The sequence below is a fragment of the Poecilia reticulata genome, chromosome 21 (genome assembly GCF_904066995.2).
Source record: "Poecilia reticulata chromosome 21, P_reticulata-male-v2, whole genome shotgun sequence".
NCBI classification, from domain to species: Eukaryota; Metazoa; Chordata; class Actinopteri; order Cyprinodontiformes; family Poeciliidae; genus Poecilia; species Poecilia reticulata.
The window spans coordinates 4,189,111-4,434,327 of NC_088850.1; the positions used below are offsets into that span (position 1 = coordinate 4,189,111).

The 245,217-nt window shown below is 37.3% G+C and overlaps 6 protein-coding genes and 2 long non-coding RNA genes across 15 annotated transcripts; 6 read left to right on the forward strand and 2 right to left on the reverse strand.

Moving 5' to 3' along the window:
* Positions 1-749: 749 nt before the first annotated feature.
* Positions 750-159,844, forward strand: LOC145549699 (uncharacterized). 2 transcript variants are annotated; one of them, XR_014085545.1, is made up of 6 exons: positions 750-1,416; positions 2,234-2,307; positions 77,837-77,989; positions 113,291-113,348; positions 149,951-150,206; positions 152,937-159,844. It is a non-coding gene; the product is annotated as an uncharacterized LOC145549699 (long non-coding RNA). The 2 variants fall into 2 exon arrangements; XR_014085546.1 differs by lacking the exons at positions 750-1,416; positions 2,234-2,307; positions 77,837-77,989 and adding an exon at positions 109,678-109,994.
* tbc1d32 (TBC1 domain family, member 32) lies at positions 129,218-210,335 on the reverse strand. Of its 5 annotated transcripts, none has more exons than XM_081602332.1 (34): positions 210,217-210,335; positions 208,183-208,345; positions 207,385-207,546; positions 206,301-206,478; positions 205,063-205,134; positions 204,680-204,799; positions 203,164-203,242; positions 202,952-203,055; positions 202,819-202,880; positions 202,596-202,740; positions 202,037-202,096; positions 201,340-201,439; positions 200,771-200,908; positions 192,341-192,430; positions 190,971-191,113; positions 189,113-189,240; positions 187,970-188,171; positions 185,518-185,597; positions 183,325-183,463; positions 180,239-180,326; positions 178,868-178,986; positions 175,411-175,530; positions 175,154-175,242; positions 169,965-170,087; positions 167,594-167,702; positions 165,135-165,225; positions 164,894-165,019; positions 160,787-160,870; positions 156,011-156,080; positions 155,112-155,227; positions 149,949-150,103; positions 148,402-148,542; positions 145,225-145,413; positions 129,218-131,196 (listed from the first exon to the last, which is right to left on the reverse strand). In XM_081602332.1, exons 2-34 carry the CDS (start codon positions 208,335-208,337, stop codon positions 131,188-131,190), a joined length of 3,786 nt encoding a protein of 1,261 aa, XP_081458458.1. In that variant the 5' UTR covers positions 208,338-208,345; positions 210,217-210,335; the 3' UTR covers positions 129,218-131,187. The 5 variants fall into 5 exon arrangements, with proteins under 5 accessions (XP_081458458.1, XP_081458455.1, XP_081458456.1 ...); XM_081602330.1 differs by lacking the exon at positions 129,218-131,196 and adding an exon at positions 143,314-144,994; XM_081602329.1 differs by lacking the exons at positions 129,218-131,196; positions 210,217-210,335 and adding an exon at positions 138,413-138,878.
* A 189-nt stretch (positions 210,336-210,524) lies between these two features.
* Positions 210,525-214,641, forward strand: hsdl1 (hydroxysteroid dehydrogenase like 1). Its single transcript, XM_008397247.3, has 5 exons — positions 210,525-210,992; positions 211,818-212,263; positions 212,378-212,461; positions 213,293-213,415; positions 213,508-214,641. Exons 1-5 carry the CDS (start codon positions 210,770-210,772, stop codon positions 213,577-213,579), a joined length of 948 nt encoding a protein of 315 aa, XP_008395469.1. The 5' UTR covers positions 210,525-210,769; the 3' UTR covers positions 213,580-214,641.
* An 84-nt stretch (positions 214,642-214,725) lies between these two features.
* On the forward strand, positions 214,726-220,419 carry gja11 (gap junction protein, alpha 11). 2 transcript variants are annotated; one of them, XM_008397248.3, is made up of 4 exons: positions 214,726-216,443; positions 217,671-217,823; positions 217,977-218,162; positions 218,316-220,419. In XM_008397248.3, exons 2-4 carry the CDS (start codon positions 217,695-217,697, stop codon positions 218,901-218,903), a joined length of 903 nt encoding a protein of 300 aa, XP_008395470.1. In that variant the 5' UTR covers positions 214,726-216,443; positions 217,671-217,694; the 3' UTR covers positions 218,904-220,419. The 2 variants fall into 2 exon arrangements, with proteins under 2 accessions (XP_008395470.1, XP_008395471.1); XM_008397249.3 differs by having other exon boundaries at positions 217,674-217,823.
* A 2,278-nt stretch (positions 220,420-222,697) lies between these two features.
* gja13.1 (gap junction protein alpha 13.1) lies at positions 222,698-226,205 on the forward strand. Of its 2 annotated transcripts, none has more exons than XM_008397255.3 (2): positions 222,698-223,392; positions 224,640-226,205. In XM_008397255.3, the coding sequence occupies exon 2, from the start codon at positions 224,667-224,669 to the stop codon at positions 225,516-225,518; it is 852 nt and encodes a 283-aa protein (XP_008395477.1). In that variant the 5' UTR covers positions 222,698-223,392; positions 224,640-224,666; the 3' UTR covers positions 225,519-226,205. The 2 variants fall into 2 exon arrangements, with proteins under 2 accessions (XP_008395477.1, XP_017157777.1); XM_017302288.2 differs by lacking the exon at positions 222,698-223,392 and adding an exon at positions 223,430-223,486.
* Positions 225,586-230,134, reverse strand: LOC103457251 (uncharacterized). Its single transcript, XR_532410.1, has 2 exons — positions 230,048-230,134; positions 225,586-225,844 (listed from the first exon to the last, which is right to left on the reverse strand). It is a non-coding gene; the product is annotated as an uncharacterized LOC103457251 (long non-coding RNA).
* LOC103457250 (gap junction Cx32.2 protein-like) lies at positions 227,724-231,836 on the forward strand. Its single transcript, XM_008397253.3, has 3 exons — positions 227,724-227,857; positions 228,699-228,832; positions 229,694-231,836. The coding sequence occupies exons 2-3, from the start codon at positions 228,704-228,706 to the stop codon at positions 230,345-230,347; spliced, it is 783 nt and encodes a 260-aa protein (XP_008395475.1). The 5' UTR covers positions 227,724-227,857; positions 228,699-228,703; the 3' UTR covers positions 230,348-231,836.
* Positions 231,837-235,746: 3,910 nt separating this feature from the next.
* On the forward strand, positions 235,747-241,759 carry c21h1orf198 (chromosome 21 C1orf198 homolog). Its single transcript, XM_008397252.3, has 6 exons — positions 235,747-236,085; positions 237,918-237,968; positions 238,060-238,185; positions 239,231-239,398; positions 240,028-240,381; positions 240,959-241,759. The coding sequence occupies exons 1-6, from the start codon at positions 235,780-235,782 to the stop codon at positions 241,013-241,015; spliced, it is 1,062 nt and encodes a 353-aa protein (XP_008395474.2). The 5' UTR covers positions 235,747-235,779; the 3' UTR covers positions 241,016-241,759.
* Positions 241,760-245,217: the final 3,458 nt, after the last annotated feature.

The following is a 245,217-nucleotide window of genomic DNA, read 5'->3' on the forward strand; positions in this document are numbered from 1 at the left end:
TTTTAGCTTTTAGCAGAGCGATGTGTTCGGCAGCTTGGCCTTGAGCATCGCTGTATCATAGCAACGCAGCTAAGTGGAAGCTAACGTATCTGGAGAGGCTAATGCAGGTCGATGGTTAAACTCTGACCAGCTGGTCAGCTGGTTCTGCCGATTATTTATTTATTTAGGTGTGAATTCGCTGCAACTACTTGGTCATTTCTCTTCTTATTTTTCATGATCGATGATAAACCTGTCAAATATCAAACGAGCATCTGTTCTTTTTTACATTGTCTCTTAATCTTGACTAGCATTGCAACGATTATTTTAGTAATTGATTATTCGTACGATCGATTAATCGTAAGAAGACTAATAATAATTGGCTCATTTTTAACTACTTAAGCACATTCTATATGATATTTGATTTTTTTAGATTAACTGATTAAAAATTTATAAAAAAAAGTTTTTTACAGGTGAAGATAAAATATTAAATGCAAAGAAGTATTTTTAAATGCAACATGTATTTTTTACACAGTTTTATTCCTCTGTGTCTCAGTAAATGGCTTAACGAGTTAACGATTAATCAATTAATCTAATTCAGTTCCTTCAAAATGGAAGTGAAGACATTTTTAATCAAACATCGATTCCTTTAAGATATATTTTGTTTTAATCATTTCTTTGTAGTTTATTCCTGCAATTTCAGGATTTATGTTTTTATGGCCATTTTTGTTGCTTTTTTTCTTTTTGTGAAGAATTTTATTTTCCCTATTAACCCTTGTAGGCCCAGGTCTAAATGGCCATTCCGGCGCGCAGTCTCTCTTCTCAGTGCGTCAGCGCTCGCTACGAAGCCATGCAGCGATCGCTAGCAAAACTACTACTAACACTACACACACCACAAACTCTAAATAACATACTTACTGTATAAAAAACCTATCGAAACACTCTTAGTAAAATCCACAGCATCAATTCTCCCTAGTCTCTTGCCGTATCCAAATCCCCCCCCCCTCGTTTGTCCCCACGTGTCTCCGTTCTACCTAGCAACAGACCGTCAACACATTTTCATTGGTTGTGTCGAAATGTGGTACAGTTAGACCCCCACACAGTAAGGCGGAAATGATCGATCATATTCCTGGCTTTATTTTCAAGTAAATTGTCATGGTTTGGTGGGTGGAAGTGGGGAGGAGAAACGCTGAGACCCAGGTTATTGATGAAAGAATGAAGAATTTAATGAAAGTGCTCCACAACAGTCCAGGACAGGCAGCACGGCAGCTAATTAGCACACAGCTAATACCGGTAGCAACTGACAACTGAAGACTTAAACGAGACCTAAGCAAACCAGGACTTCACAGTTCTACTGGAGAGCTTCAACGTACGACATTAGACGAATGACGACTAACGTATGACGAAAGACAAGGATCCGACGAGGAACACAGACAACAGGTGAGACTAAATACACTAGGAGGGTAATTACAGGAAGAGACACAGCTGCGATCAATCAATCGGGAGGACAGGACAGAGACTCACAGGGAAACAGGACTAAACACAGAAAATCTCAAAATAAACTATACTGAACAACACAGATCATAACATAAATAACCACAAAAGCAATATAAAAACACCACTTTAATAAGGTTTGAAGCCCGTACTGTCCACCAGAGGTGAAATGAACCTCGGTATGCCGTCTGTGTTATTACGAAGCCTTATAAATGTGTCACGTGCTCGCCCGCTCCACAGCGGGCTTCGTCCCCGTAGGGTTATTAAAGGTGCTGAATGAGGAAACGCTACATACTACATTGTACTGTGTACTTTTCTAATAAATAGTATTTTCACCTGTTTCTGAAATATGTGACGTCATTTTGATTTGACTCACATTATTTCTGATACTTAACATTTTGGTTTTAGACCAGTGGTTGAAATAAAACATGACCTATTTAATATTTAGCAGTTTCTAGATGTTACTTTGCAAATGTTCAGGTTTTTCTCCACCAGAAAATAAAAATCTTTTACCAAAATACCTTCTAAAGAAACAAATAACATCTCAGCAGATGTTCAGGCTCTAGTTTTGCTTTTGCCTGTTTCTCTGCAACTCCCAGCAGCTCTTCCAGTGTGATATATCTGACCATTAAAGATAACGAGTAAAGAAATGCAAGGATGAGTTCATTCAAGAGGAACTGCAAGAACTGAACTTAGAAAGTTTGAAGAATCAAGTTGGTTTTATAATTAGCTCATCTTACCAGGGTTTCACATTTTCTCACAGCTCCCTGCAGGGCGTTTCCTCCATCGCTGGTCCAGCTCAGGATAAGACTGAAATACAGCATCCAAGATTATGAGGTAACAACCTTTCAGCCATCTGTTCAGATACCGAGTCCTAAAGGCGACGCAGGTGTCTGCCTGGATGGCCTCCACCCTGCGGCTTTGATTTGGAAAGAAAATCACATCACATGTTTGAGCCAGAGGGCATAAAAGTCTTGGAAACAAGATCCATAAACCATTCACATTCAGTCTTTATTACCGCTTTTCAAAGCAGATACTTTCTGACAGAACAAAAGCCTCTTAAAACAGTAACTGGAGGAATGAAGTTTCTTGGCAGAGAAAATGTTTTGTGAATAAGTTAGAAAAGTAAATGGAGAAAAACATTTCTTTCTTTCTCTGTGTCTGAGCCAAAGGAATGACAGCAGCTTGACTTTCCTTTCACCGCTACAAGTGTAACATCATGGCATCGTGATAAAACATCATTTTTAAAGTTATATTTAAAGTTATGTCACTGTAGAGCTTCTCACCAGTAAAATCTGATGTGTTAAAAGATGAAGTATGTCAGACACCGAAGCACAAAACTGGATTTTAATCTTTTGTTTTTATAGGAATTTTAATACAATTACTGCTTTATTCTGGTGATATTATGATTTTATCTTATTATTGCAACTTAATTCTCATCATATGTTTTTTGTCTTATGACTTTATTTCCATATTATAGCTTTATTCTGGTATGTTGCCTCTTTTTCTCATATATTCTGACTTCATTCTGGTTTGTTCTGATACTATGACTTTAGTATTACAACTTTATTTTCTTATTATTTCAACTTCTCATAATTTTATTTCTTTATCCTGGTAATGTTATGACTTTTTGCATTATTATGAATTAGTCCTGATGCTGCTTTTTTTTCTCACAACATTTTGACTTTTTTCTGCTAGTTAAATTTTTTTCTTGTCTCTAAATCTGTCGTAAGTTGGAAACTTTCTTGGCTGACAGTTGTTAATGAGTTAAGTGTTGCACACATCAGCAACATCCATCTGCTTTTGTTTTGGATTTCTTTCTTTCTCTCTTTCTTTTTTTCCAGTCTTTTCACATATTTCCTGCTTTCAGCCATGGAAATTATTTTAGCTGCTGCGATCTGTAAACCTGAAAACGATTAAAAAAAAAAAGTTGGGAAGCCTCATGCTGACTCTGCAAACTTTTAAAACAAAGTCTTCTGATTTGTGATTGGACTTAAATAGGTCTCTGATCACAGCTGCAGATGTTGCAGGAAAATTAAAGTGAGACAAACATCGCACTAAGGCAGTCTCCTCTCATAAAAGGTTCATTTAACGTGACCCACATTAGCCGGTTTTCTTCTGGATGTGGACTTGGGAGCAATTCATCATCCTGCTGTGCAGCGTCCCACCTGTTTTTGTTTTTTTCTCATTATAAATTAGCTGTAAGCAAGCAATGTGTTTAAGTTGCTGCTATTTTTATTTATTTTTTGCTGTAATTATCAGAACAATAAATTCCTAAATGACTTAAACACACATTCTGGGAAAGAAATGAAAAACCCTGCAAGCATCAGTTATTTCAGTGGGTTTTGTATGTGGGGAATTAATTGATCCGATTTGAGATTGATTGATTTTTAGGTTTGGAGAAGCTTGAACTCTATGAATCATTCAAGCAGCAAAGATCACGTCAGCAGAGGCGATATGACCGATTATAGGGGAAGAAGAGACCGTCTGCATTCATCCGTCTTCTAAATCACATTAAACCTTTTCAAGCTCGAATTTCCTTCAAACACCTGTGCATGCAGTTTCTGAAAGGTCTAACCGCCCAGTGGCTTTTTCAGAGACTTTTTGTCTGATTTTTTTTTACTTTGCTTTTCACATAACACTAATCATGAAGACATTGTTGAGCCAAATTCACATTCTGCATGTTTTTGAACCATTTGGGTTTCTGCTGCTTCCAGAAACAGACCAATCACTTAAAAAAAACACCACGGGTATTTTTTGTTTTATTTCTGTATTTTTTAGTGTCTGGTGTCAGTTTCAGAAACTTCCCCAATTAAGACAAAATCAACTTAATTGAGTGTGTCGTTACCTAGCAACCCAAGCAGAGCTCCAGCACATTTGGTCAGCTGGTTTTAGACGAGTGTTTTGTTGTTGACGTACCATCCAGAAACCACTTGATGCATTCTTGTTGGTTGTGCAGGAGGCTCCACTTCTGCTTTTCAGTGATGTACGGTTTCGAAGTTGTGCATCTTTTTGCGCCCATTTTAACACGCAAGTGTAAACGTTGAGTTGGGGGTTGTGGTCAGCAACGGATTATTTGGATTTAAAGTGACAGGACACCCTTAAACAGCTCATTGTATGAAGTGATCAACATAGGATTAAAATATCGGTATTTAAGGAGGATTTTGTGCAAAAAAATGTAATAAACATGTTTTCTATAGCCTATAAGCCTATCTTAACTTGTTTAACGAGCTACAATAGGTCACCTTTCAGTATTTTGTGAGTGTAAAACATCCAATGCTTTCCATAAATTGTTTTATTAAATTAGATTTTTTTTTTACCTCAGTATTTGAGCCAAATGAAGGATGGTGTACCATCAAATCCATCATTAGTTTTATGTGGCGAGTGGAAAAACCTTTTAAATCTAAGCACCCTCTTGTCTCTTATGAGTTATAAATACATTTTTGTCAATTGTAGGATAATCTGTCTGGTAGCAGGTCAATGAAATCTACTATTACATGAAGACGCAGGCTGATAGTTGATACAGGTTGCAGTTCATAGTCGTACACATTCCTCCTCCGTTCCTCAGTCTTTCCCAGGCTTCTACTGATCCCGACCATTTTTTACTCCTTTCTGCTGTGGTTATTGCTCCTGCCCCTTCTCACCCACCCTGCCTTCCATCATCTACTCCTTGTCCATCTTCTTTTCTTCTTACTTACACAAAGTAATCCATCACAGGCCTGTATCCTGAAACGCCAACCTGCTGCAGAGTTATATAAATCAAACCCTCCCACCTTGTCAAAATGAGAAAAAGAACTACCCTTTTCTCTCAAAGTAGAAGACCAGCTTTCAGTGGTCCTGCAGTGGCTCATAGAGGTCAATAATGGTTACCCATCAATTTTACACACACTTAAATGGAGTGCTGCTACAGGTCGTAAAACACTCAGCATCTGCTACATACATCAGTCATCTTTATAACGACTGGCACTGCATGCTGCCCACTTCCTGCAGTCCTGCACCTCCAAGGCCACGATTTTCTGCTGGAAATGTTGATGTGAGCAGGGAAATGGGGAGGAGAAACTCTGCAAAGTACTATTTTGTTTATAATTAACATCTGAATTCAATACTTTCAGCGTAAAATAAAACATTAAGATGGAAAAATGTTAAATGATAAAACAATCAAAATGGCCACTTAAGTTGTCTTCATACCTGACAGACCTGTAGGCTCGGTATGATTGGGGACCAAAGTAGCAACATTTTTAGCTGCTGCGATTCACTTTCGCACACTGCACTGTGTCAAACCTGTTCCCCTCCTCACCTCTGGGGGCACTGCACCAAAAACCACTGAACGAAAAGACATGAAAACTTCTGAAGAAGACATGAATGCAACTTCTTCCTTAATAAAATGTAAACGAATAGAGTGGCATCATATTTCAGCAGTTTTTTTTAGCAGGATTTCTTTTTTGTCTTTGGCAAAAGACCACGAGCCATTTCTCTTGCTAGCGCTACACTGCCACCTTAGTTCTGAATGCATTTACCCAAAATGCACTGCACACAAGACATAAACATAAATACAGTCTCTAAAGGTAACATGGAATCCCTAAATATGATAAAAATTTAATTGGTGCTCGAGGGTTGTAGTCTTTCAGAAGAAGAAATAATTTCAATTGAAGTTGGTGTGAAGCAGAAGCTAATGCTGAAGCACCTTGTTGACTTATTGGTTTAGCATTAGCGTAACTTTAGGGTTAGCACAACTAACTTTTTAGGGTGTGTTCTAAAGAGCTCTGGTTTTAATCAAACTCTAGTTTGTTTGTCTGTAAAGTCCAGTTAGTTTGTATGAATGTGTGATGAAACTTTGATGTGGACCAAAAAAGCAAACTCCCGTTCACCTGCAAACCTTGGTATCTGCCAGGTTGATGTGAACTCTGGTGCAGTTTGAATGCATATGTGAACGCCAAGCAGGCTGGAGAGCGCTCCAAAAGCAGGAAGTGGACTATAGCGCAGGGCATTCTGGGTAAATACAACCAAAAATAACACTACTTTAGCAATAGCGAGAGAAATGGCTCGTGGTCTTTTGGTAAAGACAAAAGAGAAAAAATACAACCACTAAAATCTGAGGCTACTCCGTTTTTGTTTACAAATGCATGTTTTCATTGGTTCTTGGTGCAGCGCCACCACAGGTGAGGAGGGGAACAGGTTTTTCAGTTAGTTTGGCTGAAAATGTAACAAATGTTCCAACTTTAATCCAACTTTAATCCCCAATCAAACCGAGATTCAAGATTCAAGTTTATTTGAAAAACACGTTTCAGCAACAAGACAGTTCAAAGTGCTTTGCATCACGAAAACACATAAATGCAAAGCGCCTTGAAGCATTATGTTTAGTCCAGTACCGTCGTTACACACCAGAATCTTGATTGTTTGACGTAGTTGGAAATAAAAACAATGCATAATATCCTGGTGCTTGTAAAAGACATCTATACGCTGATTTTTATTCAGATTTATGGAGGTTCACCGTGGAACAAACCAAGAGGCTAATAGTTTCCCACCTAAATGCTAACACTCTGGCCTACTTAGATGCACAGGAAGCAGTGAACTGGTGTGGAAGTGGATCACCTGTTTGGGGCTTTTGTGTGTTTGCCATTGTCTGTTTTGCTCTGTAGCAGAGCGGAGCTGCAGCGTCATGAGGAAAGATTACCAGTTAATGTTCGGTGCATAGAGATGTGCTCTCCGTATAACCTTGAGTGAATAAACTGTGAGCGCTTTGTTCCTTTATTGCGGTTTCTGTGGAAGTCATGCAGCTTGCAGTTTAATTCAGGCCCACTCTGTTGAAAAGGCTGTTTTTGATTACCAGCTGAATCCAGTGAAGCGTATTAATGGTGGTCTTATCCACAACAATGATAAAAGGGAAGAAAACTCATTTATTAACCTCTGTACCTCCTGTCTCTGTGTGATCTGAGACCTTAACTGTTCTTATTAAAGTCTTGGATTACTTTATGGACTTTTTACCATATTTAGCAAAAACCTGCAGAAGTTTAACATGAATATCTTGTTATATTTTGCCATATAGGTCATCTTTTATTAACATTTTAGTGCAAGTTATGATCAAGACTTTGAATGGATCTCACTGCTATAAGCTAGCTCATTACTTAGTTTTGGTCACTAGATGTTGAAATGGTGCAAATAATTCACCTACTGTTAGATTTCAACCTTTCAGGAGAAAATAATTAGTTTATTTCCCCTTTCAATATTTTAATAGCCAATAAAATTCTAATGCCAGACTTGCTTGTTTAAATATTCATACTGGAAGGTTGTGTCTCCAAACCAGAAAACTTTTCCTTCACAGTTTAAAGTCCTTTTAATAAAATATCAGAAAGTGACTAAAGTTTTCTGCAGCTTTGTGTCTTTCCAGTAAATATTTTATGATCTCTGACTTCTGCTGCCTTTTATTTTGAATATGGTCCATTTTGTTTGTTGAAAACTTCAACTCTGCAAAACAAAACATGAGTCAGAGATTTGAAATAACATAAAATAAAAGCACATCTAAAAAACTGTTGAATATGGTGCAAAAGTTTTAGATTTTGCAACTTCAGAAAATGAAACTTTCATCAGATATTTCAGTCATAAAAATCTGTCTTTTTTTTTACTAAATGCAGTTAAACTACTCTTACATTATTTAATGGATTCACTTTAATTCTAACTAGTTTAACTTATAAGCTGACCTTCCCAACAGTGGTGAGGGTCGCTAGCAGTCGACATAAAAGGAAAAAAGACTATTAAAGCACCTAAATGTGGTTTAAAACCAGCAAACGTCCTCATAAAGAGATTTACGTACGTGCAAATACAGTTAATGTAGTTAATCTGCTGGGTCTAACAAACATATGGACTATATATTTTCTACTTTAATGAGATTTTCTGGATGTTAGAGATGAGTATAGACCTTAAAACTCGACCAGAGTTGCATTTTAGGGTTGGTTGAACTGCTGCAGGATCCTGTAGGAGGGTTTATAAGCCGGCTGCAGAAAACAAAGCATGAAACTCCAGCTGATCTCCACGCTGTCATGTTACACATGGAGGGATTTTAATGCATCATTTATGCAAACATCTTGCCTGGTTTGATGTATTGTACATCACCTGCTGACAGTATCAATCTTTCCTTCTCAAGAGTTGCATCAAACTGAGTAAAAATGGGCTTTCGGGGTTGAAATATTAATTTTAAGTTTTCTTTGTCTCTAAATATTTAATCTCGACTTGAAGAAGCTTTTATGTGCGCCGCAGGAATCCGGTCTGGCTGGGTGACTTTTAGCCACACACTGAAGATCCCTGACATTTCGGATGATGTTAGTTTACTTTTGATGGCTTCTCTGTTTGAGTCATTAGGTTTCTTAATTAATGCGGATGGTAAACACTGCCAGCTTCCCAGCTTCTCTGAGTTGGTGTGTTCAGAGTGAAGATGAATATTGAAGCGGAAGTTGATCCGTCTCATCTGCTAGTTGTGTTTAAAGGGTTATGTTATGCAAAATTCACATTCGGAACATTTTTATACTTCCATTTTGGAAGTATAAATTGCTTCTAAATAAAATCAATGGCATTGGTTGATGTTCCAGCACATTTGGTCATCTGGTTTTACCACTGCTAGAAAAGATAAGTATTTTATTGTTGACTTTCCATCCAGAAACCACTTGCTGCATTCTTGTTGGTTGTGCAGGAGGCGCCACTTCTGCTTTTCAAAGATGTACTCTTGAATCATTGCGCATCCGCTTGCAGCCATTTTCACATGCGAGTGTAAATGTTGAGTTGGTGGGGGCGTGGCCGTCAGCGGATTATTTGGATTTAAAGACAACAATATCGGTAGCCTACAGGCTACTTGTTAAGCTTAAGGTGCTGTATTGATATTAGCTAGTCATCTTTTAGCTAACATCACCTGCATCCAACAGCTTTACTCAACTCAGTCGGTTAGTTTGGGGAAAAACTGTGAAAGGTTCTTGGCGTTTTGCTGGTTTGCTGCCATGATTCTAACACACCTTTGTAGCTCTGCCCAGCAGCAGCAGGTCTCCTTCACTGCCGCACAGATGTAAACCTAGCGCTAGTGTCGTAGCGCTCATGTTGCGTTTGAAGGCGGCTCGGAAAAACAGGTTTCCACATGTTAACAACAGATTAAAAAGTTTTAACTGCTGATAAAAGTGACAGAGGACACAGATATGAAAAGTGCTGAAGCCCCTACTGTATCAAATTGACATAGGAATAACAGAGAGTTGGCCATTCTAAGATAAAAACCCAGCGCATACAGCGTTCATGTTTTTTTTTTTTCATCCAGACGGCTTCCCGCGCCCCCCCTGCAATGGCACAACGCCCCCCTAGGGAGCGCGCCCCACAGTTTGGGAACCTCTGTTTTATATAGCCCTATCATAATCTATTCAAGGAAGCACAATAGGTCACCTTTAAAGTCGTAATACTTTAAAGATTAAAATAAATGTATTTCTTCTCGAATAGTTTAACATTTTAATGTTGCAGCATTAAGTAACTTTAATCTGTTAAAAGCTACAGAAACTTGAAGCTGTGTGGAAATCAGCTCAGCCCAAACCCTCCGGCTTTTTTAAAACAGACTACAAGAGACACAAAAACTGGGTCGGATATTCAGAAAGGCGGCTATTAAAATTAAAAACATTTACAGCTGCATTACAAAAAAGCCTCTGAATGCATTTATACATGAAGTGTGATGTAAGTTTTAATTTGGCTTATAGTCTGTTTTTCTTTTTTTTGTACCCCATATTCTGTTTCATTTAATAAATATAACAGTGGGATCTGTTTTTATAAAACCCAAAAATAAAGTCCTGCAATAAAAAATTTTCTTTTGCCATGAACACAAACGACTAGAACAAAGAACAAACAATCAAGTTTGGTAACATTCCAGCATCAATGAAGCTGCCAAACATTTTATTTTTATGAGCTATATTTTAACTTTAAATGAAAAAAAAAAAAACAACAACTCACAATGTGTGGTAATGTAAGGACTTTCATGAAAAAATGAGATGGAAGTACAGATCACACCTGGATTCCCATGCAGTGTGTATTGAAGTTTTGGCTGAATTATGATCTAAAATAGCGACACTGCGTTGAGAACATGCTGGAAGCTCCTGAATGAAATCGAGGAAGTAATGTCGGAAAGCCTTGCTGAGTTGTTCCAAATATCCAGGTGGTCACGGTTGACTGTTTCCATCCCAGATTGTTTTTTTCATTTTGACCACATGGTGCAAATTTGAATTTCTACCCTCTGAGTTTTGCCGTTTGAACCACCTGCCTGATTCATTTTATAGTTCAGCAAGTCGATAACTGCAGGGCTCCGAATCTCTGCTTCCTCTGCGGCTTGCTGGCCACACCCTGCTGACACGGGATCATTAGTGTGTCTGCACTGCTGTCTCTGTCATCCAGTTGATGTTACATTTCCTGAAAAACGTTCAGCAGATCTTTGTGTGCAGTTTTGTTTTCACAGTTGGGCTGTTTCCACACCTGATAGTCTGGTAGACTCAGTCTGGTTCAGGACCAGAATTTAAACCTTTGTTGCATTTTGAGTTGGTGCAGTTCTCTTTCATTGCGTCGAACGAACCAAAGTAATTGGATAACCTGTTCCCCTCCTCGCCTGTGGGGGCGCTGCTCCAAGGCCTACTGAAGAAAATGCATGCCACAAAAACCTCTTAAGAAGACATGAATGAAATTTCCTTCTTCATAAAATGTAAACAATAATGGAGTGCTGTCAGATTTCAGTGGTTGCAGGATTTCTATTTTGTTTTGCTTAAAGACAACAAGTAATTTATCCTGCTAACGCTAGGTTAGCATGTTTATTTTGGTTGTACTTACCCATAATGCCCTGCACTGTAGTCTGCTTCCTGCTTTTGGAGTGGTTTCCAGTCTGCATGACGTTCACGTATGCATTTGAACCGCACCAGAGTTCACCTCAAACGGACTGAGGTTTATAGACAGACCAGAGTTTGGTTTTTTTGCTCCACATCAGAGTTTGATTATAGATCAGAGTTAGATTACGCATCAAACTCTGAATTTTAGTATTTTGAATTTGAGTTTTTGCGATTTTGTGGGTTTTACAGGTAGACTGGGCTCATGACAAAGCATTTTAAAACACTGGGTGGTGTACCTGTTTGTTAGATCTCCAATCTGCTTCTCTGATACCATTTCTCTTGATTTCCTCTTTCTCACTTGATAAAGCACCACATAAATAGTCAGGTTGCAGATATTTGATCGTTGTTTTATGCATTGACTCCAAAATTAGGGGATCCAGATGTCTTAATTTTTCTACTTTCAGCTGTTTTTTTCTTAACGAGTTTGAGTTTTTGCATGGAAATTAATCCAACTCTTCTGACTGAAAAGAGTTGAAAAGAAAAAGTTGTAAAAATGATTATAAAGGCTCAAGAATCCATTTCCGTAGACTCTGAATATTTTTGAAAAATAATTATTTCATCTCTGATGAAAACAAATCTCAGATTTTTTAAACTTTTTAAAATTGAACCTAAAAGTGTTGCAGCTATATTCTAGCTATTTTTGTGATCAGACTTATCCCAGAAAGGAGATTTTCTTGTGACCCGAGTTGCCAGTATGCAGATGAAATGCATCCAGAGGAACAAAAAGAACCAGCTGGAAATGGAAACCGTGAAGACAAGAGCTCATTACTAAAATAAACACCATGTTCCCGTCTCCCTGCTTCTCCTCATGCCTTTGTTCAATCTGCTTTATGCAGGAACTCAAACAGCTTCTTGTTCTCTTTATTTTAGCATGCAGTTTCTGTTGTTGCAGATAAAAGTTAGGAGTGTTTCTGCAGTGCTCTAAAGCACTTCCCGATTCAGCAGTAATAAGAGCGACAGCAGATGACAGGACTCGGTCTGCGGACAGCTGAAGAGACGAGGAGAAGAGCTGAAACAAGAAAACATATTACATATTAGAGCCACAATATATCAAGTTGCAGTCATCAAATGGAGACGTTTGGTTGGCTGGAGAATTTTAGGATTCACGTATTAATATTTTGCAGTGGTTTAATATGAAATGTGCCATTTTCTTTTGTAAATTTTTTAAATAATTGAGATTAAATTTAATTCATAACTGCCTTAAAATGTCTTAAAACCCTTAAAATTGAGTTGGTGAGACCTGCAGAAACCCCGTAGGAAATAATCACATTTCAAATACCAACTTCTATATTGCACGTAAAAATTATAACCTTTATTTTTCTGAGCACTCATGAACCTGTTTGAGAACTCTAATATTCTGTTTTAACCCTGAAAGTTTTAGAGAACTTTCCGATAATTTGCTTCACTTTAAACAAAGTTCAGGGACACGTTTGATCGGTTTGCTCTGATCCCGCTGAGATGAAATGAACACGCCGCGAGTCTTTTGATCTCACAACTTGGATTTGATCGATAGCTCTTAAAATCTGTTCCCTTTGCAGAATGATTAACGCCTTCTGATACAAGTCTGCAAAGATGAGCTGTAAAACATAATAATTGATGAAATTTTGGTTTGGTAACTAAGTTTAGATGGACTGTTGGTTGTTTTCCATGTGGGATAATTAGGATTGGTTATGCATAAATTCAGTAAAATATGGATGTGTATTTGAAATTTCATGCTGTTAAAATGAATATTTTCAAAACTGGTGAAGCAGTAAGTAAACATCCATCCTGTCATTAAGATGTTTGCTTCAGTCCAAGGCGTTCAAATGCAAGTTTTTAAATATAAACAGATGTTTTCAGCCATTCTTGCTGCCTATAAATAGTTTAAAGTGGTTAAAACTTGTAAAGAAGAAGGAAAAACCAGTAAAAAGACAAAACGGAGTGATATTGTCTAAACACCAAAAGCTTAAAAATGGTAAAAATATTTTGGTTGTTTTGCATAAAAGGCTTTGGTTGCTCAGCTGAAATCAACCAAAAACTGGGGAAATAGAAATAACCTAAAATACTTAAACCATTTCCTGATTTACATCCTGATTTCAGAAACATCAAAAGGACAAATTGTACATTAACTTTAAGTAAAACATTTAATAAATTGCCTTAACTTGCATGTACTGTCTATGAGTAGAAGGTCACAGCTTGCTGTTAATCTACTCAGTGAAAAACACGTGGGAGCCATTCATCCTGCTGCTGTTTCAGACTAATAAATTAGTGATAAAAGCTTGTGGACATATGGAGAGTGCTCAGAGACGTTGGACCGCTGGCGTGAAATGGGATTGTTTCTGTGAGAAAACCACGGGCGGTATTTAGAGTACGTTATTTACGGCTTTTATGTGTTGGCTTCAGTTCAGTTGGGGCTTACAGGATAAAACCTGATCTGTGAAAAGGAAACTGACGCAACATGACGTCATGTACGGTATGAGATCATAACAGAAATGCTGCAAAGCAAAAGGAAGGCTTAATCAGAACAAACACAGAACCTGATCCAGTTACTTTAGAGTAAATGGATTATTGGAATACATGTTTCTCATGTCGCATCACATTTCTGTGATCTTTGTAACTGGCAGCCATTTTGGTAGGCAGTTGCTATGAAGTTGCTATGACAACAAACAAGCCACAAGCTTTGAACTAACTCCAATCCTTTTTAACTTAAAAACAGCATAACTGCATTACAACTATGACTAGATTACAACTTTTACAAAATCAGCAAGAAACCAGCTTAGTTAATGTAGTTTATATCTGCTAGCTAAGACGGACATGTAGCCTTTGTGTTTACTACATGTATTTACTCTGCCAGTCACCAGAACTTTGTTATTCACCTTTGTTATTCTTTACAAATCCGCTTAAACACTGATAGCATGTTTAAACGTTCATGAAGCTCCTCCATGTTCTACGGACTCTTCCTGTTCACCGTATCGTGGAAGGAGATCAGTATCTTTGGTATCGGTATCGTGGTATCTTCTTGTATCATGGAAGGAGATCGGTATCTTTGGTATCGGGGTATCTTCTTGTATCGTGGAAGGAGATCGATATCTTTGGTATCGGTATTGTGGTATCTTCTTGTATCGTGGTAGGAGATTGGTATCTTTGGTATCGGTATCGTGGTATCTTCTTGTATCGTGGTAGGAGATTGGTATCTTTGGTATCAGTATCGTGGTATCTTCTTGTATCATGGAAGGAGATCGGTATCTTTGGTATCGGGGTATCTTCTTGTATCGTGGAAGGAGATCGATATCTTTGGTATCGGTATTGTGGTATCTTCTTGTATCGTGGTAGGAGATTGGTATCTTTGGTATCGGTATCGTGGTATCTTCTTGTATCGTGGTAGGAGATTGGTATCTTTGGTATCAGTATCGTGGTATCTTCTTGTATCGTGGTAGGAGATTGGTATCTTTGGTATCGGTATCGTAGTATCTTCTTATATCGTGGTAGGAGATTGGTATCGGTATCGTGGTATCTTCTTATATCGTGGTAGGAGATCGGAAGCAGCTGGTTCACGTCGTTTGACATGTTTCCATTCTCTCATACGGGTCGATCCTGACAGCAGCCATTATGTTCATGTATCTTCGTCTTGCTAATCAGCTAAGAGTTTCCTAAATTTGCCTGATAATTACGCCTCACCTGCTACAATTAAATCCCTTAAACATTGAAGTGTATCCAGCTTGGAGTTAGAAAATGTCCCTAAAATTTATGATTATGGCCAAAAACTTTACAGTGTTCACTCCCTGGAACATCAAAGTCACAGAAAGCAAATTATAAAATTCCCAAACCCTCCGTCCACCTTAAAGGAAAGTATTGATTTCAAATAATACTCCAGTTATGACTTTGTTATACTCTCAGATCTAAGATGGAACAATTTTCCACCTGTAGTTTTTACCACCAAAACAAAATAAAAAGTTTCTCAGAGTCATTCAGTTGCAGTCACTCGTCCAATCTCGGGCTTTCGGATCTCTCCGTCGTTCGTTCAATGAGGCTTAATGCTTCAGTGAGATCACACAGACTTGATTAAAACAGCACCATCTTGCTGCTGATGAATTCTTAATGGCGTCTGAAGCCTTTGGGGAGCCTGCACATGTGTCTGCTGGCCTATAAACAGAAAGAGCCGAGAGAGGCAGAGAAAATCGTTTCTGAAACGAGCTGCGAGAGCAGATGATTACAAGTCAGGTTGACTTGATAAGTTATCAGCATTAAGATAAGAATGTGGAAAGAAGAGTCGAGTTTCAGAGGTAATTATAGCGTCTGCTGCATCCTGGGAGACTTTAGAGCAGGGGTGTACAAACTTTTTGTCAGTATTTTTGACCCCACATTTTTGGGTCAAAAATAACCAAAACAAAAAACCTAAAATCCAGCAAAGCTGCTAAATTTATTTATTTATTATCTATAAAAAAGTTGTACCTTTCCACCAAAGATTAACCTCAGAAACTTTCTAGAAAAACAAAAAGTCAAATTTTCAACTTTTGGAATTTTTGGCAGGGGTGTCCAAACTTTTTGTCACATCTGCCAACAAAATTGAGTCAAAAGTATCTGCAGGCCAAAAAAAATTACAAAATGAAACCTAAAATCAAATAAAGTAGCTAAATTAAAAACAAAATTTATCTTCAAAAAGGTTGTACATTTTTGTCAACAAACTCATAGCCTGAGATTAATCTCAGAGATTTTCTAAAATTTCTGAGATTTTAGAAAAATCTAGGTAAATTCTAGGTAAATTTCTAGAAAATTTTCCTAGAAATTTTCTAACATTTCTAGATAAATTTGAGCAATTTTCTCTTATCTACAAAAATGCTATAAATTTCCACAAAAAAAAACCTTTGAAAAAATTTCAAATTTTCCATTTTTGGAATTTCAAAAGAAATTTCCAAGTTTTTCCAAGTAGAAAATTTCTGCAATTACTCTCAGAATTTCTGAATTTTTGGTGGAAATGTGTAACTTTTTTCTTTTTATATCTCCAAATACGCTGTTGTAGGTTTTTCACATTTGCTTTTTTAAAGAAAAGCATCTAGTTTTAGTTTCTTTTGGGCTCAATTGTACAAGAACAAGATTTGGGTCAGTTGCTTTCAAAGCGTTTTCTATGTTTAGTGAAGTTTAATAAATGAAATAAAAGCTGATTTGAGTGAATAATTCCAGTAAAAGCCTCTGAATGAACATTGTTTTACCTTTTGTTAAACTTGGTTATAAAGAGACAAACACTTTGTGTTCTTTACATTTTCCATAGTAAGAAAATGTATAAACTAAAAGTTTGAATCTGCATCAACGGGACAAATTTGCATCATAGTTGAACTCCAGGTGGGGGCCGCACAACATCAGCCCGAGGGCCACAAATGGCCCCAGACCGCCCTTTGGGCACCCCTCCTTTCTGTGCCTGGAAAGTATCTTAAGAATCGATAAAAGTCAATGAAAGTTTTATCGGGCTGTAATAATAAGCACGGCTCTGAGATTGGTCACAGCTGCACTAATGCACAAACCATTAAACACCAATTACCGTCAAATTACTCCACAATGGCTCCATGAAGGTGCGCTTCCGATGCGTGTCAGTCGCCATGGAAACGACGCGGTTACTCAGCTCCCAGCGAGGTGACGACGGTGATGCTGCAGGAAACTCCTGCATGTCTGCTGTGGTGTTTCAGCTGATTGTGTATCTTTAGCTGAAACCGTAGCTTTGCTTTAATCGGACACATGAGGATTAACGCTCTGATTAACGGTAAGGTGCTTTCATGACCTGGCATGTTAATGGCTTCTTTATCGGGCGTGAAAGTTTAATTTAAACGTAAATTATCTTTACACTCTTCTCTCATCATTTCTTTATGCTTCTGAATCATGTCGTTTGGCTTTTCATCGTCTCTGGCAGCTTTTATTATGGTTTCTCTACTCTGGTGTTACATTTTGTCAAGGTTTGCAACGAAAACATCATCTGGGTTTAAAGTAACATTCGCAAATCTGATTTTGTTTTTCTCACCAATTACAAACTATTTCAGTATCTTGGTATCAAAATAAAGATGAAACCTGGGAGGCTATCAGAGAAAATTAGAAGAATTTGGATTTTTCTGGCTTTTTGCATTATATACAAAAACTGAACCATGTTTATTCAGAGACTTTTACTGAAATGATTCACTTAAATCAGCTTTTATTTGATTTATTAAACTTCACTAAAAATATTAAACATTTTGAAAGAAAATGACCCAAATTCTGTTGTTACTGAAAATAAACTTGTTCAATCGAGTCCAAAAGAAACCTAAACTGGATGCTTTTTTTTGTTTTAAAACAGCAAAAGTGAAAAATCTTCGACGGCCCATCAGGGCCGATGAAGGTGGAAAAGAAACTCTTGGAAATTTCAGTTTCAAATGTCGTCAATTTTCAACTTTTGAAACTCCAAAAGTAATTTTTTTCCCTAGAAAATTTCTGAGATTAATCTCAATTTCCTAGTTTTTTGATGGAAATTTGCAACTTTTTTGAAGTGAAATTTTTTTTAATTAAATTTTATTTTATTTTAAATAACGCTACAAACTCATAGACCCACCTGTTGATATCACTTTTGCAAAATGTGATGCTGGTGAGGTAAACTGAAGTAAATTTACAGAAGTTTTATTTTGAAAAATACCGAGGCGTTTTGCCTTTGACACAATCTACAAAACTGGACATTTCCTGTTTCGGCTTCCTAAGCTCATTTTTACGTCTAAAATTGTTTTTTTAATTATTATTATTATTATTATTATTATTATTATTATTATTATTATTATTATTATTATTATTATTTTTAAGTCAAACATTGAAAAGTATTGAAACTATGAAAATCCTGTTTGAAGAAATGTTTTCAAATAGGATTTTGAAAACATTTCTTGTGTAAAATCGCTTCAATCAGTTGATATTTATGATATTTGTATTTATTTCGAGACTTGGCTCAACATTAATTCAGTTACATTCAGGTGATGAAATGAATCCAGAACAAAGAAGAACCTGCAGACAGTTTTTTATGTTTGTTTGTTATGAGCTCAGAAACCCGACTGGATGTTTCACTGATTTCTGGCTGTTTTATTGCTGAGACATATGAAGCGATAAATATGTGTCAATATTTATTATTATTATTATGTTCCAGGTTATTCCTTCATGTCACAACAGTTGCGGTTTTCCAGCGGAGTTTGTGCTCATCATGTCGTCTTCTGGTTGAATTAACGATGAGAGTAAATCGTATTTCTGACTTATTGTTCTTCTGAAAGCCGTTTATGGCTCATCCGTCCTGCGAGTCCGACTCCGTCTTCCCTGCTGATAAACCCAGAAATATTTGTTTCCTTTTCAGTTTGAAATATTCTCTTAGAACAGAGGTGGCCAACACTTTGCAAAACGTATTTTAAAACTAACATTTTGTGCCTGTTTTTTAAGTTGATCTGCTCAACAATATACTAAAGTAAAAATTTTAATTATTGTTGACGCAAAACATAAATAAACCATAAGACCGACCCTCAGTCTCTGACTATTTGGTGCTGATTGTTTCTTATTTGGGCTGAATGTGTTTGAGTAAATCCAAAACGAAGATGAATGCAGAAAACTTTTGTTTCTTGTATTTTTGAAGATGCTTTTTTTAATATCTTTTTTCTTCATAAAAATCAGGAAAATGATGGGAAACACCAACCATCCTCTTCATGAGACTGTCTTCAGTCAGAGACGTCTTCAAATTCGCTGTCATACAGACTGCTACAGGAGATCTGTTCACCATCTACAATAACTATTTGAAGAATTTAAATTAATTCAAATTCCTTTTGGAAAATAAAGTATTTAATGCCCAAAATAAATACTGTTACTTATTTATTTAAAAGTACAAATAAAGTATTTTTCCAAATAAAGGAAAATAAAGTAATTCCTTTTGGATAAGTAAAGATAATTACTTTATTTCTCTTTGGGATCATTAAAGTATTTTTGAATTTGGTTGGATTGAGTTTGTGGGGCCATTCAGATTCCTTCAGAGGGCCACAAATGGCCCCCGTGCCGCACTTTGGACCCCCTTGTTTTGGGAGATAGAGGACTGTAACGTGTTTCTTCTGGAGGTTTGTATGTGAACCTGCAGGTGTCTGTGTCTCGTTAACTCCAACACGTTGTTTGGCTCTTTCTTCTCCGTCTTCCCTGATTTTCCTCCTCCTGTGATTCGGTATCGTCATCCTCTCATCTCCTGCCGTTGTCTCCGTTCTCCGTCTCATTCCCCGCTTTTTTATTTCTGCCACATTTATCTCAGCCCGGGTCATTTCCTGAACTTAAACGGGAGTCAGAAACCCAACAAAGAGCAAGCAGGAGAGGATGATGCATTTTTTATACGTCTGCTCTTTTCCTCTATTCTGTTAGTTCTGCTTATAATCTCTGTATTCTTTGTGAGGCCTCAGCCTATGCTCACTGAAATCCACCCACCTGCACCGCTGAGTCGTGGGTGAGCACATTAAAATGATTGAAAGTAGTAAAATAGAGAGCGATGTCTTCGGATGAGTGAATAATGGCGTTAATGACTGAATCTTTCTCATTACCGTAGCTGCTGGTTTTGCTGTTTAGATAAGCAAGCGGCGCTGGGGTGGAGGGGACACGTTAAATATTAAACATCTACCAGATGGCACAAACCGAACCTGGAAATGTGTGTTCATTCTTGGGCAGAGAGGATCTGCATCTTAACCCACCTGTACTGCTAAAACTCAGCGACGTAAATAATTTCCAAAAATATTTACACCAGAGGTGAACCGATTGCAGGTTTTTGACAGATTACCGATCTTTAAAAACCCTGACCAGGATTTCATCCGGCCGATAAATCGATTGTGTTAAATGGGTTTTAACAAGGGCTGCACAGTGGCGCAGTTGGTAGAGCTGTTGCCTTGCAGCAAGAAGGTTCTGGGTTTGATTCCCAGTCCTGGTCCCAGTCCTGGTCCCAGTCTTTCTGCATGGAGTTTGCATGTTCTCTCTGTGCATGGTGGGTTTTCTCCGGGTACTCCGGTTAATTGGCCTCTCCAAATTGCCCCTAGGTGTGTGTGTGTGTGCATGGTTGTGTGTCTCTGTGTTGCCCTGCGACAGACTGGCGACCTGTCCAGGTGACCCCGCCTCTCGCCCGGCACGCCAGCTGGAGAGGCACCAGCACCTCCCGACCCCACTGAGGGACAAGGGTGCAAGAAAATGGATGGATGGGTTTTAACAAAAAGACAAAATCTTATCAAGTGTTTTTGTCTAGTTTCTTGGTCAGATATCTAGAAATAAAACAAGATTTAGAAGCTTTTTGATTAAGTCATTCATTCCTGATCATTTATAAAAAGTCCCAGTCCCACTGGCACATTATTCCACTTATAACAAGACAGATTCCCATGAAAGGCTTGTTGTTCATCATAAACCCAAAATGTAAAAATTAGAAATCCACTTTTCTTTTCTCTTTCGATATACTGCAAAAAAAGTGTTTTTTTGTCTTAATTTCTAGTGCAAATATGTTATGTCTTAAATATTCTGTACTGGTATGGGGATAGCATGAAAGTTTGTAATCCAGCGCTTTTATGTTGTGTTTAAAGAAAAAACATTTTTCTTTAAACACAACTTGGTTATAAACTTGGTTTATATACTAAACCAAGTATATAAACTTGGTTTAGTATATAAACCAAGTTTATATACTAAACCAAACTTGGTTTAGTATATAAACCAAGTTTAGTATATAAACTAAACTTGGTTTAGTTTATATACTTGCTTTATAAACTAAACCAAGTATTTTTGGTTTAGTTTATAAAGCAAATATCTTAGTTTACCTAAAAAAGACAAAACTAACTTAAAAGTTTCTTTTTAGAGACAAAGTAGGAGCTTGTTGTAAATCAGTAATTTCTTAATATTTATTATGGTGGATTATTTAATTTATAGAAAGACATTTTTCTCCATATGATGAGTGAAATAAAACTAATTAAAACAATTTCCTATATCGTATTTCAAGTGTACTTGAAATAAGCTAAAATATTTGATAATATTTTATGTTTTTGCAGTGGACATTTGAGGTTTAGTATTTGCTGATACCGATCCGATTCAGAAAAACAACTCAGAATTCACATTTTATTTTGTTTTAAGTTCAGACATACATGTACTTAATTCAGAATTTATTTGCTATTCTGCACTAGTACAGTACACTTAAATACACAAATAGCTTCACAAATTTGGTCAAATTTGTAAGACCAACTTTAATTTGTTCAGTGAAATTAGGAGTGTAACAATCAATTTGAAGTAAATATTAAAGAAACTGAAACAGACAAAAACAATAGATTGAAAAAGGTCTTGCTATTAGTGAAATAATCTGCCAGTGGAACTAGAACTGGCGTTGCTAGGTGACGGACTGGGCTTGGCTGGCGTTGCTAGGTGACGTACTGGGCTTGGCTGGCGTTGCTAGGTGACGGGCTGGGCTTGGCTGGCGTTGCTAGGTGACGGGCTGGGCTTGGCTGGCGTTGCTAGGTAACAGCGCCAGTGGAATTATAACTTTTTCATCAACATTAAGGAATTATTTACTTAAAACAAGCTCTTATATCTTACTAAAAATTACTTTTAACTTAGTTTTATCTTATTTCAAGTGTATTAAGGAATTTCTACTAGAAAATAGACAAAAATTACTTTGTAAGATTTTGTGATTTTGCAGTGGAGTTAAATGGAACTTTAATAATTCTTAAATATTTAATTAATTGGTTATTTGTAAAGATTTATTTGTACTGAAATCACAATCCACAATCAGAACCTGTGCTTTTCTTGATACTGTGTGAAACTTGGGGACGGATTGTGATAAGCTGAAAAAGAAAAGAGCAATCATTCCCAGTTACCATCCAATCAGCCAGGGTTCAATAACTCTCTTCTGTCTCATATCACATCAGCTCTGGGTCCAATCTGCTGAGAGAGAGGGGGCTCAACCTGCCACACACACAAAACACCAACACACATTCAGAAATAAAATTAAAGATGGACATACACACCTCTATCAAAGTGGACAGATGAGCTTTCTGCATCATACTGGGTCTTATTGAAGTGAGGAAATACCTGGAAACTATGAATACCTGAAGGTCAGATCAACAGTGGCACTTTAAGAGGAATGTATGGAGAATGAGCAAAAGCTGGTGGTGAATGCACGCAAATGAAAAATGGCTCCAAAACATCTAATAAAAGTCCAAAACAAGAGAAAAACAGAAAATGAAGCAAAGATTGGAAGTATTCAGAGTCGGAACAATAAAATCTAAATTGGAAATGCAGGATTATGAATAAGTTACGTTTCCATTGACTGTGTAATTGTGCAGTTTTACATTTGAAACAGAAACACAGCAATAAAAAAACAACAACTTGTTTTTTGATAAGTTTTGCTACTAGAATGAGGTTGGTTTTTTTCAGCCATATCGACATTGGTTTATTTAAAAAACTGCAATGGAAATACTTTAATCACATCACAAGTCACATGATTAATAATCGGAGGCTGCTACTGGTGGAAATGACAAAGAAGACGACAGGAAGTAGTTGGAGGGTGAATGCGCTGCATCAAATCATGTAAACAAACTTTTTCATGATTTAATTCCATTTCTTATTTAAAGAGACAGCACAGTTACAAAATTGTGTTGTTGCTTTTTTTTTACACATTACGTAAAGGAAAACTAAAAGTAACTAAAACAAGATAAAATCAAAAATTGAAAATAAGCATCATCTTAGTGCTACTTTTCCAGATTTATTGGTTTGTTTTATTTTAGATTACTCAAAACCTCCGTCTCTTTGGAAGTTTTCATGTAATTTCATTAAGTTGTTTTTGTTGCAGCGCCTCCACAGGCGAGGAGGGGAACAGGTTTTTTGAAGTGTTTGCAGACTATCAGTCAAATGGGCTCCAGCCGCCATGACGCTCCCCAGGCCTCAGAGTTCCCTCTGTAATATTTAATTTATACTCCATTTTGACATTTATATTCCTCCTAAAATGCAGGAAAAGTCAGTGTAGACATTTTAAAAGTGAAACATTTCCATTTTTGTCTCAGATTTCTGTCTTTTCTTGCCATTTTCATCGTTTCCCGGCTCCTTTTCCTCTCTCCGAGTCCGACAGCTTCTACAATTCCCATCTCTCAGTCGGATCCGTAGTGGCAGGCTGTTCTGTGTTCAACTCCTCTCTTACCAGCTCTAATTGGAGTGTGGACAGGGCTATTAGCGTGTTAGCGCTCCCATCTGATAAAGGTCAAACCCCTTTTCCTGAACAGGCAGCCGAGGAAGGTGGATAAGGTGTGTGTGGTGTGTGTGTGTCCGTTTATTAAGCTTCACCTTTAGGCTCCAGTGAAAGGGGAGTCAGCGCCTCTCTGATGGCTGCTAAATGTCCTGCCAGCCCACTGTATTCTGGGAGTTGACCCGCTCCCCTGAGACTCCATACAGGTCTAACACACAGAAACCTGCTGAAATACAACACACACGCACGCATACCCCCCCCCCACACACACACACACACACACACACACACGCACACACACACACACTGTGTGAGGTGTTGTGCAGATTCCTGGCTCCTGTCAGATTACCTTCATTTGCTCTCCATAATGAGTTAAACCTCGCCGCGCTGCTCCTCATTAAGGCTACAGTCTAAAGAAAACAGCAGTAGGTGATTTAGATTAATTTCAGAGGCAAAATTTAATTAAAATAAAATCAATTTGAGTTTTAAGAAGTTTAGTAGAAGCAAACGTTGCGGCACAAAAACCTAGAGTAGGTTTAGTTGTGTCAGAATGAGTTGCAGTTTAAATTTTTCTTTAATGAGTTTAAGGTAGATTTATCATAGATCTGTTATATTTACTCAACCTTTATTTTTTTAACTTATTCTGTTTACTTTGTTTTAGTTTTTTTCCATCCATGTTTTCTCCAAAACATTTTAATAGTTTAGGAATGTTGTTTTTTTAAAGTTATTTTCCCAGAACATTTTGCCACTCCTAACCCCCCGTAGTTCCACTTTAAAATGATGCACCACTAATCTATAAAATCCCATAAAAACATATTAACATGGCAGTGTGATATAATTAAATTTGTCAGGGAAGGCTGTATGATGATCAACATGTTTACATTTAAATTAATCCTTGATACTCATTTATTATATTACCATTTTGAATATAAAATACAAAGTTTTAATAGAATTAACTGATGTGGCTTCTATGTAGCAATTCATTACAGATCTTCAGGCTTTCCTGCAGGCTAAAGTTTTAAACTTTGTGTCTGTATTCTTGCATCACCTGCAGCTCCTTTTTAGCTCAGACTGAAAATAGTCACACCTTTAATTGCGACTTATTTTCTGCACAGATTAGACGTTTCTACGTTGTTCTCTTAACAACACGTAACCAGACACATGTTGTCGACACAGTCAGCGACGCTGTAGACATATTTGTGCTGATGTGAGAACATGGTTATATTCTTGACAGCAACCTATAGAGTTATATTTCCCACCAGACGCCGGGATGTCTCAGTAATGAGAGCGGCGAGGAACGAGAGGACTTTAACCCAGTGACGGTCGTAGCGACAGACAGGTGATGTAGTAACTGAGCGGCTTGACGTCTCAGGAGGGACGACAGAAATGCAACTGCCAAACTTTAAAGAAGCAGCCTGGAGGTTTTTATTTTAAGGCACATAACCAACAGAAACTAAAAATATCCCCACATGCAGCCTTTCTAAGCTCAAGAACTAGAGTGCATTTAATTAAAGTAAACAATTTATACAAACTCCTGGTGTAGAAAACAACTGATCAGGCTTCAAGGACCACAAAATTAACACTGCACTGTGTATGTTGTCTGCAGAAGAAAAGCAAGAATTTACTATTTTAACTACATATAGACTTTACATTAAAGCTAATAAAAATAGCCAGTCTGTTGCCGATGGGAGGTTTTATTTTAGCACAGTGCGCCTGGCACTGTTGCACTTTTTTTATTTCTGATGGCTGAGTTGAACATCTGCCTTTATGGCAGCAGCTACATGGTCACAAGGGATTGTCATATGTGAAATTCAAACATACTGATACTCAGTGGTGGGAAGTAACGAAGTACAAGTACTTCGTTACTGTACTTATGTACAATTTTCTGTGTATCTGTACTTTACTTAAGTAGATTTAATAACAGATACTTTCTACTTTTACTCCACTACATTTTACAGTAAGTATCTGTACTTTCTACTTCACTACATTTCTACAAACTGTCGCGTTACTCGTTACATCCAAGTCGCGTTGCTCTTTTTTTTCCGTTAAAATGTGAAGTTCAGGGATTTAAGGTGACGCCGTAAAATCCAAGCAATAACGTGACTTAGTGTCTGTTGTCACCCATCGGCTCCACCTTTACTCGCACGCGGAGCTCCAGACATGCGCAGTGGTTTCCTCTGAGCGGGAGGAGATGTCTGTCTAATCGTCAGTAATATATATAATAGCGCTGCATAAATCATAGATATGGCGACATGTAAAATCAGCAGCGCTTCGCTTTCACAGACGGTGGGACTTCATCTAACTTTTAGCGTCACTTGGAAGGAAAGCTTAAAGAAATAATACAAACTTATTCATGTGTGCTTTCAATTACATTTCTTATCGACTGGAAACACCACAGTTGCAGAGTATGGAAAAAGTTTTGCGTGAAGTTGTGGAACATCTTTGCTGTCCGATGTGTGAGAAAAGATGATTTTAGCGTCATGAGCGTCTTAAAGGTTCAGAGTTGCTGCAGGAAGAAGCTCAGTAGTTAAAGCACCGAAGGTTTCCTGAACAATTGAACCGCTGCAGAGGTTTCAGTTTTGTTCCAGCTTTTCTATCTGCAAAAATAAATAATTGGGTAAACTCTTTAGTTAAGCTTTTTCTGTCACACTTCAAAGGCCGCTTGGATCAGTGAACCAGTATTGTTACATTTCTGCTCATGTAATAGAGGTGGGGTAAGTTGAGACCTTCCCAACACTTGCACAATCAAAGTGCAAAGTCAGCACTTTTGGCATGAGGTAATGCTACTTTGCTCCTGAGACTGCCTCCACCGAGTTCAATCCCAGTTCATGTTGCAGAGAAGCAGAGTGACTGTATTGATTAAGTTTTTATATTTTGGCTTCATTATTTAACACATTTTCCACTGTGAGCTAAATTACTAACATAGTCACATTAATCACTACCAAAGATGTTAATTAGTGACATTAATTATGTATTTAAGAGCTGCTGAGGATCAAGGGGGAGGAGTCTGTGGACTAGCTCCGCAGATCAAAACACATTTAGAGACGGGTTGTAAATCGTAGCATATTTTTGTTGCTGATGAAAACAATGGTCATGTCATTAATGAATTTAATGTTAATTTTAAGGACTTGAATTTGGGCTTCCAGTCATGGTTGAGCAGATTTTACAGTAGTGGGCCGAGCACACGCCCCTGTGGGACGCCTCGATTTACCCAACGGTGCCTGATGTTCTGCTGAACGGTGCAACTGTGGTGGTTTTATTTTAAAGTCAGTTTTAACCTGTAAGTTTATTTGCTGAAACTTTTAACAAATCCTGAAAAGTTGACTCTGTTTTAATGATTTTGTGTATTTCAACACGTCTGTGTTTAACTTCTCCGTTCTTCTATATGTACAAAACTTTGTTGACTTTTTTCTCCATCAAGTTTGTTTTAAATAAACTCTGTATGGCATCGTTATCCTTTACAATTAAGTTGCTTTCTCTTTTGCCAAATGACAAAACAAAGGTTATTTCAAGGCACTACAGGAAAAACAAACAATGTCAGATTATTTTTATATAATTATTTATCTGTTCTGTTGGTATTTCTGCTAAAATGTGACAGTTCTGGATAGAAGTGTTTTAATCTGTTATAATTATTGGCTACAGATGTGGAAAATTGCCTTTGGTTTTACATAGTGGTTAAAAACGACATAAAGCAGGAAACGTATTTAAAATAAAACAACAACAAAGTCATAAATAAACAATGGGCAAAACTTAAAGTCTGAATTATGGTGAAGAATCACATAAAGAAGCTGCAATGTGGTGCAACTTGCAACCAGAGTTAATTTACTGAATTACATTTACTATGTACTTTATACTCTCTACTTGAGTAATGTTGTTATAAAGTATCTCTACTCATGATTGAGTAAAATATCTGAATAAAACATGTTCTAACCAGAAATTCACCAGATAGACACACCTGTAGTTTTTGTTAAAGCTTCATAAGTTTTTTTGTTTTTTGTTTTTAAAGAAACTGGTTTTCTTTTGTCTGAGTTTATTATCTTTTGTTAGATATTTGAATTATTGTCATTTTAGTCCTTAAAATACCAAAAGTTCCACTTAACTTTATATTTTGGTTTCTTTATATTTTGGTCCATCTCATAATGCAATTTTTAAATATTAAATCATTGATAATTTGATGAGTTACTCAGTATTTGAGCAGACTTTTTAGCAAATACTTTTTTACTCTTACTTGAGTAATTTCTTGAGTAATACTTTGTACTTTAGTGAAAATATGCTGAAGTATTACTACTCTAACTTGAGTACAATTTGTGGGTTTTTCTGCCCACCTCTGATTGCAGGTAGTTTAAACATAAAATGATTTCATCCTTTTTTACTGAGATAAAAAAAAAATGTCTCATCATTTATAAAAAGCACAGTTTTTAGGTGTCTGTAAATGATCCATGTAAATAATCCTCGTATTTAGAATATTTATTTTTAGAGTACAAGTGCTCAATTCAGAGTAACAGAAAAGTTTTTGCAGTATTTAAACCCAGTGATGAGGTGGAAAAAAGCTCTAATGAAGTCGAGCCTAAATGATGTCCAATCCATCACTACGAAATGGCTTTTATTACAAAACCACGTCAGACTTGATGAGCAGGACAAAATCTTTTATAGATAAGTTAAAAGATCGTCTCTGAAAGGGAAATTGATATACTTTCCTGCTGTGATTTACTGACGTCTGGAGAGCAACTCCGTTATTCTGGCAGTCAGACAAAAGTTGCATTTTGTACAAAGAGTCCCTAAAAATGTCTGAGCCTTTTAATAAATGACTGAAACAGGAACCTTGTTCAAAAGGACACTTCAAGATCGAGGAGACATTTTTACATATCAGGATTTTTCTTGTTTTTGTCCCAGAGTCTGGAAAACAGAAAAAGGATCAGTTACACAGAAAAACAGAGGAGTGGACAAATCTTTCTTCCATGTTTTATTCAATCAGCCTGTGGTGGCTGGGGGCTCAAAGAAACAGTGGAGTTAATAACATTTTCAGGGATCTGATTCTGTTTGGTGTTCCAATATTGTCCTTATGCTGCATGACTGCAGGTTGCTACAGTTTGTTTTTGTCCCTAAAAGGCCAGTGAGACACAAAATCCTTGTTTTTTATAAACATGTAAAACAATATAAGAAATGCATAAAGGTAAATATGGTGAAATCTACTTGCGGCACTGCAGTTGTGTTTATTTTTATGATTAAAGTTCAGAAATATGCATTAAAGAAGAAAAGTTTAAGCATTGCTGCAGGAAGTAAGCTTTAAAATCTTTCTGATAAAATCCTGTGATTTCTGCTCCAGTTCTGACCAGCATGATTATCCTGACGCAAACTGACTCAAACTCCCATTTCTTTCTACAGATTTGTCACCAGATGCATGAGGGAGTCACATAGTGTTTAAAAAAACAAACAAATAAATGCATACGACAGTGAATGGAAGCAGCTTAAAATCCCACTTTTCTCAAAACGGTTAATATAGCGAAAGTTTTACTGCGCTGAAATGTAGCTGCCAAAACGTTACTATACCTTTTGTCACAGCGCTCAGATTTAAAAGGTCTTTCTACTTGACACATAGAGCTAAGGATAGAAGGGTGGCCAAAATAACGGTACATCATCCTTCATTTGGCTCAAACACTGAGGAACAAAAACTATTTTCTAATTTAATAAAACAATTCAGTGTCTTATACTCTCCAAATGCTTAGAGGTCGCCTATGATAGTTCTGTGTTCTATACAAAACATGTTCACTACACTTTTTGCTCAAAATTATTCATAGATAAATAGATTTTAGTTTAGTTAGTTCAGCTCCTTTCAGAATGAGCTGCTATTGCTGCCTTTTATCACTTTAAATCCAAATAAGCTGCTTCTTGCCCCCAACTCAACGTTTACACTCTCACATCAAAATTGGCAAACTGATGAGCTACTATGCAGCCATACATCTTTGAAAAGCAGAAATGACGCCTTCTGCACAACCAATAAGAATGCAGTAAGTGGTTTCTATTTTGTACGTCAACAACAAAACACTTTTCTTTTCCAGCAGCTGGTGCTCAGCTTGGGTTGCTAGGTAACTGATAGGGCTGTGTAATAATATCGATTTTGCGATATATATTGATATTTTCTTTCCTAGAAAAAAATTGATATTCATCCGCAAGTATCGTAACATCCAACTGTCACCTTGCTCACTCACTGCTTGCTTCGCTGGGAGAGTGATTAGGTCACCAGGCTTAGAGTGATTCCTTCAGATGTTAAGTGTTAAAAAGGTATCAAACTATTCAGAGCAGGTACTTGGTGCACTTTATTTACTTTACAAATGCATGTAAGCTACAGTTTGTACTGTTTCAATTAAAAGAAACATGTTTTCTCACCACTTCTTTGATTCATTTTGTCCAGCTGTCGACTTTAAGTCTGTGTCCAACCAGAGCCAGGTAGTTGGTGCTTTTAATCAGTTTTCAGTTAAATTAATTCAATACAACTCTATAACAGTCACAAAATGTCACCAAAATCACTCTGTCCCTCTAAAATCCTTCAGAAAATCGCAAAAGTGTATTGAATATCGTTTGCTGAATATCGCAATATATATCGTATCGTGAGCAGAATATCGTGTATCATATCCTATCGTGAGATTATTGCCCTAGTAACCGAGCAGTGGCTTCTGAATGAATCTTTAAACGGTTAAAAACATGAACTTATTGTCAAAAAGTGCTTGGACTGTTTTTGGAAGCAGTAAAAGTACAAACTGTGAATTTAGCATAATAGATCCTCTTTAACAAGTGTAAAAAACACATTTGATCATCTGAGAAACTGTTGTAAACATCCCCAGTGGTTTTCCCACTGGTCTTCCTGCTTACTACAACCCGATATGTCGATAGTAATTCTGCTTTAATAAAAAATGGCCCCAAAGTGTTTTTTAAAATAAGCACTTTAGTTAAACAGAAACACTGATATTAGGTTTCTTTTCTTTTCATCCACAATTTCCTCTAATTCCTTTTAAAAAGTGTATCTCATGCTGTGATCTATTGGGAAGCACCTTCGGCATTTAAAAGTATAAAAAGTCCAATTGATCATCTGAGCTCAGAGCCGTCCCTGATAGTCACTGTTCAGCGCTTCGGTTCCCAGTATCTCTCTCTGCCAGCAGGCCCAGGACGGAGTCATTAAAGGCAGACAGAGCAGCTCTGAAATGACTGGTGTAAATCACCGGCTCACCTGGAGCATTTAATGATAAGCTGCAGAAGGGATGGAGCTGTCTGTGTGTGTGGGAGAGTCCGACAAAGACAGGAAGAGAGCAATGCTGCATTTATAGAAATTACTTCACTTTTTCTCACTTTTTACATTTTTTATATGTTTTTCCTGCCTTAATAGCACCCAATACAACCCAAACTCTACAAATGAGTGATACAATTTGAAAACTTATATGGTTTACATACATTTATTTACTTATTAATATAACTATTACTGCCAGTAACTTGAGTAAAACGGCCTAACATGTTTCAATGTTTTAATTATTGAACTCTGTTATATTTTACTTTAAACCAGCAAATATTTCAGAATTTCATGTTCAGTTACTGTTGTAATCATGTGGATTTGAATATAAATACTAGGAATGCATAATATTGGCCTGATATATTTTTAACATATTGGAATCGGTCTGATAATTAAAACTGGGTTGATATTAATTGTTGCCGTGTGCTTGGCATGTTTTCCTATAGCAGAAAAGCAGTTTCAAAACTGAGGTTGATTTTACAAGGTGCCAAAAGGGTAAAAAATATAAATATTATATCAGTAAGTATCAATTTTTAGCAATTAAGAGCAATATTAGTGCCAGTTATTGATGTCGGGTCTTTATAAGAACAAATATCTCCACCACATTGTTTAAAAAAAATAATATTGTGCACACCGAATTGGTTTAGAAAAGTTTTCATCAACATGAATCCGCACAAATACAAATTGTGTTTTAATTATTTCCAACCCATAGGGGGCAGCGTGGGGTAATGCTAAAACCTGTCAGCCAATCAGATTGCTTCAAAACAATCAAATCATCCTGTTAAGAGTTAAACTTGGCACCTGCAGATTAATTTGTCTGAATGTAAAAGTTGAGCAACTTTTAAATAAAGTTTTAGAATATAAAGTTATTAAAATTTGGAAAACTGTCAAAGCATGTAGGTGGATATATTGGTGCATTATTTATCGCTTACCAAAAACTCACTTTGTATTTGGGTCAGTAGGGAAAATGTTACAGAAAATGTCAGTGAATAGTGGCTTAGTGTTACTACTAGAGTTAAAGTAGGCCTGTCTGGACTATAATAAGTTATTGCAATAAATGATGTTGTTTTGAAACCATTTTCAATTAATATAATGGCATAATAATGCAAGAACACATTCTCAAAAATCAATAATTTTAATGAACATTTAACACTGGGACTGTTTGAATATCCACAATAAATAAAAACAACAAATAAAATGAGGTATAAAATATCTGTAAACCAAATTGTTCTTCAATAAAGAGGGTAGTTGAGACTGAAGACTTTAATCAGCCATTTATTGGTAGAAAGAGAAAAATGATAAATCATGCCAAAGGAAATTATTGATCTCGTTTCAATTTTTCATGCAATTAACTGATTAAATAATTAAGTTAAAACAAAACAACTTGGCTAAAATCTGCTGCAGGCTGATGAGTCAGATAAACAGCGAAGGAGAGATGAAGACATGTTTTCTAGTGGAGTTGCTGCAACCTTTTGCTGCATCATGTCAGACGGTGATTGAGCTAAATAAGATGCTAACAGCGTTAGCTGTCAGTAAGACGTCGTGAGCCCCGCTCCCTGGATTTAACAGTCTTTGCAAGTCGTGACCTTCTGTGTTTGGCTGTTCGACTCCCACAGGCGGGTGTTTCTGATCTGAGGAACACAAACACACTGTAAAGGTCAGGCATAGGTCATCTGAAGAGGTCAAACGTCTTTCTTTACCTTCCACGTGAGCCACAGCAGTAGAATACCAAAACCTGGATGTTTGTACGTCCCTGTTTTATTTAATCTACCGCAGGTTGTTTTTGTCTTGACGGGTTGTCAGCTTTCAGATTGGGAAGACGTGTGGAGCCGTTTGTCGGTGTCATTTTTCGGCTGTTGCAGCTCTGAGGTTCTTTCAAGGAACAGAAATTGCTTCTTGTGCGGTTAGCTGAAAATGTTGGAGCAGCTGTAGAGCATTTTCAGTCTCTATTTCCATCTGAAGGAGGAAAAAACATCCTCTCTGTTTCCGTCAGATGTTGACGAGAGTGACGCTTTAAAGCAAACAGTGAAAATCCATCTGTGCTGCATGGAACTGATTCATAAATCCGATAGTATTACAGTTTTTATTAAACATAGCTGGTTGATGCAGCTGGACACTTTTTCATTCTTTACAGATAATCAAGTTTATTTGTGGAGCATATCAAGGTTCAAAATGTCAAAATTCAAAGTTATAAAAGACACAGTCAACCAGTAAACGTTACATTTTGTCATGTTTGATAAATAACACCGTAAAATATATTAGGTGCATAAAATATTCCATGTATGAATGTTTCTCAATTGATTTTTACCCAGAAAGCACATGGGCAAAAACCGTTAGTGAAACGGTCACTGGGACTGACTACTATATCAATCAATCAATCAATCAATCAATCAATCAATCAATCAAATTTTATTTGTATAGCACATTTCAGCGGCAAGGCATTTCAAAGTGCTTTACATAATTAAAATAAGAGCAGGAATAAACAGTGAGAAAGAGAAAAAGATTTTTTTTAAAAAAGGATAAAAACATTAAAACCTCAGAGTTTTAGTTAGAACGCCATCTAACAAGGGCACTCACACCTTAAAACCTTCATTAAAACATAAACAGTGAGAATAAGGAAATAAAAAGTAAAGATAAAAACATCAAAGACATCAAAACTGGCACTCTAATCCTAATTTAGCCATAAGCAACTCTAAACAGGTGGGTTTTAAGTTGATTTTTAAAGGCACTCAGTGTTTCAGCTGTTTTACAGTTATCTGGAAGTTTGTTCCAGATTTGTGGTGCATAGAAGCTGAATGCTGCTTCCATTGAGGGAAAGTAACTTTAACATATAAATTCCTCATATGTTAACATAAAGGCTCGTTTTGAAGTATAAGCTGCTACTTACAGGCTTCGAAGAATTCGACCTGGGATGCAGCGTTCATAACAAACATCTGTTCTACCGCTAGCAAACAACCGTACTGGTTAAATAACATAAAGTGAAGCACTTCCCTAAAAGTCCAACAGATGGCAGCAATGCGCCATGCAAAACAAAACACCCACAGTTTACAGGACACACTTCCTGCTAAAGAGCCCCCTGGTGGTTCAAGAAAAATCCACATATAAACCGGAAAATACAATATATGAAAAAAAATATGAATGCTCTCTGGTATTGTTCAGGGGGCCGGACCAAATGTGGAGGCAGGCCGGATCCGGCCAGCGGGCCGTAGCTTGGGGACCACTGGTTTAGACGAAAAGCAGTCCTTTTTTTTAAATTCCTGGACAATAAATCGTTCCAGAAGTTATAAACAATAATATTGTTTTTCAGGTAATATGTTGTTAATGGCATAATAGAGCAATAACACATTCTGACAGATTAATAAACTTTAAATTTTAATAAACTGAAAGACATTTTAAATGTCTGAAATGAATAAACAACAGAAACAACAAGTAAAATGAATTATAAAGTCTCTGTAAACAAAATTGTTCTTTAGAAAAATGGCTGGTTGAGACCAAAACACCAAACTGAAAACTTTTATCTTCCAGATTTTGGTAGAAAATATTATTGAGCTCGTTTTAAATGATCATGCGATCAGTTGATTTATTGCTTATGGCGACAGGCCTAAGCACAAGTTAAGTTATATTTTGTATTAAAGTGCAGTAATAAAATATAAATGAAGCTAAAATACGACGATGTGTCTGAATTTCAGGCAGGTTCAAACAAAAAGGAGGATGTAGGAGTTTGTGTGAACGAGAAGTGAATCCTAATTCACTCAGACGGCTTCAATGATTCACAGGAAATTAAAAGTGGCTGTGACATAAATTGGCACGGGATGACGAGGTTAAAAGAGGTAAAAATGAGGTTAACTGGAATGAAGAGGAAGTGGGCGAAGGATCCAGATCTGAAGACAAAGTTCTGCCAGCAACACTATTAATAACGGCAAGTTGTGAAACTTTCATGATGTCGACGGCTGGAGTGTTGGAGGTGTAAATGGAGAGACGGCGTTGGGTTTCCTCATGAGACCGGAGGGGTTTTATAACTCCAAAGTGTGTTTTAACTAATTAATGATTCCTTTGGTGTGTGTTTGTCACGCAAACAGAGAAGAGTTGATCACTTTAGGTTTTAACCGTGGAGAATGAATTGAATGTGATTGAGTATCAATTAATCTCTATTTGTAATGTAACTCTCAGGAGCATAGCTGATTAACTAATTGCAGAAATGTATTCATCAAATCATATAATCACTGACGCAAAGGTTGGGATTCTACAAATCAATTAACCGCATATTTAAAAACTCTTAAAGCATGTTGGATTCACAAACACAGCAGTCAAATGCAACTCACTCCGTCTTTTTGTGAACTATATCTGACTTCTTCTTGGCAGTCTGAACGGTTCAGTTCCAAAAGTGAAATTCCTAAAATAATGGACTAAGATGTTCACCTAGAAGGTTTGGTTCATTTTGGGAGGTGCGAACGCACAATTGAACTATTCAGATCAGAATCGGAACTGATCCAGTTCCTGAGTCTCGGTTCGATTGAAGTGAACTCTGGTTCAGTTTAAATGCAGATGTGAACGCCAAGCAGACCAGAGACTGCTCTAAAAGCTCTAAAAAAGAAAGCAGACTACAGCGCAGGGCATTCTGGGTAAAACAGAGTCTAGCGCTAGCAAGAGAAATGTTTTTTTTTATTTTTTTTTTATCAAAGATAGAAAAGAAATCCTGAAGCCACTCAAATCTGACGCCACTCCATTTTTGTTTAGATTTTATGACGAAGGAAGTTGGGCTCAGTGTTGTCTTCAGAGGTTTTTGTGTTGTTTCCTTGAGTTGTTTGTGGTGCAGCGCCCCCACAGGCGAGGAGGGGAACTGGTTTATTAAAGGTTTTGGATCGTTTCAAAGCGCAGTGTGAAAGAGAACCACAGCGGCTGAAAGCGAAACAAATGTTGCAGTTTTTGCTCCAAATCTAACCCAGTCAGGTGTGATAACAACTGAAGAAAGAGTAAAAATGGGCTTTAATAGCCCAAATACTGACTACATTTGCAAACTGTCTAAAATTCGGTCAGCACAGATCACTTGATTAAAGCAGGGGTGTCAAACTCCAGTCCTGAAGGGCCGCTGTCCTGCAGTTTTTAGATGTGCCACAGGTACAAAACACCTGAATCAAATGGCTTAATTACTTCCTCAGTTCTCCAGAGCCTTGCTAATGACCTAATTATTCTATTCAGGTGTGGTGCAGCAGAGGCACTTCTAAAAGTTGCAGGACACCGGCCCTCGAGGACTGGAGTTTGACACCCCTGGATTAAAGCCTTTCCTCTTTAAGCCCAATTTCGCCTTTTTGAGTTCACTTCTGTTCATAAAGTAATTTATCCATCAGCTTCTGCATCGTCTTAGCCGATCGGATCATCTGGCAGGGGAAGCTAGTTGAAAGAGCCAATAAACCCCGAAAGTGTCCCTGTGGAAATATTCCTGGCACGTCCAGACGGCGCTGAACCTCAGCACAGCGAATCCCATCTGCCCTGCGATGGCCCAGACGAGCTGTGGCCGGCCGCTGGGGACCAGCGGGGCCGCGCTGCAAAGCTTCGCCTGCTGGTACCTGCTGTTAAAACTGGAGCTGTTCGATATTAACGCGCTGGCTTTGGGCTGAGGAGGAACTTTTTTAAAGGTTTCAGCCAGAGTACGATCTGGTCAGGTTGACAATTTTACATCCTGTTCTTTGTCTGGGAGGATCTTTGGACGGGTTTTCAAACTGGATCACTGAGAGTCCAAGTTATGCCCTCCAACATGAACGGCGAGAAACACAAGATCTAAAGTATTTCTAGTGCAAATATCTTAGTTTGCATGAAATAAAATAAAACTGACTTACAGGTATGTTTTCAGATTTAAGTTTTAAGTCAATAATTCCTTAATATTGAGATGTTTCAGAAGTACTAGTTCCACTGGCAGATTTTTCACTCATGGGAAAAATCTTTTGTTATAAGTGAAATAATTTACCAGTAGAGTTTGTACGTTTTTCTTTTAAAGCATTCTGGGTGAAAAAATAACAAAAACGCATAATATTACTGCTACCTGTAGTCGTTTACCAAAAGGCTACTTCATTTTTGTTTAATGAAGAAGGAAGTAGTGCTCAGTATCTTCTTCTGACGTTTTTATTTTGTTCCATTTATTGCAGGGGTGTCCAAACTTTGTCACGTGGGCCAAAAAAAGCCCCAACCTGAAATCAAGCAAATAAAGTAGCTACATTTAACAAAGTTTTCTTCCTCTACAAAAAAAGTCATACATTTCTGCCTAAGAACTCATAAATTGAGATTAATCTCAGAAATGTTCTATTAAAAATGTTGAAAATCTTCAACTTTTGGAATTTTCTGGAATTCAAAAGTCCAAAAATGTCAACATTTGATACTCAAGTGGTGAAAATTTACCACATTTTTTTATTATTATTTTCACAACGCTTTGTTTCATTGTACATTTTCCATTGTAAGAAAATCACAAATTAAAAATACTGGTTTTGCAACAATGGCCAGGTTTGTATAACTTGTGAATTGCATTTGGGGGGCCGCGCAGAATCAGTTTGAGGGCCACAAATGGCCCGCGGGCCACACATAGGACCCCCCTGATTCAGTGGTTCTTGGTGCAGCGCCCCCACAGGCGAGGAGGGGAACAGGTTTGTTTGAGTATGAAAGTGAACATCAGCATCTGAAAATGTAACATAAAGGAGTTTTAAATCAGCAATTCATTAATATTACTGAGATATTAATGAATTGTTAAAACTTTTATATCTTTCTTAAAAGTTACTTGCAAGTTAGTTTTGTCTTATTTCAAGATATTTGCACTAGAAGCTACCAAAAATACTTGGTTAGATTTAGTGTTTCTGCAGTGCAGATAAATCAAATGTCAGTAATTTGTGTAATTCTGTGACACCCTAACATGAAGTAAGTAAAAAGTAAGTTTTTCCTGTTATGTTTGGATCCAGTCGACCATCTATGACTGATTAATCCGTCCGAACTAAAAAGCCGCTTCGCCTCATTTTCTGAAACACTCTGAGTGGCTCAATACCTTTTAATTATATAGAGAAATGGAGTCCAGCTTTACAGGCCTGATATGTATTTGTTTGAAGTTCTCTCTATTAGTTTGAAACTGCTGCTTTGATCATGTCACGATTAGATTTTACTCTGTTTCTTGGAGCTTTTTGGGCCTTTGTTAAATCCTGACCCATGTCAGCATTTGGCTTTTTAACAGTGGAAACCCTGATAGTTTATTCTTTATATATTTATTCATGTATCTGAGCTGTCAGTTTCTTATTTTACCTTTTAAAGCCCAGAACTTTAAATTCATTCTGACAGTTATTTCTAAAAGGAAATGCAATGAATCAATTAATCGCATGATAAATTAAAATGAGCTCAATAATTTTCATTCTGATTAATATTTTTTGAACAGCCATTTTGTTTATAGAGACTTTATAATCCATTATTTCTTGATTTTGATTGTAAATTGAGTTTTTTTCCATTTGATTTCCTATTTTGTTTTGGATTTTTCAAATATCTCCCATCTGCTCTTTGCTAGATTAATATTGATTTTAAGACTTGCATTATCATGTCGTTATCAATGTATTACTTGAAAATGGTTGCAAACAGCAACATGAATTTGTTATTGTGACGCCTAGTTTCATATTTTCATTATGTGAAGCATTTTGAATCGCCTTGCATAGTGGCTGAATCCATAAAACAAGCTAAATTCTGGAAAAGTAACCTACGTTAGATCATTTTTGTAACCTAAAGTCCTTCCCTTGCTAAAGCCACGCGATGTAAAGACATAAATAGCAATGCGTGTCCCAGATAAGTCCAATTTGGTATTTTAATCAGTTTTGTAAACACAGAGACGTTCAGCCAAGCATCTAAAATACGATTTTGCCTTCTTGAAAACAAATCTTTCCAGTGATGCTCCTGAAACCAGCAAAGGAAAAGACTGGCCTCTTAAAAGTTTTTATTTCAATTGAGTCTGAGAGCCCCCAGTCAAATAAACAGCATCCTGGTGCAATCATTAAATGACTAATAAATAAAATCCCACATCTAACAATCAAGATGAGTTACAAGCCATCTGAAAAACATTAAACTCTTTTAATGCTCGTAACTGTATTACAGTCTAACAGTGCAGGGCATTGGATCTGTTTTATGAGGAAGCAGAGGATTGGTTGTAATTAATACAAACCCCTATTGCTCTTGCAGCAGCGCTGCTTCTCTCAGATGAACAGAGAAGCTGCTGCTGTCCATCCATCGCTGCTGAATTTTAATCATAACAAAGTTAAAGTGTTTTCACTTATGAAAGATTAATGCAGAATTCCCCCATTGGACTGAAATAATTAAACCAAGCACAATAACTTTAACTTTGCTCAGAACGTCACTCTGGTGGCTTCAGACTCTTAATAGTTAAAGTGAGAATGTTAAACGCTGCCATTAGGGTCTAAAATCTCAATTATTTTTTGGTTTTTATAATGAACCATTTATTTTACAGGCAGAGTTGATTAAAGGGGGAGTATTATGTCATATTCCAGGAATTTTGTACCACAATCAAGTAACTATCTTAATTTGTTATGATATATTTAAAAGAAATTTGACTTTGCATGCACAAAAGAATCAAAGCAACATTCCAGGTACATCTTTAAATAACGTCATAAAATTATTTAAAGCTCAAAAACGTTGATTTTGCTGACACCCTCACTTTAAACTATGAAATTTTACTTTAAAAAATAATTTTACAGATTTGAATTTACTGTGGCGTTTTTGATCTACCTATGGTCAAAATTAAACGTACAGGCTCAAATACATACAAACAACTCCATAAACGACAATTTACAATTTTCAACTCGCAAGCTTCTAGTGTAACTCCAGAAGTGTATCTTAACAGGCTTTTTGGCAGAATTAGTAGTTAATTTAGACTGTTTGGTTGCCTGGCATTGGAAACCAAACAAGTGGCAAACCAAACGACATCTTTGCAATAAAATGTCTTAAGGGTAACAAATTCACATTTTGCAAATGTTTATTCTTCCATTTGTGTCTCAGCTGCTTCTAAAAACATCCAAATTGGTTGGGGAAAAAAATACCCACGAACATGTTTTTTTTGGAAGTAAGTTGACGTTTGTTGGTGTTTGGAAAATGAGCCTTTTCAAAAACCTCCCAATTGTTAAGTCAAAGTCAACGGACGGATGGTAAGTCCACAACAAAATGTGTATTTTCCAGTACAGCGGTAAAACTAGACAGCCAAAGGTGTTGGAATTCTGCTTGGGTTGCTAGGTAACGGGGCTGGGCTCGTCTGGGGTTGCTAGGTAACGGGGCTGGGCTCGGCTGGGGTTGCTAGGTAACGGGTCTGGGATCTGCTGGGGTTGCTAGGTAACGGGTCTGGGATCTGCTGGGGTTGCTAGGTAACGGCGCAGTGCCTGTGGAATGTAACTTTTTGAAACAGTTTGCTTTCCAGACACAACAAAAACATCAACTTATTGCCAAGAAGGGGCTGGGTGGTTTCTAAAAGCACTTGTGCTGTTTTTAGAATAAGCTGAGAATCAAACGGAAACAAAAAAAAAAACCCTCCACTCTTCACAGTGGAGGTTATTTACAACGAACACAGTCTTTGGTAAACTTCATAGCGAAACTACCGCATTACATACGTCACGGCCACATATTAGTTAAAATTAGATTCAACTGTTGCAGTCCACGCCTCAACTAATCAACAAATCAACAACTCAAGGTTGAAAGTTATCTATCAAACAGCTGTAAAATGTGTAAAACTGGCTAATATTTGACCTTTTGACAAAACCTTAACTGTATTGTAAACTTGAGCTTGTGTGCTGTGGCTTCACCTTGCATTCAAGGATTCAAGGATTTTTATTTTTTTTCGTCGTACCACCTTTCTTGTTTGTGGTACGAAATTCGGAATAAGATCCCTGATTAAGAAACTTTATTACACAAAGAATAAACAAAGTAATTTAAGTGAGATGCAGATAGTTATAGATCAAATTCACGTTGATTTCAAACCGTTGCATCCATTATTTAAAAATGAATCATTGCAGTTGTGTTTTAATTCTTATTCCATCTGAAAAATTAATGATCGGATCCCCAAATAGATATGCAACTTCTAACTGGAACTATGATGCATTTTCCACTAATAACGCTTCACTTCTGGCTCTCTGAATTTAAAACACAACTGTAAGTAGAGAAAAAACATTTACAGAATGAATCACTTGCAGATGCACCTGGTCGTCCTGCTGCAGAGCCATCTGTCGGCAACATTTGCTGTGAAAAGGAGGAAATTATGTAAAAACACGAACATACAGCACATTAAAGGTAGAATAAATTTAAGAAATTCAAAACCAACTAAAAACTCCCCAGTTCATCTGATCATCTAATCCTGCCATGAAAACAAAATGTTTTAGTAAAATGTCCTGCTGAATGTTTAATATTTTAAGATTGTACGAAGAATAAGAAGTGGTGGATGTTGTGCGGCTGTTTTGCCTAAAGGAGAGTCTTTGGTTTCATCCGTCTGGTTTGGCAGTAATGGATTCAGTTTGTGTGAGTACAGTAAAACAGGATGTGAGCAGCATCTTGAGTTGACTGACACCGCACTCCAGAGACAGGAGAAGCGCTGTAGCTGTGAATGAGAATGAGACGGCAGCCGAATGATCAGCAGATCCGCACCACGCACTCCACTGATCTCAAAGCTGTTATTTTCATTCCTGTGATCGTTGCGAAGTCCACTCTGTTCTCCGGAGCGCTCGCATTACGCAGACGTGACAAATTTCAACGTCTTCAGCCTGGCATAATGAGCCATATCTGAGTGGATTGCAGCTGAAACTGGTTTGTGAAAACTACTGTGACTTGAGGACGGAGTTTTCATTTTTTATGCGACGTATTTAGCTTTGAGTGGCATAATCAGCAGCTTTGTTAGTGATCTACTTTGCAAAGTAAGAGCTGAAGCTCTCGTATTTATCAAGATGCAGTTACCCAACCAATATCTGAATCGTTCTATTTGTTACAAATTTTTCTCTGCCCAGACACATGAAGAAAGCTTTCTTATTATAGATGCGTTTCCATTAAAAATGTGCTCAAAGCTTTGTAAATATTATGGAATTCTTCAATTGCTATGTTTCCATTAAACAAGAAACCCAATTACAATCAAGTGAATACATTTGTAAGCAGGGGTGAAAGTAGTTTTAAATTCTTGGGGGTACTATGACAAAAAATAAATAAATATATATATATATATATATATATATATATATATATATATATATATATATATATATATAATAAAGCTGGGTAGCTCTTGTATTGCTGCTACAGAATAAAGCTAAAACTGTATTTCTTCGGCCCACTGGCTGCAATGTTGACACCTTGAGATGCCATGAGACCTAAATCCTGAACATCATGGCATGGAGTCATCCCAGTTTTCCATGTCTGGTATATAACCGTTCATTTTATCTTTTAAACTGGTTCTATTGATCCTGTGTCCAGACAGAGGGATAATCAGTAGCCCAGCATCATGACCTGTTTGTTCTGAAAATCCTGCAGTTTACACTTCTCTTCCTAACATGGCGCCTCCTCACCCTGACTCTCATACTGACAGGAGGAACCACAGAGCTCTGTTAGGTTAAAGCTCATCTTCTGAAGTTGGGATGTTTTTCCTCCAACAGGTTCCAGAGGAATCACCTCAAACCAGATGTTGGACTGGACTTTATTTTAATGTCATTTATGAATGTTAGAGCCTCATTTTCAACAGTGGAGCTATAAAAGTTGAAAAAGGTTATTATTTTGGAGAAAATCTCATCAACATCAATATTTCCACTAAATAAGAGGCAAAAGAATTTTGTTTGATGAAAGAAAAGCCTCTCAGGCTCTGAGCTCAAAGCACCAAACTATTTTTTATATCAGACAATTAATTTCATCTCACATAATTATTGCGGTAGAAGCCATTTGTTTAAATACGTAATGAAACATATTTACCGTGTTTGATGTTTGTTGTAAATGACATATAGTCACAAAGAACGAGGTAATTAGTCCAAGTTTGTCGTTTATTGAACGTTCAGAAACTACAGCGGCTGTGATGCGCCACAGCAAAGGTAAAAAAAGGTAAAACAACCCGAACAGGTGATCAACTCTAAACCACTCGCACCTTTTTACTCTCCGTCTCTGTCATTTAAGCACACCCGTTGCCATGGCAACCTCCTGCGCTCCACAAGCCGACCAGAGATTAGTTAAAAACATAACATTCAGTCCGTTACGATATTAGGTTTGCAGGCTTGATATTTTGCGATCATTAATAATCCTCCCCTGAACACAGTGGTGGTTGATTAGTTAATTTTAAACTCCTGCTCTGCTCGTTATTTTAGTTATGGAACCGAAACGCACAGAATTGCACAACATGTTGAAACAATAATTACTGAGATTATTATTGTTGTTGGGTCATTAATTTGAACACATTTTGTTGATTTTTGTTGTTCCTTAATAAAGTTACGGACGTTTTGATAAGGAGCCAGAGGACGTGCTGCTCTCAGCGTCCTGGCTGGGTTCAGTTTGTCACCTGATACCGAGATCGGCTCAAAACCTTCCACGATCGACATGTTGCACTGCTGCTCTATCAAAGCACAAACAGTTCAGAAACAATATGAAATGAGAAAAAAATGCTATTTATTAACTGATTAAGTCGTGTTTTAGATTGTTCTTGAAAAACAAATCAATCACGGCTAATTAATGAGCGAAGTCGCGGCTGCACAGTGAACCCATTGATATTTTACAGCAGACAGCCGCTCCTCTCTCTCGCAGGTACTGCTACCCCCTCTAAATCTTTTAGGGGTACACAGTACCCTGCTGTACCCCTTTACTTTCACCCCTGTTTGTAAGTCATTAAAATGCATGCAGCGCCATCATCCTCCATATTCTTCCTGTTGTCTTCTTCTTTGTTGTTTCCAACAGTAGTAACATCCGGTTGCTGAACATGTGACTCATCTGACGTGAAAAAAGTGTTTTAATTGCAGTTTTACAAAATAATTGCATTTTTATAACCACCTCACTTAAGCACATTTATTTTGTAAATGGTCAATGGAAATGCAGCCAGTGGTTTTTGTAATGACCTGAATACTTTGTTGGTTTAGTTAAAGTCAGGATTTCCAAAGCGAATTTACTGCCGTGTATCAGAGTTGGGTAGTAACTACTTACATTTACTTGAGTAACGTTTTTGAAAAATTTATTTTACCTACGTTATGCTTTTTACGTTTACTGGAGGGATTTTATTAAGAAGTATTTCTACTCTTGAGTAAAATTTCTGGATTTTCTACCCACAGAATGAAAAACAAACATGTTTTAACCAAACATTCACCAGACGCAGACACGCACCTGCAGTTTTTGTTAAAGTTTTATAAACTTTTTCACTGAAAAACTCATTTGGAAACATTTTCTTTTCCTGGATTTGTCATTTTTTGTTACTTATATGAATTGTTGTAATTTTTGTGCTTAAAATACCAAAATTTCCACTTAGCTTTATAATTTAGTCAATTTTATTATGTAATTTTAAAATATTAAGTAAATGATCATCTGATCAGTTACTGGTACTTTTTGCCAAATACATTTTTACTCTTACTTGAGTCATGTTTTGAATGGCTACTTTTTACTTTTGCTTCAGTAAAAATACACGACCCATATCCAACTTTTTCACGACATTTTCACTAAATCTAAAAAGAAAAATCTAATTTGTGCCACTTGTATATTTGGCACTAGTTTGGATTAGTTTCTGATAGTTTTCAGATATGATGTCAAGACGAATGTCATCCAATTTTTACGTTATTAACGTGAGAAATGCGTCATAATTCAGAAGATGTGCTAAATCTGGACGTAAATAATACCTGAAAAAAAATCAGAATTACAAATGATGAACCTGATGAACCATCACAATCCCTCCACTCTCAGTTCTGACTAAACATCCGACCAACGCTCCACCAAAGGTCGTTGCTATTAATGTGACAACAGGAAATATTTTCCTACTTTTCAGAATGAGACACAGAAACACAAATCCTGCTTTTGACAAACGTTCCCATGTTTAATTCTCTCCTTTATGGCAGCAACCACATAAAGAAGAGTAATTTGTATCACTAACCGGACACGCTAACTGCTTTTTTAAAATTTTATTTATTTTATTTGCTGCCATTTATTGATGCGCTCATTGGAGAAAATGGTAAAAATTAATCTCACATGCACTAATTATGTAGTGGTTATATGTGCATGTATAAATGTAAGTGATTTAATATTGTAAATATCGCCATATTTATGTTTATATTGCATATATTTTCTGCACTGCTAATAAGCAAACAATTAATTAAATCCCAACAAAAGTTTCCAAACACCATTTACTGGAGTTTATTCTGAAGAGGATGAATCAAAATCCTTGTCAAGAACAAATAACATGATTCAGATCAACAACCATACGAAACAGATAGTAGCTTAAGTGAAGTAATGGTACCCAGATTTCATTTACATTGGGTTTCTAATACATATATTGTTAAAATCCTAAAGTTTTAGTTGCTTTGTATGATATCAGAAGTTATCCCATTACAGGAAAATAATATCCAGCGGTAAAATCTTGACATGCAGTAAAACAGAATAAGTACAGCAGGAGATTAGACTCTCTGCTGCTGCTGCTAACAAAAGGAAACATGGAGCTGGAAGCAGTTCTGGGTAGAACCGACCCGACTGAACCATCTGTTGAGCCGCAGTTCTGTGTGGGAATGCAATTTCAGCAGTGAATTATGACTGACAGGCTCTGAGGGATGATAGGCATGTCTTATCTTTATTTTTACACTGCGTAGAGGAGAGGAGGAGGAAGAGGAGAAGCGGAAAAAAATAGCAGGAACTTGGTGAGTCATTAAACACAGCAAATGAGGCGCAGATACATTGAGAATCGTTTTAACTTGGTGGAATAGAAAGCCAAGCATGGCATCAGAGATAATGCTAAACTGCATACATTTTAATGGCTTGACAGGAAGGGATCAGAGAGTATTAATCCACAGCTTTTGTCGCGCCCCGTCCTGCTAATGTGGCTTTTCCTACGAAGCCATTATAACCTCGACAAATGGAGAATAAATGGGATGGAGATAGCTTCCACATTAACTCTGTGTCAGAGGCAGCCATTTGTTTCTGCTTAGTTTAAGTGGTTACTTTATGTGACTGAAGTTCTCCCTGATTTCTAATCATTTTTGATATTTCATCTTCATTCTTGTCATCCGAGTCAGCATATTTACTGTAACCAACTTATACTTGAGCTTAATAACAACTCATAACTGTCAACCCATCGACCATGTTCTCCTTCTGGGTGGAACTGCAGCAGAAAGTCTGAAATTATTTGAAACGTTGTCTGAAAATTGCATCTCCATTTATGAGATGTAATTATGGAGAAAAGTTTCAATTTTCTGTCCTGAGAAACACCGCGAGGCACGCCAAGAGGAGGGTCTTAGTGCTGTCAATCACACTCATCTTCATGCTGCTAAATGTCAATAACCAATGAATCCATTAATTGCGCAATAAGCTCTAAAATCTGTAAGGAGGAAATACTCTCTTATTTAACTGCTGTGGTCTTATTGTATCGGAACTGCAAACCTTCAGTTAGCGGCGTAATTCATAGTTCTGCCGATTAGCTCATGAGCTAATCAACCAACCGTCGTGTCCAGGCGATCGATTATTAATAATCACAAAATAAACATTAAACTGTAACGGACTGAATGTTTTTCTTGGTGTTGGTGTTCCTCAGAAACACTTGAACATAATCTCTTCTCTGCTGGCTAGCGGAGCTGTTGTCAGCCAGTTGCCATGGCAACGGGTGGGCCTGTAGCGTCAAATTTGAGTGGTTTTGAGTTGTTCTTCACCTGATTTTCGGATTTTTTTCCCCCCCTGTTATAAAGTATTTAACAAACTGTCTTCTACAGCAGCAATTATGTAAAATGTAATTTATTGTCTAATGAAAAAAAAAAAAATTTTAGTCCTGCTCCGAAGGGAGAACACATAGTTTATGTACCAGTGTCTTCTGTCGTTTACTGTGTTTGTAATTTCTTAAATTTAATCACAAGTTATTACTTCTGGAACAAACCAAAGGGTGTCAGCGTCAAACCTGCTTCACTTCGCCAGCAGCTGAATCTGTTTCTGTTTGATTTTTGATCATTCGGTGGCATCCTTCATGTCTGCTTGCATGGCTTCATTAGGAGTTCATGTGACTAATTACCACAGAATGAGCTGAAGGTTAACGAGGCGCTGAAGTGCTTCTGCAGTCGTCTCCCAGCGCCCCGATGGAAACAACAAGGGAAACGCTTCTTAGCTGATGTCTGTATTGTTTCTCCCAAAAGGAGGAGCCGATGGGAGAGCGAGGCAGAAAGGGAAACACTTCCATAAACACATGAAAGAAATCCTCAGCTCCCAGTGCCGCGGCGCAGAGGTAATCATGGATTATTAACGTTTATATTGAAAGATGCAGCCCCATTAGGAAGCAGCTGGTAAATTACATTTAGTTTTGTCCCGGTTCTGTGTGCTTGATGCGGGATCGTTTATTATGTGAGGGAGGAAAAGAAGAAACAGCGGAGTTATTGCAACAAGGCTCATTTTAGAGGATCAATATCGACACCCAGGGGCAGTTTACATGCAAAGCTTTTATGAGAGAGTGGTTTTACTTCCTCCCTGCAGTTGTTGCTGAAATGAGTCTGAAGAATGTTTCAAAAGCAAGAAGACATTTTTTTTATTCCAAACTTCGGTTTATTTGTTGGTCCAACCGCTGACATGTTTATTAAATCTGTTATAGTTCCCAAAGCTTGGAAATTGGTCGCTTTAACTCCAGTCTTTAAGGGTGTGTTCTCACCAGGTGTGTTTAGTCCGCTTTAGTTGGTTTCTCAGTTTGTTTGCGGAGGTGTGAATGCTAATCAAACTCTGACATAAACCAGAAAAGTGAACTCTGGTCCGCCTACAAGCCTTGGTGCCGGTTCGGTTGAAGTGAGCTGTGGTGCAATTTGAATGCATATTTGAACGCCAAGCAGACTGGAGACCGCTCCAAAAACAGGAAGAGGACTATAGTGCAGGGCATTCTGGGTAAATACAACTAAAACTAATACGTGAGCTTAGTGTTAGCATTAGCATTAGCGCTACTGGGAGTAATGGATTGTGGTTTTTTACCAAAGACAAGAGAGATCTGACATTTTTGTTTACATTTTGTGAAGAAAGAGTTTCTGTCTTCAGAGTCTCTTCTTCAGAGGTTTTTTTGTTGTTTCCTTTTGTTTTTGTTTTTGGTGCAGCGCCACTGCAGGCGAGGAGGGAAACAGGTTTTTCAATTCATTTGGTTTATTTATTACAGTGCAGTCAGTGTAAAAGCAAACATCAGCAGCTGAAAAAGTAACAAATGTTGCAATTTGTGTCCCCAACCAAACCCAGTCAACCAAACTGTCAGGTGGGAAAACAGCCTAACATCCAACTACAGACCAGTTTGTTAATAATGTTTCAAAAATAAAATTTCCCTTTCGGTTTTTACCTTGATTATTCTACACAGTGTATTATTGTATATCAGGGGTTAGTCGATTCTTCCTGCGCTGTTGTTTTAACGTGACTTTGTCTCCAAGCCAGTTTGCTGTTTGTGTTAAACAACCGACTTCCTAGATTTTTACTGTTCCTTCCAAGTTTCTCTAGAAGTCAAAGTTTACAAAATCCACAACTGATGACCAGGGTGCAGGTGAATCTCTTCTTATGAGGCTCCACTTCTCGATGTTCAGTCGACTTTTTGTCTTTCTGTGAGTTTGTTTAAGCCTGAAGATATTCCTGTTTCAAAACAGTTGAAGGACTTTTCTGAACTAAACCCTAACAACTAATTTCTTGAAAGTTTTCCACTGAGGAGAGAGAATTTTCTTTCTTTCTTTAAAGTTTGCTTTAGAAGGTTTAGAAATGTTTGTTTAGAGAACTTGGACTCATTTTCAGCCCATTTCTTAGAGCTGCTTTCAGAAAAAAGGGTGTTAGTATGTTAAACCACACAACCCATGAATAATTTAGGGGTAAAACGGGACATCATTGCATAAATAATGTGTTTACTCAGAAACAACTTGGGCAAAAACACATTTTCTAGGAAGTCTTCTTTTGACTAGTTTTAGTAAACACTGAAAAATAAAAATGAAAAATGTGGTTTTATCACAAGTTATGAGCCAAAAACACCCCAAACAAAATATTTAACTTCAGTTATACGATATAAAATAACTTCCCTGAATGTTCATATGAGTTTTAACACTTTAATATTCATAATTTGCCCAGAAAAACCAGTTAAAAATCTCCACATGCCATGTACGCTCAGATATATGCTGCACATTTGCTCAAGTCGCAAACACGACTTAGAGATGGCATTAATCTGACAGGACAACATGAAATTATATTCTCTTAATCCTGCATTTCAACCTGAAAACAACGCTGATGGCCTGTTTTCCTGTTGGATTGTTTTGGCTGATGAATTAGCGGCTCTCTCAGACAGCAGTCAGATTTCATGTTTTGATGGCAGCCTGATCGTTTCATTTGGAAAATAAAATTAATAAACGATGGCGTATCTTCTCCTGCCCCAGCAGAACGCTGTGATTTCCTCACCACTGATCCCAGAATAAATGAGTTATTCAGAGTGGAGAAGAAGCTTCTCCTGTCATTAACTTTAGCCCAAAAAGTGTTTCTGAATCAGAGCTTCTTTGTCTGAATGCTCTGACTTCTCAAACCCCCGGCTGGTTGAAGAAAACGCCAACATTAGAAAGTACTGAGCTTTTCACATGTTGACCTTAGAAGTATTACTTTAGCTGCAGATGCATTTATTTGCAACAAGTGATCAAGTGTTCACTAAAAGAATGCTGTGTTGTTGCATTTTAGGGAATAAGATGTTTATTTTCTTATTTAAAACAAATACATTAATACATTATATGGATCTTTAATGTTCTTGTATATAAAAAAAGACAAATCTGCAGCATTTGCCACTTTTTAAAATCCAATCATCAGAATAATTGTTAGTAATTTCTGGACACCTCGGCTTGTCTTTATCCCAGAAAACCAGCTGAGCCCAGAGGGAGGAGCGCAGATGGTTCTGAGTTAAAAGATGTTGAAAAGTGACAGGAAATGTGAAAATATCACTTGGTAATTGATATTGAAGACATTATACTATAATTGAAGTTAAATGTTTTGTTTGGGGTGTTTTTGGCTCATAACTTGTGATAAAACCACATTTTTCATTTTTATTTTTCAGTGATATTGAAGACATTATACTATGTCTTCAATATCAAGACATTATAGTATAATGTCTTCAATATCAAGACATTATAGTATAATAATGTCTTCAATATCAAGAAGACATTCTTGATATTGTCTTCTTGATATTGAAGACAATATCAAGTCTTCAATACACGATAGTTGATATTGATATCAAGACAATATCAATAATGTCTTGATATTGAAGACAATATCAAGACTGAATGTCTTCAATATCAAGACATTATAGTATAATGTCTTGATATTGAAGACATTATACTATAATCTATACACCAACTATAAAAACTAAAATATATAAGCAAACAACAGTTAGCCTGGTGGCCCGCCAGGCTTATAATGCCCAGACCAACCGCCTTCTCATTCTGGAGGAAGATTGAATCTTAACTTCCTGGTTAGCATAAACGTGATGCTGTTTACCCCTCCACCCAGGCGGTTAGAGCTTCATCCATTAATTGTCCAGGTTGGCTCTGTGTATCCTTTACTCCTTTCTGTTTGCCTCCATCTTTAATTACTTTTGCTGTAAAGCCCATCAGCCTCCAGCTGAGTTTGCACCGCAGGCCTGAGCTGCATTCGATAGCAGTCTGTTAGCCGCAGAGCGCTGAGCAGCACGTCGGTTCAGCTGGTGGGCAGATGGCTGCGCATCACGACTGGGGGTCGATATTTGCACACGTATACGTTGGTGGTGTTTTGGCTTCAGGTTGCATCTTCAGCTGCTGATGCAAAAGTGTTCATGATACTTTTGTTTTTCTCTGACATCACTCTGAAACGTGCAGAGCTCCCTAAGGGACACGGGGAAGGTTTTCCTTTTTTATTAGCTTGCATTAAATCTGCAGCTACATCCTGGTCTATTTTGTCACAAATGTCAAATTGCACATATATACACATTTAAAGAGCCCCAGTGAAAACGTGTTCATACATTTTTAACTCTTTGGTACAAAAAACTGATTGAAAATTGATTTATTCACGGCCTGTTTGTGAGGTTGAGATTAAACTGTGCATGAAAATGGCCCTTTATTAACTATTCAACACAAAAATGACACAGTCAGAACAATCTGACTTTATTACTCCGCAAAAATAACTCAGGAAAAGTCCAAATAGTTCGAATGTATCTTTTCTTTCTTTGCTTCTTACAGAAAGTTTCTGTTTATATCTGAGAAAAGATGGAAAGAGGTGGAAAGCTGTTTCAGATATCTGATAAACAAGACATTATCCTTACGAAAACCTCAGATTATAGCAAAAAGATTTTCAGTATTCAGTTCTGCTGCATGAACTGATCAGTACGTTATTGTGAAAGAAGGAAAAAATGTCCTCCGTGTCCCTTAGAGGACGCCGTAGAAACCTGAGGTTGGTGAAAAAAATCTAGATTTTCCAAAGATTAAATCTTCAAAAACCCAAATGAATGGATGAAATCGATTTATCGCCCAGCCGTAGAATAAACATGCACGTAAATATGAAATGCATTGTGATCAAGTTTTCTCACATCCTGAGTTATAATTTAGCTTTGCAGACTCAAATCTCTCTTTCTGGATCCTCAGCATGCAGAAACTGCAGCACTGGTTTCATCTTTGCATGCATGTGTTGTCTCCAAGTAAAGCAGCTCTAAGGAAAGCGTCTTTAAAGCACACGAGTGCGGCTTCAGGTTTTTCACTCCTTAGCTTTAAGGATGGCTTCAGCTGATTTTTGTGCCACAAAAACGGCGATAAAGTCAAGCATCAATCTGCATTCATGAATGTTAACAGCTGCATTTTACCGTTGAATTCTCACGAGGACGGAGCGGTGTGTGGGATGTGGAGAGTAAAAGCTTCATCTGAAGGAATATTCAGATGGAAGAACTGGATGTAAATGAAAACAGAAGAGTTGGCAGCGTAAAGCCAAAGTCGAGTTCATCTCCCTCCTGTTTTTTCTGGATCGGTCCAGATTGAAAACCGACGGGTTTTAAACGCAACACTGAGCCGAAGGTTGAATCGTTTAGGCTTGAATAAATAACAGAAAATTAAAGTTGTGGCACAACTGGAGATGAGAGCTGAAGCGATTAATCATGATTAATCATGATTAATCATGATTAATCGCTTATTTAAATAATGAACTATTATTACCTGGAATATCAGAGATTACCTGAGAGAAGGAGCAATGAAAAAAGTTAAAGTAGATTCCAGGGCTGAAATGATTAGTCGTTCTCAGAGCAGTGCTTAAGCCAAAACTTATATACATTTTGCATTTAAGTTTAAAAAAACACAAACAAAAAATACGTTACATGCAGGATTCCTGAAGTGGCCGTTTTAGCTTCACCTGGTTCAAACTACTGTAAAGAAAATCTGCTATTAAACATGTTTTGGTAACTATCAGTTAGTCCAAAAAATAATTAACGGCACGCTGTATTGATAAGTGGAGCAGAAAGGGAAGAGTTTTATATTAAACTGCACATGCATTCTTTGCTAAAAATGATCAATTGCTGACTATAAGAAAGCCGTCAGACATTAAATGTGTTTTTTAGTTATTAGTTATTTATTTGCATCTTTTAGGATATGTAGGTTGCAGAATGTTCCAGTTTTTTAATCCAATTAATCGATTAATCGTCAGAATAGTTGATAATTAAAGTAATAGTTTTACTTCCTTTCTTCTTTACGTTGGTTTGAACGTTTTAAACGCTGGATGTAGGAAGGAGGCTTCACATGTAACCACCTACAAGTCACTGAAAACCAAAGTAATGCTGTGAAGAGATGCTTTAATGGACCCAATAAATTACTTTTCTCCAGAGATGTCAGACTCAAACAAGTCGCTTTCTGTGTTCATCACTTCTTTCCTCTGACGCTGCCTGGGTTTTTCTCTCTGTTGCATTATTGAAGGTGGTTTTATTTATTGATTTTAAACAAATGCTGAAGGATTTCAGGAGTCAAAGTCAGTCATGTTTGATTTTTCATTTTCATCGTGTTTTTTATTGGTTTTGAGAAGTGAATTTCTTAAAGACGGTTCTTTAGTTCGATGAAACAAGTTTGTTTGTAAATGTGACAAAAGTACAAACCGGATTCCAAAAAAGTTGGGACACTAAACAAATTGTGAATAAAAACTGAACGCAATGATGTGGAGGTGCCAACATCTAATATTTTATTCACAATAGAACACAAATCACAGATCAAGAGTTTAAACTGAGAGAATGTATCATTAAGGGAAAAATATGTTGTTTAAAAATTTCATGACATCAACAAATCCCAAAAAAGTTGGGATAAGTCCATTTTTACCACTGTGTGGCGTCTCCCCTTCTTCTTCCAACACTCAACAGACGTCTGGGGACAGAGGAGACCAGCTTTGAAATAGGACTGCTCTCCCATCAGGCCTCTAACTGTCCTTCTTTGTGGCACCTTCCTCTTTGTGTTCTCAAATGTTCTCTATAGGTAAAGATCTGGACTGCAGGCTGGACATTTCAGTACCCGGATCCTTCTCCTACGTAGCCATGATGTTGTGATTGCTGCAGAATGTGGTCTGGCATCATGTTGTTGAAAAATGCAGGGTCTTCCCTGAAAGAGATGACAACGTCTAGATATGCTGTTCTAGAACCTGAACATAGTTCTCTGCATTAATGGAGCCTTTCCAGACATGCAAGCTGCCCAGGCCACCAGCTCTCATGCAACCACAGACCATCAGTGATGCACGGAGCGTTGATAACAACTTGGGTTATCCTTGTCCTCTCTGGTCCGGATGACATGGCGTCCCAGTGTTCCATAAAGAACTTCAAATCGTGACTCATCTGACCACAGAACAGTCGTCCATTTTGCCTCACTCCATTTTAAATGACTCCTGGCCCAGTGCAAACGGCTGAGCTTGTGGAGCTTAGAAATGGCTTCCTCTTTGCACTGTAGAGTTTCAGCTGCAGCGGCGGATGGCACGGTGGATTGTGTTCACTGACGATGCTTTCTGGAAGTATTCCTGAGCCCAGGCTGTTATTTCCTTGACATTCCTGCTTGAGGTGCAGTGACGTTTAAGGGCCCGGAGATCACGAGCATCAGTAGAGCTTTACGGCCTTGACCCTTACGCACAGCGATTGTTCCAGATTCTCTGGATCTTTTGATGATGTTATGCTCGGTTGATGATGACGATAACTTAAAAGTCTTTGCTATTTTACGCTGGGTAGCACCATTCTGGTATTGCTGCACCATCTTTCTGCACAACGATGGTGGAATTGGTGATCCACTTACCATCTTGGCTTCAGAGAGACTCTGACACTAAGAAGCTCTTTTTATACCCAATCATGATGCCAATTGACCTAATTAGTTACTAATTGGTCTTCCAGCTGTTTGTTATATCAATTTCCTTTTTACAGCCACTTATTGCTACCTGTACCAACTTTTTTGGGATTTGTAGACACTGTGAAATTTTGAATCAACATATTTTTCCTTTAAAATGTAACATTTACTCAGATTAAACTTTTGATCTGCCATCTATGTTCTATTATGAATAAAATATTGACATTTGCCATCTCCACATCATTGTATTCAGTTTTTATTCACAATTTGTTCAGTGTCCCAACTTTTTTGGAATCCGGTTTGTATAAGATGGAGAACTTGTTTATGTTCAAACCAAAGATCTGGTTCATACACACATTCTGTGTTTTCAAGATCTACACTCTACCAGTTTTAACTTCCTTCATTTCTTTTAACTGCATAATTAACTTTTCTGTCACAATTATCATGACATAAAATAAATTCTGAGTCTCTGTAATTGCAGAGCTGCTGCTGGAATAAATGTTGATCCATTTGGATGCAGCTCTAATCATATCAATAATTATGTTTTTAGTATTAAAGGATTGATTTTGACAACCTTATAAAATATAATAATTTGTGTTTACATCAAATAAGGAGCTCCTAACAATTGATTTAGTAATCAATTGGTTATTCTAACAATCAATTAATCAGGTAAAAATTTAAATGTTCTGCAGATTTTCATTTAACCACTTAAACTTTTTTTGTACAATATTAGAAATACATTAAAAGATGCAAATAGGCAAAAAAATGAATTTCTTGAAAGAGAAAATTAATTATTTTTTGCCTAAATACAGTAACATCATTACTTGTAGCAAATAAATTAGTAGTTGGAAATAAAAAGATGGTTAATATAATTGTTTTAAATTATTGAAACTAGATGAAGCAAAATGCCGTCTGGGTCGTTCTGTGTAAACAAATTTAGTAATGGGGAAAAAAAGGTTTCTCATTTACAAAATGTTTGTTTCCAGTTTTGTCTGAATTATTCTTTCAGAAACTAACTTTTGTTTTTATACTTCAGTTTATAATCGTTTTCTGAATTAGTTATTATTTCAGTAATTGATTAATCACAATTCGATTAATCGTTTCAGTCTTAATGAAAGAAGGTAATAAAGACAAATGATTAACTTTAATGCTTTAACGTGTTTCTGGTTTTACGTTTTTACTGTAAATAATCACCATTTTCACTTTTCCTTTCATTTAACTGACCGTTAAAAAGCTGCCAATATAAACAAACATCATCTTGAAGGGATTTAATTTTCTGACTTCCAGGAATCTCCTTTTGCTCCCTGTTTTGACTTCCTTCAGTCATTTCCTGATGACAATTTAATTTTTGCTGCAGCAATTGATCATGCATATGTAACCTGGTTGTAATTCTCTTTTATTATAATTACACAAAATGTCTTCTTTTGTTTATTTGTCTTGTTCCTTATCTTACTGAAACACCTCTGTCATTGTTTTAACCGTGTTACTTTAAGATCGGAAGCCCCTCCCTTTTATTTCTTCTTCTGTGGTATTGTCTTTAAATTGTTTGCCCCTTAGCCCCTCCCCCTTTGTCATGTTGTCCTGCGGGGAGAGGTGTGTGCTTTTCATTTTTCCATCTAAATACATTCAGTTTATTTATAGATCTATTAAGTTAATTTTTGTTTTATACTTTTGTTTGGTAGAGGACTTGGAGCGGGCAGCCTATAACACGGTTGTTTTGTCTGTATTTTCGTCAGAAATAAACCGAGAATCATCCGCGTGAAAGAAACTGTGTCACGGTCCATTCACTCAAAAACCAGCACAACGCAGAAAAGGATCCGGTTACACATAGAAACAGCAGATGTCAACATATTTCAGATACAGATTCCATAAACGTGTCGGGTAAATCTTTGTTACTGAGCCTCGGTGATAAAACGCCTGTTTATTAGTGTAAATATTCAGGTTTTCCTCAGAGATCGGACTCATCTTGGTAAACAAGTCGCTCCGGTCAGAACGACGTTCAGCAGAGGGCATCACTTTTAATCCAATTACCAGATTATCATCTGTCAGCCTGCAGTTTTCATTATCAGCAGTAAAAAGTTACGACTGCGGCTGAAACAAAGTGATGGAGGCGGCATTCAGAGCTGCAGCTGCTCTCAAACTCAGGTTTCTGGGTGCTTGAAATCCTTGAAAGGTTTGGAAAGTGCTTGATATTCAAACTGCACAGTTTTGTTACAAAGTTCAATCTAACACAGTGGGTCTTAACCTTTTTTGAGGTACCGAACCCCCCAGTTTCATATGCGCACTCACCGAACCCTTCTTATTCCTCCTCCACTACCCCTCACCCCCCGACACACAACATACTTTGCGGTATTCTGATTTAATAATGTAATTATATTAGCTGTGTTACCACCCCACACCACTAGAGGCAGTAGCAACCCCGAAGAGATGTGACTAAGGAGCAGATTTAGACTATAGAATTTGGTAAAAAGAGTGGAGCTCCTTCCATCAGGGCTCCTCCGCAGCTGTGATTGGCTAAGCAATGTAACGTGATCCTCTGATTGGCTAAGCAATGTAACGTGATCCTCTGATTGGCTAAGCAATGTAACGTGATCCTCTGATTGGCTAAGCAATGTAACGTGATCCTCTGATTGGCTAAGCAATGTAACGTGATCCTCTGATTGGCTAAGCAATGTAACTTGATCCTCTGATTGGCTAAGCAATGTAACGTGATCCTCTGATTGGCTAAGCAATGTAACGTGATCCTCGGATTGGCTAAGCAATGTAACGTGATCCTCTGATTGGCTAAGCAATGTAACGTGATCCTCTGATTGGCTAAGCAATGTAACGTGATCCTCTGATTGGCTAAGCAATGTAACGTGATCCTCTGATTGGCTAAGCAATGTATCGTGATCCTCTGATTGGCTAAACAATGTAACTTGATCCTCTGATTGGCTAAGCAATGTATCGTGATCCTCTGATTGGCTAAGCAATGTAACGTGATCCTCTGATTGGCTAAGCAATGTAACATGATCCTCTGATTGGCTAAGCAATGTAACGTGATCCTCTGATTGGCTAAACACTGTAACGTGATCCTCTGCAGCAAGTGATGACAAAGCGGGGCGTCATCATGACTTTGTGTGTCTTTACCTCCGCAGCAGAGGCTCCACCGAACCCTGAGACCGACTCACCGAACCCCTGGGGTTCGATCCAACCCAGGTTAAGAACCACTGATCTAACATTTGATTACAGGTTTAGATTTGGAAACTTTATTTACTGTTGAAAGCAGATATTTTCATGCACAAAATAAAAAGACAGCTGGATTTTTTTTCCTCCTTGTTTGAAGTTAAATCAGATTAAACTTTTATTGGGTTTGGATTTTTAGAATCACCAAAATTATTTGTCTTTCCTTAAAGCCAGAAAACGTACAGAGAACATTTTTTAGAGAATATTTTGCAACTTTTTGCGGTTAATTTGAGCAGGAAGATAATTTACCCTAAGATTTATTTTGATTGTTTCAGTCTAATGAATATTTAGGATTTCTGATGTTTGTCTCATATTTTATACGTCAAACATTTTATAAGTCGGAATATTATTTGTGAAATTATTCTCAGACCACACTGAGAGACTTTTCAAAACTATATTTTATGTTTTATTTACTTTCTCACACAAAACTTCATAAATATCAGTAATTAATGACATAATGGTTTATTGAAACTGTCTCTTTAATTTTTATCTCCAAAGTGTGGTGCTGGAAAAGTTTGAAACTTACCTTGAAAAGTGCTTGAATTTTACTCAGAAAATCCTGAAATTTGTGAAACATAAATATAGGAATGCACAAACCGTGAAAATAATGACATTTATTTTTTGTTTTGGATGAAAGTTTGAGGGCTGCACAGTGGTGCAGTTGGTAGAGCTGTTGCCTTGCAGCAAGAAGGTTCTGGGTTCGATTCCCGGCCCCGGTCTTTCTGCATGGAGTTTGCATGTTCTCCCTGTGCATGGTGGGTTTTCTCCGGGTACTCCGGTTTCCTCCCACAGTCCAAAAACATGACAGTCAGGTTAATTGATCTCTCCAAATAGCCCCTAAGTGTGAGTGTGAGTGTCTCTGTGTTGCCCTGTGACACACTGGCGACCTGTCCAGGTGACCCCGCCTCTCGCCCGGAACGTTAGCTGGAGAGGCACCAGCAACCCTCCTAACCCCACTGAGGGACAAGGGTGTAAGAAAATGGATGGATGGATGAAAGTGTGATGTTAAAAGAGAATAATCTCTGTTCTGTTGTCTCTGGACTCTGACTGGACTCATTTATTTTATTCCACAGCCGCTTGAGCCGCTCTGACACCAGATGAAGTCTAAATGTTTCAGATTTTCATTCTTCCTGCTTGAATTCATTCAGAGCCTTTAATTAAACGGAGATTAATTGTGTGCACATGTGCAGTGCTGCATACCAACCTGCAGCCTGCTGCTTGGTCAGTGTTTCCTGGCAGAGGCTGTTTTCTAAATCCTAATGGTTCTGCTAAGATGAATAGCGCTTGTTTCTCTAGATTCAACGGTTTGTTCTCAGAAATCTGAGTTATTTATGCAGAGAAATGATAAAAACTGACAAATATGTCTATTAAAATCTTCCCAGGATCCTCCTTCTGAAACGTAAACATTGATGTGAGACCAGGAGACGTCACCCAGGAAACTGATCATCCAAATGAACTCGATAAATTAATTACAAAATGATTTCAATTCAAGAAAATCTTAACTTTTCATGTTTAAGCAGCATTACATTATGTCATAATAGACATAGAACTCGTAGAACTGCCAGGATTGTGACGGCGTGTTAGGGCCACGCTAAGAAAACAACAAACAAAGTTACAGGAATAAAAAACGGAGGATAAAATCAAAATATTACGAGTGTAACCCTGTCTGTGTGAGATTCCCTGGACTCTGCGTTGTGTCTTAAGGGTTTTTGTCGTAAGGAAACGAGACAGGAATCTTGACACACACAGCGGTTGAAATCGTGGTTGGGACCGTTTATTCGGACAGCGCAGCGGCTTCATCTTTACAATTCAGAGCAAATACTGCGTGTCAACATGTTTCATTAACGCAGTTATTTTTGATTTACAGATAGCATATGTAAAAAAGAAGAAAAAGACAAAATGATGAAAAAAAACGAACTACTTGAACATTAAAAGTAACATTTGGCTACATTGAGGAGCTGCTGACCGTTGTACCACCAACACACAGTAACGAACACCAAGTACGGCGTTCCTCAAAGGACACACTTTACAGAGTTCAACAACCCAAAGAGCAGATCCAACACCTTGGTGACATGCGTCACCATTCAAGCACTGGTTTACACGAGAACAAACTCATAATATTACAACGTTATTCTCACTTTTTCAGTTTTATTGCGAGTTTCATTTATAAATGAAAAACAGATTTTACGGTGAGTTAACGGTAATAAAGTTTTCTTCCTGTAGTTTTTGCTCTGCTGACTGCATTTGAAGCTCAGACAGTTTGTTTAAGATCTATTTATTCAGAAGGTTAAGGATATAATTCGGCTTCATTACAGGTTCAACAAAATCTGTCCTGGGAGTTTATTGTTAGAAATAAAACATTTTAAGTACCCTAAAGGTTTATAACGTAACAAACGAGTAAGAAATAGAAATTAAACCATCTAATATGCTTGTAAGTGAATTAAAAACACAAGGAAACCATGAATGCTGTGTGCAGGACTCATGCACAGACATGCAGGCTGAGTATATTTCCCCATCCGCTCCATCTGTGGTAATTCGTGCAGAGACAGTCTGGCTCCATTTTCCTCTTTTTATTGCTTTAACTGGAATGACCAGACTTCTCATTTACTGTAGAGTGCAGTGTTTTTCTGCTGCTTTATTTCTCCATGGGATGAAAACGTCTGATTTTCAGCAGACCTCTCTGCTAATCATGACTGCATGGAGATCAGCACTTCCTGAATAAATGTAGACGGGATAAAACAAGTGGGGTATTTGTGGGTTTAATAGCCTTTGGAGTAATGCCGAAACATAAAAATGTGGAAAAAGTGAAGCGCGCCTGTATGATTGATGGCACAGTTTGCACCACAAGCCAAGATTTTCACACACACCATAAAAACATAACTGCCCCCCTCACCCTGTTTTTACCTCTCTGAGTCCAAAGGTAATATTTCAGCCTGGTTCTGTGTCAGGGCGACCCGACATCCGCTGGTCTGCAGGACGTTCTGGCCCAGAAACTTCATTTTTTTAAATGTCTGTCAAAATAGATAAGCCTCCTGTTTAGTCAGGAATAAACTCACTTCTGTTAGAAAAACTTTTCCTTTTTTGCAGCTAGTTTTACTTTTTACTTAAAAGTCTATTTCTGGCTACAGTTATTGAAAGTGATTGATTAATCTGAATAATTTAAAAACAAATTTCACCCTCCTGTTGTAGCTATTTCAGCTATAAAAGGGAAAATGCCGGTGAAGAAATAGTTCAATTCCTTTTTTAATAAGAAAACATTTTATTTCTTAAAATACAATACGATTCAAACATCAGTTTGTCTCAAGTTAAAAGTATGAAAAAAATTAAAGCGCAGAAACAGCTTAGAAATAAAACATTATACATTAAGTTTAAAAACTAAAAACCAAAAAAGTATTAATTAAAGAAGTTCTTCTTATCCTTTTTAAACAGTTTTTCACCTCTTGATTAACAATAATTGACAAGAAAATGGATATTAAACTAAAGATACCTGCAGAGAGAGAAAAGTTCTGGAAGAGTTTAAAACTGCTACCTGTTTATGAAAGAAACCGACTGAGGCTGCATTCACAGCGCCCCCACAGGCCAGGAGGGGAACAGGTTTTTCATTAGTTTGGATCTTTTTGTCTGTACAGTGTGAAATTGAATCATGTCAGCTGAAAATATAATAAATGTTGCAAACAGCCCGAGTCTAATGAAAACACACTCAGTGATAACCTTTTACGCCACATGAAGTCATTTTGTACTAATGATGAGAAGAAGTTTACGGTTCTGAGAAAAGGCCTCCACCAAAATGATCCTGGAATACCTGCAAGTTTTCCGCCTCCTCGAATCTAATATCTTTATTTTTGCATATAATTACCTATTTTTACTCTTTTTCTTGCAGCCCTGTTACAGACATGAGCCACAATGAGTCCATATTAAACTGCATGAGGTATTTGGCCATGCATCACGCTCCTCCACACCCGTTGGAGTACAGCAGGTATTTTCTGCTGCAGCATAATGAGAAGCTTCTTGCCAAGCATCAGACCTGAAAGCTGCGCAGATGGTCTCCAATAATGCATAATGCAAACTCTGTTGGTGTAATGCATGTGTCAGGAAGTCCATTACAACAGGGTTGTGTTTAAAACAAAGGCGTCTTTGCAGCTCAGCCTTCTTCCTAAAAGCCATGCATTGGTTTAATGGGAAGCACTTTCTTTACCTGACATCAAGTGTACTTCCAGCATTTGAGACGTTACATTTGGTTCTGTCCTCCTTTAACTAGACAGGCCTGCAAATACACCTTTATTCATAAACAGGAGCTTCTTGACTCCTGCCTGGGTGGCTGGAATCAAAATAAATTAACAAATGATAACAATACTTTATTAAAAACAAGTGTTACATATCTTTAAACTATTACAGAAATAATCAGGGGACTGTGTGAAGGACTTTTTTCCATGTATTATTTGGTGTTGTCAGTTTACAGTATTAAGCTACGATAAACTATTAAAATACAACAAATTGGGGGTTTATAAACTTTTCTGCAAATAATTTATTTCTGAATTTTGTCATGAAAAAATACCATGTTGTAAAACTTTAGAAATAGTCCAAATAAAAAGTAAATTTGAAGATTATATTGTTCTAAACGATCAATAAATTGTTTTTTGATTAAAAGGTCAAACTGTTGCTGCAATGGAAAATATTTGTCTGTTTTTATTTTCTAAAATTTAGCTTCCTTAAGTGGTTTTAGAGCATAAATGGTCTTACTAGGCTTATTGGATTAATATTGAAACTTTGACTAGGCCACTCCAAATCATACAAATGTAGATTTGTTGACATTGGATCACTGTTCTCTTGTACAATCGAACTGCGCCTGATCTAAATGTCAAACTGATTCCAGTGAACAGAATCAGTTTGACATCTACTTGTCAAGTCACTCAAATCCCGAATCAGCAGAGCAGGTCCAGATTATCCCCAATCGATAAATGCTGCACACACTGTCCAAAACATACTGGTGTGGATTCTGAGTCATTAAAGGCTGATGAAGCTTAAAATGAAGTTGTAATGACGATCTGCTTTAATAGTTTTAGTTTGGTTGAAGTGAACTCTGGTTCGGTTTGAATGCGTGTGTGAACGCCAAGCGGACCGGAGACTGCTCAAAAAGCAGGAAGTGGACTATAATGCAGGGCATTCTGGGTAAATACAACCAAAACAAAGGCAAGAGTCTGGAGCTAGCAGGAAAAACGGCTTGTGGTTTTACCAGAGACAGAAGAGAAATCCTACAGCCGCTAAAATCTGACACCTCCGTTTTTGTTTACGTTTAGCAAAGAAGCAAGTTGTGCTCATTGTCTTCTTCAGAGGTTTTTGTGTCATTTTCTTCAGTGGTTTTTGGTCTAGCGCCCCCACAGGTGAGCAGAGAAACAGGTTTGTCAAAATTAGTTTAACACAGTGCGTTGTGAAAGAGAACAACTTCAGCTTAAAATTTAACAAATGTTGCCATTTTAGTCCCCAGTTTAACCAAAACTGCTGGACATCCAGTCATCCCATGACATCTACAACTTCCCAGCACATCCAGTGTAGCAAAAGGTTCAGATGAACCATTAGCAGCTCAGTTCCTGTAAAGTGAGTTAGTTTCTCCTCCGGTTTCTTTTCATGTATGACTTGGCCGGAGGAGCTGAGCTGTATTTCTGAGAATCATCAGCCACAGTTCGTTCCTTCGAGATGATTCTGATTGTCGCCATATAGAAATATTAGACACAAAGTACTACTTTTTGTCACTTCAGTTCATGAGAGTGGAGAGGAGAATAGGACAGGGAGGAACGAGTGAGGAGAGGGAGGTAATGACAGGAGAAGAGTGTAAGAACAGACACAGTCGAGTAGGAAATGACAAAACCCGAGTTCTTAAAAGATCTGTTTGAGCTAATCGATAATGTCAGACTGAGTGCCAAACCTTTAGAGCGTTCAGTCGAAGGATTGTTCCAGGAAACACCAGCCGATGTCAGGAAATGAAAGAAAATCTAATTGTCAGATGGCAAATGAATGAGTTGATATCACTGATAAACATTGCACTGTTTTCAGTGATGAAGTAAACAGCCTGTTTCTCTGCAAATCCAAGCGCACTCACAGGAAGTATGTCCACGCTCTCAGTCATCAAGCACAACTATGTCTCTGCCATATATGAAACTCAAAATTAGTTCAATTTAATCTGCATTTCTTTTTCTGCAGAAAAGGATTAAACATTAACGTTTGTGAAAATCTAAGTACAAGGTGGATTAAATGTAGTGAACATGTTCACTACATTTAATCCACAAAATCATCCTTAGACAATGAGATTATATCCTGCTAAGTTTGACCTGTTATGGGCTGTTTTAGGGCTCTGTCACTTTAAATACAAATAAACTGCTGCTGCCATGCCCCCAACTCAATGTTCACACTCACACGTGGAAATGACTGCAAAAGTATGCAAAATTATTCCACCATACATCTTTGAAAAGCAGAAGTGGAGCCTCCTGCACAATCAAGAAGAATACAGCAAGTGGGTTTTGGATGGTTAAGCAGCAGAACACTTGTCCTTTCCAGCAGCCATTGTACAGAACATCTAGCAGTAGAACCAGCTGATCAAATGTGCTGGAGGTAATAGGGCTGGGCCAGGTTGCTTGGCAACAGCGGAACTTTTACAAAACATTTCATCAGTAGCAGCGTTTCCATTACTAATGTTTACAAAACTTTGTTGATATTCGGCCAAAGTCGGAAAAAAAAAAACCACAATTTCACAATTGCGGTTTTTCCATTCAAAAAGAAATGGAATTAAAATCACACATGAATTAGTTTGTTCACGAGATAAGCCGTTAAAAACATGGCCTGCCACGGTTCTCCTGCCACTTCCTGTCAGTCGTAACATCCGACTGTTGATCACGTGACTCGTGATGCCAAACCAGTGTTTCCATTTGTGATTTCATTTGCACAATTTGCAGCTTCTGTCCATCTTTTTCTGAGGATTTTGATTTCATGATTTAAACATACCTCCTTCCTTCTTCAAATAATATTTCAGCTTGTCAATATTCCAACTTTATGCTGTAATGAAAAGGAAAGGAAAACCATCCGCCATTTTCTCAGTACGAAGGATTTTGAGGGTCACTTTATAGAACAAAGATGGCTAAATCTTTCTGTTTTTATTGAATAATCCCGTGTTACTTCCCCTCCGCATCAGCAGCCATTTATCATCATGGTTGCTCCTTGTTGTCTTCCTCTTCCTCCAGCTTTGCTTTGATCCAGCCTCATTCTGCTTTGTATTCCTGCTGACCGCTGCAGAAGCTTTTGTCTGCGAGTCTCATCCCGCTCTTAGCGGCCTGCATCTTATCTTCTGTAATTACTGAACAGGGCCTCATCTACACCATGTCTTCAGTAGTGAGGAGAGACACAATGGAGGAGAACAAAGGGAAAAAAATCATGATGGAGCCTGAAATAAAAGATTATTCTTGCGAGGATTGCTCTCAGGTGGCCTGTTGAAGTTGCACATTCACACATATCAGATGACTTTGCTGAAAGAGAGTCGAAGCAGCTGTGTGAGACGTCTCTTTGCACATGGTTGGTTACGTTTAAAAGCATTTTTTATGGGTTATATAAAATGAAATGAATGATTAACCCAAATAGAAACCCAGCCTGTCATCTTTAAGACCCTGAATGTTTCAGTGAACTGGATTTGTCCGTTTTTGGTTCATGTTTTTCCATTTTCATTTGGTTAGTGCCACTTCTGGAGCCTCCTCTGTTTTTCAAGCAGCACAGATTTTATGTGGTAGGAAATCTCTTTCTCAGCCCACTTTGCTTTTCTTGGCAAACTTCAAATCAATCAATGGGTCCGGATACAGATGCAGTCTGCTGAATTCAGCCTGCAGCCCTAATAGCCAGCAACACAAAGACATAACAAGATCTCACATGTATATGCAGTAATCCACACATCCAGACTGACATTTCTGCTTCTCTGAGGATTTACTGTTCAATTCCAAATGATTTTCTTTCTTTCAGTTGTTTTCTTTAGCAGGGAAAAATTGGATGTGGTATTGGCCAGACTATGCCAATTATTTATTATTTAAAATGCAGTTATTTACCGTTTTTTAATTTAAGTTCTGTTTTTATATTCAGTGGTTCATCCATTAAGATACGCAGGCGTTTTGTTCGGACTCCTACACGTTTTCAGTCAAATCTCCCTCAGCTTGATCTTGACTGTTTACTTTGCTGGAGGCATTTTATGTGTCCCTGCTCATTTAGATAAAAACTTAAAGTGTCCTTCACCAAATTAAAGTAATTAATTTGGACCTTTCTTTAATAGAGGGCCAGAGAATGGCACCACCTCACTAGTTTTCAGCTTGTAACTCTGAGGGTGTTTGTGCAAGGAGAAAGTTGGTGAAGGTTTCTGTCTTTCTTCATGGTGACGAAGTCGATGTGACGTCAGAAAAATGTTTTTATAGATGGCAAATATGGCGTTAGTTTGAAACAATCTACTGTTTTAACCCTTAAATAGAATTGACTGTGTACTTGAAGTCTCGTAGTGCAAAAAAAGTAACATTTTTAAAGTTTATATTCAGTTTGGGTCATATTTTTCAATTTGTTCAGTTTTCTTGATGCTTTATTACGTTTTTTTAACTATTGTATCGCAGTATTTGCTGCAGAACTGCTAAACAAGCACACATGGACCTCCAGTTAACCAGTTTTGTGAATCCGCCATTTTTATTTCTCGCAGCAAATTTTTTTTGGCAAGAAGTTGATGTTTTTTGGTGTCTGGAAAATGAGCCGTTTCAAAATCCTCCTGATTGTTGAGTTGCACTGCGCCGTTACCTAGCAACCCCAGCCGAGCCCAACCCATTACCTAGCAACCCAGATAGAGCTCCAGCATGTATGGTCAGCTGGTTTTACTGCTTTACGCTCTGTACAATGGCTGCTGGAAAAGACTAGTGTTTTGATGTTTGCTTACCATCTAGAAAACACTTGCTGAATTCTTGCTGGTGGTGCAGGAGGCGCCACTTCTGCTTTTCAAAGATTGTGCATCTGTTTGCAGCCATTTTTAAGTGTAATTGTTGAGCAGCAGCTGATTTGGATTTAAAGTGACAGGAGGCAGCTCATAATGTTACATAAAACAAACTTTTTGTCATTTCTTTCCGCTTGAGCGAGTATTAAAAACTTAAACTTATGATAAAAGTTAATTTAACCCAACAATCTACTTGAAGAAACTTGTGCTAACTAGTTTTTACAACGTCTATTAGTATTATTGGTTTCTCTGTCACCATTCTGAATTTTCTTTCAGAGAAGTTTGCTAAATATAGCAAACAAAACTGTAGAAAGGAGGACTGCTCAGTCCCAGTTCATTAACACACAGACTCTGAATCAGTGGCTGCAGAAAGCGGAGTGACAATTATCTCTGTGCTCCGAGCGCCGCTGCTCACGCTCATCAGCCGCTTTAAAGAGATGAACTGTGACAGAAAGAGGTGTGGAGAGGAGGGGGAGAAGGAAAACAAGCTGGATTCATCTCAGTTTTCACTGGGACCCGAGAACATTTGGGCCGTCTGTCAAAAAATAAACAACATCTCCCCTGTGAGGCGCTGCACTGATAAATACGCTAGCAAAGAGTTGTTCAACAGCAAAACACCGGAAACGGAGACGAAGTTGTGCAACGAAACGACGTCACAGGGGAGATGTTGTTGAAATCATGTTAAAACTGTATGGTTTACATTTATTTAAAATCTAAAAGTTTTCCTCTAAGTATCGGTAACGCAGGACTGCATGAAGGAGTTTTATTTCTGTCTTGGAAAATTTAAACTTAAGGCAAAATAAAGGAGTTTTCATTACTATATATATATATATTTCAAGCTTAAAAGCTTTTAAATAAAACTGATAAAAATATCATACCTAAATCATTGTACAGTCATATTTAATAAATTAAAATACACTTTCTAAGCTGATTCCAAGCATACTTTTCATCAGTTGTTTTTTAATGGTGTGATGTAATATTCTAATATGAAATAGATTAGTAGTTTACTAATCCCAAAGGAAATGTTTAACTGTAAGCAGAAAATTATCATAATTATCAGAAATAAAGGCTAGAAATCACCAGTCTGTGTCAAAATAAATTTATAAAGTAAAAACCATCCATAAAGGAGTTCATCAGGGCTCTGCTCTTTGGCCACTGTTATTCAGACGTCCAAGTCACATCTGGATCTTTGAATCTTTTGTTTTGGACCAAGTTGATCAGTAGAAAAATCTGAAGTTAACCATGCAATATTTCCACTGTCATCTGGGAATTAAACGCTTTTATTTTGAATTAATTTGCTTTTATTTTGAAGGGGACTTCTGTTTGATTTGCCTCATTTGCACCATAGTGTGTAGATTTATTTTTAAGCTAGTCAAACTAAAGAATTGAAGAAAACATTAACTTGCCAGAGTGTGTTTTATAATATACTGGAATTCAATATTTGTTGGTTATTTTCACTAATGCAGTAATAAACAAATGTACAGCGACGGCAGTTTGTTCCTTTTATTCTAGTGTAAAGCGCAAAATTGTCTTGTGTATTCAAATTCAAAAATACCATATAAAATACTAAGATAACTTTTTTTAAAAATATAATGCTTTTGCATCTTTATTCTTGAAAATTGCAAAATATTAACACATAAATTCACACCAAAGTAGAAATGTTTGACAGTATAAATTCAGAAAAATTGAACTTTATTCTTTATAACTGTGGGATAATAGAGACACAAAACATGGCTACACTTTAGAAAACATTAGAAATAATTTTGTGTTTTTAAACGCAGCTCATGCCAGAATATAATGGTTTATTGGCATATTTAGCTAAACCTGTTTTAGGGGAGTAAAGTGGATAAATCTGACGTTTCACTACTGGAGGAACAGGTTTGAAAACACCGACCTACCAGGACCTGAGTGATTTTTGGACTACCTGAGTGCTGTGTCACCTGAAAACCGACAGCAGAGCAGTGCAGCGTTGCTTTGAGGGGCACAGATGCAGAAGCAGGCGATAAACTTGTGATTCAGCAGCCGGGTTTGTCACACATTTCAGCGCTATCTGCCTGCCTGAGCCTCGCAGGAGGAACGTTGTTCTTACAATGCCAGCTCCCTGTGATAGCGCCTCACTCACTCACTGGATACACAACCCGGTCAGTGCAGGTCGAGATAACGAGACGTTTTATTGCACCTGCATGGAAATTTGTCTTGTAAACTGCAAACATGCATCACAGATATGAAGCAGCAGGAAACTGAACAGCTGCTCTGAGGGAACACAGATAGGGAACCAAAACGAGGGTTTATCTCAACTTACTGTTTCTTCTTTTTCTTACAAGATAACTGGATCTTTACTGTTCTGATCTCTTTTTATATGTGTACAATATTTGCTCTTGAAAATATGTGTTGGGTCTTTTTCTTCTTGGACATGTTGACCCTAATCTACTTATAAAATAAACTCTGTCTGAAGACTCAGAACTAAAGAGATCCTGTCAAGCAAAGTTCACATTTTGGACATTTTTACATGTCCGTTTGGGCCTCCACTTTTTCTAAAGACACTGCCGTTACCCAGCAACCCAGGCGGAGCCCAGCCTCGTTACCTAGCAACCCAAGCAGAGCTCCTGCATGTTTGGTCAGCTGGTTTTACCCACTGTATGCGCTGTACAATGGCTGCTGGAAAAGACAAGTGTTTTGTTGTTGACTTACCATCCAGAAACCACTTGCTGTACTCTCATTGGTGGTGCATGAGGCTCCACTTGTGCTTTTCAAAGATTTACAATTATACAATTGCGCATCTGTTTGCCTCCATTTTTACATGTAAAAGTAAACATTGAGTTGGGGGAGCGAGACCAGAACTGCTTGTTTGGATTCAGAGTGAAATTAGGGTAAACTCCTGCTCCGTTTATTTTACTTCATGACTTTCTAACGTCGCATTTTTTATCTTTTGTTGCTATTTTCTCTGTTTTTATTTTGTCGTTTCAATTTGCAGAAGAATCACATTCCTGTGGTCTGTGAAAATAAGGGAAGAAAAGAACAGGGGAAGATGTTCAAAGTTCAGTGTAGCACCTGGTAATGAATGGAAATCTTTGTAAATGAACTGCTAATTGGTCTTGTCAGATTTTACCAGAGAATAAATGTCTTACCAGGCAAACAGTGAATTAAGTTCACACTGATCTGAAAGTGACTAATTTCTCTACTCCTACCAGCAGAGAAACTGTTTAATTTGAACGTTTACTTCACTTTCTATGAATTAATTGTCCTACGGAGTCCGTTGTTTGCTGGAAAGTCTCTGCTAAAAGCAACACAGCAGACTTTATTTGGATGTTTGGCAGGAAAAGCAAAGTCTGCATGCATTAAACTCATAAATAACCCAAACAATGGGAGTATATACCCAATAAAGCATGTCAGTTTATGCTAATTGTGCTTGCCTAAAAACTAAAGGACAGGCTGTAAACATGCACAGCTTTCACATTAGTATTAAGCCTGGGGGCCGTTTGTTCAGGCTGACTAGACGGTGCTGCGTGTTTTTAATTTGGTGACGCTATAGTCTTCATATCTTAACACAAATAAAATGAGAGAATTTGTTTCTGTTTCACTACCGTCAGAGATTGTAAATTAAATTACAGCTGCAGCAGGAAAGCAACATTAAACTGTTACAGGTTCTGAGTGAATAAAAACAGACTGATTAAATTATTCTCCTCTTTCTTTGCCATTAAAAAACTTTAAACATTTGTAATTTCACTTGAATGAAAATACTTTTGCATTTACTTACAATAACAGACTCCTGATACCTTTCTGATCCCATCGGTATTCATGTAATTAAACTGAATTTAACTCTTTTTGTTTCATTTTACTGCTGAGGACTCATCAGGTTTAAATGTGAGCAGGTCAGTTTAGGTCTGCACAAAACATGTTCAGTTCATTTTTGTGCCCAGCTCAAGCTGTTTTAGGTCTCTATCACTTTAACTCCAAATGAGCTGCTGCTGGCCACGCCCCCAAACTGAACGTTTACACTCGCACATGAAAATGGCCACAGACAAATGCACAGTTGTACAACCGTAAATCTTTGAAAAGCACAGAAGTGGAGCTTCCTGCACAATAAAAAAAATTGCAACAAGTTGTTTCTAGATGGAAGGTCAACAATAAAACTCTTGTCTTTCCAGCAGCCATTGTACAGCGATGGTAAAACCAGCTGACCAAATGTGCTGAAGCTCCACTACAGTTGCTAGGTAACAGGTCTCGGCTGGGGTTGCTAGGTAACGGTTCCGTGCCCGTTAATTGTGACTTAAGAATCAGTAGGTTTTCTGTAATGGCTCATTTTCCAGACACCAAAAAGCATTAACTTGTTGCTCAAAAATGTCTGGATGATGTTTTTTTTTAAATGTTTCAGTTCTTTTTAGAAGCAAGCACTAGAAGTATAAAAACGTGTAAAATGTGAATTTTGCTTAGTAGGACCTGTTTAAAGCTCTTGGACATGATTGTCCAAGATTGGACATGATTGTCCAATATTGGACAATCAGGCTCTGTTGAACCTTGAGGTCCTCATTGCTTGACCTCATTGCTTGACCTCAAGCAATGAGGACGGCCGGCTGAAACCTGGAAACGTGGACGTCAGGGTAACATCAGTGACCTTTCTGCTGCCCTCCAGTTTTCTCTTGTTGCCTTCAGATTTCCATTTCACTCTCTTGTCCTCCTGTCTTTCAGTCAACTCTTCATCGCCTCTGTGGCTCTTCTTCTTCTTCTTCTTCTCTTCTTTTCCCAACCAAGCAGCTGAAGGGCTCCCTTCCGCCTCCGAGCCCCTATCCCCCACGGTACCTTCGAGAAAAATAAACTGACATTGCAAAGATGAGAGCGAAACCCCAGTTAGTGCTCTCAGACCTCTGCACGCTGTGGCCTCTGTGTGGATTTGCTTTGCCCCTCGGGATAAATGCAAAATTAATGGGTTTTTATGCAGGACACTTGGCTTTTATATTGCTTGAGGCAAATTTTTCTTGTCACTCCTTATACCACTCCAGACTATTATATCAAAAGTAATTAGGTGCTTTTCCTGAAGCTTCCTTAGTTTTCCCATAAATCAGACTCAGTTTCTTCTGAATAAGTTAAAGAAAGACCAAGAAGATGAACCTGAGCTTCAACTCTTTGTCTACTGCATGTTGTAGATCCAAACATTTAGTTTTAAATTTCAATGACAGGCTCCAAAAGAAGCTATTTGACTTTGAAATTATACAATTATCTGATTCAGATGAGTAAAAAGAAATAAAACATGCAGCAGTAGGGCTGAAAAAACTCTGATTAATCGTGATTGATTATTGATTTACTTTCTTTCATTTCCTCTTCATGTTTTATTTTTTCACTTTCCGAGTCCCAGCAAAGGCAGAGGATATTTTTCACACTTACTTGGAGCTCAGGGCAGCCTGACTGACAGCCTCCCGGCGCTCGGCTCTCGAAGGGGCGGCGCGAATCCAGGAGCTGTAATCCAACACACACCGCTGCGAGCTGACATAACGACAGCACGCTTATATTCTTAATTATTTGCAGCATGGGGAATATCACACTGACACACACCAGGAAGCCTTTGCACTTACTGTGTCTTCTTAGAGAGAGCAATTAGATGATTGATGGCGACTGATGTGGCTGGTCGGGTGTTGGGGGGACGCGCGCGCGCGGCTCCCCAGCCCACAGTAAGACCAGTCACCGTCAGTCGGCTAATTGCTTTACGCTCCAACTGGCTGAGTTTGTGGATTGAATCACTATTCAATTAGAAAATAGAGCTTCTCTTCATTGTCCCAAGAGCCTGCAGCCTCAGACACACGCAGAGACACAAGTGCACCCGTTTTCTGCACTTTGTGTCTCTGCCCCCCTGGTAGCCATGGTGATGCTGAAGTGAGTGCTGCATGATGAAGAGTATGATCAATCACATTAAGCTCATCTGAGAAGAGGAGGAGGCGCAGTGATGGGAACAGTACCAGTCACCAGCCACCAGTCTGTTTGGTTCTGTTTCAACATTAGAAAACATTTTTCTCCATCGTTAACGTTTTGTTGAATTTCGGTGGAAATCCGTCGGTTTCCATGAATTCACTTTGCTTTGAAGGAAACTAATAGTTTAAGGAACATCCTGTTGGGCCAGTTTCTTCGTGTTGGTAGTTAAACAAATGTCAAATATTGGACAGATTAATTACTGAGGCTGGACAATATGGCTCAAAATGTATCACAATATCAACGTATTAATAATTATTGATTAGGTTTTTTTGTTCCTTAAGTACCTGAAATACTACATAACTGGTGGCGTTTATCCAGTTATCATTCCACGCCATTTGTTTTTATTCTTAAGTAGTTATGAGGCTTGGTGGCAAAACCTTAAACTGCTGCTACGCCGGTTACTCAACAGGTTGTTGCTAGGCAACTAAAGAGTGAGGGAGTTGCTAGGTAACCAAAGAGAGAGTGAGTGAGTTAGTTGATGCCATCAACCTTGTTTAGCTGGTTGTGAGATGTTGAAGACTTTCCTCTGCCTACATCCCCCAGAATGCTGTGCGGTTCTCTATCAGAGTTCTGTGAAGTTATTCAAAATTCTCAGACTTTTTACGTAGTTAGCAGGTTAGCTAGTGCTAGCGCCAAGAACGTCACTGAATTCTTTTGGATCAAATGTTCCTGAAGACAAAACCAAACTATTAATGAAACAGGAGTATGTTATGTCCTCCTGAAGCTAACAGCTAGCACAGAGCGCTAGAAGGCATGATGCTAGTGCTAGCAAAGCAATGGAACCGATGTCATGTCTAAAACTCAGTTTGTTGTCAGGAACCGACCCTCAATCAGACGAAATCAAACATAACAGAGAATAGAGAAAACTAAACAGTTTGAAAAATATGTCCCAAATAGATTATAAAGACATCTACAAATTCAACTTTTCCACCAGGTTTTCTCTTGAAGAGAGACAAAATGTACTTACTTACTCTGTTTCAATAGTCTACAGAATGTGGAGCAAAAAATGTAATTAACAAAAATGTATTATGTCAAAGAAAATCTCAATGTCAGCATTTTTAAAAAGTCGTCTTTGATTCTGGCAAGCCCATTTTACACCATACTAGCCGTCGTTAACGGCCACACAAAATTATTTTAAGGACCGGAAACGGTCCCTGGACCACACATTGGACCCTCATTTAGAGACTCTACAAGAACTGAAGGTTAAAAAAACAAAAGGTCTTCTTTATGATGTCTTTTAGGGCTGAATAAAGAAAAGATTGATCCACTTCAAAGTTCTTTACACATTTATGTCAGAAAAGCCAATAATTGTGAAATTATAGGCTAAAGAGAAAGGATACTTATGTATGTAGGCCAGTCTATTATTTTTCCTCTGTGGTTTAGTGAAATTACTTGTTTATAAAAGAGAAATAGTCCCTTGATTAATAACTTTTGGCTCCACACGGTTTTTAAACTGTGATGCGAAGGTGGGTTCAAGAGGCTACTGAGAAATTAAACTGTTTTAGCTGATTTAATCTTTAAACCTAAAGATAAAAACAACTTAATGCAATTAAGATTAAATGCTTACAGCTATGACACAGTTTTACTTTTTGTAGCAGAAGCAACAGTAGCATCTTCTCAGCAGATAATTACATTTGGGGTTTCACTGATACTTTAATTAAACGTGTAGCTAACGCTAATTTAGTGCTTAAAAAGGGAACACAGATATAAATTTGCAGTACCGTTGACATTAGCGCATCAGCTTAGCAATTTCTAGTCATAATTGAGCAGTTCTTGCTTCCCACCACATTAGAAAATTTAAAACTTTTTACTTTTCTGGTCAGTCAGTTGAAATATCAGCAGTTCTTATTCAGCAGAATGAAACAATTATGTAAATTATGTAAATTCTAAAAACATTGCAGATGAATCAGTAAAGCTGAAAAATTTCAATAAATTATATATTCAACACAAAACATAAAATTTGGTGATTATCAGTTTTGGTTTTTAGTAAAAGTCAGAAGCAATGAGTAAATTATATAAAATAGGGCTGAAACAATTAATCGGATTAATTGTAATGAATTGATTATTGAGATAATCATTAACTAATTTAGTAACTGATTAATCAGTAACACGGTAGAAGTATTTTGTAGCTACAGATGCATCCTTTACTATAAATAATTGTTCACAAAAGGCATGTTACGCTTTTGTAATTTAGGGAATAAAATGTTTATTTTCTCATTTAAAAAATAAATGTATTTGTTTGGATTGTTTAATTTATTTCTAATAATGTATAAGAAAGGCTTAAATTAAAAATGTGCAGAATGTGGCAGTTTTTTTATCCGATTAATCGTCAGAATAAACGATTAATCGTTAGGTAAAATGATTTGGTTGCAGTGCTATTATAAAATACCAGTCAGTACTTCTAAATAAAGAAATTCTTTATACAGAGAAGACTTTATGATGTTCCACCATGTTTTAAAGTGAGATTTTCAGTTTTGAACCAAAGTTTTTGTGCACAACAAGATTACCAACACCAACAACACTGTTGTTGTATTTAGTTCTGGATTAAAGGTTTAAATTTCAGAGACAAACTTTTCTCCAGCTATGATCCAGCGGGGAGCAGATGCTGGCAGCAGACTTCCAGACAGGATGAGTGGCAGGTGTAGGGCTGCGTGTCCTTTCTGATAAGGTCTTCGGTGTGGAGCCAATTTTTGTTCAGACTGAGAAGTCACTACAGAGTGTGAATCACCTCAAAAGCCAAGGACTCGGCCTGAATATCAATACAATCATCTCTCCTCGTCTTCGCTCTCCTCGGGGTTCAGATAAAATGTTGGACTGCATTGGCAGATATTTTGAGGAGAGCAACTTCCCAGTGAGAGCATACTTGGTCTAAAATGCTGTTTGAGTGATCATAAACAGCAGGATTAAAACGCCAAGCTAGCAGGTTTCACCAATTTAAATCCTGGGACTAACCAGATAACTGATGTTCTACCAATACCAGATGTTCATGAGTTTCCTTATTTAGCTCAAATAATTTACATTTGTATCATGAACTGCTACTAAAAAGACTAAAACCTCTGTTTCAGTTGTTATATTTGGTCAAATGTGGAGCGTGAGCCTTCAGACTGTTGGATCTGTGCATCTCTGAGCTCATTAAGGGAGATGTTGGTAAAAACATTGTTAAAGGGTTAAGGACTTCCTGAAGGTGGAGTTTCAGAAAGAACAGCAGCTTCTTAAAGAGACAGAGGTCCAACATCAAGTTCTATTTAATATATACAGCATTTCTATAAAACCTGAAAGCATCAAGTTACTGATTGTCCTATAAAATGGCCTGGAAAACACATAATCCTTCCCCTTTAATATCAGCACACTGAAATCAGGCCTGGTGAAATTGAAGCTTTGAGCAGAAAATAGTGCGTCGCTCCCAGCTTTTATGTGGAAGATCAATTTCCTCTCTGAAAGAAAAGCAAATAAAGCCAGTGCTGTTTTCATTCTTCTGCTGACTCGCCTCCATAAGAGTTTTATTTACCTACTAACTTTATAAGTGGCAGAAGTTTTTTGTTTTTTTGACTGCGTCCGCCGCCCTCTGCCCGGCCTACAGACGACTGTCCAGATGGTTCTGTGTGCCGACCAGCTGGCATTGTCAGGTTAAAACCATTCGACTCCACAAGGCATGTAAAGATGCTGCTTTGATGAGCTATTTTTAGCCTTAGCATCTGAAGAACCACAGCTAGAGCTGTTTTCTTCCTATTGAACACAAGTTCACTAAGACCAAAGCATCCAAGCTTTTGTTTTGGCCAGGCAGTGCATATTAAACTATGTTTTTGTTTGGTTTAGTACCATAATATTAAAAACAATCATGGACAAAGTTGTGGATCAACGTCATAATGTGTGTCGTCGTTACTTTCACCCTCGGAAGCTGTTGTATTTATTGCCGTTGGCCCAGATAATCCTTTAAGCGGGACGTAGAGCCTCTTGTGGACGGATGTTTCTCAGAGCTCTCCGTGACTTTTATCGGCAAATCTGTGTTTTGTTTTTTTCCTGCTGGCTTTATAAATATAAGTCGGCAGAAATTCCCACTGGTTTTGAAACCATTATGGCAAAAATGTTTGAATCAAAGTCTGACGTAAATTTTAAAACTTCTCCCTCCTGATGGATTTCATTGAAATCGCAGCAACTTCAGAGTGAAATAAATAAATGGTTCCAACAACTGATTTGCTTTTTAGTTCACATTTAATTAAAGCGATTATTCTGGACAGCTTTTTAACATAAAGCAGTTTGAGGCATTACTTTTGTCATATTTCAGCCGTTTATGGGCTTTTAAGGCCTTGTGGGAGCTTGTTGAATGTTAACAAACAAATGAATAATAATGAGGCTTTTATATTCTCCTGTCCAGTGGAGTTACAGCCCCTCTGAGAAAACTCCTCAGAGCTCCAGTGGACATGTTAAACTGTGAATAATCACTGTGAAAAATACACAACACAATATATACTATTAGCATTTGGCTCAAGAAAAGGACAGGTTCAGGGGATGATCGATGGTTGGGGTTTAAATTATTCACATACATAAATACCAAAGGAAACTGCTTTACATTATTGTCTCTAGTTGTTTTACTCAACCTCCAGAGCACCGTTTCTAACAATAAAATGTAATTCAGTTCAAATGATTACCTCCATGAATATTGTCTATGTGAGGACTTCTCTTGTTTGGAGACACCATGGTGGATTTTTGGCACCGTTGGAAAACCTTGCAGAAAATTAGAAATTGCTTGATTCCTGTGAAATATCCATGAATATTCAGAATATTTAACTGATTGATATTCTATCTGCATGTGCAATCTAACATATTTTCATACGCCTAATTAAAAGACTTTTTTTCCCTCACTGTTAAGTTAAATCAGTTTAAACTACTCTTGTTTAGAGAATTACCAAAATTATATCTATTTGCTAAATGCCAGAAAATTTCGTGAGAACATTTTTTTAGAGTTTTTTTTTTTTGTGGAAACTTTCTTTGTGTGTTTTCGTCCACTAGCACTAGCATCGCAGGTTTGTTTTGGTTGTATTTACCCAAAATGCCCTCTTCATAGTCCACTTCCTGCTTTTATAGCGGTTTCCGGTCCTCTTGGCGTTCACATGTTCATTTGAATTGCTCTGGAGTTCATTTAAATTGAACTGAGACCAAGGTTTGTAGGGGGACCAGAGTTCGCTTTTCTTTTGTTTCCATCAGAGTTTGATTTCAAATTCACACCTCCCCAACCAAAATTGACTTTCTAGACAAACGAGCTACAGCTCGATTAAAGAGTCACTTTGCTTTTTGCAGATGAAGTGGTTCCTCTGGCATCTTCAAGCCACAGCCGTTACACTCGACCACAGGAGCTAGCAGAGCTGATTGAGGCCATGAAGAAGAATGAGGCCATGGTGCTCAGCCCAGTAACAGTGGATTTCTACCTTCAGCCACGCTGACTGAATGGTGGTAAGTCAGCAACATAGAACTGACTTACCAGTTCTATGTTGGTAAGTAATAGAACTGCTAGGTGACGGAACTCTGCCCGTCACCTAGCAACCTAGGTGACGGGCAGAGTTCCGTTGGGGTTGCTAGGTAACGGTCTGCAGTTCCTGCTGATTTGTGACAGTTGGGAAGCTTTTGAAACCTCCCACATGAAATACGTCTAAATTTTGCTATAATTGTTTTTGTTTTTCACCAAAACACATATAGAAAACTTATAGAATTGTAGCCAAATATTTTCTGACATTATCAAAAGTTTGTTTTGAATAAAAAACAAAAACTAGAAAAATTTGGTTTTGCAGGCAAAACTTATTTTTCAAAAATATTTCATTACATTTCTAAATGCTTTGACCACATCTTAGGTTTTGATTAAAATGCGTTTTTCTTTCATTGAAAAACAAATTTACAGACTTTTTTTTTGTAAGTGCTTTGGTTGTTTTTAAAAGCAGCAGAAATCCAAATGGGAGCATAAAAACATGGAAATGTGAATTTTGCATAATAGGTTCCCTTTAAGGTGACTGAGTTCTTGGTGTCTTGGAAAAAGCACAATGTGTGTATTATCTTTAACTGCTATGCTAACAATAACGTGACATTTTGGGTAATTTCACAGGAGGTCGAAGATGAGCTGTGAATAATAAAGAGTGTTTTGGAGCAGTCTGGATTTAACTCCATAGGCAGATGATTGATTGCTTCTTCTAGCATAGTTTATAACCTGCACCCTGGGTAAGTGCTGCTTACCACTGAGAAAAGAGAGCTGACTCATTTATTAATAATTACACATCATCACATCATATCCTCAATAATTTATTCCTTGATTTATTCCCTTGTAGTTGCTGATATATTTTAGTCTGGAAAGAGGACTGGTTTGAACTATAATTCACCGATAATAAGAGAACAGCCCGTTTGGTTCAACATCCAGGACGGCTTTGTTTGCATGCTGTACAGGCAGGAGGTGCATCAGCATGTGAAGGCAGCTCTGAACCACATTTGTCTTCAGTACAGTCAGTAATTAGCTGGAAGATGTTGCAGAGATGCACATTGCTGCGTCAGATTCCCTACACAGGCCTGTTTGTGTAATTAAGCAGTGATGGTGACCGCGATGTAAAACACTGAATTTAAATGTGCAGCGGACATATTGGCCACTACTGGCCTTGCATACGAACAACCTTCCTGTTGGCATAGTAAGCTCCGCTTTCCACCAATTAGCAATCCCCTCTGCCTGAGACGACCACCTCACTTTCTGAATCAATGCAAACTGTGTTTTTTATTGTCTTGGAGGCGTCCCAGCTGCTGCTCCTTTGGGAGCTTGCAAAAGGTCAACACCTCCACAGTAAACGCGGGGATTACCCTTAACAAGCTGCGCAGTCCAGAAAGACTTTTACTTCCTGCAGGGAAACGCTCATCGCACTTAATGATGGAGAAAATAGACAGGCAGATGCAGTACAAGTAACTGAATCATTATTTGAGCACAGCAGGGTAGAAAACTGAAGATGCAGTTACTAGATATACCCAATGATCATCTTCATAACCTTTTCAGACTCTGTGGCATTTTGCTTCAGTTTATTTTTAAAGCTGACCTATTTTACTTCCTTGAGCAGATTAGGATTTGTCTATGGGATAAACAAAACAATGTTCAATGCATTTTTTCAACGAAATCATTCTGAGATAATGAGATTTCAGTTTGATCAATTTGACTTATTTTGAGCTCATTTCAGATTGATCTGATTTAATGAACTTTAAATCATAATAAGCTGCTTCTGGCCACGACCCCCAATTCAATGTTTACACAGATGTGCAATTATACAACCGTACGTCTTTGAAAAGCAGAAATAGAGCCTCCTGCACAACCAACCAGAATGCAGCAAGTGGCTTCTGTTGAGTCAAAAACTAGGCCTCTCACAATAAAAAATTTTGTTACACATCATCACATCATAAGTGTGATGATGTGTACACACACGTATTGTGATAACAGAAGTTATCACAATAACAGAACTATAATATTGTTTTGAGATCATTTTCAAATAAATAATGATAGTGACATAATAATGCAGGGACACATTATCAAATATTAATAAATAAACAAAATAACACAAACAACAAATAAAATCAGTTATGAAGTCTCTAAACAAAATTGTCTAAATCACCAAACTGTAAACTTTTGTCATCCAGTTTTTGGTAGACAGAGAAGGAGATAAGAGAAAAGCAATAAATCATGCTCATGGAAATAGCTTATTGCAACAGGCCTATAAAATACTTGTTTTTTCCAGCAGCCATTGTAGAGCTCGCGTAGCGATAAAACCAGCTGACCAAACATGCTGGAACTCTGCTTAGGTTGCTTGGTAACGGGCTGAGCTTCTGGGGTTGCTAGGTAACAGGCAGTGCCTGATTATTTGTGACATTACAGTCCAAAGGTTTTTTAAATTACTTGTTTTCCAGACACCAAAAAACATGGACTCATTGCCAAAAAGCGGCTTGGTGGATTTTTTTAAATGCTTGTTCTGCTTTTAGAAGCAGTAGGAACCAAAGCAGGAGTTTGAAAATGTGCTAAATGTAAAGTTTGAAGACTAAGGTAATTTCTTTCCCTTCCTAAAGTCCATTTTGAGTTTTTCTGCTGTCAGTTTTTCAGCTGTTTGGGGTGAAAGTCCTGGGAACGTTGCACTGTCTGTCTTTAGGATGAACTTACTGTTTTTCACTCCTGGAAAACTGGAAATGATCTTAAACTGTGTAGTTTTAGAATCCTGTTCTAGATTCATGACAGCCTCAGTCTGCAACTCCTGCAAAGCAACAAAAGGTTAACAGAACAATAAAATACAGTGAACCCCTTTTGTTAGATATTTTTGCAAAGTGTTTTATAATTAGCATCTTCAATTGTTGCTGCAATTTTTTTTTTGGTGAACTTCAAATATGTCTTCAGTGTAACAGTTATAAGCAAAGACGGTGTATTTAAAACTTAAATCAGAAGCTGAGCAAATTTTTACAAATGTGTCACGGTTTGTTAAAATTTGAAAGCTTTATTAAAATAATAATTAGAAGACTTCGTGGTGTTTTCTGGGAAACATTAGGAAGAGTGTGTGAAGTTAATTACTGATGTTTTTGGTTAACACCCACCTGGATGCTTCACAGCAGCAAACTGACAACATGTCAAGCTGAAATATAGAGGTGCTCACACCTTTTGGTGAATAGTTGTGTATTATATCTCATTACCAGTTTTCTATTTCTGTTTCTCTAATATTAACCCATTATAAGCCAGGCAGTAAGCCTGTGGTATAATTAGCATGTGTGAAAGTCAACAGTTGAGTTTTCCTCATTTTTGGCATTTCACGTTATAAATCAGTGTGAATATTTGAACATCTTTTTCTTGCTGCACAGTTCTGGGAATAAAATTGACTCACATTAGCTGCTTGCTTTTTTTTTTTTTCATCTTTCACATCATTACTGTCATTTCTGAGTTACAACCAAGCCGACGACTTCATCATCTGTGCGAAATGAAACTCTGAGGAATGTTGTGTTCACGTTATGATTTATCCTGGGGTGCTCTCCTTTCCTGCGTTAATTATTACTGGTGCAAATAATGGCTGCAATGAGCCACGGATGCAGATTGAATTTCAGAGGCGCCCGGGACGTTTTAATCAGTCCAACTTGGCTATTATTTTATTTTATTTATTTAAGTACTTTGGCTGCAGCGTTTGCCCTGCGGAAACTTTGGTATGAAAAGCTTCATCAGGACGTCTGCAGGATTTATTTGGTACTTTGTGTGAAACTAACCAAACTGATAGCGTCTGATTTAGATCTCTGGGCTGCAAAACTAAATAAGGAGGTGAAGTTAATGGGTCACAGTTCAACATGTTGACAGGAGGGTCAGAGCGAGACTGTTGAATTATTTATTTTAATTAGTGAGACAAAGTTGAAGCTGGTTTCTGATTAGGGAAACATCTTTTTTTTTTCAGGTTGATTTTGTTCAACCAATATATAGCTACTGTATAACTATAGATATATTTTCAAAGTCTTTTTGTCTTTGGCCCTGTCCACAGAGGAATTTTTTTTCAACATAGATTGTTGGTTTCGAGGTTAATTTACAGTAAAATATCACTGATATTTATCTAGTATTACACAGAGGTGGTAGATTACTTAGAAATTGTGATTGAGTAGTAGTTGTAATGTAGTTTTATTGTTAGATAGGAAGGAGGCGAAAGCTAGTTCTAAACTTGTGGCTAGTTTGTTGTTGCCATAGCAACTCCATAGCAACTGCTGTCAGTTACAAAGTTTCCGAATGTGTGATATTACTCTCAGTACAATTTTTGTGTATCTGTACTTAACTTAAGTAGATTTAATAATGGATACTTTCTACTTTTACTCCACTACATTTTACAGTAAGTATCTGTACTTTCTACTTCACTACATTTCTACAAAACTGTCGCGTTACTCGTTGCGTTTTTTCCGTTAAAATGTGAAGTTCAGGGATTTAAGGTGGCGCCGTAAAATCCAAGCAATAACGTGATTTACGTGTCTGTTGTCACCCATCGCCTCCACCCAGTGGCGCAAAAAGTGGGTATGCAGGGTATGCAACGCATAGGGGCGCAGCACCAGAGGGGGCGCCAAAACCCCGTCTGGAGGGAAGTTTTCCCATACACTAGAAGAGCCCATAGTAGAAGAGCGAGTGAGCGTCGCTCCTTCACCCTGACGTTCCTTCGCTGGGGGGGTGGCGCCGATCTGTTTTCGCATCCACCTGAATAATGTGTAGTTGCGCCACTGCCTCCACCTTTACTCGCATGCGGAGCTCCAGACATGCGCAGTGGTTTCCTCTGAGTGGGAGAAGATGTCTGTCTAATCAATAGCGCTGCATAAATTGATATGGCGACATGTAAAATCAGCAGCGCTTCGCTTTCACAGACGGTGGGGACTTCGTCCAACTTTTAGCGTCACTTGGAAGGAAAGCTTAAAGAAAGGTAAGCTCCGTGGACGTGATGCTAGCTAAGCTAGCTGTACTGACTGAGACACACATGTTGCATCCGCGATAAAAAAAAGTTGTCACTCATGCGCTGAATTATTGTGCGGAGGTGTTGACTGAGGCGTCGCAATTATGGGACAACGCTGTGACCAAAGTGCAATATAGTAGCAATATGTCATTCAATCCGATTCTTCTGGACGGATCTTTACTAAGGTTGATAGGACTGAAGCCTCCATGCTATTTTAGGACAGGAGACGAGATGTTTCCATCCCTGAAATTATGATGCATAGAATCACATATCTAAGTCTAAACTGTACAGAGTAAACATAATAAAAACATGCTTTATCTGTCGCATTGTTCATTAAAATGGCACATTTCTAATGTATTAAAATTAAATGCGATCGGTTCACTATATTAGTGATTAGATATTATTCAGCAAGTACTTTTAATACTTAAGTATTTTTAAAAGCCAGTACTTTTTGACTTTTACTTAAGTAAAATGTTAATGTGGTACTTTTACTTGAGTACATTTTGGTCTGTGTATTTGTACTTTTACTTAACTACATTTTTTGAGTACTTTCTCCACCACTGATTACTCTACGCTCACACTGCCACCCTGAAGTGATCCAGTTCCGATTTTTGTTTGTCAAATCTGATTTTTTTTTTTATTTGTGTTTTTTGTCCTTCATGCTTCCAAATATATGCGACTTTTATACAATCTCCAGTGTGAAACGACCTGAAATAACGTCACACACAGACAGCGTGCTCAGTGTTTTACCAACCGCCGGAAAGAAAGAAGAAGTGCTCAGTGTTTGTGGAGGTAAATGTGGATGCTAATGGTGGAGCGTATCTTATGATTTTGAAGTTGTTATCCAACTGGAACCAGCATATTAACAACTTCCTTATTATCGTCCGGTTGTCGTTTTTCTTCCTATTTTGCCAGTATTAGGACCAGAACAGTGACGTTTGTCGAGTCTCGATGATGTTCAGGTCGGATGGATGTGACCTGGTTCTTCAGATTTAGGTCACATTTAAAAACATCTGATCTGTTTTTCAGACTGTCATGAAAAGATCAGATACGGGTCACATGAAGCCAAAATAATCGGCTTTGGGCCACTTCAGGCTGCAGTGTGAACGCAGCATCTTGAACTAAGTTATAGAAGTTGGTACGACCATGTAACCGTTAATAGTGGAAAAGCCTCATAACCTCGTGGAGTTGAGTCGTGCTGGTGGAAAAGGGCCATAAGTGCTGTAGTTTCATAGCTGGACCGGGTCTAATGTCCCAAAAAAGCATGAAATTATCCTTTATTGATCTTTTAATCTAGTCCAGGTTTGAAGAGTCCTTTGCGGTTTTTAAGATGGAGCAGATGAAAGAAAAATGGTTTCCCAAATCTACAATCAAAAGCCAGCTTCATGCTAGCAAGGCACGCTAACTGTCACTGATAATTACAGTAAATATTTTACTGCTCTTCCCAGAGTGCTAGTTTTATGCTTTTCTGTAACTTAAGGATCTTCAAGAACTCTGCATTCCTTCTGCAGGAAACATTTCTAAGCATTTTGCTGTTTGTCAACAAACCTTCAGTGAAAAGAAAGAAGCTAATCTCAAGCTAGTCAGTCCTGAGGGCTCTCTGAGGGTTAAAGATCCGCTGGTTTCTATACGAAGCTGCTATAGGAACTGCTTCTCTTCCTTCAGAAGACCTGTGGTTGCATAACAGCTGGAAACTCACGCAGCATTCACCAAAAATGCTGAACTTTGTGTGATAATTACAGTGGAGCTGGAAGGATGTGTTTATTTAGAACATGCACTTTAAATAGTTTAAAGAAGCAGCGCTGAGAGGCAGAAGCGCCGGCAGCAGATGTTTTCTTTATGCCTCAGATGCAGGAAGAGAAGCAGATCAAACTTAGCAGGATCAGGCACTTTCTTTTGAGTGATTGTAAGAAATACTTTTGAGGAAGTGATACACAAGTGTAACTGTGTTCAACGTTTATTTGAACCAATTTAAATATTAGATTATTTTCCAGGCTCCTGTGTTTCTTCTTTGTTAGCATCCATTTAGGTCCAAACAACAGTGATCACTAGAAAATTGGTGTTAGATTGTTAAAATGATCATTTGTTAAATTACACTTTCTACAAAATAATCTCATGAGGATTATTTCAATCATCTTGGATACAAATGGTTCTTTCTGTCCCATCAGGGTTAAAAATGGAAATAATAAAGTAATTTTAAGGATAGACCTATAAATGTACAAATTCAAGGTTTTTCTAGTCAATCTTTTAAAAGATTATTACTTATGCACACATCAGATCGTTGAGTGATATCGGAAAGCTAAAGCAGCGCTACTTAAAACATTATTTAGTATTTATTATTTTACTTTTGACATTAAGTAAGTAAATTATATAAGTCTATGTTTTACTTTGTAAAGTAATGTTATCATTTATTGTGAACGTATTCACAAACAGCTTTTTATTAGACATTTGAACTGATTTGTTTTATGTTTTCATTTTCTGCAAACCCTAATTAGACAGTTTTATTCACCAAAAAACAACTTATGAATTACAAATAATACATAAATTATAAAATTATTTTTTTGTTTTGTTTTTCCCAGCTGTCCTATTAGATGTTAATCAAATAGAACAGAAATACCGTTTATTATTAAATCTAAAAGCCGACATCAATGCTGGTAAAGTAAATCTGATTATTTGTTTGCATTCTAAATCGTATTGTTAAAATGTAGAGATTCAAATTACAGATATAAAAATATCTTCTGTCAAAGTCATTTCTAGTGACTGAATGCTTCCCGGCTTCCCTTTCAGGCCACATCTTGTTGTTGGTTCATGAGTAAACACTCCAGAATGATGTTTACCTCATTTCTCGCCGCCATCTAATATAGAGGTGAAGTCAGGCGCCGACCCAGAGACGATAACTAGAGTCACAAACAGAACCGGCCCACACGGAGGCTGATGGATTAAAATGTATCACACTTTTACAAAAACGTATAAAATAACTATTTTCAGCTAAAAGAGCCATCTTACAACCTCAGTTGTCTACATTAACTTGCTTCCTCAAATGTAGTAACATTTAAATATATTTGTACAAAACAGCTCAGTTTAGGTTTACAGTTGCTACACTGAGCTAATAATTCACTATTTCCATGAAAGTTCAGATTTTCTGCCAACACTGACACCGAACGGCCGAATTATTGACACATTTGAGCAAAAAATACCTGATATTTCTAGCCAAAATAAACTCCCTTTCTTGCTACACTCTCAAAAGTACAACATATGAGGAGCTCAGAAAACCTGAAACAAAGACACATTGTATTTGCACAAACCCAAAATAAATTGATGATTTTGTGGTATTATCAGGGGCGCTGTCAGAAATCTTGGGCCCCCTGACAAAACATTAGATTGGGCCCCCCGCAGCTGCTGTTACAATTTTTTGAGTCTATTTGACTCATAAAAAGTGTCACAAATTTAAAGGCTTCATCTGCCTTGCTTTCTTTGGTTCAATACTGATAATTAGCACAATATTTACTGCTCATGAATTTAACATCCAACAGTCCACATCCAGTATGCAAGTAGGTTGCTGAATTTTTTTCTATTAGTTTTAGATACTGAAATGTCTCTCCGTATGAGCAACAGTCAAAAGCAACGTGCAACTACACATAAAGCAATCCAGACTTCTCAAAAATGCTATGTAGCTGCAGTACATAACTTTAATAAAAAATGTTTTCTCATATTTGTTAAAGTTGTCACCATGTCATAGCAGTTTGTTATGAGACAGATAATCTGTAAAAACAATCTCCTCCATCTCCATCCTGAATTACTATTGCTGGTTAAAGTAATGAACCGTTCTGACCAAAACAACCAATCAGAACTAGAAGGAGGGTCTTAGTGCTGTCAATCAACCTCATTCACTCACTGCTAAATGTGCTAATGGTGGAGAAACAACTTATCATTACAAGAAACCGTTTATCTGCCGTCATTGGTAGCTATGCTATTAAACTGAGCATTCACAGTTTGAATCTGCACAGCTCTGTGCTATGCTAGCTGCAGCACGGCACAAATCGAGGAGGTGGAAGGATGAGCAGCACCACATGAGATTGTGATTGACAGCACTAAAACTCTTCTGCCACTGACTGGTTGTGTATAGCATTGGGAGAAAGCAGAGGAAATAGATTTTTCACAGATTACCGCTCATATCATACCATCACAACTTAATGGCAGTTTTAAAAAATATGTGAAAAAAAAAATATTTTGTATAAAAGTTACATACTGCAACTTTAATTTTACTTAGGAGAGAACAGGTCAGGAGGGAAGTGGGTTATAACTGCTGCTGACTGACTCCTCTGTTGTTAAGTGGTAAAAGGTACAAGTTAAATATATGAATATGTTAGTAATTATTTTCCTTAATTTATGGTTGTGAAAATGGAGGCAAACAGTAGTCTGTAAGTATATATATATATATATATTACTTCTTTGTGTGGTTTGGAGTTTTTGTGCTGATTAATTTTTTTGCGAAGTGATAAAAGCTGGTAGCTCTTGCATTGTTACAAAATAAAGCTGTATTTCCCTCAACCCTCTGGCTGCAATGTTGACACCTTGAGATGCCATGAGACCTAAATTCTGAACATTATGGCATGGAGTGCATCCCAGTTTTCCATGTCTGACATATAACCATTAACCTTAGAAAAAGAAATTGAGAAATTGATAGTATGAAAAATAAATAAATAAAAAATTGGGTTAATGAAAAAGCTAAATTATTAAAATTATTTATTTCACTCATTTTCTTCATTTTTTGATTTATTTTACTCATTTTTTATTTCACCCATTTATTTATTTAATTTTGGCTGAAATGGCTCTCCATAATTAACCCTATACAATCATAGACATTAATATGTAGACCCTCATGGAGCGCTGAGTCGTACGTAAAAGCGTCAGCCATCTTCTATGTGGCAGCAGGGCGATCGGAGCTCCTTAAGTTCTGTGCTATGTGGACTTGTTTCAACCGTTTTATGAAACAAACTGGATTCATGAGGATTACCTTCCCCAGGTAAGGATGACAGATCAGAATTACTTGACTTTGCAGCCAGAAATTCGCTTCTAAACAACCGGAAAATATTTTCTATGTAGCTAATTGAAATAACCGCTGATTAATAACCATTAAGTTTAATGTTTGACAATGACTGAGTTATAAATAACCGCCTGTACGTTGGGGTTCACCCCGGTGAACGAGAGGGTAGCCTCCCTCCACCTACGGGTGGGGGGACGGGTTCTGACTGTTTGTGCTTACGGGCCAAACGGCAGTTCAGATTACCCACCCTTCTTGGAGTCCTTAGAGGGGGTACTGGAGAGTGCCCCTCCTGGGGACTCCCTTGTTCTACTGGGAGACTTCAACGCTCACGTGGGCAATGACAGTGAGACCTGGAGAGGCGTGGTTGGGAGGAACGGCCCCCCCGATCTGAACCCAAGCGGTGTTCTGTTGTTGGACTTCTGTGCTCGTCACGGATTGTCCATCACGAACACCATGTTCAGGCATAAGGGCGTCCATATTTGCACTTGGCACCAGGACGCCCTAGGCCGCAGTTCGATGATTGACTTTGTCATCGTCTCATCGGATTTGCGGCCGTATGTCTTGGACACTCGGGTGAAGAGAGGTGCGGAGCTGTCCACTGACCACTACCTGGTGGCGAGTTGGCTCCGGTGGTGGGGGAGGAAGCCGGTCAGACCTGGCAGGCCCAAACGTTTAGTGAGGGTCTGCTGGGAACGTCTGGCGGAGTCCCCTGTGAGACGGAGCTTCAACTCTCATCTCCGGCAGAACTTCGAACACGTTCCGGGGGAGGTGAGGGACATTGAGTCTGAGTGGACCATGTTCCGTACCTCCATTGCCGAGGCGGCCTATCGGAGCTGCAGCCGCAAGGTTGTTAGTGCCTGTCGTGGCGGCAACCCTCGAACCCGTTGGTGGACACCTTCGGTGAGGGATGCTGAAACATTTATGTATTTTCTATTACACTTTTGGATCATTTCTCTTTTATTCTTGGCTTTAGCCTGTGAACCAGGACGTCTCAGAAGTCATTGAGTTCTCCCAGTGTGACCAGCAGACTGAAGCCTGTGACCAGTGCTCCCAGTATAATAAATAAATGTTTTATTCTTTCACTTTTTGTGTATTTTTAAATATCTCAATCTGAAGTATTAGTGTATTAATGTAGCTTATGTAATGAAATAATTTACTCTGTTAGAATTATTTTCAGTCTTTGCTGTCAACAGCAGAGTTGACATACTGTAATAAATATTTATTCTCTAGTCTAGAAAAAAGTAAGAAAAATATGTAGTTTAATGTTTGACAATGACTGATTTATAAATCAAAAGTCATTTCTCAATAACGTATAAAAAATACAGGAAAATTGTTTCTTGTCTTGAAATGTTAAATGTACAGTATGTAAATTATGTAAATGTATTCTTTAATAAAACACTGTAAAAGTGTCTGTTCATCAATTTCAATATAAAAATTATCAATCATTTATATCAAATAAAATATTGTGCTCTTTATTCAGAAAGTCCCCAAAACAATTAAATAATCACATCTTAAGTTAGAAACGCTATCCTCAGTAATTTCTTTGATTGCCAAATATATTACTGTGTGTGAGAAAATGTGTCAATGGCAGGAATTAACTTAAAATACTTTGTAGAACGGCGCTTTATAAAGTTCGGTCCATTCACTTGTATTAGCTTACTGGCACATATTCCACATTCAATATGGCGGACGCTGTTAACGTATCGCAGCAACGGGCCGACCCACTCTATGAGCCGTCTACGTATTAATGTCTATGGGTAGATAGGTCAGTCAAACTTTATTAACAAAAAAGTTTTTTGACAACTATCCCAGCATGCACTGCACGCTTCTTCTGAAATGAAGTCGGTGGCTGCTTACCGTAGCTGCTAGACCCGTTGTGGCTCAATATTGGTCCATATATAAGGCGCACCGGGTTGTAAGGCTGCATGTTTTAAATAGGAGGTTAGACTGAGTAGAAATCTGGATGGCTAAAGATTTCCAACAACTTAATGAAATAATAAGAAAGGCTGTGTATTTGTAGAAACTGCTGAATGTCACCATATTCGTTAGCAAGAAAACAAGCCGTTTATCTGAGATCTTCACTAAAAACAGTTTCATTTTTACCTTTTAAAATAAAGCTTCTCAAGTATCTGTTGTTTTTTATTTTCTAGGAAAAGCCACATGTAAAATCCCTCACATCCAGCCTTCTACATCCAGCACAATACAACTTTATTACTAAATGTACATCTTGCCTTCAAACAGGAAATGAAAACTGTCTGTTTTTAGGACATTGGAAGTTATATTTTATTTCCTGGACGTCTCTGTGGGGTTTGTTTGTCTATCTGATCAGTGGACCAATAAATGGGTAGTTTATTAGCGTGCACAAATGAAGGACAATACAGTAGCAGATTGTAGCAGGAAGGACAGGAAAATGACGTATCGCTTAATAAAAGCTGAGCTGAGAGAGAATGAGAGTACAATAAGGCTTTATTTCTCCTCGCTCCGTCTAATCTCCAGGGATCTATCCCAACATAAAGTAAAAGGAAGAATGATTTCCAGCATTTCCTACATGCTCCAAGCGCACTGATAATTCCTTTACTCTTTTCTTATTACTGCTGCTGATGTACTATGATTGGCAAATCTACTAAGCCAGATAGCAATAACTGCTACACTTGGTAGGGTTAGTAAATTTCTGCTGGTCCTTTTTAAAAGGTAAACATGATGTTTCATTGGAAATGTTGGGTTCATCTGTATGTTTGTCTCTGTCCTTTTGTGTCAGAGTATAGTGCCGAGGTAAATCAGCAGCTCCTGCAGCCTTTATGTCCCTCAGAGCTCCCATACCTCCTGAATGCAGCCCCCAAGAGTGCAGTTCTCTGCTCGCCTTCCTCCTTCACAGCTTTAAAGGCAAGTTTGTTCTCTCCAGCTCTCAAATTAAAACCATAGAGCTACTTCTATGATGAAATCAATCGTGTCAATGCGCACAGATGTGAGTTACTCCACATTTTGTCTGAATAACATAATACCAGAACATCTCAACGCTAATAAGCGTGGACTGATAGCTTGCTAGATAGATAGCTAAGTAACTAGCTAGCTGGATAGCCAAAAATATGGCCAGATTGCTATTATAATAGCTAAATAGATGCCAACTAGACAGATAGCGAAATGCATATCTATGTATCTAGAAAGATGGCTAGCTATAGATGGCTAGCTAGATAAATAGATGGCTAGATAGGAAGGTAGCTAGATAGCTAAATAGACAAATGGCTAGTTATATAGCTAAATAGACAAATGGCTAGTTATATAGCTAAATAGACAAATGGCTAGTTATATAGCTAAATAGACAAATGGCTAGTTATATAGCTAAATAGACAAATGGCTAGTTATATAGCGTTAATAGATAGATGGCTAGTTTTGACCTGTTTTACAAAATTGAAGAAGATTATTAAGGAATAAACGTCCAACTAAATAAAGTCAAACACACTGCATGAGGGTAATTTGAATAATAATTCAACTGAAGTATTTTTCTGTCCAGAAAGCAGTAAGACCTGATGCATTGTGACCAACAGCCTTTGTAAAACATGGTTATTAAAGTATAAATTATGCATTCACAGACACTAAACCCTTGCTTCTCATTTTATATTTGAACTTGGAAACTGGTACCAGTGTAAGTCCTTCCAGAAGTATGACTTGCAGATTGTTGCTGTGTTTTATGTTTCATTTGTGTCTGAAGCATTGTAACAGGCTGTAAAACGGTAATGCTGCTGAAGTAGAGCAGATGTCCATTTTTCTCCTTGGTGGTTAACGAGCCAAACCTAATATCACATCGGAGGGAACTCCTTTGTTCTCAAGATCAGAATAATAAAAAACAGAGGCGATGGTCCATAAGCAGAGGCTTTACTGAACTTAAAATAACTTTAAAGAAAGTCTAACTTGGTTTTGATTTCTAAAATAATCCCAAAACATGAACTGCAACATTCCTCACTTCCTGAAAATGTTCATATAAGAAGTGTGGTAAGTTTCCCTGCATGTTTATTGTTTACATCCAGAAATTTTGCACATGCGCTTAACACTGGAGAGCAAAAAAACTATTTTTCTATCAACTCTGTTAACTAAATGAAACCTGGAGATGTATATATTATGAATTTAGAATAATACCTACGTAGGTATTAGGTAGGTATTATTCATCTAGAAGGCCACAGCAAAGGAAAAACAGCGCAGATGTCATTAAAAAAATTTACCTCACAGTCGTCCTTCTACCACTTCCCTTGTGGTGATTGACAGCGCCAAGACCCGCCTCCTGGCTCTGATTGGTTGTTTGTTAGCATTGGGAGAAGGCAGAGGAGCATAATATTTTTTTCTCACACACCAAGCTATCACTATACAACTCTAAAAATATCTAAATATATTTTTTCATAAAAGTTACATACTGCAGCTTCTTTAATGGTGGAAAAAATGTAGATTTTTTTTCAGTGTAGACTTTTGAGACCTGCCACAAAACATGACAAGAAATGAAACTGCATGACCAAACTAAAACATTTAAACATGAAACTGCAATCTGTTTACGTTGCAATCAGTGATTGTGATTTCAAAAAGGTATTCAGTTAACTGCATTACTGCCACCTCAACAAATTACGTAAAGTACACAAAGACAACGCTAGGGACAGAGCTGCTCTTCCTCTCTCATCTGCACCCTGACACTCTTCCCATCTCTCCGTATGATCTCTCTATCCTTCACTTTCTTCTCTCTTCTGACACATTCTCCCCCTCTCCACCATTGATTAATTCCTCTGGGTTGCCGTTTGATGCTTTTCAAGTCCCGTCCTCCTACCCGCGCCTGGGGCTACGCAGACGACCGCAGGGAGACCGACTCAATGGATCGAAGCTCTGAGAAAAAGCCAAGTTTCCTCACTAAAGATCAAGACTCTGCTTCCTCTTGGAGTTGTTGATAGTGTTGGGAAAAAAAACACGCTGGAAGCATTTTATCTTCAGAGGAGACGTTGTCATTTACCTACTCGATGGTGACACGACAAGATTTGAAGAAACAAATCCCAGAAGGTGGAAGATGAGCCGGTTTTGAAGTTGTTGGGCTTTGTTTAAGGATTAATAAAATGGGATTAGAGCCATTTATTTGCAGAATGCAGTAATTCTGCATTAATGCCGTGCTCTGAATATCATATTTGCGTGTTTAAAAAGCCATCTTCTGCTCTGCCGTTCGTCTCCACTCTTAACTAAGATTTATTTTACAATTTCACTTCCTTCAGAGCCTTGAAGAAGTATTTATGCTCGTTAAAGTATTGCACATAACCACCACAAACTAGATGGAGCATCACAATGCAGTGCAGCACTGCAAAATGAAAGGAAAGCTATGAAAATGATGCCTCCAAATAAAATCCAATTGCGTCCAGAAGACTTGCAAAGGGAGTCTGTGAGTGTAATTTCATCTCAATACAAATCCATGTTTTCTGTTTCTGGTCTCAGAGATTTGATAGAGAGCAAACAGCAAGATGAAGACGAAGGAAAGCAGCAGAAAAGTTCAGGAGAAAGTTTAAAATGAGGTTAAGTTACAAACTGATTTCCAAGCTTGAACAAAATCCAGACCGAAACTGAGAGGCCGAGCAAGCAGAGCATCAATCGAAGAGCGCTTTAGCATCATCCATCCATTTTCTTGCACCCTTGTCCCTTAGTGGGGTCAGTGGGTGCTGGTGTCCATCTCCAGCTAATGTTCCAGGCAAGAGGCGGGGTCACCCTGGACAGGTCGCCAGTCTGTTGCAAGGCAACACAGAGACACACAACCACGCACACACACACACTCACACCTAGGGACAATTTAGAGAGGCTAGTTAACCTGACAGTCATGTTTTTGGACTGCGGGAGGAAACCGGAGTACCTGGAGAAAACCCACCATGCACAGGGAGAACATGCAAACTCCATGCAGAAAGACCGGGGCCGGGAATCGAACCCAGAACCTTCTTGCTGCAAGGCAACAGCTCTACCAACTGCGCCACTGTGCAGCATTAGCTTTAGCTTACATCAAATGTCTTGTTAGCTTTGGTAAAATACCAAGTTAATATAGCACATTTAACTTACTTTAAATGTTTTTAAATGCTTTTTTAGCTGGTAATGATATATCACATATTTGATATATCACATTAGCATTAGCTTCCATTAAGTACCTTGCTAATATTGCGCATTAGCTTCCGTTAGCTTGATATATCACATTAGCATTAGCTTCCATACCATGCTGATATAGCAGATTACCATTAGCTATACACCAAGCTAATATAGCTCGTTAACTTCCGTTAAATACCATGTTGATAGAGCGCATTAGCTACTGTTAATGCGCTCTATCAACATGGTTGATGTAGCACTGAAGTATTAGCTTCTGTTAAATACCATGCTAATATGGCACATTAGCTTGTGATAAATAGCATGTTGATAGAACATTAACAGAAATAACGTTTATGTTTAGTGTTTTAGTCCAGCTAACCTTAGCTAGTATTGCCTCTTACTGATTCGCAGTTTGCCACAACCACTAAACGAACAAAGCAAGCATGTGGAAGTTTAACTTTTTCACTTAAATGCAAAACTTAGCCATACAATAGCTGATAAAGCCGGTCAGAGACGGATGGAGCAAAGGAAGAAAATCTGTTTGATGCTGCAAATAAGGCAGATTAACGACTCTAAGTATGCAGCCAGAACTACAACGTCTAAGATTATTCATGTTTTAGGAAGAACAGGCCTAAAGCTAAACAAACTATTGGCAGCAGCTGAATTTCAGATGTGCTCCATTCAATCTGGTGGAGTCCTGGATGAATTTACGACTCCAACACTTTGTTATTTTAATCCACCTAACCTGGTTAATTTGGTTTTGTCTCTGTGTCTCTCAGAGCCTAAAACCCGACTGATGTTGTTTGGGAAGATTCAGTAAGCCAGAAAAAAATAACAACAGAAGTGTCGTAAAATCCAGAAGAGCAACTTTTACTTATTATGAATGAGAACAGACTGGTACGTTCTGAGCAGCTTCTTCTGCCGGCGCTTCTTTTGATTGAGGGCAGAGGTTTAATGAGTTTCTCTTCTCGTCTATTACAGAAAAATCCTCTGAATTAAAAAGTTTCTCCTCTTTCTTCACTTCCTGTCAGACCTGCAGTGTCTCCAGTAGCTGCTGCAATTTTACCATTTTTGAGCAGAAAATACAAACGTTACTGTAGTAATAACATAGTAATGCATAGTAAAGCAAACTGCAAAATCTTACCAAGTATTTTTGGTTTAGTTTCTAATGAAAATATGAGTCAAAACTAACTTATAAGTAACTTTTCAGAAAGATACTAGAGCTTATTTTGGTAACACTTTATTTGAAGGAGGGTGAATAAGACTGTCATTACACTGTCATAAACATGTCATAACTCCTGTTATGAACATGAATAAGCCTTTATGAATATTTATGACTGTTGTCATAAAGTGTCATTCAGTAAATTATGACACTTTTAATACAAAGTTGACATTATTCAAAATGTCTTTATGACAACTTGATATTAACCAATAAATCATTACAGATATAAATTTTACTGATTGCACTTTAAAAATTTAACTTTATGTTATTAAAGGTAAAGTTTAAACAGTAATGATTTCTTGGTTAATGTCAAGTTGTCATAACAAAGACATTTAGAATAATGTCAACTTTGTATAAAAGTGTCATAATTTACCTAATAACGCTTTATGACAACAGTCATAAATATTCATAAAGGCTTATTCATGTTCATGACGTGTTATGTCATGTTTATAACTGTGTTATGTCATGTTTATGAAAGTGTTATGACAGTCTTATTCACCCTCCTTCAAATAAAGTGTTACTCTTGTTTTAAGTCAATAATTCTTAAATATTGATTAATGTAAGTTTTAGTTCTACTGACAATTTTATGTTACAAATGAATTAATCTCCCAGTGAGTTTCCATTGGAAACTTTTTCATCAAATGTTAAGGAATTACTGACTTAAAACAACTTCTGTCTTACTGAAAAGTTACTTGTAAGTTACTTCTGTCTCATTTTAAGTGTGCTTAGATATTTTTACTGTAAACTAGACCAAAAATAATATTTTTTACTGCCCAATGTCTCCACCATTCGTTCTGTGACTTTCAGCATCTCAGCCACTAAAACATGCATCAGGCACTGAGGGCAGATAAAGTCCAACTAACTGGCCAAATGTTTTATTACTTTTGAGAGAAGGATCTAAAAATGTCCTATGAAATATTTAATCAAAGCAGACCTTTGAATTCACTGCATTGTGAAGCTCCAAACCTTTTGTCACGTGGGTCAAAAGTTTTGAGTCAAAACTAGAAAAAGAAAAGAAAAAACAAGCAAATAAAGTAGCAAAATTTTATTTCTTTTTTTTTTATCTATAGAAAAGTTGCAAATTTCCACCAAAAAACTCATAAATTGAGGTTGATCATAGAAATTCTTTAGAAAAAATTGTAAAATTTTAGATTTTTGGAATTTTTCAAGATTTTTTTGTGCAATTTTACTACTTTTGTTTTGTCTATGATGGCGCTAAACACGCTGCCAACGATTTTTCACTATTGCAGTTTTAAAAGAAAAGCCTCCAGTTTTAGTTTATTTTGGACTGAATTGGATACATTTATTTTTAGTAACAAAAACAAGATTTGTGTCTCTTTCAAAACGTTTGCTATATTTAGTCAAGTTTAATAATCTAAATAAAAGCTGATTTTTGTGAATCATTTCAGTAAAAGTCTCTGAATAAACACGACTTCACCTTTTGTTAAAACTTGGTTATAAAAGAACTTTACATTGTGAGAACATTACTCATTAAAAGTCTCCAACAGTCCAAGGGCCACAAAAGGCCCCCGGGCCGCATTTTGAGCACCCCTGCTCTAATCTGCTGTAGCAACATGTTGGAAAATATTGGACGTTTTTCCTCTGACCTCCAACCTGGATGTCTTTACTCAGTGAATTTCCTTGAATGAGCTGACAGTCATTTGGCTGCAGAGCCGCTTCTGTCTTTAATACTCATCTGAATGATTATTCTCTGAACGGTCGCTGCCTGTGAACACGGCCTTCACCAAGACGTGACGGGAAATCCATCGGAAACCATCATGCACTCAATTCTGCATTTCAATAAACGGTTCACCTGAAGCTTTTTGTCTCTTTTGATAACAGACGACCTGACAGATATTTCATAATCGCACCATCGCCATCAGAAAATACGGACACACTTGTTGCTCGTAGCAACGGCTCTTAAAGGCAGGTGGTGATAAATGGCTTTTTTTACATGCAAATGCGTGACTGTTTGTGCACTCACCTGCCATTTGGAAAATCTATGCTAATGGTGCGCCCCCTGCTGGGTTAGTTTTCCATTTCATTTGATTAGAAGACCAAAAGAACACATTCAGTTTAGATCAAACGGGAAAAACGTTCGCAAGAAGAGAGCAATGCTAAATGTGGATCAGTTCATTTGCTTTTACTGGAAAACAAATGGAGAACTGATTAAAATAAAGTAAAGGCACAAACTGAGAGAAGACTCTCAAAACTCCAGTTTACAGCTTACAGTCTGTCAGCTTCACAGTGAAGGTGATGATTACACTTTGAAAGCTCAGCAATTGTTTGTTTGTTATTATTATTATTATTATCCAAAAATGAACACTGCAAAAACACAAAGTTTTCCCAAGTAAGTTTGGTCTAATTTCTAGTACAGACACTTTAAATAAAACAAACCTACAAGTAACTTTTCAGCAAGATATACAAGATATATAATTATTTAATACTGATGAAAAACTGCTTGTTCCTTTGACAGATAATTTAACTTAAAACAAGACATTTTCTCCTTACAAGCGAAATAATCAGGAGGTTTTTGAAATGGCTTGTTTTCCAGACACCAAAAACATTTATTATTATTATTTTTAATTATAATTTATTTCTGATTTAACCACAACAACGAACACCATATGTAGACATTCAGGTCATAATTCAGACAGTCATTTGGAGAATAAAGACGAAATTACAAAACGAGAACCGAAAACAAAACGAAGCACACAAAAAGCACGAGTTTTCATCCCTCTTATAGAACAATATTCAAGGCTTATTAAAGAATTAAAAGTTGCACTTCCCTCAACACTGGGTGCTTGAAAAAAGGTCATGAGTCTCGTCTCTGAGGAAATCAGAACTTCACAGGTTTCTATGTTGGATCATAAAGGGTTGTTGCACCTCAAGCAACTTTCAGAACAGGCAGGAGTCCTGGACGTTACAGGCTCCCACTTTATGGGACATTAAAGGTCAGGAATGAAGGAAACTCAGCCCCACTCTTCACACAAGTCCTCATTATGAAATACTGGTGACAGCAGAGGACTTTATGTAGGACGATGGGGCTTCAAAAGCAGCTCATCCTGGTTTCCACACACAGCAGACACGTATAACTCTGTGATTATCCTTAGGAGTCTTACATGCCTGATTGGTTCAAATAAATATTTAAAAGATGAACCCTAATCAGCTCAAGAGGATTTGACAACTTGGGAATTAATATTGAGAAGCACCCTACAGTTATCATGTTTGTTAGAGATAAAATTACAGGACCTTGCATCACAGCTCTGCTTCCAGTATCATGTCCTTGTTGACATTGTGGGACGTTTATCTTTTATCATTGGGTGTTTTTACGTTTCGTCTTAACAGCTGAAGAGGGGGAAGTGGGTTTTATACAGTTTAAGTCTTGTTGACTGTAGGATACTTGATTTAAATTATAGACGGCGTTTAACCGTAAATAGCATAGCACAGTAAAATAGCACAGTAAAATAGCACAGTAAATAGTTCAGGGCGAATTTTAACGGCGGCTAAAAAAAAACTGCAGTGGAGCTTTAGCTTAAAATAGTCTGTGAAAAGATTTATCTGTTTACTGAATGCACCAATCAGAGCCAGGAGGAGGGTCTTAGCGCTGTGAATCACCCTAGTGTACTCGCTGTTCAAATTCAAAAATACTTTATTGATCTACCGTCTTATGTGCACATATTTTATCCTCTTATCAGACCTTCAGTTAGCTGACAATGTTTTGACTTTTCTGTTTTGTTGATTTTTGTTTTTGTTGCCTTTGTTTATTTTTTGTTGTTTTTCTTTGTTATGTTTCTTCTTCTAGCTTGGCTGTTTAACCTTTAAAAATCATAAATAAATATATTAAAAAATACTTTATTGATCACAAAGGGAAATTAAATAATGTGCTAATGGCAGAGCAATAACTTTTAAAACTGTTTATCTGTCATAATTTGTGGCTATGCTAACCAGCATTAGCATTGTTGACAGGCTATGCTATCAGGAAGAAGCTGTAGCAGCCAAACAGATTCCCTAATATCAAAGGTTTTGATTCTGCTGCTTCCAGAGTTGCTCCATTCTTCCCGTCTCCAACTTGTTATAAACGGCCCCGTTTTGAAAAACACAGAAAATCCAGCTAAACGACGAGCTGCTGGTGCGTGCGAGCATTAGACAAGCTGTTTCACACACATCAGTGCTTCACTGCAAACAGAGGACAGGGCTGCAACTGCTGGCTGCTGATGGTTTCACTGTTTGTTTCAGATGAGTTGATGCAGAGCGTCAGCCGTTCACGTCTTAAAGTGTTTCATATCGTTAAGTTTTGAGTGTTTCTGAGGCGTCCAACAGCAGGTAATAGATCCCACATGTTGGATGATGCTGCAAATATTCTTAAAAGATAATCAAAAAGCTCTCTTTTTCTGATACATCTATATTATTTAATAATTTATAATGTTAAAATATGTCTGGTTTGAAAAAGAAGACATTAGAGCTGCTGCATGATTAGCATTGAGATGCTAGTTTAGGCTTGAATAGCTTAGCGGATAGGCTAACTCCTTTTAGCTCAACCTGAACACAGTAATAATAATCATTTCCAGCACCAAACGGATCATTTTTGAAGAAGAAGTCCTTAAGAGAAACTTTATTTTGTTTGTTTGTGCGTCAGATTTTTGTGCGTATCAAAAATATGCAACAAAGGTTCCGAATTCTGACTTTTCTATGTGAAAATTAAAACAAATGCAATTAATTTCATTAAAATCTTTAACACATTAAAATTTATGTAATTAACTGATCAAAATTAATGTGTTAAAGTCTCAGGCCTACAGATTTATGTGATTTTTTGGGACAATTTTAAAAAACTAGGCCAGGTTTTAGCTTAATTATGTGACATGCATCGTGCAGTAAACAGAGGATAACTCTCACCTGCCAGTCTCCAGCGGTGCATGAGAACCAGATTTGGTGGCGGACATTTCCGAATATATTATTTTTGAAATATGGATGTGATTTTAGTGTTTTCTGGTGTTTTTAAATCAATTTGGAGAGAAATCAAAAGCTGTTGAAATTATTCATCTTTGCAGCATCTGTCTTTGTTTTGAGCAATGAAAGAACAATATCAGAGATTACTGAGGAGTTAATGATACGGTATGGACATGCTATTTATTTCACACCTTTTTATTTATGTTTTCAATCAGAAACTTCAGTGAAATCCAGTCCAGTTTGTCTGCATTGCATACGAAACCTTAAAAACATGACCAGCTTAAACCTTTTATTCACGCTTCTGCTGTTTTGTATCTCATTAAATCACTACACGCACTAAGTCCTGCATAACATCTATTCCTAAAAATGTTATTTCGGTTTTTTGCATTTTCTTTTACCAAGATGTTAAACCAGAAAAAAACTCATTGAGATTACAAATAAATGTTTGAGGATTGCCCTGGACAACACGGAGCAGCAGAGATGAAGCGACGATAATCAGAACACACAGAGACGCGCTCGGGCTTTTCATCAAATTCGAATTAGGCTGAACATCAACAAACATCTGTTTCTGCCTCCAACTCACCGAGGTTGTTTTGAAATGTTCGTAGAGGCCGTGTTCTTATTTTCAGGTCGTTTAAATCACTCTGTAGAGACTTTTGTTGTTGACGAAACAGCATCCTTTGACTGAAGACTGTAAACAGCTAAACTTGTGCATTAAATGCTGAGAAATACATTTCAGTGTTAATATTGGCTGACCTGAACAATGAGCATGAAAATTCAACCTTCAAAAACTGAGGCAAAGGTAAAATCTGAGTTAAACTTCACGGCAAAAGAGTCGGATTATATTTTTTGCCTTAGGTTTTATTTTACATGCATATACATATGGTGAAGAGAGAGCTGAGCCAAGAAGCGAAGCTCTCGATTTACCGGTCGATCTACGTTCCCACCCTCATCTATGGTCATGAGCTTTGGGTCATGAAAGAACGAGATCACGGGTACAAGCGGCCGAAATGGGTGTCCTCCGCAGGGTGGCTGGGCTCTCCCTGAGAGATAGGGTGAGAAGCTCGGTCATCCGGGAGGGACTCAGAGTAGAGCCGCTGCTCCTCCACGTCGAGAGGAGCCAGTTGAGGCTCGGGCATCTGGTCAGGATGCCTCCTGGACGCCTCCCTGGTGAGGAGTTCAGGTCCCACCGGGACCCAGGACACGCTGGAGGGACGATGTCTCTCGGCTGGCCTGGGAACGCCTTGGAGGAGCTGGAAGAAGTGGCTGGAGAGGGAAGTCTGGACCTCCCTTCTGAAACTGATGCCCCCGCAACCCGACCCCGGATAAGCGGCAGAAAATGGATGGATGGATGGATGGATGGATGGATGGATGGATGGATGGATGGATGGATGGATGGATGGATGGATGGATGGATGGATGGATGGATGGATGGATGGATGGATGGATGGATGGATGGATGGATGGATGGATGGATGGATGGATGGTTACAGCAGCCATGTAGATTTTAACTCATATACTCTTTGATGTTGCTGGTTTTAAAAGTCAAACTTGAGGTGTAGCAGTGCAGTGAAATAAAGAAGACGCCTCATTAGTTGCCGTTGGTTACCATAGAGTCTTAATTGGCCGCGTTTCAGTCACTGCATCAAACTTGTTATGTTGTCTGACTCCACATATGTCAATCAGATTAATTGGCAAATTGGCTGCATTGAAGTTAAGGTATCTGTGAGAATAAAGTCAGAAACATGTTTCCTACGTCTGTGGGGACGTTGTTAGAAATGTACGGCAAATATGAGAACAAATCGACTTTACAGAGTTCTCACGACAGCAGAGAAACATGTAGTTATATTAAAAAATGGAGTTTAAAATAAGGTGAAACACTGAAGGCTCCCATAGCAATGAGCAGATAGCTCCTACTGAGGCTTTTAATTATATTAGAAAAGCTGTCATTGATGGACCACCGAGGCATAAAGGCACCAAACGTAAATCATTATCTGCTCTAAAATTGCTTAGTTGAATTGTTTTGGAAGCTTCATGTCTTAATATAAATACCTATACCATTGATGTGTCTCCCATTGTGTCTTCTTTGGTAATATATCACATCCCGCCTCTGTGATGTTGAGGAATTGCAAAGTTTTCTTGCAAATATAAATGACTCCAAACTTAGTACAGATCTCGACAGGTTTTTGCATCTTGGAAAAGTTCCTGTGAAACTCAAATACACGCAGTAAAAGGCAGCTAAGTTTAATTTAGTTTCCATCCAAGGAATTTGACACAATCCCAGCCCAACACCACAGAATTAACACAATTAATGAAAACTGTAACGAAATTCTGCACAGAGAGAGAGAGAAAGTTTTTCCTCCACGGTTTTCCCCTTTGTTGTGCTGCACTAATCGATAATACCTCCATCTCCAGGCTTCAGTGAGGTTGCAGGATTGTTCTACCGTAGCAGGGCAGCTACGGATGGCATGTGAAAGATTCGTCTTTTTGTCCTCCAGCGTTGGGTGCAGGCGCAGAATTTACGTATGTAAACAATAGCATTCAAAGCGTCCATTCTCAATTAGATTTCACCAGTACTGTATTATATAATATGTTATTGAACACAACCATGGAGCAGAAAACTTCATCAGACTCAAATGTTTTTGGATAAAGGTGTCAAAATCATAGTTTTTTATTATTCTGCCAAAAAGGATAAGAAACGTTAAAATGAAAGGCCTATTTTTAAATCTGCCTCATCTGTCAAATTCAATCCTTCTTCTCATCAAATGCAGATGTTTCCAGTGATAAATATTGCATTTGAATTTTTAAAAGTAAAATTTTTTTTATTGCTGAAATTTTTAACACTGAAAAAATATATAAATTGAAAATTTCATCACTTTGAAATAGGAATGTGAATTTTTTTAACAAATGAAAATTGCAAACATGTACAAATAATGACAGATTTTTTTTTTTAATTGAAAAAGTAAACACAAATATACAACATTCAAGTTTCAGATGCATTTTTTATTCAAATTCTGATGGCACATATTTACTTCCATACTATTTTTAAATCTGCCTCATCTGTCAAATTTTAATTCTTCTTCTCATCAAATGCAGATGTTTCCAGTGATAAATATTGCATTTGAATTTTTAAAAGTTTATTTTTTTTATTGCTGAATTTTTTAACACTGAAAAAATATATATATTGAAAATTTCATCACTTTGAAATAGGAATGTGAATTTTTTTAACAAATGAAAATTGCAAACGTACAAATAATGACACAGATTTTTTTTTTAATTGAAAAAGTAAGCACAAATATACAACATTCAAGTTTCAGATGCATTTTTTATTCAAATTCTGATGGCACATATTTACTTCCATACTATTTTTAAATCTGCCTCATCTGTCAAATTTTAATTCTTCTTCTCATCAAATGCAGATGTTTCCAGTGATAAATATTGCATTTGAATTTTTAAAAGTTTATTTTTTTTATTGCTGAATTTTTTAACACTGAAAAAATATATATATTGAAAATTTCATCACTTTGAAATAGGAATGTGAATTTTTTTAACAAATGAAAATTGCAAACGTACAAATAATGACACAGATTTTTTTTTTAATTGAAAAAGTAAGCACAAATATACAACATTCAAGTTTCAGATGCATTTTTTATTCAAATTCTGATGGCACATATTTACTTCCATACTATTTTTACATCTGCCTCATCTGTCAAATTTCAATTCTTTTTCTGATCAAATGCAGATGTTTCCAGTGATGTATTCTTGCAAAATTACATCCTAATTTCGGCAGGGATATGCTTTTTGCCGTAACACCTGTACACATGTCTAATATCTGTGCTCTGCTGCGACACATATTCTCACAAAACAAAAGGAGGGAGTGGGTCTGGATTTTTCCTTAATTGGGAGTTTCAGCCAGGCAGATACCTGAGTGAGACGCATAAACAGCATAGATTGTTTTTCATTACGTTCAACCTGAGCCAAACCTTTGGTCCCAGACCAGCGGGAAACGTCCCGGTACTCCTGTCAACTCAGGGTGACTGTCTCACCATTTCACCATGAAAATCACATCACAACCAGCGAAAAGAGTGAAATGAGCAACTGCTGGTCAAATCATCCGAGTTTATGCAAGGAAGCCAGATTTTAAAAGATCTTAAATATGCTTGGAAAGTAAAACATTCAGTGTAGTCCATTAGTTTCCTGCAGAAGCAACTGTTTTTAACATTTTATACAATTTCAGACATTTTTACGATTAAATTAATTAGGAGACTGGTTTTTAAAATGCCATTACCAATTTAAATCTTAGTTGAATCGTTAAGTAGCATGGCTGACCTTTAACAGAGCAGTCATTAAATCCACCTACAGTCTTTCTCTAATTACTGGAACTTATTCATTAACCGTCTGTTTGGCCCAGTTTCATTGCTCTTCATTAAGATTTCTGATAGTCTACACATTTTCCACATTTAATATACTGAGCTACTTCTGCATTTTATATTAGATTTTCTAATTTATTCCTTTTTTTTTGCTGTGTTGTACTATAAAACTTTGTTTCCAAAGCTAATTTATGCTAGGTCAACGAGCATAGTGGAAAACTATCAGTGTTCAACAAACTCCTGTTTAAATAAGGGTGTTGATAACATTTTGAATGCTCAATACTGCCACCTGCTGACTGGAGGACTTTTTTTATTTCAAAAACATTACGCATTGCTTTGCGGTATGGAAGTATTTAACTGCCAAATTCAGCAGCAGAATTTTGGCTGAACAGAAAAACTCCCTTGTTTTAAGGAGATGTTAAAAACATAAATGAGATTTATTCCTCATTTAAACCAAAATATATTGTCTTTTAAGGTCATAGCAGTAAAACAGCTACAACTCTTGGGGTTTTTAGATGAGGAAACAGGATGAGGCGAGTCTTAGCGCCTTTTTAACAAGTCGTAATCTGTTAGAGGTGTGTTTAATTTGTCTCATTAAAAAAAGAAACTCATTTTATCAACTTTTGCATCTCAATGAGAAAGTGTCTTGTTTTAATAAGAAACTTTCTTGTTACTACATATAAACCAGATTCAACGATTCAGCTCCTGAATTTCTTTCCCACCAGTTAAACTCTTACATAGTCTCTTCAGACATGTGACTTTTTTTGCCTCAGAATATCTAAGCTGCTAAAATTATATGCAGCTAAGATTTGTGCCATCGGTGCTAAATATTTTTGTCCCAATTAAATCACAAAAAATTAGTAATTTGCCCTTGAATTGTTTTGATTTTATAATTCTGTATTTTGCTTTGAATGCAGTACAAGTTTGTTTTTGTTGCTCACTCAACAGCTTTTATGCAGTTTCCCTCCATGGGTGATATTCTTCTTCCTCTCCTTTAATCATGCCTATGAGGTGGAACAGGGCGTCATGGGATGTAACGTTAATCCCTAACGTGACACTGAGTGTTTCCCAGCAGTTAGTTTGCCACCGGCGCTGCTCTTCCAAGGTCATTTTCCTGGTATTTTGTAGCACTTGGTGAGAAACTTTAATAAGAAAACCAAGAAATACACTTCAAGCGTGAATTATCCTGCTGAGCATTAGAGATGATAAACAACCAGATTTTGCTGCGGTCCTGAAGAATTACTGAGCTCATTGAACACTGAGTGACCTGACAGTGAAACAGGAAAAACATTTAAATATGTCTCTTTCCTACTGGTAAAAGAGAAACTAGTGTGATTCTGGCTTGGTTGCATTTTTTTGTATTGTCGTGTTTTTGTCTTTGAATTGAATTTGAGTCTTTAGAGACGATTGTATTTAGAGATGTAGACGTGTTTGAACTTTTTGGTGCAGCCCAGTCTTTTCTGAAACGCACACGTCACATTACAGAATAATGTTACTCCTGTAGGTCCAAAAAGGGTAAAGGACATTTTCTCAAAATCAAGAGCTACTTTGGAGAACATACAGGGAATTTTATTTAGTTTTCAACAGATTATGTTGAAAAATGTAACGGTTGCTTTTCAAAGTTTAGTCATAATTAATCAAATCTATGATTACTTCCCATAAATGTCATTTTCTAAAATGTTTTGTTTGCTTTCCTGAACTTGCAACATGCTTCTTAGAGTTCATTGGTTATTTCTCCAGGATTTGTTTCGTGTAGGTTTTTGGGCTAACATCTGAAAGTTATACTGCTTTTTCTAAATTTAAAGGTACTTTCTGGGACATAAAACAATGTTCTTCTGGAATTTACAAGTGAGCACTTATAGGATACTTTTGTATAATTTATTACTTTCAGCAGCTTAGACTGCATTCACATCAACCCTGTTTAGTTCGCTTTAATCAAACTCCAGTCCATTTGGTTCGTGTGAATGCGCAATTAAACTTTGATGTGGACCAAAAAAGCGTCTCTGAAACTCAGTCTCTGTTCGGTTAAAGTGAACTCTACTGCGGTTCAAATGCATATGTGAACACCAAGCGGACTGAGACCAAAAGCAGGAAGTGTGCTATGACTCAGGGCATTCTGGGTAAAAACGACCAAAGCAAGCGTGACAGTCTAGCGCTAGCAGTAGAAATGGGTCGACGAGAGAAATCCTACAACCGCTAAAATCAGGTGTTACTCCATTTTTGTTTGCATTTCGTGAAGAAGGACGTTGCATTCAGGGTCTTCTTCAGAGGTTTGTGTGTCATTTCCTTCAGTGGCTGAAGGAAATTCCCCTCCTCGCCCCCGCAGGCGAGGAGGGGAATAGGTTTTTCAAAGGGTTTGGTTTATTTGACACGGTGTCCTACTGCAGCAGCAACTTTGGTCCCCAATCAAACTGAGTGTCAGGTGTGAAGACATCCTGAAACAGTCTAATCTCTGAAATTGCCATGTTGAAATACTCGAAGTGTATTTTTCTGGTAAATGTGTTTGCCTCTATTCTTCTGGCCCTTTTCCTTAAACTACTCCATTACAATCCTGAGATAACTTCCATGAGCTTCTCTGCATCCATTTGTACTAAACACTATTATTTAAGATTACATTATGGCATCTGGAAGATGTTTTCTAAAATATCTGCTTAATGGCAGCAAGAAAAACGTTTAGAAAAGTGAATCGTCTTTGAGTGGCTTCATCATGTCAGTGTTTCTGTCCGGCTTTCTTCTCTCCAGTCGACACGGATCGCAGCCCTGAAGCCTCTCTGCTTCTCTTTGCTTAAAATCACTGCGTCTGCTTCGACTCCCGACCAGTAATTACTGATATCGTGCTGTGCCGCAGTCGAAGAAAGCCTGGAGAACGCGTAATCCGAGTTGGTTAGCAGCACTTTGTGTGAGTGTGCTTCTGATGTGCTGAGAGCTTCATTCGGGACGCGTCTTTCTGTTTTCTAAAAGCGTCGAGAGAAAAGGAGGAGAGAAAGTGGGCTGGAGTAAATTTTGTATTGAATGACGGAAAAAAAGACTTTAAAAATATGAGTTCAGGTTGGAAGAAGAAAGATTAATTAGGTTCTCTGCTTTTATTTCTGTCCAGAAGTATTTTTACTACAGAAATATCTGACAAACATATTTGTGACAACTTCTTACAATTTTGGTAAATTGTATTTTACAAATTACTGCGATTCAGTTTGATTTGAAGCAATTTTTAACAATTTCTAAGAGGAAACCTCTTTCACCTCCTGAGATCTTTGAAAACACTGTAAAAACACAAAATCTCAAGTGTTTTTGGTAAGATTTTGTTAGTACACATAAAATAAGACAAACTGACTTTAAGGTAACTTTTCAGGCTGAATTAATAAAATACTTCTGACAGATTTCACTTATAGCTAGAAATTTTTCATCAATATTAAGGAATTACTGACTTAAATCAAGCTCCTACATCTTGCTGAAAATGTAGTTTTGTTTTATTTTAAGTGTGCTAATATATATTAGCACTAGAAACTAGACCAAAATTACTTGGTAACATTTTGTGTTTTTGGAGTGAAGTTGCAGAAATCTGAATCACTGGTTTGAAATATTTGTAGATATTCTCACTTCATCTCGATATAAGAACAATATGGTGGAAAAATTAGCTTGGAAAAAATACAAACAAACATTTTTAATCTATAAAGAGGAGGACTCTGGACCAGCCTCGTTAATTAAACACCATCTAATCTGTGGTTCAAACTCCGGTGTCAGCCTCTGCTGCAGCTCAGTTCTCCTTTTTCTGTCAACAGAAAACCATGAACACTTTCACAAACAGCCCATCTTTCTCTGTGTGACTAATTAATGCAGCTAAATTGCTGGTTGTGTCCATAACTTGGAGAGCTAAATGAGGGGTTTTCTACTCCAGAGCCGCTGCTGAATATTCAAACTGCTTCAGTTTCACAACTGGAAGCACAAAAGGTGCTCAAATATGGAGATGCCTCATCCACGGCTAACATCGCTGTAAAAGGAAAAAGCACGACATTTAAATGACAAGGCTTTTTAAGTAACAATTATATCTATTTTTTTCTGCTTAAACTTTTTCAACTTTGTTTTTAATTATTTGTTAAAGAGCTGTCATCCATTTTTACCTCCTCTGTTAACCATTTGCCATTTTTCTGTATGCAGCCATTTGCAGAAACTTTAAAATCTGACGAGTAGCATGAATGTTTTAGTAGGCAGATAAATCTGAGCTACAATGCCGACTTTAAAACCTTACGATAGGCTTATGGGCGATACAGAAGCCATTGGACTGTGCATACAGCGGGAAAACCAACTGGTAAAACCTGGAGCTAAGCTTGGGTTGCTAGGTGACCGGCGGAACTTTGCAGGGTTGCTAGGCGACGGGCTGGGCCTCTGGGGTTACTAGGTGAAAGGTCATGCCTGCTGATTTGTGACTTTACATTCTGGTGGTTTTTGAAACGGCTCGCTTTCCGGAAAACTAAAACATGAAATTAAACCGTTAGATCAGGGGTGTCAAACTCCAGTCCTGAAGGGCCGCTGTCCTGCAGTTTTTAGATGTGCCACAGGTACAAAACACCTGAATCAAATGGCTTAATTACCTCCTCAGTTCTCCAGAGCCTTGCTAATGACCTAATTATTCTATTCAGGTGTGGTGCAGCAGAGGCACTTCTAAAAGTTGCAGGACACCGGCCCTCGAGGACTGGAGTTTGACACCCCTGCGTTAGATGCTTAAAAATGATTGGCTTAGAGCAGGAATACAGACTGGATAAGGATCAAGCTGCAGCTTAAAATAATGGCTGGATCAGTGCTTCTCTTAGCTCTCTTTCTGCAGTTTATCAAACAACTGAAAGAGATGTAGAGAAGGAAAGCTGGAGAAATAAGAAGATAAATAGTCCTTTGCACTCAAGTCTTTCTGAGGCTTTTTAAGAGCCCCCCATGATGCTTTGCGTGAATTATGGGCGTGACTTCCGCCGCAAGCCGGAACTGCCATTTGACTGCCATTTGTTTACATGGCTTTCGTCAGAGCTTGTATACCATAAATATGTGGGAACACCAGCTATCAAAGCTTAAATTTGACAATATTGGTTTACTGCAACCTACAGCGATTGCGGGAAGGGATGACAACATTTCTTCAAGTTGCACGAGCATATGTAGCTACCTGCACTAGCATGTAGCTACTTCACTGACTCAGTTGCTTCGGATACAGATGTGGGTTATCTTGAACTTGCTGCAGCCACAAACTAAATGTGGTCTGATTATTAGAGTACAGCCATGAACAGCACAACAGTTACCCGAGCTCCACAGGGGCATCTTACGACCCTTTCCAGTGGTAAGTTGCTCTCTATGACAGGTTAATGTGTGATTCGGTTCGGTTCTGGTTCAGTGGGGATTCAGCTGTTGCGCAAGATCTGGAGCGCAGCGCAGCAGCTGCGGTTATTTCTCTCCTGATTCGCAGCGACACTCGGCAACGGAGAACCTCAAGGTTCTGGATCTGATGGATTAAATAAATCCAGATATTTTATTTTGTCTTGTAAATAAAATTTCCAGGCCCAATCATAATGATAAATACTCAGATCATGAACTTTATTATTTTTTTTAATTCAAACGAAAAATAAAATTCACATCACACCAAGCTAATATTGTGTAGTTCTGGTGTTTCATGCTGTCGGCACAACTCAGATCTATGACAGATCTCAGATCTTCTCTGCTTTTTCTTTATTTCCGTCAGTTCTTCAGAGAAACGAGCTGCTAGCAGCGATGCTAACTCACCGTCACTCCGTTACAAAACTTAACGGTCGTGTTCCTGTCGCTCCCCCTGATTAAACTCACCATTACGATCAACTGTGCTGAGCAGCTCTCTGTCCTTAGCCTGTCCTTCTGTGTGCTTGTGTAACTCTTGTGTTCCTACCTGCTGTGGTTCAGGTAGAAAAGACCCAGTTTTTACATTTATCCTTGACCCACTGTCCTGTCGAGGGGAAAAAAAGTTAAGAAGCCATATGTTTTCCAACACCAAATGTTGTAAAAAGTATCCCGGTGTGAGTGCGATAACATTGTTTCATAAAAGAGAACAAGTGTGCCATCTGAGCTTTGGGTAATTCATAATTAATTTGCTTTATTCTCCTGGGAAATTCATCTTTCAGCCATGGGAATAACAGAACAGACTGTAGTGGTCTATTAATGCAGCTTCTGAGGCGTTTTACTCTGAAAAGGTTTTTATTCACTGCAAAACACAAAATCTTTAGTCTAGTTTCTAGTGCAGTTATCTTAGGACGCTTGAAATGGGACATAACTATCTTACAAGTAACTTTTCTTCAAGATATAGGAACTTGTTTAAGTCAATAATTCCCTAATATTGATGACTATTATTTAACAGATTATTATTATTTGACAGTTTACATACAACATGGTGAAATGTTAAATAAACTACCCTGCAGATGGAATTAGTACCTTTTCATCAATGTTTAGGGTTTATTGACTTTTGTCTCATTTCATGTCTACTAAGACTTAGACCAAACATTTCTGGTAAGATTTTGTGTTTTTTCAGTGTTGTTGCTGTATTTTAACTGGTTGATTTGTCCTGTTATCTCTTACTGAAACTGTATTAATTGCTCTGTTTCCATATTTGTCATAAAAGCCAAATGTTTTTGTTGTTTTAAGCAGGAGCTTTTTGTGTCGTATCCGCTTGTTTATAGATGTTGTTCCTTCTTTGTGTTCTGTGCAGAGGAAAAACAGTGAGAGATCACATATTTGGTTCCAGTTTCTTTTAATCATTCAGAGAGTTCAGCTTCAGGTCATTCTGTTGTGCTGTTATAGTCACAAACTGTTGGTTCATTTGTCTTGTAAGAGAGAGTAGCTTCAGGCTTTCAGGCAAAACAACCTGACAAATGAATGCGCAGTAAAAAAAAAGGGGGGTTAGTGTTTTGGAATAAATGTGATGAATGCTACTTTAAGGGTTCACTCTGAGGTTGCACAGTGCTGCATTGACTCAGAAAACTCACACCTCTCTCCTTTGCCTCATTAACGGGCCGATGGATCAATAGCAGGGAAGGAAAGTGAACTTTTTGGACTTAGTTAATTGGAATGGAGGAAGGTAAATTACTGGAAATCGGTGAACATTTTGACAGATAAACAAGTGTGATACCAGTTTATGCTGCTTCAGTTTCAGTTTCAAACTTTGTTTAAAAAAAGAAGAAGTCATGAATGTTTGGTTAGTGAATAAATAAAGGAATATGTTTATTTAAAGTTAACTCTAATCTGGATCAGCTTTATTGGGGATGATTGTGAGTTTGACTCCAGTTTCAAGCACTCACAGCGTACAGACAGTAAGTATAAATATGTGAACTTCAGAAGAAATAAAATAAAAGATAAAATGGTATGTATGTGTGGTTATGTACATTCTATAGATGGAGAGATATAGATTTATAGAAATACATAGATCTAAATACAGACACAAGTAGATGTATAAATAAGATATCTGATAAAAAATATCTTTATACTTTGAAAATGAACCGTTTCCAAAACCTCCGGAATGTAACGTCACAAATCAGCAGGAACTGCCCGTTACCTAGCAACCCCAGCGGAGTTCCGCCCGTTACCTAGCAACCCCAGCGGAGTTCCGCCCGTTACCTAGCAACCCCAGCTGAATTCCATCGTCAGCTGGTTTTACCATGTATGCACTGTACAATGGCTGCTGGAAAGGACAAGAGTTTTCTTGTTCACTTACCGTTCAGAAACAACTTGCTGCATTCTTGTTGGTTGTGCAGGAGGCTCTACTTCTGCTTTTCAGAGATGTACAGTTGTATAACTGCGCATCCGTTGGCAGCCATTTTCATGTGGGAGTGTAAACGTTGAGTTAAGAATGATTTTCTGCAAAATATGTAATGAAAATATTATCCCAACTTGTTCAAAGAAGCATTAAAATGATCTGCAAACATGTTTCACTGAAAGATGTTTCTGTTTTCAAGGCTCTTTTACATATTTATTCAGGTCAGGTTTAAAAAAACACTCAGAAGTGGATAATAATCTCACTGTTAAAATCCATTTTTGCTCCGTGTCTGTAGAAACAAATTTTCAGCTTTAAAGTCCTAATTTGTTTCTGGGATGCCTGTAATCATCATCAGCGTCTCCTCCCCAGTCTGACTCCATTATTATGTAACCAGGAGTTGCATCAGCGGCGGCTCTCTCCGCTCACGTCTGACTAATGAAACACATATTTCACTTTCAGCTCAGATTCTCTCCTTCCACACATTTTCTTTTCTAAATGTGTAATTATGTTTCTGCCCAAGAGAGACGGCTGAAGGAGCTTTAGTTTTATGTCTGTTTGAATGGATTTGTTTTAAAATATTTGTGGCACTTCATGGTGTGTGTTTATACTTCAAAAGAAATTGTATTTTGGTAATTCTGCTCCTTAATGCTTCCAATTGATGTTTTTAAGGAAAACTCAGTATTTGTAGAAAAGATAATTTCCCAGATGTGGTTCTTACAAGAAATGTGGAAAATTGTATCATTTGTTGGAGATTTTAAGGAAATTTACAACAACTTGAGAGGATTTTCTTAAACCTTTTATAAAGTGAAGATGGACGGATTTTTGAAATAATTTCTTACAGATTTTGTTTTTGTTTTCAGGTCATGAATATGAAACCTTAGTGTGGAGAAGACCCGCGTATTAACATCAGACTGAAACGTAAGTCAAAAATGTTTCTTTCTTCTTGGTTTTACAATAATGTTGGACTTTAAAATTTGTATTATTTGCGCTTCTTATTGTCCGTGTATTTTCAAAATGTAGATAAATGGAAAAATAAAATTAGAATCTTTCTGCGGTTTGTTTGCATCAGATTCAAAAACGGCAACAAAAAAAGTGTTTTTATTTATTTATTCATTTTTTTGGTTTTGAATTCAAAATGGATTGATGGATGCAGACATGCATGTGGAAACATTTTAAAGGTGAATTTTCTTATCAAAAAACATAAAAGTGAAAATGTAAGAAGCCATCCAGGGTTTTTATCTGATAATTTGATAATAAATAGAACATTTATCCAACAACTTTACTGTTAAACACACTTGGCCTTCTGGATGTGTTAAATAAAGACTCATCGTAAAACACGATGGATAAATTACTTTATTAATTAATAGAAATATTAGACAGTAATAATGTGAAATGTTTTTTCAGCATAAAAGCATCAGAACGTTTTCATGCTGCTGTGAAAGTGAACCAGGTGAATCATGTTGATATAAAACGGAGAGAAAATGAAAAATCCCTCCGTTTTCTGTTATTAATCTCTGAATACATTTGTTGAAACAAATCCGTGTGTGTGTGTGTGTGTGTGTGTGTGTGTGTGTGTGTGTGTGTGTGTGTGTGTGTGTGTGTGCGTGTGTGTGTTACGTCCACCAAGGACACAACATATTTGAGGACACGAGACAAACAGATGAGGGCTTAACAAAATATTCTTATTCTTATTCTCTTCACGTTGATTTTCGTAGTTCAGATTCTTCTGATTTTCTGTGAATAAAATAGCGTTAAGGCCCTCAGATCCCGTGTCCGAAAAAGTAAAGAAAAACAAAACCCAAAAAGTATTAACAGAAAGTTGGACCTGGTGAGCCGATCAAACAGAACAAAACGGTACAGCAGGGGGCCAACCCTATACAGGGCCGTCGAAGCCCCTACTGGTACCGGACTAAAGCAAAAAAAGAATCTAATGCGAAAGAAAGATCGAAAACAGGACAACCGGTCCCACCAGGCCAAAATCACAAGAAAAGCAAACTAACAAAGGCTAACAGAAATACTGCATGGCAGGCTGGAAGCGTCAGCTGCGGCCCACAGCGACTGGACGAGCGCGCCGCGCCGCACCGGTGGTGGTGGAGCGAGTGGAAAGGCGGAGCTCAGGTGGGAAGATGGCGGGACTCCTCAACATGCCGAAAGCCAACAGCGCCACAAATTAACGTAATTAAATGATCACAAAGGAATTATCCAAAATAGATTAACAAAAGGTCATTCAACTGAAGTCTATAAGAAAACAAGGAAAAGAAATAGACAAAAATCATAATGTGCCTGAAGCACATAACAGTGTGTGTGTGCGTGTGTGTGTGTGCGCGTGCGTGTGTGTGTGCGTTGCTGTTGGCACTGAGCAGAGCCGGTGTGTGTCAGAGGTATTGTCCGTTGTGGGGCGATTCCTCCTGATCAATGAGGCTCTGCCCTCAGATTTCCAATCGACCAGCAGGACAGCGAGCCATGTGGCGCTTTGCTCCGATTTATTTCTGCAGCATCTTGTGGCGCTGCAGCCTGAAGCTACAGACGGCTAACGACAACATTTCTTTACTGTTCCTGCTGCCAAAATACACAAGTCGCATCCCTTCTTTCTTTAGATGTGTCAACAAAACCAGCAAGTGAGCTGATAAACCACGAATATCATCATGAAGGTGCAGCTCTGAGTTTATATGACAGCTTTGTACTTTAAGTGGGAAAAAATAAATTCCAGTCTTTATTTTATTACACTGCAAAAACAGTGTTGCCTAAAACGTCTGGTCTAGTTTATAGCGCAAATATCTACGTTCACTTTAAATTGTAAATGAATAACATTACACAAAGAAAACAAAATCTAACTTTACAAACCCATAATTTGATAAGAAAAGGAATAGATTTATACTTTAATTTGAAATAAGATCGAACTAATTATTTACAAGTAACTTTTCAGCAAGATGTAGGAACTTGTTTTAAGACAATAATTATTTAATATTAATGAAAAAGTTAATAGTTTAACTGGCAGATTATCTTATGGTTAAAAGGTCCTGGTATAAGTAAAATAATCAGCCAGTTGAACCGGTTTTCTCATATTATATTGTATCTTGGTGAAAAGAATAGAAAAGAATAGAATTAAACTTTATTGTCGTTGCACCGTCACAAGTACAAGCAACAAAATGTAGTTTGCATCTATCCAGAAGTGCTATACAGGGTATAAATATGTATTTACAGGTGTACAAAGGTGGTTATAAAAATGAAATGTTCAGTATAAATATAATATAAATAAAAATATGGGAGCTATATGCACATATGCAGATTATACAGAAATACAGAAATGTTAGGAATGAATTGTAGTAGATTTACAATACAAGATAGATAATGAGAAATAAGATTTCCAGATTATATACAGATTATGAGTGTGAGGACAGTCCGTATGTTATTGTTGTCCTTATAGTTGAGTCAGGAGGCGTTCAGGAGCGTGACAGCTGTGGGAAACGAGCTGTTCTGATGCCTGGTGGTTCTGATCCGTAGGTTTCTGCAACGCCTCCCAGAGGGCAGGAGGGAGAAAGAAGAGTGTGTGCAGGGTGAGTGAAGTCCTGGGTCATTTTCCCAGCCCAAGTTACTTGTAAGATAGTTTTGTCTTATTTTAAGTGTAGTAAGATGTTTGGGTAGCGTTTTATTTTGAAGGGGTGTGCATAAAACTGTCACTGTCATGAACATGAAGGAGTTTTCATTAATGTTTGACTGCTGTCATTTGGTAAATAGTGACATTTTTAATGCAAAGTTGTATTAAAAGTGTTAACTTTGCATTATTTGGTAAATAATGATACTTTTAAAGCAAAGTTGCATAAAAAGTCAGCTAAAAGTGTCATTATTTACCAAATGACAGCAGTGATAAACATTTACAGACGCCTTCATGTTTCTGACGGTGCCAGTCTTAATCACACCACGTTAAATAAAACGTTACTGATATTTGCACTAGAAACCTGAGCCAATAATCTTTGATAAGATTTTGTATTTGCTGCGTAATAAAATCTTGAACTGCATTCGGTTAATTTGTAAAAAAGCAAAATTAAAACATGACTTGAAACGGTTAAATTCAAAGTTCTTCAAACTTTCATGGCAGCTTGCCGGTTGACATTCAGATCTGACCTTATAAAAGGAGCACAAGTTTTATTGTCGTCCATTTCCCCCGGACGCCAACGCTGCCTCGCAGCAGCGCAGATCGCTCCTGTCCTCCTGCTTCCCTCTGTTTGAGCTCGGTTTCAGTGCATATTTGTGAACATGTGCAACAGCGTGTGCCGCTGCGGTCTCCAGAGCGGTGACATTCAGAGGCTAGCCGCGGCGTGCTAACGCCCGGACGTCGTCCTGACATTTCTCTGCTCGCCTCGTCGAACGCAGGTTTAGAAGTTGCTGGCAGCGACACAAACTCAGAGAAAAGGACTCGGCGGTGTGGTAATGGGTTTGGATCATCTGGAAAAGAAACGCATAAAATCGTTGACTGCTCCGGACAGCCTGGTCTCGCATGAATTTATGAAATGGCCACTTTCTATTAAGGCGTCATTTTTATGTGGCATGAATGCCACCCTGGGCGAGTCGCTGCTTCTTCAGCCGTGAATGTGACTTCAAATATATTTTTAGAGAAGATTAGCTTCCTCTGTGCAACTCAAAGCATTAGAACATCATCAAAATATTCATCCCACAGATTATTTTTTAATCTGTTAATCCAGAAAATAATCAGCAGATCAGGCTTTAACTGCAGAAGCCACGCATTCACTAAAGGAATGATTTTATTTCATTTGAGGTAATAACATATTTATTTTTTAAAAAGGCATTGGATTATCCACATGCATCTTTTTATATATTTCTAACATTGTATATAAATAAAGGCTTAATTGAAGAATCTGCAGAAAGTGCCACTTTTTTTATCCGACTACTCGATTAATTGTCGGAATAATCAACAACTAAAATAATTTAGTTGCAGCCATAAAGTGAAAGTCTTCCTGATTTTCAGTTATTTATTTTTATCCTTTAATCTGTTTCTAATATTGTATAAACAAGTATTAAATGACAAAAGTCCAGAGTGAGCCAATGTTTTATTTGATTAATAAATTGTCAAAATGTAACTAAAATAGTTAGTTGCCTGCATGTACAGCATTTACTGCAGCTTTTCATCTTTTTGTAAATTTCTAATATTGTATAAAAAAGGATTAAATAGTAAATCTGCTGAATGTGCCAATATTTTTATCCGATTAATTGATTAATCGTCAGAGTAATCAATGACTAAAATAATCATTAGTTGCAGCCATAACCTAAAAGCCTCCATGTACTACAACTACCAGTTATTTGCATCTTTTAATCTATTTCTAACATTGAATAAAAGAAGGTTAATTAAAAATTGGCAGATTGTGATGATATTTTTTCCAATTAATCGTCAGAATAATTGATAAAGAAAACGATTAGTTGTAGCCCTAACTTAAAACTCTCCATGTACTACAATTTTCAGTTATGCATTTTCATCTTTTAGTGAATTTCTAATATTGCTTAAGAGACTTGAATGATAAATATATAGAATGTACCAAAATTGTATCTGATTGATTAATCGTCAGAATAATCAATGGCTAAAACGGTGAGTTGCAGCCCTAACATAAAAACCTCCAGGTATTACAAATGACTTCCAGTAATTTACTTTAATCTTTTAGTGAATTTTTAATATTCTAAAAAAAAAAAAAAAGACAAAATAATAAATCTGCAGAATGTGCCAATTTTATTTTAATCTAATTAACTGATTAATCGTCAGAATAATTTGTAACTAAAATAATCATTAGTTGCAGCTGTAACCTAAAATCCTCCATGTACTACAACTGTACTACTACTACTTTTTTTTTTATCTATTTCTAACATTGAATAAAAGAAGGTTCATTAAAAATCGGCAGGATGTGACGATATTTTTTCCAATTAATTGTCAGAATAATTTGTAACTAAAATAATCGTTCGTTGCAGCTGTAACCTAAAAGCCTCCATGTTCTACAAGTGATTCTGAAGTCCAACAGAAATGGTCCAAAACTATCTGAGACACTCAAACTCCCCTAAATCCTCTGGCAGCACTCAGAGCTCCTCTTTCCTCCAGTCAAACATGTGCGGCGGCGTTGGGGATCGACTCCAGCCGGCGAGGAGTTTGTGCAGTCATGGCCGACAGAGATACTCGAGCTTCGCTCGTCTCGGGAGCCTGGCCTGGCAGTCCTGAACTCTGCAGACCGTTAACACTTTGCAGAAGTGAGTGTCAGAGGGAGATCATGAGCTAGATGGAGGGAGAAGCTTAGATACCCTGAGTTCTGCTGCCAGGACTCCTGCTGAGCTCTGAACAAGCCGAGTGCTGCAGATTTAAAGGCCTGGCTGGGGAAGTTTACTGGGAAGTTGGAGGATTTTTCTCCAAGTGGGAAGCTAAGAGCTTTCTGCACTCATCAGGGCCGAAGGAATCAGGTATTTGATTTTTCTCTTAAATGTGCTGCAGTGATTTTTGATGTGCTGTTTACCAACCAGCTTCTATTAATGCTCCATGAAGGGCGGAGCTTAACGTCCCAAACAAGGCAAAACTGTTTGCTGAACAACTTTTATGACAAAAAAATGATTAGAAACATGGAAAAACAAAAGAAACAACAAATGTTGTCCTTCCTTCCTTCCTTCCTTCCTTCCTTCCTTCCTTCCTTCCTTCCTTCCTTCCTTCCTTCCTTCCTTCCTTCCTTCCTTCCTTCCTTCCTTCCTTCCTTCCTTCCTTCCTTCCTTCCTTCCTTCCTTCCTTCCTTCCTTCCTTCCTTCCTTCCATCCATCCATCCATCCATCCATCCATCCATCCATCCATCCATCCATCCATCCATCCATCCATCCATCCATCCATCCATCCATCCATCCATCTAAAACAAGGGTGATCAAACTGGGGTTCAGGAACCATTTGTGGCCCCTGGACTGGTTTTGAGCGGCCCCTAGGCTACAATGAACTAAACTAGTTGGGAAAATGATCATGAATGCACCAGAAGAAGCTGAATATATTTTACAGTTTTATTAATAACTTACTCTTCATACTAAAAGCAGCTCAGTGTTGCACAGATTAATAAAAATAAACCCACAAAAATGAAACAACAGTAGCTTGTCAACGAATAACCAATTTCCTCCTGAGGATCAATAAAGTAAATTCTATACTATTCTACTTGCTGCTCTGAACATGTTCTAGTCAACGATTAATCGATTACTAAATTAGTTGACGATTACTTCATTAATCGTTTCAGTACCTTGTGATTCAGTAACGGCTCTCGTCTCTGAATACTTTGTAGTTTTCTTGCTGGTGGCCGCCATCTTTCTTTGCTGTGGAGTGGCGGAGACTGGATGTTTCATTTTGGAGGCAGGCCTCATTAGAACCGCAGCTTGGTGATTTGAAACGGTTCCCCGTCATTCGGATCTTAAATCTTTTTCCTGCCACTGATTGAGACGCCGACTTGTCAGGTTGTGACGCCTCTGAACGCATTTCCAGGCGCTTCCCTGTGGCTGCGTGAGCGATGTGGAGGAGTCCCGGTCTGACGATGTGCTTGTGCTCAGCAGCTGTGCAGTTTTCATTCCACACAGTAATGGAGGGGATGCTCTCCACGGCGCCCCTGAGGAAAATCACTCAGCTTCTGGTGCAGAGTGGGATTTTTTTAATAATATGGTGTTGAGTCAGTTACTTATTGATCTATACAGACCAGGAAGTGTTGGTATTCATTCACTAAAAATCATCAAACGTGAAGTCAAGTTGCTAATTGATTCAAAGATGGCAGATCCAGACAAACCTTCAGATGTTTTCCACACCATTTTTTTTGTCTTCTTGATTTCTTCGTGAAAGTGTTTTTATTTCACTCAGCCTTTCTGTTAGTCTTAGATTTTTTAATTTATTAAAATTAAGATAAAAATGTGATTTTAATTAGACAAAAGCTTCTAGAGATGCCAAGATCTAACGTGACCCCAGTTTGTTCTTTGTTCAGAAGAGACTGAGCTGTTTGCACAACTGATTGAAAGTCCTGCTGCTTGTAATTTTGTTGCTGATGTCTTAAAGATTAAGTATTTATTTATTTGTTAAACCGATGCCAATGTGTTACTTCACAAAATGTTCAAAATTGCTCATTTTAAATTTATATTTTTGTATAGGACTTAATTGTTTTGACATTATAACTCTATACTGGTAATACTAACACTTTATTATTATTATACTATTTATAGAATTTATTCTTTTAAATTATGGTTTTATCAAAATAAAAAAAATCTTGGCCTGATGCTAATATTCTGTCGTAGAATTAAAGTCAAAGTCCAGATAAATAGAATCTGTAAAACACGCTTATGAAACAAAATGGCTGACATCATTCTGAACTATGGAAGCCCAAAAGGTTTATTGGTGGGAGAGCAAAAAAAAAAATCCAGATTTTCCAAACATTAAATCTTCAGAAACCAAACCATTTGAAAAACCTGTTCCTCTCCTTGCCTGAGGGGGCGCTGCACCAAGAACTACTGAAGGAAACGACATGAAAACCTCTGAAGAAAACACTGAGCTCAACTTCCTTCTTCACGAAATGTAAACAAAAATGGAGTAGCACCAGATTTTAACATTTAACATTTGGCAAAAGGCCACGAGTTATTTCTCCTGCTAGCGCTAGCCTAGCATGATTAGGTTGTATTTACCCAGAATGCCTTGCGTTATAGACCACTTCCTGCTTTTGGAGCAGTCTCTGGCTCACATGGTGTTTACATGCCCATTCGAACCGCACCAGAGTTCACTTCAACCAAACAGGGACCAGAGTTCACTTCAACCAAACGGGGACCAGAGTTCACTTCAACCAAACGGGGACCAGAGTTCACTTCAACCAAACGGGGACCAGAGCAGAGTTCACTTCAACCAAACGGGGACCAGAGTTCACTTCAACCAAACGGGGACCAGAGTTCACTTCAACCAAACGGGGACATGAGTTCACTTCAACCAAACGGGGACATGAGTTCACTTCAACCAAACGGGGACATGAGTTCACTTCAACCAAACGGGGACCAGAGTTCACTTCAACCAAACGGGGCCCAGTGTTCACTTCAACCAAACGGGGACCAGAGTTCACTTCAACCAAACGGGGACCAGAGTTCACTTCAACCAAACGGGGACATGAGTTCACTTCAACCAAACGGGGACCAGAGTTCACTTCAACCAAACGGGGACCAGAGTTCACTTCAACCAAACGGGGACCAGAGTTCACTTCAACCAAACGGGGACATGAGTTCACTTCAACCAAACAGGGACCAGAGTTCACTTCAACCAAACGGGGACCAGAGTTCACTGTTTTGGTTCGATTAGCATCCACAAACAAACAAACTGGAGTTTGGTTAAAGCAGAGCAGCACAGAGCTGGTGTATTAAATAAAATAAAATGAGCTCTTCTTTCCCAGTGATCTACATATTTATCTCCAATTGTTCCGTGTAAGGCTGTAAGTCTTGCACAGAACATTTTGCTCCTGTGTCTGAGCTTATTAGGTGATTTAATTACACTTAAGCAAAGATGGAAATCTTCATAATAACAGTCGACACAGTGTTGATCTTTCCTCACTACTGATTCAAACACGGATAAAGCAATAAATTAAAAACTTGACTTGTTGGCTGATTCATGACCCGGGAGGAGAGAAACTCACTGAATACTGCAGAGCTTCAATCTAAACGACTTCAACTTCTTTCCTTGAGGTGGACGATGTTTTCAGTTCAGAAGGAGGAATCCTTGATAATCTTAGTCACTGCATCTCTTATGTTTACTAAGCTGTCTCCTTGGAGATATTGTGCTTTTAACACGATCCAGTTTTTCCGTCATCATTTGCATATGCTCCAGTTAACAGTTAATTAATTACTCAATTAGCTGTTGATTATTTCAGTAATCGATTAATCACGATTAATTCGATTAATCGTTTCAGCCCTCCTTGAAATGTGGCCAAAAACGCAGTCGCACACCACTGCTGATACTCTTAATATTCTGATGCTAGGTTCTCCTAAAACACAACAAGTAGAGCTCAAAACATTACCGTGTATTAATGTGTTTGACTGTTTCTTTGTTAAAAAAACTTGAACTTTTTTTATCTCGATGCATCCATCCCATGGCGCGAACATCTACCATGTTGGGGAGATTAAATATTGGAGCTAAGAAAGATGGTGAAACTCTGTCCGGCCGGCTGACGGCCTCCACCCTCTGTATTCTATAATTAGCAGAAAATTAATATTTACCATTTAAAGACGTGATTGATACCGCTCTCTGTCTTCCTTCTTTCTCTTCTCTTCCCCTCTTTCTGCTCCACACTTTGGATTTTTAGTTTCCCTCTTTACAGTTTCTAGATAATGTAGTAGGCGAACACGAGCATGACATTTTTAATATGTTGTTTATATCAGATCGTTTGAATGAAATTAAAAATGTAATCCATTCATTTTCTTTACACCCTTGTCCCCTAATGGGGTCAGTGGGTGCTGATGCCCATCTCCAGCTAACGTTCCAGGCGAGAGGCGGGGTCACCTGGACAGGTCACCTGGACAGGTTGCCAGTCTGTCGCAGGGCAACACAGAGACACACAACCATGCACACACACTCACACCTAGGGACAATATGGAGAGGCCAATTAACCTGACAGTCATGTTTTTGGACTGTGGGAGGAAACCGGAGTACCTGGAGAAAACCCACCATGCACAGGGAGAACACGCAAACTCCATGCAGAAAGACCGGGGCCGGGAATCGAACCCAGAACCTTCTTGCTGCAAGGCAACAGCTCTACCAACTGTGCATTAAAAATGTAATCAAATATATATTAAATTATGTTTTTTATTATTATTTTTGCCTCATGTAATAATTTAAACTGCTACTGTTTCGCTTTACAAACCATAACATCTGATTGGTTAATCTGTAGAGCAGCTCAGCTGTAAACCGAGCAATCTTTTAGAGAAAAAGATTGCTTTGCTGCTTTCAGCTCCATTTATATTACAATTTTCACATTAATAAAAAAAAACACAACATTTCAATGTATCGAATTGTGGCACTTTTGGCTTTCCATACATTCTACCCGTTTGTAATCTTAGTTAAGACTACAAGTTGTTCAGGTTGTAGAGCAATATCTTCCTGCCTCTCTTTACAAATCAAGACGTCTGATTGATTTACAGCTGAGTTGCTTTGCAGATTAACCAATTACTTTTCTATAATAGACGTAGCCCTGCTGATAAATTGTGATTTGTAATTTATGAACAAATGACAATCATTTCTACATTCATATATTTTAGATAAAAATATGAATTTATTTGTCACTCCTTACAAATATCAACTTTAGGTCTTTTTAATTTGTATTTGAATGTGGCACTTTTGGTTTTCCATACATGCTAGTTGCTCTAAATCTAACTAAGGTATTAGCACTTTTCATCAGTATTAAGGACTTATTGACATATAACAAGCTTCTATATCGTGCTAAAAAGTTACTTCTAAGTTAGTTTTTCTTATTCCACATTTGCACTAGAAACTAAACCAACAATAGTTGGTAAGATTGTTTTTAAAGTGTACTACAAGGACAAGAAAGAAGAAAAAATCATTTGGAGCCTTAGCAAAGTTGCAGATGTATATTTCAATGTTTTTCTGTACAAACGTAATTTTCTCTCGTAACTGATGCATGTGGACATGTTTTGGTGGATATTTTCTAATTTATTACACAGACTTGGCAGAAGATGCTCATCCTGACATTGGAGAAGCCGAGTAAAGGACTTCCACGCTGTTATTAGATTCTCATTTTCATCCATCCATCATGTTCACACCATCCTGCTGTCATTGTCTGGGTTTGTTCGTGTCGGGGCTGAAGTGGAGTCGTGGCTCGGTTAATGATGCCTCTGTGTTCACTGACCTTTTTCCCGCTGCAGCCTGAAAGGCCGGTGGATGAATGAACAGAGACACGTTGGCATATCCGTCTCTGCTGTTGTGCCGTCAGTCACCAACTAGCTCCACTCATTCCCTCACATCCAGTCCTGCAGTCTGGGAAAACTCACTGCCTTAAAGGAACTTATTAAGCAAAATTCACATTTGCTCGTTTTTGTTCTTCCGTTTGGGTTTCAGTTGCTCACAGTGATTAAAAAGAAAATGGCTTTTGTTGTCTGGAAAATGTGCCTTTTCAAAAACCTCACAATTGTTAAGTCACAATCAATGCACCGTTGCCTAGCAACCGCGGAGAAGCCTGACTCTGTTACCTAGCAACCCAATTTGCACATTTGGTCAGCTGGTTTTAGCGCTGTGTGCGCTGTACAATGGCTGCTGGAAAGGACAAGTGTTTTGTTGTTGACTTACCATCCAGAAACCACTTGTGCCACTCTTGTTTATTGTGCAGGAGGCTCCACTTCTGCTTTTCAGAAGGACTAAAATCTAATTGCCTAAGAATGATTTTGTGCAAAACATATAATGAACAATTTTTGTAGCCTATAGACCACAGGTGTCAAACTCCAGTCCTCAATGGCCGCTGTCCTGCAATGTTTAGATGTGCCACAGGTACAAAACACTGGAATGAAATGGCTTAATTACCTCCTCAGTTCTCCAGAGCCTTGCTAATGACCTAATTATTCTATTCAGGTGTGGTGCAGCAGAGGCACATCTAAAAGTTGCAGGACACCGGCCCTCGAGGACGGGAGTTTGACACCCCTGCTATAGACCAATCCTGACCTGTTCAGGGAAGCAAAAAAGGTCAAATTTAAAGTAAACAAATGTGTCTTCACTGTGGATAAAAAACATGGATATGGATCGGAGAGGCAACAGAAATGTCAGCAGTCAGATAATTTAACCAGGATGGTAAAATCAGTTAGGGGTCAGTAACTTGACCCCTAATTGATCGTGTCAGTTTTGGTTCTGATAAGGACAACACATATTCTGATCCATAGGAATGTGCAACTAAAAATTTATGTGTTTTTGAAGAGTCCTTAGAATAAAACGGCACAAACAGAAACCAGGATTGTGGCCTGTGGCTGCTCAGCTCAGCATGAAGCTACATGGTCATAAACGTCTTCAAGTTCCAGTTTAATGACTGAAGCATTTAGATTTCATATGCAAAAAAAAAGACCTGTAACCTTTTTCTGACTCTGATATTGAGAATTTAACCAAGCAAGACCTACAGCTAGATCTCTGCTGTTTGTCTGTGGGAGAAACATTTTTATCTGCTGAGCTTTTTAGTCATTTAATAATCCATCTGATAGCCCAATGTGAGCAACAAAGGAAATAAAGCTCTGCCTAAAGTTTAATTTTTAGTTATTTACCGAAGAGGGAAAATGTTATTGTGTTGCAGTGAAAAATTGTTGGACCAAGCTTGGAAAGTCACTAGAGGATGTCATAAACTAATTAGCATATTAAATACCTCCCAAGGTTGCATTTGCATTTTGCCTCGTCAGCCTTTTCCATCCATTAGCTTCACACATGCATCAGCCTAATGCAAATTATTTCCACATTACTTTTATTCAATAAACCTTTCTAATGTAGTTGTTAGATGGCAACACAGGGAGAAATGATGCCAGGAAGCGGGCTGATTCTGAAAACCCGAGCAAAATGTAACCCTTGTGCGTGTGGGGACTGAGGCAAATGACACGAGTGATACGGGTGAGGGGTCAGTGGGGCCCCATCTGTAAACACAAGGGTTAAAATGGGTTAGATGTGACTAAGATTACAACTACAGTATTAGCCGTTTTATTTTAATTTGATTTTATGTACATGTACTGTTTCATTTACTTTTTTTGTGAGGGCGTATTAGGGCCACAGTAAGAAAATAAAACAAACTTATTAGACTTGTACTTTTACTATTACTTTTTTCTTGTAATTATGACCTTATTTTCGTACAAGTTCTCGTAATATTATGACTTTATTCCCGTAATTAAATTTTTTATGTTTAACACACAGGCACTAAATCAGTGGGATTGAAAAGTGACACCTGGGAGTGATTCTGTGAAACAACCTGCAGCCATAAGTTAAAAATATGGAAAAACATTTTTAAAATTTGTAGCACTTTAAAGTCAATTTAGTGATTTCTCAAAAAAATGTATCTCAATAAAAGTCCAACACCCTGTCAAGTTCTTAGCAGCTTCATTTGCTTGTGAGTCTACAGCTATAGATGCACTGTGCAGAAACAAAAAACACTAAAGTTAGTTTTTACACAAGACAGGGAGAAGCGCCTCAACTGGTACTCAAAATTAATACAATAAGTGCACAAAACGTGGGATTTCCATCCAAAATTGGGCGGTTCCCCCCAAAAGTGGGCGGTCCCCCCAAAAGTGGGCGGTTCTAAAATTAGTACAGTGTTTCTGGCTATGAGGAACATATTTTGGAACATTTTTTTGGACAAATATTTTGGTGCTGTACAAAAATGAGCGATTCTATCCAGAAGTGGGCAGTTCTACCATTAGCAGGCATTTCTGGATATGAGAAACATATTTTGGACAAATCAGCAAAACGTCGAGGTGCAGAGGTAGCGGATAAGCACAGCTTTCATTTAGCAAGACTTAATAAATTAACTGGCTAAAATTACCCGTAAATGTTTGGTTTATTTTAAAGAATGGAACAATACATATTAATGAACATTAACAAGAAAATGTTAATAAAAGAAAAGAGTTTGCTAATAAGATCTTTAAGAGTGATGAATGGCTTCAGGTTCTTTTTGTGATGTGATTTATAGTTTCCTGTTTTCAGCCAGCTGGCAGTGCACAGCAGCAGGATAGGGAGCTAAAAAGAAGATGTGCTGTTAGGATCCTGTCCTGTTCAGGAATATCAAGCAGGAGAGTAAGTTGTTTTGCATTGTGTTGCTCTGCTGGGTTTAATTAAAAGTGCAGAAGTCAAACAGTAATTGTTTTTGGACCTGCTCAGCAGTTACTCTCTGAAAACATCAACAGTTGTTGCACTCAATTAACAAAATGGCTTCTCTCTCCTGGACTAGACGGTGGATCTGAAAGGATTGTAAATCTGCGTTTGGTCCTCAAATATCTACATTCTGAGATTAAAAATGTAATCCTTGCTGTGGTATAATCTGAAAAACTGCAGGACCAGAACGTTGGAGTCAAACCTGAGTGTGTGGATAAGTGGAGCTGCTGCTGCTGCTGTGTGTCTCTTTACTTCTGCACATTTTCATTTCCCTCCTCCACTGGGCTGAGACCTGGAGGCTATGGGTGGGGAGTCGGGATGATCACTGCTCTGACTCTAAGCTCTGCTGATGGGAGAGACGATAACATGTTTGTTAGGTTTTAATAACTCATTTCTGTCTTAATTAAGGTTGTTCTTGTTTGAAGTGGCGGAACAGTTGCAGAATCCTCTCCAAACAATACATGAAGGTGTCATTTCCACATGTGGAGGAGGTCAGACTCGCTGCTGTTGAGCTGTTTGGCATCAAGATTATTAGCAGTGCTTAGATTTTGCAATCAGCCATTATGGAGGCTGTGAGATTGTAGTAGTGCTGTTGTACGGAGCCTCCCTTTTTTTTCTTTTTTTATTCTTTTGCACTACGTCGCAGTAAATTAGCAGATACACCATAGTTCACTTTGTATGCAATCACAGTGCACTGCAAAAACACAAAGTATTACCAAGTATTTTTGGTCCAGTTTCTAGTGCAAATAAGTGAAATAAGACAAAATAACTTAAAGCTTTTCAGCAAGACATAGGAGCTTGTTTTTTAAGGAGAAATAATTCCTTATTACTGGAAAAGTTCTAGTTCCATTGGAAAATCATTTCACTTGGGGAAAATGTCTTGTTGTAAGTGAAATAATCTGCCAGTGGAAAAAGTATTTTACTTGATATTAAGGAATTATTGACTTACAAAAGCTCCTATGTGTAGTTTCTACTGCAAAGATAGAAACTACACCAAAAATACTTGGTTATATTTTGTTTTTGCAGTGTGCATTCTTGTCGTTTGTGCAGGAGGCTCCACTTCTGCTTGTCAAAAATGTATATGTGGATAATTGCGCATTTGTTTGCAGCTATTTTCAAGTGTGAATGTAAATGTTGAGTTGGGGGTTGTGGCAACCAGCAGCTTAGATACTAGAAAACAAACCAAAATTACTTGGTAAGATTTTGTGTTTTTGCAGTGTTTTGTGGGAATACTACACTTTTGTGATGTAACACAAAATAAAAAAAAATCCCCATGTCCCTTAGGGGCCTCTGTAGTAGCTAAAATGTTTGAAAATAGCAGGTGGAAGTGAAGGTGCAGGTGGTTTGTTGGTTTGCTCTCAGGACACAGATCAGCTTCTGGATGAATTATGAAATCATGACGAGAAGAAACCATCTAATACCCAAGGCTTCCTCCGTCGTCAGGTTCTGACAGTACCTCACTTCTTTCAGACTTTCTAACATTTTTCAAGTGATCAATACTTCCCCAGGATTTCTGAGGGTCTTTAAACTTTCAGCAGCTGCTCTTTGCCTCATTCTTCTGCCGGTTTTTCTACCCGACTCTGACAGGAAGCTGTGCAGCTCCATGCATCAACTTTCACATTCGCCAGTTTTCAGATAGTTTCTCTTTGGGAATCACCTTGTTGGTGACAGAAATCATATGTTCTGTCTGTCAAACTGGTTTCCTTTGTGATTTTTCATAAATTCAACGTAACAAATTCTAACTTTGTGTGTTTTTTTCTTATCCTTTGAGTTTAGGAACTTTTTAATTGAATGGATGTTGCTTAAGTCAAGGAAAAGAACAGAAAATTTAAAAAAGTCCAGTTAAATAGGAATATTTCAAACCGCATCCTCTCAAAGATTAGAGACAATTAAAGGTCTCAGTATTGGAGAGTGGATACAATAATTTTGTTGACATTTAACAAGCTGTATTTTTTCAGCTTTTCGCTCACCGTAATATTCTTGGGTTGTATTTTTAAATCTCGCCTTTTTCTCTGCTGGATATTGTTTCCTTCATCCATTTGTATTTTACTGTAATGGGATTTTTGATGCACGATCTGTTGTTGAGAGTGAAGCGGTTCAGCAGCAGTGTCACTAATGGATGGCATTTAATTTACTCCTGCTGTCATTTAGAAGAAAAGAAAACTAGTTTAAAACCTTCCTGAAGAAAGTTTCACTCGGCTTTATTAGCAGGAAACCAGGAGGATTTTCAGTTTGGTGTGAAATAACCTTATATTTATTTGATATTAATAACGGTTGTTTCTTAAACTTCAGAGCTAATTTAACCACTTCTATTGTTGAATGTTTGACCTTCACTCATCAGTCGTGCTGCAAAGCACATCCAAAACACCTGAGTTAAATAAATTCAGTTCATTTCAACATCCTCATTTCCCTGCCGTTTCACTCAAACTGCTGTTCTGTGGTCAGACTGATGTGAGCTAATTTTCCCGTTTAAATTAATTTCTCTGTAGTTTCATCTTCCAGACTCGTTACGTTCAAAACGCTGGCAAACTTTTGAGAGATTTTTCTTGGTAACCCTTATTGATCCCATCAGCCTCAGCATAATACTCAGCTGTTGCCAGGCGGAAACTCTAGACTAACGTAGATTTAGGAGATTTAGGAAGCCGGCTACTAATTTTGCTCCCCAAATCTGAAGCGCGGCTGCGGTTAGAGGGGAGTTTGTGTGAGCGGCGTGCGCGGGGAATTGTGATTCTCGCCGCCTCTCCCAGACAGCCTGACAGGCAGCAGAGTTGATGGCGGCGGCGTTGAGGCAGACCGGCTCGGGGAAAGCCTGCAGCATGCATGCCAAACGAGAGCGCCGCCGCGTTTTAAATTAAAGACGGAGCCGGCAGAGCCCAGCGAGAGGCAGAAGAAAACAAAGAGGTGGAGAGCTGGTCTGGGATCAATAAATGATTCTCAGTTTGCACACTCGTAAAAAAAAAAAAAAAAAAAAGGCTGTAAAATGAAATCCAGCTCTAATGACATCTGTATTAGAGATGGCTGTGACCTTTTTCTGCATAACGTACTCATCAATATGCCTCGTACAACGCTCTGTATTTCCGAGTACCAAATCCCTGAAGTCATTTATTTCACATGCACACAAAGAACATTCACTCCATTGTGGAGAATATTGACTATAACAAATAGAAATGCTAATGCAGGCCTCCCTTAAGCTCAGAGCTGTTAGCAGCATAAACAATGATCAAACTATGACATCTCTGGCTGGTAAAATTGGGTTTCTGCAGAGAACCTGCAACACGAGGCTGGAAACAATGAGAAGACAAAACAGAAAATAAAGATTAGAGGCCGATAAGAGAGAGAGAAGCTAAAGATTAGAATCAAGAAAATGGTTCTGGAGTCGGAGACACAAATGGGTTCAGCTGGAACGAGATAAAAAGCAGCTAAAGATAGCAGCTCAGACCAGAGGAAGTTCCTCATCTGATCGACTAATTACCGCCGATTATCTGCCTCAAATTGCTTGTTGTCACCTAAAAGTCCGTAATCAGGATCAGCAGCACGGCGGGTCATTATACTGTAGGAGTTACCGCTAGTCATCGTCCATAACGAGGTTTTCACAGCTAATTGAAATCAACAGATAATTATGTCGAAATTAATTCTGAGTGAAAATAATCAGCGGCTGATCAGACGGAAGCAGCAGGAACAGTTTGGATCAAAGCTTCGTCTCCAACATGCTGGAGGTTCAGGGTTGCTCCTTCCACTCTGCCTGCCGCTCTCATCTTCTCTTTCTGGTTCATTTCCACAGGCGAGTTGCTTTTTATGGGCAGATTATTGTCCAGTGAACGCGGCTCGATGTCCAGCGAGCTGCAGACTTCAGTCATGTCCCTGCAGTCGGGATCTGGAACATCAGGAACGCTACAGAGATTTAGAGGGAAAAAATCGGATTAAAAAATCTGAAAACTGCAGCAGGTTTACATCTTCATCTGAAACAGATAAAGCTACAGATGATCTGGTTTCTTTATACAAGCATAGTTTAAAAAACCATAATGTTCTCCCAGTAGTTTTCTTTCTTAAAGGTGACCAATCACAGCCCCTTCAACAGGTTATAACATGTTTAGGGTCTATACAAAACATGTTCATTGCACTCATTTTTGCACAAAATTATTCTTAAATTATTAGATTTTCATCTGCTTAGTTGTTTGTGGCTGCAAAACTATGCAACCTCACATCGTTGAAAAGCAGAAGTGGAGCCTCCTGCACAACCAACAAGTGGTTTCTGGATGGTAAGTCAACAACAAAACTCTTGTCTTTTCCAGCATTGGCAAAAGCGGCTGACCAATTGTACTGGAGCTCCTCTGGGGTTGCTAGGAAACAGTGCAGGGATGATTGTGACCTGAGGTTTTTGAAGCTGCTTGTTTTCCAGACACCAAAAACTTTAACTTATTGCCAAAAAACAGCTGGGTGTTTTTTTTAAAGCAGTTGAGACTCAAAGGGGAGATTAAAGATGTGAATTTTCCATAGCAGGGCTCCTTTAAGGTGACATCACCACCTGTAAAGACGCAAATCTGAGCATAAAAAGTGGCAAACACATTCATGTTGGATAATTAGCATAATGTGGTTTTATTTAGTGTAAACTAACGTAGATTTTAGGTTTCAGATGCAACCTGGACTTTTCAGACGTTTCTCTCTTTCCTGACTGGATTCCACTTAAATTCTCTAGAATAATCGATCAGCATTTGCAGCTTCCTTAGTTAAAACTTTACTGCTGTATATGTTTCCATAAACTTAGAATATTTCTCAAAAAATTGACTTAAAAATAAATTTTAAAAGGAAAGTGCAGCCTTGTGCTTTTTTTAATCACATCGGCTCTGATAGCTGGTGAACGCAGCTTAAACTTAGTTTTTCTCTCACAAACGAGACGTTTCACTTTGCATATCTGCGGCTCCATCTCAGACGGACTGAGCCAAACGTTTATCACACATCACAGAGGCGGACCGAGTCCTCCGGACAGCTGCTGATTACCCTAAGAAGTATGGAGCGAAGTGTCGGCAGCAGTCGGCCTGAAGCCGCGTTCGAGGATCGGAGCTCCAATCGATCAGTCAGCAGCTGCTCCATCAAAACCTGCTTATCAGATGGAGCCATGGGGCCCAAAATAAACCAGCACGGCCGCAGAACGAAGCCGTTCAGACAAAATTCACTTTCTGCACGTTTTTATTCTTGCCTTTGGGTTTCTGCTGCTTCTAGAAACATTCAAAGTGCTTTAAAAAGATAAAAACGTTCGAAAAATGAGCCGTTTCAAAAACCTTCCAAATGTAGCGTCGCAAATCAGCAGGCATTGCCCGTTACCTAGCAACCCCAGCCGAGCCCAGTCCGTTACCGAGCAACCAAAGTGGAGCTTCAGCACATTTGGTCAGCTGGTTTTACTGCTGTACAATGGCTGCTGGAGAACAAGCATTCTGTTGTCGACTGACCATCCAGAAGCCACTTGCTGCACTGCAAAAACACAAAAGCTTATCAAGCATTTTTGGTAAGATTTAGCAAATATCTTCCAGAAACTTGAAATGAGACAAAACTTGCAAGTAACTTTTCCGAAAGAAATAGGAGCGTTTCTTATAGTTTAAATGGCAAATTATTTCACTTACAACAAGACATTTTTACCCATGTTATAAGAGAAATAATCGGCCATTGAAACTAGCACTTCTTCATCAATATTAAGGAATTGTTGGTTCTAAGAAATCTCCTGTATCTTGCTGTAAAGTTATAAGTTAGTTTTGTTTTATTTCAAGTCTATTAAGATATTTGCACTAGAAATCAGACAAAAAAAAATACTTGGCAATATTTAGTTTTTGCAGTGTGCAGTCTTGTTGGTTGTGCAGGAGGATCCACTTCTGCTTTTCAAACATGCACGCTTGTATAATTGAGCTTCTGTTTGCAGTCAATTTCATGTGCGAGTGTAAACATTTGGATTTAAAGTGACAGCCCCTAAAACAGCTCAAAACTAAAACCTCATTACCTAAAACTGATTTTGTGCAGAAACTGTATTGAAAATGTTTTAAATGTGTCGTAAACGTATCCTAACCTGCTCCAGGAAGAACCTTTCAGACTGCTGTGACGCACGATAAAAAGTTATCAAGATGCCTCAGCTTGATAAAACCTCCTTCTCTTTGTCTTCCAGTGAAATAAAAAGGTTAGTCGTCCCCTGAGCTCGCGCTGCTGCTTCACTGCCAGGCGCGTCCAAATGTTACAGAAATGAGGTCAGACGTCCCCTAACTCCACAAAAGTTTCCACGGTTTGTTTGGTGAACTGCAAAGTGAGCCAGAAGTGCCATTCATCCAGCAGCTACAAAACATCAATTTCTATTAGCAAAGTCGAGCCTTTACATTCTCCTGAAGGAGGGAAAACCCTCAGACTCTGACAGGCTGCGGCTCCGCTCGCCTCCTTTTACTCTCCATGCAACAAAACGGCGTCCGCATGGATTCAGCTGATGAAAACGCTGACAGACACGCCGAATACGGGCTGCATCTCAGTCCCTTCAGCTCATTCTCTCTTCTCGTGTCTTCATGCTGTAGCTCTGAAAACTGGAACAAACTGCAGCAGCAGATGGCTGAAATAAAGCCAAACAATGATCAGACCAACCTAAACGAGCTGGAAGTCGGCTGTTCTGTCGGAACCCATTGAGGCTGAGAAGCTTTCACATCGTTTAGCAACTGTCTCATTTAATAACCGCGAAATAAAACTCAGAAAAGCCCAATTTGATTTGTTTTCTCAGCTTGTGATGCAAAATGATCTCCAGTTTTAAGAGGTTTGAGGCGGTTTCACGTAAACAAACGCATCATATTCGACCTTCTGCAAACAGAATCTGCTTTCCTAACCGTCCCTTTAAAACGCGTGTCAAACTGGAGGCCCGGGGGCCAAATCTGGCCCGCCACAGCTCCTGATGTGGCCCTCTAGACTCGAGAGGAAGATACTTCAAGTTAACAGAGGAGTTAAATACTATTTTATCAATAAATCAAAGCAGTTTCTATCTGCATTCTGCTAAATGACATCAAATTTTCCTGAAAAATGTTCAGTTTTGGGTTTAAGTGTTTAATGCTCACTCCCACCTGCAGGTGGCAGTATTTCTTACTTCTGCTAGAGTTCTGCCTCATTATTACTTGATGTCAAATTATAGTCTTTGATTGATGTGGCGAATAACAAAGTCACATTTACCTTCATGCATAAGCACAAATATTTATAGTTGAAACCAGAAAATCAGTGATTTAAATTTATTTAAAAACTGAAAAGTTGCAAAATCTTGGAAATTCTGGTTGATGTGAAAGATGTTAAGTACTTCTTGAAATTAAATATTTATTTACTACATAAGCAGCTATTTTTTTACAGTTTGCTGTTTTATCAATACATTATGTAACAAGTGAAGAACATGAAATGAATGAGTTTGACATTCTGCTTTAAAATATTCCTGCTGGATTTTAAGTTTTATCCAAATCAACACATTATCTTGTCTGAATGCAGGTCATGTTACATGGGAGGAAATTTACAGGTTTTTAATACTTAGTTGAAGCTGCTTTTGTTCTGAATAGTGCATGAATATTGGGATCAAAGGTGTTTTTAGCATTTATGACAAACTTTATGCATTTTGAACATGATTTTATCAGAGGAAACGTATAAATATGAACAGTTCAGTTAACAACAGTGTAGGCAGAAACGATGCAGTCGGGTTGAAAGTTATTTAATCTTGTAATGATTCTTCGTCTGACCATAAAACTCCAAGTCGTATTTGTTTTACTAACTTCTGCCGCCGTTTTTTTTACTTCAGCATCTACGGCCGCGTATTAGCTCCGTTGTAAACAGAACAAATTTGAGCTTAGTCTCAGAAATGTTTGAGAAAACGATGTGAAAATTTCATAAGTTTATTTTTGAAACTCAGAAATTTCCACTATTTTCCTAGAAAATTTCTCATACATTTTTTTTGGTTGAAATTTTCTTTTTTTATTTGTCTGTAGTGACTAAAACGTTTGTCCTCTGAAATAGAAATGTTTTAAAACATCTTCGTTTGTGTCTGATAAACTGGCAGCCTGTTACTTTGAACACCGCTGCCACCTAGTGACCGGAGGTTTATCAGTCACACATAAAGACGATAATAAAGTTCTGCTTCTCATGGTGTCAAAAATATGAAAAACACAGTGAATGTGACTTCTTAACCATAATTTATTATATAATTGGAGAACTTTGAGTTTAAATCACAGATCTGGGGTTTAAAAAGGAACTAAATGATTTGTAAAGGTTTTGTGAGAACTGAAAGTTCAACACAAACATTTTATTCACTAAATTACAACTTTTAGCCTGTAGGTAGCAGTTTGTAGAGTAATCAGCTGTTCTTTGTTTTCCATCGTTTTAATTAGGGGAATTATTACAGAATAGGTCTGGGGTTGATTAATAATAAAATTACTTCTTGATTATATTAATTATCATCTCTGTGCTTTTTCCCATAATCCTGCATTGAAGTATAATTATTTTTGATTGCAGCCGAATAAATAAATGCACAGATATCGCATTGCTTTTTAAACACTGATGGATTTTATTCAGTGGGGAACTAAGAGCTTAGTCTGAATTTTCCATATAATACTGATTTATCAAAGCAAGATCTCAAACTCGACTTAAAAACCCATTTGTTTAGTGCTGCCTTTGATTAATAACACCTAGAAAATTGATTAATTTTAGTCTATTTTTTATTTTGCCACTGTAATGTAATTGTTTTAACATTATGTTTAATACTTTGAACTTCCTTTATGCTGCAGAAATAAACTAAACCTGACAAAAGGTTTTCAAAAACATACATTTTCCCATCGTAGTTTTTAGTTTTGTAGAAAAAGCTGGAAAAGAAACAAATTAAGATCCCAAACTGATTCACTGGAACTTGGAGGGTAATTTTCAGAGACTTTTTGAGATGTTGGCAGCAACTTTTTAGGAACTTATAGGTTATTTTCCTCGGACTCGAGGACCATGGTTCAGAGTCTTGGAGGATTTTTTAGGCATGTTACTTTTCCAGCACTAGAGGTCTGTGTTTCTGGGATTTGATGGTCATCTTTGTGGGACTTGGAGGGTAAATTTTTAGGGACTTGTATGTTACTTTTCCCAGAATAAGGAGTAAAATTTTCTGGGACTTGGAGGTTACATGTCCACAGGTTAGATGCTACTTTGCTGGATGATTTTAAGGGATTTGAAGGCTACCTGGTGAGACTTGGAGCCTGGTAGTCAGACTTGGCGGCTCCCTTTCTGGGACTCGGAGGCTACATTTTAGGGACTTGCAGGTTACCTTTTTGGGACTTGTGAGTTACTTTTTACGAGACTTTCAGGTTCCTCTTGTGGAAGCTGGAAGACATTTTTGGAGGATATTTCTCCGGAGGTTAGCGGCGACGTTTTAGGGACTTGGATGTTACTTTTGTCGGACTTGGATTCAATGTTTCTGGGTTTTGTCTCATTTTTAACTTGTATAAAACAGTGATTTTAACAAGCTGTTTAAACTCTAAAAATGAAAAACAAATTAAACTCTGAGTACTTTTTCTCTTAAAAACTGCAGCATGTTTTTCAGTTCATAAAATTAGCATTTGCAGAACTCCCAACCAGCAGGACATTGGTGCCAAATTAGCAGCAGATCGTCTGCTCTGCCTCCACAGGACTCAAATGTCAGAAGTGGTTTGTGGTGTTTAACATGCCAGTACTTCCTGTCCTCAAACGGCCGGCTGATTGATTACAGAAGCATCGAGGTTCAGCCCAAATGTTAACCACCTTCAGAGGCGGAGGCGTTTTTTACGAGGTAAACATTTGATGGGTTCCTGTAGCAGAGAGACGGACGGATGTGATGAATTTGTTAATTATTCAGGCGTCATAAGGACAACAGGACTGCTGCAGAGATGAGCCTCTGGTTGCTAATGAGGCCCAATAACGCAGCTCATGCATCTTTCATGCAACAAGCAGCTACAGGAAGGGCCGAGTGCCGTAATCTGCCGTTAATGATGCGTAAAATAACCAACGCCGGCGTCCAGCTAGTCGGCTACGAATCAGAAATACGCAATCTGGCCTAATCCAACACAAAGAAAGTAGGAAAAGTCCCATTTTAACTATTAAATGTGCAAAAAGTCGATATAAAGGGTTGTGTTCAGATTTATATGCTGTAAAACAACATGATGCCTTGTAAAGGGTTATAGACTCGCCTTGGTGTTTATAACAGTTTAACATGAGAAAACTGTTTACAATGCAGAAAAAAATAAATCCTAACAAGTAGTTTTGGTCTAGTTTCTCTTACTGCACTTGAAATAAGACAAAAATAACTCAGAAGTAACTTTTCAGTAAGAAATGGGAGACAATAATTCATTAAGTCTTAATATTTCACTCATAACATTAGAAAAATGTTATAATTGGAAACAAATCTGCCAATGAAGCTGGTAGTTTATTTATAAATATTAAGAAATGACTTAATGATTTTATGAGTGAAATAACATGAAACTTTCATCAATATTAAGGAATTATTGATCCTCCATCTCTAAGTTGGTTTAGTCTTTATATTTACAAGAGAAACCGTTTTTGCAGTGTAAGTTCAGTCTTTTATTTTTACACTGCAAAAACACAAAATCCTACCAAGTATCTTTGGTTACATTTCTAGTGGAAATTATTGGTACAAATGAAATTACATATTAACTTACAGATGATTTTAAAGCAAGGCACAGGAAACTGTTTTAAGTCAGTAATTTCTTAATATTGATAAGAAAAATTTAGTTCCATTATTAACTTAAAATCATTTCCTATATGTTGCTTAAAAAGTTGCTTGTAAATATGTTTTCTTATTCAGTGTGTACTAATATTTACACTAGAAACTAGACCAACTATACTTGCTAAGACGTTGTGTTTTTGCAGTGTAAACAGTATTTAAACCTGCTTTCCTGGGTGTGTTGAATATTAAATGCACCGATGGTCAAACAAAAATGTAAAATATTTTCCTGTCTGTAAGATCAAAGCTTGATTTGTTTTTTTACTCGGATGATGTAAAACCAGAGAAACCGTTTTCTCTTCTGTTTTATGTTTATGTATTTAAACTACAAAGCAGAAGTTCAAAAGAAAAAGGCCCAACATGTATTGAAAACCTTATTTTAATACATCAGAACATCTTCATACAAAAACTCACAGGAATTAATATTTACACAACAGAAATAAGTTTCATGTACAGTACAGTAATTATATACACATTTTTACAGATGTAATCTGGAAGAGAAGCGGATTGAAACTGATTATTGGGATCTTGCATAATGTTACTGCAGTTATTCTGTTTGTTCTTTCAGATTATTCTGCACAGTTTTATTCACCGGGCAGAAAACACAGCTACACATTAATATTTCACACATCTACGCTCAAATTACAGCATTAGGCTCAGATATTGTTAGAATATCTCCAACTTGGTGACCAGAAGGTGAGAGAGAGTTTTACTCTGGAGGGTTTCTGATGCTTTCCATGTCGGTCAGGACGGCGTCCCGGTAGCTGCGCTGCAGTCCCGTCATGAACTCCAGGTAGCTGCTGAACTCAAACCCTTTAATCGGCTCCTCCTAAAGATGGAAATAACATTTTTATTTTTTGTTAAGATGTTTAAAATTAAAGAGCAGATGCATGGAGAGAAGGGTCATTTGTTGTAACGTATCATAAATTAGAATCGGCGTGTTTTAGCTTTTAAGTGCCTGAGCTATAAATGTGAAATATATGCTCTATATACTTTATAGATCAGCTTAAGAGCTCATTACAGAGTAAACTGAGCTTTTAACCGTTTCATCTGGAGAACGAAGGGGAAATCTTTCACTGCTTGACACCAAATCAAAGGAACAACTAGGGCTGGACAACAAATCGATGATATATGATACATCTGCTAGAATATTTATCATCTAGAATAATCACTGAACTCAGACCCAGAACCGCACAGCATTCTGGGGGATGTAGGCAGAGGAAAGACTTTAGCTGCTCAACCTCTCACCGAAAGTTAAGCAAAGTGATTGAAAACAACTAACTCGATCCTTCCTTGGTTACCTAGCAACAACTCTCTCACTCGGTCGTTCCTTGGTTACCTAGCAACAACTCTCTCACTCGGTCGTTCCTTGGTTACCTAGCAACAACTCTCTCACTCGGTCGTTCCTTGGTTACCTAGCCACAACTCTCTCACTCGGTCGTTCCTTGGTTACCTAGCAACAACTCTCTCACTCGGTCGTTCCTTGGTTACCTAGCAACAACTCTCTCACTCGGTCGTTCCTTGGTTACCTAGCAACAACTCACTCACTCGGTCGTTCTTTGGTTACCTAGCAACAACTCACTCTCTCGTTCCTTGGCAACAACCTGTTGAGTAACTTGCGCAGCAGCAGTTTAAAGTTTTGCCTCTGTGCTTCATAACTGCTTAAAAAAAACATTGTGGAATAAAAACTGTGGCTAAAACAGCAAAGGTCGCATCATTGGTTTGGCAGCATTTCAGATATTTAAACAAAAAAAATGAATCAATCATTGATATTGACTGATATGAAATGATTTTATCTTGATATTGTTTTCAGTCATATTGTCCAGGCAGCAGTTGTTAGGAAAAAGGTTGGAAGTTGAATAAATTGTTGACCTAAATCAAGTCCTAATTACTTCTAAATTAGTTTCGTCTTATTTAATCTGTGCCAAGATGTTCGTAACAGAAACCAGGCGTAAAATGCTAAGGACTGAATGTTTTTGCAGTGTGGTCAATACAGCCAGAAATCTTAGGAAAAGTTTTAAAGAAACAAATCTTAATTAAAACACTCATTTGCCTTATTAGATAAGAAAATATAAAAGACGCCTATTGAAAACCTTAAGATGTAGAAACATCTTGGCTGAGCGAAGCGCTACAGGGTTTTATTTCCGCTGCATGGCTGTTGCTCGGGTCCAAGTCTGCGTCCGTCATGGCAACCCTCGCGAGGCCTTGTGGGCAGTGCAGACACTCAGGCAGAGCAGATGGGCGTCGCCGCCGAGCGGCAGAGGTTTCTGAGTGGCTTCGTCAATTATCAGCCGGACCCTGAGGACACTTGGCAGCCAGAACGAGGCGCCCAGCGTGACTCTGCCCTCACTCGTTATCCGTCCCGTGGCCTTCAGCGAACTCAGCCAGTAATGAGGTTAGAAAGCGAGGCGCAATTTATTTTCCACTTTGATGGAGGATTTTCTGAAAGACGACACCTTCAGCTCCAGAGCTTCACAGAAGCTCAGCTTACGCTAAAACAAACAGAACTTCACCAGAGATGAAAATATGAACAAGCCTGAAAGTCGTACACTGCAAAAACACAAAATCTTACCAAGTAATTTTGATCTAGTTTCTAATAATATCTTAGTGCACTTGAAATAAAACAAACTTTTCAGTAATAAATGTGATTATTTTAAATCAATAATTCCTCAATATTGATGTACTAGTTCTACTCGCAGATTATTTCACTTATGGGAAAAATATAAGTGAAATAATCTGCTAGAGAACTAGAACTGTTGACTTAAAATAAGCTCATATTTCTTACTGAAGAGTTACTTAAGTTAGTTGTAAAATGTTGTGTTTTTGCAGTGTAACGTAAGAATCATGTTTAGAGTTTCTTTCATTTCTTGGTCAACACTGCAAAAACATCTAACAAGTATTTTTCATCTAGTTTTTAGTGCAAATATTTTACTACACTTAAAATAAGACAAACTTAACTTAATTTTTCAGTAAGAAACAGGAGCTTGTTTTAGCTGCTGGTGGAATTAGTTTTCTGTTGATGAATGTAAAAAAACTATTTGCAACAAGCTCCTATATCTTCCCCAAAAAAAACACTTGTAAGTTAGTTTTGCCTTATTTTAAATTCATTTGCAAAAGAAACTAGACCAAAAATACTTTAAGATTTAGTTTTTACAGTGTATAAAACAGTGTTGACGTGTCTCAGTCAGAAAACATGTGATTGATATTAAATTAAGTCTAGCCAATAAACATTTAGACGTTTTATATTAGGGTCACATTGACACTAATTTAATCTCACAAAACAGAAATCAGCTGTTTGGTTTTATATTTTAGTGAGAAAGTTTGAGATTTTCAGAAGTAGTTTTGAAAATGGGTCCCCAAACTACGGCCCGCGGGCCGGATCCGGCCCGCCTCCACATTTGGTAGTAAATGTGACATTCAATTGACCTGTAATGACTCAGATGTTGGCTGTCCGCCCCCCTCTGCTGCTGCTGCATCGCTGTGGAAAACCTGGAGATATCTGCGGCTTAGATGTGTATGTTTACTGGTTTAAAAAAAACTAAAAAACGTTGGGGTTGTGGCTTATAGTCCGGTGCGGCTCATAGTTGGGAAAATACGGACTATAATCCTTCCTGGATTTTTTCTGTGAAGAACCCAGAGAGGATTATTTGATTGTGCTTTATGGAAAACAATACATTTTAACATTTAGCCACTCCTGCCATTGTCACACCTTTTCTGTTACAAACTGACTTCGGCCCCCAGCAGAGAAGGGAAACGTTATGTGGCCCTCAAGAGGAAAAGGTTTGGGGACCCCTGGCTTAAAGCTATATTCACGTAGGTTTCTTTGTTCAATAATGAACCATTTAAATCTTTGTTTTCTCATCTTTGACTAATGTCTAAGTTGGTTTGATGTTCTGTGACAGAAGGAATAACATTTTCCCAGCATTATGAACGTTTCCCTCCTGAACGGCGCAGGAGCTGCTTAACGTCCCATAGATCTTCACAATATGCTGGACATTAGCATTAGCAGATCGTTAGGTAGGCTAATTAACGAGCTAATTACTGGAGGTTCCTATGATCCTAAAGTTGACAGCACATGATGAACGAGTTATGCTAAACCTGAAGAAATGAAAATATTAACGCTGACAGTTAAATTAATGAAATAAATATCTTATTAAAAACAGAAAGCTAAAATAAATTTGATGTCAAGTAAGATTTATTTGAGCCAATTGACAAAAACAACAAAAAGCTTTGTAGATTGATTTTATCTCATTGTAAAACAGCAACAGTAAAATATTCAAATAAACACAAAATGACACTTTTAACAACTAAATTCTTGATATTAAACCACTTATTATATTTAATAGAGCTGCTTTAACTTGTTCAGACTTCATAAATTCCCTCACTGGTTGCAAATTAATATTTTCAGATTAAATAATTGAGACAAAGGATTTAAACATGGATCAAATTCTTGTAATTTTAATTTTGTTTAGCTTTTTTAACTTTGGTTGTATAATTAATTTTACCAATATGATAAATATAAAGTGTGGGGTCGAACAAATCCCCTAAAGTTTTTGCTCAAGATAAAACAAAACATTTTTAATATATTAGTTATGAAGTAAGTAATTGTCTTTTGTGCTGTTTTGTTTTAGGGGAGGAGATTCAGGTGGAGTTTCATCAGAACTGATGTTTTTATGTTCCATCATGTTTAAAAGTTTAATTTATGAAGCGTTTTGGCTGAAATATGCTGGAAAAATAATAGATTATAATCCATAGTTTAGCTTGTGTCGTACAGTGAGGTTTTTTTCCACCGTTTTACATTTTATTCCTGCAAATCTTACCAATACGAAGCAAATTTCTGTCAATTTTTTAGATAAATTTCAGAAGTTTTCTGGGAATCATCTCAAATGTGTTTTAGTAGCGATGGCTCCAACACGCCGCCGTATATTAATATATAAAAATTAAATGACTTTAACTTGACAGTTTGAGTTGGTTTATCAAAATGAAGACTTTCAGATCATCTGAACCAATATTTTATTCATGTTTTCACCGAGAAACTTCACAATACACTGCAAAAACACTAAATTTTACCTAGTAATTTTGGTCTAGTTTCTACTGCAAATATCTTGGTAAACTTTAAACATGACAAAAGAAACATGCAAGATGTAAGAGCTTGTTGAGCCAATAATTCCTTAATATTCATGAAGTTCAGATTATCTCCGTATCACATGGAAAAATGTTTTAAGTGAAATAATCTGAGTAGAACCAGAACTTTCTTCATGAATATTAAGGAATTATTGAGCTGAATCAAACTTATATCTTTATGAAAAGTTACTTATGAGTTGGTTTTATTTCAACTGTACCAAGATGTTTGCACTAGAAACTAGATCAAAAATCCTTTGGGGAGGTGTGAATGTGCAAAAGCAGGAAGTGGACTATAGCGCCAGGCATTCTGGGTAAATACAACCAAAACATATACGATAGTCTAGCACTAGCAGGGAAAATAGCTTGTTGGCTAAAATGTGGCACTGCTGCATTTTGGTTTACATTTCATGAAGAAGGAAGTTTTGGTCAGTGTCTTTTTCAGAGGTTTTCATGTTGTTTCCTTCTGTCGATGTTGGTGCAGCGCCCCCACAGGTGAGGAGGGGAACAGGTTTTTTTTGTTTTTTTTAGATCTGACAAATTAACTTGGATGTTACATATTTTCACTCCTTTTTCAGCCATTTTGCAAACACTATCCATGTTCTGCTGTACATAAAATATCGTCTGGGAAGTCTTAATTTTATTCAGCTTTTAGATGAATAAAAGATGGCGGCTCCATGTAGCCTGTGGGTCGGTGGAAAACAGAACCAACTCTTTCAGCTTTGCTGCAGTTAAACTCCACCTGGACTCGACCGGAACGAGATTTTCCCTTTTCAAATTTTAATTTAGATGAAATATAGATATATATCCCCCAGTGAGACAGGATGAGAGAACACCTTAATGTCCTAAAACCACATCTGTCTGGGTAAAATACTCACTTCACATTATTCCCACAGAGACGGACAGCAGGAAGATTGGATGCAAAGAGGCATGACAAAAACTTTCTCACAGTTCAACTCAGGACAGATGATGTGGAAGTTTCCCTTTTTCTGTTTCTGCAGCTCATTAGACGAACTTCCTCAGTTAAAATGTGATGTTTTATTCACAGAAATGGTCCGTGGCAGCTTGTCTGATGGCTACTGAGGGCTTCACATCAGAGCTCACCTTGATCAGAACAAGTTTGGATAAAACCGTCGAGTCCGTTCATCAGCTCTGTGCTGCCAACAGTTGGAGATGCAGCAACAGCTGATTATCGTTATTCATAATTCATGTGAATCAGTGAGGAAAGATGAAACTGAAGGCACGGCTGCAACGACAAGTCATTAGCAGCAGAAAACTTTGAATAACCAAGATCGAATGTGTAGCATTAATTATCTGAAAAGATAATTGAGCTGATTGTTTTTATAAAATTGTATTCCTGTTTAAATACTGACTTAAGTCTTTTTGAGTGTAAAGTTGGGTGGGAAAATTATTTTAAAGGTGACGTCATGTATTTTATAGCACAGCTTTATTAGTGAAAATTGACTTCTCTTGGGGTGTTTGACTGCAGATAAGTTGTTGGATCTTCCAGCATGACATCGACTCCAAACGATCATCTTTGAACAAAAACATTTGTATCGAAAAACCTGAATTCTTGTTTCATAATTTGCATGTTTCTATTTCTATTAAGCAAATTTACTTTCGTAATTCCAATATGTCCCGACAGACTTTGTTCAGAATCATCATAATATTCAGACGTCCAGATTTACAAGGCATTTCTCACGTCAGTGAGCGAAGTGGGACGAAATGCTGCATGATGTTCTGACTGCAGGGAAAAAGTGGTTGGTGTTGGTCGTATCTGCCTGCTGTGTGAATGCAGCCAATGGACCCGGCCAGCCTCCAGACCTGAACCCAACGGAAAACCTTTGGAGAACGAGCTAAACTGCTGTTACCTAGCAACAGCCCTGAAACCTGCAAGATCTGTAAGGAGGAATGGGCCAAAATCCATGCTGATGCAGCAGCAAATACGTATTTCATGCAATAAAATTATTCAAAAATCCTACATTGTTTGTCAGACTGAGGGACCTTTGGTGGAAATCTGCAGAGAACCAAATACTTCTGGACTGGAGTTTTACCTTGAGGAAGATCTGCAGCTCTTGGGACTGCGTGCGCTCCAGGATCTCAGGCTCCAGGTGTTTGAAAACGGCCACACACAGGTAGACCTGGTAATCTGGACCCATCACCACACAGGTGCAGATGTACTGGCAGATCTCGGTCCAGTCCAGATAATTCCAGAAACACTGAGTGAGCCAGTGGAGGCACACCTGCCGATTAATAAAAACACTAAATAATTTAGCATCCAGTTTCACATTGTTCCAGGAAATAAATATCCTTTACTTTAAAAATTAAACCTCGTCACACCACTGTTTTTGTCTCAACTGCTTTTTGAAACAAAGAAATCCCTAAAAATATGCTAACATTTTTGTTCTGCTGCGTTTAGGGCTGAATTGATTAACTAGAGTATACAGACTCAAATAAATGCCAGTTGCTAACAGAGCAACATATTCAGTGCAGTAATTAAGCTAAAGCTGCATAAATTTTACATTTAATATAAAATCCAGATCAACTCTGCACTGCGTTGAACTCAGAAGCATTTTTAGCAATAAAATACTCATTTAAAAAAGGAATTAAATGATTTTTTATGCATCTTTAACATATTTCCATTATTGTGTAAAATGGCTTAACGGATTTAATGAAAAACTTACAGAATGACAATAATTTAATCGATTAATTATTAGATGCAGACTGGCTGCTCTTGTGTTTTCATATCTGTTCACTTTTTTAGTCAGTATATTCCAGTTAACGATTAATCATTTCATCATAATTAATCGTTTCATCCCTTAAAGCAAATATATTAAGTAGGTAAAACACTAACATTTTTATGATTTCTCTTTTGTTTCAGCTGAAAAAACAAAAATAATGGTGTTGCCCCTGTTGGCATGAAGGCACATTCTGTCAAGATACACTCTGATTAACGATTAATCACGATTAATCATTTCAGCCCTACTAACAACAGAAAAATAATTTGATATGGGCTGATTTAGTAGCGAAATGGGGCAGATCACTTGAAACACAACCCAATTCAGTCTCAATTTGCTTGGAGACTTTTGGCATGAGAACTTGCCGGTGGCAAATCCCACACTGCACTTCTGACAAATGTTTGGTCTTAGACTTGCAAATTGAAGGAGCCTCTAGAGGGCTCTCTGAGCAACTTGATTTAATTTTCGGGCCTCTAGGTGGTTAACACCATAAACTGCCCACAGAATAAATTTTTGTTCCTTCCCAGAAAAAGAGAGAAAATGTGTGAAGTGTACTACACAGAGCTCCGACATGTTTATCTGCTGAAACCTCTAATAAGAACCACAGGAGCCTTTAACAACCCAGTGGTTCAACAGGGACTCCCGGCCCATGAGGGGGTTCAATCCAAGCAGAACCAAACAGAACCAACAGTGTTTCTGCACCGCAGGGTTCAGTCACCCCACCGGGAGGAGGCTGTGCAGCCGAAGGTTCACCTCACAGCAGGAAGGGAAAGGCAGCCTGCGCTAGTCAGCGCTAATATCCACACTTACAACAGAACACACTAACGATTAATCATGATTAATCAATTATTTACATAATCAATTCATCATTAACTGAAGGGTACAAACTCTAAAAAAGCCATTTGCTGAAAGAACAATTCAGTCAGAGCAGTAATAAAGTCAAAACTGTACAAAAGTTGAAAACATGCATTTAAGATAAAACTTTTCTCTGTAGGAATGTTTTACTCCAACCTGGTTCAAATTCTGAAAAACAAAATTAATAAATAAACCTTTTACTACCCAGTTAATCAATAAAACAATCAACATACCAGTCCTATTGATGTTAGACGTATGTTTTCGCTGCAGACGCATCCTTTGCTACCAGCAGCAGCGTTCACTAAAGGAACGCTGTCATTGCATTTTAGGCAATAAAATGTTTATTTTCTTATTTAAACAAGAAATTTAACTATTCATTTGCATTTTTTTATGCAATTCTAATATGTATAAAAAAGCTAGATGAAAAATATGCAAAATGTGCCATTTTTAAACCGATTAATCGTCACAGTAATCGATTAATCGATCACTAACATAATGGTTAGCTGCAGCACTTTCTTCAAAATAAAGAAAAATGTGTGAAAAGTAAGTCACATAAAAGAAAGATGGCTGAATTAAGTAAGTTTACACTTCTACCTACTTCTGTTTCAAACAAATAGTTATCAATGTGATTAAATAAACTAAACTTATATTGTCATGTAAAATGTACTGATAGTTTCTACACCCTGAGCTCTAACGTGTTTATCGAAAATGAAAGAGAGAGTAATCTTCAAAGATCCGGAGTGACTGAAAACCTGCCTGCAAGCACAGAACCTCCTGAACGAACATCAGAGCATCAAGATGCATCATTTCTGAGCCACAACTTCCAATAAAAGCCTGAATAGCTCTGCCCATTATCGTCTAAACACAGACGAGAACATGTGGAGGTTAACATATTCGTCAGCCCAGAGACGGGGAGTTCAGATCTTTGATGCGAATGTGAAGAGTCTTATTGACGGCCCTCCTGCTGAACATGAGACGAAGCGAGACGGCCGGCCACCGAGACGCCAAAAACAGGATCAAAACAGAAAAACGTTCAAGGTGAGAAAAGCTTTTTCTGCATCGTTACCATGAAACCCAAGCAAAGATGAAAAGAGGTCCGACTTTTTAAGCTATTTTACTATTTCAAAAAGCAAAAAGATTCAATGTCAAAGCTTTTAAAATTTAATGAAGTCAGAAAAGAATAAAGAGATTGAGCTCAGAAGACGACAAATAGGAGCTCCTTCAGTTTCTCCTGCTGAAGACTTTACCCTCTGCTGCAACGCCCTTCATGAATCCTGAATTTATTTAACAGGACAAAATGCTAAAATTAGTAGGGATCAACATTTTGACAGATCAGAATCGCAAGTTGTAATATTTTCCAGATCAATATATGAATAAAAACTGACTTAATGGACTTAACAGGGCGGTGAAAAACAGGATTAATTTTTTAGTTATTTACTACTTTGGAGAAAAAAGTCAAATTGAGAGAAGTTGTTTTAAGATTAAAGTTGAAATGTCAACAGAAACAATATAAAATGTCAATAAAATCAATACTGAATAAACGTTCCTTTGTGATCTCTATGCAAACCAACCAACCAGCCGTCCATTTCAGAACCGGAGCGAAGCGAGTCGTCCCGTCAAATCGTCTGCAGATTTTACCTGTGAAGGAGTGAAGCCAGACATCCTGAAGGCAGAATGGACCAGAGGGACTTCGGCTTTCAGCAGCATCTCCACGTAATGAGCCGTGCACCAGTAGACTGGAGAGATTCCCGATTCGGCTACTTCCTGAGGGACGTGGACCTGCAGCAGCACAAGCAAGTTAAACAAACGTTTTACTGCAGCACCGACTCCAACATGGAGGAAAAGACGTAGAAACGGCGTCGAGTGCATTCATGTTTTCTGATATATCCTCTTCATTTGTCAAGTTTAACCTGTTAATGGCAGAAAGAGTCCAGCATTCTGTAGAATCTGAGCAGAAAATAGACTGTTGTGTTTCCAAAGTGGTGACGGAGCATCACAGGGTGAAAAGTTGGAATGATAAAGCAGATTTTCCTCTAATATTTAAAACTGTATAATCACTCCCCTGAGGAATATTTTACTTTAAATATTTGATTTATTTCGTCATTTTTTCATTCACAGCTTTCAGCCACTTTTCTCTGTTTGTCATTTTCTGCTAAAAAACATGTTTAAAAAATCAAAAGGGAAAATCAAGTGAATTATTTTCCCTGTAGCAACTTGTTGGTGTAAAAACTATATTACAATGTACATAATGCACCATATGTTACTGTTAGAATCGTTCAAGTGTGAAAATGGGCAAAAAAAAATTAGCAAGCCACTTGTATTTCAGAATGGTGGCCATTTTTCAACATGGCCGCCGTTTTGAGCCTTTTAAACCAATTATTGCGACGTATGATGTATGTGTGATGCGATTCATTTGTCACATCATACATTTTTGACTTTGGTCATCGTATTCATACAATTTTAAGGCAATAAAATGTACCAAAATTAAATATCAAAATGGAAACTTCCAGTTTGTGAGTCTCGCATCATTAACCCTAATGGTTAGCATTAGCTTCCGCTAATTTATGAGTTTAGTGGTTTAGATTCTTGTTTATTGAATAATTGGTTAGTGAACCAAACCTTTTGGTTAGCTTTGCTCACCACTAGCAATAACTGCTGCCATTTTAGTGCAAATGTATATTCTCTAGTTTAACCATGGCGGCCATTTTGAAACATGTCCACCAGAAAAAGAAAACAAGCTCAACAAAATATATTAAATATATAGTTTATGATTTGACACCAAACACAATCACCTAATTGGTGATTTTAGTGCAAAAAAGATTTTTCAATAACAACCATGGTGGCCATCTTGAAAAATGGCCGCCATCTTGCATTTTCTTTTTCTTTTTTATAATTTATCTGTTGGTTTTTTAGTGCAGTAAATTGAACAGGTATTAAACCCGATAGCCTGTTTTTAAATACATATTTCTGATAATTACTGAGCTTAAGTCACATGTTTCATTAAATTCATATAAAAGTTGGGGTTAAATAAGTGTTAATTTCTTCTTATTGCTTTAAACAGAAAAGTAGCGTAATTTGTTCCTGGTTATGTACGGAGATGTTTTCCCTTGTCCTGCTGGTTACTTGTTTTTACAGCCAGTTTGAAATAATGAATTCAGATTAAACGCATCGTTGTTTCTCCGTACAGATGCATGAATCCTTGCAGGCCAGATGAACGCAGACGAAAGCAGGCAGGAGAGGTTGAGCAGCAGATGCAAAGATCGCTCCACGTTTCCAGCCATGATGAGGAAAATGGTGGAGACCAGCCAGTCGTGGCCCGGATAGCCGTCCTGCAGACTCACTGCACAACCAAGTCAAGGCTGGAAAACCAACAAAATTATCAAGACTGCATCTTTAAAACAGCAGGAAAACACAAACAGGAAGCCGACAAATACACCCACACTGTAAGACCAAAGTATTAATTAATTTAATTAAAAATATATTTTTTTGCCGTCACGTTATGGGTTCTAAACACACTTCCCAAAATTTAAATATCACATCCAGTTTAGATATTTTGATCCTGCTGGTAGAAAATAATGAAACTGTCCGGCTGAACTTCAGGAAACGACCCAAACCTCCGATTTGTCCCGTCTAAAGTTACCTCAAATTCAAGAATTATCTTTTACCAAACTGGCTCTGCTGAAGATAAAACCCTGTCAGAAAAATTATCTTTAGTTTTTAATAACTGGAAAAAATAACAAAATGTAATATTTAGTTTAAATATTACTGCATGACGTTTTTATGCTGTTAACACTTTAAACTGCTGAAATGTGCTAAACAAATAAACTTTACTTAAATATTACCACATATACTGAGAGAATAAACTTAAAAAAAATGTTACTCTGTTAACATTAGCAATTTAAATTCAGAAATTAAAATGTTTAAAAGTCCTTCAATAATTTCTACACTGCAAAAACACAAAGTTTCTAGTGCAAATGTCCCAGTACACTTAAAAGTTACTTTTCAGCAAATGTAGAGGCTTGTTTTAAATAAATATTTCCTTAATATTAATGAGAAAATACGAGTCCCACTGGCAGATTATTTCACTTACCATAAAACACTTTTCCCATGTTATAAGTGAAATAATTTGCCAATTGAAGCAGTATTTTTCACCAATATTAAGAAATTATTTACTTAAAACAAGCCTCTACATCTTGCTGAAAAGTCTTTGTAAGTTAGTTTGTCTCACTACAAGTGAACTGAGATATTTACACTAGAAACTGGACAAAAATACTTGGTAGGGTTTTGTTTTTTAGCAAAATGGAGAGAAAATAGTGCGTTCAACCTGTCGATTCAAAATGTTTGGACACTAGTTTACAAAAATCTAAATTGGGCTAAAAAATTTCAAATCCCTAAACTAATAAACTGCATTTTAATTATATTAATGATGATTACATTCCTAAAACGAAAACTCAAGGAAGTTTTACACAACAATGATCCGATTGTCTCATATTTACTGAGTAAATTCCTTAAAATTTGTCGTTTTTGCAGCTGCACATTTACATGAATGCGACGCCTGCTGAGAGCGCCATCTGTTCTGATGGCTGGTTAAAATGTCAGATACATGGGAGGACAGATTCTGGTCGCTTAAATCTGAAGAGCCGCCATGACTCAGAGCCATGCCTCATGTTTTATGCATCTGGCATTTATTAACATGCAGGTTTAGTTTTTTTTTAAATGACAGAAAATCACTGTGGCATTGTTTTAAATTAATAGGATGGAATATATTTCATTTAGCGCGTGGTTCATCATGCAACGCGCTTTGACATCTAAAACTTTAATAACTTCTGCAGAAATACGACTTCCTTCTCTTGTTAATTAAAATCTCTCTGGTGAAACGAATCTTTTCTTTGACGAACTAAGAGAAATATTTGTTTTCTGCAAAAACAAACATAAACGACGGTTCTGGTTTAAAGAGAAAATGTCTGAATTTAACCAGAAATCAGCCGTTTGTTGGTCCAGTCCTGCAACAAATGAATGCTCTTTGAATCTCATTGACAGACAACCGTTATGAATTTGTAATGAACTCTGTCAAGACATCATTTTTAAATAAGGAATCATAAATAAAGCAGCGTCCCAGAGGGGAGAAAACCCATTTTGATCTACTGCCAGGCAGCAACACAGAAAATTCATTAAACTACTTTTTTACTGCTAATTTACAGTTACTTTTTGTTTCCTCGTCTCAAACTCCTGTTTGTGGAGATTTTAAAAATGTTGCTGTGTTTTAATTCATAAAACACAGAAAATGCTAAAACCACAGAGTGAGTACATATTTAAAGTAAATTAAAAATGTGTATTAAAGCTTTTTAAATGAGTAGAAGCTCAAATTTCAGCCTGGTTTTTTAGTACTTCTCACTTTATAGTCGGTTTAGTTCCCAAAAATTTTACTCAAAAGTAAAAAGTCCAAGAAATAAAAGTAAAAGAGTCACTCAAGTACCGAGTAACTGATCAATTAATGTTTAAAAATATTTAAAAACTGCATCAAACAGACCAAAATATCAAGTTATGTGGAAACGTTTGTGTTTTACAAATCAAGCTGAAAATGATTAACATAAATAACATAATTACAAAAGAAACGTTTTTTATTTTCTTATAGAAAAATACTCCTAAAAGTAATTATTTTTTTAAATAAATGTAACTGAGTAAATATAACCAGTTAAGTTATTGTGGTCAACTAAAACTAATGAAAACTGAAAAACATTTTCCTTAACAGGAATCAATAAAAACTGTAATTAGGGAAACATTTTAACTTTAACAATATTGTGTTTATAAAACTAAAACATTCTGAAATTATAAAGTTATTTTCGTGTCTATAAATCTAATTATAGCCTTTCAAACTGATGCGAAATTTATTTTTCCCCTAAAACAATCAGTTTATCAGCAAATTACGACAGTCAGTTATCTAATATTGAGTATTTACTACCTAATCAATGCAAACATAATACTTTAACCTAAAAATTAACCAAAGTATGAAAAAACTAAACAATATTAAACTAATAAAAACTAACAAACACACTAAAAACTAACTAGGCAAATAAAACGTCACAACAAAATAAAAATGAAACTAATATAAACTCTGGTTCCTGTCAGCTTGTCAGGATCTTTATCTGTTTTCTTTTGTCCATTTTGTAAAGGAGACTAGAGGAGAGCTGTGGCTACCGGGCGTCATGTGGGACAAAAAGGAGGCTGAGCTCCTGGAGGAAGATGGAGGAAGATAAAGTGTTGATCAGACCGTATCTCTGTCAACCGGGGGGTCGGTGGCGCTGTCAGCACCACAGGAACATCAGACTCTGGTTTCTGTTTGAGACGTCGTCGTTTAATATGGAGATTTCAAGGTTAACGTGGTTAATAGACGGTCTAGTTCAAGGGTGTTCATATTCTCCAACGGCAAGAAAAGACTAAACGGGGATGGTCTGTTTGGACGGGTTGGAGGTGAAAATCTCTTCTTGTTGAATAAAGGAGCACAGATGATGTTCATAGAGATACATCTAAATGAACCTGAAGACTTTGGGACTGATGTTCTTTAAACAGACGAGTAGAGATATTTCAGCAACCATCCAGCACAGTGGTGGAGGTGTGATGATGTGGGCCGAATTTATTGAATCAACCATGAGCCTAATTTTTCAGGAGTCAAAAGTCTCAAAACATCAGAATGGCTAAAAAATAAAAGGAAGAAACTATTTAAGGGGATCTAAAATGCTAAATTCAGGTTTTAATTTAGTTTTTGTACGTCGATTTGGGTCTCAGCTGGTTTTAAAAACAGTCCAACCGCTAAAAAAACCCAACAAAGCAGTTTTTTTCTGTAATCAGTTAATGTTTTATGAGCCGTTTCAAAAATATCCCAATTATTGGGTCACATTCCAAAGGCTTCACCGTTACCTAGCAACCACAGCAAAGGCAAGCCCCGTTACCTAGCAACCCAAACTGAGCTCCAGCACATTTGGTCAGCTGGTTTTACCGCTGTACGGGCTGCACAAAGTGTTTTGTTGCATTCTTGTTGGTTATGCAGGAGGCTCCACTTCTGCTTTTCAAAGATGTATGATTGTGTACTTCTCTATCTGTTTGCAGCCATTTTCATGTGTGAGTGTAAACCAGTGGTTCCTTAACCTGAGTTCGATCGAACCCCAGGGGTTCAGTGAGTCGGTCTCAGGGGTTCGGCGGAGCCTCTGCCGCGGAGGTAAAGACACACTTGTGTAAAGTCGTGATGACGCCCCGCTTTGCCATCACTTGCTGCAGAGGATCACGTTACATTGCTTAGCCAATCAGAAGATCACGTTACATTGCTTAGCCAATCAGAGGATCATGTTACATTGCTTAGCCAATCAGAGGATCACGTTACATTGCTTAGCCAATCAGAGGATCACGTTACATTGCTTAGCCAATCAGAGGATCACGTTACATTGCTTAGCCAATCAGAGGATCACGTTACATTGCTTAGCCAATCAGAGGATCACGTTACATTGCTTAGCCAATCAGAGCTGTGGAGGAGCCCTGATTGAAGGAGCTCCACTCTCAGCATGGATTTGAACTTGTGTCTTTATTTACTTCAGCAAAACTCAGTTTTTACCAAATTCTGTAGCTTTCAGTAACTTCTAAATCTTCTCAGTCGCATCTTTTCGAGGTTGCTACTGCCTCTAGTGGCGTGGGGTGGTAACACAACTAATATAATTACATTACTAAATCAGAATACCGCAAAGTCTTTATTTATTATTGATTTTTCATTCTCTTAAGAATGTAGAGATAATTAAATGACCTAAAGACCTTAAAGTGGTTCCAGTTTCTCTCGATGGCCAACCTGTTGAAACTGTGGTAAATTTTAAATACCTTGGGTCGTTCCTGGACAGTCGGCTCAACTTTGCTGAAAACACTGAATATAGTTTGAAGAACTGATCTCAGAGACTCTACCTTTTAGGAAGACAGTGATCATGGATTTGACCCTATGTCTTGAATTTGGAAGAAAAAAAAAAATCATATTTTATTTATCACTACAGAAGGTTCAGTGAATCCACATATGAATCTGATGGGTTCGGTACCTCAAAAAGGTTAAGAACCACTGGTGTAAACGTTGAGTTGGGGGCGTGGCCAGCAGCAGCTTATTTGGATTTTAAGGTCCAAGATGCCCTAAAACGGCTCAAATCTCATTATCCAAGAATGATTTTGTGTAAAAAAATGAAACATGTTTTGTTTAGACCACAGATCCATGCTAACCTGTTCAACGAAGCAGTTAAACAAACTGGCAACAGAGACATTTTCTTTCCAGAAAAGCCTAGAACATTGTTAATTTGTACACAGGCAGCTTTAAAGGATACCAAGAGCCGAAGAAGTCTTCACTCTCTGTGTGGACAGGAAGCTCTTCATGTGTTTCAGCAGCAGCTCCAAGTCGCTCTCTGCGTCTTCCTGTAGCAGCTGGAGGTAGCAGCCATACCTGGCAACACAAACGCCACATCCACGCCGCTAGTGAAATTCATCAGAATCGCAGTTTTATTTCCCCACTGTTCCGAAAGACTAGAGATCAAACTGAATTACTGCGAAAGTCTCAACAGTTTTCAGAGCTTTTATTTCATTTCAGCCTCCATAATCCCTGATGCCAGATCGTATAAAAGTCAACTGGCAGAGCAACACCCAGGACTCCTGGAAACCACTCCACAGTTTAATTAACGATGATACATTTAGAGCACAATGAATCCTGCTACGTTCTGAAAAATAAACACATTTTGTTGAATTTTTTCCTGTAGTTAAATCATTTGAATCTCCAACCGGTGTGACTAAATCAACAGTAATTTCTCTTCAAAATGGGAAAAACATTCAATAATATGAGATGGGTGTCAGGAAAAGGCTACAAGAAAAAAAAACTGCTCCCTTATTATTCAAATCGACAGTTTAAGAACTATAAACGTGACAAAAACTGGAAGAGGATGAAATTTGTTTAGCAAAACATTTAGAAAAATGCAGTAAAGTATTTTTAACAGCATAAATGTTTCTTATGAATCTGCTGAATATTGTTTACAGATTATGAAAATTAGGATACTATCAAAAAGTTATATCATGCTCAAAGAAAGTTGAGTGGAAGGAAAAAGTCAACCATGCAGCGACATTTTGATGATTATTTGATTAATTTATTAGTCCCGATTAATCTCTTCAGCCCTGCTCAATACTCAGTAAGATCCAGCAGTTTCTTTACAATAATTAAACATCTTATTTCACGTACCTGAAGCATGTTTGGATTCCCAGCTGCTCCACAGACGATAAATCAACATTTTTCACGTTTTTCTCCGCTGCTGCAACAACAAAACAATTAAAATACAAATGAGAGTCACACCGAGCACAACAGGAATATTCAGGAGAAAACTTTTCCTCGCAGCAGGGAGCATTTTGACCGTGATGAACGACAGAGTTGACTATGCAGATGATACCCAGCTCCACATGATGATGTCACCAGGTGACCCTGAGCCAGCCAATCACTGGACAGATAAATGTGTGGATGTGACAAAACTTTCTCCAGCTGAACAGAAACAAAACTGAAGTTATTATCTTTGTACCTGAAGAGGAGCGATGCAGTCAGTGTTCAGCTTCAGCTGGAAAACAGAGATCAGACCTGAACCTTCAGAGTCACATAAAGACGGTTACAAGGTCGGCCTTCTGTCAGCTGACGAACCAGGATTAAAGGACAACTGTCTCAGCATTAGAGATGCTTATACATGCATTTATCTTCAGTTTCATTGATTACTGCAACAATGTCCTCACAAAAAAAAGAAAAGTAAAAATCAATTGCCCAGCTGATCCAGAACGCTGCTGCTCAGGTTCTGACCAAATAGAGCGCCAGGTCTAAAGCCCCCACACTGAGAGACAGTGGACTTGAAGACACGGTTGTTAGTTTATAAATCACTGAACAGCTGAAAGATCTGCTACTGTATCAACCTTCCAGAACCTCTCAGGTCTGCTGGTTCTGGTTCTGCATCCCCAGAACCAGAACCAAACATGGAGAAGCAGCATTCAGCTTCTATGCACCACAAATTTGGAACAAACTCCCAGAAAACTACAAAACAGCCGAAACACTGAGTTCCTTAAAGCCTGTTAGTTGATTTTGAACCATAATTTAGTTTGTATTAACCCAAATAACAGAAATTAAACTTTTCATTAATTCATGACGGTTTTTTATAGCTTTGTAATTTCCTGTTTTCATAATGTGAAGCACCTTGAACGGCCTTAGCTGTGATGTTAGCGACGTAGCGTAGCATCGGGTAATTTCACAGCAGGTTCCCGTGTTCAGAGCCGAGGAGAAAAGATTAAATTACTAATTTCTCCTCCACATGAATCGTTTTTATCACAAGACGACTTTTTTCCAGGTATAATAGTTTCTAACAGAGCAACACAACAAGCACTAAACTCTCCTGCAGAGTCTGAGTGTAAAAACAAAACTGTTACTATTCAGAGGAATAATCATTGAAACATATTAGATTTTGGAAATTCAGGTTTAATGGTCTGGCAACTTCAATAATCAGACAATAAACGGGGGAAAAAGTTACAACCACATCCTGGCTTTTGGGAAATATAATAATATCAGCGCAAATGAATCATCTGCAGACAGTTTATAGTCGGATGATGAGGAGATTTTAGCAATTAATATGGAAAACAATCATCCAGACGACGGCAACAGCAGCGCAAACCTCAAATCCAATTTTTCAGAGGAAAAACAGCGATAAAAAGATAAAATGTTGGCTGGAATTTACATCTCAAAGCGACCATCCGACGCTGTTTCCATCAGGAAGCAAAGCATTAATCACTCGCCATCAAATCTGGTTTTAATTTGGAGAATGTTTTATTTTCTTCCTCACACATTAATGAGAATCTCACACTGATGACAATTACGGTCTAATGCAGATAAATCCTCTCGTCGTTTCCATCCCCGCTCAGCGCGTTGCCCCCAGAGTCCAGTTTACCGTTTGTAGTAACCCAAATAACAGATATTAAACTTTAGTTTAAAGGCGCCACCATAAAAGGTGTTGCAGGGAATCCATCTCTTCTATTAGCTGCGACAAACATTTCTAGTTGTTCACTGCAGAGTAATATCAGCAACCTGCAGCTTCGGGACGTCCCCAGACTTCCTCTGTGCTCTTCAGATGAATTAAGAAAGTAATATTCAAAATAATGAATCCTGCAGAATTTAAGGGCTTGGAGGAAAATGTGTTCACGCATTAGGCACGACAATAAACTCCCCTAAAATTAACTTGAAGACGACCGAGCTGGAGGAAACTGTGTGGATTTTCCCCCTGCAGTCGGACCAAGAAAACTCAAAGCGCAGAGAAGAATTAATAGTTCATTTTTTTTAAATAATTAAAATACTGGATTAGTTCAGATTTGTAGATTTTGTTCATGATTTTTTTTTTAAGTTAAAGGCATTGCGCTTTGTGAACAGTTATTCCGTCTGGTCTGTTACTTTCAGACCGTTACCGTGGCAACAATGTGGTTGATTTTTCTTGTTTTGCAACTGTTAGCTGCTAATTACAATCTAGCTGTATAGCATAGTTATATTTAGTCTAATTAGGAATAACACCCATTTAAATAGTTCTACCACCATTAATTCACTAAAATTCAAATCTTTTTCTGCAAAACTTCTTCCTTCCACTTAACTTTCTAGGCATATGCCTTTACGTTTTCACAGACGCACAAAATTTTGGATTTTCATTGTCTGTGAACTAAATGAAAAATAGAGGCTTAAAATATTTCCCTCTTTAATCTATATAATGAAATTCCCTTTTTGTTATGAGAAAATATAAAAACTTCACATTTCTGTTTTTTTCCGTACAGCTTGATTATATTTGATCTTATTAGGAATATATTTGCATCATCGTTGATTCATTCAAGTTCCAATGTTTTCAAATAACACTTTTTCCTTCCACTTAACTTTCTATAAATGTGTGTTTTGATACAGAACTCTGACTATTCAGCTTCTTTAGCAATGACTTTTGTGTTTTAAATTAATAAGCTCATTAAAATGCAACACCGTAAGTTTTTTTTATTTTTATTTTTCTGCAATATTGTATTTTCCGAGACAAAATCTTGGAATTTCACCTTCTTTAAGCCCAAACCATCAAAATTACAAGAAATAAAAGTTTAAAATATTCCCCTCTGTGTGTAATGGGTCTAGAAAATAAACAAGTTTCATTTTTGAAATGAGTGAATTTAAAAATATAATTACTTATAATGTACCTGTAAACATTTCTTCCATAACGTACGGCAAATATTCATCTTGAAACTGCGACATTTATAAACGAATGAACATGATGAAAATATGACTTTGTGTGCAGTTTTACAAAATTATTTAATTTCATTTTTTACATTTATTTCAAACAAGTTTTTAAAACTAAGAAAACAATCAGTAGGACAACGTGCACACATATAACATATAACACTCAGTAATTATCAAAAGGAAATTTCTAATTAAAACCATCTTATGATATCCAACAGTTTTACAAAAAGCTTGAAAAGTTTAATTACCAACTTGACACTACTGTTTATTTTAGTTTAATATTATTTTGAATATTTCTAACACATAATGTCGTTCCAGAAAAGTGATAAATGTTTCCCAGCTGACGGGACACTGCAGCAAGCTTTTACTACATGTTGTGAAATTCATTTTAATTAGGACGAATACCTAAGCAATTAGCGCTTTACCTTCAGGAAACATTACATTTTCTGGGTATTCACTAATTAGCCTCATGTCTTTCTGTCGAGCATCAGTCGGAGGAGCTTGTTTAGCCCTCCGGCTGCAAACACGCCAACCTGCTGACACAGTTCGCTTGTTAGACTTGTGAAACCGAACATATTTTGACCTGCGGAAGGAAAACGCTCTCAAAAGTGTGAAGGATTTTTTCCCTCCATGTCTGTGAATCCGCAGGGACACGTCGTTCAGATGACACTGAAAAACATATCAGCTCCCGACTTTTAGGTTACTTCAATGTTACTGCAGGGAAGTTTTTCTTTTTCAGCAGAGGAAAAACTCCTGATGTCAAGTTGACCATTAAAAAGTATTTGTACTTCTCTCATGTTTCCTGATTTTGCCTCATTACAAACACATGTGGGGTTCCTCAGGGATGCGTCTTGGGTCCCTCTTATTTCATATCTATATGATCTCAGATTATAACGAGGTAAGTTATTATCTCGTTCTGCAGACGATGCGCAGCTCTACGTGTCACCAGGTGATGATGAATCCATTCAGAAACTTCTGAGCAGAACAAATTAATGTGTGGAGGAGCCACAACTTTGTCCAGCGAATATAACAAAACTGTTTTTAGACATAAAAAAAGGAACAAGAATCATTAGAGGCAGCAAACAGCTTCAGTTATCGCAGCTTGAAACTGGAGAGCAAGTCTGGAATCTGGATGTAGAGATGAACTTTGACCTGAACCTTCAGAGCCACATAAAGACAGTTACCAAGTCGGCCTTCCATCACTTGAAGAACATTTCCAGACTTAAAGGAATAACGTCCCAATAAGATCTACAGAAAATCATACATGCATTTACCTTTAGTTGAACTGATTACTGCAACAGTGCCAATTATTTCAATGATCGATTAACCATAATCGTTCAGCCATGTGAGCCGCACTTTTCAGACTTGAATGTGTAAAAAAATACTTAAAAACCATTTTCAATCCATTTCACAGTTATTCACTACTTTGTCATCCCCATAATGGTTTGTAGATGGAGGTTTGTAACATGCAAAGCTACATTTTATTACTGCTCAGATCTTTGAATGCTCCCTTTCTAAAAAACATTACAAACACTGCATAACACTAACAAGCATGAAAAACATGCATCTTCCGCATAGTTTGGTGTTAGATTGTGTATATTTTCAATCTTTAAGATCGCGGGAAAAATCACGCAAAAGCTTTTACTTTACTGGTTACGTAACAAATGGCACCAAAAGGCCTTCAGTGGTTTTCATTTGACAACAAGAAAAAGAAACCGAGTCGGTTCCTCTGACCTTTGTACTGAGCCGGAGAGAAGAAGCTTCCGGAGGCAGAGCTGGATAAATGGACCACGACTTTCTCCAGAAGGTCAGCCAGCACTGGAGAGAAAAATCAGATTCATAAATAATCATTCAAGCAGAGACAACTTTAATAAATATCAGATTAGAAGTTGCATGTTTTATTCAGACTAAGATATATCTAGAATAACCCTGTTTTAGACGACTCCTGAGTAAAGCAGAGACTGAAATCAGCTTTGAATTAGGACTGAAACGATTGATCCGATTAATCGTGATGAACAGTCAACAAATTTAGTAATCGATAAATAAATTTCTCCCGCTTATTGATGTCAGAATAATCGATTACTAAAAATATTACTAGTTGCAGCACAGAATGTATAAATGTTTTTATCCAAATCAATCATCAGAATAATTGAAAGAATAATTGCTACTAAAATAATCACTGGTTCTGTCCCAGAATGTATACATTTTTCAGCCGATCATTCAATTGATCGGCAGATTAATCAATAACTAAAATGATCCTTAGCTGCAGCTGTGAGTAAGATATTGGCTTTAGGACAAACAAAGCATTTTGTGAATGTTCAGCTTACAAATGAATCTGGAAATTAGGGCTCATCTGCAAAAACCAATTTTTCACGACGAGCTCCGTCGGCTTTGTGAGCCCTGACCCTCCAACCACTCACGTCAATTTACGGCTCCGCTGCCCCAACCGTCCCTGAGTAAACACAGCCGGAGCCACAGATCCCAGAGCTGCGTGGCAAAGCCACCCGCAGTTACTGAGGACCTAACAAGCAAAATGAGATGGAGACAAACTGAAAAAGTACAACAAGCCTCTCATAAAAGAGGTCAGAAACAGCCAAGCCGGTGCCAAGAAATGCATTTATACAATTATTACCGCGACTACATGAGGGCGCGTCTTTACAGACAGCTCCTCATAAATATCAACACACTGCAAAAACAAACTCTTCAGTATTTTGGTAAGATTAATAGTTTTAAGCAACTATTTACTTAAAACAAGCTCTTATTTCTTGCTGATAAGTTACTTTTTTGTCTTATCTCATGTGTACTGAGGTATTTAAAATAGAAACTAGAGAAAAACATCTGGTGAGATTTTGTGTTTTTGCAGTGCATCTGCCATGCTTTCTTCCATTTCCTATTTTGAAGAGTGGCAAAAAGAAATTTAACCTTTGTGTCATTATTTTGTATTTATACTATTACAATCTTCAAGTCATGTTTGCTGCTACAATAAAACGATTTTAAGGTTTTTATTAAAAACAACCAACTATGGAATATTAGGACCTTTGTGTATAAAAGACACAATTATTGGTAAGAATAAGAAAAACCCTCAGAAATTTCTGGATTGATCTCAAATAGTTGCAAGAAAAAAAAACGTAGATATTACATAACAAAAAGTCCTACCTTGTTTTTTTCTTTTTTTTTCTTTTTTAGAAAAAAAAAATGAAATTTATCAAAAATAAAGACATTAAAAAGTTTGAAATTTCTAATAAAAATACAAATGTTCCGTCATACATTTGTAAATTGTGAGATGTTTTTCAATTTATTTTATTTTCAGACATTACAATATTAGAGAATGATGTTTTATTATTGCAGATTTATGAATTTAATCATGAAAAATTTATGTTTTTGTCTTGCAATTTAAAAAAAAGGATAACTTTTTTTACAATACCCAAGAAAACAATCAATCTAAAATATTTAGAAACTGTGGATCTACAATACAATTTATTTAATTCCAATAAAATTCTCGGATTTCTTTTGTTTATTATTGAGCAGATAAAATAAAAGAGCTCAAAAAGTTTACTTCAAAAATGTTTAAGAAACTAATTTTGGCCCAAAGTTTGCACATCATGTTTTGCTTATTTTGCGACATAATTAATAATCAGGTTATTGATTAAAAACCAATCAGTCACCATGAAGTATAAAGCAGTAAAATAGTTTTAATCTTCCACCTTGGTGCAGGTGGACCTTTATTCCTGCGCTGCTAAATAAACATATTGAGTGAATCGCAGGATATTTTGTAAACACAGAAGAGTGTAATTATGATCATTTCCCAGCTGTCAGCTGAGGAGACGGCGAGCAGTCAGCGAATCCAGGCACGACTGAACGCGTCTTATTGAAACGCTGCTGCAGGAGACCAATTAAGAAATCAATAAGCTGACAAGAGAGAGAGCTGCTGAGCATGAAATGGATAAAGCAGTTTTGAGGATAGCTGCTATAAGTGAGTGAGTCATTTTTGTCTCCCAAAAAAAAAAAAAAAAAAACAGGAAGAAATTATATTTTTAAAAGTATATTCTTTAAGATATTTAGCTGAAACGCTAAATGTAACAATTTCCCTTTCTTGAAAAGAAAGTGTCAGGTTTTGTGTGGTTATTGACAAGTCAAACAAAACCTCCTCTCTGCAGCTGAGGGAAGCTTAAAAGATAATAAATCATCATCATAATTTATTTTTTTCCTCTGAAAAGCCTCAAATGAGCCCCACAGTGGAGGATTTCGTAGGCAATTTCCACCGTTTCTGATGAAAGGGAGTAATCAGGTTCTCCTGATGCTTCATCTGAATGTATTTTTGTCTTTCGTCAATCACAGCTATTTACTCCTATATGGGGAAAGTAAGCGTAGGTGCAATTTAAAAAGCGTCGTTCGATGACAGCGATGATGAGTTATTAAAGACGAACGCGGCGCTTCAGATTTCTGCAACGTTTGAGGAGAGAGAGAGAGAGAAAGCCACAAACGCTTTAAAATAAAAACCATCAGCAGGTCACGTATTACAGGCATTATGATCAAAAATAAGGATTTATTTAACTTATCTGACTGGAATCTTTTAAAAGTGACCCACTATGCTTCCTTAAACAGGCCAGCAAAGATCTACGGGCAGAATATATTTATTACATTTTAACCTTTAGAGAATGAACCTGTTGCCACTTAAATTCAAATGAGCTGCTGCTGGCCACGTCCACAACTCAACGTTTGCACTCGCACGTGAAAATGGCTACAAACAGATGCGCAATTATACAACCGTACGTCTTTGAAAAGCATTAGTAGAGCCTCCTGCACAACCAACAATAATGCACCAAGTGGTTCCTGGATGGCAAGTTAACAAGAAACCACTTTGTACAGTGGATACAGTGGTAAAACCAGCTGACCAAATGTGCTGGAGCTCAGCTTGGGTTGCTAGGCAACAGTGCAGCCTTTGGAATGTGACTTAAGAATCAGGAGACTTTTGAAATAGCTCATAAAACATTAACTTTAGCGTTGTTGTAAACAAATATTTTAGTAATTGAGTATTTTATTGATTATTCTGACGATTAATTGAGTAATCGAATAATAAAAGTATGAAATAAAGTATTGGTAATTTCTACCATAACAGCAGTGTCACTATTGGACATCAACATCGGCTCAAACTTCCATATTTGTGCATCGCAACAATTACCTTTCAGCTTCTATCGATTATTCTGACGATTAATTGAGTAATCAAATAATAAATGTATGAAATAAAGTATTGGTAATTTCTACCATAACAGCAGTGTCACTATTGGACATCAACATCGGCTCAAACTTCCATATTTGTGTATCCCAATGATTACCTTTCAGCAGCTTGGAAAACTAACCTGTAACAACAATAGTCCCTACACAACCAACAAGAACGCAGCAAGTCAAAAACAAAACACTTGTCTTTTCCAGCAGCCATTGTACAGCTGGAGCTCAGCTTGGGTTGCTCGGTAACAGGTCAGTGCGACTTAATCAGGAGGATTTTGAAATGTTTTCTAGAAGAAAAAAAACACCTGGATGTTCCTTTTCCAGTAGTTGGGCTGTTTTTATAAGCAGTAGAAACTCAAATGGACGTATAAGAAATAAGAGTTTATTTTGAGCCAATAATCCCCTAATACTGATGAAAAAGTACTAATTCCACTAATTCATGAATATTAAGGAATTATTTACCTAAAACAAGCTCCGATAAAACAAGCTTGGAGTGAATTAATTTATTTGTACTAGAAACTAGACAAAAACAAGCTTAATTATTTTCCCTAAAACTAAACGCCATGTTAGAAACTACTGAACGGACGACACCAAATGGACCCAGTAACTCACCTTTCCCAGTTAACGTGTTGGGCTTTGATTTCATGGCTTTGCAGAAATGTCTCCTGCAGATCTCCAACCAACTCTCCTCACCTCTTGGTTCTTTGGATGAAGCCAGAAACGCACCGATCTCACATTCTGCGCACAAATAAAAGTACGCAAGAAATATGATTAAATGCATGAAAAACAGAAGCAAAACCCTTAAAGTAATTTAAAAACTTTTAATTGCATAAACTGATGACGTGTCTCTGACCTTGCGTGTCGTTTCTGGCCTGTAAGGCTGGAACATAGCAGGACGGAGGAGGATAGCTCAGAAACATCGGCCAGGAGTAAGGAAGCTCTCCCTGCACCAAAGGAAGAGAAAAATACACATTCCTAATGTCACAAATATATTAAAATGATTTAAATATTTCACCTTCTGCCCCCCAGGACATAAGGTCTTTCTTTATTCTGATTAAAAACAACTTTTTCTGGTCAAAGCCTGTTTAATATCAGAGCTTAGAGACAATAGCTTCCGAGGTTTTAAATTTCTTTCTCGCTGAGGCTTTTCGTTAGAGCTGACATCTGGTAAAAATGTTGATTTTTTTAATACTTTTCATCATTTCTCATTCAGTGCAGAAGTTATGTTTTGTTTTTGACTGAGCTCAGTGGGTGACGTACCAACACAATATGCTCCTGATGTTAATGAGGTTCAGAAAGTCAATTCATTCGTTTTCCTGTCAGATGACGAAATCGTTTGGAGACGATGTTTTTCAGGAAGCCGCTGATGATTCGGTATGTTCCTTCAGTAATGATCTGAACTAGAGACTTGGTGAGGCTTTGTGTCTGAAGTAACTCGTGTTTCAAGCTTCTGTTTGTGTCTATGCAGATGTGGACAGAATTATTTGGCATTCCTCCGTTAATAAAAAGCCCATAATTGTCACTGGAATAACTTGAAACGGACAACAAACATCTTAAATATAAACTTGCTGAAAATGACCCAATGAAAATCAGACGTTTCTTTTGACTTGTGGTTCAACAAGCTGCAAAAACAGAATTTTATTAAGCATTTCTGTCTAGTTTTCCATTTTTTACTCTTGAAAGAAAACAAAACTTAGAAAAAACTTTCCATCAAGAAATGGTTGCTTGTTTTATGTCAATAATTCTTGAATATTGATAAAAATGTTCTAGTTCCACTGCTACATTTTGTCAACAATAAAAGCTGAAATGATTAATCAAATTAATTGTGATTAATCGATTACTAATTTAGTAATTGATTAACCGTTAGCTGGAGTACACAGGCTCGATAAAAAGATAATTTCCTGAAAGAACAAAACAGTCGGAAAGTAATAATTTCAAAACTATACAAAAAAATTTAAATGTTGCATTTAAAAAGCTTATTTGTTTGGAAATCTTCTCTACCCAAAACTCATCAAGTGACGTTTTTAGCTTCAACTGATTCAAATTCGATACAAAAATATATATTAAGCACTTTGTCCAATAATTAATCCAACCAAGCGAGCCATTTCTCAGATAGCGTTGCATCCTTTGCCACAAATAATCAGGCGTACACCAAAGGAATAATCTTTTTATTTTAGCATTAACTAAAAGTAATTGAATTGTTTGGCCATTTGCATCTTTTAATTTATTTCTAATATTGTGTAAAAAATGCTCAACTTGTTAAATAATCTGCAGAATAATCATCGATTAATCGTTGGGACTAATTGATTCCTCAATTAATCATTAGTTGCACATAATGTACACATGAATAGTTTTTGTTTTCTTGTGCGTCATGGGTGGATTTTTCTCATTTGGTTTTAAGCAGACAAACTTAACAGTCTCTAAACTAATTTCCACTCTCCTTTGGAAATAATTATTTTATATGTATAATTTCCTTGACCTCAGCATAAATGAGTTCCTGTTTGGGCTCAGCATAAACAACACCTAAATAATTGATATCAATCCCGGAGCACGCTGAATAAATAAGGCTGCCTGCTTCAAAGGACGACGGCGCCGCCTGGTTATCAGTCGTACAGCCGCAGCACAAGGGCAGGATGGAAACGCGGAGAAAGGTTAATGCTTCGAGTGTGAGAATCAAAAATAAAACACTTTTGTTGATCATTACTAATGAAAGGAAGGATTAAGAGGAAGGAAAAGGTCTCCTGTTCACCGGGAAGTTTTTACAGTGTATCTACCAACAGCCTTCAGAAACTTCTCTCAATGTTTTTAAAAGCATCGGGGCCAAAATCATCTGAATAATTGACAGAATAGCTAAAATAATCAATAATCGTTGCACTATTAAACCTTGAATGCAGGCTTCGCTTCGCAGAGGGAAACGGTGCACTGCAAAAACAGAAAATATTACCAAGTGTTTTTGGTCCAAAATTTCTGAGTATATTTGACAAAACTAACCAGAAACTTTCCAGCTTGTTTTAAGTACATAATTTCCTAATATTGTTGAAAACCTGGAAGATTATTTGACTTATAAAATTGAAAAAATGTTTTGTTATAAGTGAAAAAAATCAGTCAGTGGAAACTAGTATTTTTTTTTCCAATAATATTAATTAGACTTTAAAGGAAGCTCCTATATCCTGCTGAAAAGTTGCTCCTGAGTTAGTTTACTAAGATATTTTCATATATTGATGCTCATCAGCCATAACAGTAAAATCAAATGTTGGAAATCAGGCCAAACTTTCCATGTTGGCGTGAATAAAGATAATGCAGGAAGCTGACCTCTTCCAGGGCTCGAGAGGGAAGCCGCCTCTCAGACGGACCTCCGACCACATGAACACGAACCAAGACGTGATTCCTCTCCACTGACAGGCTGTCGATGATGATCGCCCTGAGAGGCAGAGAGAGAGAGAAGCAAACCAATTTAATGTTTCAGAACAACAACAAGTAGCACTCACTCAACAACAAAAGGTCTCCAGATAACCACTTAAATGAGCTGTTGCTGGGCCCACAGCTGCAGAAAAATAGCTGGAAACAGACATGCAATTATTCAACCGTACATCTTTGAAAAGCAGAAGTACCGCCTCCTGCACAAGCAACAAGTGGTTTCTGAATAGTAAGTCAACAATAAAGCACTAGTATTTTCCAGCAGCCATTGTACAGCGGTAAAACCAGCTGTCCAAATGTGCTGGAGCTCAGCTTACGTTGCTAGGTAACAAGGGGAGCTCCACTGGGGTTGCTAGGTAACGCTCTGGGGCTTTGCTGGGGTTGCTAGGTTGCCTGGTGATTTGTGTCGTTACGTTCGGAAGGTTTTTGAAACGAATCATTAACTTATTGCCAACAAACATCTGGGTGTTTTTTTAAGCACTTGGTCTGTTTTTAGAAGCAGCTGAGACCAAAATGGAAGAACAAACTATGGAAAATGTGAACGTTTCATAAAAGATCCCCTTTAAAGAACACAGCAGTATTTATAGATGACAAAATCAACACGGTGAAAACTTTCCACTCGTTCCTATCCTGCATTTTATTGGCAATATGTGATACAAAAGCCTTCAGTAGCGTCTGAAGCCACGAAGTTACTGCAACCATATCAGTTTGAAGACAAAAGGGTAGGTTGTTTAAATCTCAGCTGAGGCCAGAACATTTCCAATTATAAGGACAGAAAAACATCAGTCTGTGTAGATAGTTCTGATAGCTGGAGCAACTTGGACTCCAGAAACTAATCAAAAAGACTATTTTGTTTTACAGTTCTCTCTCCAAAGGCCAGATTGCTCCAAAATGTTGCATGCTTATGCTTTATTGGTAAAAATATGTCTTAGATGTGAGTTCTGGTGTCACCGACGTTAAAAAGGTCAGAGACAAAACGAGGGGATGTGGAGGGAAACGGGTTAACGCAAAGGTTAAACACCAAAACACAAAGTCAGGATGACACTGAGCTGAAAACACAAACAAAGAATAAACAGAAAAGCTGATGCCAGCCATTACAGGAAAAGTTCAAAATAAATAAAAAAGAGGAGGAAATGAGCGGGCCGTCATTCTGTGAAGCTGAGCGAGTTTTCCAACCCGACATGTGAGCGGCTCTTCAGGGCCGTCTCCATTTGTAACCAGCAGCAAAAGCAGCGTCTCCATTAGAAGAACTCAGAGCAGCACTCTGGGAAATGGTCTTTTTATTTATCCTTCCTTCCATTTTATTTATTTATTACTCTGACATCTAAAGCATGCATTTTTTTTATTAGATGTGAAAGTTTTCTGTCAAATCAAGATGATGCACAAAGAGAATAAAAATGGGTCTAATTTACTGAAATTTCTGATTGTTGGCTTTTAGAAAAGCCGAAAGTCAGTTTGATGTTTTCAATGCAATAAATGTGAGTCCAGATTTCAACAAGCAGTTAGAGCAAGAAAACTTTGAAGCCAAACTTTTAGAAATTAAATCTTGTATCTTATCAGTGTTTTAAAGGGTAGCGCTAAAATTTTATTAACTTTGGTGTTTAATTATGTAATTTAAGTTGGTTTGTGCATAAAGAAAGAAAAAAGATTGTAATAAAATAGATTTTGAATATTTTTGGTCTGAAAAGCCTCTAAATATTTTTTTACTTGTTTATGTACCATATTAGAGACTGTTATTCCACACCGTCCACACCACAAACATAAAATATAGCGGCAAACTCAGCTTGGCTCCTTCAGACTAGCCAGCAGCAATTAGCAAACACCTGGTGAAACTGCAGATCAGCTGAGATTATAATAGGAGCTTCTGCTCAGTGAAAAACGTTGATAAAGGGTTAACAGAGGAGCCATGTTGAGATGACTTACTGAAGGTGGAGTTTCAGAAAGAGCAGGAGTTTCTTAAAGAGGCAGAGGCCCAATTTCAAGGCGTTAAATCACAAAGTCTAATTTCTGTTAAAAGGATTCTATGTGCCTGAAAAATACACAATACTGCCTCTTTAAAGATGTTTTTCAGGTAAAACTACGTCTTTATTCTGCTAACGTTATGATTGTATTATTGTAATAAACTCTTGTAGTGAGTCTAAAAAAAATTTAGATTTTATTTTCAAGCCTCATTTGTAATTAAATCAGAATTTAAACGACCGACATGAACCGACCCGGCTCTGTGCGAACCGAGTTTTCGTCCAACTCTGCGTTTCTGGCTTCGTACCCGTCTGTGGCGTCTCGGTCAGCGACGTTTTCCCTCTGACTCTGCAGCAGCGTGCAGCAGATGTTGTACTGGCTCTCCAGCAGCAGGAAGGAGTCCAAGCAGCAGCAGAGCACACCGAGCAGTCTGCAGCGACACAAAGACACGAAATTACAGACGGGCCTGGAAGAACGAGATACTGCAACAGAACGGCACTACAGAGAATTACAAACTTTAATTCAGTACACACTGCACTGCAGGGCAGAAACACACGGGCACAGACTCAGCTTGGACTTTTTCTTTTTGTCCCCTGGCCTTTTGTCTGCTCGTATTAGGTCAGCCAGCACAGCTTGTTAAAGCCAATTGAGAGCTTTGTCAAGTGGGAGCCTTCGGGAAAACATTCACGGTTCATTTTCAGCTGCTGGTAATGACAGCGGCTCAGACAGGCTGATAAGATCCAGCAACATTTTGAAATATTGAGAGAGCTGGAAAACAAGGCAAGCGCTCGGATTTAAACCAACATGTCTGTCCTGGTGAGAGTAAAAATATTACAAAATATTCTGAAAGTCTGCTCTGTTTTATCCATCTGACTGACTTCAGCCTGAGCCTGAGAGTAAGACGATAAAATGTCCCAGAATTTATTGCGATAAACAATAATATTGTTGTTTTGAGACCATCATCAACAGGAACATTCTCAAAAATCAATACACTTTAAATCCTAACAAACGTATAACACTAAAACTGGAAGACATTTTAAATATCAAAAATAAATAAAACAGAAACAACAAATAAAATTAATTATTAAATCACTGAAATTGTCCTTCAAAATAAAAAAAACCATCAAGTTGAGACTAAAGCACCAGATTTAAGACTTTTACTGTCCAGTTTCTGGTATAAGAAGATAAAAACAATAAAGTAATGGACATTATTGAGCTTGTTTTAATGTATCTTGTAGCGACCGGCCTTTAGTTTCCGTCTCGTCCTCTGCAGGTTTGTGGTAATGTAGCCACAGGCTGATAGTTTTCCATGTTGTGGATCAGAGTCGGTGTGTTTGTGGACGTTTCTCTGTGCCTGACGGCTCGACTCGCTCTTTCTGACAGCTGAACATCAGGAAGCAAAGAGTTTGTCAGGAACTTCTCACCTCAGCTTGAGACAATTAAACAAACCTGCAGCCCTCCGTTTGAGGCGGATGCTTTAAAACTCTGAGTTTAACAGAGGAAAAGCCTGATTACCATCTGTTGTTTTCTTTTCTTTAAAGCTGACCTTTTAACATGGGTGAAACAAAAAATCTTTTTTACATTTTTTGCAGAAAATCATTCTTAGATAACTCAATATTTACACTTGCACGTGAAAACGGCTGCAAACAACAACCGTACATCTTTGAAAAGTAGAAGTGGTGCCTCCTGCACAACCAACAAGAATGCACCAAGTGGTTTCTGGATGGACAGTCAAAACTTTGTACAGTGCAAACAATTGTATTCATTCACGGATTAGCCTTTTTCTGAGTTTGTACACTCCAGTTAACCATTAATTGATTATTTCATGATTAATGATAAATCGTTTCAGGTCTGCAGGCTGCCATAGATGCTGCAGTAGTGCAAACACCTTTTAATTCACATTCAGGTAAATTATGAACGTGAATATAAGCGTTTTAGAGCGGATCTTAAGTATTAGCACCTTTTCTGTCGACTCTAATCTCCACAAATAAAAAATTGTGAAGTTAATTTTATAATCATGTTTCCACAACATAAATAAAGAGTTTAATTCAATAATTCCCTTTTGAGAGGTTGAAATTATTTTATTAAACGTTAAAAAGATGTGCATAAAACAACAAACCATATTTTTATTTCTTAAAGAAACAAACTAAGTGACAGGAACTGAATCCACCGGATGCTAAAAGGAAAGCAAAGATTTTCACATTCACAGATGTTCACTTATTTATTCACCGACGTTAGAAACTCATCATCATCCAATTTTGCAAAATCTTTCCTCATCTGTTAAGTTTATTTTACTAATGTGACAATTTATAATAAAATCAAGCTAAATGGAGTTTAGTTTTTTCTGACAAATTTTTAAAAAGTCAAAAATTTTGAGATTATTCTCAGAAATTTTCTAGAAAAAACTTTCAAAAGTCAAAAAGTTTCCACTTTTGAAGCTCAGAAATGTCTTTGTTTTTTTTTTCTAGAAAATTTCTGAGATTAATTTCAAAATCTCAGAATTTTTTCTCAGATTTTTTCACCTTTCAAGCTCAGACATTTTAAACGTAATTTTTTTCTGGCATTTTTTTATATTAATATCAAAATTTCTTTGTTTTTTGTCATAGATGTTTTACTTCTCAAGCTCAGGAATTTCTAATTGTTTTTTTCCCTAAAAAAAACAATTTCAGATTAACTTAAAATTTTCTTGCAAATTTTTGACTTTTCAAACTCAGAAATTTTAAAATTCTTTCTAGAAAATTTCCAAGATTAATCTCAAAATTTCGGAGTTTTTTCTGGCCATCAGATCCAGATCAAGAATAAAAAGACAGAAAACCTCTTTCACAAATTGTTCAATTCTGTATTTGAATCATTTCTGTAGGGAAAATGTGTCTGTAAAGTTCAACAAATAAATTCCCCCAGGTTCCTTTAAAGGAAGCCGACACTCAGGAGGAGAAAGAATAACAATCATTACTACAGCAACACAACAGCAGCTGTAATCTATTATTCATTACCTGACATACATGATATACGATCAGCATTACAGGGCCGGACTCCCCTTCCTGTCTGCGGTGGGCAGATAATCACAAAAGGTGATAATATATCCGAGTCGGATCTCAGGTGAGTCAAAGTCATGAACCGACCAGAACCATTAGGAAGCCATGAAGGATCTCAAACCCACAGAAAGCTCACCAATAAAACCAGCAGGTCAGGAAAACGCTGCTTTTCTCTGAATTACTGCAGCTTCTGCTCCTTTCACTGCAGTTTGGGTCACAGATTAAAGTATTCCAGCCACATTAACACCAAATTATTCAAATGTTTTACTGGGATAAATATTTAGAAATAGAGAAAAATTATGCAAGATTTTTTCTTTTACAAATTATTATTAAGGCCCCTTTCATTACAAAAACACAAAATCTAATCCAGTTTCTAGTAAAAATGACTTGGTACACCTGAAATAAGACAAAACTAACTTGCAAGTAATTTTCAGCAAGATGTCAAAGTTTTTTAATTAAAAAATCCTTAACATTGATAAATTATTAAGATTATTTCACATATAACCAGTTATGAGTGAAAGAATCTGCTAGTCCTTTATGAACGCTTGGTCATGTATACTTCACAGAAAAAGAATTTTTTAATCTTAAATGCAAAATGTTTATATTTTTATACAGTTCATGAAACATTTCATAAGTATTAAAAATCCCTAAAACATTTTCACATTTCATCACATTACAATCACAAACTTCAGTCTATTAAATCTTATTTGTAAAGCAGCTCATTGTTGAGAGATGAACGGAGAATTATTAATGGGTTTATTGTATTTTCACAAATCTGAAAAGTGTGGCATGCATTTGTATTTAACTCCTTAGAATCAGTCATTGGTTTTTTTTCCAACTGGTAGATTATTTCAGTAAAAACTAAAACTTTTTCATCAATATCGAGGAATATTTTCCTTAAAACAAGCTCATCTGAAAAGTTACCTATAAGTCAGTTTTCTTTTATTTCAAGTGCATTAATATATTTGCACTTGAAACTAGACAAATATACTTTAAGATTCTGTGTTTCTGCCACGTGATTTGGTAAATAATGGAAATAATTTTGCCCAAGCTCAAGTTAAAGGCTCCATTTTTAACTGTAAACCTGCGACAATCGTTTTATTTCACCAGGCGTGTGTGAAGCAACTACATCAGAAATGTAAACATGGCAGGATTTGAGTCACTGATAGTAAAATGGCTGATGGAGCGCATTGAGCGGCGCATTGAGCGGCGCATGCAGCGGCGCATTGAGAGGCGCATTGAGCGGCGCATTGAGCGGCGCATGCAGCGATTTGTTCCCTAGTGAATCAGCAAAGCTCCAAACGAGCGGAAGCTGATGTGGTTTAGAAAAGACTCACAGAAACGCGCGGCGGCCGCATGAGGCTCTGCACAAACAAAGGGAAACGTGCAAAAATAAATATCTGGATTTTTTTTTTTTTTTTTAACTTTAAGGAACGTCAAACATTCATTTAAAGCTACACTGTAAAACAAAATCTTACCAAGTATTGCCCCATTTTGAACAAACTTCACTGCAAAAACACGAAATAAAGTTGTTGTTTTTTGTCTAGTTTCTATTGCAAATATCTTAGTTTGCTTTAAATAAGAAAAAACGAAGAAAACCAGAAAATTACAGCCTGTTATAAGTTAATTATTCCTTAATGATGATTAAAAAGTTCTAGTTACGCTTTCAGATTATTTCACTTATAACAATGGAACTAGTACTTTTTCATCAATATTTCAGAAATTTTCTAGACAAAAAAATTGGAAATTTCTGAGCTTGGAAAGTCAAAAATTTGCAAGAAATTTTAAATCTGAAAATTTTTTAGGAAAAAAACAATCAGAAATTTGTGAGCTTGAGAAGTAAAACATTTATGAGGAAAAACAAAGACATGTTGATATTAATATATAAAAAATGCCAGAGAAAAATAACTTTGGAAATGTCTGAGCTTGAAAGGTAAAAAATAAAAATAAAAATTCTGAGATTTTGAAATTAATCTCAGAAATTTTCTAGAAAAAAAAAAAATTCTGAGCTTCAAAAGTGGAAACTTTTCAACTTTTGGAAGTTTTTTCTAGAAAATTTCTGAGAATAATCTCAAAATTTTTGAGTTTTTTTTTTTTAAATCTACAGTAGCCCTAACGCGCTGCGATACAATCAGAGATAAAACTTTTCTTTTGATTTTATTAAAAATGAAATTGTTTGAACACGCCTGATGAAAAGTGCTAGAAACCATTTATTAATTAATTCATTTTGAGTGCATTTTCTTTCGTTTTAACCAGCGGTCTCGCTGAAGCAGCCAGTTACCCACAGAGCCGGGTTTATTTCGATCTTATCCAGAAAAATCCTTTCATCAACCTCCCAAAGCCGGTAATCAAAGTGGAAGCTGCTAATGCCGCAGACTGAGGGGAGTGACCGTGTGCTAATCCCATATCATGCGCTTCCCCCCTCCGATGTCAGGCTGTGTGGGAAAAACACTCGTCTCACCTCAGGCCGAAGGTGTGCGACTGCTCGTACTGGAACAGCGAGTGGATCTTCACGTCCGAATCCACGGCAACCAGCCTGTCAATCAAATCCTGAAATGAGGAGCAAAACAAAAACAGAGTAAGGTTTGAAAATGCTACGGGGGTTTAATGGAAGGCCTTTGTGCTTTCCACTCACTCCCACTGGTTTGTGTGGGTGTGAGTGGATGATGAATCGAAGCGCAAAGACGCCCTCTGCTGGTTGGGAAAGGAACTGCTCACAGGGATGGAGGATGGGATTTCTCTCAGGCTGTATTCGCTCTTGTTCGCCAACGGCTGTCGGCTCAGAAGCTCCCAAACGGAGAGGGAGGAGGACAGGAGGTTGACCAGGGACAGGAAGGACTGGGGACACAGAGACAACAAGCTGGTGAAAAATAAAACATTTAACTTAGAAATGCACGTTTCTCACTTCAAATACTAAAATCTGAGGTTTATTGCATGTATTTAAGCAAAAATGCTTCAACTAATTCTGAATCTCACTTACAAAAACAATTAGAAGTTATTTAAAAATGTAAAACTGATCATTTTTATTAAGGATGTCAATTTTAAAAGACTTCATGGTGGAACAATTGTCTTGAAGGTTTGAATTAGGAATGCACAGATCCACTTTTTTCACTTCTTACACCGATATCTGAGGCTTAGCATCAGCCGAAACAGAAAAACAATGCTGAATTGACTTAAAAACTTTATTCTTTTTTAAAAACAGACATTTATTTGATAACTCTGCACCAGTACAGCACATTTAAATACTCCAACAGCGTCACAATCTTGGTCAAACATGTAAAAAGAACTTTAATTCACTCAGTCAGTGCAATTAGAATTATAACAGCCAATTTAAAGTAAAAAATGAAGAAACTTGTAAACAAACATATAAAAAAATAAAGTGCAACAAACATTTAAGATGGCTCAGAAAGGGCAAAGACTTCTCAATATAATGTGAAATAAATAATAAAACAGGACGTAGCTCATCTGCCCTTATTGATCAGGGGAATCGTCACTGATATCCGATCACATGCAGCTGCAGTGATTTTAATTAAAAATAAATACATAAAAAAATCAAGGCACAAATTTGAATTTATTGTGGATTTCCCTCAATTCTTCCATGTTTTTTAAATGATTCTCGCTTGCAAACGATTGACAGAAGCTTGTCAAGTTTTATGTAAAGAAATGTGTTTTAATTCATGTCGACATTATTATCCAAGTATATTAGGCTTTCATAAATAAAAAAAGAATTCAAATGTGAAAAAATGTACAGGATGGATCATAAGCTAACCATGTTTTTACTACCATAAATAAATTAACAGATAATATTCTGAAAGTAAAGCTTCTGTGAAACTTGTTTTATTTTGCGTTTTCTGTGGATTCTGGTGAAAATCAGAGACTTTCCACTCGGTTTGTTTGCTTTGAGGTTTTCCTGAATTCAACCTGGCAGCCGACACGCTGACACGGCCGGCTCTAACGCCGCTGGTGGCAGGGTTGGGGTCAAAGTTCACGGTTCACCGACGGTCTGCATTCAGTTTCACAACTCGGCCGCACGCAACCCGACGCTTCAAGTCGAATTATTTTGACGCGAGAAAAGAGAGAAACGTTCGGCGCAAAAGGAAACTAAGACGTTCCCAAATTTACAATTTAATTTCTAGATTTTTTTTATAGCCGAGGACGTTAGTGGTTGGAGTTATCTACATTTAAACTCCTGGAATAAAACAATGGTAAAGGGTTATTTACACTGCAAAAACAAAATCTTACCAAGTTCTTTTAATCCAATTTCTACTGCAAATATCTTAGTTTTGCCATATTTCAGGTGTGCTAACTTAAGAAACTTTTCAACAAGACATAAGAGCCTCTTTTAAGTCATTAATTCTTTAATATTGATGAACTGGAGGATTATTTTACTTACTCTTTTTAATCAATACTAAGGAATTATTTACTTAAAACAAGTTTCTATAACTAGCTGAAAAGCTACCTGAAAGTTCATTTTGTTTTATTTCAAGTGTACCAATTAATATATTTACAGAAGAATCTGTTGTTTACTGAGTGATCAAAACATTATTTATTATTTAAAAAAGAACCTATGTGGCAATGTTGTTACGCTAGATATCAAGTAGAAAATTATTAATAAAAATAGCATAAGCACATGATACAATCAGGCAAAATAAAGTTTTCAGAATCAGTTTTATATTTAAAACTAACAAAAACTGCAAGTTTGTTTTACTTGAAACAAATTTGATCTTCATTTATTGAAGTTACTGTCAGTGGATAAAACATCCAGGAATTACTCAGAAGTTGTGATACTTTATAGTAAAGTTACTGAAGTAAAAGTAACAAATACAGTGTAATAATAAAGTAATTTTTTCCACAAAAAAAAAAGTAAATGCAACTGGTTGCTGTCCAACTTTGGCCACAACGTTAAAAAAAAAGTTGAATATTTAAATTTACCTTTAGGGATTATTAAAGTATTTATGAGTTAATTTATGGAGGAAGCAATGCAGTTTGAATTATTCCACATTTCTCCACCAGGGTTTGTAAAACATTCTTGAAACAGAAACATGAAATCAGTTGTTTGCAGTTCATGATTGTGCCACTAGATGTCACCGTGTCTCCAACAAATGTCTCTAAAATTAACAGCAGTTTGCAAGCAGATATTTTCCTTTAGTTTGGAACAATCCAAAGCTAATTTGTTGTTATTTTTCATTATTGTTTTATTTTAAATAAATAAATACACTGAACTACTAATGAGTTACTAAGCAGTTGTAGTAATTGTAAGTCGGGATCTATTGATATCGGTACTTGATAAAGTTACTGAAACTTTATTTAATTTGAGACTTGAAGTCCAACTAAAAAAAGAACAAACTAACAAACAACCAAACCAATATATAATACATTGACCAGTGCATATATTATCAATATTTATTGATATTATATATATTTTCCAACCCTTTCCACACTGAAAAATTATTATTTTTTCTCTGCTTCACTTAAACAAACCACAATCCTGCACTGCAGTATTATTTCCATCAGACATAAATTACATTTTTCACGTACGGGACCGATACCAACGTTTCAAACATCGACACCGATGTTGATGTCATTCATCCCCAGTTTAACACAACTTATTTCTGAACGAAATCACAGAGAAGCTGCCATGTGTAGCATTATTTCTTCATAATTGACTCAAACTTTAAGGTAGGAAACTCGATCAGATCAATAAAATATGATCTTGAATAGTTCTCAGATTGTCAAGATTAAAAAACAAATAAAAATGTAGAAACTTCTGGACATATATTGAGTAAAGAAACAGTTAAATGTGACTTAAACATCTCCTTTTATGCAGGGCCGGCCAAAGCCATTTTGGGGCCCTAACCAGACTTTAATCCCCCCAATTCATACCAACATGTCCACAGATGTTTCACCACTATGTGTAAGTCCTTATTATGTGTAAGTAGCTTAAAAATGCTCCAATTATTAAGGATTTTGAAAAGCAGAGTGATATTAAAGTACAGTAATAATGAATTTAAATGTATGTAAAATGTGTCTATTACTACTAAATAAACAAAATGAAGTTCACATGATCATCTTATATAAAAATAAACATTTGTAATAAAAAAAACAGTTGTTGCTGCGGCCATAAGCAGCCGCTCCACTTGCGTGTGCCTTGGGCCGGCACTGTCCATGCGTTTACCTTGAGGCAGCTTCTGTCTATGGAGTCCATGGGCGTCGGTTTGGGCCGGACGACTCTGGCATCGTCACCTCCACATTCGAGAGCCGACCACAGATCCACAACCAGCAATCTGACAAAACCTAGAGGTAAAAAGAAATCACATTTTTACCAACGCAGAAATCCAACTGTCAGCAAAACTTTTAGTGAAAACCTAAGGAAGAACCAATTAAAGATGTAAACTGGATCAGAATCAGCAGAGAAAAGCTGCCAAATAATTTGACACATCATTTTTAGCTGAAACACCTTCAGTTTCAGATATTTATTTTTATTGGAAATTAGGCTCATGAGATTGATTTTGTTGGTAACGTTCTGTAATCTATAGAAAAAGCTAAATATATAAAAACTCCTGGTGTTTAATAAATATTCATTATCAAGTCGCACATCATTCAAATCCTGTTTGCAGCTTTGAAAAATATTCAGAAAGAATTTTAGTTGATTTTCCAGTTTCTACAAAAACAAAAACTCACCAACGAGTTTAGTGCAAATATTTTAGCAAATTTGAAATTAGACAAAACTAAAACTTTTCAGCTAAATACAGGAGCTTAAGTCAATAATTTCACTTAGAAAATGGGGAAAATGTTTTGTTCACCAATATTAAGGAATTATTTAGTGAAAAAAGCTCCTATTTTTTGCTGAAAAGTTACTTGTAAGTTAGTTTTGTCTTATTTTAATGTATAAATATATTTCCAGTAGAAACTAAATCATAAATACTTGGTAAGATTTTGTGTTTCTGCAGTTTGCAAGACTTAATTTCACTTCATATTTTCTTTTCATTGCGGTCAAATATTTCGCAATGAAATATTGCGAAATATTTCATTGCAGTTTGCAAGACTTAATTTCACTTCATATTTTCTTTTCATTGCGGTCAAATATTTCAATCTTAACCTAAAACTATTAATTTTTACTCCAGAACGGATTTGGTTCATTAATTTGAGCAGTTTTGAGTCGACAGCATCGATTCTGGAGCAGCGGCGACTCGCCGACCAGATAATCCGACTTAATCTTGTTGAGACATTTTTAAAATTTTAGCATCACTTATCAAAACATTTAAATGAATCCATAAACCACCCAAGTTTGAGTCTATTCTAAATAAATTCAGTTCTTTTTTTTAAAACTCACTGAAATTTTAAGTTGTATAAACTAAATGATCTTCTCAATGATAAATTCACAATATTTCCTCTTTTGATACCAAAATGTACCCAGATTTGACGGTGAACAAACCCTGAGACAAAATATAAAAATCCTTCACAGCAGCTGCACAGAAATTTCCAATTCAAGCCTCAAGCATCCCAGCCGGCAAGTGTTTGTTTGTACAAATGAGCACTTTGTTACCTGAGCTGTGCAGAGCTGCAACCCCTGGAGCCGTCGCCGCTACCTGTGTCACCATCACTCCGTACCCAAACTTCTCACAGCGACTCACCTTCAGCAAAAACACCAGCAAGAAGATGCAAAACTGTTCACCTGTACAGTTGTGTGCATTAGAAACAAGCAGTTAAAGGAGCAGAAAGGATTCAAGGATTAATTTCAGCATAATTTTAAAAAAATAGCCAAAATAAAAGAAAAGAAAATAGAATCATGTGCTGTAATTAAAGTGCAATGTCCAACAGAAACAGTAATTACAAAACCTTGCAGAGAATTTGAGTAAATTGGGTCCAAAGGGAGTTGGCTGAGATCTGCATGTAGGACTGGGCAAATGCGTGTCCACAATATAAATCTTACAAATCCTGCTTCAGTATCCGAGCACCAGCTGAATACTAAACAGATAAACAGAATTTAGTAAACAACGCTGTGTCCTTCAGGAGGAGGAGGATCAACAAAACAAATGCATTCTTCAGGAAAAACAAAGACGTGAGAAGCAGTTCAGGAGCAAATGTTTTAAAGATGAACAGGAGAAACAGGGCAGGTTCTGCATGTTGGTCCTGCTTAATTACTGAAAGATACAATTAAAATCTGTTTTTTCTTCTTTGGTTAGGACTAAACCTTTCGTTTACAAGGATTTGTAAAAGTCTGAAGCATTTTATTTATGAGAGTTTCAATGGATTTTACTACTTCACATCTGAAAAGTGTGGCCTGCATTTAACCACATTGGGCTCTCCTGTTTTAAAGCAGAGCCCATTAGTTGTAACAATAAACTTTATCTGAGAAACATTTATTTAAAATATAAAAAACACAGCAGTAGGCTGTTTGATTTTCATAAATTAAAATAAATATGCTAGTTAACGCTAGCTAGCTCCGTCTAGCCAGAACAGTCATTTATATGCAATAAGTAACGTTTAGCTGTTTAAATTTGAACTAAACCGCATTGAAAAAGAAGTCAATGCAGAAATGACAGCAGGAAAATGAAGATGAGAAAATAATAGACCAAAAAAATTTGCTTTTTATGTTGCTGCTGCTTGGAAATGCTACCTCAAAATATATTAGAAAGGTGATTTGCAAAGACTTAAAGATGCTTCATACGTTTGTTAAACATCCCTTATCTTCCGATTTGTTTTGATTTTGTGCTAGCTACTGCTAATGGTGTAAAATATAATAATTACATATCACAAACAGCAATTTTTATGTTAACCGGAAAATTTCAACATATTTAGACCAACATGTTGAACTTTAAAACCCTGAAGAAAGTATTTTTAGGTGTGTACAGCACACGCCAGTCTAAAAACAAAAAAAAAATATCCTGATTAATTCATTCAGATTCTCAGATAAAAGTTGTGAGTTTACAAAAAAACAAAAGTTTTTATCTTTGACTTTACCGTCACAGTTGAAGGTGAAAATCCCTCCTAGTATGATTCATTTTGTCGTTTCTAAGAAGTTTTTTAATACTCAAAACATACATCCCATAAACTTTGACCTGTAATTAATGCCCATCACTACTTTTTGTATTTCTATTTATAAAAACTATATACATTATATAGTTCTATGTTACGTAGCACGTGTGAAACTTTGTGTTGCTTTATCACATAAAATCCAAATTAAACATACTTAAGTTTGTGGTTGAAGTGACACCCAGTTTCAGTTCCATTCATCTCAGATGAGGATGAAATTAAATAAACCTCCACAAAGTTAATAATTTCAAGAACAAAGACATAATTACTGTATATTGACACCAGTTCTTATCGCTGAAAACCCGACGGTTGTTCCAGTGAAGGAAGGATAATATACTTGGCTTACGTATGAAGGGAGGTACTGAAAAAAACTTTTATTCCAGGTCAATAATGTGTCTGAATCATCGGATGAGTCAAACATTCAAAAATAGCTGTTCACGCCCATGGCACATTACATTTTTTACATGGATGTTGAAATTACAAGACTGTAAAAATCAAACAACACAAACGGATGTTGGGAAGGAAAGTCAAAGTTCCTGAGTCACATCTACTAATAAACTTTATCTGCAATTTTGATGGATTTTTTCACCAGTTAACCACTGGTCCAATTCATCATAACTTACAGAAATCCCATTATGAGCCATATGAAAACATGGAAGAATTTAAGATAACGTTAGCCTACTATTTCAGTCTTCTGGTCATGAGTAGAAATGGAAATTTAATGCAGAGTTTGTACAGATATGTGTTGGAAAAAATGTCAAAAGAAAATGTGAAAGACTGATCTGCCATTGTAATCTAAAACACTTTTAAAAACAAGGTTTGTGACGACATGCTTTCTGTAATCTGAGTAAAAAGACTAAAAATCAGCATTTCGGTCTTATTTTCATTGATGTTTAAAAAGCTAAAGGCCATCTAAGCTTTTAATTCGTCAAGACATTCATCTAAACCTTGGATATAGTCGTCATTTTCCCGTTTTAGGGAAACATAAATCTGAGTATCATCTGCATAACAATGAAAAGCAATATTTTGCTTTCTGAAAAAGGAGCTAAACAGCAGGAAATACAGATAAAATAGCAGAGGACTAAGAACAGAGCCCTGTGGGACACCAGTTAATCACAGTTAAACTCAAAAAGTTCTCCAAGTACGGTCTGAAACACAAGAATGTATCGGAATGGATTAATCACATAAAAAAAAGAAAAAGTGTTATATATTTATAACCAATTGGACCAGTGGTTATATATATATATATATATATATATATATATATATATATATATATATATTTCATAGTTTTGGCTTAATTACTGCTCTGAATATCTTGCTTTTTCAACAAGATGACATTTTTTGAGCGTATACTCCAATTAATTAATCGATTGCTATTTCAAATAATCAATTAATCATGATTAATCGTTTCAGCTCTATAGTCAAGTGTCTAAAGCAGATATTAAATGTAGAAAAAAATATAATTGCATTGATTGGGGAATGTTTTTATGCGTTTTTTTTTCATGTAAAGCACTCCGATGCTGAAATATGCTTTAGATCAGGTTATGACAGAAATGTAAAAAAAGGTTCAGACTTTATTAATTCACTGTTTACCTGCAGTTTTTTGGTGAAGCGAGAGAACATGTAGGAGACGCATTCGTTGATGGCGCCCGTCTGCTGCAGCAGCAAAAGGCCTCTAGGGGTCGCAGCAAAGTTCAGCAGACTGCCCAACATCGTTTCCTCCCAGACGAGCCTGTTCCACATCCACAAAAAAACAGCAAAAAGAAACCTCAGGTTAAAACAACACCAACAACACGGATATACTCTCAATTTACAGCTCTAGTGCTGAGAAATGTCCACATTTAGGCTGTTCAAGATAATCTAAGACGCACTTTAAAACTGGTTTATTACATATTTATTAGTCTTATTGAAGGATTCTTATGATAAAGGCAAAAACATTTTATCATTTGACACTTTAAGCCAGTGGTTCTTAACCTGGGTTGGATCGAACCCCAGGGGTTCGGTGAGTCGGTCTCAGGGGTTCGGCGGAGCCTCTGCCGCGGAGGTAAAGACACACTTGTGTAAAGTCGTGATGACGCCCCGCTTTGCCATCACTTGCTGCAGAGGATCACGTTACATTGCTTAGCCAATCAGAGGATCACGTTACATTGCTGAGCCAATCAGAGCTGCGGAGGAGCCCTGATTGAAGGAGCTCCACTCTCAGCAGGGATTTGAACTTGTGTCTTTAATTACTTCAGCAAAACTCAGTTTTTACCAAATTCTGTAGCTTTCTGTAACTTCTAAATCTTCTCTTAGTTGCATCTTTTTGGGCTTGCTACTCCCTCTAGTGGCGTGGGGTGGTAACACAACTAATATAATTACATTACTAAATCAGAATACCGCAAAGTCTTATTTATTATAAATTTTTCATTCTCTTAAGAATGTAGAGCTAATTAAATGACCTAAAGACCTTAAAGTGGTTCCAGTTTCTCTCGATGGCCAACCTGTTGAAACTGTGGCAGATTTTAAATACTTTGGGTCGTTCCTGGACAGTCAGCTCAACTTTGCTGAAAACACTGATTATATTTTGAAGAACTGTTCTCAGAGACTCTACCTTTTAAGAAGATTTGGTGATCATGGGGTGACTCAACTAGACTCTAGTTGGGTCACCCCTATGTCCCGAATTTAGAAAAAAAATAATTTTATTTATCACCACAGAAGGGTTCAGTGAATGCGCACATGAATCTGATGGTTCGGTACCTCAAAAAAGGTTAAGAACCACTGGTTTAAGCTGTTTCAGAGCAAAGTAAAACAAAGAGCTGAATACAGAAGTATCGCCAATTAATTAATATAACAATTATCCAAAATAACATCACGTTTTTTGCTGAAAATATATCAGAGTAGCTCTAATAGAAATATTTTAAAACATTGTGTTATTGAGTTCAATATGTCAGAATAAACTATGATAGGAGATCAACTGGTACGTTAAGCTTGTTTTTATGATCTTTTGTCTATTATTAACTTTTGGGCCACATATCATATCAACAGTTTTCCATAGTAATGAATTCAAAGGTCTGTTATTCGCCGCCGTTTTCTTGGGTTTTTGAGTCCAGCAGTTATAAATTATTGGTTAATAATTAACAACAGAAGCTACATGATTTTTTATGTTTTATTAGACACGAGAATAATTTTTAAACACAGCAAAGTTTATGATCAAACTACTATTAAATTATTTGCTGTGATTAGTCAATCCATCCATTTTCTTGCACCCTTTTTCCCTCAGTGGGGTCGGGAGGGGTGCTGGTGCCCATCTCCAGCCAACGTTTCGGGCGAGAGGCGGGGTCACCCTGGACAGGTCGCCAGTCTGTCACAGGGCAACACAGAGACACACAACCATGCACACACACACTCACACCTAGGGGCAATTTGGAGAGGATAATTAACCTGACAGTCATGTTTTTGGACTGTGGGAGGAAACCGGAGTACCCGGAGAAAACCCACGCATGCACAGGGAGAACATGGAGACTCCATGCAGAAAGACCCCAGGCCGGGAATCGAACCCAGAACCTTCTTGCTGCAAGGCAACAGCTCTACCAACTGCGCCACAAGTGACTATTAAACAATGAGTGAAGCATTGTAGCACCGCTGACCTGTTTTATTATTGCTTGATTGAAGTTGTGTGTGTGTGTGTGTGTGTGTGTGTGTGTGTGTGTGTGTGTGTGTGTGTGTGTGTGTGTGTGTGTGTGTGTGTGTATAAACATGTGAGTGTGTGTGTGTGTGTGTGTGTGTGTAAACATGTGATCTCACATGTTTGCCGTTTCCTGGGTGGATGGTCCGGTGTAGGATCCAGAAACTGGAGTTGGGATCCTTTCTGATAAAGAACTTGACTTTAAAAGAAAAACAAGTGAAAAATTCAGACCAGACAAAAATCGCTTAAGTCATCATATCATAAAAAAATTATTTTTCCATCTGTAAACAACTAAACACGGCAGAGAATCGTGAAGATATCCTCACAGCTTTGCAGTAATTTGGATGATTGTTTTATAAACGTTTTTTATGAACTTCAGTTCTCCAGACTCGATGTTGTGCAGCATCCAGCTCTCTATTTAAACATTTATTTAGCAATGAGAGTCGATATTATCGTCACAAAGTCGTAGCAAGACGAAGGAACTTCTGCAGAGGAATCTGATTGGATGTTCAGTCAGAATGGAAAGTGGTGGGATGTGATGAGATGCATCAATAAAATATTAATATCTGTATCAGTGGAATCAAAATCTTGGTGACAATGTTCCCGATCCATCTATTCAGTCTAGTTCTATGCTCTATTATTCACTATGTGTAGAATCTAATCTAACTTTCTGAACCATTTGAAAGAATAGCTGCAGTTTATTTTTTACATGTTTGACAAGAAAGTCAACCTACTGATTTTGTCTTTATCATTTCTTTTAAATTGAGCTGACTGAACAAATTAATATTGTTTTTATATGTTTGACCAAACCTGTAAAGCTACTTCTATACTTAAATGTGCTGCATTTGCGCAGCACACCGATCAGATGTAAATTCTGCATCTGATCAGTATCGGAAGTGAAAAATGTGGATTAAGTTTTTTATCCCCAATAAAAACTTAATCCAAAATTTCATCATTGCCGTAAAAATTTGATAAAATGCAACATGACCGTTCTGACTGTAGACGCTTTGAAAACAATTAGATACGTACGGCATGAGGAAGTAGGACAGGTTGGATTGTTTTTAGGTGAAAAGATCGGAAATGGGCTGAAAAAGTCGACTATAGATTATATATAAGCAAAAAAAGCAAATTTGGGTCGTTTTTGCCTGTTGGGTGAAGGGAACTCAGTTTGAGCCACTATTTATATAAATTAATGAACCCGGGGAGTCGGATGCGATCAGTGAGCTGCTGGTTTGTTCAGCTTATTAAAATCCCTGAGTTATTTCCACCAACAATAACCAGCTGATGAAACAAGTTATTGCAGTTTTGCAACAGGGAAACACTAAAAACAGGCTGAACACACTTTTAATCTAAAAAAATAATGATGTATTCAATCTAAATGAAAGTCTACACAACCAGTGCTTTATTTTATTTAAACCAAAGAATAAGAACTCATTAGTACTTTACTTTCCTTTAATAAAACACTGAGAACAGATCTGAGTACATTCTGGCTGGTGCTTAATTAATATTTAACACAAATTCAATAAAATCAGGAGGAAGTGAAGGGAAACAATGAAGTCCATAGATTTAACTATTAAATACAAGTTAATTTTTGACATAAATGTTTTGAGTTAAAAAGAAGTCAACTGCAAAGGAGCATATAATATGTAGTTGCTATTGATTTTTCTGCTTAGCTTAAGTTATCCCATCTTTCATTTGGTTCTCAGCTTACAGTCTTTGCATGTTTTAAAGTTTAAGTTTAGCTGCAGTTTAAATATAATCCAATATTTAAAAAAAATGTCTAAAAGCAGCTGTGTTGTTATGATTGGGATTTATTCCAAAACTCACATAATTCAGGTTATAATGGATAGTTAATGCAACACATGCAGCATCTGACTCTCCAGATTCCAGCTGTATTTACATACACAGAATTAAAATTTTAATTTGAAAAATCAAGATCCTCGTATCATTCAAACCACTGCAGCTCTATCTTGAACTTTCAGTTTGGTGCTTTAAGGAGAAAATTTCATATTAACATATTACATTCACATAACTAAAATCAGCAGTAAAAGCTTATAACCTAGCAACCCCAGTGGAGTTCCGCCCGTCACCTAGCAACCAGAACTGAGTTCCAGAGCAATTTGTCAGCTGGGTTTATTGCTCTATGCACCATTCAAAGTATTTCGTTGTTGACTTAACATCCAGAAACAACTTGCTGCATTTTTGTTGGTTGTGCAGGAGGCGCTACTTCTGTTTTTCAAAGATGTACGCTTATATAATTGCACTTCTATTTGAAGCCATTTTCACATGTGAGTGTAAACGTTAAGTTTTGTGGCGTTTCCAGCAGCAGCTTATATGGATTTAAAGTGACGGAGGCTCTAAAAGAGCTCATTCTGAAAAAAAAACTAAAAATACTCAAAATCTCAGAATCTAAGGATTTTGTGTAAAGAATGTAGCAAACATGTTTTGCATCACCCATGAACCAACCCCAACCTGTTCAAGGAAGCATAATATGTCACCTTTAAATGAATATTTTTTACGAAAACAGCACTAATTTAGTTGTAAGATTGAGATGGGATGTTGCAGTTGTACCTTTTTCCAAGCAGCAGCGATGGCTTTGTGCAGACCGTATGTTTGCAGGACCTGCAGACCCTCACAGGTGTTGTACATCTGTCTACAAACAAAGATGAAAGCTCCACATAACGTCTGAGACGCTTCCGATTCGCTTAGAGACGGCAGGGCTTTATTCAGCAGCCTCAAGGTGAACTGGACGACGATGTGAGCAGCGAAGGTTCTGCACGGGAAACAGAAAACACGTAGTAAGAGACAAAAGACCGGTATCTGTGTGCACAGCATGCAGGGCTGGTGCAGGCAGAAGCTGCAATAAGCTGATTACTTCATCTATTTCAGATTAATTACACACATGTTGGGGTTTTTAAGCTTTTATTTCTATTAATTATGACAACTTTCCGCTTACAGGCAACAAAAACACAACATTTAAGTTGCTTCATTAAAATGTTCTGTTGCTAAAATACAGCAAACAGCTGTGATTGGACAGAATAATCCAGGGGTGTCCAAACTTCTTGGAACATAAATGTTTTGATTTTTTTTTTCCTTGCTCAAAAATAAGCATGAAATATTTTAGTCCAAACAAATAAAATATTCAGATTTGTTGTAGGACAGGAATATCTAATCATTACAGACCCAAAACATCAACAGGGCTTTGCAAATTTTCCTTATTTCCTTATGGGTTAAACTGAAGAAGATGTAATCTATTGACCACAACTGTTTGTTAAGGGCATTGTAAGTAGAAAACAAATCAAAGGGAATTTCTGCCAAGAAACTCAGAAATTTCTGAGTTTGAAAGTCAAAAATTTCCGACAACAGAAACTCAAAGTTTCAAGTTTTATTTCTCAAAAAACAGATTAAACTCAAGATTTACTCCTTTTATTCCATCTACACGATGTGGTAGACGTGGTCTTATTTATCATGAAAACAAAGGCAAAGCAGAAAGCTTGGTTATTAACAGATGAACACATTGTGTTGTATCTGACATTTTAATTTGTGGGTTATAGTTTTGTCCTAATTTAAAAAAAAAAGTCTCCATCTGCATCAACCACCGACGCTGGTGGGACAAATTTGTCGCATTGATAAAGCGCCGTATAGGGTCAAATAATAACACATAAAGTAGGTTTTTTAATCTTGATATTTAAAGAGGGTTAATCAGCGTCTTACTTTTCACTGTGGGCAACAACAAGGTTCTTCTCGTACAGGAAAAGCGCTAATCCTCTGTCGGTGTTTGCGATTCGGGCCAAAACGTCGGCGATGAGAATCAGAGTGGCTGCAGGACTCTTCAGGTTCGTCTGAAATAAACAGATATAAACACAAATTAACCAATTTATCCAGGAGCTTTCAGAAAACAAGTGGTGCTGATGAAACAAAGTTTGTCTGTGATTATTTTACTCAAATTATTTTTCCTGATTTCTTAATTAATGCAGCAGTTTATATTAAAGTTTTGCATATGAAACTTTGACAAAGCATTTGCTAGTGTAATACTAGATCTGTGCAATACTACAGTTTGGTTTTGCCAGATACCAAGTAAATACAGGGTCAGTATCATAGATACCGATACTTTTTATTAAAGTTTGATATATCATTAAACTTTTGGCCTTATGTGTTTTTGTGTATTTTTTCATTATTTTGTTATAACCTGGAATACACACAATACTTCCATAACAATGACAGAAAAATATATATATATTAAAAAAAACAAAGCAAATCTGTGTGCATTTTTTCCTGAATAAATAAAGTCCCAAAAAAAAATTGCGATACTAACTTGGAATTGATAATATCGATATTTAGGATCGATTTGCCTCTACCTAAAATCTCTGTAAAATAGTAAGAATATTTGATTTTAACGGATAAAAATTCAAACAGAGTGAAACGTTGTAGTTGAAAGGTCATGATTTGGGATTTTTTTCCTTTGTAGTCACATATACTGCTGTATATTTTTAAACTTTTACCTGTTAAAATTAGAGCTGAAATGATTAATCATGATTAATCAATTATGGAAATAATCATCAACTAATTTAGCACTAGATTAATCGTAAACTTTTTTAGTACAGACTAAAAAAATTGCCATTTTCTGGAAGAAAAACACAATGTAAACATTTTAGATAAAAACATCTTTATCTGTAAAAACGGTTCAGCAAACACTCTTCAAGTGGTTAAAATTTACAAAAAGAGCGCCACGGTATTCTCTTTTGGGCAATAAAATCTTTTTTCTTATTTTAAAAAAGAACTGAATAATTATTTGCATCTTTAATGTATTTCTAATATTGTATATAAAAGGCTTATGTGGTTAAATTAAAAATCTGTAGAATGTTTGCATTTTTTGTCCGATTAATCGATTACTGAAATAATTGTTAGTTGCAGTCCTACTTCAAATTAATCCATAATGTAATAAAAAACAACAGGGATGAAAAAGAATAATTAACTTTATAGGTGCAGTTTGGACTGTAGATCAATAAATACCAGCAGATCTAACTGGAGACTGAACCAAAGTTATAAACTGAAGTTTCTCTGCAATATGTGAGAAACTGTATGAATTTAAGATATTGATGAAAAATGTGGTTTAATCCGGTGTTAAATTATACGGTACACCTGATTTCCCCTACAGCGCTGATGCTTTTCCATTAGGTTTTCATCAAATACCCAACGTCCCATGCACCTCTTTTTGTGAAATTGTAAAAAAAAAAAAAGGGGGGGGGATGATTTCTTATGTCTCGACACAGAAACATTATACCGTGACTCTGACTTTATGAGCTATAATTTTGTTTTATGACAGCGCTGCTCAAGTCTAGTCCTGGAGAGCTACTATAGTTTCAGATTAATCTCTTCTCCAGCACACCTGAATCAAATTAATGGGTCGTTACTGGGCTTCTGCAGAGCTGAATGACTGAATCTGGATGAGGGAACTGAGGAGTTCTGGGGCAGGAATGTAAGTAAAAGTTACAGGACTGGACTTGGGCCCCCAGTTTATGATTTCTATCAGCTCATAAAGTGTGTGTTAGTGTGTGTTGCAGAAACTGACCTGTTGTGCATTGAGGAGAGCAACAACAGGTGCGAGCAGAGTCTCAATAACAGGAGTCTGGTGGAGACAATCAGCAGCACATTCTGTTCGTTCACATAACATCCAGAGCACCTCCATCACCAGACAGCTGGGCGACAGCAAGCCTGGAAAAACACAAACAGGTTGCATAACGTCCACATGGTGCTGCGAAACAGCAGCAGCATTTCTGTTAACCATGGAACTGACAATTATGCAAATAAATTCAAAATATGTTTCCCGATTAAAGGTTTTTGTGCGAGGATGTGGTGGTTTTACTACGGCGTATTTGGTCTTTGGTACATTTCCACCAAAGAAAAAAAAAAACTTATGTTTGGAGAATAATTTCAAAAACAAGGAAATTTCTCAGTTTGAAAAGTTGAGATTTTCCATACACAAAAAAAAGACTCAGAAATTTTTAGATTTATCTCAGAAATGTTCTAGAAAAAGAATTCAAGAGTTTCAAAAGTGATACTTTTGCAAGAAAAATGTAAATTTCGAGACTAATTTCAGAAATTTTCTAGAAATTTCTGAGTTTGAAAAGTTGAGACTTTGCCAAATAAAAAAAAAACTGATGTTTTGATTAATCTCTAGAAAGAAAATCATGTAAATTTCTGAGTTTAAAGAATATCCACCAAAAAAATAAAACTCAGAAATGTTTAGATTAGTATCAGAAATTTTCTTTAAAAAAAAATAATAATAAAAAAAAAAAACCTTTGAGGAGTTTCAAAAGTTTTACATTTGGAAGAAAACAATGGTAATTTTGAGATTAATCTGAAATTCTCTAGAAAAACAGGTTTCAAAAGTGGAAAATGTTTGACATTTAGAAATTTTGAGTTTGAAAACTCAAAACATTTTCACTTATAACATGGAAAAATGTCTTGTTATAATAGAAACAATCTACCAGTGGAACTAACACTATTTTTACCGACTTAAAACAAGCTCATAATTCTTTCTGAAAAATTGTTTAAAGTCCACTAAGATATTTGCACTAAAACCTTGACCAGAAGTACTTGGTGAGAGTTTGTGGTTTTGCAGTGTACTCGTTATCTTTCGATACCACAGATGAAGCAAAAGACTTGCTCAGCATGACTATCTGCAGCAGGCGCAGGGAATAATAATCAGCGGGGAGAACATTATCAATTATAGTCAGCAAAATTGCAGATGTGAAATTCCTGAGTTTACAACATTACATAAACACCCTAGAGAACTATTACAGTAATAATTGAGTCAGGACAAAGTTAGCTGATAAAATCTTTGTTCTGAGGAGTGATGCTCTGTCTCTGGGGAGGATCTGCGACTCGTGGACAAACCTTCAACGTGTGGGAACACGTGTGGGAACACATGTGACACACCTGTCGGTGACGAGTCGCCGTTCGAAGGTCGGGGGTGTCGATACATGATGTTAATCAGGACGACAATCAGGTCTGTCAGAGTAACCGGGTCTGAAACACAAACAGCAGTCAGTTAGTCAGGCTTGTTCTGTGTCTAGACTGTAAAATAAAAAGGTTTGTGTTTTCGTTGCCCAACGTTTATTGAGCAGAACGAGAGTAATCGATATTAGATGTGGAAATTGTCCAAATAAGACAGAACCACTGGTCAAATATGGTGTTTTCTCCCTTCTGAAATAATTTAGCTAAATTCAGGAATTGGAGATGCAATATTTTCATTTTTAATAAGTTGCATTTCCTCCGTAATTATGTGAGAGAAAATGAGAAAATGTTTTGCATCAATGAAATGAATTCAGGATTTTTTATGTTGAGCCTTTCACAAAGGAGGGAAATGGTCCTACTCTTCTTTAAACATTGCTCCTGCACTGCAGATACACAAAATCTTACCAACTATTTCTGGTCTAGTTTCCAGTGCAAACATCTTAGTACACTTGAACTCTGACAAAACTAACTTACAAGCAACTTTTCAGTGAGATATAGCATCTGGTTTTAGATCAATAATTTCTTAATATTGATAAAATAAAATTCTAGTTTATAATAAGACATTTTTCACACAAGTGAACTAAACTGCCAGTGGAACTCAAACTGGGTTGCTAGCAGTGGCGGAGCTAGACTTTTAAATTAGGGGGGGCCAGGAGTAGTCCTGCCCCCCCCCCCTTGGCCCCCCCAACTCTCGGGGGGGCAAAATTTTAGGAAGCTCTGTTTGGACAGGTAACAATAGTTCGGGTCGGACCAGAATTATTTGCCTGATGGTGGTTCGGGCTTCTGATGAGTTTACATTAATGAGTTTGGAGCACACAGAGAAAAACTAAAGAGAATTTTATGATCTACTTATTATAGTTTAAGTAGAGGAATAACAGCTGACTGTTGAGAGAGGAAAGAAATTAAAGTGCAGATCCGTTAGGCAGAAACAAGCGCAGAGCGCTGGGCAATAAATGCACGTAAATGCTCCAATTAATCACACGTGAGATGACAAACGCCAAATATACAATATATAGTTACACTGCTTACGTTAATGATGTTTTAAAAACAAAACCAGTAAAAACTTAACTGAGTTAATATGTCAGATTACCTCCTCAGCCTCATTTTGATAAGAACAGAGAGCAGTTCGCTGGTTTCTGTCCAGACTGTGATCAGCTGACCACTTGGTGCTCAGACAGTTTCAACTTTACGCACAGAGAACATCGTGGAGCTCATTATTAATCATACTAAGAACAACATCTGTCAGAGAATCATCTCTGATCTGGACGCTTTAACGGACCAGAGACTTTGGAGCTCCTAGCGCAGCTGATCCGCTTCTGCTGGTTTTTCTCCCGCAGAGGGAAGTGATGCGGGATCAGGAAACGATCAGAGTTCTGCCGTCTTCTAATCACGTCATTTCGTGAAATGTTACCTGATTTCAAAAACGTTCTCGCAGAGAAATAATAAATGTTTCGTTTGATGACTACAAATTGGAAATAAAATGATTTTTTTCTTTGACGGACAAAAAAAAACTCTAGCGCCACCTCTGCTCCAAACTACGAACATTGTCGGCCCCTCTTCGATTTTTTCTCTTTTTTGCGGAGGATCAATAAATAACTTATTGGTGTTTTACAACCACCAGGTATGAAGTGCTTTAGCCTTTGAGTTGCACCACAGCGCAGCACAACTGAAACATCCAGGAGAACAATATCAGTTTTTATGAGTATAAAGGAGGCTGGTATCGCGCCTGATAAAAATCTTTTTATTTATGTCATCACATGGACTTATATAAAGTTTTATACATTTTCTTTTCATATATTTATTATTGTTTTTCTTCTTTAGATATATTGAATTAGAATGATTCCAAATAATGTACAGGAATAACCTGGTGCCGTTACATGCCAATCATCAGGGGGGGCCACTGGGGGGCCAATCAGATGACAGGGGGAGCAATGGCCCCCCTTTCCCCCCCTCTGGCTACGACACTGCTCACAACGTCATGTGAGAATCACAAGCAAAACTTTGAGTCAAACAAAAACTTAGAATATCAAGAAAAGATTTATGACATGCACAAATAAGTTTGTTTAACAAAAACAATCACTGAGACATGAGACATGAGACTGCTGATCATGAGACAAATGTGTGATTTAAATGTTTAAAAAAGTTTTTTTAAGCAAAACTCAGTAGGCTTTTCTCATGGTGACATGCATTAACAATTCAATTTTTGCTTTTGTTTTTTTCTTTGTTCCGCAGTTCCACCTTAAAGTTTGATGCAGCTCTGCTTTCCTGATTGGACCGTCTTCATCTACATCAACAAGCAGCTCTTTTTATAGATTACAGTCCACTAATCTGTAATCTATAAAAAGATTACAAGGGCATAAAGGTTGCTTTGTGCCCTTGTTTATATTTTTAATAGTGTAATTCTGTAAAGACAAAATATGTAAACCAGAGCTAGACCACCAGCTCTGATTTACAAAATAGACCTGCAGAAAGAAATTACTAATAAAATATCTTACATATGCATAGTGTTATGCTCTATGTAGAGATTTCCTTTAGCTCTGATTGTATGTCTCACAATTTTGTAATTTATCATTGTTTATTAAACTCTGAAAGCTGAGAGGCTGTTAATATTCTGTCCTAGAAGGCGGTTAGATGGGCCCTTTTTTGTTGTTGAGCACCTGCCCCTGTAGTGGTCTCTGTACGGCCCTGGCCATATATCTGCCGTAGCTAATACTAGGGACATTCTGTCATATGTGCGTGGTTGTAGGTGAGGAAGACGCCGGTAAACCCAGGTAGTAATGAGGAAATAATGTATTTAATAAAGAATCAGGAACAAACTCAGAAAGACATGCGGCACTGGAAACGGACAGACGAACGATGAACTAATGACGAGGACCCGACGAAGGACAGAGACAACAGGTGGGGTTAAATACACAGGGAAGCTAATCAGAAAGACATGGACACGCTGGAGGGACTATGTCTCTCGGCTGGCATGGGAACGCCTTGGGATTCCCCCGGAGGAGCTGGAAGGAGTGGCTGGGGAGAGGGAAGTCTGGGCCTCCCTTCTGAAGCTGAAAACCTATTGATCGTTTTTGTAGGGAAACTGGAGCACCCAGAGAAAACCTATCCATCTATCCATCTATCTATCCATCTTCTATCTATCTATCGATCAATCGATCGTTTTTGAAGGGAAACTGGAGCACCCAGAGAAAACCTATCCATCTATCTATTCATCTATCGATCAATCGATCGTTTTTGAAGGGAAACTGGAGCACCCAGAGAAAACCTATCCATCTATCTATCCATCTATCGATCAATCGATCGTTTTTGAAGGGAAACTGGAGCACCCAGAGAAAACCTATCCATCTATCCATCTATCTATCCATCTATCGATCAATCGATCGTTTTTGAAGGGAAACTGGAGCACCCAGAGAAAACCTATCCATCTATCCATCTATCTATACATCTATCCATCGATCGATTGATCGTTTTTGAAGGGAAACTGGAGCACCCAGAGAAAACCTATCCATCTATCCATCTATCTATCCATCTATCGATCAATCGATCGTTTTTGAAGGGAAACTGGAGCACCCAGAGAAAACCTATCCATCTATCCATCTATCTATACATCTATCCATCGATCGATTGATCGTTTTTGAAGGGAATCTGGAGCACCCAGAGAGAACCTATCTATCTATCCATCTATCTATACATTTATCCATCGATTGATTGATCGTTTTTGAAGGGAAACTGGAGCACCCAGAGAAAACCTATCTATCTATCCATCTATCCGTCCATCCATTTTCTTCAGGTCATGGGGGCAGCAGCCTAAGTAGGGAGGCACAAACTTCCCTCTCCTAAGCCACTTGGGTCAGCTCCTCCGGGGGATTCCCATCACATTCCTTGGCCAGCTGAGAAAGATATTTATCTGGGACTGGAAATGGACGGGAATTTTACTCTTTTAATTTGCTGTTGGTGATCCTCAGCAAAGTGCACAGTGGTGGATTTGAGTAAAGGAAGTGTGACAGGCTTCCTAACTTTCTGACTACTCAGTGTAGGTCTATTCTTTGTGTCGTCATGTTTGTCAGCAGTTCCCACCGATCTTCTTGCAGATCTTCTTGCAGACTCTGCCAGGGAGGTAGTTCTCCCTGGCAGAAGTACCTCCCTGGCAGCTCCACACACTCTGTCTAATTCCATCAAGGTCTGCATGTTTTTCCTTTCAATCTCACACTGTTCCTTTTTCTCCTGTCGTTTGAGTTGAATTCGGGAATCCCAAGAATTGGTCAGACTTTTTATAGCTGCAGCTTTTTTCTCTTTCTCCAGTTTTTCACGCTTTTGCTCTGCAGATTCCCGCTCTTTCCTTTCTTTCAGTAACTTTTCCTCCATAAAAGCCCGTTTTTTAGCTTCTTCCTTCTTTGTAAGTGACAGTTGGTCGTACACTATTTTTTTACGTATTTCACGACTTCTGTCCTTATCAGGAATGTCGCAGTCCATCAAGGAATCAGACCCTTCATTTATGATCTTGTCCATTTCAATCTGCTTTTGCCGTTTGTATTCAACTTGATCATCCCATGCATCAGTCAAATACTTTTGCATTTTGACTTTCTTTTCTTTCTCCTGTTTGTCAAGTAACTTTTGGGCAAACTCCTGCTTAGCTTTTTCTTGGTTAAGCTTTTTCTCCTCAACAGCTTCTTTGACATATTCTTTTCTCCTTATATTCTCTACATTTTCATAGGCCATCTTCTTACATTTCTCTTGAAATTTAACCTGCTCGTGAACATTTTTCTCCCTCTCGTCATGTACATATTCTGACCGTTTGCCTTCACTAACTCTGGGTGTTTGCCTTGGCTTTACCAATCGTTCCTCTGCCTTCTCACTAACCTGTTTGATTAATTTTTGTTCATTTCCACGTGACAAAGACTTTTTAAACTGTATGCCATGTTTGTCCTTTCCAGAATCCTCATTGGAAAGGACAATGAGTTTTGGACAAGCTCTCAACTTGTCAGCTCTAAACTTGTCCACATCCGTGGACAAGTTGACAAGTTTTTGCCCATCTATGTCAATTTGCAGCAACGTTTTTGAAGGAGTTTTCTCCCGCTTGTCTCTCCAGTTTTGCACATCCCGTGCGTAGGCATTCGTTGGTCTTGGCTTCTTCTCTTGTAATTTACGAAGAGCAGCTTCGTGTCTTTCTTTCATCTCCTGTACTTTTCGAAATTTATTATGCTGGTTAATGCGTGCCTGAATATCAATTCCGTCTACCAAACTTATAAGGAAACCTGAGCTTGTGCTAGAGTTGGAATCACTTGAGGCGGAAATCTCCTGAATATCTACGCAATCCTCCCGAATCTCTACTTTTCGTTGCGGTATGGGGGTAGGATTGATATCTTTTTTAATTTTAGGTAATTTTAAAATCGACTTCCTTAAAGCATGGTCCTGATCTTCAATTTTGACGCTCTTCTTTAATCCAAAATCACATGGGAGGTCTGGGTCAAATATCTTTCTCATCATAGGCATAGGTGTATCAGGCCTCCTGGGGAATCGACGGGGCTCCATCTTGCGTTTCAGTCTCTGGGTGAAAAATTGCACTTCTCTATAAATCCGTTGAGTTCTGCGCATCTGGCTTTAGAACACACGTAACAAGATATTCAAAGGGTTCAGAGCTGATGTCATAGAATCTATGACACAAAGCCTGGGTTCCTAGTGACATCATCAGTTGGGTAGAAGTGTAACAGTTGCTATGGTAACCAGGAAAAGCTCTGAAGTGATTCACACTTCCTAGTGAAGGAGATGTTTCAACCCATCAAAATATTTCCAAATAAACTCATTCATATTAACACAAATGTAACTTTTTCCAACAATTTAGACAAGATTCAGCCAATGTGGCTGTAACTGATTTAGGCTTTACAATGTGCAAAACACAATCACCTGGTTTCCCATTAAATCTGTTATGACGAAGTGAAAGCAATTGGGAACTACAGCAACTTGGAAACAAATTGTCAGGTCAGTCAAATCAAGAAGTGAGGTCAATGAAAGCTGAGCTGGGTAAGTGTGCAAAGGTCTTCAAAGTTCTACAGAGTTGATGACAACAGACCAGGCACGTGCAGAGGGGGGGGAGGCTGGGGGGGCTTGAGCACCTGCCCTTTTCGCTCCGTGCCCCCAAGTGCCCTTTTGGTCAATTTAAAAATTTTTTTTAATTTTTTTATATTATTATTGTCTAGATGTTAAAAAGGTAAGGGGACAGTAAACTTCCCTGCCTTACTCCGTTACCAACTTTAAACGAATCAGACATTGTGTTGGCCCATTTTACAAACATTGATTGATGACCATACCAGTAGACCAGAATTCTAATTAGATATTTGGGTACACCTCTGCTTTCTAACTTGCCGAACAGTTTTTGGTGATTCACACGATCAAATGCTTTAGAGGCATCAATAAAACACATAAATACTGTAGTGTTGTGCAAATTATACAAGTCTAAAATATCCTGTAGTGCAAAAATACACATTTTATATATATATATATATATATATATATATATATATATATATATATATATATATATTATAAAATGTATTTATTAATTTTTTGTCATAGTACCCCCAAGAATTTAAAACTACTTTCACCCCTGGCGATACCACATTAAAGAGTTACTAAAGGTAACTGTAGGGCTTTAAAATTTAGCAAACTACACAAGCGCAGAACAAAAGAATGAGTAAAATATGATAAAATGTCAAAGATACGCAAACGATCTCATACTCTACTGAAGCCAAATCATACAATTTAAGGTTTATAAACCTAAGAACACCGTACCAGCTGTCATATTCATGGCAGCATCATGCTGTGGGATTACTGTTTTTTCTGCCATTGGTCCTGGTGCATTACACAAACCAGGCAAAATAGTGGCGAGGATTTTATTCTTACTTCCTCTTCCAAATTCTTCAATTCCACATCAAATCAGCATCTAGATGTCTGAGACGGGGGAAAGCTGCCAGTTCCAACAGGATATGATCAGAAACACAGATCAAATCTGGGTTTGCAGCAGATAAACTTTAAATGTATCAGTTTAAACATCTCAACTTCACTCCTAATAGAAAAAAAAACGAGAAACCATTCAGAAAAGCTGAAAAACAACAAATCCCACTCTTAAATATGAATCATTAAAAGCCCCTAAATAATTTGACACTAATGCAGATGAGTTTCTGACTGGAACTGTCCAGATTTAGTAAAGTTTTGAAAACATAAAGTGTCAACATTTTACATATTTCATTATCAATGTCAATGCCAGTAACTAAATATAAAGAAACACAATGAAAAAAGGTTAATTTACCCCAATAAGTAATGAACACAGTTCCAGTTGATGCGCTGCTGCAACTCAACCTCAGGGGACATTTTGTATTTAGGTAGAAATTCAGGTTTTGGGTCTTTGGATGCAAGTCAGAGTTGCAATACTATTCCTTTAGGTTGCCATGTTGGGTTTTTAGATATATATATATACATTTCTGCTGCATGCTAAATCAACCTAAAAGTAACCACACGCTGCTGTTTAAATCTCTTATCTCTGCCAGAGTTAGTCACTCAGCTTGTGCATTCCTCTGGTTTCTGCTGACAGGAGCAACATTTTTAAAAATAATGCCAAGGACACATTAAAAACTAATAATCATTAATAAATCTAATAAATCATTACTGATACAAATTTGTTCTAAAAGTATTACTGATTGCACTTTAAAAATGAGGTAACTTTATGTTATTAAAGGTAAAGTCTAAACAGTAATGATTTCTTGGTTAATATCAAGTTGTCATAACAAAGACATTTTGATTAATGTCAACTTTGTATTAAAAGTGTCATAATTTACCGAATTACGCTTTATGACAACAGTCATAAATATTCATGAAGGTTTATTTACGTTCATGTACAGGAGTTATGTCATGTTTATGAAAGTGTCATGTCAGTCTTATTCACCCCCCTTCAAATAAAGTGTTACCGATTTTGTAATTTTGTCATCTCCATCATTTCTCAACTCCTTTAATTCATTAACTTGATTGCATAACAATAACTTGGGAACAGAGTGAACAGCAGGCAAGTCAGAAAGTTAAAGTTTAAGATGTGTCTGGCAGACGTCCTCCCACTATCAGGATTATGAAACTTTATTCCTGATAAAGGTGGGATGGGGAGGAATAAAGTTGCAGCATCAGAGGAGTGAAGGGAGCGGTTCATATCTGCGCTGACTGCAAGCATTTATGAGTCACAATCTGATTGGAATAATCGCCAAGAACAATAAAAACTTAAGAACTTGACACCTCAACTCCAACGTTACCATTTATTTGTTCCTTAACTGCACAGAATTGAAGTATATAGAAAGCCAAAAGTCCCACCTTTGTGTTTCCTAATTTTGATGGGAAAGAGTTTTCGTCCGTTGGTGTAGATGATGATTTTACCCAGGATGCATAAAGAGTGAACAAAGAACGAATATTCAAGATCCCTCCTGGTAAAAACGCCTCTCTGTGGCAAACCTGAAAGCAAAATGACAAAAATATGAATAATGTCTGAGCTCCAAAAGTCCAAAATTTGCTAGTGAAAAATTTAAATTCTTAGATCAATCTAAAAAATGTTCAAGTCAAAACGTTTTAACTTTTGGAAATGTTCTGAGAAATTCTGAAATTTCCAAATATTTTTCTAAAAAAAATTCTGAGATTTATCAAAATGTCAATTTTTTTTTCCATTTACAATTTTGCAAACTCAGAAATTTCAGTTTTCTGGCAAATTTTTGACTCTTGGAGGCCAGAAATGTCCTTGTTTTTTTAAAGCCAATGGCCCTAATATGGTGTTGTAGTTTGATGACCTGTTGGTGCATTTTGGACCTGCACAATTTAAGGTTGGTTCACATGAACCGCAGCGTTAACCTTGAAGAAGAAATGATCGGTTTACACCCCGTTTTCCTCACCAGGGTCAGTGGAGTCCTCCACATGAGGTTCAGCAGCCTCACTTGAGCTGCGTTCAGAGGACTCACTGAAATGTAAACACTGTTGAAGAGCCGATACAATCTGGAAACAAGTAAAACAAAGAATTTTGAAAATGTAAAGGCCATAGACAAGAAGAAGCAGTCCACTTTCAGCAATAGAAGCTGGTCAGGATGATTACACAACCGTACATCTTTGAAAAGCTAAAGAAGAGCCTCCTGCACAGCCAACAAAAACACAGAAAGTTTTTGTTGACAGTAAGTCAACAGCTAATGGCTCCTGTCTTTTCCAGCAGCCATTGTACACCGCATACAGCAGCAAAACCAGCTGACCGAATGTGATGGAACTCAGCTTGAGTTGCTAGGCAATGGGCGGAATTCCTGCTGAGGTTGCTAGGTAACGGGACAGCGACTGAACATTACAAAGGTTTTTGAAACGCCTCACTTTTCAGACAGGAAAAACATGAACTTATTACCCAAAAAAAACAGCTAAGTGGTTTTATTAAAGACTTGAAGCAAATGTAAGAATAAAAACGTGTAAAATAACAGGTCCCTTTCATATTTTTCACATTAAATACATTTCCATGGGTGACGCCTGTTGCTAAATACAACCAGTCATTAATTTATTACACCATAGAGTGATTATGTAACAGCTCGAGATTTGAATGACTGAATCACTCACCAGAGTCTTATATTTTCTCTCAAGGAGCCTGAGAACCACCGTCCTGCTGTAGTAGCCATGCTGAGAGAAGAAAGAAGAACAGGAGATAAAAATATGCAGAGGTGGGTAAAAATGTGCTAAAGTAAGGACATTTTTAAAAAGTAGCCATACAAGAAATCACTCAAGAAAGAATAAAAATGGTCAAATGCTGAGTAACTAATGAAAACCATCATTTATCATTTAAAAATTACATCATCAGACAGATCAAAATGGAAAGTTATGTGGACATTTTCATATTTTAAGGGCCAAAATGAAAATAATTAATATAAACAACAAAATTAGGCAAAATTATTTTTTCCAAACTCGTTTCTTTCTTTTACAAGTCTAGTGAAGTTTTGGTAAAAACAAGTTTGTCCATTATAAAATTACTCAAATAAAAGTAAAAGTACAGCGCAGTGAAAATACTGCTATACGTACAATATTTCCAAAATGTTACTCAAGTAAATTTAATTAGTTACTAGATAGCAGTGATTATATGTGCAAAAGAACATTTTTAAAAAATCAGATGGTTCATACAAACCATCCATTTATTGAACCAGGTGGCTTTAATGTCCAGTATGGACAGCAAATGGACCGGTTCCAGCGTTTTCTCTGTTCCAGTTGAGCCATGGTCGTGATGGGAGGACAAAAGACAGAAAGTGCTCTCTATAATCTCCTCCATGTATCTGAAGGAAGATAGAAAAACATTGAAAAACTTCACAGTTTGAGTATTAAGAGAAAATTAACTCTGACAGAAACCTCACTTCTCTGGGTGACGGATCCAGAAGGTCGTCACCTCCTTCTGGAAATCATTCATCAGTCGAATCTGAGACGGGAAGTTAAACATGAAACAAACGTTTCTTCAAGGTAGGAGGTTGCTAAAGATGTTGGCAGCACCTGTTTGAGGAGACGACTGATCTGAGGACTGTTGATGTCAACAGCAGCTGATCTGGTTGGGAAGTTTAACCTCTGAGACAGAAAAGCCGATTCCAGACTCTTTGCTGCTCACACAAAGATAAAAAAGTGACAGCATTAACCTGCGAGTCATTTTACCGACATCAAGTTTAATTTAAAATATTTCTATGTAAGGTGTGAGAAAAGAGGCCGACCCAAGCTGGTGTAGATCTCTCTGGTCACGTTTAGTGGCGATGAAGAAAAGCTTTTAGCGAAAAACTGCAGCACATTTTCCTGATGGAGTGGAAACGACAGAAAAGTGTCAGAAACACACAGGAGAGAGAGTCTTGCAAAAGTTTAACATTTTATCACTTTACAACCACAAAACTCAATGTATATTTTCTTGCAACATGATATGAGTTTATAATAATTTAAAATGGGAGTAAAGGGGTATCTGATGTTGCTTTTATTTATAAAGCTCATTTTGATAGAAAAAAAAAAGAAATTTCTGAAATCAACCTCAAAATTTCTGAGTTTTTGTTGTTGTTTTTTTTGCAAATTCTCGACTTTTCATACTTGAAAATTTTCTAGAAAATAACATTGAAATTTCTGAGATTTCCTAAGAATTTTTTGCTTTTCAAACTCAAATGTTCAAGTTTTCTCAAACACTTCCAAGATTCTCAAAATTTTAGTTTATTGTCATAAATTTGCCTCTTTTTATTTTTTTCTGTCTACACTGGCCCGAATGCACCAATGTGGTTTGATGACTTGTTTGTACTTGTGAATCTGAAGAATTTAAGGTATAAAAAGGCAAAATATTGTGCAGAATGTGTTTTCTATTTAACATATTCCTGTCCCTTTAGTATCGTATCAATGCATCTAGGGCTGAAACGATTCCTCGAGTGATTCGAGTACCTCGATTATTAAAATTCCTCGAGGAAAATTGACCTGCCTCGAAGCTTCGTTAATTTATGTTTTATCATTTAGCGCACCGTGTTTCAGCCGGAACATTATTTGCGTTGCGCGGAGCTCTGACTTCCGCCTCTGAGTTGTTGACGGAAGCTACGTGTTAGCGGCATAACGTCCAACCTTCAAGTTCGGCCCGCGGGGATTTTACTGATTGGTGATAATTCCGGGTTTTCATCGTTTTTGTGGGACCAATAAACATCCTTAAAATGACCGGCGCGATGCCGGGAGTTCGGCAGCCTTTCTGCTCCGGAGCTGCTGGTTGAACGGCGGGAAGAAGCTGAGGAGGATTTGTACAGGTGAGCGGAGAGACTGAACACGGCGGGCGGCTGAGGGTTGATGCTTACAGGGTAAGAGCAGCTTTACGGACGAACCGCACAATAAACTTATATCATCTCGGTCTGAACAAACGGGAGGCGGAACATGGCTGGTAGATGAGTTTCTGAACGGAGGAGCCGTAAATATCCCGTATTGCTCCCCAGGTCTACAAAAAAGTAACTGGTAGGGAAGCTCAAAGGTGGAAAAAATAGACTGATGTTGATATCCGACAGTAACACTGGTGTTATGGAAGATTTACCAATATTTTATTTCATAATTTTTATCCGATTACTCGATTAATCGTAAGAAAAGTCTATAGATTACTCGATTACTAAAATAATCGTTTACAACAGCCCTAGATGCATCTCTAACTGAGCCCACCGGACTCTCAGGTGTGAAAACATCCTAATCGTATTGCATGAACATTTCGCCTGGTCGGGGACTCACGCTGAGGTCGGGTTCGGCGAGAGCGGAGCAGAGGTTCCTGCGCAGCGTGCTCCAGCTCTCGCAGCTCAGCACGTCGGACGGAGGAGCGCAGCAGAGAGCCTGCAGAGCCTCACATCGCACCTGGACAGATTCACATCATTCAGCCAGAACAACACAAACTGTTCGTCACGCCGACGCCGGACGCTGTAAACGATGCCCCATCGATCCAGCTAAACACAAGCAATTCACTCTGAAGAGCTCAGATATAAACAAAACTCAATTAGGCGTGTACATTTTGTTGGCTCATATTTCTTAATGATCTCATTGAACTTTAGATTTACGGAGCAAACGATCTGTTTGGTTTATGAGTCAAACTGTGGAGCTTTCTAGAACATTTTCTCTACCTCTTTCGGTTTGCTGGAGTCAAGTTTTTCAGCCAGAACCTGCAGCTGCTCCTGTCGGATGAAGGCGTAGCTCTGGAAACAGAAAACAATAATCAATCAAACGGATTCAGTTATGGATTACAGGAAAAGCAGCATGAGAGAGTGAAGACTTTCACTCCTTTTGATATTAGAGTTTAAATGTCTTTAAAAACTTAATTTAGGGGTGTCCCAAGTGCGGTTCGGGGGCCATTTGTGGCCCCTGAATGGCAGAAATGTGTCTCCCCAGCCTGGGTTGTGGATGCAGATGGGCCTGATAATATAACAAATTTTTCTTTATGATTAATTGTCCCAAAAGTTATTTCTATAAACTATAACACTGCTGTTTTTTCCAAGTAATATAATGGTTTATTAATCCAAGAACACTTTGTCAAAGATCAATAAACTTTAAATTCTAACAAACATTTCAAACTGAGACTGGAAGACATTTCAAATATTCAAAATAAATAAACAAAACAACCAATAAAATTAATTATGAAGTCTGTAAACAAAATTATGATTTAAAAAAAAGCTAGTTGAGATCAAAGCACCAGACTGAAGACTTTTATCATCCAGTTTTTGTAGAAAGAGAGAAAATAGAAAAACACTAAATCATTCAAATGGAAATTATTGATTTTAATTCAATTTATTATGCGATTGATTGATTTATGGCGACAGGCCTAGACGCACATGGAGACTTTTTTTTTAAAGGAGGACAAAATTAAAATCTTCTCTCAAAAAATGTTAGAAACAACACAAATCGTTCATCTTTTAAAAAGAAACTTTCTGCTTTCTATTTAATTTAGTTTAATGGTAAATAAGACCACATTTATTCATTAACTTATACACTAAAGTAAACTTTTAAAGCTCCTAAATCTGCTTTTGGTTTTACATTATTTTAAAAAAGCTAAGAAAAGATCAGTTGTTTTTTCAGTTGAGCCCAAAATAAACGAGTAGAGTGGTTGACGTACTGGTTGCAATAAGGAAAATATGCAAAAAAAAACAAAAAAAACAACGATTTACATTTTCATTTCATGCAAAAAATCTGACTATTTTATTTGTTTAATTAAATAATTTCATGCTTATTCTTAAAATTCAATAAAACATTTTGTGGTTTTAGTTTTTTACATAAAGTTTGGACACCCCTGACTTAGTGAAACATGAGAATAAAGCAAAAGAACAAAACAAAATCCGTAACGTCTCATTTGTTTTGCATGTCTGACCTGGTTGAAGGAGGAGTCGCTGTCTGAGCAGTTATCAGCGAACTGGCTGTTGGACTGGCAGCGTTCAATCTCTCTGTGCATCTCCTCTTTTCTCAGCTGGTCCTCGTCAAATTTGGTGATCAGAGACTCTACGGCCACCATCATGGTGGCTTTTAACGTCTGCAGCATCTGATGGCACCTGGCACAGAGAGGGGAAGCAACCCGATAAATAACTCGATATTAATCAGCTCCAAATATTCAAAATAATGTTTAAAATTCAGGGGATTAAATTAAACTGTGTTCCAACATAAATGCATTTTATGTTTTGGTTTATAACAAATAAAGTTTAGAGCAAAATTAAGTTTACTGCCAGCTGGTGTGCAAAGATTATTTATACTAAACTATATTTTTACATCTTTGTTGACAATGGAGTGTTAGGATCAAATAAATTATTTTTTATTTTATTATGAGAATAAAGTCATAAAAACATGTAAAAAATTTTTTTAAATAATATAATAAGTTGTAAATAAGGAGAATAAAGTAGTAAAAATACATTGCGTTAAAATAATCCATGAATATAGTCATAGTATTCCCAGAATAAGGTTGTAAAAAGGAGATTAAAGTTGAATTTATTGTTGTAAAAATACAACAATAAACTCATATTGCCTGACTAAAGTTGTAAAAAAGGATAAAGTTGCAAGATTACAAAAATAAAGTTACAACAGCACAAAAATTATTACCAGCATAATGTTATATATGACAAAAAAAGCCATAATATTACATCAATAAATTGTGAAAAATGAGAATAAAGTTATAATATTATAAGAATAAAGTCATAATAAACAGGAATAAAGTGACAATATTGCCAGAATAAAATCACAATAGACAAATAAAGTCATACAATAATGTTGAAATAATAAAATACTGAAGTTATAATATTAGGGGAATTAATTAGTAATTTTAAGATAACTTCTCCACAAAACAATCATTGAACATTAAAATGAGGAATTTTGAGCATTTTGTGAACTTACACATTTTATAAATAAGGAAATGCTTCATATTTTAGCACTTGAACAGTAAGCAGAATATTGTGATTTGTACTCACTGAGCTGAGTCTCTAGTTCTCCGAGTCACGGCTTGAACTGAGGTGTCCTGTCCGGGTCCGACTGCATGTTGTCCTCCTCTGGTCAGGTTCTGCAGCTCATCCTCCACCACCGGACCCAGAGAGCTCTCCACATGCTGACGGAGGTATCGGACGAACTCATAGCTGAAACAAACAAAGAAAAAAATCACCTCTTATATATTAATTTAAACCCAAAAACAACAACCACCACGGCAAATGTGCGCAAATATTTGTCTATATTGTAAAACAGCAAACACAATTTCATAACTGCGTTTGAAATGAAATTAAAATCACGCGTGAATAAGCTCGTTTTAAGTCATTAAAAATCACGGCGGCGACGGATGAAAACAGTTACATTAGATTATATTCATAATTCAGTCGTGGCGTTAGCAATAATCCTCCATCGGCCAACAGGAAACATGGCGTCTTATTCAGGCTTCAGAGCGACAAGAGCGGTTCCGGTTAGGCGGCGGTTTGGGGAAAATGTGGTCGGCCATTTTACAAGAGCTACGGATTCAACACGTTGCAATGAAGCAACTTTTTATGAACTAAAAAAAAAAAACACTAACTACCTACTACTTCTTGTCGTCTTCTTCGTTGTTTTCGCCAGTGACATCGGGCTGTTGATCACGTGACGCGAACACGAATATTTCAATTCGGCCGAAAAACCACGGAATCGAAGAACATGAGTTCTTTTTTTTCTAAATTAGCGTGTTTCCATTAAACGAACTTATTTCTGTTATTACAGATTGCGTAGTTCAATGGTTACTGAAGACTTACTTGTGGAAATTCTTGTCGGTCTCCTCCAGGTGGAGGAGAATCTCCTCGGCACATTCAGTGGACGGCGCTCCAGAGATCTTGTCGCTGATGCTTCTCAGTAGCTGCTTGAGGAGAGACTGTAGTTGCACCTCATCGCCAGCAGAAAGCTGTGACATTGTTGCAGCTGATGGATGAAAACAATAATTATGAAGGGTTTGTTTTGAGATCCAATCTGCGTGACGTTTGTCTGTTGGACAATACTGTAGGAAATCTACTTAAAGGGGTCATATTATGTATTTTCCAGGCACATATCATTTTATAATACAATCAAATAATTGTATTATTTATTTATATCCTTTTTGGTCTTTAAATTGTAAATTTCCACCTAACCTTATGCTCTGGTCTATCTAATAATGCAATGTTAAAATATTAAACAATATTTTGATCAGTTATTCAGTGCTTAAGTAGACATTTTTACCAAATGCTCTTTTACTCTTGAGTAATTTCTTGGATGACTACTTTTTACTTTTACTTGAGAAAAATTATGTTGAAGTAGTGCTACTCTTACTTGATTATAATTTTTGTATTCTACCTATCTAGGAGTATAAGTATGACAAACAATAAAATATTTCAGATTAGAAAAAAACCTCTAAACATAATGCAAACAAAGTGCAAGTTGTGATCTATAGGAACAGGGTTTCAGGAAAACCTTATTTTAACCACAGATTTGTCTGATATTATTGAAAATAATAATTAGTGTTAGAACATTACAAAACTGGTTGAAAAAAGTAAAATTCCTCCTTGGAGAAAAACAGTGCATTAGACCATCATTTTGACAGGAGAATAAAATTCAGATCTATTTGGAAATTGCAAAATCTGCTAATAAAAGAGTCTTTTTCTTTTTCTGATTTTAGCATTTTGTCTTAAACAAGCAGGGAAACACAGTACTGTTGCCAGCAGCACAAATCAAGCAGTGTATAAATTTAGTTATCAATTTCTTTACTCTCCCACAATCACTAATTAAGCTTTAGGGAAAAGAATAGCAATAATTTATGTAAAAGTTGCTCTGCTTGTTTCTAATTTGCTGAAGTCAAAACTATTGCTAAACACATTAGAACAAAGTTGGTGTGGTCTACACTTTCTGTTTACTTTTCCATTTGATAAGAATTTAATTAATATCATCGTTCAATTTATTAGTAATTTTAATTTATTTAAAGGTGGTGGAGCTGGCAGCACTGTTACAATACAGGTTCTGGGTTTGAATCCTGTCCTGGGTCAGACCAAAGTTTATCAACTCAATGAATAAATAAAGCATTAAATAACATAATGTGATAACTTAAATATCTTTTTCTTGTAATAAATGCATGTTTAAACTTTTGAATGATACAATTGATCATTTTCATTGCAAAACAAACAAAAAAATTCCATATTTTAAAAATAAATGTAATATATTCAAATACAAAATGCAAAAATAAGAATGTATACCTAAAAAAATATAAACAATGTCAAAATATCTGAAGACATTGTTAAGTTGATGTTTGTCTAACTGCGTTGCGTGCAGAATGTGCTACACCTCTTCTTGGCTGTGAATTACTGGGACATGAATTGCTTAATTGAGTCACTAATTTATTTCTGTATTCATGTTTCTAATTCTGGCTGTTCTGGATCGTCACATTAGCGCATCTGTTTCCTACCGCTGCAAAACAGACTAATTAGTTCATCTTCAACAGGTGTGGGACCTGCTTCCTTTTACAGCACGAAACGCTTTTTTTATGCAATTAAATGACATCCAAGCCCACGTATCACCGAGTAGGCTAATAAATGTTTCAAGGCCCGATATGTTTGCTTATATTATTAATAAACTATGAAGCTAAGGCTGCAAAATTTGACCTTTCTTCATCAGCTAAATGATGCTAATTGCTACAACGCGGCTAACCGAGGGCGAAATTAGCTATATTTTTGCTAAATTAACAGTTAAATACTGTAAACCTTAAAGCAGCATTTAACTACAGAACGAAATATATCACAGACGTGTGAAAAATAAGGTGTATTTACCTTTTAAAGAGCCAGAAATCGCCTTCTAGCATCACTGGCCATAGACAGCCATGTCTCTATGGAAACGGCTACTCCTCGTTTGGGAGGAGCGTTGTCTTGTGTTTAGGAACCGCCGAAAAACACAAATATTTGCCTATGAAATATGACTGGGATGATTCATTAATTACTGTAATGTAGTGGAGACTCAAATGTAAAAAACAAATTTGTCTTCATTTTAATTGCTGATAAAAAACGTGTACTTTTATTTTACTAAAGTAACTTGCTCACCATTTGAGTAAAATCTGGCGGATTTGCTGAGGGGTTTTGAAAGCAGCACGGTTGATGTATGTTGTCACGTGACCCAATGTTTTGTTTCTGTTCCGGATGGCTTACATGAGACTTTTCTGCTTGCCACAGCGTGTGTAAAAACACAACTTTGGTGAAAACGTGACTCGATACAAATTTACATTTTACTCTTCTTTCTCGTGTACCTGTTAGCTTTACATCCAACCGTCTCCTCGTTGAGTTTTAACTCACTACTAGGTGTAAATAACAATAATATAGCGTGTGTAGCATGGCGGTGGCTGTGGACAGCTTTCACCTTTTGTACAGAGAAATTTCTCGGTCTTGCAGCTCTCACTTCGAGGCTCTGGCCCTCATCGGAGCTCTGTACGCGGCCAGCAGAGCAGTTGTCCTGTTGAGGGACTGCTGCACGGTGGTTAGGGTCCATTTCCTGCCGCGGATGATGCCCAGCGGGAGGCTGACCCAGAGATACGGGGACTGGGCTGTTATTTATGGTGAGAGGAGACAACAGCAGGTTGGCATTGCAAATATAGCAAAAATATTTCAGCATGAAGAAACAATTAAGCTTTTATCTAAGTTGTGAAACCAAAAAAGCAATACTTTAACACTATTTAATGTACTTAAAATATATAAAATAGACACGCCAAATTTAGTGGTAGTGTTATAGCCTTTCAGCCAGCTGACTGGTAGTGCTTAGCAACATATATTAGCAGAAGGAGTAGCAATCCACTATTCTCATACAGGAAAGGCAAATTGGAGCGTTTTTTAAAAAAAATTATTTTTAAAACTTAGATTGTAATTATGAGTGTTAAAGAATTTGCAGTAAATATAGAAAAGTATCAAAACTGCAGTATGTAACTTTTATAAAGAATGTTTTTCCTTTTTTTTTTACACATTTGTTAAAAATGTCACCAAGTCATCACAGTTTATGAGACTGATAATCTGTGAAAAGATCCTTCCTCCCTGTCTGAAGAAATGCACCAATCCGACCAAAAACAACCAATCAGGGGCGGGAGGAGGTTCTTAGTGCTGTCAATCAACCTGTACCCACTGCTAAATGTGCTAAGGGAAATGAAATGTTTGAATTCATAATTCATCAGAAAATATCTTCTGTAGCAGAACTTATCAAAGAACTAAAAATATTCTCTCGCTGTGAAATCTGTTTTTTTCCAAATCCAAAGCAGGAATATAAACGTTTTCCATTAATAAGTAATATTATTCCGACTTTGATTTTATTTTATCACTAAAGTAAGTCTGCTGGGTTTGTTTAGGAAGGTAATGACGGTAAAACGAGGTTTTTATTTTGTCTCTGCTGACAGGTGCAGCTGAGCCTGTAGCCGGTGCTTATGCAGAGGAGCTGGCTCGAAGCGGCATTAGCATCATCTTCATCACTCAGGACGGCTCCTCTGTAAGAGACGCCGCTTCCTTCCTCTCCCAAACCTACAGGGTGGAGACCGCCGTCGTCACCGCCGACTTCTCTCTGGGCCAAGCGGCGGCCAAACCTGTCGCAGAGGCCTTGAGGGGTAAAGACGTCGGCTTCCTGGTGAACTGTATGGACGAAACGTCGGCTTCGCCCCGGAGCCTGATTGAAATTCCCGAGCGGGGCGTGTTGGATCGGGTGAACAGGAACGTCGGCGCCGCCACTCTGATGGCGCGACTGGTGCTGCCGGGGATGGTGGAGCGCAGCAGGGGGGCGGTGGTCAACATATCCTCAGGCGCCTGCTGCAGACCCCGACATGGAAGAGTGACGCTCTCCGCCTTCACTGTAAGATAAACACCTGAGAGACGCATTGATTTAGCAACAACAAACCAATCCAACCATTAACTTCATCTTCACTTTCTCATATTTGCACTATCGTCACTTTTCCCTCCATTCCAGGGATACCTGGATCATTTCTCAAGAGCTCTTCACTTTGAGTACAGCGACAAAGGGATCTTCATTCAAAGTCTGATTCCTTTCCAGGTAAACCACCGATATGGCAGTGGTTCCTTTTTAATTTAATTTAATTTGAACATTTTCTGTATTTAACTACCGGTATTCTCCTTTTATGATTTTGTTTGATGTACTGCTGACTTTACCTGATGCCTGTGAAGTCTCTGAGTGTTTAGCAAAGTGATATACAAATTAAATGTATTATTATTATTATTTATTGTAAACAAACCATATTTCACCTTTCTACAGATCACAGAAAGAGTTTCAGGGTTAAATCCTTTGTAATTTATCAAACTGCACATTTTAAGACATTTGCAATTTGGATATTGTTGTTTTCTTCTGTAAACAGAATGAATATATAGAATATGGTGCAAAAGTATTTAGAGAGGCAAATATTTAATTGTCTTGCTTCTAAACTCTAAAATGTTCAAGGCAAAACTCAAATTTTGAGATTAATCTCAGAAATGTTCTAGAAAAATTTGGACAAACTCAAAACTCAGAAAAATGTTCAAAAGTAAAAACAAATTACATTTTTGAAACTCAGAAATGTCCAAGTTTTTCTAGAAAATTCCTGAGATTAATCTCATCTGAATATAAAGGCATGCCACACTTTGCAGTTTTTTGTTTTTGTTTTGGTTGTAACATGACAAAATGTTACAACCAAAATATGTGGTTGTAACAAATGTTTTGGTTGTAAAAAATATGCTTTTTCTTTCTTTATGTCTCTGTATCAGTGATGACTGTCCACTTTTTCTACGTTGCACCACTTCTGTGTATTATTTCAATTTAAAAAAGCTTTTTTCCCAGAAATAAAACCTGTTTATAAATGTGTAAAGTTTCATTTTGCTGTTTGTATTTCAGATATCTTCATCATCCTCAGCAGAGGGATGGTTTGCTCCGAGCCCGGAGGTTTACGCTCGTCATGCCGTTTCCACGCTGGGCGTCTCCACCAGAACCACAGGCTACTGGCCTCATACACTCCAGGTTTGACTCTTTGTTATTCTGGTTTATATTTGAGTCTTGACTCAATAATAACTCATTCTAAAGCGTGAAGCGGGTCTTTTGTTTTTCTACAGTACGGACTCATGAAGTGCATTCCTGAGTGGATCTGGATCCTCGGCTCGCGGGTTTTATTCAGCACAAGCTAAGAGCTGAAAAGCCTCTTACTGGATCACGTTACACAAGAATTTAGTTTCAGTTTCTTCTGACATTATTTATTGAAATTGCCCTGAAATAAACAAATAAAACGTATTTATTTAAAGCAATAAGTAGGGATAATAGATGATCATTCTTCTATTTAAAATTATAAGTTAATGTAAAATTCTGTGTTCAGAAGAATCCAAAATAGTTAAAAGACGGAGCCAGCAGCACTACGGCAGCCCAGTGTGACCAAAACATGCCGGTACTGAGTTCATGAGGAGAACAGGTGTTTACTTTTTGAGTTGCTTTCTGCGTGATTTAAACAGATTTTGAAGTGTTGCAGAGCGACGCTCCGTGTGCTTCCTGCTTCCATAGACTCGGAGCAAAGCAGGATTTGGTTCATGAGGAAAAAGATGTAAAAATCCAGGATTGAGCCAGCAGAGATCAGAAAAACAGGCGTCCATTTTAAATAAATAAAAAATGCAGAGTGGATTAGAGTAAATATTACTGCAGGGAAGGATGGATGGATGAATCTGGATGGATATTTACAGTATTTACACAATAGAAGAGAGTTTAAAGTCTATTAAATATTTTTATATTTTCTTTCATCTATCCAGACATTAAATTCCTAATTTTTCTCGTCTGCTTCTGTCAAACTCAAACTCAAAGTTCTGTCAAACAGAAAGAGACAATATTAAAATTATAAAACGAAGCTACAAACACAAAGCAATAATAATAATTGGTATTATTAATTATTATATATCACTGGGTAAAGCAGCTTAATGTAGCTCCTGTATTAAAACATTTCTTCATAATTCCTGCAGAATGCCGTGTCTGTAATATAAAAGCTGTTATTGTGTCTGTAGCTTATCTGCCCAGTGAAAACAGAGGCTGGTGTGACGACAGAGGAAGTGCTGCTTTTGTTATCAGTTCTGCAGTGAGCTTCCAGTAACTCCTGAAGGAAAGTAAAAATGACTTTCTACATTTAATAAATGTAGGTTTTGATTTCCGGCTGTTGTGATTATAGCTCAGAATTTGACCAATAAAACTTTTTCCAGTCAAACATCAAAGTCTGAGTCATTGCTGTGTTCGTTTCATCTTCCTGCTGCCGACGCCTGTTTTATTTTTAGCATCTACTTTTACAGATTTAACCCGATCAATATATTGTTGGCCAGAATGACACATTTTCCCTGTGTTTACAACTGGAGGTTCGTGTCAATGATTCACACTGAGGAAGCAGAGTTCAGGTTCCTCTGACCCGGGTCCAGCCAGAGCAGTTCCTAAACCTTGTAAACAAACCTGAGCAGCACATAAACATGCTACTGCAGGATCGACCTCAGAGATCTGTGATGTCACAATCTGCGTCAGCATCCTTCAATATAATCTGTCGAACATTAAAGAATCAGTCTGGAGATCAACAGAACTGCTGTCTGCATTTCAAACTTCATAAAATATAATAAATGTTTCAGTGAACTTCCAGAAAAACAGTTGAAACCAGAAGTTTACATACTGTGAATAAATCTCTTAAAACAGACCAAACTTTTCTTATTTTACCAAAATTTCTTCTTTTTGATTATTTCCAGAAAAATTATCGTTGGGCTAGAGATTTGTTTTGTAACTTTCCTTTAATTCATACAATTAAAAAGCAATTATGCATGTAAACTTCTGAATACAAAAAGCTCTAAAATGTTCTTGCTAAGTTTCCTGGCATTTAGCAAATAGAAATAACTTTGGTCATTCTAATTAAGCTAAAACGAGAAATATTTGGTCTGATTTAACATCAGGCCAAATATTAATAACACAGTGATAACACAGTAAGAACATTTTTTCATTTTTCTTCACTGTAAACATCTGGTTTCATCCGTACAATAAGGTAAAACCCAATCATTTAATAGGATAATTTTAATAGAAGAACCACTTTAGATAAAAAGCTTCAGAATAAATGTTAGTATAAATAATCAGCTTTATTGGGAAAAATAAATAATTTTTATGTGTAAACCTTTTTGTTTCATTCTAATAGATTCATAGATTTGTTTTTGTTCTTACATTATAAATATTCTTCCTATTCAGTTTTATTTTACATATCTGTCAGTTTTATATGCATATCAAGGCTTTACACAAGCTAAACACAAAACATTGTGGTGGCAGCATCATGCTGTGGGGATGAAAAATGGCTGATTTAAACTACACAAAATTCTTTAAATTAAAAATTTAAAAAATTGTTTATTGTAATATGTTTTTACTTTCGCAACAATATTTTATGAGATCTGTGTGTCATTAAAGATCCAAAACATAAAAACCTTATTAAAAGAAAAACACAATTTCCACATTTATTGGGTCATCAATTGTTTTCTATTTTGTTGGCCAAATTTTTACCATCCTTGACTCGTGGTCATGGGCCAAACAAAATCATTTCAAGGGCCACAAATGGCCCCCGGGCCACACTTTGAACACCAATGGAATGGTTTAGATCAAAGTGACTAACAGCTCATCCAATCTGACCGAATATTTCAGCCTTCAGATAGAAGATTAGTCTATAAATTTTGAGACAGAATACAAATGCACTCCGCACTTCTTAGTTCATTTTTTAAATTGAAAAACATGTAATATATCACAGTTATGCTACAGTTTGTGACAAAAACAATAAAACAGGTGATATGAGTGGTTTTGCAAGGGAAAGTTGAATAAATGAGGAAAGCTTCATGTTTCTGTTGCTCACCTACAGCTGTGGCTCCATTGTTGTGGTTCGGACGCCGTCCTTCCAGATAAGCCAGCGAATTAACCGTGACACAGTTTCTTCTTCACTCCTTTACTGCAGCAGTCGCTCTTTCCTCCATCCACATTTCCTCCATTTTTATAGTTTCTCCACCAGGTGAGTTGGTTTTCTTTGTTTACAGAAAGTTTAATTAAGTTTTTAATCATCTCTTTCTGGATTTCCTATGATATTTTAAGGTTTTAAGTTCATTTTTCTGTGCATACTTCATTCTAAGCATCCAAAATAAAACAATGAAATTTGATTAAATGACAACAGACTTTATAAAAGTAAAAGTATTACATGAAACTATATGCATGGTATTTAAGTTTCTGTAGTTAAGATTTGCTTCAGGTTTGAGAGTTCAGCAGATTAGTGTGTTTATGTTTGAAGCCTGCAGCTGTGGATTTATCTGCAAGGCAGCAAGAAATGATAGAAGCTTGACCTTCTGAGAGATTCACTTTTTACCTACTTACAGGAACCACAGCAAGTCCAAAAAACAGATGTAACTTCACAAACATGTCCTGAAATTAAATCTTTTTCACAATTTTTGGGATTTATTTTGTAATATTGTAAAATAATGGTTGTATAAAATTAAATCCAGAGGTCTGCAACCTTTACACTCCACATTTGCCTTAAGTAAAATTGTTAAAAGAATTTTTAAAATCACACAAAACTTCAATTTTTTTTATATTTCTGGAAATGTGTTGCCTGTTTTTTATTTTGAAATAAAGTAAATCACACAACTTTGCAGAAAAGCATGAAAACGTTTCTGTGAAGCTAAATTGGTGCCATAAAATTTGTTTGTTTTTTTATTGAAACTGAAAAAGTTTTGAAAATGAAAAAAAAAAATCATTAGATCAGAAAAGTAGTTCAGAACATTTTTTATTTTAGTTTCAAATCTTTGTTTTCAATTTCACATTTTTTAATTTTTGAACAAACTTCACGACCCTAATTTAGCTCCATACATTTTTTTGTGTGGGAGGCTAAAATTTATGGAATATTAAAAGACATAAAAAAAAAAACATAGCTTCCAACTTAAAGACAAAAAAACAGATCTAAAATAAAACCACAGGCATTTTTAGTGTGGTTCTGCAATGGACTATTAATTTATAACATAAAAATAGCTTAAACCAGTTTTTTAAATTAAGTTTATATAAAATATATTTATATATTGACATTTTATTCCATCAGTTTAACCAGAGCCACTGCAGAACGTCCAAAGAGCCACTTGTGGCTGCGGAGCCGCAGGTTGAACACCCTTGGTACAGATGATGAATGAATGAATGTTTAGTGATGAAATGCTGATTCTGTGTGCTTCATGTATTTCTTGGGTCTTTGATCCAGAAGGAGGTGTAGCTGCCAGCTGAAATGGGAGAATGGGACCTACTGGGCCGGCTGCTGGAGAAAGTGCAGAGCCACTCCACCGTGATCGGGAAGGTCTGGCTCACCGTTCTGTTTATTTTCCGGATCATGGTCCTGCAAACCGCCGCTGAAAAGGTCTGGTCAGACACAGAACATGAAAATGGAAAAAAGTACATCGTTTCCAACTCAATAAATCAACATCAACATGAAAAGACAACTTGAAAGAGCCTATCAGTCCCAGAATATCTAAAAACACGATAACTTGGTTCTTCCTCTGATCCTGCCCAGGTTTGGGGCGACGAACAGTCCGACTTCATCTGTAACACTCAGCAGCCGGGATGCGAGAACGTCTGCTACGACGTCGCCTTCCCCATCTCTCACGTCCGCTTCTGGGTCCTTCAGATCATCGCCTTGGCAACCCCAAAGCTGCTGTACCTCGGCCATGTCCTCCACGTGATTCACATTGAAAAGAAGGTGAGCTTCTGCTACACCGGCTAGCGCTAATTATGAGGATCAATAGAGGGCAATGCTAACTAAAGCACCAATCATGAATGTCACTTCCGCTGATGGTGTTTAGTGGACGCTAAAGTTAAAATGTCTGACTTTGACTCATTCTTCTAACATTAGACGAAGGAAAGGATGGAGAACCAGGCAGAGCTGGACGACAAAGTGAGTCTCTTCCTCAGGAGGACCTTCAAGGTTCCCAAGTACACAAAAAGCAGTGGGAAGATCAGCATCCGCGGTCGCCTCCTCCGCAGTTATGTCCTGCATCTCATTGCCACAATTGTTCTGGAGGCCGTGTTCATTGTGGGTCAGTACCTACTGTATGGCTTCACCCTGAAGCCCCAGTACGTGTGCTCCCGCTCCCCATGCCCTCACAAGGTGGACTGCTTCCTGTCCCGACCCACGGAGAAGTCCGTCATCATCTGGTTCATGCTGGTGGCGGCCGTCGTCTCGCTCGCCCTCAGCGTCGCCGAGCTGCTCTACCTGTTCGTGAAGGCGGTGAAGGAATGCGCGGCCAGGCGGCAGGACTACACCGTCACCCCGGTGACGCCCCCGAGGTCGAAGAAGAAAGCTTTTCAGAAGCACGCCGAGGTGATCCAGAATTGTGTCAACCTGGATTTGGAGCTGCAGGGGAGGAAGTCAGGGATGAACGGGATGGTAGGCGCCGTAGACGTGGTGACGGAGAGCAGCATTGGGGAAATCCACATCTGAGTCACAAATCTGTGTTTTGTTCGCATTGGCAGAAAGGGAAGTCAGGGTGAAGTAAATAAAGTGGGGATAAGATCACCATCTTCTGTTCACAGAACAAAGTTCCACAGAATTAGTTAAATTAGTAAAAATGAAACTAAAAGCTTCATTATTTTAAAGGGGACCTATTATGCTTGCTTGAACAAGTTGGAATGGATGTCTGGGCTGTACCAAACATGTCTGTTTACATACACAAATTATTCTTAGATAGTAACATTTTAGCTTAGTCCCTTCTGCCTATTTTCAGCTCCTTTCAGAATGAGCTGTTTTAGGGCTCTGTCTCTTTAAATCCAGACAAGCTGCTCCTGGCCACGCCCCCATCTCAACGTTTACACTCGAAACGGGAAAACGGCTGCAAACAGAGGCGCAGCAATACAACCGTACATCTTCAAACCCGAGTCCAAACTTGTCTTTTACAAACATGCTGGAGTTCTACTTGGTCGCTAGGTAACAGGGCTGGGCTCAGCTGGGGTTGCTAGGTAACGACGAAGCGACTCGAGGTTGTGATTTAATAATTGGAAAGTTTTTGAAACGGCTCATTTTCCATACACCAAAAAAACGTATTGCCAGAAAATGTCTGTGTTATTTTCTTTTAAAGAACTTTGGCTGTTTTTAGAAGCAGTAGAGACAAAAACGGAAGTTAATTTTTCATAATAGGTCCCTTTTAATACAAAGATCGTTTTTGTGGATATTAGAAGTCTGCAATTTTACAATACATAGTTTAAAAAATATATTTTTAGGATTGCATCTATTGTTTCTTAACTAGATTGAAATAATTGTATATTTATATTTTACATTTGAGATAAAAACACCTTTTTCTGTCAAAATGTTTTACCCTAAACTCATCACATGGTCTAGTTTTAGCTTCACCTTTAGGTTCAAATTCATTAAAGAAAAGATATATTGTTGCATTTTAGGTAACAAAATGTTTATTTTATTATTTTAAAAGGGATCTGAACTGTATATATTTGCATCTTTAAATGTATTCCTAATATTGTATGAAAAAAGCTTAAGAGCTACATTACATTATAAATTTGTAAAATGTGCCAATTTCTCTTATCCGATTAATTGATTACCAACATAACTGTTACTTGCAGGCCTAGCTATACAGTATGAAAATATTGTTTGTTTTCTGAAAGGTGAACTTTTGTTGAATATTTTAGATGTTTGCCTTTCAATCGGTTTGTCTTTTTCTTAAAACTTTCGTCTGTGGTGAGTTAAAGTTGCTTCTGGGTTTCTCAGTTTCCGGTTGTGATGAAAACCTGTACATTTTTAATCTGGTTGTGTGTCGTTTCTGTTCTGTTTCCCCAGTAATGTTTATACCTCATCACCGCCCATTAGTCATCCCTCGCCCTGCAGTCATGCGGTTCCTCTCTTCATCCTGGGTCAGCAGTTTTTCTTTGCCAGTCAGTTTGGGCACACAGTTCTGGATTCTGCTGCATTTATAGTTGCTTAAATAAACACTTTTACTTCTCTAATCTTCTTGCCTCCAATCATGTAGTTTTTAGTAGCTTTATTACTATAAAAAGTAATTTTTTCCAGACAGGAGGTCATAGAAAGCACACCCTCGTATGTTTAAAATCTTCTTCCACAAAACAGATATTACACACTGTGACTATGTATTAATCACAGTGTTGCCACTCAGTAACTCATAGCAACGCCTCTAGTGACTCGTATTTGTTGTTTCCTGTTTAACTTTAACGTGAATTTTGGTTCAGTTTTCTGCACAGCGTTGCTTTCATGACCGAGTCTCGGCCGGGTTCTGGCCCGACCTTTGTCTCAGTGTAGAGACAAGTTTATGGACAACACAGGTCCACATTGTCCCAGACGTTTTGGAGTTGGTTCTGGAGTGTTTTTCATGGCTACTGATTTTTTTTTTTTCTTTTTTTTTTTTTTTTTTTTTTTTTAAGTTTTGAGATTGGCAGCTGAATGAAACACAATATTTCTGTGGAAGTAGTTTTAGACATAACTTTATATCTTGAACAGTAGCCTTTGATTCTCTGAGGTCATTGCTGATGCCGCTCCACCTCGGCGTTGTGCAGACGGGTCAAACTGATTATGGAGAGTTTTGAATTATGGGATCTGCTTATTTTTGTTTTTCCCGCACACATTTTTATTTTTATTTTTATTGTTTAAATCAGAGGTTTAAAACTTTATGTCAAATGGGCCAAAATTATCAGATCAAAACTAAATTTTTTGTAAAAAGTAGATGTTATTAATATTACATCCAACACTTATGCATCCAGTTTTCAAATTATTTTAAACAAATTTATTTTCAGTTATTAAAAAAAAAGATTTGAGTTACTTTCTTTTAAAACGTTTGCTATATGTAGCTGAGTTTAAACAATTAAATAAAAGAAGCAAATTTGGGTGCAGCAAAGTCAACTTTTAGTAAAAGTCTATGAATATTAAAGTTTGGTTGTAAAAGGACAAATACTTTGTGTTATATTTAACATTTTCAACTATCAGTAATAATTTTAATAATAAACTAATTTGTGTCATTATTGAACTGCAGTGTGGGGCCACAAAAAATCAGTCCAAGGTCCACAATTTGCCCCCGCGCCACACTTTGGACACCCACGGTTTAAACCATTTATTTTGGTTTAAACCTAAATAAATAAATGAATAAATAATGTGGAATCTTTTGTGTTTTGTTAAATTTAGAAGATTTGTAAGTCTTGTAAAGACCAGATTGACCACAATAATTTAAAATGCATAACTCTGTACAAATAAGGATGTTCTTACTTTTTTACTAACAGTTTATTTTTGTCACTTAATAGGGATACAGAAAAACTAATTGAGTCCTAAAATGGTTTTGATCTGAAACAGAGAGATTACAAAACAAAGATTATTCAAGCTAAAAATGACTTCTTTTTTTTTGTACTTCTGTAAATTTGTTTTAAAATCGATGACTGGACCGATGATTGAATGGTTGCAAATGTATAGATGTGCAAACTTTACAGATTATGAAAGCAAACCTCCAGAAGACGAGGAGGAAGAATCTGACTGTAAACACGAGTCACTGTAAGGAGTGAATAACTAAAATGATGAATTTCATTCAGTTTATCCATTTCCAATTTTAAAACAGAACATTTCGGAGCACAGTCTGATCTAAACATTTTAACTTTAAAAACACGGTGTGTCTTTTAAGTTTCTTGTGTTTTTTTTTTTATCACAAATGCTTCAGATCATCGATGTGGAAAAGTTATTTCATCCTAGTGATCAATAAACATAAAATCAAGGTGTTACATGTCTGTGGGAAAATGCTAACCCCTTCTTATTGCCTATAAGTCCAGACTTTTACTAGGCCACTCCAAACCATCATTTTAAGGCATTAAAAGGCAGACCTGTTGGTGCAATGGCGCTCCCGAGGGGTGGGCATGAGGGGGCCAGGGCCCCGTCTTCAAAAAACACTATCCACCCCATCAGCCCTCCAAAAGAATAGTAAATATAAATCCCAATAAATTCATATATATAATTCAAATTCAGGATATATATACATATATATATATACTGATTCCTGAACTCTTTCTGAGTTAAAACATTAGTATTGTTTCTAAATTAATATGAACTTGTTTTCTTTGCCTTATTTGAGGACTGCATCTTTTTAATTATTTTCTGTAAATAAGTACTACATTTTTGCTTGGAATTTCAGAGACATGTCAGCAGTTCATAGAATAATAATTTTTATTTTTAAAATTTTTTATCCTTGTCGAATTATTATACTGTCCATTAAATGGAGTAAATGATGCCTGCTCTAGAACCTGCCCTGGGTTATTTTGTGACCTCCTGGAGACGTCTTACATGGGATTTTGGAGTCATTTTCCATTTGTTTTTCATCTTTTCATAATATTTTTTTTAGATTTTGGCATTATGTGTTGTTTTTTGAGATCTTTTAGCCGACTTCATGTTTTCAGACAGATGATTCTTAAGTGATTCAACAACTTACATTGCAACCAGGCTTTGGGTATAACATGTGAAATTGACCCAAAAATGGGATTAATCACAGTTATTCATAATTCAACACAACTGAACTTTCACACAGGGTCGGGTTGAGCTTTCTGCCCTCCAGTAAATTTATTAAAAACAGCTTTTGCTGTTAATGAAGTGAAGCAAATCCAGAGGAAATAAGAGTAGTTAATTAAATGAAGCATTTCCTTCCATCATAATAGTTTAAAAGATTGTCACACCAAACCTCCAGTCTTTCCAGCAAACTTAAATTTGGGCTTCAAAGTTGTCAATCATTAGTCGCTCCTACACCCGGTTTAGTCTCACTTCATTTTTTTCTATCTTTTCCCGCTGACGGTTACAACGTGACATAAAGGCCAGATGCATGTTGCGTAAGTTGATCCCTCATGAGAGCTGCTGCCCTCACCCAGCACAAAACTCCAAGGTCCAACCATAGTTAGTGATCCTCTCCAGTGGAGACAGTCCTTTCTGACCAGGTCAGCAGGTAAGATGGGTCTGTTTTCACCTTTCTGCTGCAGATGTCTGATCGCTTTAGGAAGCAGCTGTGCTTATTTCTGTTGAGAGCTCTCAAGTTTAAGGTGTTTTAATTTTTTAAGCATTTCTGATCAAAGCGATTAGTGAAACGTTTTTTTGCAAAGCTTATTTAAGCGTATCTCAGATTGCCTCTACTTGTTTGATTAGTTTAGATTTAAGGTGGGGTTTTTTTGTATAATTTAGATTTTTTTTCACTTTGACTCAGTTTTAGTTTCCTTAAGGAGTGACAGTTTGGGTGAAATATTGATCAAAAAGCACAAGGTTCGGCTGGCGCATGTGTTTTTCTTCTTACGCTTAAATCCAAATCTATTCACGTCAGTTTATTCTTAGAGTCCAATTTACAAAAAAATATTTAAATTCGGTCCTAGATAGATTCAAACATAGATTAAAACAACAGTCTTTCTTTTAAAAAGATAGCAAAATATAACATTCTATCAAGTGGACTGATTCGGTAGAGTGCTGTATCATTTCACAGATAATATACTGCTCAAAAAAATAAAGGGAACACTTCAACAACACAATGTAACTCCAAGTAAATCAAACTTCTGTGAAATCAAACTGTCCACTTAGGAAGCAACACTGATTGACCCGACGAGGCTCCCCGTTGTCAATCAGTGTTGCTTCCTAAGTGGACAGTTTGATTTCACAGAAGTTTGATTTACTTGGAGTTATATTGTGTTGTTTAAGTGTTCCCTTTATTTTTTTGAGCAGTGTATATTTCCTTTTTTTCGTTGTTTCTTTGGGTTTTTCTAAAATACATTGCCTGTTTTGTGTTGAACATATTCTATATGTCTGGTTGATTGATGCCTAGTTGCTTGTTGCCACCTTCCCAAGAGTCTTTTTTTTTTCCAGCAGTAATTTTTTTATTTTTCCTGAATCATGACTTGGGCCATTATTTTAGGAAGGTGACGATACGGTGTAGCGAATGACTTTTCCTTCCAGCTACTCCTTTTCATTCAAAACTTTTGTTTATATCAACATGTGGCATGTTAATTTTAAATAGTAAATTAATTAAATAAATACTGATTCACCTATTAAACAGTAAGTAGTCTTCTTTCCGTACGAGTGCATTGATTAGATAAAATGTTGGGGTTAATAATTCAGCAGCAAGGTGCGGTTCAGGGTCGCTGAGACCAAAACAAGGAGTTTGTTCAGTTGATTAAGTGCTGACACGTTTCTTCCTTTGCTTTGCCACAGATTAGAGCCTGAAAAGCCTCAGTAAAGATGGGAGACTGGGGGATTTTGTCCACCTTGCTGGAGCAAGTCCAGTCCCAGTCCACCGTGATTGGGAAGATCTGGATGAGCGTCCTCTTCCTGTTCCGGATCATGGTGCTGGGAGCGGGCGCCGAGAGCGTCTGGGGCGACGAGCAGTCGGACTTCATCTGCAACACCCAGCAGCCCGGTTGTGAGAACGTCTGCTACGACCATACCTTCCCCATCTCGCACATCCGCTTCTGGGTCCTGCAGATCCTCTTCGTGTCCACGCCAACGCTCATCTACCTGGGCCACGCCATGCAAGTCGTCCAGCACGAGAAGAAGCTGAGGGAGGCGCTGGCGAGTCCGGACGGGCCGCGGAAACTCAAGCAGCCCAAATACAGCGACGAGAAGGGACACGTAAAGATCAAGGGGAACCTGCTGGGCAGCTACCTGACCCAGCTCATCTTCAAGATCATCATCGAGGCCGGCTTCATTGTGGGGCAGTACTACCTGTACGGCTTCGTCATGGTCCCCATGTTCGCCTGCCAGAGGAAGCCGTGTCCCTTCACCGTGGAGTGCTACATGTCCCGGCCCACCGAGAAGACCATCTTCATCATCTTCATGCTGGTGGTGGCCTGCGTCTCCCTCCTCCTAAACGTCATCGAGTTGTTCTACCTGATGGCCACAAGGTGCAAGTCCAAGCGCCGCACCCAAAGGGCGACATCGGCAGAGAACCCCGCCAGCCTCTCGAGCCCCAGGTGGCCGACGACGGAGGACACGATGCGGCAGAACAAGATGAACATGGAGCTGGAGAACCACAGCGTGGGAGGCAGCCTGGACGGAGCCAAAGAAGAGAAACGGCTCCTGAGCGGACATTAGCTTCCCAAGATTAGCTTGTTTTCAATACCTTCAAGAGACTCAAACCAGTATGTTCGTTCAAAGAAAGTCATTGTGCGATCGTGTATATTGTAAACTAACAAAAATCACCATAAATATCCAACGGGAAGAGTCACAGTAGCTGTGTTTCCGTTACAAATGAGCGCAAAACTTTGTCGATATTCTGCTGTTAAAAAACAACAACACAATTTTGCAATTAAAATCACATGAATTAGTCATTAACAAACATGCCGCTCCATTGTCCACCTACCATTTCCTGTTGTCTTCTTCATGGTTTCCGGCAGTAGTAACATCTAGTTGTTGATCTTCTGTGATGTGAAAAAAGTGTTTCCAATACAGTTTTGCTAAACACGATATTTTTGAAATTGACAAATTTACTTTTGTAATTCCAATTTTCTCAATCATATGGTGAATGGTAACGCAGCTATTGATGGATTTTTCTTCTTGTTTTAACTTGAAATCTACTAATAAACGTGTGCAATACTGATTTTATTTATACTTGTGACTGGAAGAGTGAGAAGCTTGTTTAAGTTTGTGTTCTCTGTGTGTTTGTGACACAGATCTGTTCCATTAAAAATACGCTTCCTGTACTGTGATTACAATGATTGTAGCAGAGATATTTTTTGTATGGCTTTATCTCTTTCTAATAAATGATTGAAAGTGAACAAAGTTGTTTTTTTAACTATTGAAAAAAAGTAAGAAATAAAATTCTGAAGAATCTGAATAATTAGAGGATCTATAAAATACTTCACTTGTGAATTAGTGTGATTTATTAATTCATACTACACCAACATATTAGCTTTTTCTCGCTCTCTGACTATAAATAATACTAAATGTTTCCTGATTTAGCTCATTTATCAGGTTTTTAGCAGTTGTTATGACTTGGGTCAAACGTTTTTGACCTCAAAAACATCAACTTTGTTGTCTTTAAATGCCTTTTTAAATAATTTTGCTAAGAGGATGATCGATTGACTTCCTGTCTTGAGATTCAGTTATCCCACATAACATTTTTTCATTGTGACGTCATCCATTGCATGATGTGGACCAATCCTTCCTACAACAAAACACCCACACACCATGATGCTTTCACCCCCATACTTTCTAATTGTGGCTTTTCCATAAAATGTAATAGTCAGTATGATGAAATTGAGTGATATAATCTTAAAAATTAAGGTCTTCAAGCTGTATTCTGGCTTTTTATGTTGCTTTTTGAGTAACGGCCTCTTCCTTCCTGAACGGCCTTTCAGCACAAAACTTATTTCTCTATGAAAATTAAAACTCTTATCACAGTATTTTCAGATCTGAGATTTGCTCCTCGAGTGTCTCCAATTGAGTAAAATCTTGTGAATCCTGGCTGTTACAGAAAAACAATGTCTTTAGTCAGAGGCTTCTTCATATTTGATGTAATACTGACTGCTGCTGGAGATCTTTCCTGCCTACAGCCATTAATGTCTACAACATCTCTTTGAAAAAATGTAATTAATATGAGTTAAAGCAATATTAGATTTCCTTTTTGGATCAATAAAGTAATTCTGCATTGAACTGAATTGAACTGAATTAATCTGAGCATTTACAAACTTAGTGTTTGTCCACTACTGAACATTTTATATACATATATAAATATAATTACAGTTTTTACCACATCAAGTAGCAGCAGTAGTAAAAATAGGTCCATAAAGACATAGAACAACCCACGACAGTTTGATTCATTTGGAATAAAATTATAGCAGTGACTGACATTTGCAAGTCAAAAGTTATGGTTGCTATAATTTTTACACTATAATTCAGCAGTTGAGGAACGTATAAAAGTGTAAAAGTCACTCTGACTGCGAATGAGACGGGGTTGATTATATTAGCGAGACAAAGCTCCTCTATAACCGCTGAATATTGTCTTAAAACCTCCATCTGTACTTAGTTTTTCATGTTTAATATGCTATAATGGACGATTTCTGTCAGAACAATGTGGTTTTTGCTTTTTACACCCCAACTCTGTTATTAATTTACAAAAAAACTCCTCACTTTTTAGATCCATATCTCGCGTATTTGTCCTAAAACAGAACTATTCACACAGCTGATGCAGAAACATGGGTTTTTTAAACTGCTGCCAATCATTAACTTCCACAATCTTGTCAGAGCTCAGCCCAAATGTCTCATTTCCAGATGTCACGACAACGTGACGGCTCAAGCGGTTGTGCAACAGCATCTAATCTAAAGTTCAAGGTATCGTCCACGAGTTTGACTCGGAGCGGTGGACGCTGTCATTCAGCTTCAGCGCCGGTGGCCAGTCAGTTTGTCTCACAGAAGACCGTTTTAAATCAAAGGTAAGCAGGTTTTTATATTGTCTTTATCATTTCCATACAAGGAAATAGGATCAAATTTAAAACATGTTTATTTTTGGAAGGATATAGAAAAATGTATCTAAGCCAAGCCTCATATTAATATTTATTTATAAATATAAGATGTTTTAAGCGTGTCTGTGTGCATGTTTGTTAGAACATGCAGTTTTAACTGTGTGCATGTTCTAACAAACATGCACACAGACAAGCTTAGTTAAGTTTTAACTAAGCAAACATAAAACCTGTGATTTTTACAGTTTTTCTTTGATCAGATTCAGCTGTTCTGATTAGTGAGGATAACACAGCAAACATTAAATAACTTTCTTATGATTTAAGATGAACGTAGCAGCAAATTAAAACATTAAACTGCTTTTTGATGCCAGATGTGGTCAAATATTTATTCACAATCAGATAGGTGAGATCAATTGAGGCCTGATACTGTAGCTCTTCTGTTTTTTATTTTTTGTTTTTTTTTACTTATATTATTTTAACAACATATATGCATTTCTTTTCTTTTCTTGTAATATTTCTCTTTTTCTTTTCATCAACTTATTTTATTATCGTCCTTGTACAGCACTTTGGTGCAGTTTTACACCCGTTTTAAAGTGCTATATAAATAAATTTGACATTGACATATTAGAGATAAAGCTGGTATATTTTTGTATAATTTTTATCAAATGAATACTTCATAGATAAAACATAATGCTATTCTTCATTAAAGCTTAAAAAACTGCTTTTCCTCCGTTTGTTTAATTTTTGACTGAAATAACAAATAAATGAGAGGTGATTATTTCAGATTTTACCATCTGCTGTGGTTTGTGTGCAGGAGCCATGGGAGAGTGGGGATTCCTGTCCACTCTGCTTAACAAGGTGCAGACCCACTCCACTGTGGTGGGAAAGGTCTGGCTCAGCGTGCTTTTCATCTTCAGGATCATGGTTCTTGGAGCGGGAGCCGAGAAGGTCAGATTATAATATTTAAGCTTATAATTTTTTTAATATTATTTAATTTTTTCCTCCATTTTTTGTGTGTAGACTGTAATATATGTATGACAGTAACTTGTGCATCGTTTAAGTACGTAAATAGCTCTCTCTGGTGGCTAACTGTATGTATTCTAACTTACAGCTAACGTCACATTTACAGCAGATGTGTGAACAATAGTGTAAAAGCTGTGAATTAATCATTAAATAGATGCTTATTGTAACTATAACAATCTTTCCTTATGCGCTTAAAATTAACCAGTTTTACTCATTAATGATTTATTTTATTCTAGAAGCAATTATTCAAACACCTTTCGAATTTGAAGTGAACAACATAATTAGTGAAGTGGAAATAAAATCCTACATTTTTTTTTCCCAAATACAGATTTAAAAATGTCTGAAGTTTGTCTCAGTTTCATCTGGTACCCATTAATAAAATCACTGCATGTGTTTGCTGAAACATAGTAGTGGCTGAATTCGCCAGACACAGACACACGCCTGCAGTTTTTGTTAAAGTTTCATCAGTTTTTTATTGACAGAAACTGATTTGGAAACATTTTCTTTTCTCTGATTTTGTTATTTTTTGTTACTTACGTAAATTATTGTCATTCTGGGTCTTAAAAAAACAAAATTTCCACTTAAATGTATATTTTGGTCCATCAGATGATGTAATTTCTAAATATTAAATGATTGATCATTTGATCTGCTCTTACTGGAGTAATTTCTTGGATGGGTACTTTTTACTTGAGTAACTGATGTATTGCGACTCTTACTTGAGTATAGTTTTTGGTCCTCTGCCGCCTCTGATAACAATAATAATTAAGTCTAGTTTTATCGTTGCAGGTTTGGGGGGATGAACAGTCCAAAATGGTTTGCAACACCAAGCAACCTGGTTGTAAGAACGTCTGCTACGACCAAGCCTTCCCCATCTCGCACATTCGGTTCTGGGTTCTCCAGATCATCTTCGTCTCCACGCCAACCCTGGTCTACCTCGGCCACGTCATCCATGTCATCCACAAAGAGAAAAAGCTGAGAGAATACATTGAAGCCCACCCCAGCCGGGGGATTGTGAAGGTACCAAAGTACTCTGACGAGAAGGGGAAAGTCCAGCTCAAGGGCAACCTGCTGGGAAACTACATGACCTCCATCTTCTTCAGAATCCTGCTGGAGATAGGCTTCATAGTGGGGCAGTACTACCTGTACGGGTTTGTCATGGAGCCGCAGATCGTCTGCAACCGGGCGCCGTGTCCCTTCACCGTCGAGTGCTTCATGTCCCGGCCCACGGAGAAAACCATCTTCATCATCTTCATGCTGGTCATGTCCTGCGTCTCGGTGGTGCTCAACGTGGTGGAGATCTTCTACCTGGCGTGCACCAGGTCGTCCAGGCGGAAGTCCAAATCGGTGCCGACGACGGCCATCGCCGTCCACCCGCGTTTCACCACCGACAGCATGATGAAGAACGAGAAGCTGGGTCGCCATGACTCCAGCACGGCTTGAGGGACGACGTTCGGTGTATCCACCGAGTCTGTTGGCGGCAGGGCGGGGAAGCGGTGACTACACTGCAAAAACACAAAATATTACCAAGCATTTCTGGTTTGTTTAGTGCAATTATATTAGTACACTTGAAATAAGAAAAACTAAGAAGTAGGTTTTCAGCAAGATATAAGAGCTTGTTATATGTTGCTCTATGACTTTTGATTTTCGTGTTTTTATAATGCAAAGCACTTTGAAGTGCTTTGTTTCTGAAATGTGCAATACAAATAAACTTGATTGGCTGATTATTTCAAGTAAAAAATTCCTTCAGCTGCAGTATGTAACCTTTATGAAAAATATTATTTTTACATATTTGTTGAAACTGTCAACTCAAGCTCCTCTTTCTTCTTCCAGTTCTAACTAGAAACAACCAATCAGAGCCAGGAGGCGGGTCTTAGTGCTGTCAATCACCTTCCTTGCTCTGTGCTACGCTGCAGCTAGCAGAGCTTGTTGTGAATGCTAAGGCTAGTTAGCATGGCCACCAATGATGGCAGACAAACTGTTTCTTCTTTAACGAAAAGCTGTTTTTCTGCCATTATCACATGAGCACCAAGTACACAAGGATGATGGACAGCACTAAGACGTCCCTCCTCTCTCTGATTGGTTGCTTTTGGTCGGGGGCGATGCATTTCTTCAGACTGTAATAGAACCACAGGCGATCACTCTTTGCACAACATGGTGACAGTTTTAACAAGTATGTAGAAAACATTTTCATAAAAGTTACATACTGCAGGTTTGGTACTGATGAAGACGTTCTGGTTCCTCCGGCAGAGTTTTTAACTTATAGTAACATTTTTCCAATGCTACAAGTGAAATTATCTGTAATTGGAACTAGTACTGTTTCATCAATTTTAATTAAATATTAACTTAAAACAACATATTATATCTTGCTGAAAAGTTACTTGCAAGTCACTTTAAATGTTTTAAGTGTACTAAGATATTTCCACTAGAGACTAGATAAAAATACTTGGTCAGATTTTGTGCTTTTGAAGTGTACAAAGGTTGAATCTGTGAGGAAAAAATTGCCCATTTGTACGACTACAGTTACAGAATACAGTGCTGTTATTTATAAGGTATTAAATTACTAAACATATACAAATTTGGAGTTCTAGTTTGTTCCTGTTTAATAAGTAACAAACTGAAATATCGAGTAGCTTTGATGTCAATGAGATTGTGAAGAAAAATGGTTTTATGTGATGTTTGCTTTGTGTTTTGTAAATATGTGTATCTGGATCACAGCTCTTCTGCAGGAAGCTGCACCTGTTTGGTTTTTAAATATATTTGTTTGCTCTACAAGACCTGATTATACATTTTTAGTAAATCGTTTTGGTTGGCTTTCTTTTTATCAACAGGGTTTTTTTTCCCCTTTTAACATAATTAAATTCATGCAATACAAAATGTATAATTTTATGTCCCATTTTGTAAAATAAAATAATATTTTCTGAAAGGTTAATTGACCTCATTAATTTGATATGTGAAGATGATGCCATTTACTGGGATGCTTCTGCAAAATGAAGCTTTATTCTGAATTTACAGCACATACAGCGGATATAAAAACACAACACACCATGCCAGAGTCGCAGCGAGTAATAAATTAAACTGAGATCAATTATTTTCAAACTTTGTCACCTTGGACTATCTAGAACATTTTAATTGTTCATTTGGGTGTATGTTTGGCCTCATTGTGATGCTGAAAAATAAAAATCTCTCTTATTTTCAGCTTTCTAGCATAAACCTGGACGTTTTGGGTCAGAGTTATCATTTACAACTATTAATGATCGTCCACTGGCCTTTTAGTTTTTAAGACTTTTTCTCCACAATTCTTTTGGTCAAACTCAAGAGGTTTAGTAAATAAAATATAAAGAAAAAACTAAAAAAAAACACAGGACAGTGGTGGTCCCCGCTAGCTAAAAAGTTACCTAATCTTAATGCATTAATCATAAAAAATTATTCCACTGATATTGAAGCACTGAAAGAAGACGGTATTTAGTGGAAGCTAATGCTAAAGCGCTAATCTCAACCATACTGATACAAAATGGCAAAAAGTCTTACAAGGTATGGCTCTTTGTAACAGACCTTTCACTCAAGGCTCCGTTTTTGTTGAGTTTTGCTAACTCTGTTGCTAATTTTGGCTAATTGCTTTCACTCAGATAGTTCTCCAGACTTCAGTAGATTTTAAACTACTTACTGTAGTTAATGCCTTCTGGGTGCAGAATAAGTCATTTACTGCCTCTCATCACAGAGGAGACTGCTGCGTAAACAATCTTCACTCCCTTCAAAATAAGAGCATAACTATAAATGTCTCATACTATCCATCCATTTTCTTGCACCCTATTTCCCTCAGTGGGGTCGGGAGGGGTGCTGGTGCCCATCTCCAGCCAACGTTTCGGGCGAGAGGCGGGGTCACCCTGGACAGGTCGCCAGTCTGACGCAGGGCAACACAGAGACACACAGGACACACAACCATGCACACACACACTCACACCTAGGGGCAATTTGGAGAGGCCAATTAACCAGTCATGTTTTTGGACTGTGGGAGGAAACCAGAGTACCCGGAGAAAACCCACCATGCACAGGGAGAACATGCAAACTCCATGCAGAAAGACCCCAGGCCGGGAATCGAACCCAGAACCTTCTTGCTGCAAGGCAACAGCTCTACCAACTACGCCACTGTGCAGCCTGTCTCATACTAGATAACCAAAAGTTCAACAGTTGAACTTTATTCAACTGACAGTTTACAAAACAGACAAGTAAATTAGCGCTTTAGAATTTACCAGGAAAACTTAATTTAGCCTTAATTAAAATGAACAGATATTTAATATTAGCATATTGACAGATTAGCAGAAGTGTGGCCACCGCTGGTACAGAACATGAAGTGATTACAAAAGCAAATGGGGCCCAAATAAAACCTTAACAAAGTGTTACATGTGAGTTTTTTCTGCCCAAACTCTGCAGCTAACACTTCCCTAGCTAGCCAGATTGAACACACTGGATCCCAATCACTTTCACCTCCTTTGTGTTTTTGTTCACTGTTTTCTTCTCTCCATACCAGTTTGTTTGTTTCGGCCATTTTTCAAATCTTTTTCCTCTAGTATTTTTGTTCCCCTTGCATTTTTTGACTCCTTCTGCCTCTCCTGTACTGACCCTGGCTTTTCTTTGAGCTGTGCATTTAACTCAAACCTGCTTCGTGCTTTCTTTAAAAAACAATCTGCTTCTTTGGAAGAAACATACTAAGAAATGAATGATGATTCAAGACATTTCTGCAGTTCTTGCGGTTCTCTGTTTGCCAGGACATGAAATCAGTTAACAGTGATTCGACTCCTTAACTGGTGCATTGGTCAAGAGTTTCCTGACATCTCCCACACCAAACTGAAAAGTTATGTGTAGCTTTTCCAGCTAGAGACAAACAAGAAATATTATCTTTGGATGCCCTGGAAACAAAATACTCACTAGATACCACTCACTAGTACTTAGACCCTGTTATCTATGTGGTATAATATGTGGTAACATATTGCATCATAGGCTACGTTGTAAATGTGTTACACTTTTACAGAACATTTTTATCTTTAGCTGAGTTGTCAGTATGCTCTACATGTGTTTATTTTATTAGTTCACACTGACAGCACAGTGGAAAGGTTTGGACCTTATTTCGGTATTTTTGTTTGAACTTTTGAGTATTTTTTGACTGATTTTCCATTCAATAAATTTTTAGCAATGTTTTTGCTGTAGTTTCACTTAAAGGGGCCACTGTTGCGTCTCAACCCAATAATTATTTTAAATTGAATTTTTAGACATTTTATTACATTGACCCTTTCACACAAATATAACTCATCCCCATGTTTTTAGTTCTGTCAACAATAGAAAATAGTCCACATTTTCACTAACAGAAAATATGATTTTGGGACCAACTAAGGAGCAATTGGCCTAGAAATGTAACATACTGTAGACAACAAACAATTATAAAGAATGATGCCTTCTTCAGCTGTTCTTTTGTTTTAATTTCCTCTGGAAGTCACAGAACGTGAAGGAACCATGGAACAAACTGCTAACCTGGCTTCGCATAGCTGGTCAATCAATATCAGAAAACTAGAAAAAACTAGAAATTTGTGGTGTTTAGACAGTGCTAAACCTGGTGTTCCTACAAGGCAATCATTGCCTTTATGACTCCAATTCAGTAAAACAAGTGCGCCGTCACGAACATGCACAAATCCATGCACTGATTGGGAGTCAACATCAAGATGTGGGAGGGAGAAATTCCCATTTTCCAAAACAATCACTTGCTCCATTGAGTCACAGTCGACTGATGCTACCATAGATAGAGCTGCTGGGGGTGAATAAAAAAGTCAGAAGTTATTCATCTCTATTTATTTACCAGTTTCATAGAACCTGGTGATTCATGAATCATTTGAACAAGTGTATATTTTCATTTACTGTTTCTCATTGGAACCCCTGCTGGATGTTTCCTTTTGTTGCCAAGCAAGTTTGACCAAAGTCACGTCAGCATAGAAAATCATGCTCCTCTTTCAGTCAGAGGGGTGGAGCGCCAACAGGAAATTTGGAAATGTTCTGAGTTTTCTGTTTTTTATTTCTAGGAAATTCGTTTTTTTTTTCTAGAACATTTTTGACTTTGCAAACTCATAAACTTCCTTGTTTTTTTCAAAAAAAAATTAGCAATTAATCTAAACATTTCTGATTTTTCTCTAGCAAAACTTTAGACTTTTCAAACTCAGAAACGCCTTTGTTTTTTATTTTTTTTTGAAAATCTATGCAATTCATCTCAAAATTTCAGATTCTTTTTGGTGAAATGTTTGACTTTTCAAACTGAGAAACTCCAGTGTTCTTTCAAAAATAAAAATTCTGTAATCAATCTCGAAATTTCTGAGTGGTTTTCTAGAAAACTTTTATTTTTTCGAGAAATTATCTGAGATTTTTTTAGTAAATGTACTACTTTTTATTCTGTCTACAATGACCCTACTACCATGGAGGACCAAAACCGACATAACAAGAAAAAAACCATAAATATATGTTTCAATAAGAAATAAAAGCATAATAAATATATATTTAGATTTTCATTTTCCTTACACATGTATGGAGGACCAAAACCGACATAATAAGAAATAAAAGCATAAATATATTTTGTCGGTTTTGGTCCTCCATATACTACGGCCTCGTAAGTATAGGTGCAGTCTAAGTGAGAATAGCATTTACAGTCCGCCCATGTTTGAGCAATAAAATATGTCAAACAAAAGGGAATGCTACTTTTTACATATTTTGTTCCAGTACATCCAAAGCACCAGTAGATGGCGTCCATAACACGCACAACGGGCTTGTCCCGCCTCTACGTCTCAGCTTCCGTTTCCTCTCAGAAAAACAACAACAGCTGTTAGCAGTTAAAGATGGCCGCCGCTACCATGGCGGGGCTCGACGCCCATAGGATGGAGAAGAAGAAGTTCGAATACTTTTCCTCCATCAACTCCATGGCCAAGAAGATCATGCAGGAACGGGAGAAAATCAAAGCCGATTACGGCTCGTCCTGGGAGAAAATGACCCCGCAGGAGCAAGACAACGCCATTGATAACAGCATGATGGACCCTCATATCAGAGCCAGATACGCTATGCATAAAGTGGACCGAGAGGAGTTGGTCTGTTACCCCAAACTGCTCCTCCAGACGGGTCAGAAGATAGTCCACTTCGGTGAAGAGGTATTTAACGTCATTTCAGTTTGTATTTTAAGGTTTTTATGGTTTTGGTGGTGTGGCTGCTAACAATAGCCACGTAGACGTAAAGTACTTATTTGACGTCACAACAGATGTTTTCACGTAACGCCCCAAAGAATGAATAATAGCATAAATATTTAGTGCTTTGATTAGTATGTAGTCTAATTATCTCTTCTTCTTGTAAGTAATGAATAATTAATATATTATTACATTTTTGAACAGTTTGTTTCCATTTAAAACTGGCAGATGAAACGTATAAGCAGGGCTGGATTTACAATGATGTGGGTCCTGGGCTGTAAACCATTTTGGTGCCCGATCCACTAAAAAGAAAATTTATTTTTGCGAATGCAAATTACAGTACATTAATAGGTCATTCTATACATAATCAGGTATCAAATAATACCCAATGGTGGTAGACGTAATACATGCCTTCGCCAGTAACTACAGCCAAAAATTACTATAAATTTATAATTTGCAAATACATGAGTATTGTTTATATTAATCAAACTCCTAAAATATTACAACTCACTGGATATGGGCATATGACTCCTATATATAGTATAATTACTGCAAACATTCATTCATAAAAATATGCATAAATAAAATGTGGAGCTTTCAAGAAAATTGGGGCCCTGGGCATCTGCCATCAGCCCTTTCTAAAGTCTGGCTCAGTGAAATAATGTAAAAAATAAATAAATAAAAACGCTATAATATCACTATCCAGACTTCCCTAAACTGAATGTGATGTTTTGGGTAAAAGCTCTGTAAAGCTTTTACTTTACTTTTATAAAAGTAAAGTAAAATAGCTGAAATATTACTTGAACTATGACCCCAAATCCCAGAGGAGTTGGGAGGAAGATATGAGCTGCAACATCTCATTTTTCTGCGATAAAGAATATTTGAATTTTGTGTTGACTCAACCAAATATCAACATGAGAGACATGTTTGCAACAAGTTTCTGCTGACAAAGCATCTAAACGTATAATTATAATGACCAAAGTTGTTTTGGTAGACGCAGCACTGATTCATCTGCTGTGTCGGTGATTTTGTTCTTTTTCTTAAGTTTGAGTCATTCATATGCTTATGTAACAGTCGGAAGGAAGAAAAGCTATTTAAAAACTAGTTTCGACTCACAACAAGTAATTCAGCTACATGAGTGTCACAAATGTCAATATATTTAGCTCCAGTTGTATATTCCCATTATTCCCACTGTGTTAAGTAGTTCTAATTATACAACCCAATAATCAAATTCAGTTCATCTTATATTGCCTAGAGCTGCAACTTACTATTATTTTAGTTATTGGTTATTCTGGCAATTTTGATTAATCAGATTTTAAAAATTGGCACATAGTGCAGATTTTTCATTTAACCACTTAAACCTTTTATATACAATATTAGAAATGCATTAAAAGATGCAAATAAACAACTAATTCCTTTTTTAAAGGAGAAAATAAACATTTTATTGCCTAAAATGCAATAGGTCAGCATTACTTTACTGAGTTTGAACTGGGTGAAGTTAAAACTATCCCCCTTGAGGAGTCTTGGGTGAAACATATTTACAGACAAAGGTGTTTTTATCTTAAATGCAAAATGTATTTAAATATTTTTTATGTTCTATTGGCACAACTATTGCTCTGTTTGTGTTTGTTCAGCAAATGGCCTTTTTTGAGTCCGTTTACTGCAGTTATTGATGAATCGATTACTAAATTAGTTGATGGTTATTTGAATAATTGGTTAATCATGATGAATCCGATTAATCGTTTCAGCCCTAACATTGCCGGTTGGTAAAACCTTCGTCTGTTTTCTGCTCTTCGTAGGACATTACATGGCTGGATGAGCACTCTGCCCCTTTCTCATGGGAGACCAAGGTAAAACCTGATTAGCTGGAAGCAGCGATCTTCATTGTGCATACATGTCTCTGTATTTACCAAAGTGTTTAAAGTCTGACGTGTGTTTCAGAGTCAGATGGAGTTCAGTTTGACGTCAGGCTCTGCAGATCAGGTGACCTCGGCTTCGCAGGCCGACACCAAAAGTGCAAAAGCTCCTCATTCCAATCAGCTTGGGAAGAGTACAGCAGGAGCCAAGGTATGGATCACACTGCAAAAACTCTAAATCCTACCAAGGATTTCTGTTTAGTATTTAGTGCAGATATCTTGGTGCACTTCAAACAGGGCAAAATAACTCATAAGTAACTTTTCAGTAAGATTTAGGAGTTTGTTTTAAGTCAGTAATTCTTGAATATTGATTTCAAAAACGTACTAGTTCCTCTTGTTTTACTTACAACACGGGATAATGTCTTTTTATAAATGAAATAATCTGTCAGTGTACCTAGTACTTTCTCATAAATTAAAACAAGCTGCTATATCTTGCTGAAATGTTACTTGTGAGTTAGCTTTGTCCTATTTCAACTAATATGTTTGCACCTAGAAAGTAGACATTGCGTTTCACTGTTAACAAAACTGAAGCTGTCTAATAATACCTAAGCCAAGTTGCAGGGGTCACATGTGACCCCTGACCCCTGACCAACTACAATAAAAAAATTTCAACAACAAAAAGAGGCTTGGCCTACCAGTACAGGTGGTTGATGCAGACGGAGAGTTTTTGTTTTTAATTAGGGTAATATTATTACAAACAGATTCAATTATTGTTACAGTGGAAAATGTTTGATGCAATAGAAAGTATAAATTTTTTATAGCCGCACTTTAGTTTTATAGTAAACAGGAACACATGTATATAGTGACTTTTACTCAAAAGCACCAAAATATGCTTTTAGTTAATTTGTTAAACATGGTTAAATACACTCAAATTTGATCCAAAATGTGACAAAAATCCTGCTTTCATAGCTGAGACCAAAAAAAGAAAAGTTTTTTCTTCTTCCCAAAGAAGATTTACAAATTTTGATGAGACAAATGTGCAAAACACTTTTTTATTTTGGGGGATATAACAAATTTGTACACCCTTTCTTACAAAATGTCTGACTAATTATTGCATTTTATTAGCTTATTGATGAGCGAGTAAAATTAGATTTTTCTTGGCCATGACTTTACAATTTTTGCCCATGAGATAAAAAGTTTGGACACCCCTGGCCTCAGCATTGTAGGCATTTGAAGACTTTGTGTGATCTGTGCAGGTTTCTGTCAGTGAGGGCCGGAGGCCGGAGGAGGAGTCGTCCTTCTGGAAGATCAGCGCTGAGAGGTCACGGCTGGAAGGGGAGAAGGCTGATTTCCAGTCCCTGACCCCGAGTCAGATCAAATCCCTGGAGAAAGGAGAGAAGCCCCTCCCCTCCTACCTCAGACAGGTAAACTCCCGCTGCGTTTCTACTGACCCAAGAATTACGCAAAAATCACATGTAGCTGTTTACATACGTCGTCGCCATGATTTTTAATGACTTGTGTAAAAAAGCTTATTCACCCGATTTCAATTTTGTTTCTTATTTAATGGAAACACTGCAGTTGTGAAATTGTTTTGTTTTTGTTTTTTGACATTAGCGGAATAGAGAAAAAGATCTGAGCAAATTTGTAATGGAAACAGATTTAGAGAATTATATCTGTGGCCGATTTATCGGCACCGATTTCCTTAGTTTTGGGAAATGATTGATGATCGATCAATACTTATAAATAAGTGAAGCTGATCTTATCAACTTTAGCAAAAATCTAAAAATCAGTGGCTGTCTTCTTGGACTCTGCAGTGAGACGTTTGACTGACAGACCGGCCCCCCAGTTCATGTCTGCATGTGTGCGGTTAACAATAGTCGCTCCTCTGTTTCCAACTCAGCAACGTTATTGCTACAGTTAACAACACTGACAAAAAAAATGGCTATCAGCCACAGTTTGAATCAGCAGGTCAGGCTTTTTAGAGGTCGGTGCACTCCTAATGGATATCTATATATATGTTCCATTTTTAATGCTGAATTAAATCTTTCTTCAGGAGAGTTCTATCATCTCCAAGGAGCCTGAAGCTGCAGAGTCCCACCCTCCAGCTCCGGCCAAGTCCATAAAGCCCAGAGCCCCCAAACCTCCAGCCCCACAGCCCCCAGCCCCTGTGGCTGTCAGTGCAACACCTGCGTCCATCTCCATCGCGCCGGCGCCGCCCATCGCCGCCTCTTCTTCTGTCGGAGGCTGGGAGAGATCTCAGAGCACCCTGCCGTCTGTCAGCAACACCCTGGATGAAATGTTTTCATCCAATCTGATATCGAAGCCTTCAAAGCCCGCCGGCGCCGCAGACAAGGAGAAAGCGGAGGAAGGTTCACCCCCCTTGGACGCGAGCCCCACCTTTTCCCAGGTGAGTTCTGAATCCGATCCGCATTTCTCTCGAGGTTTTTGCATGTTTTGCATTTCTAACCTCAGACACATTGTGTCAGTAGCAGTTTCTGATATGAGCTGCCACACTAATAAACAGTTGTAGCCTATTTCGTTATTGGTAAAGCAATTATTTAACGAAACGCAGAACTTTTTATAACAGTTGCAGTTGTGTAAATTAATTTGTGTTGCTTGAAGTGTAATAGTGTAAACTATTATTTTAAAGAAAAAAAAGTTTAAACGTTTATTGTCAGTTGTGCAGAGAAATTTTTGTCTTGGTCAAAATGCAAATAAACATTTTATGGATTAAAGTGCAATAACACATTTCAGGTCATAAAAATAGGATCCTTCACAGGAAAGAAAAAATTTCTCACGTGATTAATTTTTTTAACATTGGATTAAATATTTTATTGAAAATTTCTGTAAACTGAAACCTGAGAATTTTACATCTTTGCAGAGTAAATGTGAAGGGAACCCATGCGAAACCCATTGGGTTTAAAACAGTAAAACATCCAGTTCACCATAATTTCAACAGTCCTGTTGATTCGCTGTTTTCACAGTTCAACACCAGCAACAACATCCTGAAGACAGGATTCGACTTCTTGGACAACTGGTAAAATCCACAGCAGAGAGCCGCCGCCGCCACCATCATCATCATCATCGCTTTAGAGACGGACCACATCGCCATGACTACCAACCTCCACGCCCAGATTTAAGAGACACGCTCCTGAAACACAACGGCATCGATTCTCTCTGGCTTGTTAAGACATTAATTCGCCGCCTGTGTGCGTTTTGGCTTTTCTCCAAAGTAGAACATCTTGTTTTTTTTATGCTACAAGTCTGGATGCATGATATTAAACTGCTTACACACAATTAGAAAACACTACAAGCATGTCATAAATCAGCCCAAAACTATCATACTGCTTTTGTTTTTTTGTGACTAATTTCACTTTTATTTATAACTACATATGTTCCTGATGTGATAATCTTTAGGGTTTAGAGTTGAGGCGATCCTTTAATGCTGCAGTTCTGATATAAATATAGTATTTTAGAAGCAAAATCGTTGAAAATTTACCATTAATTCTGTTTAGTTTAAAACTGAAACCTGCTGAATGGATTTAGCTTCTCGCCACATCATTCCGTCACAGTTGTGTGTTTTGATAAAATATGCGTTTGAACATGTTGGTAAGCAATCACCATTACAGTGATTGGTAGTGTTTGTCATAGACTAAATACCTAGAGTACTATTTTACTTAGTTTTATATTTATCTGCCAATTTTATCCTCAGCTTTATGTGTACAGATGGTGAACTCACTTTGTGAGGTTAAAGATTGAAATGAAGTAAAATAATTTAAATTGTGTCATTGTCTTTCTTTTTGAAGCTTTTGGGTAGAAATGCTTAAAGATGATAAATGTTATTACTCTTTTCCTTTTTAATTGTACTTAAGCTTGTAGCTCTTAAATGTATTATTTCAGACAATTATTTAATCAATGCATAAAACATGGCTGCATGTTTCATATTTTCAAGATATTTAGATTGACTAAGATTTGAATATTTTTTATTCTAAAAATGTCTACATTTGATATATAGCTAAATAAATCAGACTTCTCATGTAAATATGATTAAATTACAAGGAAAACTGGCAAAGTCAGAGTGTTTACCCAACACTCTTCTGACAAAACATTTTGATTAATTTTCCAGCTCTTTAATGGATTCAGCTATAATTTAAAATCTTAAATGTGTAGGAAATAAGGAAGGTTGATGATTATGAGGCAAAGAAAAGTTTGTGTTCAGGTTAGAAGCAGAACCTCAATCTGGAGCAAAGCAGCTGCTCTGCCGGGTATTTATAGAATCTGGAGCACTGCTGTTGCGTTTCCTGCATATTTTATGCTTGGGGCATGGAGAGAGCATCATTTAACAACAATGAAATCAATCATTTAAGGTCCTTTTAGGGCTAGCACACTGAAAATAATCCCGCTCCCAGATGCTTAACCCTTAGTTAACCTAGTTTAACATAAAACTTAAGAGCTTTTCCAAAATCCTTTCCTCCAGATCTACTAGCCTGCAACTTTTAGATGCGTCCTTTCTCCAACGCCTGATTTAAATTCTCAGCAGAGAATTTAAATCATGCTGATGAGGAAATTCATACGTTTGATTCCTATGATTTGGAGCAGGGATGCAGGTAAAAGGACTTGTTTTTAACCCTGTCCTAAGTTTTTTGGGATATTACTTTACAAATGATAAACATTTCTAAGCCTTATTTAGAAATGAGGGTGTTTTGAACTCAGTTAAGCTCGTGAGCTTCTTTTCTAATGCTAACTAGCTTAGCATATCAATGTACAATCCAGACTGCAAAGCTTTTTCTAAGCTACATAAAAACAAGCACATAGAATGGATGCAAATTACTGAACTATTAGAATATTAAACAGTAAATAGTTGAGTATTTTGGAAAGTACAATTTTATTTAGGGTTGAATTAAATCTAGTTTATTTTCATGGTACCAATTCACAACACATTTACTCTGAAGGTCCATTTTAAAAGAAATTGTCCAATTAACGTGTAATTCTATTGAAATATATGATCAGATCAGTTCATTTATATAGATTAAAGTAATTCCAGTCAATTTGGTTTGTAATACTGTATTGAGATTGGCAGAGTTGACTAGATGTGGTCAAACAATCGAGCCACTGACTAAACAGGCTTTGCAGGAATCCGTTTCTCTTCATTTAAAAACCTGTTTAAATTTCAGCTCTCATCGATTCTCATGAATTTTGAATAATGACTAAAAGAATGAGATTATACATGCAAATGGTTGAAATGGGCTTCCTGGAAGCACAGCCTCAAAAAAATGCCTTTTACATTGTTTTCAGTCAAAAATGATTTACAGTACTACTGATGAACCGAAAGGTCATAATTTAAACTTTAATCCAGAGACAATAACTGTCTAACAACTTTATTTATTATCTATAAGTTTAATAAACCGTGCATTTATGTTATTCCTTATACCAAACTGAGGCTCCTCTGTCCAGTTCAGCCTCCACTCGGCTCTTCCAGAGCCTGAATGGCTGCTTTGTGTTCAGAAAATATCTTGGTAGAAAAAAAACTGCAGAATATTTGGTTGAATGAAAATGATTGCCAGCTATTAAACAGGGATGTCTCTGTTTAAAAGTATAACCCAAGTCTATAATTTTTAAAAAGCAGAACGGTGTGCGTGTCAGTAATCCTCAGAGTGAGAAAAGCTGCTGTTTTCGCCTTAAATCTTCACTGAAACATTTAAGATGTTGAACCAGAAACGGGAAGATGTTCTGAAAGCAACGCAGTGAAAAGAAAGTGGACCCAGTTGGACCCAGCTGTTTGTACCGCAAAAACTTTTGACTCAACAATTTCGGCCAATGTGACAAAAACCTTGGACACCTCTGAACTAAAGCCGTTACTTAATTTACTGAAGACAGTAGGACTGAAAAACTTACTATGATATAAGGGTTTCATATCAGTTTTTTGTTATGTGAAATACTGCCGATCTGTTGCCGTGACGTAGTTGTTTTATTCTTAAGCAGCTATGAATAACGGTAGCGAAACCTGAAACCGCTGCTGCACAAGTTACTCAACAGGTTGTTGCTAGGTAACCAAAGAATGAGTGAGTTGCTAGGTAACCAAAGAATGAGCACGTTAGTTGATGCTACCAACCTTGCTTAGCTCGTCATGCTAAAGTCTTTTCTCTGCCTACATCTCCCAGAATGCTGTGCGGTTCTGGACGGGAGTCCAGTGAATAGTGTAAATATTGAATATTGATGACATGTCTATCACAATATGTATTGTTATTGATTTATCCTCTAGAACGCATATGAATAATTTATTTTTCTCCCTGTAGCGTTTAGCAGCTAATGCTACGGAGTCACAGGAACTTTATTTCTGCTCCACACATCGTTTCATATTTCCTTCAGTGTGATGGAAACAGTTACTTCGGTCATAAAAATATTTGAGGCTCAGTTTCTTCTGTCCTGAACTGGCCCTTTTACATAATTCTTAATTGCACGAACCATCAAGAATCCAATAATACTGAATTTAACACCACACAACAAAAATAGACCAATTGAAAGCAGATGCTTATTCCTAAACTGAAACTGTAGAATATATAATTATTTAAGGGCTATTATTTAAAACATTTCCATGTTAGCTTTGCTAGACTCTTTGCAAATGGACACATTTAATTTTCTGAATGCAGAGCTGAGGTCTGGAAATGTTTCTGGTATTTCTCATGTTACTGGAACAGCTGTGCTGAAGCAGACGTCCTGCAGACTCAAACACATCTGACCCTCAGAGTCCCAGCCGCCGCTGGCGTGACGCCCGGGCTCCACATCCCCGAGCGCTGCCTCGCTCGCTTCTCTGGAAACTGCTGGATTCTTGAGGCGTTTTAACTGGCATGCCTCCCGCTACAACCTCAAACACATACGCACACACAAACGGACGCACGGCCTCTTACATAACTACTTCTGTCATTATTTCCTGAACTGATTTACAGCCCATATTTCTGCTCCCACTAATTTATTTAATTTTAATGAAATAGCTTTGCACACTGATCTGATATATAGCCTAATTAACAGAAGTGTTTGTGTCAGTAGATCTGTTTGGTCAGATGAATCTGATCCAGTTCAGTGAGGATGTGAACCAGAAATAACACAGCTAGCAAACATGTAATCTCATTTCAGGCTTTAAATTTCCATTCAAATTAAATCGTTTATTCACGGACCGCACAGTTCTTTCCACTGATTATGTCAGATGATTTACATCATCGGGTCTAAAGTTTATCATTCGCAC

Excerpts from the sequence above, each read along its gene's own strand:
- tbc1d32 (XM_081602330.1), bottom strand. The coding sequence starts at position 208,337 with ATGTCACAGCTTTCTGCTGGCGATGAGGTGCAACTACAGTCTCTCCTC. Across the intron at positions 155,228-156,010 it reads GGAATCCAAACATGCTTCAG|GTATGGCTGCTACCTCCAGC; the intron begins GTACGTGAAATA and ends TTGTGTTGCCAG. Across the intron at positions 150,104-155,111 it reads GAAGACTTCTTCGGCTCTTG|TGAGTCTGCAGGACGGCTAT; the intron begins GTATCCTTTAAA and ends TTGGTTGTGCAG.
- hsdl1 (XM_008397247.3), top strand. The coding sequence starts at position 210,770 with ATGGCGGTGGCTGTGGACAGCTTTCACCTTTTGTACAGAGAAATTTCT. Across the intron at positions 212,264-212,377 it reads TGACGCTCTCCGCCTTCACT|GGATACCTGGATCATTTCTC; the intron begins GTAAGATAAACA and ends CCTCCATTCCAG. Across the intron at positions 213,416-213,507 it reads ACTGGCCTCATACACTCCAG|TACGGACTCATGAAGTGCAT; the intron begins GTTTGACTCTTT and ends GTTTTTCTACAG.
- gja11 (XM_008397248.3), top strand. The coding sequence starts at position 217,695 with ATGGGAGAATGGGACCTACTGGGCCGGCTGCTGGAGAAAGTGCAGAGC. Across the intron at positions 217,824-217,976 it reads TGCAAACCGCCGCTGAAAAG|GTTTGGGGCGACGAACAGTC; the intron begins GTCTGGTCAGAC and ends GATCCTGCCCAG. Across the intron at positions 218,163-218,315 it reads TGATTCACATTGAAAAGAAG|ACGAAGGAAAGGATGGAGAA; the intron begins GTGAGCTTCTGC and ends TTCTAACATTAG.
- gja13.1 (XM_008397255.3), top strand. The coding sequence starts at position 224,667 with ATGGGAGACTGGGGGATTTTGTCCACCTTGCTGGAGCAAGTCCAGTCC.
- LOC103457250 (XM_008397253.3), top strand. The coding sequence starts at position 228,704 with ATGGGAGAGTGGGGATTCCTGTCCACTCTGCTTAACAAGGTGCAGACC. Across the intron at positions 228,833-229,693 it reads TTGGAGCGGGAGCCGAGAAG|GTTTGGGGGGATGAACAGTC; the intron begins GTCAGATTATAA and ends TTATCGTTGCAG.
- c21h1orf198 (XM_008397252.3), top strand. The coding sequence starts at position 235,780 with ATGGCCGCCGCTACCATGGCGGGGCTCGACGCCCATAGGATGGAGAAG. Across the intron at positions 237,969-238,059 it reads CTTTCTCATGGGAGACCAAG|AGTCAGATGGAGTTCAGTTT; the intron begins GTAAAACCTGAT and ends CGTGTGTTTCAG. Across the intron at positions 239,399-240,027 it reads TCCCCTCCTACCTCAGACAG|GAGAGTTCTATCATCTCCAA; the intron begins GTAAACTCCCGC and ends ATCTTTCTTCAG.